The sequence below is a fragment of the Carettochelys insculpta genome, chromosome 23, assembly GCF_033958435.1.
Source record: "Carettochelys insculpta isolate YL-2023 chromosome 23, ASM3395843v1, whole genome shotgun sequence".
NCBI classification, from domain to species: Eukaryota; Metazoa; Chordata; order Testudines; family Carettochelyidae; genus Carettochelys; species Carettochelys insculpta.
The window spans coordinates 22,153,804-22,397,820 of NC_134159.1; the positions used below are offsets into that span (position 1 = coordinate 22,153,804).

The 244,017-nt window shown below is 60.8% G+C and overlaps 4 protein-coding genes across 10 annotated transcripts; 1 reads left to right on the forward strand and 3 right to left on the reverse strand.

Annotated features, from left to right (window-relative positions):
- Positions 1–16,011: 16,011 nt before the first annotated feature.
- HES2 (hes family bHLH transcription factor 2) lies at positions 16,012–17,508 on the reverse strand. Its single transcript, XM_074975869.1, has 4 exons — positions 17,408–17,508; positions 17,235–17,330; positions 17,072–17,165; positions 16,012–16,557 (listed from the first exon to the last, which is right to left on the reverse strand). The coding sequence occupies exons 1-4, from the start codon at positions 17,501–17,503 to the stop codon at positions 16,271–16,273; spliced, it is 573 nt and encodes a 190-aa protein (XP_074831970.1). The 5' UTR covers positions 17,504–17,508; the 3' UTR covers positions 16,012–16,270.
- Positions 17,509–33,953: 16,445 nt separating this feature from the next.
- On the forward strand, positions 33,954–130,873 carry ESPN (espin). 2 transcript variants are annotated; one of them, XM_074975563.1, is made up of 17 exons: positions 33,954–34,356; positions 45,700–45,893; positions 63,757–63,943; positions 67,785–67,967; positions 68,498–68,629; positions 70,436–70,605; positions 71,669–71,670; positions 72,942–73,243; positions 78,364–78,383; positions 92,211–92,352; positions 92,805–92,997; positions 109,291–109,317; positions 115,253–115,398; positions 119,912–120,172; positions 129,516–129,595; positions 129,686–129,697; positions 129,900–130,873. In XM_074975563.1, exons 1-17 carry the CDS (start codon positions 34,063–34,065, stop codon positions 130,045–130,047), a joined length of 2,493 nt encoding a protein of 830 aa, XP_074831664.1. In that variant the 5' UTR covers positions 33,954–34,062; the 3' UTR covers positions 130,048–130,873. The 2 variants fall into 2 exon arrangements, with proteins under 2 accessions (XP_074831664.1, XP_074831663.1); XM_074975562.1 differs by lacking the exon at positions 109,291–109,317.
- A 2,317-nt stretch (positions 130,874–133,190) lies between these two features.
- TNFRSF25 (TNF receptor superfamily member 25) lies at positions 133,191–148,295 on the reverse strand. Its single transcript, XM_074975628.1, has 10 exons — positions 148,232–148,295; positions 140,496–140,706; positions 140,071–140,202; positions 139,807–139,959; positions 138,095–138,176; positions 137,344–137,402; positions 136,693–136,800; positions 136,523–136,557; positions 135,845–136,010; positions 133,191–135,700 (listed from the first exon to the last, which is right to left on the reverse strand). The coding sequence occupies exons 1-10, from the start codon at positions 148,259–148,261 to the stop codon at positions 135,414–135,416; spliced, it is 1,263 nt and encodes a 420-aa protein (XP_074831729.1). The 5' UTR covers positions 148,262–148,295; the 3' UTR covers positions 133,191–135,413.
- A 1,759-nt stretch (positions 148,296–150,054) lies between these two features.
- PLEKHG5 (pleckstrin homology and RhoGEF domain containing G5) lies at positions 150,055–227,666 on the reverse strand. Of its 6 annotated transcripts, none has more exons than XM_074975644.1 (22): positions 227,495–227,666; positions 206,509–206,585; positions 188,012–188,141; positions 187,498–187,600; positions 185,062–185,122; positions 184,468–184,559; positions 178,218–178,354; positions 177,532–177,695; positions 164,712–164,897; positions 163,839–164,009; positions 162,787–162,882; positions 162,418–162,468; positions 161,797–161,946; positions 161,594–161,704; positions 158,923–159,072; positions 158,536–158,673; positions 157,989–158,108; positions 155,358–155,490; positions 154,778–154,893; positions 153,734–153,891; positions 152,644–153,564; positions 150,055–152,451 (listed from the first exon to the last, which is right to left on the reverse strand). In XM_074975644.1, exons 1-22 carry the CDS (start codon positions 227,625–227,627, stop codon positions 152,442–152,444), a joined length of 3,408 nt encoding a protein of 1,135 aa, XP_074831745.1. In that variant the 5' UTR covers positions 227,628–227,666; the 3' UTR covers positions 150,055–152,441. The 6 variants fall into 6 exon arrangements, with proteins under 6 accessions (XP_074831745.1, XP_074831747.1, XP_074831746.1 ...); XM_074975646.1 differs by lacking the exon at positions 227,495–227,666 and adding an exon at positions 210,998–211,102; XM_074975645.1 differs by lacking the exons at positions 206,509–206,585; positions 227,495–227,666 and adding an exon at positions 196,445–196,518.
- Positions 227,667–244,017: the final 16,351 nt, after the last annotated feature.

Consider the following 244,017-nt stretch of genomic DNA (forward strand, 5'->3'; position numbering starts at 1 on the left):
ATAAGTGAAGGCTCCAGCAATCTTACCTGAGATCTGTCACAGATGGCCTGTGTTTCACTTCCGCTGAACTCCTTTCCGCTTCATATTAGCTTCCCAGGGGATCCTGCCCACCAGTTCTCTCAGGCAGTCGAAGTCTGCTCTTCTGAAATCAAGGGTCTGCATTTTACTGCTCACCTTTCTTTTTTTTTTCAGAATCCTGAAATCTACCATCTCATGGTCGCTGCAGCCCAGGTTGCCACCCACTTCTATTTCTCCTACTAGTTCTTACCTGTTTGTGAGCAGAACGTCAAGTTGTACACGGCCCCTGGTTGGTTCCTTCAGCACTTGTACCAGGAAGTTATCCCCCACGTTCTCCAAAAACTTCCTGGATTGTTTGTGTGCTGCTGCACTGGTCTCCTAACAAATGTCAGGGTTATTAGTCTCCCATGAGAACCAGCACCTGTGACTGGGAAGCTTCTCGTTGTTGTCTGAAGAAATTCTTGTGTACCTCATCTACCTGATCTGGTGGTCTATAGCAGGCACCAAACACTACAGAGCCTCTGTTGCTTCTGCTTCCAAGCTTGACCCAAAGACACTTAACTGTCTCTTCTCCCTCCATAAACTGGAGCTCTGAGCAATCCCATTGCTCTCTCACATAACTTGCAACTCCTCCTCCTTTTCTCCCCCATCTGTCCTTCCTGAAGAGTTTATACCCTTCCACAACAGTGCTCCAGTTGTGTGAGTCATCTTACCAAGTCCCCGTTACTCCAATCACCTCATACTTCTTTGCCTGTGCCAGGGCCTCTAATTCCTCCTGTTTGTTTCCCAGGCTTCTTGCATTCGTGTACAAACACCTTAGGTAATAAGCTGATTGGCCCACTTTCTCCTCTCGAATGAGTGGTCCTCCATTGTTGTACCTTCTTCCTTCCCCACTTACCTCAGGGCTTGGGTCACCATCCCCTGAGGAACCTAATTTAAAGCCCTCCTCACTGAGTTTGCAAGCTGCCCGCAAAGATTCCCTTTCCTCTCATTGTTATCTGGATCCCATCACTTTTTACCAATCCTTGGTTTTGAAACGGAATCCCATGGTTGACGAAACCAAATTCCTCCCTCTGACATCACCTGTGCAACCACGCATTTACTTCCATGATTCGACGATCTCTACCTGGACCCCTTCCTTCAACAGAGAGGATGGATGAGAATACCACTTGCGCTCCATATTCTTTGATCTTCCTTCCCAGAGTTACATAATCCTCAGTGATCTGCTCAAGGCCGTTCTTTGCTGTGTTGTTGGTTCCTACAAGGAGAAGTAGGAAGGGGCAATAATCTGCAGGTTTGATGATTTCTGGAAGTTTTTCTGTCACATTCTGGATTCTAGCTCCTGGTAAGCAGCAAACTCCCCGAGATTCCAGGTCTGGATGGCAGATGGGTGACTTCATCCCTCTTAGGAGGGGGGAGTCCCCAACCACCACCACCTGTCTTCTTCTCTTGGGGGGAGGGTTGTAGAACTGCCATCTCTAGGACTACTCATCCCATGCTTCCCGCCAGTGAGGTTGTCTTCTGATCCCTTCTCTGAGAGGTCTCTGCCTCAGCATTCTCCACTATATCACCCGTGCAAAGAGCCTGAAAGTGGTTGCTTACCTCAACAGGAATTGGAGATAACTGAACTGGCTTTCAACTCCTGGAAGTCACAGGCTTCCAGTTTTCTTCCATGATTTGTGCTACCCTCATCAGTTGCTCATCTGCCGTGCCTGCAGTACTAAATGATTTCCTGTATTAAGGAAGTCTTCACCTTCTTTGATGGATTGAAGGGTTGATATTTGCCACTCAAGTCCTCTAACCTTCTCTTCCAAGATGGCGACCAGCTTGCCCTTGGTACCTACGAAACCCCTTCTATCTTCTGGGAGGAAAACAAGCATGGCAAATGCAGTGCAGGTCACTACAGCTGACTTGTCAGTAGACTTGTCACTATCCATTTGGTTTCCCTTTCTTCAGAGGATTTGCTCAGAAGATGTTAGAGCCGACTTGAAGGGCAGAAGAGAAACAAAACAATAAACAAAATCAAATAATAATATGGGGCTACCCCCAAGGTGACCTCCCAGGCAAACTCCCCTGTTTGCAGCTCCCAGCTGGTCATGCTCCCTCGGGTCACTAGCCTCTGGCTTGTGAAGGCTTCTTTCCTTTGGTCCCTCCTACCCCTGCTGTAACTGCAACAGCGTGACACACAATTTCTCCTAACGCTTAGAGAAGAATGAGCCCTCTCCCCTGTGTGCTTGCAAAGGAACATGGTAAATTCTGCTGTCTGCTGAACCTTGGAAGTTCCTAATCGAATGTGGTCAGTCATAAATCAAATCTAAATAGCCAAGAGCTTTGGCAGAGGCTGCTCTACAAATTGCCAGCTCTCTCCTCTGGCTGAATCACTTCAGAAGAACTCTGCACATTGGTTCCACCCATCTTCCCAGACAGGGCCAGCTCATGTCTTGATTGACGGCCCCTGGAGGCTCACAGGTAAGCATGCGCCCAAACCCAAACTTGGGCTGGATGGAACCTGCTGACTTGCTCCCACACACAGGCTTAGCTTCTACGGGGAATGAAGTGGCACCACTCGATCCCTTTACGCCATGCACCAATGAAGTGCCATAAGAACAGTGTCAGACCATTCTTGGAAGGGTGCACGCTTACACTCAGGACTTCGTTGGCAGCCACAGCTGAAAGTGCAAGGCTTAAGACAAAGGGATTTGGGCCAGATTGATCAGCGATTACCACAGCCAAGAATTCCACTTGCTTCCCAGCCTTGGCCCCTGGTCTAAGCCCAGGCTGTCCCCAGCTTACAATGCAGTAGCACTTGGCAGAGAGGCTCCTTCTAGTCCAGCTTTTCCTCAGTAAAACCTCTCCCCATTGCTGTCGCTGTCACTGTCTCAGCTTCCTGGCAGTGGCGGTGGCTGTGCTAGTGCAGACAGGGCGCCTGCAGGCCTTCTCACCACCGTGCTCAGGGAGGTAAAAATGCCAGTGTCTGAGCTATATTAGGGCGGTCTCCATAGCTGCTCAGTGGAGCAGAATGAGTGGCAGCAAAAGTGAAAGGAAGTTCGCCTAGATGAGATAGGGCCAAAGAGTCATTTAACTGCCAGTAACCAAGACAGGCTCCAGAGTGATGGCAGCACAAAGGGACAAACTAGTCATGTTACCAAGGTTCTGGAGGGACCAGCTGCTGGTGGTTTGTTGCACCAGCAATGCACATTGCACATCAAAGCACACACTGACCTTTCCAAAGCACCATTAACAGATATGGCTGTAGCTGCATTACAGGACCCACTCTAGCTACAGGCTGAACCTCTGTAATCCAGAACTCTCTTATCCATCAACTTCCATAAGCCGGCATGATTTTAATTCGCCAGACGACCACTTATCATGGGTGCAGCCAAATTTCCTGTGGTGCTGTAAAGTTGGTTTCCAGCCACCGTTTCTGGATCTCAGAGTTCTGTGTGTTATTTAGCTGTAATTTACCACTAACTGTCTTCTCAGAGTCCAGTAAGCAGTGGGAGTGTTGGTGCTGTGCTAGACAATATTGACCTGTTATGATCCAGCAAATTCTCTGTTCAGCACCAGTCAGGTCCCCAGGATTCAGGGTGAGAGAGGTTCAACTTGTACAGGCAAACTAGGTAGTTGCCTGGTCAGGCAGATTGTCTTGGGCAGCTTCTGACCGTGAACTGCAGAAGAGACCATCCCTGAGACTTTAAAGGTGGCCAGTGGAATTTCTGGACTGCCCATGTGTCCGTATCTCCCTGTCACTCCTTCATGACAGGGAAACTTGTTAAAAGAAAACACTGATGTCAGATTCATTCACGCTTTCCCATGTCTTGCCTGTAGAGCAAGGTGTAATTCTATCATTTGAGTGCCCCAAGGGCAAGCTGACGTGCTTCATGCACCAACTCAGGACAGTTTGAGCTCCCGGAGGGACCTCCTTTGTACAAGCTGCTTGTTCTGAGTTTCAGATGCATTCCTGGCTTGTGAAAGATACACCAGCCCGAAACTGTGAGCTCGCTCCACCCACAGGCTCAAGAGGATGCTGTCAGGATGGAGTTGTTTCCAACAGACGCTCGTTTTTCAGAGTCTCCTGGCAGGAGATTTCCGGGTCAGCCTCTGGCTTCAGTCCTTTGAACTGCAGTTGTGCCTTTTCAGTCTTGGCCCCTGCAGGAGCTGGGAACCAACAGATGTCCCTCCCCACCCTTCAGGGCATTTGGCAAAGGCCTCGGTTTAGCAATGGGCAAAGCTCAGCTCACACTGGCTCAGCAGCCAAAATTGCCAAAGCTCCTCTGACCTTTCACTGGATTCCTCCGGCGCTGGAGGGCACCGGAGATGGGTTTGTCTGGAGATTTCTGCTACTTCCTGTCCCAGAGAACTGAAAACATCTCAGCCTTTCCAAGCTTAGCCCAGGTGGCGCTACTCCCCAGCAGAGGTTGGGGAGGAGGGGGAGCCATTTTCCCCAGCACACCTGCTCTCCTGGCCCCAGATCACTGGGCTCACTGGGATTGGGGCTCACTGCACACCACCACAGGCCCCTTCCAATGAAAGCCCCGGAGAAGTCAAAACACCTCTGTGAAGCCCCCTAGACTTCCCCCTGCCCCCCGGGGCCAGGTTCCTTCTCCTGCAGAACAAGCAAGGCCTTTCGCCCCTCAGAGCCGGGGAGCACAGGAGCCCTGGGGGACCAGGCCATCAGCACAGGAATCCCATAGCTCCTCCAGCAGCCTGGATGTACAGCTCCATAGTACTGGTGCTCCCCTGCCCCCAGCTCTGCAGGAAGCCACCCCTAATGTGGCCTCCTATGGCAGCCACAGGCCAAATCAGGATTTCAGCAGTCACTGCTGCTCCCTGTGGGGCACGGAAATCCCCTAGGCCTACTGCCAGCTCTTCTCCACACACACACACTGAGCCCAGGAGCCTGGTCCCAGATATAGGCTGGGCTGTAGCAGCTGCTGGCTCCCTGGCCCCAGGAGCAGATCCCTGTGCTGAGGGGACAGTTGCCTCCCGGGTGTTTGCAGACTTGCTGGGAGGCTGCTGCTTCGTAGTTCTTCACAGGAGCAGTAGCTGCCGTGTTTGGAGCCAGGCTCAGACAGACACACCTGCGGCATGCTGACCCCTGCCTGGGTCTGGAGATGGCTGTGCTACAACAGGAAGGAGACCTCCGATGTGCAGACCCATTGCAAGAGGCCATCCCCGCCCTGCGGCACTTACAAGCTATGTAGCTCATCACAGGCCTCCGTCCCAGCACTGCTGCAGTGGATGCTGGCTGAGCCAGGGGCCAGTGGGTGGCAGAGCTGGGTGAGGGGGTCCTGTGCAGCATTGCTGCATTGCCAAGGTCTTGCTGCCATGGGCATGTGGAGGGAGCGAGGCCCTGTGACATTGGCAGTGCCAGGACAGAATGAGGGCAGCACTGACTCCTGGGAGACATGCACATCCAGACATGCATGTGTGTGTCTGGGGCAAGCCCCAGCACTCCTTTCCCAGGCTTCTCAAGCTGTTATTCAAAGGGGCGTTCCCAAGCCCTGCGGTGCCTCAGGTGCAGCCTGGAACCCTGGAAAGGTCGAGCGAAACTGCTTACTTACTGGGAGCTGCCGTGGGTGGCTGAGCTCCGCTCCGTAGGCCACGAGTCCAGGCAGCTCCCTGGAGCCCTGCAGCACAGAACACGCAGCCCTGTCACTGCCAGACACCCCGCAGCTGACCCAGAGATGGACAGACATACACATGTACTCAGGGGCACCCCGGGAGCCCCACACGTGCCCACCCTTTCCAGGGCAGCGAGCGCCGCCTGGGCAAAGGCAGAGTTCTGTTTTGTCTTTACTTTCCTTGGGCCTGTAGGAAGCAGAAGGGGGTCAGAGTCTTCAGCACCTGGAGGCTCCCCCACCAGTGAGCACTGGCCCTGGTCCAGCTGTCAGTGAGCACAGCAACAGGGGTAGCACTCAGCCAGCTGCAGGCCCTCTGCCCCAGGACACCCAAGCTGAATGGCTCCTCGCCCTCTTTCCCCAGACCCTGACCCCCTTCCTGGTCACTGTGCTCCAGGGTCTGGCTGGGGTTGTCACACCCTGGGAGAGAAGGAGGGAGGACTGAGTTAATTAATGGAATCCAGGCTCGAATTCTGCTCCCGGTCACAAGAGGTGACTGCAGAGTAACCCCACTGAAGGCCACAAGATGCTGAGGCACAACTTGCAGCAGGATTTCCCTGTTGGCCCCAGTAACGAGCTGTTGACCCATCTTATGCATGCCTAAAGAAAGCCAGGTTTTCCCTCCCCCTCCCTTCACCAGAGTCAGGCTTACAGGCACAAACATACAGTACAGCTGACTCAGGCTGCCAGACGGCGCTTTGGAGAAGCAGTTGCAGTGGTACATTCCTCTGGCCCTGCACCACCTGTGGGATCTTCCAGCTCATTTGTGTCGGGAGACAAAGACCTTAAAAGTCTCTGGATCAGGGGTCTGTGGGGCCCTGGGTCAGCAATTGGGGCCCCTCTCCAAGCCATCTGCCTGCAGTTGCACATTCCCCCAGCTCCCAGTGCTCTGCTCAGAGCTCCTGCCATGCTAGTTTTGGAGACCACAGTGGGAGGCATGGCAGCCTACAGTAAAAGGGTTCCTAGCCAGGCACAGCAGCACAACTCCAATCCGCGTCTTGGGAATGCAGCGATGCATGTGTAGTCTGGGAGGCTGCCAATGGCAGATTGCCCAAAAAAGGACATGGACAGGTGACCTGCTCGTGTGAATCTCCATTTCCAATGTGCTCCCAGACAGGGAGGAACAATGAATTTCCCTCCGCATGGGCACAGGTCTAAAGGGGACCCTGATGCTTCTCCATTTTGGTCTTCAATCTTTCACCTTCAGTATGCAGGCTTCAACCCAGCTCATCACTTCAGGAATGCCTGTGCTATGAACTGAGCCTGGTAGGGTTGCTGGCCACCCAAACAAAGAACATGTTCCAGAGAATTTTAAGAGAGCAGCTTATTCCATCTGCTGCAGCCTGCATCACAAACTTTGTGACTGATGTATGTAAATAATTGCCTTAATTTCACTCTCACCTATTTTCTTTTTATTACCAAACCTTCAGATTTCAGATCCTAAAGGATTGGCCCAGCATGCTCTTTTGAGTAAGCTCTATGCATATATTGACCTGGGAATGTGGCTAGTCCTTTGGGGCTCAAACAACCTGTGTGGATTTGGGAAGACTGGTTTTCATAAGCTCTCCCCTGTGCAAGGACGGGTACTAGGTGTGGCACAAGGCAAGCTGGAGTGTTTGACGGGATTGATTGTGTGACTTTTTGCTGACCAGAGCGGCAGCAGAAGTGCACTTTGTGACTGGTTTGGTGCCTTATATGGGAGGACCCACAGTCTAGGGTCGTAAAAAGCCTGGTTGTAAACAATTTGCCCAGGTTTGGCTCTCTCAGATGTGCCCAGAGAAGCCTCCTATATTACACATGGCATTTACAACACCGGCTATAGCCAGTGCCATTCTGCCCTGAGGCCCACCATATGGCCAGCACTGGTGACAGCAACAGAGGAGATTTGGGGCAGAATTCCTCCTGCATAGACAAGTCTAAATAAGACACAAACACCCTGAACAGGTCAGGCCCCAGAGGTCAATCTGGTAAGACATGGCAGTATTAACTGTCTCCTCCAGGGCTCTTCTCTTCCCCTCCCTCCCCAGTCTGTTTGTCTTGGGTTGAGCAATGGCTCTGCAGCACGCCCAGGCTTTCACAGATGGGTGGAAGGGATGAGAACAACCTTTCATTAAGTTAAGCTGCAGTTGATGCAATTACTCAAATAGGTGCACAGATTTTCCCAGTGGTTAGTGAAAGGAAGCGAACAGATGGGGGTCCTGCTTTCTGGGGATGGGGATCTCGAAGATAAAAGGGAATGACCAGTGTTCTGTTCCAGCCTTTCCCCCCACAGGGCTGCAGGCAGGAGTGTAAATCGGTCACCTACCATAGGAACGAGGATGTGCAGGGAGATGCCCAGCTTAGTAGCTAGCACAGGAGAGGTGAGTGCCTCATACTACTGCAGATTTGAGGGGCTAGTTGTTCACTGCTGGGAGGGCAGAGACAGGTATTGGCTGGGGAAGAAACCTGCCCGGTCCAAGGGGCAGGGAGAGCTAATTTATCATCCTCATCATCATGCCCTGAGACTGCTGGCTGACCTAGGCTGCCAGGGCCCTGATCAGCTGGCAAGAAGGTGGTCTGAGGCAGGACCTGGGATGTGTAGGATGGCGGAAGAGGTGCCTGAAGGGGAAAACAGGTGGATGTGAGGACCAACCATCTTGCGTGGAGTGACAGGCTTGTGAGTTCCTGCACAGCTGGGGCACCCCAGACAGGCGCACAGGCACCACTGTGAGTGTTCACATGAACAGGAGACTCTCCCACTGTCGGCCCGAGTCTCCAGCCTCTCACTCAGAGTGCCAGCTGGGATGATGGCAGCATATGCGGCAATGGAGTGGGGGATAGGTGGGGTGGGGGGGGGGGCTCACAGAGGCTGTGGGGCTCCTGCTGAGGGTAACCGAGGCAACCAGGTGACACCTCTGGACTGCAGACAAAGCAGGAGGTGGAGCCTGAGGGGTTTGAATTGGAACTGGGGGTTGGGGAGCAGTGAGTCTGGGCTGGGAGAGAGAGAGAGACAAAGGAGGGGGCCAGGCCTCAGCTCAGGGAGCCCCTCGGGGCCTCCTCTCCCCAGCATGGATGGGACTGGCTGCCTCTGCCGGCTGGACTGACTCCTCTGTACGATGCTGTGCCCTGTCGGCTAATAAACCCGCTGTTCTCCTGCTGAGCGAGAGTCACTCCTGCCTGCGGATGGGTGCGGAGATGGGGACCCCTGAAGCCCATGACACGCTGAGCTCTGTCTCCCAGGAACAGCCATACAGCTGTGGCTGGAGTCAGTCAGGCTCAGCTGGGTGGCAGTGTCACTCAGTTAGAATTCTGACGCACTCAGACTTTGTGCCACGCTCAACAGCTGCTGTCTGTGTTAATCCCACTCGTCACGGCTGTACCCCCGGTGCAAGGGAAGATGCGAGTGTTTAAGGGCTGTGTAAGTCACCAGCCAGGAGAGAGGGTCACTGATGTGAAACGCTGGTCTCCAACTGGAGGTTGCATGTCCAGCCTGACAACAAAGGACCAAGGCAGCCAGTGGGCTAATGGGGAAAGTTAAACAACAAAGTATCTTGTCCTCTTTATTTCCTCCCTCCCCCACATGAAGATGGGCCCTGCAGGAGGACTCCTCCCGTCAGCTGAGCTGGTGGCTCAGAGCAGATGACGAGAAGGGAAGAGGAGCCCACCCCAAGCAGGGCTGGCATGTTTGCGCTGCTGGGGTGAACAAGGTTACTAAGCACAAACAAGAGCTGCCCATGCTTAGCCTGGGAGGGCCCTGAAGGCCAGATAGAGCTCACTCATGAGAGGTGCTGCCTTCTAGCTGTTTTTGACCATAAGACTGGAACTGCTGTGTTTATACATGTTTACCTGCTTTACCCCTGTAACTAACTCTCCTTTCCTTTCCCTGCATAGCAAACCCTGGGAGTTTACTTCAGGGTTTCCTAAAGTCATCGCCTTTGGTGTGAGAGCTGCAGTGCTATTGACCTCAGGTCAGGGACTAGTGCTAGGAACTTGGCTTATTGCTACAAGTCTGGGGGTAAGAGGCCCTCCATCACCGAGGGAAGGTAACCCGGGTGGCAGGACAGCTGTAGCAAAGGGCCCTGTCGGATGCTATGGCTGGGCTGTTGTGGAGCGTGAGGAATGTATACTTGATAACTGGTTGGGGATGAGCAAGTGCAGAGCTCACCACTAATTCAGTGTTTGTTGAGGTTGGTATTCCTGCTCTTGAGCCACTGCATGACAGCTGGGCCCTAGTACAAGGTTTCTGCTGGTAAATGGTAACAATCAGCAACACTTCCTCTGAGTGAAGAAAGCAAGTGATCAGAGAACATTCAAAGCCTGTGAGAAGGGTCAACCCTTAACTAAGTGCAGTTAGTATTGGAACGTGTACCCCATCTCACAAACAGGAGGTGTCCTCTCACAAAAGGGAAAGTGCTGCTCCAAAGCATTTTACAGCCATTAATTAATCCCCATAATACTGCTGGGAGGTCAGCAAGGCTCTTCCTTCGCCTTTGACTGAGGCAGAGCAGTTAAGTGATTAGCCCGTTTACTGGCCTGAGCAAGGCAGCCAGAGCTCTCTCTGCACCCACTGTGTGCCCAGAATAGGTTGGCAGACTGTTCAGGGCAATTAGTTGTTGGGACAGGCTGCTGCTGATTTAGCACACTGGAGGGGACCAGCTGGCAGTGGGATGCGTAAGGCAGCACAGCACCATGGGGCAGGTGCTGGAGGGAAATGGCACCTCCCTGTCAGGCCCCCACTCCATGTTTCCAGTCTCAGAGAAGCAAAGGCAGAGGTGCCCAGGGGCGTTCTCCTCTGGCTTTTTGGAGATGCCATTTCTAGGCTGCAAAAGTTCTACAGCTGAAGAACTTCATCCCCCTTCACACACTTGGCCAGCCAGGGAGAGTGTCCAGAGAGTGGCCATTGGCACCTTCACAGTGGGGCCCTTCTAGCATTCAAGTGGCATAAAACCTCTCCTCTCTCACTGCAAAACACAGCCACAGACAAACACATGCGCTGAGCCAGAGCAAACGGCCCAGCTGGGGCCTGATGGCCAGAAGCTCTAATTCTAACGGCGGGGGCGGGGGGGCACTCTAGTGGCACCTCTGTAGAAAAACCAGGTACTTTGTGTATATTCAGCAACAGCCACCACCTCAACCCCAGGGGCCTGACAGGGTGGCCCCATTTTCCCCAGCACCTGCCCCATGCTTCCCACTCCCAGCCCACCCCACCATCTTGCTACCTCAGCAGGAGCCTGTGCCTCAGCCACAGCCCAGCAGTGGGGTCACTTCCACACGGGAAGGGCCAGGAGGAAGCAAGAGCCCTGGGGAAGCTAGTGCCAGTTCCAGCCCAGTTGCATGGTGCAGTGCTCAGCATGCCCGGGTGCCCTACAGCCTGCTGCCTGGGCCAGCCGGTCTCCCCCTTCAAGGGGCTCAGGCCTACAGACAGCAGGAGAGCCACCCACCACCAGCCCCTAGGAAGGCAGCTTCCTGGAGCTCCTCCCTGGTCCAGATCTGACTACCACATAGAGGTCCTGGAGAGATGAGGCCCCCACCTTCCTAGGCAGTGCTGTGCTGTACTGCCTGCTCCAGACAGCTTGTGCTCAGAATACACCAGCCACATCAAGGGAGGAGGGAGGGTCCTCATTGCTGTGAGGGGACACACACACACACAGCCCTGTCCACCCCACAGGGCTCCCCTGTAGCAGGTCTTGGTACCAACCACAAGAGCACCTGTGGGGGGAGGGACAGCTTGGTGGTTGAGCATTAGCCTGCTAAACTCAGGGCTGTGAGCTCAATCCCTGAGGGGGCCATTTAGGGATTAGGCCCAATAGGTGCTAGGGATGGTGCTTGGCCCTACCAAGAGGGCAGGCAACTGGCTTAAAGGGCCTCCTGAGGTACCTTCCAGCTCTAGGAGATACAGATCTCCAATTACTTCTTAGTTTCTTGCTTCAGTTCCCCCTTGCCTGCCCAGCAAGGGGCAGCACCTCAGGACCCGAGTGTCTCACCTCTGGGCATAGTGGAGTCACATCCACCAGCTCCCCCCACTCTCCTAGTAACACCACAGTGAGTGCACAAGGCACTGCAGCTCCTCCATTCACCTCCGCAGGAGCAGCACCTTCAGGTCCCCCACACAAGCTACAGGGCCTCAGTCTGTCAGCTGCCCACTCCCTGCCACCTCACCTTGCAGCCCAGACACCTTCTGTTAAGTGGAAGTGGAGGGGTCAGCTGACCAGCCGCAGGTGCACTGTCCTCATCCCTCTTCAAGGGCCAAAGCTGCGGTCTGACAGCCCATTTGACCCCAGGGTAGTGGAGTGAGGTGCTTTGGGGAATGTCTGCAAAACTCACTATATTGTGCAGCTGTCCTTATGGAAAGTGATGTAAAATAAAATGCCTGTATGTCTGGACGCACCCACACCCACTGCTGGAATGGGTACAATGCAGACAAGTTAAACTGAGTGGCTGTGATCCCAACAGGGTGACTATTGACCCAGCAGGTCACTAGAGGTGCTAAGGACCTTGGCTGCAGCTGGTAAAAGCCACTTCCTCCAGCTTGTCTGCAGGAGGCTAGAGTTTGGGGGCTGAGGAGGACGTTAACAGCAGCAGGACAAAGAAACCGGGTGTTGTGGTGGGACTACAGACTGCAGGGACTCACAGACAGAAAGCTGGGGCAAGAGAGAAAGAGCTGGACTGGAGGGTTGGATTTACCTGTGGAACTACCCGCGACCAGAGAAAGCAAGCTGGACTAAAGGGAGGGAGACGGCCGGGCTCAGAACTCACACCGTGAGCTGCAGCAGAAGGGTGCTGGCTGGACATATCTGAGGAAATGGCCAGTCTAAAAATGCTCCAAGGTGGTGAGGAGACTGATGCTGGTGCATGCATCAGGGCAGCTTATTTTTGTGTCCGTTCATGTCCTTAGAGGAGGAGCAGCCATGAGGTAGAGCCCTGTGCGGTGGTGTCTGTCATGCCAGTCTTGTGCTCTGGGGTTAACCAGAGCTCTCTCTCTCTCTCTCTCTCTCTCTCTCGCTCTCTCTCTCTCACACACACACACACACACACACACACACACACACACACACACACACACACACACACACACACACACACACACACACACAACTTGGTGTTCTGCAGAAGGCTGTGTTTAAGCTCTAGGGGACCTGAGGGTAGAAACAGGAGCCAGGCAGTTGGACTCAGGAGGATCTTTGCACCCAGGAACCCTGCGAGGCCTCACGTCAGACTCCGTAGACTTAAAGCCACAAGACCCGAAGAGATGGGAGCCCTCACCTCACCTCGCCTCGCCTGCTGGATGCCAAGACAGGCTGTTCCACTAGCACCGTGACGTTTGGCTAGGCTTGCACCCGGAGTCTCTTGCAGACTGAGAAGCTGAATGCACGGCCCTGTCCCATACCATAAGCCCAAGGCCACCCTCCCCCACACATGAACCATTCCACGCTCACCAAGACACCAGACACTCCCTGACCCTGAGATTTTCTTTCCAGCCCCACTCGCACCTGAAGAGCACGAGCTGGCAGCTGGGTTAAGCACAAGTGCGAAGGAAGATGCTGCCACACACGCTGGTTGTGCAGGCAGATGGCCATGATGGCCTGAAGGTGAGGTGGGACATAGAAAGGGGACAGATTAGCATCATGGCATGCAGCTGTCACACCATGGACCCATGAGCAAGATGGGTGAACGTTACAGAGTTGGGCAGGGCAGTATGAAGACAGCAAATTGCCATTAACTGCCCCTAGGAACATATGCAAAGAGCATCACCGCTGATAGTCACGTGGCTCCTGCGCCGGCTGCCTGCCTTTGGGAGCAGAGACTGGGGTACTACATGTCTGAAAGCAGAGAGATGCAGGTGGTCTGCATCAGCCCTCTGGCCTGGGTATGCACTGCAGAGTGGCCCATCTCAGGTCCAAGCTGCCTGAAGGCGTATGTTGGCCCAAAAGAAGCTCTTAGTGCTGCAAGTGTTTGGAGTCATTGCCACTTGCCTCAGAGAAGCAGGGCTAGGATTTAAATTAGAAAGAGGAGAAATGATGCTGTGGGGTGTAAGGGTTGCACCTTGGGTCCCTTGCACCTTGTGCAGTCCTAGGCAACGTTCCACTGTTTTTTGGCATCCGTGTGCAGAATAAATTTTGTTATGTGCACCAAGGCATGTCTAGATGCGCACCAGCCATAGAAACACAGGCTACTGGCTAGGGGTGCTGTGGGTGCTCTGCCAGTCAGCTGGATGGCATTTGAATCTCTCCTGGGTAGCTGCCCAAGTGCCCAGCTTTCAGAAAATGCTGGTCCCAGGTCTGAGGACTGTGCTGTGCCCCTGTATAGGAACTCCCCGCATTTGAGACCATCTCCCCTGGGTTCTCGGGTGCGCAGCTGCTGGGGGACTAACAGCTCCCGAGGCCTGGCCTGAATCTGACTTGGGCTCCAGATACATGGGGGCTTGGTGTAATGTTCAGATTCCCACCTCCTCTGCCCTTGGGCCCAGCCTGCCAGGGCAGGGTGTTTGTCTGGTTCGTGCCACTCTGCCTCCTCCTGCAGAGCTCTGCAAGTGGCTGCCACCTCCAGACGGTCTGGCTGGGCGTGCTTGCAGACTGTAGGCGTGGCTCCCACAGGAAGGGCTGCACCACCCCCTCCTAGCAGGTCGAGCAGGTTTATGCCACTGTCACTCCCTTGCCCTGCCATACCCAGGTATTTGCAAGAGTCCCCTCCGGAGGCAAATTCAAGGGCTGCAGACGGTTCTGGTTTGCCAGCCTGCAAGCCTAAACATGACCTGAGTAGCTGAACAGGGTGAGGGATGCCAAGGCATTGCATCAGGGCAGAGTTTACACTGCAGCATGCTACAGTGATTAGGTGAAGCCAGACTGCGACACGCAGACAGGAGCAGGGGGCTGCCAGTGTGCGATGCCTTCCCCTCCCATGAACAGTTAGTAGGGCTGACTTTCTGGTAGACATGTTTCCCATCTGCCCTGGGACAGGCTGGGAATAGGCTTCGCAGGAAAAGAGACATTTTGGTGAGCATTGCTGCTGTTCACCAGATTTAAATTCATTGGCATTTCCAGCCCGCCCCACTGCTCAGCCTCAGCCACCTCAGCCTCCTTTCTGAGCTCCTGCCATCAATAGGGCTAAAGCTCACATTTGTGAACGCACAAACTGCTGAGCACCAAACCCAGCACTGAAACCTGGCAAGGGAGCTGGTTGGCAGTGCTCCCTCGCTACTGCCCAGGCAGCTCTTGGTAGGAAAAGAGGAAACTTGGGACTTCTGAGTCAGGAAAATAACGATCTACCAGCGACCTCAGAGCAGCACTTTGCCAGGGAGGGAGGAGAGGCAGGCGAGCCTCCGAAGGACTTGGAGGTGGGTCTCAGCAGCCACAGTGCATAGCTGGAGAAACTGAGTCAGCATAATGCCAACATTTTCAACCCCCAGTGCCTTAAGAGAAGCTGCTTGCCAGCAGTGGTGAGCCCCATCCCACTGCTGGCACCAGCTGGGCACCAACAGGTTTCAGATTCCTGGGTATAGTCACAGGCTGAGCCAGGGGCAAAACAAGACAAGCCCCCCCACGCACCTCCAGCACCTGACTTCTAGCCCCTGTACAACCCCTGGAGCATGGCTACCCCTGAGTCAGGTGGGCTCAGCAGGAGGCAGAGAGATGCACAGCAATGGCTACTTCCCATGTGTCTTCCCTGTTAAGTGTGAACCCAGCAGAGACCTTCCAGTGGCCAGCGATGGCCCCATTTGCAAAGGGGAGGCCTACAGGCCCTTGCCGGCAGAGTTGTGCTCTGTGCCAATCTTTGGAGATGGCAAGTGCCAGGCTGAGGCTCGCTGCATCCTGGCCAACTGCCTGCTTCAGCCCCAGGAAGAACACAGCAGGTAATCGACTGCCAGCACCCCGGAGCCAGAGGCCGTGGCCCCCACCCCCAGCAGGCCCCATGCCAGGCTAGTGTCCTGACCTGGTCCCACACAGCCATGCCTTGGCCTCCAGCTGGGGCAGCAGAGTCAATGGAAGGGAGCAGCCTTGTCATCCCCCACTGGTCTCACTGCTCAGTGGTGCATGTGGGGAGCCATCCACTCACCTTACCCAGAAGGCAATGGGCCACGGGCCCATGCCTCATCTGCTTGGCTGAGTGTCAGGGAATGGCCATCTTCACAGCAGCAGCTACACGCTCCCTGTGCCCCCACACCAGCCTGCTCCCCTTCTGCCACACACCTGAATGTCAGACCCCCCCAGGGACTAAGGGCAATGCAGGATCTAGGCCTGGGGCTGTCCCTGCATGGGGCAAAAGCACCCCCAGCTGGCCAGCAGTGTGGGCACAGCACTGCTGGCTCAGGCCCTGGCAGCACACCACCATGCACACCAGGCTGCTTCTGTCAGAACCTTTTATTTGTATGAAAATAAAGAGGGTCACGTTCAACTCTAGAGACTCAGGAGCAAGGGCCCATCCTCCTCTGGCCCCCAGGCATAAGCCAAGGAGACAGCCCTTTGGGTTTCCCAGGTCCCACTTCACCTGCGGCTCTGCCCCCTGCCCCGGCCCATGTGCTGGGCTGCACGGGCCCAGGCGGGACTCCAGCAGGGGCTGTCCGCAACACTTACATGGGGCGACCAACGTACAAATAAATAGCTGGGCTCTCCTATGTACAGGCTATGTACAGCGAGGGGGTGCAGTCTGCCGCTCTACCACGGCCGCCAGAGTTTGCAGCTCAGGTTTGCAGGTGCGGGGTGAGTGGGTGAAGCCTCCTGCAGCCCCCTGGCTGGGCTGACTGGCACTGCCCTCTGCCAGGCTGGACACGAGTCTGTGGGGCTGCTGCAGTCCTGGAAACCACTGGGCTGAGTGCTAGTCCTTTGCAGGTGCTGCAGCAGGCGGCTGCAGGTGTCTCGACCTAGGAAGTGGGACTTTGACAGCAGGCTGGTGAGGCGGGACAGGCAGGCTCGGTACCCTTCGTGGTAACTCTCGGCAGGGTCTGAAGGAGAGAGACAAGTCAGTGCTCAGCCACGGAGCCAGGGCTGCCTTGGCTGTGGGGCTCGGCAAGCCCTGGCAGGGAAAAGTGCAATGGCTCACAGGGAGTATGCCAGCCCCAGGGCAAAGGAATCTGACCGTGGCAATGGATAAGTGAAGGGGGACTCTGATGGTCTGGCGGGGCAGGCCCGCCTATGGGGTGGCATAGGGGGCAATTGCCCAATGGGTCAGATGATTCAGAAGAGCCCTGCCTCCCAGTCCTGCCGTGGTGGCGGTGGCTAGGAGCCTGGGCCCGTTCACATGCCCAGGCAGGAGGGAGACGGGGAGCAGGCCAGGTGGAAGAGGTTGGAAGAGGCGCCCACAAATGCAGCCAGTGTGGGGCACAGTAAGGCCAAAGGTCTGGTGGACCACATCTGCCAGCATGGGGGGACCGGGAGGGACAGGCTGGTTGTTCTGCCGGGGGCCCCCAGTCGCTGCGGGGGGGCCGGGCTGGGACCCGCGGGAAGGGTGGCACTCACCTGGGGCTGAGGGGCAGGGGCCGGGGATCTCCTTGAGGAACTGCACGGTCATCTCCAGAATATCCGCCTTCTCCAGCTTGGAACAGCGCGAGCTCTGCGGGGAGGGACGGGTTAGCAGGGGCCGGCGGGGGAGCGGGGCGCGGGGCGGGGCGGCGGTACTTACGCCTTTGCCGATGAGCGGCAGGATGAGGGTCTTCAGCTGGTTGAGACTCTCGTTGATGCGGGCGCGCCTGCGCTTCTCCAGCAGCGGCTTGAGGCTCTGCGGGCACACAAGGGCACGGGTCAGTCCCAGCGGCGCTGGGGGCCCGGGGCGGGGGCGGGGTGCCCCTCGCTCACCTTCCGCAGCTCGGCTGCCTCCGCGCGGCTGCTGTGCGCCCCCGACTGGGGCCGGCAGGTGCGCGCCGCATCGGGCGCTGCGCTGCGCGGGGCCATGCGGGCGCTGCCGGCACTCAGGCAGCTCGGGCCGGGCGGAGCTGCGAGAGGCGGATGGCGCTGCCAGCCCCGGCCAGGGCTTTTATGAAGCCGCCCTGCTGGGGCCCGCCTCCCGCCTTTGCTCGGGGCCGGCTCCGGCGAAGCGCGGCGGTAACAGCTCCAGCTGCCGGGCGCTCCCGGAACCCGGCGGCCGCGCCTTGGCTCCCGGCCCACCGGGGCTGTGGAGCAGGGCCAGGGACCGCGCTGGGCGGCCTGTCCTGCCCGCCCCTCCGCCGCACTCAGAAAGCGCACGCACAACCCAACAACGGCACACATACGTCCGCGCACCCACCACACAACCGCACACACACACACACTTCCGCACACCCACCACACAACCACACACACGTCCGCACTCCCACCACACAACCGCACACACGCACACTTCCGCACACCAACCACACAACCACACACACACACTTCCGCACACCCACCACACAACCGCACACCAATCACACAACCACACACACACACTTCCGTACACCCACCACACAACCTCACACACACACACATGTCCGCACTCCCACCACACAACCTCACACACACACACACGTCCGCACTCCCACCACACAACCGCACACACACACACTTCCGCACACCAACCACACAACCACACACACACACACTTCCACACACCCACCACACAACCGCACACACACACATCCGCACACCCACCAAACCCACACAACCACCCCCACACACATTTCCGCACACCACCACACAACCACACACACACACGTCCGCACACCCACCAAACCCACACAACCCCACACACACGTCCGCACAACCACACACACACTTCTGCACACCCACCAAACCCACGCAATCACACACACTTCTGCACACAACCACACCCACGTCCGCACACCCACCAAACCCACACAACTGCGCACACACACACATCTGCACACCCACCAAACCCACACACCCACCACACAACCACACACACACGTCTGCACACCCACCAAACCCACACAACCACACACATGCACGTCCGCACACCACCACACAACCACACACACGTCCGCACACAACACAACCACACACATACATCTGCACACCCACCAAGCCCACACAACCACACACACACGTCCGCACAACCACACACACGTCCACACGTCCACACACCCACCAAACCCACACAACCACGCACGTATGCACACCCACCAAACCCACACACACGTACACACACACACACCACACAAACACACACACACATGTCCGCACACCCACCACACAACCACACACAGACAAGTTCGCACACCCACCAAACCCACACAACCACACACACACTTCCGCACACCCACCACACAACCACACACACGTCTGCACACCCACCAAACCCACACAACCACACACATGTATGCACACCCACCAAACCCACACAAGTACACACACCCACCACACAAACACACACACACATGTCCGCACACCCACCACACAACCACAGACAAGTCTGCACACCCACCAAACCCACACAACCACACACACACACTTAGGCACACCCAACAAACGCACACACACTTCCACACACCCACCACACAACCACACACACGTCTGCCCACCCACCAGACGACACAACCACACACACACACACCACACAACCACACACACGTCTGCCCACCCACCAACCCACACAACCACACACACTTATGCACACCCAACAAACCCACACACACACTTCCACACACCCACCAAACAACCACACACTTCCGCACATCCACCACACAAACACATACACACACTTCCGCACACCCACAGAACCACACACACAAACTTCCACACACCCACCACGCAACCACACACACTTCCACACACCCACCAAACCCACACAACCACACACACACACTTCCGCACACCCACCACACAACCACTTCCGCACTCCCACCAAACCCACACACACACACTTCTGCACACCCACCGAACCCCCCCCACTTCCACACACCCACCACAACCACAACCACACTTCCGCATATCCACCATACAAACACACACACATTTCCTCACACCCACACAACCACACACACACACACTTCCACCACACAACCACCAAACCCACACAATCACACACACTTCCACACACCCACCAAACCCACACAACCACACACACACTTCTGCACACACACACCACACACTTTTGCACACCCACCAAACTGACACAACCACACACACACTTCTGCACACCCACGAAACCCACACATCCACACACACACACTTCTGCACACCCACCAAACCCACACATCCACACACAGTTCCACACACCCACCACACAACCACACACACACTTCTGCACATCCAACACACACACACACATTTCCTCACACCCACAAAACCACACACACACACTTCTGCACACCCACCACACAACCACACACACACTTCTGCACACCCACCAAACCCACACAACTACACACACACACCTGCACACCAACCACACACACACACTTCTGCACACCCACCACACAACCATGCGCACACACTTCTGCACATCCACCAGTCCCACATCCACACACACACTTCTGCACACCTACCACACAACACACACACACTTCCGCACGCCCACTACACAAACACACACACATGTCCGCACACCCACCAAACCCACACAAGCACACTCACACACTTCTGCACACCCCCAATTCCACACAACCACACACACACACTTCCGCACACCCACCACACAACCACATCGACTTCCACACACCCACTACACAACCACACACACATGCACACCCACCAAACCCACACCACACACATGCACACGCACCAAACCCACACAGCCACACACACTTCTGCACACCCACCACACAACCACACACACACATAACCACACACCTGCACAGACACACACATATAAATACACACCCACCAAACCCACACCCACACACAAAACCGCACACTGGCACAGACACACACCTAACTGCACACACCCCTAACCCACACAGCCCCACAGACACTCAGACATAACCACACACCCACAGACAAACACAACCACACACACACACACACACACACACCCTAACTGCACACCCCCAATTCCGCACTACCCCACAGACACTCAAACATAACCACACACCCACACAGACAACCACAACCACACACACACACACCTAACCGCACATCCCCAATTCCGCACTACCCCACAGACACTCAAACATAACCACACACCCACACAGACAAACACAACCACACACATAACCGCACTCCCACCAAAGCCACACAACCACAAAACTGCACACCCGCACAGACACACAACACAACCCCACACCCACCAAACAAACCCACACCACCGCACAGTCACACACACGTAAAGACACACCCACAGAAACACAAACACACACGGCTCTGAAGCGCCCCGCCCCCCAGCCTGGCTTGCCGAGAGCACGGCCGGGAGCGGCCCTGGCCCGGCCACACCGCCCGGCCCCCGCGGCTGGCAGCTGCGCTCGCCGGGGCCGGGACCCCGGGGCGGCCGTGCGGGGCCAGCGGTCACCTTGTCCGCCGCGCCCCGCCCCGCCCGGCCCGGCCGGCCGCTGTCCAGGGTGCTGGGCGCTCCAGGCTCTGTCTCTCGCCGGCACCGGGCTGTGCGTTCAGCCCCGTTAACCCCCGGCCTGGGGGCTCCGCCCGCGCCCCGCCCCGGGACAGCAAAGGGCCCTTGTAGGCATCGTGCGCGGGGGCTCCGCCGCCAAACCCGCCTCTCCGCGGAGCTGCGATCGCAACGGCCCGCGGGCCTCGCCCGGGGAGGCCTCGCCCGAGCCCCCCGCGGCTCCGGCCCCTGCCCCTCCGCCTCCCCCGCCCCTGCCCCTCCCCCTCCTCCTGCCCCTCCCCCGGCCCCTCCTGCTGCCCCTCCCCTGGCCGCGCCCCTGCCTTCAGCCCCTCCCCTGTCCCCAGCCCCTCCCCAGGCCGCCAAGGGGCGGGCAGCGCGGCCCCAGGACGCTTAGTGGGGCAAAGCCCCTCGTCCACAGGGGCAGCGGCGCCAGCGAGGGGCTCCCGCCCGCACTCCCGGCGGCCGAGGCACCGCTGCGCGCCCCGGGGCCGAACTCCCGCCTGCGCACACGGCGGCCAAGCGCAGGGCCCCGGGCCAGGCGCCAGCGGCTGCGGGGCGGGGCGGGGCGGGGGGGCAGACGCGGCTCCGCTGCCGGAAATTCGCAGGTGGCTGAGTCGGGGCCCCGGGACGCGCGGATTGGCCCTGTCGGGGCGCGGGGCAGGTCCATGCTCCCCAGGAAGCGCGAGGCGAGACTGGCCCCGCTCACAGCCCAGCGGGGCCACGCCGGAGGTCACAGTCTGGTGAGCTAGTCTGGCAGCCTGTCCCTTAAAGGCCAGAGCCCTGCCCCCACGGCCCTCACAGAGCCCTGCCCCCACGGCCCCTCCAGAGCCCTGCCCCCACGGCCCCTCCAGAGCCCTGCCCCCACGGCCCCCCAGAGCCCTGCCCCCACGGCCCTCACAGAGCCCTGCCCCCACGGGCCCCCAGAGCCCTGCCCCCACGGCCCCTCCAGAGCCCTGCCCCCACGGGCCCCCAGAGCCCTGCCCCCACGGCCCTCCCAGAGCCCTGCCCCCACGGCCCTCACAGAGCCCTGCCCCCCACGACCCCCCCAGAGCCCTGCCCCCAGGGCCCTCACAGAGCCCTGCCCCCACGGCCCTCACAGAGCCCTGCCCCCCACGACCCCCCCAGAGCCCTGCCCCCACGGCCCCCCAGAGCCCTGCCCCCACGGCCCTCACAGAGCCCTGCCCCCACGGCCCCCCAGAGCCCTGCCCCCACGGCCCTCACAGAGCCCTGCCCCCACGGGCCCCCAGAGCCCTGCCCCCACGGCCCCTCCAGAGCCCTGCCCCCACGGGCCCCCAGAGCCCTGCCCCCACGGCCCTCCCAGAGCCCTGCCCCCACGGCCCTCCCAGAGCCCTGCCCCCACGGCCCTCACAGAGCCCTGCCCCCAGGGCCCTCACAGAGCCCTGCCCCCACGACCCTCACAGAGCCCTGCCCCCCACGACCCCCCCAGAGCCCTGCCCCCACGGCCCCTCCAGAGCCCTGCCCCCACGGCCCCCCAGAGCCCTGCCCCCACGGCCCTCACAGAGCCCTGCCCCCCACGACCCCCCCAGAGCCCTGCCCCCAGGGCCCTCACAGAGCCCTGCCCCCACGGCCCCCCAGAGCCCTGCCCCCACGGCCCTCACAGAGCCCTGCCCCCACGGCCCTCACAGAGCCCTGCCCCCACGGGCCCCCAGAGCCCTGCCCCCACGGCCCCTCCAGAGCCCTGCCCCCACGGCCCTCACAGAGCCCTGCCCCCACGGCCCCCCAGAGCCCTGCCCCCACGGCCCCCCAGAGCCCTGCCCCCCACGGCCCTCACAGAGCCCTGCCCCCCACGGCCCTCACAGAGCCCTGCCCCCCACGACCCCCCCAGAGCCCTGCCCCCAGGGCCCTCACAGAGCCCAGCCCCCACGGCCCCGCCAGAGCCCTGCCCCCAGGGCCCTCACAGAGCCCTGCCCCCAGGGCCCTCACAGAGCCCTGCCCCCCACGGCCTCCCCGGAACCCTGGTCCCCACGGCCGCCCCAGAGTCCTGCCCCCCAGAGCCCTTCCCTCATGGGCGCCCCAGAGCCCATCTTGCACCAATCTCGATTTAAAAGCAGAGCTTGATGGAGACGCTTCGGCCCCAGCGCGCGCCCCCCCCCGCAGAGTTCCCCTGGCGCTCGCTGGGGACACTCACACCTAACCGCCGGGGTGACTGTGTCTAGCCCCAACTTCCCAGCCCTGAGCACACAGCTCCCCCTTGACCCCTCCCGTCCGCCTGTCTAACGGTTTGATCAGCTCCTGGGCTGCCCCCTCCCACTCAGGAGCCTTCTTGGCCTGGGGCCTCTAGCCAAGAAACCTGACCTCTCCCCCGCAAGTGTCACGTTCGGCTCCGCACCCCCTGGCTGCCACAGCTTGCTGCGAACCTGCGTCGCAGGCAGGGCCCCCGTCGCGTACACAGCGCCCTGGAGGGATCCCTCTGCCCCGCGGGGTTCAGTGCCGGGGCTGGAGAAAAGGGTCTCTGCAAAGCTTTATTCTCTGCTCCTGCCTCATTAGCGCTAGAACACAGGGCTGGCAGCAGGGGGTGGGGAGAAGGTAGTGCGGGAGAGGTGGGGGGAGAAAATGCTGGGGGTGGGGAGGAAGCAACGCTGGGGGTGGGGGTAGGCAGCGCGGGGGTGGGGGTAGGCAGTGCTGGGGGTGTGGAGGAGGCAGTGCGGGGGGGTAGGGGGGAGGCAGTGCTGGGGGTGGGGGTAGGCAATGCAGGGATGGGGGTAGGCAGTGCGGGGAGAAGCAGTGCTGGGGGGAGAGGCAGTGCGGGGGGTGGGGGAGGCATTGCTGGGGGTGGGGGTAGGCAGTGCGGGGGCTGGGGGGAGGCAGTGCTGGGGGTGGGGGTAGGGAGTGCGGGGGTGGGGGTAGGCAGTGTGGGGGTGGGGAGGAGGCAGTGCTGGGGGTGGGGGTAGGCAATGCAGGGATGGGGGTAGGCAGTGCGGGGAGAGGCAGTGCTGGGGGTAGGCAGTGCGGAGGTGGGGGTAGGCAGTGTGGGGAGAGGCAGTGCGGGGGGTGGGGGAGGCAGTGTGGGGGCTAGGGGGAGGCAGTGCTGGGGGTGGGGGTAGGCAGTGCGGGGAGAGGCAGTGTGGGGGCTGGGGGAGGCAGTGCGGGGGCTATGGGGAGGCAGTGCTGGGGGTGGGGGTAGGCAGTGCGGGGAGAGGCAGTGCGGGGGGTGGGGGTAGGCAGTGCGGGGGCTAGGGGGAGGCAGTGCTGGGGGTGGGGGTAGGCAGTGCGGGGAGAGGCAGTGCGGGGGCTGGGGGAGGCAGTGCGGGGGCTAGGGGGAGGCAGTGCTGGGGGTGGGGGTAGGCAGTGCGGGGAGAGGCAGTGCGGGGGCTGGGGGAGGCAGTGCGGGGGCTAGGGGGAGGCAGTGCTGGGGGTGGGGGTAGGCAGTGCGGGGAGAGGCAGTGCGGGGGGTGGGGGAGGCAGTGCGGGGGCTAGGGGGAGGCAGTGCTGGGGGTGGGGGTAGGCAGTGCGGGGAGAGGCAGTGCGGGGGCTGGGGGAGGCAGTGCGGGGGCTAGGGGGAGGCAGTGCTGGGGGTGGGGGTAGGCAGTGCGGGGAGAGGCAGTGCGGGGGCTGGGGGAGGCAGTGCGGGGGCTAGGGGGAGGCAGTGCTGGGGGTGGGGGTAGGCAGTGCGGGGAGAGGCAGTGCGGGGGGTGGGGGAGGCAGTGCGGGGGCTAGGGGGAGGCAGTGCGGGGAGAGGCAGTGCGGGGGCTGGGGGAGGCAGTGCGGGGGCTAGGGGGAGGCAGTGCTGGGGGTGGGGGTAGGCAGTGCGGGGAGAGGCAGTGTGGGGGCTGGGGGAGGCAGTGCGGGGGCTATGGGGAGGCAGTGCTGGGGGTGGGGGTAGGCAGTGCGGGGAGAGGCAGTGCGGGGGGTGGGGGTAGGCAGTGCGGGGGCTAGGGGGAGGCAGTGCTGGGGGTGGGGGTAGGCAGTGCGGGGAGAGGCAGTGCGGGGGCTGGGGGAGGCAGTGCGGGGGCTAGGGGGAGGCAGTGCTGGGGGTGGGGGTAGGCAGTGCGGGGAGAGGCAGTGCGGGGGCTGGGGGAGGCAGTGCGGGGGCTAGGGGGAGGCAGTGCTGGGGGTGGGGGTAGGCAGTGCGGGGAGAGGCAGTGCGGGGGGTGGGGGAGGCAGTGCGGGGGCTAGGGGGAGGCAGTGCTGGGGGTGGGGGTAGGCAGTGCGGGGAGAGGCAGTGCGGGGGCTGGGGGAGGCAGTGCGGGGGCTAGGGGGAGGCAGTGCTGGGGGTGGGGGTAGGCAGTGCGGGGAGAGGCAGTGCGGGGGCTGGGGGAGGCAGTGCGGGGGCTAGGGGGAGGCAGTGCTGGGGGTGGGGGTAGGCAGTGCGGGGAGAGGCAGTGCGGGGGGTGGGGGAGGCAGTGCGGGGGCTAGGGGGAGGCAGTGCGGGGAGAGGCAGTGCGGGGGCTGGGGGAGGCAGTGCGGGGGCTAGGGGGAGGCAGTGCTGGGGGTGGGGGTAGGCAGTGCCGGTGTCGGTCGGCCATCTCGGCCAAAGCCAGGGTCCTGCGCCCCGTCCGCTGCCGGGCACGGGGGGCCGCGTTCCTCGTCCGTGCTCCGCCGGGGCAGCCGCCTGCCGGGCGCTCTGCTTGCAAGGAGGCGGGCTGGGCGGCGGCTGACCCGCGGGGCCCGGGCCGGGGCTTCCCGCCGCTCTCGGCTCCCCAGGCGGGCAGGGCACCGGGGAGTTTATCCAGCGCCCCACGCCCAGCCCGGCCCGGCCGCTGTCCAGGGTGCTGACCGCAGGCCCGCCAGCCTCTGCCCGGGTGACGCCAGCCGGAGCAGCTTGGGGCAGCTGCGCGCCGGGTGCCGCCATGTGCTGAGACCATGGAACCGCGCCGCGCCCCGGGGGACCCCAGGGCCCCGCCGCCCCAGCGGGGTGCTCAGGCCGGGCGGGCCAGGCGAGCCACGGGGGAGCCCGGCACGGCTGCGTCCCGCTCCAGCTCAGGGGCCTCGCGGCGCTGTGGGAGCCGCCGCTGCTCAGTGTCCCGCCTGTCCCCGCCTGGGCAATGGCCGGCGGCTGGGGAGCTGCCAGCGGTGCCTGGCGGCCGGACAGCAGCTGCTCTGCGCCCGGTCCTTGCCCGCAGGCTCCCGGGCGGGCGCGGCGTGAGACCCGGGCTGCAGCCGCCCGGGAAGCCAGAGGCCCCAGAGAGCCCCGGGCCAGCGGGGGTGGGGGGTGCAACGGGCCGGGCCGCCCGAGGGCTCCCAGGGGCGAGACCCAGGGGGCGTGCAGGAAGCGGCGGCCCGAGGCAGGCGGACGATGGACTGACAGCGCTCGGCTGCCCACGCGGCTGCACCCAGGGGCGCAGCTGACGCAGGATCAGCCCCCCGGTGCAGGTGCCGCGGTGGGGGACCGGGCGGGGCGGCAAGAGGCGGCCCTGGCCGCGGCCTGCTCCCGCAAAGGGCCAGCGCTGGGGCCGGAGGCACGGGCCGAGTGACACCCCCAGGGCTCGGGAGCTGCTCCAGCCGGTCCCTTCCCAAGGCGAGCCGAAGCGGTGACCGCTCCCTGGCCTGGCCGTGGGCACAGCAGGGCTTGGCTGCTGGGGGCGCTCGGGCCGGCGCTTCCCGGCCGCCGAGGGAGCGGCTCCTCGCTCGCCCGCTGCACGGAGCGAGTCCTACAAAGCAGGCCCGGGAAACGCCGCTCTGGGCTTCCGCCGCCGCCAGGCTCCAGCCCTGCGAGGGCCAGACCCGGGGCTGAGGCCGGCGGAGTCCGGGCGGTTCGGGGGCTTTCCCGGCGGCTGGGCAGACACCGGCCCAGTCCCCGCTGGAGTTGCCGGGACTGTCCAGGCCTGGGGCGGGTGAGGGCCTGTGGCTGCGCCGCTGGTGGGCAGAGAAATGCCGGCTGCGCCGCGCACCGGCTGGTGCGAATCGGAGAGCCGGTCGACGGTGGGGGAGGGCGCCGGGCAGACCCCAGCCGCGGAGGGCTCGGACTGACGGGCTCTGCCCCGAGCCAGGCGGGGAGCAGCGCTCGGGACCCCGACCCCGACCCCGACCCCGCGCAGCGCCACTGAGACCATGAGGCCGAGGGGCCGGCAGCGGGGATTGCGGCCGAGCTCTCCCACCGGCCAGCGCTGCGCCCCCGGGGGCTGCCGCGGCGTACGTGGGTGGTCGGGTACCGGCCGGAACCCATCGCTCCGGCCCGGCCGCTGTTTGGCGCCAGCCCCACCTAGTGGCGGCAGCGCTGAGTGGCCGGACTGGGGCCTGGCTCTGGGCAGGCGGTGCGGTGCGGTGCGGTGCGGTGCTGCGCCGGGCCGGGCCGGGCCTGCGCTCGGCTGCACCCACCGACGTGCTGCGGACGCCCGGCACTGGAAGCGCAGCCGGGCCCGGCTCCTGCCGCACAGCCGGGGAGGTTCCCCTGGGGCTCCCCTGCGCAGACTGCTGGCGGTGAGGGCGCGGGGCTGTGCACATCTCCCAGCCCGCCGGCAGCCCCGGCGTTGCTCTGACCCGCAGGGCGCAGCCGGGCAGGTTCCGCCGCGGGCTCTGCGCAGCCCCTCCCGGGGCGAGGACCCGGCGCCTTGCGAGCAGGCCGGGCTGGCGAAGCGGGAGCAGGGACCGACGGGGGCAGGGGAGCAGGGCGCGCAGCGTCTCCCGCCGCGCCCCCTCCGCAGCCCTGGTGCCACAGGCAGGGTCGCTCTCTCACCCCGCCAGCTGCGCTTCGGGCGGCAGGAGCCCGGGGCCCGGCTCGGCTGCGCGGCCGCTGGAGGGAAGGTGCCTGGGACAGGCTGGTGCAGATTCGGGCGGCAAAGCAGAGGGAGGGGCCGGGCCGGTTTCCTCTGGGCCTGACCCATCAGACCACAACCGGCAACGTGACAAGGGAGACAGACACCGCCGGCAGGGCTGGAAGGGACCTCGGGAGGTCGCCCAGTGCAGTCCAGGCCCGGCCCCTGGCAGGGCCCAGCACCCGCCCGAGCAGATTCTTTTTCACACCCATTTGAGCAGGCCCCAGGCGGCCTCCTCCAGGCCTGAGCTCGCAAGGCGGGGCCCAGCAGGCCCGGGCGCAAAGCGCTGAGCACATGCAGGGCTTGGCTGCTGGCTGGCCCGAGGCAGATGAGGCCATTCCGGGGGCCTCTCACACCTCTGCTCGTGGGGCTGTGTGTGTGCGCGCGTGTGTGAGGTACGTGGGCAGGGCTGTACGCCATACATGTGCGTGTGAGGTGTGGGCAGGGCTGTATTCTGTGCGTGTGTGTGTGTTTGTGTGTGTGTGACAGGTGCATGGGTAGGGCTGTATGTTGTACGTGTGCATGTGAGGTGTACAGGAAGGGCTGTGCACCGTACTTGTGCATGTGAGGTGCGTGGACAGGGCTGTACGCCATACGTGTGCATGTGAGGTGCGTGGGCAGGGCTGTACGCCATACGTGTGCATGTGAGGTGCGTAGGCAGGGCTGTACGCCATACGTGTGCATGTGAGGTGCGTGGGCAGGGCTGTACGCCGTACATGTGCGTGTGAGGTGCGTGGGCAGGGCTGTACACTGTATATGAGCGTGTGAGGTGCATGGGCAGGGCTGTACTCCATAAGTGTGCGTGTGAGGTGCGTGGGCAGGGCTGTACGCTGTAATTGTGCGTGTGAGGTACGTGGGCAGGGCTGTATGCTATAAGTGTGTGTGTGAGGTGCGTGGGCAGGGCTGTATGCTGCACATGTGCGTGTGAGGTGCGTGGGCAGGGCTGTACACCGTACATGTGCGTGTGAGGTGCATGGGCAGGGCTGTGCACCGTACGTGTGCATGTGAGGTGCGTGGACAGGGCTGTACGCCGTACGTGTGTGTGTGAGGTGCGTGGGCAGGGCTGTACGCCGTATGTGTGCATGTGAGGTGTGTGGGCAGGGCTGTATGCCGTAAGTGTGCATGTCAGGTGCGTGGGCAGGGCTGTACACTGTATATGAGCGTGTGAGGTGCATGGGCAGGGCTGTACTCCATAAGTGTGCGTGTGAGGTGCGTGGGCAGGGCTGTACGCTGTACTTGTGCATGTGAGGTACGTGGGCAGGGCTGTATGCCATACATGTGCGTGTGAGGTGCGTGGACAGGGCTGTACACTGTATATGAGCGTGTGAGGTGCGTGGGCAGGGCTGTACACCGTACATGTGCGTGTGAGGTGCGTGGGCAGGGCTGTGCACCGTACGTGTGCATGTGAGGTGCGTGGGCAGGGCTGTACACCGTACGTGTGTGTGAGGTGCGTGGGCAGGGCTGTACACTGCACGTGTGCATGTGAGGTGCGTGGGCAGGGCTGTACACCATACATGTGCGTGTGAGGTGCGTGGGCAGGGCTGTATGCCATAAGTGTGCATGTCAGGTGCGTGGGCAGGGCTGTACACTGTATATGAGCATGTGAGGTGCATGGGCAGGGCTGTACTCCATAAGTGTGCGTGTGAGGTGCGTGGGCAGGGCTGTACGCTGTATTTGTGCATGTGAGGTACGTGGGCAGGGCTGTATGCCATACGTGTGCATGTGAGGTGCATGGGCAGGGCTGTACGCCATACGTGTGCGTGTGAGGTGCGTGGGCAGGGCTGTACACCATACGTGTGCGTGTGAGGTACGTGGGCAGGGCTGTACGCTGTACCTATGCGTATGAGGTGCGTGGGCAGGGCTGTACGCCATACCTGTGCGTGTGAGGTGCGTGGGCAGGGCTGTACGCCGTGCGTGTGCGTGTGAGGTGCGTGGGCAGGGCTGTACGCCATACAGGAAATGGGAGTTGGAAAGCAGAGAGTCTGGTCTGGGAGGGAGAGAGACAAAGGAGGGGCAAGCCCCCAGCTTGGGGGACCTCCTTAGGGCCTCCTCTCCCCAGAATAGATTGAACTGATTGTCTAAGGTTGTTGTAGTAGCTCTGCTGTGGCCTGTTGGCTAAAAAACTGTCTGTTCTGTCTGCTGGGTGAGAGTCACCCCTGCCTGTGGGTGGGCCGCAGGGACTGCCCCTCCATCCCATTACACTGGTGGCAGAAGTGGGATGTACTGCACCCCAGGGATGGAGCATCTGGCAGTAGGTGACTGGGGTGCAGGAGGAAGAAGAGGGCCAACAAGACCCAGGTGTGCTGAGGGGCAGCAAGGTGCAGTTACCCAAGGTGGAGGGGCATGTGGCTGAACCCAAGAGACTGTGGTCCTAGTTCTCAAGAAGGGGTGTCTCAGGCAGGACACTTAATATCCCCCCACCCCTCACCTCCCTCCTTCAATCCTGTTCCATTTGATTTGTCAGTTTTTATTGGAATTTATTTATTTATTTGGTCCTCTGTACTTATACATGTCAGTCTTTATTGGAAATGAGGTTGATCTGAAGAAGTGGGTCTGTCTCACGAAAGCACATCACCGAATAAATCATTTTGTTAGTCTTTAGCGTTCCATAGTTCTGCTGCTTTGTTTTGTTGGAGTAGAAACCAACATGGCCACCTCTCTGTTACCATCTAACGTGGTGAGGTTGATGTAGGAGCACGAATTGTATGTTGAAGGAGTTTGTAATTCTGAAATATCACTGTTGTTCCCTGTAATGAGTCTTGCAGCCTCTCACAAGAAAACGAACATTCCAAACCTATTGTGTGATATGAAGGGGGAAACTGAGGCACACAACCATTTTGGTGGTCTGGCGAAATGCCAAGGGTGGAAAGCATTTGTACCTTCCTTTACTGGACAGTGACTGAATTCCAGACATTTGCTGGAGCAGCTGTATGGACTGGTGGGCAGATGGGGCAGGGGCCCAGACCAGAGAGGAACTGTTTGATCTGCTGGTGCTGGAGCAGCCGTATGGGCTCTGCCTGCCCGGCTTGAGAACGTGGCTGGTGCACTGGAGTCCAAAGCAGGGAGACCAACCAACCCGAGGGAACCAAGGGCACTCGCCTGGCTGCATAACATGAAAGGGGCCAATGTCAAGCTCCTGACATGGAACCTCCTCCTGCAGAACTACGACATGGAGGTGGTACACATCGAGGGGAGCACCGAGGGTACAGCCGATGCCCTATCGTGTGGGGAGGGCCCCGAACTTCCCCAGGTTACTGGCTGAGTGAATCCACTCAGTTCAGGCTGGAACTGGGGGAGAGATGTGATCTAGTGGGGGATACTCGTGTGTGTGTGTGTGTGTGTGTGTGTGTGTGATCTAGTGGGGGATACTCGTGTGTGTGTGTGTGTGTGTGTGAGAGAGAGAGAGAGAGAGAGAGAGAGAGAGAGAGAGAGAAAGAGCGAGGGGGGCTGTGGGGCTCCTGTTGAGGGTAACCTGGCGACCAGGTGACAACTCTCGACTGCAGACAAAGGGGTAGGTGGAGCCTGAGGGGTTTGAATTGGAACTGGGAGTGGGCAAGCTGTGAATCTGGGGTAGAAGAAGGAAACAAAGGAGGGGGCAAGGCCCTGGCTTGGGGGCCCCCCTTAGGGCCTCCTCTCCTCAGAATGGATTAGACTGACTGTCTAAGGTCACTGTACTCGGGCTGCTGTACCATGCTGTGCCCTGTTGGCTAATAAAACCGTTTGTTCTGCCTGCTGGGTGAGACTAACACAGCTACCTATCTGTTCCTTTGATGCTCCTCATTATCTCAGACAGGACAATTTTAATTTGTCTGTTTTTATTGCAATTTTTTTGTTTTTTTTGTTTTTGTTTGTTTTGGGTCCTCTGTATTTATACATGTCAGTCTGTACTGGAAATGAAATTGATCTGATGAAGTGGGTCTGTCCCACAAAAGCTCATCACTGAATAAATCATTTTGTTAGTCTTTAAAGTGCTACATTTCAGCTGCTTTGTTTTGTTGGAGTGCAGACTAACCTGGTGACCTCCCCGTTGCTGGGTGAGTGTAACTCCTGCCTGCAAATTGGGTGCAGGGCCTGGGGCCCCTCACTCTGTTACAGATGGTAAGAGCACAAAAGAGGTTTCCCCATCCCATGAAGATGAATCATTCAAGTGGCTTTTTCCCATCCGCTGATCTTGCAGCTCAGAGCAGGAGGAAGGGAGGGAAAGAAAAATCCTTAACAAGAATGACCTGTGTCTGGACGGTGCCTGCAGCCGGGGGGTGGGGGACAGGGTCTGATCCCAGCTGCAGAGTCAGGGTTAGCCTGCGAACTCATGCAGAGTTTGCTGATTAGAGATGCCACTGTTGTATTAAAACTTGACTGTAACTCGTTAGCCTGTGCTCCTTGACCTGCATTAACCTGGCCAATTTCCTGGCCTTTCCCTTGCCTATTTAATAACTCTGTACATGGTTTAGGCCTGGCTACCTGCAGGGCAAGAGCCAGTTGGCCTGGGGGAAGTGGCTGGTCCTGTGGGACCAGGAGTCAGTGGAGTGTTGCTGAGCCCCTTGCTGTAAGAGGCCCTCTCTCTCACCTGGGCAGCGAGATAGACTGGAGTATGCAAAGGGCCTGCCTGTGACTTCCTGGCCTGGCAGTTCCAGGGAGGAGCTCACGGGTGCTAGCTGGCTGGTACCAAAGTCACAGCTCTTTGGGGCGTTGTGTGTCCCTGCCCTGACAGGTGGCCCACAGGAACTCAAGTGCAGGCCTGGCTCATGAGGTGAACAGACCAGGGAGAGCCCCTGCGGCCAGGAGACCCCGAACCATCACCGCTCGTGCCCATGTGTCTCGACCGGACTAGAAAATCTCTGCCTTGGTGTGGGTGATGAGAGCAATGCCCGGAGGGCAGCGGCCACCAGATGGCACCAGTGCTAATGCTCTCACCCCCAGCCTTGGTCCTGGTGCCAGGTGGTGCTGTGGGAGTCCTGGGATGTGACGTCCAGGGGGGTCTGGGGCAAACAGAGGGACTTGCCCCCTGCTTTCGATTCCAGCCACTGCAATGTCTTGGTGCTGAGCTGCTTCCTGGGCTGGGCGCTGGTGCTGGGCTGGGGCTCTGGCAGGGCTGACTGGTGCTGTCTGGACTCGCTCTGGCCCAGGATGGGCAGCTCCAGATTGCACCAAGACCCGACTTCCCGCCCGTGACTGCTCCGCCCACAGGCCCCTTCTCTGCAAGGCCCTGCCAGGCCGGCCTGCAGCCAGCGCCCTGTGACCCGGCCACTGGTCCCACGCGGCGGCCTGTGCACAGCTGCCGCGTGGGCAGGGCAGAGCCCGGGGGGGCCCGCCGGAGGGAAAGGGCCGAGCCCCCCCAGCTGCTGTAAGTGGGGTGGGCCGGGCCAGCGCTGGCTCCCTGCCAGCAGCCCCCAGGGCCTGGGCCAGCCTCGGCCCCTGCTCCTCACGGGGGATGGCCCCTTCCTGCCGGGGCCTGCTGCGCCCAGGAGCCGGGCAGAGGCCTAGCGAAAGGTTAACCCCTTCCTGGCCTGGGACGAGCGGGCGGGGGAGGGGCCGGGAGCTCACAGCGGCTCCCGCGATTCCCCAGAGTGACCCGAGGGAAGGAGGAGCCGGCCTGGGGGAGGGATCGCTGCGCGCTCCTGCCGCCGCTTGGCTGCTGGGCCCCGGAGGCCGGGAGGGCTGCGGAGCCGCCGGGGAGTTGGCAGCCCCTGGAGTCTGAGCCGGGGTCGGGAAGTGCCAAGGGCAGGGGCCTTGCTGTGCTGTGCGCCTCGGAGTGCCCGGGAGTCCCAGCCCGCCTGACAGCCGGCGAGGGGAGGCGGGGAGGGAGATTCCCCGGGCACAGGTCTTCGGGCAGGAGACTCCACGGACAGGTTCTCGGGGGGGCGGCGCAGCAGCAGGAGAGAGCCCGGGGCGCGGCAGCAGGAGGAGTTGCCCCGGGGCGCGGCGCGGCAGCAGGAGCCCAGGGGCGCAGCGCAGGAGGAGTCCCGGGGCGCGGCAGCAGGAGGAGTCCCGGGGCGCGGCAGCAGGAGGAGTTGCCCCGGGGCGCGGCGCGGCAGCAGGAGCCCAGGGGCGCAGCGCAGGAGGAGTCCCGGGGCGCAGCGCGGCAGGAGGAGTCCCGGGGCGCGGCAGCAGGAGGAGTTGCCCCGGGGCGCAGCGCACGGGTCTGGCAGCGGCCCCGTCCCGGGATCCAAGCGCTCTCCAGCAGCCGGGCACGGCGAGCAGCCCCATGGAGCGCCCCGGCTGCTGAGGGGCCGGCGGCTCCTGCTCGGCGGGCCGAGGAGATGGCCCTGGAGCGGGCTCTGCTGGCCGCCCGCCAGGGGGACGTGGACACGCTGAAGGCCCTGCAGGCCGAGGGGCTGCTGCCGCCGGGGCTGCGGGACCCGCTGGGCGCCTCGCCCGCCCACCACGCCGCCCGGGCCGGCAAACTCAACTGCCTGCGCTACCTGGTGGAGGAGGCGGCGCTGCGGGGCAACAGCCGGGCCCGCAACGGGGCCACCCCGGGCCACGACGCCTCGGCCACCGGCAACCTGGCCTGCCTGCAGTGGCTGCTGAGCCAGGGAGGCTGCTGCGTTCAGGTGAGCACCGCGCGCGGCTCTGCGGGGTTGGAGGGGGGCTGAGCGCCAGGACCCCGCTGTAACCGGGGGCTGCCCCAGCAGGCCCGGCGCCCGCGCCTGTGGCAGCTGGGGCCTCTCCCCGGGGAAATGCACTTGCTCCCCAGCTGCGCTGGGCTGGGAATGGCCGGCACCCCCGGCCCGACCACCAGGGGCTGCAGAGCAGGCCCGTGGGTTACTGGCAGCGGGTGGGCACCTGCCGGGCGGGCAGGGCTGAGCTCGCCCGCGTGTCTGGCCAAGCCATAGTTCATCTCTGTCTTGAGGCTGCCGTCGCTTGGGCCGAGGAGCTGGCGTCCAGCCAGGCCAAAGGCCTCTGGCAGGATGGGAGGCAGTGGCTTCCCTGGAAGCTGGTCCCGGGGCCTGCAGCTGCACCCACCTGAGCAGAACACCATGCGAGCTCCCAGGACTGGCGGCTTGCCGGGGGGCCGTGGGCTGAGCTGGGACCAAGGCCTCCCCCCTCCAATCCTGGTTCCACACCCAGTTGCTGCATGGCCTTGGGTCCATCACTTCCTCACTTCCTTCCCCACAAGCGTGCACCTGCCTCCCAAGCCTCTCCGTGAGCTGCTGAGGAGGTGCCATGTGCTTTAGGAGAGCCACGGCCTTGGACGGTGGCTGGGAGCCCTGCTGGGCCCTGTCAGGCTGTGTGCCATGTCCCCAGCCCATGCATTGCTGAGGGCACTGTCCTGAGGACAGCTGGGGGCAGGGGCTGGGGCTGGTTCTGCTGTTCAGGCCTCATGCACTGCCCTTCCTGTGCGGCTGGGTGTCAGCCCTGACCTAGACAGAAGGATGGGTGATGTCTGGGGGCCCATCATTATCCGCTGTATTGATCCAGGACCTGGCCCAGCAGAGACACAACAGGGCAGTTCTGGCCCCAGGACTTGCACTCTCCATAGTGAAGGCTGCTCACGGCTGGAGGGAGCAGAAGTACAGAGAGGGAAGTGATCCTCTGCTTGGGGGCGGCACACAGGCTCCCTCCCCTGCCTGCTCCTTGCAAGCAGGACCCCTGGTGGTCACTGGTGGGGCAGACTGTCCTGAGGACCCACTCGGCTGTACTAACAACCAGACCTAACCTTCACCCAAGGCTGTTTGTCATCTCTGTAGCACTTGGCAAACATCTGGTCCTCACTCACCGCAAACACCCGCGAGCAGCAGCAGTAGTGTAGGCATCCTTCAGTCTGCACCGCAAACACCCCCGAGCAGCAGTAGTAGTAGTAGGCATCTTTCAGTCTGCACCGCAAACACCCTGGAGCAGCAGTAGTAGTGTAGGCATCTTTCAGTCTGCACCGCAAACACCCTGGAGCAGCAGTAGTAGTGTAGGCATCCTTCAGTCTGCACCGCAAACACCCCCGAGCAGCAGTAGTAGTAGTAGGCATCTTTCAGTCTGCACCGCAAACACCCTGGAGCAGCAGTAGTAGTAGGCATCCTTCAGTCTGCACCGCAAACACCCCCGAGCAGCAGTAGTAGTAGTAGGCATCCTTCAGTCTGCGCCGCAAACACCCCCGAGCAGCAGTAGTAGTAGGCATCCTTCAGTCTGCACCGCAAACACCCCCGAGCAGCAGTAGTAGTAGGCATCCTTCAGTCTGCACCGCAAACACCCCCGAGCAGCAGTAGTAGTAGGCATCCTTCAGTCTGCACCGCAAACACCCCCGAGCAGCAATGCAGCAGATTCTGCCTTCCCCTTGTGTGCACCTTGTCCGGGGACAGGCCGGGAGAGTCGCTGATTATCAGATTTCTCCGGCCACTGACTCGGGCTGCAGGCCCTGAGAATACAATGCTGACGACTCACAATGGTGAGTGTGGGCGAGATCCTGGCCCTGCTGGACTTGCTAGGCCTGCAGCCATTGACTTCAGGTCAGGAGGAGCAGGGTTTCACCCACCGTGGCAATGGTGACCAACAGCCTGAATGCCAAACTGTGACCTTCGCTATACACGGTGGGTGGGTTTCTTCTGTACAACAGAACGGCACCAATGCCACGGGCCGGCCTACATGGGCCAGCTGGGAGCTGCCCCTTTTACAGCCCACAGCACAGCCTGAAACCAGCTGCCACCAGCCCCGCAAGCGTTGAGGCTACACAGACATTTCTGGTGGCCAGTTGTGCTCAGCTGTTCACAACCAGTCAGGCTGACTGCTGCTTTGCACAGGGGTCGGTTTCCCTCTCTGCTCTGGCCTGGGAAGCTGCAGCAGCCTGGTAGCTCTGCCTCAGGTGGGACCCCGCTCGCTCTCCCTCCATGGTGGAGATCACTCAGGTCTGGACCCAGCAGGACTTGCCCTGCCCGCTCCTCCTGCTGCCAAGGCGTATAACGAGTTACGAGTCGTGCTGGGGCAGGGCAGACGCTCTAGCACTGCCCTTGTGAGTGGCACCTGCTACCTCACTGACACTGTCACAGTGACAGTCTCTCCCCGCAGCCTCCTGGCCGACTACGTTGCTCTGGCCCCAGAAGTGCCTGGAAGAAAGTACGTGGCAGTTCAGTGGCTCAACCTAGTGTTTTCAGCTCGTACTGTATTCACGTACCAGTGGCTCTTGCATATAACTGTTAGTGGTGTCCAGACTGACTTCTCCTCTAGGGTTTGCATTTGTGTGCGGAATAAGCGTTGCTCTGTGTACTAGGCAGGTGTGGGTATGCACCAACTGTAGAGACCTGGGCTGCCAGCCATGGGCACTCGGCTCGTCAGCTGGGTGCCATTTGAATTTCTTCTGGGTGGCCTCCCAAGTGTTCAGTTATGGGGAGTGTGGGCTTGGCCCTTGTATACCGTTACTCATAAAGAACAAATCATGTCAAACCAATCTGATGGCTTTGTTTGATAGGTTAACAAGCCTCGTGGATAGGGGAAAAGCGGTAGATGTGGTATACCTAGATTTTAGTAAGACATTTGATACAGTCTCGCATGATATTCTTGTCAATAAACTAGGCAAATACAATTTAGAAGGGACTACTACAAGGTGGGTGCAAAACTGGCTGGATAACCATACTCAGAGAGTAGTTCTTAATGGTTCTCAATCCTGCTGAGAAGGTATAACAAGTGGGGTTCTGCAGGGGTCTATTCTGGGACCGCTTCTGTTCAATATCTTCATCAACGATTTAGATATCAGCATAGAAGGTACACTCATTAAGTTTGCAGATGATACCAAGTTGGGAGGAGTTGCAACTGCTTTGGAGGATAGGGTTGTGATGGAGTGGGGGATACCTGTGTGTGTGTGTGGCTCACAGAGGGTGTGGGGCTCCTGCTGAGGGTAACCCTGACAACCAGGTAACACCTTTGTACTGCAGACAAAGGAGGAGGTGGAGCCTGAGGGGTTTGAATTGGAACTGGGAGTTGGAAGCAGTTAGTCTGGGCTGAGGGAGAGAGAGACAAAGGAAGGAGCAAGGCCCCGGCTCTGGGGGCCCCTTGGGGCCTCCTCTCCCCAGCATGAATTGGACTGGCTGTCTCTGCCTGCTGCACTGACTCCTCTGTACGATGCTGTGTCCTGTCGGCTAATAAACCCGCTGTTCTCCTGCTAAGTGAGAGACTCTCCTGCCTGCGGACAGGGTGCAGAGCTTGGGGGACCCCAGAACCCCATCACACTGGTGTCAGAAGTGGGATGTTCTGCACCCCGAGGATGGAGCATCCAGCAGTAAGTGACCGGGGCCCCGGAAGAAGTGGGGCCTGCGAGACCCAGGTGTGCTGAAGGGCAGAGAGGTGCAGTTCCCCAAGGCGGAGGGGCCTGCGGCCGAACCCAAGCAACTGCGGTCGTGGTCCTCGAGAGGGGGTGTCACACCTGAGGAGGGGTTACTCCTGGGAATCTGTTGGAGTCGGTCCCAGAAGCTGGAGGGGCCGAGAGCCCAACCCCCAGGAACAAGTGACCCCTGAGGAGGCTGACGCTGAATGAGTTCTTCCCAAGACAGTGTGCTCATGGTCCCTGAGAGCGGGTGTCACACTGAAGAAGGGGTTCCGCTGGGAGTCTGTTGGAGTCGGTCCCAGAGGGCGGAGGGGCCTACGGCCTAACCCTGGGCAGCTTGTGACCCGCAAGGAGCCTGGCACACTGAAGGGATTCTTCCAGGAATCGTGGGGTGCAGAGGGCATCAGCCTGAGAGCCTGCAACCACGCTGAGCAACTCCGCTGTGAAGTGGCAGCACCTGGAAACTGAATCGAGATTAAAGAAGCTGGACAAGGCAGCGTGGATGTGCAGTGGCAGAGCTGAGGGTTAAGGAAAATCCTGCAGAGGTGAGCCCGGATGGGGGCAGGGAACCCTGGACTGCATGGAGCTCTGAACCAAGTGGCCTGCCACTGCTCAAGGAGGGAAGGAGCGATTCCAACCCATCATCTACTAGTGGCCAAGACAGACCTGCGGAGAGTTTTCCAGGCCTGGGCCGAGGAAGGTGCCTGTGTGTCTGTGCAGGAAAGCAGCTGATCCACTGGGAATGGCAAGTTGTCTCTGAGAGAAGCTGCTCCACCTTCTGTGTGTGTGTGGAGACCAGCCGGGGGACTGGGAGAAAGGAGAGAGTGTCTCCCATTGTCTGTCTGTGTTGAACAGCAGCAGCAGCAGCAGCAGCCTGGGGAGAGAGCAGAGCCTGCATTTGGAAAAGGTGCCAATGAGGAAACTAGCCCATTGTCTGAGGAAGATTCACCAGTCTGGGGTGGCTGGAGAAGGATCCACCAGGAAAGAGCATTCCGGGTGTGACTCTGAATCCAGCCATGGGGGCTGGAGCAGAGGGAATGGCTCTGGGATGGGCAGTGGTGTCCCTGCTAAGGACACTGGTCCTTGGTGCAAGAAAAGTGCTTCTGCTTCTGGGGAAGTGAATCCTTTGCCTGAGCCTGTGGGGGCTCGAGATGGAGCCAAGATCCCAGAGCTGGATCTGAGGGCAGCTGAAGCCCAGATGGGAAGTGGGCCTGCCTCTGTGTCTGTCAGGGGGGATGATGCTTTAACTCGGTCTGATCCAGTAAGTATCATCAGGGAATCCCAGAGACCAGACGATTCTGGTACTTGTTCTTTGCCTGATGCTGAGGTGTTACTGGGAGGGGGTGAGACGGCTCTGTCCTACCAGAGTCATCCTCTCGCCAGGACACAAGAACAGACGGGCAATGGAGTTATGCTGACTGATGAAGATAAAGGAGCTGGTAGCAGAAGGGAGGAAAGGGACCCTGACCTTCTGTCTCGTGGTACTGGCTGTCTGCCTGGAGGGGGATTACATGGGAATCTGCCTGATGGGCCAGAAGTGATCCGGGGTGTAGGTGAAACCCAGGAGCTGGTTGTGGCTCAAGGGAGCAGTGCCCCTGTGGAGGCAGACAGGGATGAGCTGTTGTTTGGGGGAGCTCTTGAGGAAGAGAATTTCCCTGAAACTTTTCCTGACCTGTCTGTGGGTACTGCAGAAAATGGGAGTGAGGTGGAGGAGAGTGAACAGGAAAGGTGCTTGTCTGTAAGCACCAGAGCAGCCCTTTGCCTGGGGAGAAGTTTGTTTCAGCTCCTGATGGCCAGGACCTGCCTGAGTGTGAAACCACTGGCTGTGCTCTGCAAGGGTCCAAAGCAGGCAGGGTAAAAGTTTCTCAGGAATTGGAAGTTGATGCAAGTAAAGTGAAAACTATCAGGGAGTGTGAGCAGCCCTGTAAGAACCAAGTAAAACAGCTGCACAGTCAGTCTCTGTAGGATGCAGGAGAGGGCCAGCAATTCCCCATCTCCAGATGGTGGAAACACTTATATTCTTATACTGGACTCCACTTCTGATTCCATGGGGAGGCAGTAGTTGGAGGGGGAAGGACAAAGGAGCTGTGGTCCTGGTGGGCCAGTAAGGGATAAACAGGGATTCTTCCATGTGGATTCTGCGTCTGGGACTCACAAAACAACTCTCAGAAAGCAGTTTGGTTTGCAAATTTCCAGGCTGGCTGGGAGGGGGCCGTCTCCCTGAGATCATCAATGGCCCAGCTCTTGTTAGAAGGGAGGGCACAGCCAGAGAGATCAAATTTCCACCCCAGGGGGCAAGAGAGAAGATTAGAACTTGATGGTGCTAAGAAAGGCCTCAGCCATTTATCCCCAAAATACCAGATTCTCAAGGATGTTGCACAAAGGTTGTGGTCTACCAAAGAGCAACGTAAATGTACAGTTGCAATGGGTTTGTTCTGTAACTCACGCTGACTGCTGTAACCAAGGGGTGCTGCTACCAAAAGCTGTAGAATTGTACCATGTACTGAATGTTTGGAAAGAGCCATTCGACTTGATGACATTGATGCAGAAGCATGAGTTGTATGTTGAAGGAGTCTGTAACTCTGAAATGTCACCATTGTTCCCTGTAACTAGTCTTGCAACCTCTCACACGAGGAGGAACATTCCAAACCTATTGTGTGGCATGGAAGGGGAAACTGAGGCACACAACCATTTTGGTGGTCTGGCTAAATGCCAAGGGTGGAAAGCATTTGTACCTTCCTTTACTGGACTGTAACTGAATTCCAAACATTGGCTGGAGCAGCTGTATGGACTGGTGGGCAGACAGGGCAGGGCCCAGACCAGAAAAGAACTATTTGATCTGTTGGTGCTGCAGCATCTGTATGGGCTCTGCCTGCCCGACTTGAGAACGTGGCTGATGGACCAGAGACAGAGGCTGGGAGGCCGACCAACCTGAGGGAACTAAAGGAATTTGCCCGGCTGCATCACATGAAAAGGGCCAATACCAAGCTCCTGAGTTGGAGCCTCCCCCAGCAGGATTATGACATGGAGGTGGTGCACATCAAGGGGAGCACTGAGGGTGCAGCCGATGCCCAATCACGAGGGGAGGGCCCCGAACTTCCCCAGGTCACCGGCTGAGTGACCCCGCTCAGTTCAGTCTGGAAGGGGGAGAGATGTGATGGAGTGGGGGATACCTGTGTGTGTGTGAGTGGCTCACAGAGGGTGTGGGGCTCCTGCTGAGGGTAACCCTGACAACCAGGTAACACCTTTGTACTGCAGACAAAGGAGGAGGTGGAGCCTGAGGGGTTTGAATTGGAACTGGGAGTTGGAAGCAGTTAGTCTGGGCTGAGGGAGAGAGAGACAAAGGAGGGGGCAAGACCCCGGCTCTGGGGGCCCCTTGGGGCCTCCTCTCCCCAGCATGAATTGGACTGGCTGTCTCTGCCTGCTGCACTGACTCCTCTGTACGATGCTGTGTCCTGTCGGCTAATAAACCCGCTGTTCTCCTGCTAAGTGAGAGACTCTCCTGCCTGCGGACAGGGTGCAGAGCTTGGGGGACCCCAGAACCCCATCACAAGGGTCATAATTCAAAATGATCTGGATAAATTGGAGAAATGGTCTGAGGTAAACAGGATGAAGTTTAATGAGGACAAATGCAAAGTGCTCCACTTGGGAAGGAACAATCAGTTTCACACATATAGAATGGGGAGAGACTGTCTAGGAATGGCTACAGCAGAAAGGGATCTAGGGGTTATAGTGGACCACAAGCTAAGTAGGAGTCAACAGTGTGATGCTGTTTTAAAAAAAAATCAAACATGATTCTGTGATGCATTAACAGGTGTGTTGTGCACAAGACACAAGAAGTCATTCTTCTGCTCTACTCTGTGCTGGTTAGGCCTCAGCTGGAGTATTGTGTCCAGTTCTGGGCACTGCATGTCAAGAAAGATGTGCAGAAATTGGAGAGGGTCCAGAAAAGAGCAACAAGAATGATCAAAGGTCTAGAGAGCATGAATTATGAAGAAAGTCTGAAAAAATTGGGCTTGTTTAGTTTGGAAAAGAGAAGATTGAGGGGAGACATGATAGCGGTTTTCAGGTGTCTAAAAGGGTGTCTTAAGGAGCAGAGAGAAAACTTGTTCTTCTTGGCCTCTGAGGATAGAACAAGAGGCAATGGGGTTAAACTGCAGCAAGGGAGGTTTAGGTTGGACATTAGGAAAAAGTTCCTAACTGTCAGGGCGGTCAAACAGTGGAATAAATTGCCTGGGGAGGTTGTGGAATCTCCATCTCTGGAGACATTTAAGAACAGGTTAGATAGATGTCTCTCAGGGATGGTTTAGACAGTACTTGGTCCTGCCATGAGGGCAGGGGGCTGGACTCGATGACCTCTCGAGGTCCCTTCCAGTCCTAGTATTCTATGTTTCTACTCTTTCCTCTTGGTGTTTAGTGTCCCCAGAGCACCCAGTGTGTGACGCTGTGGCAGGGTTACCCAGCTAAGCTCGGGTTGGCACTGTGCTTGTCAGTCATGGCAAGTTGAATGATCAGATTAAATGCTGGCCCCAAGGCTGGACGCGGTGTGGCCCAGCCCCTGCTGTCCCCTGCTGAAACCAACACCGGGCACGCGAGATTACTCCTGCACCATGTGGTGCGGCGCCGGAGGCAGCCAAGGGGTCTGTGCCTTCAAGCGGCACGTGGCATTCTGACTTGTTCTTTGCCGGGGTTATGCAATGGGGGCGGATGCTGGAGGGCTAAGCTGCTTGCCTGATGCAGGTGGAGTGGTGCAAACATGTGACGGAGCAGTGCCGACGCAGCGGCAGGAGCCGAGAGCATGAGGAAGCTGAGGGGACAGGTTCAGCAGCGGGAGGAGCCATCCTGGAGGAGTTTCACTGGCCATTGTGTGCTGTCAGGAGCACCGGGGACCAAAGCAGGGCTGTGCAGTAACCAAGCGAGCACATGCCAAAGCAGCCAGCCTGGCATTACTGTGCTGGGCATGAAAAGCCGGCTTTCCCTGTGCAGGGCCAGGGTGCAGGAAAATGGCTTTAGCAGGCAGCTCCGTGCACAGGAAGAACAATCCACCACTTGTTCATCCTGGGCCGAAGTGTCAGCGAAGGGGGCGACTGAACACGCACTCCCAGGGGCCCTCACTCAACATGTGTTCAACTGCTGGGTGACAGCGGGCTGCTCACACCTCCCCCTCAGCCAGAGGTGAGGTACACGGATGGGGTTAAGGAACTCTGGCATTTTAACAGGGAGGTGTTGCAGCGCACGGCAAGGGCCCGGCTCTGGAGGCTGAGTGCAGGGTTGCCAGTGCCCTGCTTTCAAGAATCATGTGTCTGGCTCCAGAGCTCGCAAGGCCACTTTCCAATCGTGGCATTTCAAGGAATAACGCAGGCTGGGCTCCCCTGGCTCCTGGCCTTTCTGGTGCACTCAGGGCCCACACATGAGTTTTACTGACCAGCCATGTGGCTAGAAGCTTCCTCTTGTTAAGGAACACTTAGCTCCCCCAGGACTCCCCCACCCCTTGGAGCTGGGTCTGTAAGTACAACAGCCAGGGCCAAGGGACATAAAATCCAATCACCTGCGCTGGCAACACTGTGAATGCTGCTGTTAGATAGAGCAGAGAGGACGTCCTCCACCCTCCCTGCTCTTGGACTGTGATGGGCATTAACTTCCTGTGGTCGATACAGGAGGGCTGGGCAAGGACAGGCCTTGGGGTGCTTTGTGCAGGGGAGGGATGGGGGGGCCAGGACGGGCGGCCTGAGCACAGGCTATAAAAAGGTTCTTTACTAGCTAAGTTGTGGGCAAGTCACTCAGCGCATTTGACTGGGCCACGTCTTTCACCTTGGGTGTCTCAGTCACCTCCCGGCCTTCTCCAGCCTGTGGGCTTCTAGCTGTCCCTCCCGCATTGCTTGCCAGGCCCTGACTTGCTGCCAGGATTTTGTAACTCTCCCCCAAGGCCTCGGGTTGTTGCATGATATGAGTTAACAGTCGCCCCATGAGAAGGTGGAAGAATGACCCAGTTCAGACTCTGCGAGCCGCAACCGTGGAACTTTCAGCTCCGGCTTGTCCAAGCAAGGCCTTGCTCCCAAAGGGCGCCTCCCTCTGGCTAGCTCAGGGGCCAAGGCCCCTTGCTGCCTGGCTCATTGCTGGTTTGAGGTTTCCCATATGACGGCTCTGGTCCCACTGCATAAGCCCTGATGCTCCCTCTCTTTGAGGGGAGCAGCACATACACATGCAAACAGACCCAGTGAGCTGAACATCCTGCCTGGCCCAGCTGGAGGGGGGAGCCCAGGCAGCACCACCTGTGTGGCTCTCCTGCCTGAGGCCCTGCAGAAGCTGCGGTGTGGTTTGGCTTGTGCCAAAGGTGATGCTTTGGTAGCTGGCCCCACTGCACCGCCCCTCACACCAGCCCTGTGTGTCCGTGGCTACAGGCACTGCACCAGCAGCGCCAGGAGCGCACAGCGCAGTCACAGCATTATGGCTGGCGAGCACCAGGGGTGAGAGGTGGGAGTCCCGAGCTCTCACAGTAGCCGGGGTTTGCTGCATGCCAGGGCCTTGCCTCTCCCCACCCCCCAGGCCTGGCACACTGGCTGCTTTAGGGACTCTGCTGCTCCCTGTGCCCACCCCCATCAGTTCCCATTTCCTAGGTGGGGGAGTCCCCTGCAGGTGCGACCAAGGGATCTCTGTGTCCCCAGCATTGGTGCTGCCTTCACCACCAGCTCTCTGCTCCGACCGGGAGCAGCCTCATACTCTGCGCTTTCTTGGGCCTGGGCCTTTCAGCTGAGGCTCTCAAGAAAGGGGTGATTTGTTTATTGGGGGTGTGTGGACACTTTCCCACAGGAACCATTGGCACCCCCTGAACTCACTTCCCAGAGGACACTGACCATTCACAGAACAGCAAGAAGTCCTGTGGCACCTTATAGACTAACAGATATTTTGGAGAATGAGCTGTCGTGGGCAGAGACCCGCTCCAGCAGGTGCATGAGTGGGGGGGTGGTTTCAGAGGGGTATTTGAAGAGTGGGGTCCCAGAAGAAGGGAGGGCCAGAGCTGACAAGGTCTGTTCAGTAAGGTGGAAATGGCCCAGTATCAAAAGAGGAAAAAACAAGTCAGATCAGACAGGGGGATATGAGCCATTGTCAGAGTCTGATGGGGAGATCTTAACACCCAGGGCAGAGAAGCTGCCTTTGTAAGCTGCGCGCCAGTCCCAGTCTCTGTTTAGTCCTTGGTTAACGGAGTCAAATTTGCAAATAAATTGCAGCTCAGAGATTTCTCTCTCCATTTGATTTCTGAAATGTCTTTGTTTCAGGACTGCCACCCTTAAATCTGTTACCTCTGAAACCACCCCCCACTCACGCACCTGCCGAAGCAGGGCTCTGCCCACGACAGCTCATGCTCCAAAATATCTGTTAGTCGATAAGGTGCCTCAGGACTTTGTGTTGTTCTTGAAGGTACAGGCTAACACGGCTCCTCTCTGATACTTGTGACCCTTCATAGGTTACTCTCGGCCCAGGACGCAGCTGCACTACCCCGACTCGGCGCCCATTAATAAAATCACGGCCACAAAGGAGGGCAGCAGTTCTGCCACAGCCCAGAAACCCCCCTGCCCATTCACAGGCATGTAGGGAGCAGCAGGTGCCCCGGAGGTGACGGTAATTGGAACTCGTTTCATTTTTGCAGGATACAGACAATTCCGGTGCCACAGTCCTGCACCTTGCAGCCCGCTTTGGCCACCACGAAGTGACTGACTGGCTATTGCGCTTCGGCGGCAGCGACCCGGCCATAGCCACAGACACCGGCGCGTTACCAGTTCACTATGCTGCAGCCAAAGGAGATCTCCCTTCGCTGCGACTTCTCTGCGGGCACTATCCAGAGTAAGGAAGAATTGCGCGCGGGGGGTGGGCTTGCAGGGCGTTCCATGGGCTGCTTTCTGCACCTGTCTTGGCTGTGTCACGATAGCCGAGCAACTAGCCGTATCCAGTGGGTCTCCAGGTTGTGCACAAGAAAGGCTTGAATTTCTGCAGTCCGCACTGCTAAAGCTGTGATAACGGCATTGCTGCCCCTTCTGTCCCTTTGCTGCCCATCCTGTCGCAAAGCGTTAATGCATCTGATGGGCTGAGTAGCAATGACGAGAACTTCCAGGAAATTTGCACATTCGTAGTAAGGTTCAGGGAAACAATTTCCAGCAGACCCTTGATTTCAGCTAGTTTTATTTTTGCAGACCAAGCAAAGGGCTTTCTTACCCCACAAAAGATCTCTAGGAGCAAATTCCTGAATCAAAATGAACTCCTTGGCGCCGGACTGTGAGGAAAGCACCTAATGCTTTGTGGGCATTGCAGAAAATGAACACTAAGGGGGACAGTAGCAAATTGAAATATTAACTTCCAGTTCCAGGTTGCATGTAGTTTTGGACTGTGGCATGAGTGATGAATAATGGCAGTGCATGGATTCCTAGATCCAGAGGTGCTGGTTCCCTGGGGCCTGGCTTGCACCTGTGCAAACTGTGTGTGAAACCCCAGCAGAGCAGAATCCTTTCTGCGGGTGCCAGGCAGTGGCAAATCTGGCCCTGGTGTGTATTGCACTGGTCAACGACCTGACAGTCCTTCTGCTTCTCTGTAGTCCTTTCTTCTCCGAGTGGCAAGATACTGTGTCCAGGGCTTGCTGAACTGTGTGTTCCCTGTGGCTGCTGCCCTAGGGATCCCCCATCCTACCCCTGCTGGGACAGATGAGAGCACTCAGCTGAATACAGCTCCTCACCTGCCCACGTCTTGGCTGTGCCTGGCCCAAGTGAGGGAAAGCAGCTGGTCCTGCATGGACCTGATGCCATTCAACAAACCAGCGGCGTGGAGCCTGAAAGAATGGTTCTGCTTTGTAAAGCCTGGGCTAGCTAGGGCATGACAGCCTTATCACGGTGAGAAGTCAACCCTGGGTTCTTTATCACCCCAAGAACAAAGGCCTGAGGCTGGGTTTTCACTTGTGGTGGAAATATGGCTCCCTCCTGCCAGTGGGGCTGAGGAAGATTTGTTGCTGCTGCTTTTGGAACCGGCTGATAACGCAGTGGCTTTTGTCCAGGCCGTGCGTATGTAAAGGGCTCAGGCTGTCTGCGGGAGAAAAGAGGCAGTTCAGATGTGCAGGAAGACAAGCACTGGTGGTGCGTGTGGAACGCCGGCCGGGGGTGGCTGTGGACGGCAAGGGGCCGGTTGTGTTCTGACATGATATGTTCTGTGCAAGGTGCAGTCCAAGGGCGCTGGGGTGCTCCAGAGGAACACCAGAGTGCCGGGGAGCTCTGCAAGCAAGCCAGGCCCTGCTCCCAGGGTGTGGGGTGAGGGCTTCGCAGGGCCATGCCATTCTGACTCCTGCTTGCTGGGCCAAGCTCTCAATCACCCCAGGGCATTGTCAGAATCTGGGGCGAACCCACGGCTCTTGTGACTTCCAGGCACTAGGCCCATCCACAGTGCAAAGTGTTGGAATGCTGCATACTCCACATAAGCCCTGGAGAGAGGCCCACGCCCTGGGCTGGCCTTTCCACAGGGTGAATCTCACCTGTGGCCCATCACCTCTGTGCTTTGGCCAGGACGCTGCCTCTGGGTTTAATGCTCCCACCTGGCGATGGCAACACTCAGACCTCTCCCCAAAGAGATGCTTCTCTTCACATCTGGGAAGGGGGGCCCAGCCCCACCCTGCAGCCTGCCAGAGCTGGAACCAAAATGCTCGAAGGGAGACGAGGCCCAAATAGGAAGTGCGTCAGGGTGAGGAAAGCAGGTAGCCAGAGCCCGCGGAGCTGTGCTCTGCACGTTGCACAGCTCCTAAGCTCATTTCCCATGACAGGCAGCAGGCTGGGGCTATAAACACCCAGCAGCTCCTGTGTGGTTGTTAGAGTCCCACTCCTGGGGGCTCTAACCAGTGCTGCCAAAGACCTTGAGAGCTCATGCTCAGGCAGGCAGGGCCCCTGGCAGCGCAAGAGTCAGCTTGGCTGGGCTCACAGTACTGGAACCCTTGTGTCTGGGGTGATCACGAGCTAGCCCAGGAGGGATGCCACCTGCTTACTGGGACTTTAAAAAGCCAAGCACTGTGGAAAGCCCAGAGGCCAAATGCAAATTAACCTGTACCCTTTAAATGCCAAACCTCCACCCGACAGGGCTTCCTGCCGCTGGGTCTCATCCGTGTCTGCCATCAGCCAAGCTTTAGAGCACCCCCTCCTGTTGCTCCCAGACTCTGTGCCTCTAGCAGGAGGCTTCCTGTGGCCTCCCACCCTGCCAGCTAGCAGAACCCATGGTTTTAACCCCATCCCTGCCAGAGCTGAGCTGGGCCTTTGCCCCCCAGAGAACCACTACCAAGAGCCTGACTATGGAAACTTTGCTCAGCGATGGCACTGCCTGCCAGTGTGACAGGAGCATGCTGGACTCCCTCGGGTCTAGCTGCATCTGACCCATTGGCTACACTCATAGGTGATGGATGGAGAAGGCTGGGGGGTCACCTGCCCCCTAGATATCACATTCCCCCCCAAGATTTTAATACCCAAAGCCAGGTGCCCTCACTCTGCCCCCCATAACCCCTCCTGCCCTCAGGCTCAGGCTGCCTCTGGGAGGAATCATCATGCTCTGTGGTGGAGAACATCGGCTGCTCCAGTCTGGAGCTACGCCGAGGCCCCTCCGGTGTTTGCATGCGGAAGCATGGGCAGGCCCACACCACACAGGCCTCAGGAGGGTTTGATAGCATGGGCTCAGCAAGGCTGGGGTTCCATAAGCAGGCTGGGAGAACTGGGACCCAGGCAGAACAAAGCATTGACTGGCTTGGAGCTGACCCATTCACTGATGACAGGTGACTGGTGACAAGGCCCTTCTAGAACCCCAACCATTGTCCCCAACATAAGGTCATGGAGCCTCGCCACTGAGTCGCTCCAGGATCTACGGGACTTGGGAAGTGACTGCCCAAGCCATCCTCCTGCTTCAGTCTCTGCTCTGCAGAATCTCTGCTCTACCGTGCTTGCGACAGGTGCAACTGTTACTGCACAAAACGAACACCGAGGAAGAGCAGAAGGTCCCTTAGACAATGACTAGTGTGTGGTGCTCAGCAAGGCTGAGTTTCCAGGTTGTCCCAGGGGGTTTGCAGGTTTTACTGCCTAGTACTGTGGTTCCAGTCTGGGGCCCATGAGCGTATTGCAGGGGATCGTGAAGCAAAGAATAGATAAATGAAAACAATTTTAGGAAGTCGACTTGGCCTTGAAAGGAAGTTTGTGAATTGTGGGCGGGGAGGGTCATTGCAGGTCCGCACTAATTTTCTGCTTTACTCACATTAGTGCTTCACCCAGTCTACTTTTAGCTCTGCCTCCCACCTGTGTGGGGGAGGCTTTCACAGCGTAGCTGAGTTCATGGTTAGGATATTTTCCTTATATTACTCTTATTGTTTTCTTCTCTTTGTTGGACCTGTAACTTTTAGATATAATCTCTTATCACAGTGGTGAGAGATGGCAGAACAAGGAGCAGTGATCGGAAGTTACAGAGGGAGACGTGTGGGTTGGATGTAAGGAAAAACTACTTCCCCAGGAGGGTGGTGAAGCACTGGAATGTGTTGCCTAGAGAGGTGGTGGATTCTCCATCCCTAGAAGGTTTTAAGTCCCAGCTTGACATAGTCCTGGCTGGGATGACTTAGTTGGGGTTGATCCTGCTCTGGGCAGGGGGCTGGACTAGATGACCTCCTGAGGTCCCTTCCAGCCCTAGGATTCTGTGATTCTAGCCACTGGTGGGGTATATAAATCATGACGCTGTTTTATCATCAAGGGAAAGGGTCAAAATATTTTTCTCTTTTAAATGAAAACCAAAGCATGGCCTTAATGGCTCCTCAAGTTGGCTGTGACAGCTGCAGAGCCTGACGTTAAAATCAAAAGGGATGTTACCTGGATTGCTTTCTCATCAGCAGCACTCTTTCCTTTGTGTCTGTTTCATAGCCTCGCTTTGCAATCTTAACCGGCTCCTAGCACCCCGGCAATTGTTCTCCAACGCCGTCCCTGCTTCAGGACCAACGTGTTCAGGCAATAACTTCAATGGAAAGAAACACTCCCTGTGCTTCCCGCACTGCAAGGCCTTAGCCAGCTGCTCTGCATGTGGTTCTGGGGATGCACTGAACCAGCAGCGTGGAGAGCAGATGCATCTTCAATCCACGGATTTGAGAGCAGCACAACAGCAGCTGCTACTAATTCACTGACCTGAATATTCTCCAGATTCCCCCCGGGGACTGGGAATGGGGTCAGCGGGCGAACATGTCTGATTCTCACAGCTCAGTGCGTAGCGTCCGGACTAGGACAGTGCTACCACGGGAGCTGCCTAACGAGCACGACTTGCACAAAGGAGGGCCCTTTATTGTTGCATGCGGTTTCCAGCCCAGAGAGTCTGACCCTTTGCAGATTAACCCATCCAGGTAAATACAAGTGAGCTAAGTGGATTACAGTATCTCAGGCAGGTCGCATCAGTGGCAGGCACAGGGCAGAACACAGAGAGGTTGTGCTGTGCAGAGTCCAGGGGAAATGCTTGAGGCTTGGCTCTGGAGGGGACAGGTTAGGAGACTCCAGGCCTGGCACCTTTGTCAGGGAAGAGGCAGCAAAAGGCAGGTGAGCTGTGAAGAGTCAGGGTTGGGGCAGGGAGGTTGTTCCAAGCCTTTGGGTTGAGCTGTAAGACTGCTGGTAGAATCCACGTGTGTGAAACAGCACAAAACCAAACCCCGATGTCAGCAGGAAAAGCCTGCACAACCCCCAAAGCCTCACTCAACAGAAGAAGGGTCCCTGAGCTTTGCCTCCTAAGTAGCCTCTTAATTAACTGGGTTTTAGTCACAGCCCTTTTATATTTAATTTTATGCTCCTCCTGCGGTTACTGTTGCTGTGAGCACCTGCTGCCGTTAGTTAAGAAATCCCATTAATAATTTACTGCCAGGTAAGATCGCTGAGCTCACAGTACCTTCTGCTCACTGTCCGAGGTGAGGCTCCATTACAAGCCCTGGAAATTCTATCTCTGGGAGCCACAACGCCAGCTACCAGGCATGACACAGCAGTCCCAGTCTCCTTGGGGAGCAACCACCGCAAACAGAAGCTACGTCCAAAGGCTGTTAGAGGGTTGCAAAATCAAGCAGTCAAGCTAGGAAATGCCAGAACCAATGCTCCTTTCTGCACTCGAGGGAATCAGCAACTGGTATCAGTAGAAGGTTTTTATCATCTGTGTAGACCTTCACAAGAGGGCGAGGAGCCACACTGCTCTCCAGACAGCCAGGCAGTGCTGGGCTCTGGGAGTCCTTCATTCCCTTCCGTGCTCAGGGCAGGAGGCTCTCCTGTGGCTACAGGCCCTTTGGCTCCCACCATCCCCCCACCCTGTTTACACACATCCTGAGTCCTGCGCCCTCCAGGCTATACCTAGGGCCCACCTGGCCTTGCCTCTGCCCCACCTTCTGCATTCAAGTGGATTCCTTCCTCCTCCTCCTCCTCCTCCTCCTCCATGCTGCCAGGGTGTCTGGGAACTGAGTTTCAGAGCTCGGTACCTGGCCACATCTGGATGGATTTTTACAAGGATGTGCAAGGCGCCTTCCTGGACACAGGGCAATTACCTGTCCTCACCTCCTGCCCCGCTGCTTTTAAGGGGTCTGCTCAGCAAAATGGCTGGAAGAATGTTTTAACTTTGACCAACCGCCCATATTTTTATTTCCTTTTTCGTGGCATCACAGACCTGCAGGACTGGCTGGGACCGCGAGAGGCCATGCGGTCCTGTCCCCGGCACTCAAGACAGGACATGGATGTGGAGGACTGAGTCTGCTGAAATTTACTTCAAAAATCAGCTTGAGGCAGCCACCTAGTCTGGAAAATTTGAGCCCAAATGGTTGTAGTGTGACAAAGCTCCAAGCAAATGGAAACAGGCACCGTGCATGGGAGGTGCTGGGCACACTACCGCCATTCCCAGAGTGGTAGGAACCTTAGGAAAGGGCTAGGAGCCCCCGGCTCACTAGCCCAGCTGGTGGTCATTCAGCAGAGGGGGAGCCTGAGAACACTTTACACCACTGGGGCTCTCCTGTGTGCTCTGCTCTGTGTGTCAGTGTGTGTGCACCTCTTACCAGACCCCCAGGCAAACCACCAGGAACAGGCGCTGTTCTGCAAGGAGCGCAGGATTGCAGTGCAGCAGCCTCCTCTCTGCTCCCAGCTCAGTCAGTGCTGAGACCTGCTGGGGGCACAGGTGCAGCCTGCTGGGAACCAGGAAGTTCTCCCAACATGCTACAACTTGCCATTCCCAGGGCTGCTCCTGAAGCACACTGGGCCTTGGGCTACAGGTGCATAATGAGACAGTCAATGTCATAGTGCCGCAATGCAAATCCACGGTACCTGCCCCCCTTGGATGCTGCATGCAGTGCTGGCGGGAAACGTGTTAAAACTGGGAGAAGCACAAAGAAGGGCACCAAACGTGACTGGGATATGGCACAGCTTCAGTGTGAGGAGAGATTACCAGTGACTGGCAGAGCTAGCCTGGGACTGGGATGTGGCATGGCAGAGGCCTGCGAACTCCTGACTGGTGTGGAGCTGGTGCCCCAGGCGGTGATATGATAGTTACCCCTTCGCATACCCCAGGAACCTGGTGAAATGAACAGGCAGCTGGTGCAAACCAAGCAGCAGGCAGTCCCTCCTCAAGATGCAGCCAGCCTAGGGAGGGAGCTGGCCAGGGAACGCCGGGGAAGCTTCCACCAAGGGACAGCCAGGCTGGTTCAGCCCCACGTGGGGCAGCTCCTGCAGGACATGGCAGTTAGCCAGCATGGGCAGGGACACGGCCCCCTCTGCTGGGTGCCCCCCAGGCTGCACCCCACCTTGTGTCAGCAGAACTGATGTCTGAATCACCTCCCTCACATGACACCACCCACACAAGTGCTCATATGGAGACAGCTTCTCCCACGGCTCACTGGGGGGATTAACCGAGGCCATGGGAGAGCAACACGTGGGCGCAGGCGGCAGCTCTCTGAATGGTGCTTTGTGGTGTGCGATTGGTAGCGCAGGTGAGGTGCTCCCACCCTCCGCTGGTGGGTTGTGCCAGGGCCTGGGGCTCTGCCAGCCCCACCACCGTCGCCAGCAGGACCATGGCAGGTGGTGGTGAGTCTGGCTTCTCATGTCTCATTCGCCAGGGCTGAGTGAGGTGCCCGTGGGGGATGGGCATGAGCTAGGTGGCTGCTGGGCCAGCCCAGAAATGCGCTTTGCTCCCAGAAAGCCACCCTGCTGGGCAGAGCTGCCCTCAGGTGTGTGGGAGCCTCCGCAGCACTGATAAAGTGGTGCCCCGGGGAGGGGTCGGGGCTAGAGAAGTGATCGGCAGCAACACACCAGTGAAATACTTTAAGGCACGTTTTAGCCTCAGGTCCTGTCGACGGTCCACACCTGGGGTCAGCACGTGGCTCATTACCCCAGGAACAGCTCATTCACAGGGCCAGGCTCTGCTCAGTGGTCTGACGGGCCTTTGTCACCGGTCGTTAACAAGCTCCTCTCTGGAGGAGGCAGGGCCACAGAACAGGGCCAGGAAGAGGTGGGTGGATGCACATTAAGGCCCAGCAGTGCCCCAAATTTTCGGGTGCCCTACAAAGCTGCATACGTTGTGTATGGGTGAGGCCAGCTCTGCCACTGAGCTTCTCCCAACTGAGCACCCAGGAGGGTCTCCTCGTGCTGGGGGCACCAGCGCCACCTTTCCCTCTACCTCCCGCCACAAGGGAAAGCTCTCCCAAGAGGAGGGCAGCTCCTGGCCCTCCAAGCGGTGGCTGGCTCCCAGTGTTTGGCCAATGTCTGAGCCCAGGAGCCAGAGTTCTGAGCTGCAAGATAGACCTGCCGGCCCCCCTGGCCTCAGCAGCTGCCATGGGCCCAGGAGCTCTGCCTGTGGTGTCTCTAAAGGCCACTTTCCTACAGGCACCTGCTGCTGCGTACAAACCCATCCCGTGCGCCTGAACCGAGCCTTGGCTTCCAGCGGCTGCTGCCCCGCTCGGCTGAGGAGACAGCCAAGCAGCCGGGCCCTGGCAGAAGTGGGGGAAGCTCCTGGAGCCAGGAGCCAGCTGCCGCCCGCATGCTGTCCCCGAGCTGGGCCTGCCTGGAAACCTCATTAAACGTTAACAAGGGGATGAGTGGAATTAGTAGTCTCAGCACCAGGAGCTGACGTTATTAATAGGCTGGCGCGCTGTGGCGGTCACCAGGCGCGCTGCGTCAGGTCTCAGGCCGTTCTGCGCAGCCGGCCCTAATCTGCGCGTGCTAAACCCTCTCGCTGGCCCAGGCTCAAGCCGCAGGCTGTTCGTTAATTCTTAATCAGATTGGACCCCGCCACACTGTTTGTTGTAATCGCCATGGTAACTGGTGCCACTGACCCCTGGCTGGCCCACCTGCGGCCGTGTGCTCCGGGGCCTGGTGCGGGGACACGGCACACAGCCCCGGCAGAGGATAAGCCCAGGTCCCCTCCCTGCCTCCCCTCTGTGTGCCCCTGGTCTCTGCCCCTCTGAGCCAGCAGGCGCCCGAGGAGCTGGCACGGCCGAGATGGGAACAGGAAGCTGGGGCGGGAAGGGGTTGTCGACAGCCCCGGGAAATGGTAGGACAGAGGAAGGGCACATTTAGGGACAGCTGGCCCGTCCCAGGGAGCAGCAGCCCAGACAGTGGCCTGGCCTGGCCTGGCATGTGTCTGCAGGCGTGGCACCAGCAGCAGGCCTCTCGCCCGCCCTGGCCAGGAGCTGGGGGACTGTGGGGGGATTGTGGCCTCAGAGGTTAATCTGGTGCAGGCCAGAGATGGCAGGGCAGCCCCGGCGCTGGGCTCAGCTTCAGTAGTGCTGAGCACAGGGCCTGGCTCAGCCTCCCACGCTGGGCTGGCAAAGGCGGCGCAGTAACACGAGCCGCCTGGAAACAGTGAGAATGGAGCTGGGTCTGTGGTTCCCACCGGGGCCCCTTTGCACCTCGATGCCGCTTCGCCCTGCGGCTGCCCTTACCAGAGCCTGCAGGGGGAAGATCGCCCTGTGCAGAGACAGGACAAGCCTGCGTCGCGGGACCGGGTGAGGGCTAGGCTGGGCATCACTCCCTGGAGACCCCTGCACCAGCCTGTCCTCCAGAGCACCGCCAGTGGCTGCAGCGAGGTACCAGGGAGCGTGGGTGGCTGTGCAGCCTCTCTCCAGTGTGGGGCTCAGAACCTGGGCAGGCCCTGCCAGGAGCTGCCAGTCAGCTCGCTGCTTCTGAGCCGGCTGGGGCTGGGGCTGGGGCAGAACAGGCTGTGCTCTGGCTGGGCTGGGGAGCCAGTCCTGGCTTGCCTCAGTGGTTCTTGCAGCAACAGATGCTGCATTGCAGCCTGTCCATAGCACAGCTGTGCCAGGCTAAAGAGTCGCCCCTCACGTCCTTCCCATTGCAGCCTGGTCTGGACTCACCCCCGCCCTGTGCTCCACGGACAGCAGCCCCTGGCAGGGCAGACCTGGGAGCTGGGGCGGGAGGCTCATGGCCAAGCATCTGCCAAGCTCCCTGCACACCCAGCCCTTTACCGGTGCGGTGGAGCTGGCAGTCCTGGGGTGCACCGATTCTGCAGCTCAGACACATGCGCTGCTGTCCCTTGTGCGGCCTTGGCGGCCCCTAGCCCCGCACGCCCCTGCACAAGGGAGCAGGTGGCCTGAGCAATGGCTTCCTGGTGGGCTGTGATCCAGGCAGCGGGAGGCGAGACAGAGCTTATCTGACTGGCAGAAGGCCTGCTGGGCTGGGAGATACACGCCCCCAGGCCTGAGCTTGGAAGTGCCCCTGGGCAAGCAGCCCCCAGAGCTGTCCCTCCTGCTCTGCCCCTGGGGAAAACAGGTTTCAGCCAGCCCAGCGCAGCACCAGCTCCTGCCAGGGGCTTGGGTACTTTTTGCCCCAGATGTGAAGTTGCCGCTTGCAACCAGTGCCGTCTGGGGATTGCCAGAGCACATTTGGCCAAGCTGAAAACAGCAGCATGCAGCTTACGGGGGCCCTTCCATCTCCCCCGCAGTGAGCGCAGGGTCCTCTCACCACTGCCTGGGGAGGAGAAGGTCCCTTTGCCAATGGTCCCAAGCTGGGGCCCATTCCTGCCCACACAGAAGGTTTGCTGTGGTTGTTTCCTAGCTGGACATCTGCCCAGTGGAGGGCAGGGCATGCACTTCGTATCGCTGCTTGGCCCATCTGCGTCCCAGCAGGCTGCAGGTGAGCTGTGGGCAGCTCCGTGGTGCTTCCAACAGGAGGCTCAAGCACCGGTTCCTGTGCCAGGCAATGGGCGCCATGTGCCTTTCCCCCAGGCCCTTTGCAGGGGCCTCCTTCACCCGAGCCCTTCTCAGCATCTCAGCCCAGCCGTGACCCTGCTTTCTTCCTCCAGCACCTCTGGCTGGTGCGCCCAGCTAGCTCACGTCCACCAGCGGGGACCGGCAACTCAGACCATGCTCAGAGCAGCCCAGCACGTGCCTGGTGCTTCCTTCGGGGACCACAACATGTGAGTTAGTGCTCCCAGGCCAGATTCTGCTGTCACCCCCACCTGCGCAGAGCACTTGGAGACCAAAGAAATTGTACCTGCAGAAGGTTAGAGTCAGGCCCCATGCAGCTTCGAATGGCACCGTGCCCATGGCCCACGACCTCCACAAGCGGGGACCACTTCGAGTGCAGCTCGACATGGGGGTGGGTGCCCCTCGGGCAGAGCAAACCAACGTGCAAGAGGGCTGCAGGGGCCAGCAGCATATGACAAAGAAGTTCACTCACACATTCAGTATGCGGATCACCCCTCGCACAGCAGAGCCTGCGCAGATTAGCCCGTTCCAGATTGCTGGGGAATTGGGTTTAAATGGCCTCTTCACTCCATTAGCAGCTAATCTGGGCAAGTGCCGGTAGCGGTGAGCTAATTAACAGATTTAAAATGATAAAAAAAATGCAAGAGCACATAAGTGCTGCCCACATCTGGGCCCTCTGTGGGCATATCCTGGGCTGGCACCTGCCAGGCCACCTGCAGCAGGTGTGATGGGGCGCACAGAAGGGTGGAGGGAGGCGCCGTGTGCACGCGCTGACAGTGGTGTGCGTGGTGCGGCAGTCTGTGTCAGGAGGTGGGAGGTGCCGTGTGCACGTGCTGACAGTGGGGTACATGGGGCGGCAGTCTGTGTCAGGTGGTGGGAGGTGCCGTGTGCACACGCTGACAGTGGTGTGCGTGGTGCGGCAGTCTGTGGCAGGTGGCAGGAGGTGCCGTGTGCACGCGCTGACAGTGGTGTACATGGGGCGGCAGTCTGTGTCAGGTGGTGGGAGGTGCCGTGTGCACACGCTGGCAGTGGTGTGCGTGGTGCAGCAGTCTGTGTCAGGTGGCAGGAGATGCCGTGTGCACGCGCTGACAGTGGTGTGCGTGGTGCAGCAGTCTGTGTCAGGTGGCAGGAGATGCCGTGTGCATGCGCTGACAGTGGTGTGCGTGGTGCGGCAGTCTGTGTCAGGTGGCAGGAGATGCCGTGTGCATGCGCTGACAGTGGGGTACATGGTGCGGCAGTCTGTGTCAGGTGGTAGGAGGTGCCGTGTGCACACGCTGACAGTGGTGTGAGTGGTGCAGCAGTCTGTGTCAGGTGGCAGGAGGTGCCGTGTGCACGCTCTGACAGTGGTGTGAGTGGTGCGGCAGTCTGTGTCAGGTGGCAGGAGGTGCCATGTGCACGCGCTAACAGTGGTGTGCATGGTGCAGCAGTCTGTGTCAGGTGGCAGGAGATGCCGTGTGCACGCGCTGACAGTGGTGTACATGGGGCGGCAGTCTGTGTCAGGTGGTGGGAGGTGCCGTGTGCACACGCTGGCAGTGGTGTGCGTGGTGCAGCAGTCTGTGTCAGGTGGCAGGAGATGCCGTGTGCACGCGCTGACAGTGGTGTGCGTGGTGCAGCAGTCTGTGTCAGGTGGCAGGAGATGCCGTGTGCATGCGCTGACAGTGGTGTGCGTGGTGCGGCAGTCTGTGTCAGGTGGCAGGAGATGCCGTGTGCATGCGCTGACAGTGGGGTACATGGTGTGGCAGTCTGTGTCAGGTGGTAGGAGGTGCCGTGTGCACACGCTGACAGTGGTGTGAGTGGTGCAGCAGTCTGTGTCAGGTGGCAGGAGGTGCCGTGTGCACGCTCTGACAGTGGTGTGAGTGGTGCGGCAGTCTGTGTCAGGTGGCAGGAGGTGCCATGTGCACGCGCTAACAGTGGTGTGCATGGTGCAGCAGTCTGTGTCAGGTGGCAGGAGATGCCGTGTGCACGCGCTGACAGTGGTGTGCGTGGTGCGGAAGTCTGTGTCAGGTGGTGGGAGGTGCCATGTGCACGCGCTGACAGTGGTGTGCGTGGTGCGGCAGTCTGTGTCAGGTGGTGGGAGGTGCCATGTGCACGTGCTGACAGTGGTGTGCGTGGTGCGGCAGTCTGTGTCAGGTGGTAGGAGGTGCCGTGTGCACGCGCCGACAGTGGTGTGCGTGGTGCAGCAGTCTGTGTCAGGTGGTGGGAGGTGCCGTGTGCACGCGCTAACAGTGGTATGCGTGGTGCGGCAGTCTGTGTCAGGTGGCAGGAGGTGCCGTGTGCACGCGCTGACAGTGGTGTGCGTGGTGCAGCAGTCTGTGTCAGGTGGTGGGAGGTGCCGTGTGCACGCGCTGACAGTGGTGTGCGTGGTGCAGCAGTCTGTGTCAGGTGGTGGGAGGTGCCGTGTGCACGCGCTGACAGTGGTGTGCATGGTGCAGCAGTCTGTGTCAGGTGGTGGGAGGTGCTGTGTGCACGCGCTGACAGTGGTGTGCATGGTGCGGCAGCCTGTGTCAGGTGACGGGAGTGGGCAGCCAGCAGCAGTGGGTTCTGTGGATCCGGTGGCAGTGTGTGCTATGGATTTGGTGGCAGTGGGTTCTATGGATCCAGCAACAGTGGGTGCTACAGATCCGGTGGCAGTGGTTGTTATGGATCTGGTGGCAGTGTGTGCTATGGATCCAGCGGTAGTGGGTGCTGTGGATCCGGCGGCAATGGGTTCTATGGATCCAGTGACAGTAGGTGCTATGGATCTGGTGGCAGTGGGTTCTATGGATCTGTTGATAGTGGGTGCTATGGATCCGGTGGCAGTGGGTGCTACGGATCTGACAGCAGTGGGTGCTATGGATCCGGTGGCAGTGGGTTCGATGGATCTGTTGATAGTGAGTGCTATGGATCCGATAGCTATGGGTTCTATAGATCTGGTGGCAGTGGGCTGTATAGATCTGGTGGCAGTGGGTTCTATAGATCTGGTGGCAGTGGGCTGTATAGATCTGGTGGCAGTGGGTTCTACGGATCTGGCGGCAGTGGGTGCTATGGATCCTGTGGCAGTGGGTTTTATGGATCTGGTGGCAGTGGGTGCCATTAAAACAGGATCTCCTTCTTAACAGCCCAGCGTTATGCTATTTTAGTGCAGCGCAGCTGGCGTGAGGTTGGGACTTGCTGCTTTTCAGCTGGCGGCAGCAGCTGTGTTGGTTTGGCTGGAGATGAAGGTGTTAGGCTTTTGCCTTACCACATGGCTCCAGGCCTGGCAAGATGGCTACAGAAAAAGGCCTTATCCTGGCAAGGGGAGCAGTGATGCCCCTGGTTCCAGGGCCTGCCAGAGCAGTGGGTGGTGCTGGACCAGCTCACCCAGAGATTGCTCTCCGGCAAAGCCCGGCAAGGCATAAGGGAGCGAGCATGGTGGGGTGGTGGGTGGCTAGTGAGGAAGGCAATGGGTGGAGCGTGCCTGGGCACACCGGCTGCAGGTAGACCTGCCGGGGGTGTGCGACACCCCTACCTCCGAGGCACTCATGCACAGGACCAGCGGTGCTGGAGGGTTTGCACAAGTCTCGTGTTACACGCCTGGCAGCTCTGGCACCCTATCTTTGGGCACTGCGTCCCGCCGCTGGGCCCTCTTGTGCTGGGTGCCAAGCTGAGAGAGCCGGGCTCAGCCCCTGCCCCACAGCCCTTCCCAGGATCAGCCATCCAGAGCCTGCAGCTGGCCGTGTGCGGTAGCTCCCTGCTCTGAGTAACGGGTGGGTGGGCGCAGCCCAGGCAGCGCAGACACAGCTGGCATTTGAACAGAACCGGGGGCATGGGGGCTCCGGCTGTGCTGGAGCACACCCAGCCTCGGGCCCCTCAGTCACAAGGAACCGTAGTGAGGGGCCTGGGATCTGGGGGTGATTTCTGCAGAGGGCAGGAAGCCCCAAGCCAGCCGGGCAGTGTGGGCTGGCGCCAGAGGGGGAGGGCGGGCTGGGGGTTGCTCCGGAGGGTAACGTGGCTACCTTGGCTCCAAGTTTCCAAGTGGCAGCCTGCCAGCCCCCAGGTGCGTTCCCAGCGACCTCCCGTGCACCGCGCCCAGCACCTTGGAGCAAGCAACAGTCACTGTCTGCAGCCAGCCAGGGGTCAGCTCCACCCAGCGAGGGAGTGGGACTGTGCTCTGGGTGCAGGTCACCACAGCCCCACTGCAATAGCCCCTGGCTAAAGCCGCATGCCGGCTGCCCAGGGCAGGGGCCCTCGCTGCTCCAGAGGGCGGTTAGGGGGAGCTCAGGCTGCTCCTGCTCTGTCGGGTTTACCACCTGCAGGTCCTGTTCTTGCTGGAGCGGTTACCAGCCTTGCACCCATCACCCTCTCTCCTGCCCCCTGCTTAGCACTTGGTGCTTCTCACTTCACCCCTGCACCAGCGGGGCACCTCTGCACCCAGTTTCCTGCCTGCCACCATCCAGAGGAGACTGGGCACAGTCAGCAGGTGTCCTGTGGCCCCACTCCTGGGAGCCAGTGCCAGGCTGGGCCCTGGTGTGACACCAAAGGTGCTAAAATAGACCCTCCCCAAGCAGTGCCTCCAGCAAGACCTCGGGCTAAAGCTGAAATTAGCAGGCTCTGTCCCCTGGCTCCCCCAGCAGCCTCCTTCTGCCCCTGCCCAGACACCAGCCGGGCTCTGTGCTCTGCTCTTTCTGCAGTAGCTGCACCATGGCTCTGCAGCTGGCCCTGTTGTGGTGCTGGACCCTGCCCTGGCAGGCTGGACTTCAGCTACTGGTTTGTTCAGAGCTTTCCAACCCTGCAGAGGGGGCAGCCACCCCCGACCCCGCTTAGGCCATTCGCAGCCGATTGCCCTCACTGAGGGCCAGCAGCCCTATCTGGTGTCTCCACAGTTGGACCTGAGGTGTCAGCAAGGGAGTGACCCCAAAGCAGCAAGTATGAAATACACATCCACAGGGCAATATTCCTCACTTCAGATGCCAAACTGACACGCACACACAGATGGGAAAACTGTACTGGGTGAATCCCAACCTTTCCAGTGCTGCCTCACTTGAACCATCTCACATAAAGCCTCCTTCATTATCTCATACTTGGCCCCTGACAAGTATACTTGACAACAGCCTGGTGTACACTACAGTCACCCTACGTCGCTCTAACTCTGCAGGTGTCCACACTACGATATCCCTCCCATCAATGTAACCGCCCCACTTGGCTCTGTGAGCAGCCTCAGGTCAGTGTAGTCAGAGGGACACGGTGTTGGTGCAAACACTATACCACCTACGTCAAGTGCTCTTGGCTCTCGGCAGCCGTCCCATAGTGCTCTACACTGCTAGTGCAGTCGGAGCAAGGCTCCTGCTGAGGACATGCAGCGCCCACACAAGCAGCAGAATGCGGATGCTCAGAAGCGATTTCATTGCTGCAGTGGCTCCATGGAGCTGTACGTTTGGTTGACATCATGTTGTTGAATCGTAACAGACAGGTAGTCATGTTAGTCTGTATTCCGCCAAAACAAAATGGCAGTAGTTGGAGTGTTCCCCCACCGGCTTATGAGTGGGCCATTCTGTTAAAAACCTGAGGATCTGCGTCTTACAACACAGAGACTTTAGAAATGGATTGCATGAGAAATTTGTGAATTAGAGTTCATATTCAAATTCAACATGTTAACACTTGATATGAACAAAGGCAACAATTATGCTTCCCTTCCTTTGTTGCTCAGGCAAGACATTTAACATCCCCCACCCCTCTCCTTCAGTGCTATGTACTTGATGTGTCAGCTTTTATTACCGTTTTTTGGACCTCTGTACTTACACGTCAGTCTGCACTGGAAATGCTGTTGATCTGATGAAGTAGGTCTGTCCCACAAAAGCTCATCATTTTGTTAGTCTTTAAATTGCTACATTTCTGCTGTTTTGTTTGATCATTTTGTTGTACAGAGATGCCGAAAGGAAGGTGGCTTCCCCACCTGGGAGTTACTTCCAAAAAAACCCGGAGGAAATGTGAATCTATTTACATACCATGTAACCAGACCTAGCAGCTAGCAAGGGATGGAGGCAAACCTTACCCTAAGAAGTAGTGGAGGAGACAGCCTGGCACTCATGCCTGGCCAGGGAGAGAAGCTTGCCTGGGGTTTACTTGGCAGAAGAATCCGTTTCACACATTTATTAGTCTCGAAAGCCAGGGAGCTGGAACTCTGCTGACTCCATGATTGTATCCAGTATTCCTGTAGTACAACGGGGCAGAGAGATGAGCCACTGCCTCGACGGCTGTACCCAGTATTCCTGTAGTACAACAGGGCAGAGAGATGAGCCACTGCCTCGACGGCTGTACCCAGTATTGCTGTAGTACAACGGGGCAGAGAGATGAGCCACTGCCTCGACGGCTGTACCCAATATTCCTGTAGTACAACGGGGCAGAGAGATGAGCTACTGCCTCGACGGCTGTACCCAGTATTCCTGTAGTACAACGGGGCAGAGAGATGAGCCACTGCCTCGACGGCTGTACCCAGTATTGCTGTAGTACAACGGGGCAGAGAGATGAGCCACTGCCTCGACGGCTGTACCCAGTATTGCTGTAGTACAACGGGGCAGAGAGATGAGCCACTGCCTCGACGGCTGTACCCAGTATTGCTGTAGTACAACGGGGCAGAGAGATGAGCCACTGCCTCGACGGCTGTACCCAGTATTCCTGTAGTACAACGGGGCAGAGAGATGAGCCACTGCCTCGACGGCTGTACCCAGTATTCCTGTAGTACAACGGGGCAGAGAGATGAGCCACTGCCTCGACGGCTGTACCCAGTATTCCTGTAGTACAACGGGGCAGAGAGATGAGCCACTGCCTCGACGGCTGTACCCAGTATTCCTGTAGTATAACGGGGCAGAGAGATGAGCCACTGCCTCGACGGCTGTACCCAGTATTCCTGTAGTACAACGGGGCAGAGAGATGAGCCACTGCCTCGACGGCTGTACCCAGTATTCCTGTAGTACAACGGGGCAGAGAGATGAGCCACTGCCTCGACGACTGTACCCAGTATTCCTGTAGTACAACGGGGCAGAGAGATGAGCCACTGCCTCGACGGCTGTACCCAGTATTCCTGTAGTACAACGGGGCAGAGAGATGAGCCACTGCCTCGACGGCTGTACCCAGTATTCCTGTAGTACAACGGGGCAGAGAGATGAGCTACTGCCTCGACGGCTGTACCCAGTATTCCTGTAGTACAACGGGGCAGAGAGATGAGCCACTGCCTCGACGGCTGTACCCAGTATTCCTGTAGTACAACGGGGCAGAGAGAGTTCTTTCCGAACACTCATGGCACACTGGAGACTGTGTCTTTGGGGCTCACGGGGGTATTGCCAATAGAGTCATATAAATTCTGCTGTAAGATGTGTGGCCAAACAGGGCAGGAGCATCTCCAGCTCACGTCTGACAAGTGTGCGTGACTCTGTAACTCTGAGCAGTGTTTGCCCAGGTGAGGGTCTTTGGGGGGGGGTGCAGAGGATTGAAAACAGCCTTTGTCCCAGCTGCAACTGTTCTCTTTTGCAGTGGTGTTAGTGCCCAGACCAAGAATGGTGCCACTCCCCTCTACCTAGCCTGCCAGGAAGGCCACCTGGAAGTCATCCAGTACTTGGTGAAGGAGTGTGGGGCAGACCCCCATGTGCGCGCCAACGATGGTATGACCCCACTGCACGCAGCGGCTCAGATGGGCCACAACACCGTCATCGTGTGGCTGGTGAGTGCTGCCCATGCCAGGCCTGTGCCTCCAGCCACCCAGGCATTGCCCTTACAGCTCTTCGGCAGGCGATCTCCCTGGACAGCAGTCTGAGCCGGGGCAGGGGCTGTCTGGCTGCCTTTGGGGTGGGGTTAGAATAGGGGCTTTGCCCTGGCGCTCTTCCTGTAACTGCACGCGCTCGAGGGCTGGGGAGGTACCCTCGGTGCTCCCCTCGATGTGTACCACCTCTATGTCGTAGTTCTGCAGGAGGAGGTTCCATGTCAGGAGCTTGACATTGGCCCCTTTCATGTTATGCAGCCAGGCGAGTGCCCTTGGTTCCCTTGGGTTGGTTGGTCTTCCTGCTTCGGCCTCTGGTTGATCAGCCTGTGATGGAGTTGGGGGAGTGCATGTGTGAGTCAGGCTGGATGTCTGAGGCAAGCAGCAGCTCCCAGTGGCTAAGGATGACCCTGGGGCTACAACTCTCTGCCCTGAACAAAGAGGAGGGAGGAGCTGAGCTGGGTTTTGAATGGGGGGAGGCAGTTAGAGGCTAGGAAAAGGGAGAGCTGGAAGGCAGCCAGGCTGAGGAGGGGGAAAGCTACACCCCAGAGGGGCACCCCTCGGGGTCTTCTCCCCAGGACGGGTTGGAAGGACTGTCTCTGGCTGCTGTACTGTCACTTCTGTGAGAAACTGGGCTTCTGTTGCCTAATAAACCTCCTGCTGTACCTGCTGAGTGAGTGTCACTCCTGCCAGCGGACGGGGTGCAGTGCAGGGGGACCCTGAAACCCCATCATACAGCCACATTCTAAAGTTGGGCAGGCAGAGCCCATACGGCTGCTGCAGCACCAGCAGATCAAACAGTTCCTCTTTGGGCTGGCCCCTTCCACATCTGCCCACCAGTCCATACAGCTGCTCCAGCAAATGTCTGGAATTCAGTCACTGTGCAGTAAATGAAGGTACAAATGCTTTCCACCCTGGGCATTTCGCCAGACCACCCAAATGGTTGGGTGCCTCAGTTTCCCTTTCCATATCACGCAATAGATTTGGAATCTTCCTTCTCTTCTGAGAGGTTGCAAGACTCCTGACAAGGAACAACAGTGATATTTCAGAATTACAAACTCCTTCAACATACAGTTTGTGCTTCTACATCAATGTTAACAAGTTACATGGTTCTTGCCAAACATTCAGTACATGGTACAATTCTACAGCTTTTGGTAGCAGCATCCATTGGTTACATCAGTGTGAGTATCAAGAGCAATTGTAGATTTACGTTGCTCTTTGGTAAACCACAATCTTTGTGTAAAATCCTTGAGAATCTGGCATTTTGGGGCTAAATGGCTGAGGCCTTTTTTTGCACCATCAAGTTCTAACCTTCCCCCTTGCCCTGTGGGGTGGAAATCTGATCTCTCTGGGTGTGCCCTCCCTTCTAACAAGAGCTAGTCCATTGCTGATCCTGAGGAAGACCTCCTGCTCCCAGCCAGTCTGGAATTTGCATACCAAACTGCTTCCTGAAAAGTAACAGAGAGGAAGCCGTGCTAGTCGGTACACTATCAAACCAAAGAAGCAGTCCAGTAGCACTTTAAAAACTAACAGAGTATTTATTAGGTGATGAGCTTTCGTGGGATGGGCCAGTCTGAAGAAGTGGGTCTGTCCCACCAAAGCTCATCACCTAATAAATTATTTTGTTAGTCTTTAAAGTGCTACTGGGCTGCTTTTTAGTTTTGCTTCCTGAAAGTTACTTTGTGAGTCCCAGATGCCGAATCCACATGAAGGAATCCCTGCTTGCCCCTTACTGGCCCACCAGGCCCACAGCTACTTTGTCCTTCCACCTCCAACTTCTGCTTCCCCATGGCATCAGAAGTGGAGACCGTTACAAGAACACAAGTGTTCCCAGCATCTGGAGATGGGGAATTGCCGGCCTTCTCCTGCAAATGACTTGGGTCAGGACTACACTTCCAGTACGCCGGTCACACCCAGTCACTTGGTTATCACAGGGCTGCTCACATTCCCTGATGGCTTTCACTTTACCTGGACCAACTTCCAAATCCTGAGAAACCTTTACACTGTCTGCTCCGGACCCTTCCAGAGCACAGCCAGTGGTCTCACACTCAGGCAGGTCCTGGCCATCAGGAACTGAGACAAACTTCTCTCCAAACAAACTGCTGCCTTCTACAGACAAGCAATTTTCCTTGCTTCCCTTGCTCCCATTCCCTGCAGTTACCACAGACTGCTCAGGGAAACCTCCAGGGGGAACCCCTTCTTCAGGAGTTCCTTTGAATAACTGACCTCCATTTGGCTTTACAGGGGCCTTGCTCCCTTGAGCGACAAGCAGTTCCTTCTGGGCTTCAGCTACAATCAGGTCCAACTCTGGGACCTTACCACCATTTTGAGCCACCCTAGGCTCACGCAAAGAACTCGCTTCCCTGGAAGTAGAAGCACCTTCCTCGCACAAAGGACCAGCGTCATTATCAGGGATGCCACTGCCCATCCCAGGGGCATTCCCATAGCTAGATTCAGAATCACACCTGGGATGCTCTTTCATGGTTCCCTCTCCAGCAGCCACAGGCTGGAGGAGTCTTCCTCAGACAATGGACTAGTGTCCTCGCTGGCACCTTTTCAGATGCAGGCTCTGCTCTCTCCCCAGGCTGCCGCTGCTGCTGCTGCTCAACTCAAGACAATTGGAGACATTCTCCTCTGTCTCAGTCCCCTGGGCTGATCTCAGACATGCCCAGCGGTGAGGCAGCTTCTCTCACAGATAACTTGCTATTCCCAGAGGACAAGCTGCTTTCCTGCACACACACACAGGCACCTTCCTCAGCCCAGGCCTGGAAAACTCTTTGCAGGCCTGTCCTGGCCACTAGGACACAATGGGTTGGAATCACTCCTTCCCTCCTTGAGCTGTGGCAGGCCACTCGGTTCAGAGCTCCATGCAGTCCAGGGTTCCCTGGCCCGATCTGGGCTCACCCCTGCAGGAGTTTCCTTAACTCTCAGCTCTGCCATTGCACATTCATGCTGTCTCTCTCTTTCTCTCAGTTGTTTCCATCCTTTAACCTCAATTCAGTTTCCAGGCGCTGCAGCTTCACAGCAGAGTTGCTGAGCAGGGTTGCAAACTCACAGGCCGATACCCACTGCACCCCTCGATTCCCAGAAGAATCCCTTCGGTGTGTCAGACTCTTTGCGGGTCACATGTTCCTGGGGGTTAGGTCGTAGGCCCCTCCGACTTCTGGGACCAATTCCAATGGTCTCCCAGGAGTGGGACCACAATCTCCTGGGTTCAGCCACAGGCCTCTCTGCCTCAGGGAACTGCACCTCACTGCCCGTCAGCACACCTGGGTCTTGCTGACCACCATTCTTCCTCCTGGGCCCCCATCATTTCCTGCTGGATGCTCCATCCCTGGGTGCAGTACAACCCACTTCTGCCACCAGTGTAATGGGGTTCAGGGGTCCCCAAGCTCTGCACCCCATCTTTAGGGAGTGACTCTCACTCAGCAGGAGAACAGTGAGTTTATTAGCCAACAGGGCACAGCGTCAGTACAGCAGGCAGAGACAGACAGTCCAATCCATGTAGGGGAGAGGAGGCCCCAAGTGGCCCCCAGAGCTAGGGCCTTGCTCCCTCCTTTGTCTCTCTCTCTCTCTCTCCAGCCCAGACTAACTGCTTCCAACTCCCAGTTCCAATTCAAACCCCTCAGGCTCCACCTCCTCCTTTGTCTGCAGTACAAAGGTGTTACCTGGTTGTCAGGGTTACCCTCAGCAGGAGCCCCACAGCCTCTGTGAGCCACACACACACACATATCCCCCACTACATCACACTATGTCACTCCCTGGACGGGGCTTGGGCCTCACGACCTCTCTTTCCATTTTACAGATGAGCTTCACCAGCATCAGCCTCTCGGAGCAGGACGCCGACGGTGCGACGGCCATGCATTTCGCCGCCAGCCGTGGCCATGCCAAAGTGCTGAGCTGGCTGCTTCTGCACGGGGGAGAGATCACCACTGATCACTGGGGGGGGACGCCGTTGCACGACGCAGCTGAGAACGGAGAGCTGGAGGTCAGGGCAGTGCCATGGGCTTTGCCCTTGGGGAGGGTGGCGCTGAGGGAGGATGTGCAGCCTGCAGCCAGGGTGGGTGTGATTGTGAACGGTGTTGTTCTGTGGTGAGAAACCTCCAATGAACAAAACCCTATCAGAGGATGAGGGCAGTAATAGCATCCTGCCATGGCACCACTCTACCTGCCCATGGCACAGTCCTAGCATGGCCCCACCCAGCCACGGCACCTGTCCACCCTGCCACATCATCACCCTTCCATGGCACCATCCTACCACGGCCCCATCCTCCCATGGCACCAGCCTATCCCACCTCAGCAGCAGCCCAGCCTGCCATTCACCCAGCACAATCCCGCCCTGGGAAGCCCCCGCCACGGCACCGTCCTGCCATACCACACGAGGCTCCCACCTCCCTGCCGCCTCGGTCTGAAAGCAGATCAGGTTCTTCTGGGGTCGGCTGTCTAGCAGTGCCCCTGCCCTGACCTTTCCCCAGCTGGATCGTGCCCCTGCCAACCCTTCCTTGTATTTCCTTCCAGTGCTGCCAGGTCCTCGTGGTGAACGGCGCCAGCCTGGGGATCCGAGACCAGGACGGCTACACGGCCGCTGACCTGGCTGACTACAACGGGCACAGCCACTGCGCCAAGTACCTCCGCACCGTCGAGAACATGGTGCGGCCCCTGCCCTGCCAGCCTGCTGCGTGGCCCAGTGGCTGGGGCACCCTGGGTGGCGGAGGCCCAGGTGCAGGGTGGGCATGGGGAGCTGGAGCAGAGAGGGAGGCAGAGGCAGGGAGCTGGGGCTGGTGCATGAGTCCGCAGCAGGTGCAGCTCTGGCTGCATTTGTAACTCACGTTGTTTTCTGAGGTCTGACTCCAGACACCCATCTGGGGTGGAGGGTTCAGTGCCAGCTGGACCAAGTGCCTTCCCTAGCATCAATGGGCTGTGCAGCTCCCTACAGCCCCGCCCTGCCGGGCACCCCGCCAAGCCCAGAACAGGAGGCTGCCGAGAGCAGGGATCGGCGTGCCCCCAGCCAGTGCCGGCAACGTACCCCTGGAGGCTGCAGGCACCTGCCTGCTGCTGGCACTGCCCCCCGCTTCGCATGCAGGCACCCAGCCCACTGGCACCAGGGCCTGGTCTCCCACCCTGCAGACCTGGGTTCCTGCCAGCCAGCGGCACTCAGAAGCTGCTGAGCTGCGAGGGACTGGCTGGCTGGTGCTGGTGGGGAGATGGGATGTCGGGGGTGAGGGGAAGCTTGCTGGCAGGGGCAGGGGCAGCCAGCAATGCTGCAGGCAGCTGGCCAGTGCTGTCAGGCCTCTGCAGCTAGTGCGGGAACAGCAGATTCCCCTCGGATCTCGGTGTCCTCCCACGTCACCGTGGGGCCACAGGCAAGAGGCCAGGGCCTGGAGAGGCAGAGAAGCAGGCTCCTCACTGGCGCTCCAAGGGCTGGCATCTTTGGGGAGGGTCTGGCTGACCTGAGAGCTGCTCTGCACAGAACACTGCATGGGCCCTCTGACAAAGCCGGTCCCTGGAGCGAGGCCGTCCAGCCGACCGCCCGACCGACCTGAGCGAGCGACGTCCCTGTGCAGTGCTGGGGTGACAAGAATTCTCCTTTAGGCCCATGGGAACCTGTCCTGCAGCGCTGCAGTGGCGCAGCTGAGCGCACACAGCCCCTCAGCCTCTTGCCCCACGTTGGCTGTGCCCCTGGCGTACCTGAGCAGTGGTTCCACACTCAGAAAATACATCCAATTGTTAACCCGCTGCGGTGCGGCCCTGGGCCACACCCGGGCACCTCGCAAGCCCCTGGGAAAACAGCTGGTCTAAAACTTGGAGGTGAACATTCCCCAGGTTTTCTGGCCCACGGCTCTCGCGCTGTCGGACCTTCTCACTGCAGGCCGCCCAAGGGGGAGCCGCCATCCCTGAAACACTCTGTGCACCTGCCCTGCTAGCAAGGAGAGAGTGGGGCAGGGGAGGGCCGGGCTGGTTGTGCTTCAGGTGCTCCAGGTCCCTGGGCTGCAGGTCCCACTGGTGGGGCAGCCGGGGAGGTGCCTGGGTGCTTGCAGGAGGAGGCCTTCGTTTGGGGGAGAAGAGCTCCTGGGCCTGTGGACGCTCAGGCACCACCCAGAGGGAGCAGCACAAGGTGGGGACAGGCAGTTCATTCGATTCCCTCCAGGACGGCTTTGGAGCATGCAAGTCCCCTGGGCAGGTCCCCACAGCTCAGGTTGGGGCCTCTGGGTTTGGTCCCTCTCTAATTCTGAAGCTTGACTGGGGCCAGCAGGCAGCAGAGTGAGGAGCAGCTAAGAAACTTTTGGGAGTGACAGTCCCTGGCCTGGCAGGGCGTGTCTCTCCAGGGGGCTTGGGCAGGGTCCTGCTGGGCTGGGTGAGAACCCCCAGCTCCCATTACTGGCCTGCAGCTGCGCGGTACATCCCTGCGCATGGTGTTTCCCTGTGCCTGACCGGCCCGCACTGCTTGGCCTGCAGAGCGTGGAGCACAGAGTGCTGTCCCGAGACCCCTCGGCCGAGCTGGAGCGCCGACAGCCTGACTCTGGCATGTCTTCCCCCAACACCACCATGTCTGCGCAGCAGGCGCACTTCGACCTGGGCTCGCCAACCAGCACCCTGTCCAACTACGACTCCTGCGCCTCCAGCCAGTCCAGCACGGGGGAGAAGAGGAGCAGCCAGCCCGGGGGCCCAGGCGCACGTAAGTCCCACCCTGCAAAGGGCTCCCTTCTTCTGCACGCCCGAGGCGGCTGCTCAGCAGTCTGGAGCACAGCAGCTGGCTCAGAGGGGAGCAGCGGGCAGGTGTGGGGGAGCAGTGCTCTGCAACCCCCTGGCCCTGCTCACACCCGGCGTGCAAATGCAGCCCCACAAGGGAGGATAAAAAGAAAAGCAGCAGGTGAACACCCCTCCCCCACCCCACTTACAGCAACAGGAACAGCTCCGCCCCCAGGGCCTGGCTGAGCAGAGCTGAGGCCGCGTGTCGCAGAGGTGCTGTCTACACTGCAGTCAGGTACCCGTGGCTGCTGACAAAGGCTGAGGGGCTGTTTGATTGTGGGGTGGACATTCAGGCTCTGGCTGCAGCCCAACCTGCGGGACCCCCAGGCCCTGGATCCTGCATTCTCCCCCACCTCCCCCAAGAGCAGACATCTAGCCGGGCATCAAACCACCCCTTGGCCTGAGTCAATGTCCGGGTGAGCCTCAGGGGCTAGTGGCAGTGCAAGTCTGGATGGTGGGCCAGGGGATGCACCGGCCCTTCCCCTGGAGCCTGTCTCCTGGCTAGACAGCCCAGGCTGAGCCTTGCGCAAGCAGCTGCCCTGTTCCAGCCTTTCAGCCCTTGGCTGTGTTGAACCACTCCGGGTGGGACTGATGCTCCACTGCCATCTGGTGGGAACTCAGCCTACATCCGAGAGCTGGGCGGCTGGGAGTGCCCCAGCAGGAGGGCCAGTGACTGGGAGCCTGGTCAGGCCAGCAGCAGTGGGGCCAGGAGTGGAGCCGGTGTGGCAGCCTGGGGGCTGGCAGTTGGGGCCAGGAGTGCAGCCAGGCTGGGGAGCTGGTGGCAGAGCAGGAGGCAGAACTGACCTGCCCTGATTGCCGAGCCAGGCAGGGGCAGCCTGCAGTGTGTGCTCAGCTCTTGGCAGGCCTGGCCTTTCCAAGCAGGGTTTCTGCTGCTGCTGTGAGTGCTCCAGTGCCCCAGGTGTGGCTTGCACCTTGCAGTTGTGGTCTTAGCCCTACTGTGCACACCCTGCGTGGGCCAGGCCCCACACGCAGCCTCCTGGCTGCACTGCTGGCTGGTGGCAGCCCCAGAGAAGCACAGCACCAAGCCATCCTGGCAGGTGCAGTGTCAGGTCAGATGAGACAGGACATGACAGCAGGCAGGGGAGGGGCCGGGTGAGAGGACATTTAGGCCTTAGCTTCTGCAAAGGGACCCACCAGTGGGCCCCCTTAGTGAGTCTGGGCTCATGGGGCCTTTTGTGGGACTGGGAAGCAGGTGGGCACAAGGCTGGGTGCTGCTCAATTCACGCAAGAGCCTCAGCATGGCAAAGGATGATATAAACTCTCCAGCAGCTTGCCCACTGATGCCACTCACAGGCCTGCTGCTCATCACTCAGCATGGCCAGACAAATACACCCGCCACCTCCCCAGCTGCCCCCTCCAGTCCCTCGCCAACAGTCACTGGGTCTCACTGCTAGCCTGCACAGGTGGGCTGCGTTCCCTCTAAGCTGGGTGCTTGTGTGCCCACCCAGGACAGAGTCGACTGCCACTCAAGTGATTGGTAGAGTGCTCACAACACCCACAGCCAGCAGCCTGTGTTGCTACTGGTGCGCCTCATCTCCACATGCCTCAGTGCACAGGACAAATTTATTACACGGCTGTGTGTCCAGTTGGGGTGGGAGCTGCACTCTGAGTGGGGGTGGGAGCTGCACTCTGAACCAGGGCGGGAGCAGCACTCTTAGCTGGGGTGGGAGCTGAACCAGGGCGGGAGCTGCACGCTGAACCAGGGCGGGAGCAGCACTCTGAGCTGGGGCGGGAGCTGCACTCTGAGCTGGGGTGGGAGCTGCACGCTGAACCAGGGCGGGAGCAGCACTCTGAACCAGGGCGGGAGCTGCACGCTGAACCGGGGTGGGAGCAGCACTCTGAGCTGGGGTGGGAGCTGCACTCTGAACCGGGGCGGGAGCTGCACTCTGAGCTGGGGTGGGAGCTGAACCAGGACGGGACCTGCACGCTGAACCAGGACGGGACCTGCACGCTGAACCAGGGCGGGAGCTGCACGCTGAACCGGGGCGGGAGCTGCACGCTGAACCGGGGCGGGAGCTGCACTCTGAGCTGGGATGGGAGCTGCACTCTGAGCCGGGGCGGGAGCTGCACTCTGAGCTGGGGTGGGAGCTGCATGCTGAACCAGGGCAGGAGCTGCAGAAGCTGTGGCAGAGCCCTGGTCTCTATCTCAGTGGGCAGATTTTAGATGGGGAGCCTCCGTCTTCCTGCACAGCTGCCCTGATTGGGGTCTTCTCTCCTGCAGGGGTACCTGAGACTGTGATAACGGACATGCAGACGTACATGGACATGCTCAACCCGGAGATCCGGCCAAGTGACGGCAAAAGGGAAGCCGAGGGGCCTCCACCTCCTCCCCCCTGTTTTCCCCCTCCTCCACCGCCCCCCAACTCCAAGCTTCCCCCACCTCCCCCTGGCTACCCTGCCCCAGAGCCCCCCGAGGCCCAGCACATGGCAGAGATGTATGTGCAAGCCAAGAACAACCTCCGCCACGTGGAGAGTGAGGTGCTGAAAAAAGAGGTAAGTCCCACAATGCTGTGGGCTCTACAGAGCCAGCCGGGCCGGGTCACACTGCAAAGGCATCTTCCCCTGGGCGGGCAGGCCCGGTGGCAGGTGCCCTGGCCTCACTGGGGTTGGGGCACGCAAGGCGGCTCATCGGTGTGAGCAGTGACTGACCCGACGAGGCACTGCCCTGCTACAGTGGCTTCAGGACAGGGTTGTGGGCACAGCCCCAGTGCCCTCTGGGCCAGTGAAGCCCCTGAGCTGCCCTGGGCTCAGGAAGCAGGCCCAGGAGGTGCATGTGGCAGGAGAAGGGTCTGGAGGGTTCAGGTCTAGGTTAGGGCTTGAAGAGCAAGTGGAGAAGGTCCCCTGTCCGTTTCCATCTGCACAGTCGTCCAAGCGCCCCAAGCTACGGACTCCCACGGGGAGGCTCCTGGTCACGCACTGCCCAGGTCTGAAGGATGCTAGCGCCACAGTCCAGGGAGAGGCAGAGCTCAGCACCGCGGTGCAGGGAGAGGCAGAGCTCAGCACCAGGGTGCAGGGGGAGGCAGAGCTCAGCACCGCGGTGCAGGGAGAGGGAGAGGCAGAGCTCAGCACCGCAGTGCAGGGACAGGCATAGCTCAGCACCGCGGTGCAGGCGGAGGCAGAAGGAGAGCTCAGCACCGCGGTGCAGGGACAGGCAGAGCTCAGCACTGCGGTGCAGGGACAGGCAGAAGGAGAGCTCAGCACCGCGGTGCAGGCGGAGGCAGAAGGAGAGCTCAGCACCGCGGTGCAGGGGGAGGCAGAGCTCAGCACCGCGGTGCAGGGAGAGGCAGAGCTCAGCACCACACTACAGGGAGAGGCCGAGCTCAGCACCGCGGTGCAGGGGGAGGCAGAGCTCAGCACCGCGGTGCAGGGAGAGGCAGAGCTCAGCACCGCGGTGCAGGGAGAGGGAGAGGCAGAGCTCAGCACCGCGGTGCAGGGGGAGGCAGAGCTCAGCACCGCGGTGCAGGGGGAGGCAGAGCTCAGCACCGCGGTGCAGGGGGAGGCAGAGCTCAGCACCGCTGTGCAGGGAGAGGCAGAGCTCAGCACCGCGGTGCAGGGAGAGGGAGAGGCAGAGCTCAGCACCGCGGTGCAGGGGGAGGCAGAGCTCAGCACCGCGGTGCAGGCGGAGGCAGAGCTCAGCACCGCGGTGCAGGGGGAGGCAGAGCTCAGCACCGCGGTGCAGGGGGAGGCAGAGGCAGAGCTCAGCACGGCATAGGGGGGCTCGCCAGCATTTTTCCTGTGGCTCTGTGCTGACCAGTCTGCCCTGAGCGCAGCCTAGAGCTGTACAGTTCTGCTAGTGATGCTGCAGCCTGGCCCTGGGCATTTGTGCCCTCTGCCCCCGCAAGGCGTGGTCGCTGTTGGTGTGCAGCGATCTGCTACCCGTCCAGTAACGTCCTGGGGAAGGGGCCTCTGCCCAGTCGCTGCCCCCCCGTACCATGCTGAGGAGCACCAATGCACGGCGGACAAGGGGACCTGCAGGTGCTGCCAGGCCTCGCTGCTGTTGGGTCTGGTGCCTGGCTGGTGCTGCACTCTGCCGGCACTGGAGAATGTTTATGGCCAGGGATGGAGGTGGCTGCGTGGTGCTGAGCCTGCATGTCAGGCGGCAGGCTGGCCCCTCTTTCCCCGGGACATGGGTGTGCACTGCCAGCCTGGCCCAATGCCTGGCTCCGTGAGGGCGGTGCCGGGCTGTGGGCGGTCGCCAAGGTGAGCAGGAGGATGCCAGGAACCACAACAGTAGCTCTTTGTGCAGCCCGGGTGCCCGCAGCTCTCCCCTGCACTGCTCCCGGGAACACGATGGCCAAACTTCTCCTTTGCTGAATTGCGCCTGGGCCGGCGCAGGGCAGGACACGGAGGCGATTCCAGTGCAAAGGGCACTGAAAAACTTAACCCTGCCTTGGCCCCCAGCATGGGCTGGGGCACAGCACCCTCCACCCGCTTGGACGAACTCATTCACCGAGTGGTGCACAGCCAGCCCTGGGGGCTCACTTCCTCCATCCCCGCAAAATGGCCCCACTCTAGGCCCTGAGCCTGGGCCCCCCGGGAGCCCGGCCTGGGGCAGCAAGTGCTGTCTCCACACCTCCTTCCTCCACGCTCGCTGCTGGGCTGGGGCACTGGAGCTGCACTGATGTGCGTTGCTCAGCAGAGAGGGACTGTGACCGTGTCACTGCCCTTTGCCTGTCCCAGCGTGGCCACTCACTGCAGCCCCCCGCTCATGGCTTGACGCTGTCTGACGGGTCTTCCAACAGGCCTGCTCCTGGGGTGTCAGGGACTTGCTGTGCCCCAGCCTATGCATGGAATTCCCACGTCCCTGGCCCTTTAGCATGTGACTCCTCATCCCTGCAGAGCAGAGGGGCAGGGGGGGGCAGCCTGCCTGGGAGCAGTCAGCATGCCAAGAGCTTGCCACAGGGCCCAGCTGGCTCCGTTTGCCCATTGGCAGGGGCCAGGACATGCCTCGGTTGTTCCACAGATGCTGGCCAGGTGCCCCAAAGTCAGCACCCCTGGGTGCTTCCCTCAGGCCTTGCCTGAGAGCCCTGGTCGGGGGGGGCAGAGCCATGAGCTGTCAAAACCTCACGGAGGAGCGGTCGGGATCTAGCAAGAGGCAGAGGCTGCTATGCTTGCTCCGTTGCCCGCCCTCGCAAGAGGATTTGCCCTGGGCATGTGGGGCCATGCCAAGTGCAGTCACGTGGCTCTGCCCAATGTGGCCAAGCAGGGCTCCAGGACCTCCTGGCCTGGCTTGGCCTGGCCAGCAACCCCCAGCCCCAGGGGCCTCCCAGCAGGAGGCTGCCTGGCGCAATGCCTGGAGAGTGCTCGGCTTCCAAGGCCCTAAGGTTCCCAGCAGCAGTGTGCACGACTTTGGCCCAACGCGGTGCAGCGAAGGCTGGCCAGAGAGGGCCTACCTCTAACAGGGGTGCCGGGTGCAGTGAGCACAGGATGCACGCCAGGCTTTCTGTGGCAGGAGACCCAGGCCTTGGTATCTGCAGTGCCAGGAGAGTGGGGCAGAGCCCATCAGGAGAGCAGGCATGGGCTGGGTGTCATGGGAAGTGGCACAGCCCCCCAGTGTGCCCATGCAATGGGGCCAAGCCCATGCCACACCGGGGGGCAGACTGTCTGCAGTGAGAGGCGGGTCCACGCTACCCATGCGGCCCTGCTTTCCCCAAGGCCGAGGGGGAAGCAGTGGCACAGGGCCCAGCTGGAGGGGCCCTGGGAGGCCTGTAGAGGCTGCGTGCCCTGCCCTCGGGGTTCTGTACCTCAGCACCAGCCCCTCAGGCTCGGGGCCCACCCGTGAGGCGTGGGCTTGGCTGTCCAGGCCCACCACTGGCAGTGCTCTCGGCACAGGGGCGGCTGGGTGGTGCTGGCTGGGCTCTGGCATGAGCGGCTGGGGAGTAAGCGAGTTGGGACCTCAGGAAGAGTCGGCTGTGCAAGCAGTGCTCGGCCTCGTGCCGGTGCAGCACAGATACCGCTGCTGGAAAGAAATACCCCAGTGTCCAATTTCTCTTCAGTGTGACTCCCTCCGCCACCGGCCCGTCAGCGGAGAAGCCCCAGCTCAGCACACAGCAGGCCCCAGCTTCAGCTCTCATTAGCCCCAGCCCTCCCAGGAGGGGAGAGCCGGCCTCGCCTTGCTGGGGACATGAGACGAGGGCCACCACCTACCAGCCCAGGGATGGCCGGTGTGCGGGCCAGGGGGCTGTTTAAGTGGCAGTGCATTCGGGGGGATGCTGGTGTCTCTTTCTATTGCCTGGGCCTTGTGGGCCGGGGGGCAGCCGGGCTGGCGTGAGACATCCCTGGAGGCAACCAGCGACGCTGGGTCAGAGCCTGGCACAATGTGACCCCGCCCCCCGCCAGCCTCCTGGGGTACCCCTACCCCAGCTCACCTCGCCCTGCACAGCAATGCACTACACCTAGACTTTGGTAAAGTACTTGGTATAGTATCACATGACCCTCTTATCAGTAAACTAGGGATATGCAGCCTCGATGGGGCTACTGTAAGGTGGGTGCATAACTGGCTGGATAACCAGTCCCCGCGAGTAGTTATCAGTGCTTCACAATCAGGCTGGAAGGGCCTAACAAGTGGGGTTCTACATGGGCCAGTTTTGGGGCCAGTTCTGTTCAATATCTTCATCAGTGATTTAGCTAACGGCATAGAAAGTACGCGTATTACGTTTGCAGCTGATGCCAAGCTGGGAGGGGTTACAACTGCTTTGGAGGACAGGGTCAGAAATGACCTGGACAAACTGGAGAAATGGCCTGAGGTAAATGGGCTGACGTTCAATAAGGACAAATGCAAAGTGCTCCACTTAGAGAGGCACAGTCAGTGTCACACACACAAAGTGGGAAGCGACTGTCTAGGCTGGAGTCCTGTGGAAAGGGACCTGGGGGTCAGAGTGGACCACAAGCTGAGTAGGAGTCAACAGTGTGACACTGTTGCGAAAAAAAGCAAACATGATTCTGTGATCCATTGACAGGTGTGTTGTGGACAAGACACAAGAAGTCATTCTTCCGCTCTGCTTTGCGCTGGGGAGGCCTCAAGTGGAGGGCCACGGCCAGTTCTGGGCACCGCGTTTTAGGAAAGATGTGGAGAAATTGGAAAGGGCCCAGAGAAGAGCAGCTAAAATGGTTAAAGGTCTAGGAAATGTGACCCATGGGAGACGATTAAAAGAACTGGCTTTGCTTAGTTGGAAAAGAGAAGGCTGAGCGGGGGCATGAAAGCAGCTTTCAAATGCCTGAAAGGGTGTTACAAGGAGAAGGGAGAAAACTTGTTCTCCTTGGCTGCTGAGGATAGGACAAGAAGCAATGGACTTAAACTGCAGCAAGGGAGGTTTGGGCTGGACAGTAAGAAAAAGTTCCTAACTGCCAGGGTGGCAGAGCACTGGAATAAGTTGCCGAGGGAGGTTGTGGAATCTCCATCACTGGAGATATTGAAGAGCAGGTTAGACAGACACCTGCTGGCGATGGTCTGCTCCATCCTGCTGTGAGGGCAGGGGACTGAACTTGATGACCTCAAGGCCCCTTCCCATTCTGTGATTCTAGACTCTGTGCTCTGGCTTCCCAGTCCCCTAGCGCTGAGCAGTCTAGCCACACCACCTCTTGCCCACAGCGCTGGCTCCAGGCGACAGCAGTTGGGAAGTTGCCATGGGCAGTGGCTGTTCCAGCAGGCAGAGGGGAGCAGGAATGCCAGTGTGCTCTGCAGTGAGCCCAGGACCCTGCTTCCTTCTGGAACAAGCCCCAGCCTGGAGCACCGACAGCTGTCGATGGCTCTTACCCTGCTGGTGGACTGTGGGCCCATGAGTCCCTGTGCTAGCCCCAGTCCTGCAACCAGAGCTGGGCCAGGCGGGATTTGGGTGCAAGGGGTGCAGCAAACAGCCAGGAGAGGTGTCCCTGGGCTCCACACTTGGGGTCCCTTTCACCCCCACCATCTCAAGCCAGCCAGCTCCTGTAACAGCTGGGCTGGACCAAGTCCTCTGCCCAGCTCTCCCAAGGAACTGTGCCCCTGAGGGGAGCCTGCCCAAATGGATGTGCCCAGCAGGGAAACTGCCCCCTGCGTGGAGTTGGAACTGTAACCCCTCTGAGGAGCTCTGATGAAGGGTCGTCTGCTTGCTCCCTCCATGCCCAATGTCTGAATTAACCCAGATAATGATCCCTGCAGCTGGAGGCTCATTAACTATTGAACATGCCTGCTTTCAGCACAGCCCAGAGAAAAGAGACGCCAGCAGCTGAGCCAGCCGCCGGGGACTCGATGGCGAAATAGCTAAACAAGGCGAATAGGGCAGAGGGGTGAGATGCCAGAGCTGCAGAGCAGGAAGCCCAGTGCCACTTCCAGGCTATGGGGCACAGCTTGCCAGCACCAGGAGAGCTTCCCGGACTGTCTCTCTTCCCCTGACGGGCTGCTCCACCAGCTGCAAGGGTTAGCACACGCAGCGGCTTGTGCAGGTTGAGTTTACAACCTAGCAAAGAATCACTTTGCCTCCCTGGGGCCAGTGCTCTCCCTCTTTCTCCCCCCCATGTGTGGAATACATTTGGTTCTGTAGTAACAGAGAGGGAGCCGTGCTAGGCTATACACTACCAAAACAAAGAGCAGTCAAGTAGCACTTTAAAGACTAGCAAAATGGTTTATTAGGTGAGCTTTGGTGGGACAGACCCACTTGGGGGATGCCTTGCCCACTTGAGTCTGTCCCACGAAAGCTCACCTAATAAATTATTTTCCTAGTCTTTAAAGTGCTACTTGACTGCTTTCTTTTTACATTTGGTTCTGTGCACCGAGGCACATGGAGGTGGCATTTGAGTCTCTCCTGGGTGGCTGCCCAAGGGCACAGCTTACAGCGGGCCTGGCTTAGCTGCCGAGGGCCTTACTGTACATATGCAAAGTACATTTGCATGTGCTACAGAGAGCTGGCGCAAACCGTTATGGAGGAGGAAAGTTCTGGAGCCACAGCAGCCAGGAGAGATGCTAACAGATGTCTGCCAGGCACACTGCCCACTCGCAGGTGCATGGAAGGGTGTTCCTGCCTGCCCAGCAAATGGCCACTGGCCTCCCGACTCACTCTCCTGGGCTGCGTGCAACAGGGCTGAAACCCTTCCCCCCTAGACCGGCTGGGGGCTACGTGGCTATCGCTGTGTGCCCATCAGCCGCAGTGGCCTTGGACTGAGAGCTGCTTCCTGCCCCGCTGCTGTAATGCCATTGCCCATCCGGCCAGGGTGGCAGGAGCATGGACGAGCCTGCAGGGCTCTGCCTCTCCTCATGCACCTTTCTAGCCACTGTGCTGAAACAGGAGGGGGCGGGAAGCTAGCGCTGCCTCCGCAATGCCATTGCAGTGTGCGGACGGACCACAGCGGTACTGAGCTGGGCTGGCCAGCGCTCAGCTCTGTCCTGGAAGAGCAGGCACTGGGGCCATTAGGTGCAGGGCTTGTAAGTTGTATCCTGCTGCAGGGCCTGAGGGGCACAGCCCTCTATTCTTGGGTCCTGGGGGGTGAAACCCGAATGGGGACAGAGCCTGAGCCTGCAGTGGAGCCGTGCCGGTAGGAGAGGAATTGAGAAGAATTCCCAAGCCCACCGGCCCATGCTGGGAGAGAGCTGGCCAGGCACTCTCCACTTCCAGGCTTGCTCCCCCCGCTTACCAGCCACGGCCTCTCCTGGACAGAAGCCAGGTCAGAGGGAGCAGAGTGCCAGGCAGCTCCCTGGCAGAGAGCAGGACCACCGCAGCAGCACGTTCTGGCAGATGCCCACACTGGGACAGGGCCCTTGTCCTCTCACACCACCTCCAGAATATAGCCGGGGCCCACACAGCCTGGTGCGCCGGTGCACCCCCGCGTGGGGGCAGCAGGCCTGGCCTGCTTGCAGCTGCTGCGCAGTTCCCCTTCCAGCGAGGGCGTTCTGTGCTCTGCGGGGCGTGGGGGTGACGTGCGAAGTAGCTGGGCGGGGGAGATGTGCCCAAGTGAGGCCATGTACCGCTGGGCTCAACACCCACCCTTGTGCTTTGCGAAGGCCATGTGGTGTCTCACATACTCCTCTGGGAACCCCACCTGAGCCCTTACAGGCTGCACCTGGCCTAGCTCCTGCTACAGGGCAGAGACCCCAGCCCAGCAGCCAGAGCTCCCAACACCCAGAGGCTCCCGCCACTCTCCATGGGAGGCGGGGGTTCATTGCCGTTCTCTGTGAGAGGGGGTTCACCTCCATTCTCTGTGGGAGGGGGTTCACTGCCATTCTCCATGGGAGAGGGGTACACCGCCGTTCTCCGTGGGAGAGGGGTTCACCGCCGTTCTCCGTGGGAGAGGGGTTCACCGCCATTCTCTGTGGGAGGGGGTTCACCACCATTCTCTGTGGGGGAGGGGTTCACTGCCATTCTCCATGGGAGAGGGGTTCATTGCCATTCTCTGTGGGAGGGAGTTCACCGCCATTCTCCATGGGAGGGAGTTCACCGCCATTCTCTGTGGGAGGGGGTTCACTGCCATTCTCTGTGGGGGAGGGGTTCACTGCCATTCTCTGTGGGGGAGGGGTTCACTGCCATTCTCCATGGGAGAGGGGTTCATTGCCATTCTCTGTGGGAGGGGGGTTCACCGCTGTTCTCCGTGGGGGAGGGGTTCACTGCCGTTCTCTGTGGGAGGGGGGTTCACCGCTGTTCTCCGTGGGGGAGGGGTTCACTGCCATTCTCCATGGGAGAGGGGCTCATTGCCATTCTCCGTGGGAGAGGGGTTCACCGCCGTTCTCCGTGGGAGAGGGGTTCGCCACCGTTCTCTGTGGGAGCGTGGTTCGTTGCCGTTCTCGGCAGGCTGCCGACTGTTTTGAGAAGCAAGGCCATTAGCTGTTAGATTGATAGAGTCCAAGGCCAGAAGGGACCTCTGTGACCCTCTAGTCTGAGCTCCTGGGTAGCACAGGCCAGAGACGTGGCCCGAGTTAATTCCCATCTGAACGGGAGCCGGACTTTCAGTAAAACAGGCTGTCTCAGTGTACAATTGTCCTGTCATGGGGTTTCCGGGCACAGCTGGAGAAATCAACCCAGGGCAACTTTGCTTAAAGTCTGGGCTACTTGCAGCCCCAGGCTGGGATTTCCTTCTTGCTAAGGCAAATCCAACCAGCCACAGCAGTACTCCTGCTGCCAGCCAGAAGCCACACAAGCAAACCCACAGACTTCTCAGCCACTGAACCAGCCCAGACCAACAACCCCCACATTTAGGTGAGGGGCTCTTAAGCCTGTGTCACCCAACACTGCACAGGTTCTTCCAGACCCCACAGGTCCCAGCCCCAGATATAGACTTGGATCTCACCCAGACAACACACTCACCAGTTCTTTAGATCTAAATATCTAAAGATTGTTAGTACAAAAGAAAGAAGAGGGCTGGGAGGAGAGTTGCTGAAGCAGTACGTTACATCTGTCACAGCTACTGATGCAGCCACTGATGTTATTTGCTGATTCTTGAAAATCGCTGAATGTTCAGTTCAGGTTACATAGATTCAGTCATCCAAGCAGTGCAGATCCGGCCTGCTGGGGTCCACATGCTGGCACATGAAACCTTACAGACCAAAAGACAAAGGATCCAAGATGGACTTGGCTAAGTCCCCGCCATTGTTCTCTCTTTTTTATCTCTTGTGTTCCAGGACCAAGTCTCTTCTCCTTCCCATAAGCCCTTGAGGTCCGGCCCCACCTGGCTCAGGTGGGCTGTTGTGGCAAACTGCCACTGGATGAGTCCCAGGAGACAGTTTCCAATTTCCGAACTGGACCTGTTCCTTTGTCCCAGCCCAGGTCACCTCACCAGTGGCTGCATCAGTAGCTGTACCAGATGTAACGTACTGCTTCAGCAACTCTCCTCCCAGCCCTCACAGTCATCTGGAATGTGGATTCGGTGTCTGAGCACCTGGTTTCCACCCTATTGTTCAGCCCAGTGTCGTGCGGGGGGGGGGGGGGGGGGTGAGCTCACACCTCCCATTGTGAAGCTCAGCACTGAAACATTTTCTAACACAGCCACAGAGCTAAGACCTCTAACGTCACCTCCATGCACGATACAGACGTGCAAGTGGCACGCATGGATTCAGGGCATCGTCAGCGTTCATCAGACACCTCTGGGGCCAATAGCCACGTGAGGCGCTAAAATGGTTTCCAGACCCAGTATAAAAACCCAGCCTCGTGGCGTGGCAAATCCAACACAACCCTCACTAAGATGTTCCAGCAGCGAATTACCCTCACTGCTGACAACCTGCTCCCTCTCTCCAGCAGACTTTGTGTAGCTCCAGCTCCAGCTCCCAGCCCCAGGGTCTTGTTAGCCCTTGGTCCAGCTGGCCAGCGGCAGGGGGCAAAGGAGGTAGTCACACACAGGCCTAGCGTTTCAAAGGGGCCTGGAGCTGTGGGCTCATTGAACTGCCACAGCAGCGTTGCTCCCTCAGAGGAAGGGGAGACCAGTCCCACAGTCTGAGCAGTGCTAAGGGCTGACTGTCCTGGGCCCCACCCCTTCAGCCCTTGGCCCACCTCTTCTGGCGCACACAGCCAGGCCCCACCTCCCAGCTTGCCCTGGGGCCCCCAGTGACTGTTGGCCCCACTGCCTTGGTCGCAGACATTGACAGGCTGTCCATTGGCAGATGTCAGTATCATTGTCATTATCAGATGCTTGGACCCCAGTAGATAGATGCTCACAGATGTCGATCAGGTCCCGCCATAATTTTCTCCTTAAGCTATCGCTGTAAGACAGGTTTACTAACGCCTTGGCCTGGCTCACCCCTCTTGCAAGGTATCAGCGTCCCTCTGCACGTGCAGACCCCTGAGCTGGACAGCGGGTTCCAGCAGCAGCACGTAAGAGTTAGTCGTCGTTTTGCTGTGTCTCTTTCTCTCTCTCTCTCTCACACACACACAGGGACACCTACGTATGTAACGCTGTGAAACTTTAGCTGTCAAATGGGCAGCCCCTATTTTGCTGCATTCTCAGTGATCAATACCTGACAGAGCCCTGGGCACTGAAACGCAGCGTATTCCCATGGCGCATATGTGCGCATGCTCAGACGCCAGGTTGGGCACATCCTTAGTTCTAAACCCCGTCCATCACTGTCAGCTCCTGCAATTGCTTTAAAGCCAGTAAACAGTGGGGGAGCGACCCACCAGCCTAGGTCACGGCAGGGAGGGGGTGACAGAGCAGCAGTGTCTGCGCAGACTAGGGCGCCGGATATTCCCCTGCACTTGCTGAGCTGCGTTGCCATCGCCTCCCCCATGCTGTTCGTAGCGTGTCTCTCTGGCAGCACAAGCCATATGATGGCGGGGGGAGACAGGGGGCATTAGTCCAGCTAGTTTGAGATTAGCAGAATCAATAAACACTCCACTCCTCTGTGCATGGCTAATGGCTCATACAGCTGCCGGGCAGCCAGGCACCACATGAGTCACTGTATTCCCAGTGCACCCTCTGTTCTTGGGGTCATGCAGGCTCCCCAAGAAGCAAGGGCTGCAGGGGAACCTGGCACAGCTGCAGCGTCTGACGGGGGGGCAAGGGTGTGCAGGGAGCGGGGCCTGGGGAAGAGAGCTGCAGGCAGGAGGCCTAGGCAGAGTGAGCTTTGGCAGGTGGGCAGGGGGTGCAGGGTAATTCCTTGCAGACCTGCATGCCACCTGTGGGGACCCATCTGGGCTCCCTGACATGTTACCACAGTGTGTCAGAGACCTGCGCTGGGCCCTGCCCCTGTCCCAGCCCCAAGGAGCTGAGAGCCAGCCCTCCCTGCTCCGCCTCAGTGTGACGCAGCCCTTTAGCACACAAGCTGGGTGGCCCAGGAGGTACCTTGCAGACTGTTTTGGGCAGGGCCTGTTGTGTGTGTGCGTGTTAGCTCCCAGCCACGCAGGGCCCTGATTTCCATTCCACAGCCACTGCCCGAGGGCATCAGAGCCAAGTGCCTTCTAAGAGCCCAGGGCCTGTTTTGTGAGCCCTGGCAGCAGCATGATGCTCCTCCTGGCTGCCCAGGGCTGGCCCAGCGCCTGTGCTGAGGGGAGCACTGCCGGCAGGCAGGTCTGGGCCCTGGGACACTAACCGTGCCTGGCAGCATGGCTGAGAGATGCCGGCTGGAGCTTGGCTGCTCCGGGAGGTTGCCAGGGCAACACCAAATAGGAGCCGGGCAGCTACCCCAGCACAGCAGGGTTCAGCGCTGCAGGGAAGCAGGGTGCCGGTCCCCACTGGAATAGGAGAACCAGGGGCATCTCCTGTAGGGAGCATGGAGGGGTAGAAAACAGATACGCCCCGCCGGTGGAGTGTGGGCAGGGCCTCCTTACGCAGGACTGAGTGCACAAAGACAGAGGAGCTGGCAGAGTCCGAGCCAGGGTGTCCAGTGCTGGCAGGCAGAGACAGCTGAGCAGTGCCCCTGTTCCTCATTCCCTTGCAGGCAGGAGGAACCCAGACCTGGCATTGCCAGGCCAGCAAAGCCCCCACAGTATCAGCCGAGGGCACCGAGCGCCCTGCAGAGCCACACAGCTCAGCCACCAGCTGCGGTGAGCCGCCAGCTGCGCTTCACAAGGGCCACGGGTCTGGGTGGGACCCCGGGCAGCTGTCACAGGCGGCCTCGACATCCTACCCCTGTACAAATGTGCCCAGCTCGTCAGAGCCTGCCAGGTGCCAGTTTGTAAGTGTGCCCGTTCGTGCCCCGGGAGCTGATCCCGCACCTCACACCTCTGAGGCTGTGCGCGCACTTACAAGGTTACGTCTACACTGCCTGCAAACAGCACCTCCGGTGGCGTTCACCCACAGCCCAAACCGTCTGCCACCTCGGACCTGGCCACCTTCGCCCCTGCACTGGGCGCTCCACTTGGGAGCCAATTCACCTGCAGCCACACCACCCCCGCTGTGGCCCTGCTCCTTCAGCACAAAGCAGGACAGACGGCGCAGCTGGCATTGGCATGTGACCTGTGCGGCAGCTGCACTTGTGTCCTGACCCCAGTGCCTCTGTCCAGGATGGCCTCAGGACCGGGGCCAGCCCCGCAGGGGTATGCAGGGCACCGAGCGGGTGGGCAGCTCACCAAGGAGGCCAGTGGCTGCCCTGGGGCTCACGCTGACCCCCCGGTCCCAGGGGCGTGCTGGCAGGAGCCAGAGCAGCACAAAGGCTCAGCAGTGGGATGCTGCGTGCGGAGCAGGACTTTCGAGATGCCCATTTGAAGGTTAATCTTTAGTTATGGTTTTGTGAAGAGAAATGGGAGCTGCTGCCTCACGATTGGCCAGTGCCACCAAGTGATGTCACTGCCAGGTGAGCCGATAGGTGTGGGCGATTCATTGGAGAGCAGCTGTAACCGGAGAGGCTGGCTCAGGTAGCACAGGTGTGCTGGGGACAGGTATCAGGTGGCACTTTTGTTTCAGGCAGGCAGGTTGAGTGGGTCTGAGCCTCGCTAGACTCAGGTAAGAGGGGCTTTTCCTTTACCCTCCAGCAGGTCCCAGCGAGCAGAGGGTCTTGGCAGGGAGCTCTTGCTGTGCTTTGCTCTCCCGTGGGGCTGGCCCCAGTGCAGGGAGCATTTGGTGCCCTGCTACAGACTGGGGTGGGGCTCTGCCACAGGGGTCCTGACCACGGCCGGGTGGGGAGTTACAAGGAATCGCCTTGGAGAGTGCTTATGTTGTTACAACTGCAGCAGCTGGTTGAGGGGGGAGCAGGGTGGGACCAGAGGAGGACATGGGGGGTCTCTGATGGCTGCTCATGGGGTGGGGGGTACCAGTGTCTCAGCAGGGGGCTCCCAGGAGGCTCTCTCCCCTTGTTTGTGCCCCAACCCATGTGCCGCTGAGGAGGCAGGAGTGGGGAGCTGTCCCAGGCACCCCGTGGGTGGGACGGACCCTCTGGGGCAGTCTGTGAGGAATGGAACACATGCCTGGCTGTCTGTCCGGCAGCACTGCCCAGCTTGCACCTGCATGTGGTGCCCCGAGATACTGGCGCCCCGGGAGCACAGGGCTGTCCAGGGGTGCAGCTGGTCCCTGTCCATCTGTCTGTCCTCATCAACCCTAGGGAGGAGGCACGGGCCCTGTGCCTGGCACCTGAGTGCTTAGCATGTTGGATTCCTAGCACTTGCACTTTCAGGCTGATGTGTCCTCAAGGACTTTCTCCATTCATGCTGGGTATCTGGGGGCAAAGGAGAAGCACCGGGGGCGAGTGCTTGGCATGTGTTAGTCTCTCCTCCCCTTCCCGCACTTGCACTTTCAGGCTGATGGGCCTCCAGGCTTTTCTGCATTCCTCCCCCGTATCTGGGGGCAAAGTAACACCCATGGGCTTCACGTGAGTCTCTCCTCCCCTTCCCGCACTTGCACTTTCAGGCTGATGGGCCCTCCAGGAGTTTCTCCATTCATCCCAGGTATCCGGGGGCAAAGTCAGAGTCCTGTGGGCAAGGGTGTCCGTCAGGCCAGGCACACGCAGGAAGGCTGCCCTGCGTTCCCCTGCTGCCCCGCCAGGTCAGCCCTTATCTCATGCACATCCCTGCAGGGACCCAGCACTTGTCAGACTCTTCCACTCATCTCCTGGGGGACGCATCTGCTGCTCACGCGAGATTCCTACAGCTCCTGCCGTCAGATCTCTGCTCCCATGTGAGAGCTCTTACCCAGCAGGGCTATTGCCTGGCCGGGAGCTTGCTGCCACCGCACCAGCATGGCTTTCTAGCTGGCTTGCATCTTCCCAAGGCATCTGTATTTGGGAAACGAAAAGGGAGAGCTCTCCTCTTGGGAGCTACCAGCCTGCTTGTTCGCGACAGCCTTGCTGCAGGAAGTTGGCAGGTGTTGCCAGCTTTAGCAGTTCCCACTTTGCTGAGCATCTGCCACTAGCCATAGCTGAGTCACTGGCAGTCAAACAAGGGGCCTCGTCACTCGCAGAGCGGGAAGGACTTCCCAGAACCAGTTGCCACTAACTCGCTCGGTCTGTTAGAAGAACACAGCCCCCTTGGCATTCACATGGCCATGCTGTGCATGTGCCCAGGAGTCATTGGAGCTGTGTTGCCTTGCTAAGGAGCATATTCTGACTCCCTCACTTGCATTATTCTGGCTTCTTCTTGGTTTAACTGAGAGCAGAATGGGGCCTTGAGTCCAAAGGAGACCATGTGAGCGGCACCTAGGCAATTACCAATGCAGATTGACCTGTTTAACGTCCCAGCCATACGAACCACAGCCATGCAAAGTCGTATGCAAGCGGGGAGGCAGAAATGGATGCAAATAGCCTGGCCCCTGGAGAAAAGGGAGTGTGAGCTAAGTCCAGGCCTTGCAGTTTCAGCTGCAAAGATGCAGCAGCAGTTCTCCACTGTGCTTCTGGGGGTGTCCCATTCCCGTGGGCTGGCGCTGCCTGGCTGCAGGAGGGCTCACACCTGGGAAAGGGGAGACTTGCCACGCCCCAGTGGCTCAGCACAAGGCCTGGACCGTGGCCTGGGGGACAGAGCTCTAGGTCTGGTCTGTATTTGGCCTCTGAGTGCCTCCTCACTAATATCTTTACCCCAGCTCACTGCTGTGCTGCAGGGCAGGACACTCCCAGCAGGGGACCAAGACAGTGAAACTTTGCCTCCCGAGTCCCAGCCGGGTGCCCAGCCACAGAGCAGGCTTCCCAAGAGCACATCAGACGTAGCCAAGCAGGACACCAAGTCAGATTTGGGGGGGTGGGGATCTGTGCATGCTGCAGTGGGGGGGAAGCGAGGGCCTGGGGGCCAGACTTAGGACAGTGGCTTCAGAATGCTCAGTACAAGCCACGCAGCAAAGTGGGGGAGAGGTGGATCAACTCTGTCTCTACCTCCCCACACTGCACCCCCAACACTTCACTTCTTTCCGGGGGTTACTTGGCACTTGAAGGCCTCTCCCAAACCCAGAGTCTCAGCAAGTGGCTGACAGGAGCCCTGTGTCTTAATTCCTGCGTAAGAGAAAGAAAATGAAATAAAGATTAGGTCCACTTAGGTCTAACATGAGCACGTTCTGGCAGCTCTCCTCCAGCACAGCGGGTAGGCTTCACTTTTCAATGCGTAGTCTCACTGTAACCACTGGGCTCTCTCAGCTCTGGGACAGCAGTGGGCTCTAGTGGGTTTTGGCAAGGGGCAGATACATCCGATTTCCATAGCAGAACCTCAGACTGGCAGCACTGGGTCAGACCAACAGTCCATCTAGGCCAGTGTCCTGTCTCTTGACAGAGGCCAATGCCAGGTGGTTCACAAGGAATTAACAGACGTGGTTCACACTCCATTGTCCATTCCCAGCTTCTGGCAAACAGAGGCTGGGGCACCATTCCTGCCCAGCCAGGCTAACAGCATTGAGGGACATGCCCTTCTTGAATTTACAGGTTGGGCCTTTCCACCAGCCCCTGGCAAAGAGTTCCCCAGGTTGACCATGAAGAAAGAACCTCTTTTGATTGTTTGAAATCTGCTGCCTATAAACGTTGTTGAGCGAGCGAGTGTCTTGTGTTCTGTTAGTGATGGAGAAAATCACATTTCCTTATTCAGCTTTCCCAGCGAGTCAGTATTTTCTAGACCTCGCCCATGTCCCGCACCCTTCAGTCTTTTCTTTTCCACGCTGGAAAGTCAGTCTTTGGAACCTCTTCTCATGTGGAAGCTGTTCCTCACCCCTAATCGTTCCTGTTGCCCTTCTCTGTCCCTTTTCCAAATTCATTGTCTTTCCTCAGCAAGGATCTGCAGGCAGTATTCGAGGGTGGACATGCCACGACTTTACACAGGGGCAATATATTTCCACCTTATTGTCTGTTCCTTTCCAAATGATTCCCAATACTCTGTTAGCTATGCTGACTGCCACAGCATGTTTTCAGGAAGTTCTTCACAGTGACTCCAAAATCTGTCTGGAGCGGTACCAGCTCAGTTAGACCCCACCATTTCGTATATCTACTTGGGGTTGCATTTCTTCATGTGCATCACTTTGCATTTATCAACCTTAAATTCCATCTGCCCTTCTGGTGCCCAGTCACCCAGTGCTGCAGGATCCCTTGGTAACTCTTTGCAGTCAGCTTTGCACTTAATTATTTTGAGTAATACAAATTTACGAATTAGTTGAACAGCAGTGGCCCCAGTGCAGGCCCCTGGAGACCCACTATGTATTCCTACCCTTTGTTTCCTATCTTTTAAGTGGCTTACCTGGCAATTATCAGAGAGGTAGCCACGTTAGTCTGTATCTTCAAAAACAACAACAAGTCCTGTGGCACCTGATAGACTGACAGATATTTTGGAGCATGAGCTTTCATGGGCAAAGACCTGCTTCATCAGATGCATGAGTGGGGGTGGGTTCAGAGAAGGATTTAAAGAGAGGGGCTCAGCAAAGGGGACAGGACCAAGTATACACAAGTATATATACAAGTATATTCCCTTCCCTTTCCTGAGACCCCTCTGAACCCTGCCCCCACTCACACATCTGACCAGGTGGGTCTTTGCCCATGAAAGCTTATGCTCCAAAATCTCAGTTAGTCTATCAGGTGCCACAGGACTTCTCGTTGTTTTTACCTGGCAATATTTTCATGATCCTCCAGTGACTTGAGTGACAGGCCTTTTGTTATCTTAATCAGCCCGCCTCCCTCTGTTCATAAAGCAACCCCCTGCCCCAAAGGCAAAGCTGGGAGCAGCACAAGCCCTGCTGCAGGTCAGAGCAGCCTCTGGAGCTGGAGCATGGGCTTAATTAACCTGAGCTCAAGTATGAAGTAGAGGGGTTTTAACTTGGGGGGTGCTACAGATCCTCTAACCCCCCCATGACATCCCTGCGCCCATGGGTGAGTCTCTTGCAGCAGTGCAGACCAGCTGCCCAAGGGCTCAGGACAGGCTCCAGTTTCAGGTGTTTACTGCATCCTAGAGCCCCCTGAGCAGCGAGCAGGTGGCCCTGCAGTGTAATGGGAGCACACTTCCTAGCCCGGCTTGAGGCTGCCCCAGCTCAGAACTCTGCTGCCTGCCCAGGTGAGCTGCTGGGTAACTCCCTCCCTTGGGGGCCAGGCATGCAGGAGGAAGCACGCTCTGGAGATTAGTGCACTCTGGCTAGGGCTGGTTCCAAGGGCCTTTGTGCTGTTTTCCTGCCACATCAAATCCAGGCCACTGATCTGTACTGCACAGCAAAGCCTGGGAGAGCTGCACTGTAGCAAGGCTTTAACACTGCTGCTCTTGCTGGCTCTTACTGCCTTAAGAACAGGGCCATTCACAGCAACCCTTGGGGCTGTGGGAAGCACCCAGCTTGGTCGGTGTTGCGGAGGGTTAAGCTGGGATTGAGTGCGGGGGTCCTGAGCTCCCCACACAATAGGTTATGAAAACTAAGGCTCATGCAGGTTCTTAGTGCCACGTGTAGGCCTGGCACCAGGGCCCTTCCCCCACTCCTGGGAACTAACCTGCTCCACGCTGCAGGAGGGGGAGTGTGGCTCAGTGTTCCCACTCACAGCTCTGCCGCCTGCGTGCTAGGCTGGTTCAGCGGCTGGCATTCCTGTCTGCCCAGCCCAGAGGGGCTCTAGGAGACACGCACGCAAACCATGGTGCCACCTACGCACTACCTGCCGTAATTAACAGTGGAAGAGCAGCTCCGAACTGGGTTATTTCTGCCAGGGAGAGGCTGTTGCTGGACCAGAGTCAGAATGTCCGTACAGCACCCAGCACACTGGGACTGGCCCTAGATCGGCCAGTGAGAGAAAGAAATGGCGACAGCCGTCGTGCTTTCGTTGTGCTGTGCACCAGCGTGCAAGCTGCAGCATGCTGGGTGAACCGGGGCTTGTGCAATGCACAAGGGCAAAAGCTGCACCTGTGGAGGTGGTGCTGGGCCTGGCTCAGGGTCCAGCTCTGCAGCAGACCCCCTGTGACCCAGAGCAAGTCAGGCAGTGCTGGAGGGGTGAGGCAGCTCCTCCTCACCCACACAGTGTCTGTTCCAGGCAGGGCCAGTCTCCCACCCCTGCATTTACAGCACCCAGCTTTCACAGCCTGGCGTCCCCAGGCCCTGCGCCATCTGCAGGCAAAGGCGACGCTCACTCAGCAGGAGGACGGGGGTTATGAGGCAACAGGGGGACAGCCTGGAACACACTGGTCAGCACAGGAGCCAGAAGCCTCAGTACCATCCATCTTGGGGAGATGGGCCTGGAGGGGTCCCTACACTGGGGCCCTGGTCCCCCTTCCTCCCTCTCCAGCCAGATGAGACTCCCCCTCCCATTTGCCCCCCCCAGTGCAACTGCCCAGTTCCAATTCAAATCAGCCAGGCCCCTCCTCCCTCCTCTGTCCCAGTTCCCAGGGGGAGGGAGGTGTCACCTGGTTGCCTAGGTCACAAAGGGCAGGGAGGGCCAGTGGGTATGTGTGAGAAATCACTACACTGGAGCCTCCATCCCCACTATGCACTGATGCTGTGCCTGGGGAAACTGAGGCACCCACCTTGGGTTACCACAGGACAGTAGCAAACACCTGAACCTAACCCAGGGAATGAAATCCCCACACCCCGACTTCATCACAGCAGCAAAGGGGGGACCTGCTGCCCGCTGGGACCTCCCCACTGGCCCCCTATGAAACCCCTCTGCCCCTCGCTGCTTGCAGTTATCAGCACACGACAGCAGCCTGGAAGGCCTGCGGCGGGTCGACTCCACCCGGAAATCCAGGAACTTCAGCAAGCAGCCCAGCACGGGGGACTACTACAGACAGCTGGACGGCAGTGCAGGGGAGCGGCCTGGCGGTGCGACCATGGCGCACAGCGAGGAGGTGAGCTGCTCCCACCATCTGCCCATCCTGTACTGGTCTCCGGGCCCTCGGCTGCAGAGCCTGAGCAGGTCTGACTGGATGGGCGGGCTGCTGGGCAGACCATGCTCACGCTCAGGGTGGGACACGCAGCACAGACTCCCCTCTTAGAGCCCTGTCCGGTGACGGCTCCAGGGCTGGGATGACATGGACCAGGGGGCTCCGTCTGGGTCCCTCTGCACAGAGGTTCACTGCCCTGCACCAGCCTGAACTGAGCATTGCTGGAGCAATGGCGGCTGCGGCCCTGGCAGCGGGCACAGCAGCTGCCTGCAAGACGGGCTTTGGCTGCCAGGCCTCGCATTACCAGCTCCTCCGGCCCATCTCTCGGGCTGTGCCGCAGGCAGCAACGGGCGAGGGCAGAGGGAGGATGCACTGCCGGCCTTGCCGCAACGTCTGCATGTCCTGCTTTGTTTAAGGTGTCCCTCCTTTGCAATGACACCGTGCACAACAGGAGCGCAGCCGAGAACAGGCCTGCCGGGGACATACCGCCCCCACCCCCGCCCCCTCCTCTTCCTGAGAGCGTCTGTCCTCCCCCACCGCCCCCTCCGCTGCCAAGCGAGACACCGATGGCCTCGTCCAGCCAGCGCCGCTCGTCTTCCTCCACGGGAAGTAAGTAGCAGTGCTCCGCAGGCGGCCTGGAGGAGGAGCCCGGGTGCTGCTCTCAGAGCTCTGGGCCTGGTGGCAGACCTTGGCGAGTCCTCGGCGGGGGACGACGCGGGCTCCTGGCAGCGCACCCTGGGAAAGGCTTGAGGGCTGGCACTGTGGCACAGGGTGTTGGGGAGCTCCGGGCAGGCGGGATCCGCAGAGACCCTGACTCAGCTGAGCTCTCCCCCAGCCTCGCTGCAGCGTCCCCTTACCATCGGCGGCACCCTCTCACCACGCCGGCTGCTCCGCGCCCGGGGGAGGACGGAGACCCTATCACAAAGGACGTCGCTGCTGAGTGGGCACCGCCGCACCACCCAGCTGGGGCACGGCTAAGGCGCTGGGCCCATTGCTGCGGGCACCGCTGGGGGTGTGGCAGGAAACAGGAACATCCCTCACACCCAGATGCGCCTCTCTGAGTGAAGCCCCCCTCAACCCAGCCGACCCTGGAGCTGGGCAGGGGGAGCTTCGTCAGAGCTGCACTTCTAAATGAAGCCTCCAGTGGGGGTCCTGAGCCTGCTCCCCACATCTGGGTTTTCCGCTCACCCTTGCTTTCAGCAGCAGGGCCCTGGGGGGAGCCCTGCTGGTGCCCCAGGGTTGGGCGTGGGGGGGGTGGCACAGGCAGAGAGCAGCAGGGTCCTGGGGAGAGCCCTGCCGGTGCCCCGGGGCTGGGCGTGGGGGGCGGCACAGGCAGAGAGCAGCGGGGCCCCGGGGCTGGGCGTGGGGGGTGGCACAGGCAGAGAGCAGCAGGGTCCTGGGGAGAGCCCTGCCGGTGCCCCGGGGCTGGGTGTGGGGGGCGGCACAGGCAGAGAGCAGCGGGGCCCCGGGGCTGGGCGTGGGGGTGGCACAGGCAGACAGCAGTGGGGCCCTCGGGGCTGGGCGTGGGGGTGGCACAGGCAGAGAGCAGCGGGGCCCCGGGGCTGGGTGTGTGGGTGGCACAGGCAGAGAGCAGCGGGGCCCCGGGGCTGGGCGTGGGGGGTGGCACAGGCAGAGAGCAGCGGGGCCCCGGGGCTGGGCGTGGGGGTGGCACAGGCAGAGAGCAGCGGGGCCCCGGGGCTGGGCGTGGGGGTGGCACAGGCAGAGAGCAGCGGGGCCCCGGGGCTGGGCGTGGGGGCGGCACAGGCAGAGAGAAGCGGGGCCCCGGGGCTGGGCGTGGGGGTGGCACAGGCAGAGAGCAGCGGGGCCCTCAGGGCTGGGCGTGGGGGTGGCACAGGCAGAGAGCAGCGGGGCCCCGGGGCTGGGCGTGGGGGTGGCACAGGCAGAGAGCAGCGGGGCCCCGGGGCTGGGCGTGTGGGTGGCACAGGCAGAGAGCAGCGGGGCCCCGGGGCTGGGCGTGGGGGGTGGCACAGGCAGACAGCAGCGGGGCCCCGGGGCTGGGCGTGGGGGTGGCACAGGCAGACAGCAGCGGGGCCCCGGGGCTGGGCGTGGGGGTGGCACAGGCAGAGAGCAGCGGGGCCCCGGGGCTGGGCGTGGGGGTGGCACAGGCAGAGAGCAGCGGGGCCCCGGGGCTGGGTGTGGGGGTGGCACAGGCAGAGAGCAGCGGGGCCCCGGGGCTGGGCGTGGGGGTGGCACAGGCAGAGAGCAGCGGGGCCCCGGGGCTGGGCGGGGGGGTGGCACAGGCAGAGAGCAGGGCGGCCCCGGGGCTGGGCGTGGGGGTGGCACAGGCAGAGAGCAGGGCGGCCCCGGGGCTGGGCGTGGGGGTGGCACAGGCAGAGAGCAGCGGGGCCCCGGGGCTGGGCGTGGGGGTGGCACAGGCAGAGAGCAGGGCGGCCCCGGGGCTGGGCGTGGGGGTGGCACAGGCAGAGAGCAGCGGGGCCCCGGGGCTGGGCGTGGGGGGTGGCACAGGCAGAGAGCAGCGGGGCCCCAGGGCTGGGCGTGGGGGTGGCACAGGCAGACAGCAGTGGGGCCCTCGGGGCTGGGCGTGGGGGTGGCACAGGCAGAGAGCAGGGCGGCCCCGGGGCTGGGCGTGGGGGTGGCACAGGCAGAGAGCAGGGCGGCCCCGGGGCTGGGCGTGGGGGTGGCACAGGCAGAGAGCAGCGGGGCCCCGGGGCTGGGCGTGGGGGTGGCACAGGCAGAGAGCAGGGCGGCCCCGGGGCTGGGCGTGGGGGTGGCACAGGCAGAGAGCAGCAGGGCCCCGGGGCTGGGCGTGGGGGTGGCACAGGCAGAGAGCAGCGGGGCCCCGGGGCTGGGCGGGGGGGTGGCACAGGCAGAGAGCAGGGCGGCCCCGGGGCTGGGCGTGGGGGTGGCACAGGCAGAGAGCAGGGCGGCCCCGGGGCTGGGCGTGGGGGTGGCACAGGCAGAGAGCAGCGGGGCCCCGGGGCTGGGCGTGGGGGTGGCACAGGCAGAGAGCAGCAGGGCCCCGGGGCTGGGCGTGGGGGGTGGCACAGGCAGAGAGCAGCGGGGCCCCGGGGCTGGGCGTGGGGGGTGGCACAGGCAGAGAGCAGCGGGGCCCCGGGGCTGGGCGTGGGGGTGGCACAGGCAGAGAGCAGCGGGGCCCCGGGGCTGGGCGTGGGGGTGGCACAGGCAGAGAGCAGTGGGGCCCCGGGGCTGGGCGTGGGGGGCGGCACAGGCAGAGAGCAGCGGGGCCCCGGGGCTGGGCGTGGGGGGCGGCACAGGCAGAGAGCAGCGGGGCCCCGGGGCTGGGCGTGGGGGTGGCACAGGCAGAGAGCAGGGCGGCCCCGGGGCTGGGCGTGGGGGTGGCACAGGCAGAGAGCAGGGCGGCCCCGGGGCTGGGCGTGGGGGTGGCACAGGCAGAGAGCAGGGCGGCCCCGGGGCTGGGCGTGGGGGTGGCACAGGCAGAGAGCAGCGGGGCCCCGGGGCTGGGCGTGGGGGTGGCACAGGCAGAGAGCAGGGCGGCCCCGGGGCTGGGCGTGGGGGTGGCACAGGCAGAGAGCAGCGGGGCCCCGGGGCTGGGCGTGGGGGGTGGCACAGGCAGAGAGCAGCGGGGCCCCGGGGCTGGGCGTGGGGGTGGCACAGGCAGACAGCAGTGGGGCCCTCGGGGCTGGGCGTGGGGGTGGCACAGGCAGAGAGCAGGGCGGCCCCGGGGCTGGGCGTGGGGGTGGCACAGGCAGAGAGCAGGGCGGCCCCGGGGCTGGGCGTGGGGGTGGCACAGGCAGAGAGCAGCGGGGCCCCGGGGCTGGGCGTGGGGGTGGCACAGGCAGAGAGCAGGGCGGCCCCGGGGCTGGGCGTGGGGGTGGCACAGGCAGAGAGCAGCAGGGCCCCGGGGCTGGGCGTGGGGGTGGCACAGGCAGAGAGCAGCGGGGCCCCGGGGCTGGGCGGGGGGGTGGCACAGGCAGAGAGCAGGGCGGCCCCGGGGCTGGGCGTGGGGGTGGCACAGGCAGAGAGCAGGGCGGCCCCGGGGCTGGGCGTGGGGGTGGCACAGGCAGAGAGCAGCGGGGCCCCGGGGCTGGGCGTGGGGGTGGCACAGGCAGAGAGCAGCAGGGCCCCGGGGCTGGGCGTGGGGGGTGGCACAGGCAGAGAGCAGCGGGGCCCCGGGGCTGGGCGTGGGGGGTGGCACAGGCAGAGAGCAGCGGGGCCCCGGGGCTGGGCGTGGGGGTGGCACAGGCAGAGAGCAGCGGGGCCCCGGGGCTGGGCGTGGGGGTGGCACAGGCAGAGAGCAGTGGGGCCCCGGGGCTGGGCGTGGGGGGCGGCACAGGCAGAGAGCAGCGGGGCCCCGGGGCTGGGCGTGGGGGGCGGCACAGGCAGAGAGCAGCGGGGCCCCGGGGCTGGGCGGTGGGGGTGGCACATGCAGAGAGCAGCGGGGCCCCGGGGCTGGGCGTGGGGGGTGGCAGAGGCAGAGAGCAGCGGGGCCCCGGGGCTGGGCGTGGGGGGTGGCACAGGGAGAGAGCAGCGGGGCCCCGGGGCTGGGCGTGGGGGGTGGCACAGGCAGAGAGCAGCGGGGCCCCGGGGCTGGGCGTGGGGGGTGGCACAGGCAGAGAGCAGCGGGGCCCCGGGGCTGGGCGTGGGGGTGGCACAGGCAGAGAGCAGCGGGGCCCCGGGGCTGGGCGTGGGGGGTGGCACAGGCAGAGAGCAGCGGGGCCCCGGGCCTGGGCGTGGGGGTGGCACAGGCAGAGAGCAGCAGGGCCCCGGGGCTGGGCGTGGGGGTGGCACAGGCAAAGAGCAGTGGGGCCCTCGGGGCTGGGCGTGGGGGTGGCACAGGCAGAGAGCAGCGGGGCCCCGGGGCTGGGCGTGGGGGTGGCACAGGCAGAGAGCAGCGGGGCCCCGGGGCTGGGCGTGGGGGTGGCACAGGCAGAGAGCAGCGGGGCCCCGGGGCTGGGCGTGGGGGTGGCACAGGCAGACAGCAGCGGGGCCCCGGGGCTGGGCGTGGGGGTGGCACAGGCAGAGAGCAGCGGGGCCCCGGGGCTGGGCGTGGGGGTGGCACAGGCAGAGAGCAGGGCGGCCCCGGGGCTGGGCGTGGGGGTGGCACAGGCAGAGAGCAGGGCGGCCCCGGGGCTGGGCGTGGGGGTGGCACAGGCAGACAGCAGCGGGGCCCCGGGGCTGGGCGTGGGGGTGGCACAGGCAGAGAGCAGCGGGGCCCCGGGGCTGGGCGTGGGGGTGGCACAGGCAGAGAGCAGCGGGGCCCCGGGGCTGGGCGTGGGGGTGGCACAGGCAGAGAGCAGGGCGGCCCCGGGGCTGGGCGTGGGGGTGGCACAGGCAGAGAGCAGCGGGGCCCCGGGGCTGGGCGTGGGGGGTGGCACAGGCAGAGAGCAGGGCGGCCCCGGGGCTGGGCGTGGGGGTGGCACAGGCAGAGAGCAGCGGGGCCTCGGGGCTGGGCGTGGGGGGTGGCACAGGCAGAGAGCAGCGGGGCCCCGGGGCTGGGCGTGGGGGTGGCACAGGCAGAGAGCAGGGCGGCCCCGGGGCTGGGCGTGGGGGTGGCACAGGCAGACAGCAGCGGGGCCCCGGGGCTGGGCGTGGGGGTGGCACAGGCAGAGAGCAGCGGGGCCCCGGGGCTGGGCGTGGGGGTGGCACAGGCAGACAGCAGCGGGGCCCCGGGGCTGGGTGTGGGGGTGGCACAGGCAGACAGCAGGGCAGCCCCGGGGCTGGGCGTGGGGGTGGCACAGGCAGACAGCAGGGGGCCCCGGGGCTGGGCGTGGGGGTGGCACAGGCAGACAGCAGCGGGGCCCCGGGGCTGGGCGTGGGGGTGGCACAGGCAGAGAGCAGGGCAGCCCCGGGGCTGGGCGTGGGGGTGGCACAGGCAGACAGCAGGGCGGCCCCGGGGCTGGGCGTGGGGGTGGCACAGGCAGAGAGCAGCGGGGCCCCGGGGCTGGGCGTGGGGGTGGCACAGGCAGAGAGCAGCGGGGCCCCGGGGCTGGGCGTGGGGGTGGCACAGGCAGACAGCAGCGGGGCCCCGGGGCTGGGCGTGGGGGTGGCACAGGCAGAGAGCAGCGGGGCCCCGGGGCTGGGCGTGGGGGTGGCACAGGCAGAGAGCAGAGGGGCCCCGGGGCTGGGCGTGGGGGTGGCACAGGCAGAGAGCAGCGGGGCCCCGGGGCTGGGCGTGGGGGTGGCACAGGCAGAGAGCAGCGGGGCCCCGGGGCTGGGCGTGGGGGGTGGCACAGGCAGAGAGCAGCGGGGCCCCGGGGCTGGGCGTGGGGGTGGCACAGGCAGAGAGCAGCGGGGCCCCGGGGCTGGGCGTGGGGGTGGCACAGGCAGAGAGCAGCGGGGCCCCGGGGCTGGGCGTGGGGGTGGCACAGGCAGAGAGCAGAGGGGCCCCGGGGCTGGGCGTGGGGGTGGCACAGGCAGAGAGCAGCGGGGCCCCGGGGCTGGGCGTGGGGGTGGCACAGGCAGAGAGCAGCGGGGGCCCCGGGGCTGGGCGTGGGGGTGGCACAGGCAGAGAGCAGAGGGGCCCCGGGGCTGGGCGTGGGGGTGGCACAGGCAGACAGCAGCGGGGCCCCGGGGCTGGGCGTGGGGGTGGCACAGGCAGAGAGCAGCGGGGCCCCGGGGCTGGGCGTGGGGGTGGCACAGGCAGAGAGCAGGGCGGCCCCGGGGCTGGGCGTGGGGGTGGCACAGGCAGAGAGCAGCGGGGCCCCGGGGCTGGGCGTGGGGGTGGCACAGGCAGACAGCAGCGGGGCCCCGGGGCTGGGCGTGGGGGTGGCACAGGCAGAGAGCAGGGCGGCCCCGGGGCTGGGCGTGGGGGTGGCACAGGCAGAGAGCAGGGCAGCCCCGGGGCTGGGCGTGGGGGTGGCACAGGCAGAGAGCAGGGCAGCCCCGGGGCTGGGCGTGGGGGTGGCACAGGCAGAGAGCAGGGCAGCCCCGGGGCTGGGCGTGGGGGTGGCACAGGCAGAGAGCAGCGGGGCCCCGGGGCTGGGCGTGGGGGTGGCACAGGCAGACAGCAGCGGGGCCCCGGGGCTGGGCGTGGGGGTGGCACAGGCAGACAGCAGGGCGGCCCCGGGGCTGGGCGTGGGGGTGGCACAGGCAGACAGCAGCGGGGCCCCGGGGCTGGGCGTGGGGGTGGCACAGGCAGACAGCAGGGGGCCCCGGGGCTGGGCGTGGGGGTGGCACAGGCAGACAGCAGGGGGCCCCGGGGCTGGGCGTGGGGGTGGCACAGGCAGAGAGCAGCGGGGCCCCGGGGCTGGGCGTGGGGGTGGCACAGGCAGACAGCAGCGGGGGCCCCGGGGCTGGGCGTGGGGGTGGCACAGGCAGAGAGCAGGGGGCCCCGGGGCTGGGCGTGGGGGTGGCACAGGCAGAGAGCAGGGGGCCCCGGGGCTGGGCGTGGGGGTGGCACAGGCAGAGAGCAGCGGGGCCCCGGGGCTGGGCGTGGGGGTGGCACAGGCAGAGAGCAGCGGGGCCCCGGGGCTGGGCGTGGGGGTGGCACAGGCAGACAGCAGCGGGGCCCCGGGGCTGGGCGTGGGGATGGCACAGGCAGAGAGCAGGGCGGCCCCGGGGCTGGGCGTGGGGGTGGCACAGGCAGACAGCAGCGGGGCCCCGGGGCTGGGCGTGGGGGTGGCACAGGCAGACAGCAGCGGGGCCCCGGGGCTGGGCGTGGGGGTGGCACAGGCAGAGAGCAGTGGGGCCCCGGGGCTGGGCGTGGGGGTGGCACAGGCAGAGAGCAGCGGGGCCCCGGGGCTGGGCGTGGGGGTGGCACAGGCAGAGAGCAGCGGGGCCCCGGGGCTGGGCGTGGGGGTGGCACAGGCAGAGAGCAGGGCGGCCCCGGGGCTGGGCGTGGGGGTGGCACAGGCAGAGAGCAGCGGGGCCCCGGGGCTGGGCGTGGGGGTGGCACAGGCAGAGAGCAGCGGGGCCCCGGGGCTGGGCGTGGGGGTGGCACAGGCAGAGAGCAGGGAGGCCCCGGGGCTGGGCGTGGGGGTGGCACAGGCAGAGAGCAGCGGGGCCCCGGGGCTGGGCGTGGGGGTGGCACAGGCAGACAGCAGCGGGGCCCCGGGGCTGGGCGTGGGGGTGGCACAGGCAGAGAGCAGCGGGGCCCCGGGGCTGGGCGTGGGGGTGGCACAGGCAGACAGCAGCGGGGCCCCGGGGCTGGGCGTGGGGGTGGCACAGGCAGAGAGCAGCGGGGCCCCGGGGCTGGGCGTGGGGGTGGCACAGGCAGAGAGCAGCGGGGCCCCGGGGCTGGGCGTGGGGGTGGCACAGGCAGAGAGCAGCGGGGGCCCCGGGGCTGGGCGTGGGGGTGGCACAGGCAGAGAGCAGGGCGGCCCCGGGGCTGGGCGTGGGGGTGGCACAGGCAGACAGCAGCGGGGCCCCGGGGCTGGGCGTGGGGGGTGGCACAGGCAGAGAGCAGCGGGGCCCCGGGGCTGGGCGTGGGGGTGGCACAGGCAGACAGCAGCGGGGCCCCGGGGCTGGGCGTGGGGGTGGCACAGGCAGACAGCAGCGGGGCCCCGGGGCTGGGCGTGGGGGTGGCACAGGCAGACAGCAGCGGGGCCCCGGGGCTGGGCGTGGGGGTGGCACAGGCAGAGAGCAGGGCGGCCCCGGGGCTGGGCGTGGGGGTGGCACAGGCAGAGAGCAGGGGGCCCCGGGGCTGGGCGTGGGGGTGGCACAGGCAGACAGCAGCGGGGCCCCGGGGCTGGGCGTGGGGGTGGCACAGGCAGAGAGCAGGGCGGCCCCAGGGCTGGGCGTGGGGGTGGCACAGGCAGACAGCAGCGGGGCCCCGGGGCTGGGCGTGGGGGTGGCACAGGCAGAGAGCAGCGGGGCCCCGGGGCTGGGCGTGGGGGTGGCACAGGCAGAGAGCAGGGCGGCCCCGGGGCTGGGCGTGGGGGTGGCACAGGCAGACAGCAGCGGGGCCCCGGGGCTGGGCGTGGGGGTGGCACAGGCAGAGAGCAGCGGGGCCCCGGGGCTGGGCGTGGGGGTGGCACAGGCAGACAGCAGCGGGGCCCCGGGGCTGGGTGTGGGGGTGGCACAGGCAGACAGCAGGGCAGCCCCGGGGCTGGGCGTGGGGGTGGCACAGGCAGACAGCAGGGGGCCCCGGGGCTGGGCGTGGGGGTGGCACAGGCAGACAGCAGCGGGGCCCCGGGGCTGGGCGTGGGGGTGGCACAGGCAGAGAGCAGGGCAGCCCCGGGGCTGGGCGTGGGGGTGGCACAGGCAGACAGCAGGGCGGCCCCGGGGCTGGGCGTGGGGGTGGCACAGGCAGAGAGCAGCGGGGCCCCGGGGCTGGGCGTGGGGGTGGCACAGGCAGAGAGCAGCGGGGCCCCGGGGCTGGGCGTGGGGGTGGCACAGGCAGACAGCAGCGGGGCCCCGGGGCTGGGCGTGGGGGTGGCACAGGCAGAGAGCAGCGGGGCCCCGGGGCTGGGCGTGGGGGTGGCACAGGCAGAGAGCAGAGGGGCCCCGGGGCTGGGCGTGGGGGTGGCACAGGCAGAGAGCAGCGGGGCCCCGGGGCTGGGCGTGGGGGTGGCACAGGCAGAGAGCAGCGGGGCCCCGGGGCTGGGCGTGGGGGGTGGCACAGGCAGAGAGCAGCGGGGCCCCGGGGCTGGGCGTGGGGGTGGCACAGGCAGAGAGCAGCGGGGCCCCGGGGCTGGGCGTGGGGGTGGCACAGGCAGAGAGCAGCGGGGCCCCGGGGCTGGGCGTGGGGGTGGCACAGGCAGAGAGCAGAGGGGCCCCGGGGCTGGGCGTGGGGGTGGCACAGGCAGAGAGCAGCGGGGCCCCGGGGCTGGGCGTGGGGGTGGCACAGGCAGAGAGCAGCGGGGGCCCCGGGGCTGGGCGTGGGGGTGGCACAGGCAGAGAGCAGAGGGGCCCCGGGGCTGGGCGTGGGGGTGGCACAGGCAGACAGCAGCGGGGCCCCGGGGCTGGGCGTGGGGGTGGCACAGGCAGAGAGCAGCGGGGCCCCGGGGCTGGGCGTGGGGGTGGCACAGGCAGAGAGCAGGGCGGCCCCGGGGCTGGGCGTGGGGGTGGCACAGGCAGAGAGCAGCGGGGCCCCGGGGCTGGGCGTGGGGGTGGCACAGGCAGACAGCAGCGGGGCCCCGGGGCTGGGCGTGGGGGTGGCACAGGCAGAGAGCAGGGCGGCCCCGGGGCTGGGCGTGGGGGTGGCACAGGCAGAGAGCAGGGCAGCCCCGGGGCTGGGCGTGGGGGTGGCACAGGCAGAGAGCAGGGCAGCCCCGGGGCTGGGCGTGGGGGTGGCACAGGCAGAGAGCAGGGCAGCCCCGGGGCTGGGCGTGGGGGTGGCACAGGCAGAGAGCAGCGGGGCCCCGGGGCTGGGCGTGGGGGTGGCACAGGCAGACAGCAGCGGGGCCCCGGGGCTGGGCGTGGGGGTGGCACAGGCAGACAGCAGGGCGGCCCCGGGGCTGGGCGTGGGGGTGGCACAGGCAGACAGCAGCGGGGCCCCGGGGCTGGGCGTGGGGGTGGCACAGGCAGACAGCAGGGGGCCCCGGGGCTGGGCGTGGGGGTGGCACAGGCAGACAGCAGGGGGCCCCGGGGCTGGGCGTGGGGGTGGCACAGGCAGAGAGCAGCGGGGCCCCGGGGCTGGGCGTGGGGGTGGCACAGGCAGACAGCAGCGGGGCCCCGGGGCTGGGCGTGGGGGTGGCACAGGCAGAGAGCAGGGGGCCCCGGGGCTGGGCGTGGGGGTGGCACAGGCAGAGAGCAGGGGGCCCCGGGGCTGGGCGTGGGGGTGGCACAGGCAGAGAGCAGCGGGGCCCCGGGGCTGGGCGTGGGGGTGGCACAGGCAGAGAGCAGCGGGGCCCCGGGGCTGGGCGTGGGGGTGGCACAGGCAGACAGCAGCGGGGCCCCGGGGCTGGGCGTGGGGATGGCACAGGCAGAGAGCAGGGCGGCCCCGGGGCTGGGCGTGGGGGTGGCACAGGCAGACAGCAGCGGGGCCCCGGGGCTGGGCGTGGGGGTGGCACAGGCAGACAGCAGCGGGGCCCCGGGGCTGGGCGTGGGGGTGGCACAGGCAGAGAGCAGTGGGGCCCCGGGGCTGGGCGTGGGGGTGGCACAGGCAGAGAGCAGCGGGGCCCCGGGGCTGGGCGTGGGGGTGGCACAGGCAGAGAGCAGCGGGGCCCCGGGGCTGGGCGTGGGGGTGGCACAGGCAGAGAGCAGGGCGGCCCCGGGGCTGGGCGTGGGGGGTGGCACAGGCAGAGAGCAGCGGGGCCCCGGGGCTGGGCGTGGGGGTGGCACAGGCAGAGAGCAGCGGGGCCCCGGGGCTGGGCGTGGGGTGGCACAGGCAGAGAGCAGGGAGGCCCCGGGGCTGGGCGTGGGGGTGGCACAGGCAGAGAGCAGCGGGGCCCCGGGGCTGGGCGTGGGGGTGGCACAGGCAGACAGCAGCGGGGCCCCGGGGCTGGGCGTGGGGGTGGCACAGGCAGAGAGCAGCGGGGCCCCGGGGCTGGGCGTGGGGGTGGCACAGGCAGACAGCAGCGGGGCCCCGGGGCTGGGCGTGGGGGTGGCACAGGCAGAGAGCAGCGGGGCCCCGGGGCTGGGCGTGGGGGTGGCACAGGCAGAGAGCAGCGGGGCCCCGGGGCTGGGCGTGGGGGTGGCACAGGCAGAGAGCAGCGGGGCCCCGGGGCTGGGCGTGGGGGTGGCACAGGCAGAGAGCAGGGCGGCCCCGGGGCTGGGCGTGGGGGTGGCACAGGCAGACAGCAGCGGGGCCCCGGGGCTGGGCGTGGGGGGTGGCACAGGCAGAGAGCAGCGGGGCCCCGGGGCTGGGCGTGGGGGTGGCACAGGCAGACAGCAGCGGGGCCCCGGGGCTGGGCGTGGGGGTGGCACAGGCAGACAGCAGCGGGGCCCCGGGGCTGGGCGTGGGGGTGGCACAGGCAGACAGCAGCGGGGCCCCGGGGCTGGGCGTGGGGGTGGCACAGGCAGAGAGCAGGGCGGCCCCGGGGCTGGGCGTGGGGGTGGCACAGGCAGAGAGCAGGGGGCCCCGGGGCTGGGCGTGGGGGTGGCACAGGCAGACAGCAGCGGGGCCCCGGGGCTGGGCGTGGGGGTGGCACAGGCAGAGAGCAGGGCGGCCCCAGGGCTGGGCGTGGGGGTGGCACAGGCAGAGAGCAGCGGGGCCCCGGGGCTGGGCGTGGGGGTGGCACAGGCAGAGAGCAGAGGGGCCCCGGGGCTGGGCGTGGGGGTGGCACAGGCAGACAGCAGCGGGGCCCCGGGGCTGGGCGTGGGGGTGGCACAGGCAGACAGCAGCGGGGCCCCGGGGCTGGGCGTGGGGGTGGCACAGGCAGACAGCAGGGGGCCCCGGGGCTGGGCGTGGGGGTGGCACAGGCAGACAGCAGGGCGGCCCCGGGGCTGGGCGTGGGGGTGGCACAGGCAGAGAGCAGGGGGCCCCGGGGCTGGGCGTGGGGGTGGCACAGGCAGACAGCAGGGCGGCCCCGGGGCTGGGCGTGGGGGTGGCACAGGCAGAGAGCAGCGGGGCCCCGGGGCTGGGCGTGGGGGTGGCACAGGCAGAGAGCAGCGGGGCCCCGGGGCTGGGCGTGGGGGTGGCACAGGCAGACAGCAGCGGGGCCCCGGGGCTGGGCGTGGGGGTGGCACAGGCAGACAGCAGCAGGGCCCCGGGGCTGGGCGTGGGGGTGGCACAGGCAGACAGCAGGGGGCCCCGGGGCTGGGCGTGGGGGTGGCACAGGCAGACAGCAGGGCGGCCCCGGGGCTGGGCGTGGGGGTGGCACAGGCAGAGAGCAGGGCGGCCCCGGGGCTGGGCGTGGGGGTGGCACAGGCAGACAGCAGCGGGGCCCCGGGGCTGGGCGTGGGGGGTGGCACAGGCAGACAGCAGCGGGGCCCCGGGGCTGGGCGTGGGGGTGGCACAGGCAGAGAGCAGGGCGGCCCCGGGGCTGGGCGTGGGGGTGGCACAGGCAGACAGCAGCGGGGCCCCGGGGCTGGGCGTGGGGGTGGCACAGGCAGACAGCAGCAGGGCCCCGGGGCTGGGCGTGCGTGCAATGGGCTGGTGCACCAGCGGCTGGCACACGGTGCAGGGAGGCCTCCCAGACTGCGCCTGCCGCCGGGGGCTGAGCAGCCTGGGAACATGCTGCTGCTGGAGTGTGGCAGGGCCCCGCAGTGGGAGTAGGCAGCAGGGGAGAGCTGGTCCCCAGCCCAGCAGAAGCCCTGGGCGCGGGCACAGCAAGGCGGGAGAAGCTCCAGGGCTGGGAGGGCCTCGCTGGGCAGGGGCTCAGCCCTCTCTGCAGAGTGCGTTAGCAAGCGCCCCTCCCTGTCCCAGCTGCCTCCCTACCCCCCTCACCACCAACCCCCCCAACTTCCTCCTTCTGCAGCACAGGGAGAGCTGTGCTCCTTCCTCCAGCCAGCGAGCGGGTTAACCCTTCCCTTGCTGGCCGTCATCAAAGCCCAGGGTAGCTGAGCAGTCCAGCCAGGCTGTTCAAGAGCTCCAAGGGCAACCCTAGAGGCATCTCCCCCCGACCCCGACCCGCTGCTCACTAGCAAACAGTGTGTTTGCTCCTGGTGTGAATGCCCCAGTGTAGACAAGGGGAGTTGTCCCTTAAACCTGTTTGAGCTGGTCCTGGTGACCCCCACCTTCCCCGACTCTCCCAGTACCCGCCCAGTTTCCCCAGGGCAGGCTGGGCCCCTGGGCCCCCACCGGCAGCTGCTGGTCTCTGCAAGACTTCCCAACACGCCCAGGTTTCCTGAGGGGGTGAGCTACTGGGAAGGGAGGGGCAGGCTCGAGGGGAGGGGCTGGGGAGAAGACGGTAAAGGACCAGCTGTGAAGTGACGCTGGGGCGAAAGGAACAAGAGGAGCAGGGCTGGCACAAATTGCCAATCCGAAAGTCCAGTCTCCCAGTGCCCACTGGGACCTGCTCCAGATGCTCCTGGTCCTGCCATCTGGGGCTGGGGCTGCAGTTCTTCCCCAGGGCTGTCTGTGGGGGGTGGAGATGGGGAGTCCTGGGAGAGGGGACCTCCAGTATAATTAGCCCGTTGAATTCACTGCCCCAAGACACCATGGAGAGCTGCCATGGACAGGATGAGCCAGGAATGACTCCCAGCCACAAGCATGAAGCCCACAGAGCCACAGCCGCAGGGTTGCCAGTGTCCTGGGATACAAGCCCACCCCCGGGGCAGGTTAGCCACATGTTCTGCACTGGGGGGCAGTGGCTCCTGTGCTGATCTTACCAGGCAGGTCGCCTGCTGTTTAGCTCTGCTGGGCGCAGCCTGCCACCCCCATGGCCCTTGGCAGTGCTGCTGCAGAGCAGCGTGCACTGGGGGTGTTGGCTGGTGACCTGCATGTGGCACTTCACCTCATGCTCATTCGGGGACTGCAGGAACTGTGTCACCCACCCACAGGGTGAACCCAGCTCTCCTTCTGAGCTTGCTGGCCTGGGCAGAGTTCTTCCCGAGTGACCCTCGCTGGCATGTGAGCAGGTGGGGTGTGGATTGCACCCCTCCTAGGGGACCTTTCTCACTCAGCTGGTCAGACCCCAGCACCTGCCATGCCTCTGCAGCATGAGGCCTCTCCGCCCGGCTGGCCGGCAGGTCAGTAAGACACAGTGACTGATTGGACCTGGCAGCCCAGGAGCAGCAAGCGACCAGTGTCCCAGATACCTGAGACTGCAGCAGTGCAGATTGTCTTAAGCCAGTTACTCTGGCGATGTGACAAGCCCGGTGTTATCCAGCCCCATCGCAGAGCCGCTGCGCTGCCAGATGCCCAGAGCTGGGAGAGGAGTCTGGGGCTGGCTGCTGCCGGCCACACTAGAGAAGGGACAGCCTCGTGCATGAGTGACACATAGGGAGGTGCCTCGTCCTCGCCCCGGCTGGCTCCTGAAGACACTGCTCAGGATTAATGGTAACTGCTAACAGACTCGGCCCTGCGCTTGGAAAGCAGCAGCCGAAGTAGCCACCAGTACCAGGGGCTGCCTGTGAGGTTTAAAGCAAAGAGAGCTCTAAAGAGGTGTAGCCTGGCAGAGCAGCTCTGCTCTGATAGAATAGGACAGAAGAATAACAGAGACTTCTACGAATAGAGAGACAAGCAAAATCCGACTGCAATGCCCTCGCTTGCCCTGCCCTGCCCCAACCCTGCCTCTGCTCTGGTGGGGTGACCCCTGTCAGCAAGGCCCTCGCAGAGCATGCTGTCCTCTAGGGCCCATCCCACAGCCCTAAGGGCTCCCTGGTGCATGGGAACCGGGCTTGCTAGGTCAGAGCCCAGCCTGCCGCTGGGGCAGACCAGCGCTGCCTCTCAGTGCAGGCTGCCAGACAGAGGGGAAGACTTGGTAACCTGTACTTTACAGTCACTCGGAAACGGGAGCGTAAGCCGCGTGTCAGAAGCTCCACTGCCTGGCCTTGCTGGTCAGGGCAGCTGCTTACCAGGCATTCAGCACTGGCAGCTGTGGGCCTGTGCTTTTAACCTGAACACTGTTCCTCCCAGGCTCGTTTGTCCCCTTCCCTGGGGCCTGTGCCATGTGCCTCCTGGCTGCTCGGACCTGCTTGTTCTCACTGCCAGCGCTCTGCTTCTCTTCTCTCAGGCGGTAGCCAACAGCCCCTTGTCCCCGGGCCCCTTCTCGCATCCCTTGCTGCCGCCTCGGAAGGAGAGTTCGGCGGCAAACAGAGAATAAGCTCAGCGAGTGCCCAGTGCGTGGGGGCAGGGGAGCGCACTGGCTCTTTCTGCTAGCCCGTTACTGGGCAGCTTGTTCTCTCCAGCCGCCACAGGGACAGGCGGATGCTGTTTTGCTTGTGGGTGGAAACGAGGGACTGGGCCCTTTTGGGGATCTCTTGGGCACAGCTGAGCTGGGGCGAAGGACTCTGCCGGGTCCCACCACTGTCCTCTGTGCAAGGCGCTGCCCCCCTGTGAGCGGAGTGCCAAGCCCAGGTGTTGAGCGAGGCTCCTACGGTCACACGGAGCCACCAGTGCCAGGCATTGGTTGGGCTGTACCAGACTTTCCTGTGGGTCTGGAGCCTCCCCCCTGTGCAGAGATTCATCTGTTCTGAAAAGGCAGCACCAGAGCCAGTTTTCCAGGTGGTGTCTCATGAACAGCCACACGCTGGGCCCAACTGAGGACCTGCTCAGTGACCAGTGGGGGGCTTTATCACGTGCTTGGTTCTCCCATGCCGCTGGGAGCCCTTTGGCTTCTGCTGCCCAAAGAGCTAGCCAAACACTGAGCACATCCATCGCCTGTGCCGGGAACCCGCCATTCCAGTGCAGCTGCCAGCAGCACAGCTGGAGGGGCACAGAGAGGCCAAAGGGCACTGCATCTCTCTGATGGTTGGTATGCTGGGGAACAGGAAAGAGTTTCCCCAGACCCTCTGGGCACAGCCCCTGCCAGGCACCGGGCTGGCCACGCGCTATGTGTTATGTGCTTTTGAGGCCAGTTTCCGTTGGCCTGTTAGCCTGTTCCACAAGCCCCGAGGTAAATGGGGAAGGAGGAAGGAGCAATCGAGTGGGTTTCCTGGGTGAAGAGGAGAAACTGGGGCAATCAGCCCCTTCTCTAAGATGCTTGAACACTAATGCCAGCAGCCTGGGGAACAAACAGGAAGAATTAGAGGCCCTGGCACAGTCACACAAGTGTGAGGTGGCTGGAATAATGGAGACTTGGTGGGAAGATTCACATAACTGGAGCACCGTCATGGAAGGGTATAAACTGTTTAGGAAGGACAGACGGGAGAAAAGGAGGAGGAGTTGTGCTCTATGTGAGGGAGCAGTGTGATTGCTCAGAGCTCCAGTATGAGGAAGGAGAAAATCCAGCTAAGTGTCTTTGGCCGTGTCTACACTAGCCAAAAACTTCGAAATGGCCATGCAAATGGCCATTTCAAAGTTTACTAATGAAGCGCTGAAATGCATATTCAGCGCCTCATTAGCATGCGGGCGGCCGCAGCACTTCAAAATTGACGCGGCTCGTCCAGACGGGGCTCCTTTTCGAAAGGACCCCCCTACTTCGAAGTCCCCTTATTCCTATCTGCTCATAGGAATAAGGGGACTTCGATGTAGCCGGGGTCCTTTTGAAAAGGAGCCATGCGGCGCCGAGCCATGTCAATTTTGAAGTGCTGTGGCCGCCCGCATGCTAATGAAGCGCTGAATATGCATTTCAGCGCTTCATTAGTAAACTTTGAAATGGCCATTTGTGTGGCCATTTTGAAGTTTTTGGCTAGTGTAGACGTAGCCTTTGGGTTAAGCTCAGAGGTGGAAGTAACAGAGGTGATGTTGTAGTTGGTGTCTGTTATAGACCACCAGATCAGGGAGATGAGATGGATGAGGCTTTCTTCAGGCAGCTAAGTGAAGCTTCCAAATAACAGGCCGTGGTTCTCATGGGAGACTTTAATCATCCGGGCATTTGTTGGGAGACCAATACAGCAGCACACAGACAATCCAGGAAGTTTTTGGAGAATGTTGGGGATAACTTCTTGGTACAAGTGCTGAAGGAACCAACCAGGGGCTGTGCGCAACTTGACCTGCTGCTCACAAACAGGGAAGAACTAGTAGAAGGAATAGAAGTGGGAGGGAACCTGGGCTGCAGCGACCATGAGATTGTAGATTTCCGGATCTGGACAAAAGTAAGAAGGGTGAGCGGTAACATACAGACCTTGATTTCAGAAGAGCAGACTTTGACTCCCTGAGAGAACAGATGAGCAGGATCCCTTGGGAAACGAAGATGAAGGGGAAAAGAGTTCAAGAGAACTGGCAGTATTTTAAAGAAGTCTTACTGAAGACACAGGAAGAAACAATCCCACTGCATAGTAAGAAATGCAAACATGGTAGGCAACCAGCTTGGCTTAACAAGGAAATCCTTAGTCAGCTTAAATTAAAAAAGGATGCATACAAGAAATGGAAATGTGGACAGTTGACTAAGGAGGAGTATAAACATACGGCTGGAGAATGCCAGGCAATAATCAGGAAAGCAAAAGCACAATTGGAACTGCAGCTGGCAAGGGATGTGAAGAGTAATAAGAAGGGTTTCTACGAGCATGTGAACAATAAACAGGTTGTCAGAGAAGGTGTGGGGCCATTAGTGGATGAGGGAGGTAACCTAGTGACAGATGATGCAGGAAAAGATGAAGCACTCAATGCTTTTCTTGCCTCAGTCTTCATGGAAAAAGTCAGCTTCCACATGACGGTCCTAGACAATGCAGTATGGGAAGGTGGAGGGCAGCCATCTGTGGGGAAGGAACAAGTTCTGAGCTATCTAGAAAAACTAGATGTGCACAAGTCCATGGGTCTGGATTTAATGCACCCCAGGGTACTGAGGGTATTGGCAGAGGTCATTGCTGAACCTTTGGCCATTATCCTTGAAGCCTCTTGGAGATCAGGGGAGATACTGGATGACTGGAAGAAGGCAAACGTAGTGCCCATCTTTAAAAAAGGAAAGAAGGACAATCCAGGGAACTATAGCCCCATCAGCCTTACCTCAATCCCTGGGAAAATAACAGACGGAATCCTCAAGGAATCCATTTTGAAGCACTTGGAAGAGGGGAAGTGATCAAAAGTAGCCAACATGGATTCACCAGGGCAAGTCCTGCCTGACCAATGTGATCAGCTTCTATGACGAGGTAACAAGCTCTGTGGACATGGGGAAGTCAGTGGATGTGATATACCTTGATTTCAGCAAGGCTTTTGATATGGTCTCCCACAACATTCTTGTCCATAAGTTAAGGAAATATGGATTGGATCCTTGTACTATAGGATGGATAGAAAGCTGGCTTGAAGGTTGGGCCCAACAGGTAGTGGTCAATGGCTCAATATCTGGATGGCGGTCTGTTTCAAGTAGAGTGCCATAAGGCTCAGTTCTGGGGCCGGTGTTATTCAACATCTTTATTAATGACCTGGATGAGGGACTGGGTTGCACCCTCAGCAAGTTTGCGGATGACACAAAACTAGGGGGAGAGGTAGATACGTTGGAGGGTAGAGAGAGAATCCACAGGGACCTGGATAAATTGGAGGACTGGGCCAAAAGAAATCTAATGCGGTTCAATAAGGAGAAGCGTAGATTCCTGCACCTGGGGCAGAAGAATCCCAAGCATTGTTACAGGCTGGGGACCGACTGGCTCAGCAGCAGTACGATGGAAAGGGACCTTGGGGTTATGGTGAATGAAAGGCTGGATATGAGTAAACAGTGTGCCCTTGTAGCCAAGAAAGCTAACGGCATACTAGGGTGGATTAGGAGGAGCATTTCGAGCAGATCTAGGGAAGTAGTTATTCCTCTTTATTCGGCACTGGTGAGGGCACATCTGGAATATTGTGTCCAGTTTTGGGCCCCCCAGTATAAAAAGGATGTGGATTTGCTAGAGCAGGTTCAGCGAAGGGCAACAAAAATGATTAAGGGGCTGGAGCACAAGACCTATGAGGAGAGGCTGAGGGATTTGGGCTTGTTTAGTTTACAGGAGAGAAAACTTAGAGGTGATTTAATAGCAGCCTTCAACTTCCTGAAGGGGAGCTGTGAAGAGGAGGGTGAGAAGCTGTTCTCAGTGGTGTCAGATGGCAGAACAAGGACTAATGGTCTGAAGTTGAAGAGGGAGAGGTGTAGGTTAGATATTAGGAAAAACTTCTTCACCAGGAGGGTGAAGCATTGGAATGCGTTGCCTAGAGAGGTGGTGGATTCTTCATCCCTTGAGGTTTTTAAATCCCGGCTGAACAAGGTCCTGGCTGGGATGACTTAGTTGGGGTTGATCCTGCTTGAAGCAGGGGGCTGGATAGATGACCTCCTGAGGTCCCTTCGAGCCCTGTGATTCTGTGATTCTGTTAGTGCGCCAGTACCTGCTGCCAGGGAACAGAGCTTTCAGAGGCAGCTTTCTGCCATGGTGACTGGCACTGCCCCCAGAACCAGGCTGGCTGGGGAAATGGGCCATTCCCATCAGGAGGCAGTAAGTCCCACAAGCCCCCTTGTAGTGCCATGGTTCTTTTCTGGCCGAGCAGATGCCCAGCCCCATGCAGAGCAGCAGGAGACAGGCAGGGTCAGGTGCCCTAGCCCCATGCTATGGGGACATGACATGTTAGGCCCCATTGGCACCGAGCCAGCATTAAAGTGACCCAATCTTGCCTGGGTGAGCATCTCTGTGGTGCAGGGCCCCTGTCCCTTCCAACCCCACCATAACCTCCTCTAGCCCTGTGGCCACTGGAGTGGCAGGTTCCACCAAGGAGACCTAGCAGGGCTGAGCCTCAGCATCCAGATGAAATGCAATGCAGATGCGGGGGCTGGGCTCCCTGTTCCGTCAGCACTGTTCCTTTCTGGGCTTCGCCTTCAGCTGGGCTCAGCGGCGCCAGGCGTGCGGGGAGCAGGGCACCCTCCAGCTTTTGTCATCCGTGGCTGGAATCAGTTTTGTTGTGTGCACCAAGACCTGTGCAGAAGTGCACCACCCACAAAACGGTGGTGCCTGGCCCAGCTCGCCTGGCTCCCATGCTGAGCTGCCCTGGGTTGGGCCCGTACTGCTTGGGAAATCCTGGAGAGCTCTGCACAGTGGGCCTTTGTGCATGTTCGTACGGCCAGCATTAGTGGGACACGTGAATACCACCATGTCTTTTGCCATCAACAGCTTATTATTGTTCACAGTTTGGCAGCTGTTCAGTGCTTGTCTGATTACCACTGAATCCTGGCGGATTTGGAGGCGGGGTGCAGTGGACGCTTAACGACGGTTCATTTTCACCAAGTGGGCCATTAAAGCCAAACGTCCTTTTGTCCAGAGGTGCAGCCTCGGCCAGAAAGGAGACGTGCGTCGAGCCACTCATTGGCTCTGGCCAGCCAACAGCCAGGAGAGCACTCTGTGCCTTGCAGCAGCTCGGCTTCTTAGGGAAGGCCACTCACATGCCACAGGACCTATTGTGGGTACAAGGGCTGGTGAGTGTTCTCGGGCCGCTGGCTGGCCTGGTGCTTTGGGGCTGCGGCAGCCAAAGCCAAACAGGGCAGGTCTTTGCATGGAGCAGCCAGAATTCCTGGCTCACCCAGAGCGCTCGTGCTTCCAAGTGCGGTGGAGACGCTAGCTAAGGAATCCGGAGCCAGTGCTTTCCCTGCAAGAGCAGCAGGACCAGGCTCTGCTGATAGGTTAGCAGCTCAGCACGTCCGACAGAAACAGGGCTTCTCAGACGCAGGGCAAATGCCACTGCAGGTGTGCGGCAGGTTTGCTTCCAGGGGTGAATGCCCCAGTGGGGGAGGGAGGTACCACCAGGAGCCGACCACTGGGTCTCTCCAGGCACCAGGTGGCCCTGCTCTCGGCTGGGCTAGCCTGGCCCCGGCTGACCTGCCCAGGCTGAAGAGCACTAGAAGGTTGGGCATACCTGGCTGACCTTGTTGTGACACTGCAGCTGCTGGAACTAGCCCTTCTTACCTCGTCTGCCTGTTGCTTCACGCATGGAAGGCAAGTATGGGGCTGGCCGGGCGGGATGGGGTGCATGGCACGGCAGCACTGTGCTAAAGGGAAGCCCCTTGCTCAGCCAGCCTCTCCGCAGAGCTGCACACCCCGGCGGCTGTGCCAAACTGGCCTTCTCCTGGCTGCCAGCTGAGGGCCCAGTCTGGAAGTCCCCTGGGCATGTGGTCGCTTTTATCCTCCACCAGCTCATCTCTGACCGGGGCTGCAGACTTACTGCTGAGGCGTCATTCCAGAGGAGTAATCCTGCCACTGCCAAGGCAGCAGGGCTGCCGAGCGGCTTCCGGGGGTGCAGACTCCCGGGTGTGGAGCCCTGCTGGCAGGCTGCAGGCATCTGTGCCAGTGGAGATGCTGCTGTTTCTGTGGGATTATCTCATGTGGCCCAGAAAGAGGGCTGGGTCCTGCGGACAGCACACGGCAGCTCCTTCCAGTCATGCCTCTCTCACCACCCAGCCACTGGAGACACGGGTGGATTTTGGCCTCTGGCGGACACGAAGCCATCTGGTTTCCAGCATGGGGCTCTCTGTGGGGACGGCCTCCTGCACAGCACCCAGTCCCCTCCCTCCCAGCAACTCTGGGGCTGTGCTGGTTCTGGACCTGGGTTTAGCTAGGGCCAAAGGGGATTTCGGCCCTGGGCTATTCCCTGGCGGGGGGAGGTGCTCTGTGCCTGCCTCCCCAGTGCATGGTCTGCCGGGTTGTGGGGTATTAGAGCCCAGGCCAGGCCCAGGCCCAGCTGTGCTGCTCTTCAGCTACCTGTGAGCTCCTGCTGAATGGTGCTTCCTGTGTCTGATGAGCAATGCAGACATGGCCCTTGGGGGCGAACCAACTGCATTGCTGAGGACAGCACTTTGTAAGGGGCAGCCCACGGCGAGGCACTGAGGAGAGGGCCCCTGCTCCAGCCTGGGGCAAGGGACTGCCCCCCAAGCCCACCGGCATGTGCTGGCTGCCCCAGGCGGAGGCGTTTGGTGACCACATCCGGGGGAAGTTTGTCTCGGAGCGAGCGGGAGACATCTCTGCTGAGGGGCAGTAGCTTTGTGAGGAGCCACCTGGAGAACCGAGCCCCGCTTGGCCAGAAGAGCCCCCCAGGGTCCCAGAGCAGGATGGTGCAGGGGCAGCAGGGCATGGACTGGCTTCCCCCGGCCCAGGCCCTTCGCAGGGCAGCCCCTTCCCGACCCGGCTGGTGTGCGATTCCTGAGCCCTCTGCCCTCGGTGCCACAGCAGCCCTGTGGTGCCAGGGAGTCCAACTCTGCCTGGCTCATCCAGAGGGGCTGCCCCGTGTTCCCTGGCCTTGGCTGTTGCAGGGCAGGGCTGGGCCGTCCCGCAGCTCTGCTCTGGGGCTGCGCCAGGCCCTGCTCGCTTCCAGGGCAGCCTTTCCGGGTGCGGGTGGACCTCTTGCGCCCCGACTCGCTGGGGAGCTGTCTGTGCGGCAATGCCTCCCTCTCCCCCCACCAGCCACCCCGCTGCAGGGGAGCTGGTCCCACCGCGCCGGCTGAGCTCCCTGGGCTCAGGGGCCAGGGGCTGGGCCTGATCGGCATTTCCTGCAGGTCTCCCCTCACGGCCCCTCTTCTCCTGCCAGGCTCCAAGTCCTTCAATATGATGTCCCCCACCGGCGACAACGCCGAGCTGCTGGCAGAGATCAAGGCCGGGAAGAGCCTCAAGCCGACTCCGCAGAGCAAAGGCCTCACCACCGTCTTCTCGGGCAGCGGCCAGGCGGGGGCCAGCGTAGGTGACGGCTCCGGTCGGTTGCTCGGGGAGGGAGCTGGGCCGGGGAACAGGTTCACTTTTCAGTCAAGGGCAGCAGGTTTGATTGGCTGCAGTTGTCTCCCCGGCTGGGCTCCTGATCGGCTGTCACTGCGAGCAGGGAGCTGCGGCGAGGGGCCCCTGCAATCCCCAGGGCCCAGGGAGCCTGGCGAGTCGTTAGCGGGCACAGGTCTCCCCTGCACCGGCTTCATACTCCAGCGCTGGCAGCCAGGCAATGGCAGCCCCCGCCCCACAGAGCGCTCTGGGCGGGAGTGAAGGTCCCCTCAGCCCCACAGAGCGCTCTGGGCGGGAGTGAAGGTCCCCTCAGCCCCACAGAGCGCTCTGGGTGGGAGTGAACGTCCCCTCAGCCCCACAGAGCGCTCTGGGCGGGAGTGAATGTCCCCTCAGCCCCACGGAGCGCTCTGGGCGGGAGTGAATGTCCCCTCAGCCCCACGGAGCGCTCTGGGCGGGAGTGAACGTCCCCTCAGCCCCACAGAGCGCTCTGGGCGGGAGTGAATGTCCCCTCAGCCCCACGGAGCGCTCTGGGCGGGAGTGAACGTCCCCTCAGCCCCACAGAGCGCTCTGGGCGGGAGTGAATGTCCCCTCAGCCCCACGGAGCGCTCTGGGCGGGAGTGAATGTCCCCTCAGCCCCACGGAGCGCTCTGGGCGGGAGTGAACGCACCGTTAGCCCCACAGAGCGCTCTGGGCGGGAGTGAATGTCCCCTCAGCCCCACAGAGCGCTCTGGGTGGGAGTGAACGTCCCCTCAGCCCCACAGAGCGCTCTGGGCGGGAGTGAACGTCCCCTCAGCCCCACAGAGCGCTCTGGGCGTTAGTGAACGTCCCCTCAGCCCCACAGAACGCTTTGGGAGGGAGTGAACGTCCCCTCAGCCCCACGGAGCGCTTTGGGCAGGAATGAACGTCCCCTCAGCCCCACAGAGCGCTCTGGGCAGGAATGAACATCCCCTCAGCCCCACAGAGCGCTCTGGGCGGGAGTGAACGTCCCCTCAGCCCCACAGAGCACTCTGGGCAGGAATGAACGTCCCCTCAGCCCCACAGAGCGCTCTGGGCAGGAATGAACATCCCCTCAGCCCCACAGAGCGCTCTGGGCAGTAGTGAAGGTCCCCTCAGCCCCACAGAGCGCTCTGGGCGGGAGTGAACGTCCCCTCAGCCCCACAGAGCTCTCTGGGCAGGAATGAACGTCCCCTCAGCTCCACAGAGCGCTCTGGGCGGGAGTGAATGTCCCCTCAGCCCCACAGAACGCTCTGGGCGGGAGTGAACGTCCCCTCAGCCCCACAGAGCGCTCTGGGCGGGAGTGAACGTCCCCTCAGCTCCACAGAGCGCTCTGGGTGGGAGTGAATGTCCCCTCAGCCCCACAGAACGCTTTGGGCGGTCGTGAACATCCCCTCAGCCCCACAGAGCGCTTTGGGTGGTCGTGAACGTCCTCTCAGCCCCACAGAGCACTCTGGGCAGGAATGAACGTCCCCTCAGCCCCACAGAGCGCTCTGGGCAGGAATGAACATCCCCTCAGCCCCACAGAGCGCTCTGGGCAGTAGTGAAGGTCCCCTCAGCCCCACAGAGCGCTCTGGGCGGGAGTGAACGTCCCCTCAGCCCCACAGAGCGCTTTGGGCGGTCGTGAACGTCCCCTCAGCCCTACAGAGCACTCTGGGCAGGAATGAACGTCCCCTCAGCCCCACAGAGCGCTCTGGGCGGGAGTGAACGTCCCTTCAGCTCCACAGAACGCTCTGGGCAGGAATGAACATCCCCTCAGCCCCACAGAGTGCTCTGGGCAGTAGTGAACGTCCCCTCAGCCCCACAGAGCACTCTGGGCGGGAGTGAATGTCCCCTCAGCCCCACAGAGCGCTTTGGGCGGTCGTGAACGTCCCCTCAGCCCTACAGAGCACTCTGGGCAGGAATGAACGTCCCCTCAGCCCCACAGAGCGCTCTGGGCGGGAGTGAACGTCCCCTCAGCCCCACAGAGCTCTCTGGGCGGGAATGAACGTCCCCTCAGCCCCACAGAGCGCTCTGGGTGGGAGTGAATGTCCCCTCAGCCCCACAGAGCACTCTGGGCGGGAGTGAATGTCCCCTCAGCCCCACAGAGCGCTCTGGGTGGGAGTGTAGGTCCCCTCAGCCCCACAGAACGCTCTGGGCGGGAGTGAACATCCCCTCAACCCCACAGAGCGCTCTGGGCAGGAGTGAATGTCCCCTCAGCCCCACAGAGCGCTCTGGGCGGGAGTGAACGTCCCCTAAGACCCACAGAGCGCTCTGGGCGGGAGTGAACGTCCCCTCAGCCCCACAGAGCGCTTTGGGCGTGAGTGAACGTCCCCTCAGCCCCACAGAACGCTTTGGGAGGGAGTGAACGTCCCCTCAGCCCCACGGAGCGCTCTGGGCGGGAGTGAATGTCCCCTCAGCCCCACAGAGTGCTCTGGGCGGGAGTGAACATCCCCTAAGACCCACAGAGCGCTCTGGGCGGGAGTGAACGTCCCCTCAGCCCCACGGAGCGCTCTGGGCGGGAGTGAATGTCCCCTCAGCCCCACAGAGTGCTCTGGGCGGGAGTGAACGTCCCCTAAGACCCACAGAGCGCTCTGGGCGGGAGTGAACGTCCCCTCAGCCCCACAGAGCGCTCTGGGCGTTAGTGAACGTCCCCTCAGCCCCACAGAACGCTTTGGGAGGGAGTGAACGTCCCCTCAGCCCCACGGAGCGCTTTGGGCGGTCGTGAACATCCCCTCAGCCCCACAGAGCACTCTGGGCAGGAATGAACGTCCCCTCAGCCCCACAGAGCGCTCTGGGCAGGAATGAACATCCCCTCAGCCCCACAGAGCGCTCTGGGCGGGAGAGAACGTCCCCTCAGCCCCACAGAGCGCTCTGGGCGGGAGTGAACGTCCCCTCAGCCCCACAGAGCGCTCTGGGCGGGAGTGAAGGTCCCCTCAGCCCCACAGAGCGCTCTGGGCGGGAGTGAACGTCCCCTCAGCCCCACAGAGCTCTCTGGGCAGGAATGAACGTCCCCTCAGCCCCACAGAGCGCTCTGGGCGGGAGTGAAGGTCCCCTCAGCGCCACAGAGCTCTCTGGGCAGGAATGAGCGTCCCCTCAGCCCCACAGAGCGCTCTGGGCGGGAGTGAACGTCCCCTCAGCCCCACAGAGCGCTCTGGGCAGGAATGAGCATCCCCTCAGCCCCACAGAGCACTCTGGGCGGGAGTGAACGTCCCCTCAGCCCCACAGAACGCTCTGGGCGGGAGTGAACGTCCCCTCAGCCCCACAGAGCGCTCTGGGCAGGAATGAGCATCCCCTCAGCCCCACAGAGCACTCTGGGCGGGAGTGAACGTCCCCTCAGCCCCACAGAGCGCTGTGGGTGGGAGTCAAGGTCCCCTCAGCCCCACAGAGCGCTCTGGGCGGGAGTGAACGTCCCCTCAGCCCCACAGAGCGCTCTGGGCAGGAATGAGCGTCCCCTCAGCCCCACAGAGCGCTCTGGGCAGGAATGACCGTCCCCTCAGCCCCACAGAGCGCTCTGGGCAGGAATGAGCGTCCCCTCAGCCCCACGGAGCGCTCTGGGAAGGAATGAACGTCCCCTCAGCCCCGCTTTGCAGCCAAACAGCCAGTAAAGAAGGTGGCTTGCCCAAGCCAGGCAGCTGTCCCTGTGGGGCACCAGTCTTCCAAGGGAGCACTGGGGTGGGGCGTCCCCAGAGCCAGCTTGGCTCCCAGGTGTAGGGCTGAACTCGGCCACGGGGCTCCCTGCACAGATGGCTTCCCCAGGTCTGACAGGGGAGAGGGTCCCTTCCCTGGCTGTCTGGAGGCCACCTCGCTGCAGCCCAAACCCCCAGGCTCTGCCGTGCCAGACGCTGTACAAGCAGCGAGCAGCAGGCAGGTGCTGCCCCAAAGCAAACCCAATAGAGCCGGGGCGAGGGGAGGAGCCTGGCAAAGCTCACCCCTCTCCAGAATGGCTCAGGCGCCTGCAGGAGAGGGTGTTGGCCCCCATGACTTCGGGGGCCAGGCTGCCCAGCACAGACTGCCCCACACACAGGGCTTACTTTGTCCTGAGCCAGGTGCCAGGGTTCACCAACTCCTTTACTGCCGCAGCTGATGATGCACTCCAGAGGTGCCAGGGCTCTGAGCTGCTGGGCCCAGCAGCAGCGTTCCCCACACTGAGCACTTGGGCAGCCGCCCAGCCGATTAGCAGAGCGCGCACAGCCAGTGCCAGGTGTTCCCAGCGCTGGTGCACAGCTGCACGTGCCTCGGTGCTCATAACAAAATGCATTCTGCCCCAGGTGCAAAGAAGTGGCAGGAACGTTGCCTGGGGGGCTAGGCTATTACCTGCCAGGGCCAGGGTGCCAGAGCTTTGAGCTGCCAGGCCCAGTGGCGCTGGGGCTGAGAATTAAGGGAATCACAGCTGCTCGGCTCCTGGGATCCCTCCAGTGGGGAGAGAGAGTTCCTCTCACGCGGTGAGCTCCTTCTCGGGCAGCACCGCTCCCAGAGCTAACGCCCTCTCCTCTCTGCCATCCAGCCAGAGACTGCAGCCTCCACCGTGCCCTTCACCAGGGCGCTGACCCCGCCAACCACGCCTGACTCAGCCGCCAGCTCCCCCGACCCCGTTGTCAATGGCACCTCGCCACTCATGGCAGCAGTGCAGCCCAGCCAGCTGGATGTTGAGGACCTGATCCCCACCCATGACGAGCAGGGCCGGCCCATCCCCGAGTGGAAGAGGCAGGTGATGGTGCGGAAGCTGCAGCTGAAGATTCAGGAAGAGGAGGAGCAAAAGCGCAAGGTAAGAGGGAGGGAGTGTCACTGAGTGATGCAGTGCTGTTTGCTGTGACCAGCCCCGGCCGTGCACTGTGACCGGCCCCGGCTGTGTGCTGTGACCTGCCCCGGCTGTGTGCTGTGAACAGCCATGTGCTGTGACCGTCCCTGGCCACGTGCTGTGAACAGCCATGTGCTGTAAACGTCCCCGGCCGTATGCTGTAACTGTCCCCGGCCACATGTTGTGAACAGCCATGTGCTGTAACCGTCCCCGGCCGTGTGCTGTGACCGTCCCTGGCCGTGCACTGTGACCGTCCCTGGCCATGTGCTGTGATCGGCCATGTGCTGTGACCGTCCCTGGCCACGTGCTGTGAACAGCCATGTGCTGTAACCGTCCCCGGCCGTATGCTGTAACTGTCCCCGGCCATGCGCTGTGACCTGCCCCAGCCATGTGCTGTGACCGGCCCTGGCCGTGCGCTGTGACTGTCCCCAGCCGTGCGCTGTGACCGGCCCTGGCCGTGTGCTGTGACCGTCCCTGGCTGTGCACTGTGACCTGCCCCAGCCGTGCGCTGTGACCGGCCCCAGCCGTGCGCTGTGACTGTCCCCAGCCGTGCGCTGTGACTGGCCCTGGCCGTGTGCTGTGACCGTCCCTGGCTGTGCACTGTGACCTGCCCCAGCCGTGCGCTGTGACCGGCCCTGGCTGTGTGCTGTGACCGGCAAGGCTGCGGGCAGGGCTGAGGCAGAGGAACCGGCCAGCCTCGGCAATCAGGCCAGCACAGGGTGGATTTGGGCCTCAGGGACAGGCGGAGAAAAGCCACACAAAGTGCCTGGTGCAGGAGAGCAGCCAGGGATGGTTCAGCTTTGGTCCAGGCAGGAGTCATGTGACGCGCTAGCAGAGAAGGGCATCCAACAGACCCTGCATCTATTTCCATGGCTGCGGAAAAAGCAGATAGCCCAGTTTCCAGCCCAGAAACCACCTGTTTAACCCCCGATTGCCCGTGGGCCAATAGGCAGCAGCTTAGAGCTCTTCTCTTGCAGGAACATGTCCTGCATTCTGCCCGGCCTTGCCCAGAAGCAGCTGGCAGGCTGGCACGCCACCATGCTCCTCCCTCAGGGCAGCCGTCAGCCTGGCTCCCCCCCCCGCCTCCTCTGCTGAGCTGCCAACAAGGAGGCCAGTTAGGTTCCGGGCCCAGGAGAAGCTGGGTCATGCCAGCCTCCCTCCCTCTGGGGCGGGGGGGGCCGTGCCCTGTGAGCACGGCGGTGAGGCTCAGGGTGACAGTGGGAGCCATAGGGCACTTGTGCAGCTCTGGCCGCCTGTAGCCACACACACCTTGCAGTGCTGGGGCCCGGCAGCCACACTAGGTATGTGTGCACACCGACACTCCCAGGCCTTGAGTTTGCCTTTCCAAAGGCAGGCTTCCATCCTGCGGTGGCCCTACAACAGGGTGAAGGCCTTGTGACGCAAACACCACCCCCGCCGAGGCAGGACAGCCACACGGCCTCCCAGAGCTCAGTCTTTGCTAAGCTACTTCCTCAAGCAGTTCACCGAGGAGCTGTAGGGACGGAGCGGGGAGGGACATGTCCTGGGGAACCAGAGAGGAGACACCCACCACTCAGGGCTTGTTATCACGAGGGGCAGCCCCAAACAGACGGACCATGCAGGCTGGGCAACGCCTTTGGCCGGGAGCAGAGGCAAGCAGAGACGCTCGCTCCTGTCAGCCAGGGCTGGTCGGAGTGGCAGCAGTAGGGAGGTGGTAGACGGACAGGGTGTTCCTGGGTAACCTGCCAGGAGGCCAGGAAGTGCTACAGGGCTGAGCTGTATTTAAGACCTTTGCAGACCTGGTGGCTGTTTCACAGCACAGGCTCCCGATTGGCTGGTTCACGAGAGACACTCACATACATTGGTGATGGGCACTGGTCCAGAACCTAACAGAGACCCCGTCACACAGTGGGCAGCACTACACCCCCCGGGTGAGATGAAAGAACGCCCCCCCAGCAGTTGAATTTGCACCTGTGTTAGCTGGACAGACTGTGGGGCTGGGGCCCTGCTTCCCCTCCCCTCCCCTCCCTTACCCTCCCCAGCAGAGCCATTCCCACCCCATGGTGAGGATTTGCATCCTGCTGCATCTGTATTGACTCAGCAGCCAGGCAGTGAAGAGGGCAGCTGGGCGGAGGTTTCTGCAGAAAACCAGACAATGGATGAGTGTCCCGTGCTGGGCTGTCATCCAGGTGAATGAGGCTGGTGCGGGCAGCTCGTGGCTTTGAAAACTCTCAGCCATGCCTGATGCAAAGGAAGTGTTTACTAATTGAATGGGCCAGAGTTAGCCAAGCAGGAACCCGGCTCAGCCCCAGCACTGCTGTACGAGCTGCCTGGGAGCGCTGGTGGAGGGACTAGTGACCTGCAGCAGTGCCACCAGCTGGACTTGGGAACCCAGATAGCTCATGTCTGGGACAGCAACAAGCCCAGCCCTATAGCCTTTCCTGCAGGGCTCAGGTTGGGGCCTGGGTGGGCCCAGGGCTGCTCAGGGGCCTGTTCCAGTTGCCGGTAAGAAGTGGAGAGGCACTGCTCAGCAGTGGTTTGTTTACAGTGCTGACGAGGTTGTGATATGAGCCCTCCTTCCTCACCTTCCTGCTCACACACATCTCGACAGTTCGGCCGTTGGCTCCGCTTGGTTGCCGCCCTTGCAGAGCTGCTCTAGCTGTGTCAGTGGCCAGTGGCGGAGGACTCAGACTGTATAATCACTGAGCCCCAATTTGCACTGTAAGAACTAAGTGTCTTTAAAGCCCAACCTACTCCGCTGCCACTGAGCAATCCTGCCGGCTGGGCCACATACGCCCCAGCAGAGAGGGGCCCTGAGAGTCGGTGCCTGGGTGTTTCTGGAGCTCGCCACTCAGAAAGGTTCCAGTTGCTTTCTGGGCTTGGATTTTCTCTTAGCTGCACTTGGTTGGGCCAAAGCCTGGTCCCCCGTTATTCCCTCCTGGACGTGGCAGCACGTGCCTGGTTCACACAGAGGACTCAGCTTCTCCTTTGGACACTGTTGAGCCGTTAAGACTTTGGTGGGTGCTGTGGGGAGTTCTGCATGACTCGAAGCATTCTGCATGCGCCTGTGTCCTTTGCAGTGCTCTGGTCAATGCCGCAATGCATTTAAACTGCAGTATGTCGCACACGCCGGGCTGTCGAATGAGCTACGCCTGTTAGCTGAGCTGAAAACTCCATTCGGTATCAGCTTTTAACAGCTGGGAGAAGGTGCCCGCTCCAACACTCCTTCCAAACCAATGATCACCCAAGCTGGGCACTGGGACAGAGCCGCCATTTTCTACTTTAAAATGAGGACCAAGGGGAGGTTTATAAACAAACCAGACCCACAAGTCTCCTGTCTCCCAGAGACGATACTGCAGGTTTAAATGTCTTACATGGTCACTCAGTGGTGTAATGAGTGAGCGGTTCCTGGAAGCATCTGCTGCTGTACCCTTCAGTTAGCAACTGGCCACAACACCTCTTAGCAAAGTTCTCTCTCCAGCAGAGCCTGGGCGATGCAAAACAGGAAGTCTCTCTCCTCCAGCCTCAGTGGCTCACTCCATTCGCTCTCAGTTGTCTGCCTTTGTCTCCTCTCGCCTTCCAGCCTGCCCTTCGCCATTACACCACTAAGGACATGTAAAGTCTAGAGCGTGTGCAGAGAAAGGCCAGTGCGGAGCTCTGCCCTGAGGGAGATGTTTTTTCCCCCCCGCCTTAGCTTGGGACCGGGAGTTACTACCATCATGAAGGCTGGAGGTACTCCCATGCGCACAATGGCATTCTGGGACCCTTCGGGCAGCTGATGACGGAGGAGGACATAATCCGCATTGAGAAGCAAATTGAGAACCTTCAAGTAATGCACAAAGTGCAGAAGGTGGAGACTGAGCTGGAACAGCTGGAGCACGAAATGCAGCAGCTGCTGCCGCTCTCTGCCGCCTTGGCAAAGGAGCATTTCACAGCAAACCCCAAGCGCACGCACGACCGAGCCGATGACCTCCCAGCCTGGTGCAGCAAGATCTCCACTCTCCTGAAGAGCATGGCCATCCTCCTGGCTATGCTTGGGGGCAAGGCAGTCAACCTAGCTGACATGGTGAGCCCCAACATGTCCGAGCACATGAGCCAGGCTGCAAGCACCTCGTCCGCAGCTGCGCCACTGAAAGAGGGACCTGCTAACATTGGGAGATCGCAGTCCTTCAGCTGCACTCGGGAAGAGGTGGAGAGAGAGATCATGCAGTGTGGTGTGTCAGTAAAGAACCTGAAGGCCAACTACGAGCTGCACACGCAGGGCCAGCTGCTGGAGGCTGTGTCCAGCCGGGTGTACAAACGGAAGAGGTCCCTGCCCGTGGGAAGCATGCCATACAGCTACAGCCGAGAGCCCATCCTGGAGGAGGACTACGTAACGAGCAGCGACCCATTCAGAGCACTCAGTGAAGTCGCAGCAGCGGAGTGTGCAGAACTACCCAGTGGTCTAGAGCACGCTGCCTTGGAGTCTACTGTGGAGGCTCTCTTCAGCCCTGACCACCTGACCAGGAGCCTCCCCGTGCAGACGGAGCTTAGCTGCGTGCAGGATTACATCGACATGCGGAAGGAGCGGATCGTCTACCTCTTCCTGGAGCACTGGAAGAAGTGGACGTTCACCGAGTCAGTGAGCCACGCTCATCCCAAGAGGAAAACGGGGCTCGCTGAAACGCTGGACTCAGAGTTCAGCAAGGAGCACCAGGCGCATAGCAGCATCCCGGGGCCCGTGGTGCCCAGGAGGAAACCCAGTGAGGATGACCGGCTCTTGTACTTCATGAAGCAGAGGCAAGTGGTGGGGAAGCTGATTACCCACTGGAGAAACATCATCAGCCAGGTCCCAACGCAGCAGATCCGCCGCCTGAGCCGCACCAACATGTTGTACTGGCCGGAGCACTTCCTGCCACATGTCAGTGGCTCCCCAGTGGCATATGACAGCCTGACGCTGGATCTGTTCATGCTGGGCTACTTCCAGCTGCTGGAGATGGGCATGAGTCGTGAGGAGAGGAAGTGCCGCCATCTGCTGTGCTATGAGATGTTTGACCGGCTGGGCAGCCACAGCTGGGAGCTGATCCGCCAGTTCCACAAGGTGGTGATGGAGGAGATAGAGGCTGGGAAGCGGGACTGGAGGGATGGCTTTGAAGATCTCAAACAGGAGTTCTTTGGGGACAGCCTGGAGCTGGCACAAGGGGCCACAGCGGAGCCAGAGATCCCAGCAGGAACCCAGCCGCCACAGCTGTTCCACCAGGAATCCTCCCAGAGCTTGGTCAGTGATGCCCCACTGTCCGCTCCAGTGCCCAAGGAATGGAGCTTTGCCCCTGCCCCAACCAGCAGAGAGAGCTCCGTCCAGCTGATCTCCGAGCTGGGGGAATTCAGCAACGAGGACATTTGTCGCTACATAGACCGGAGCTTCTCCTTCTGGAAAGAGAAGGAGGCAGAGATGTTTGACATCTGAGCCCCCCACGTGCTGTGCCCGGCACATGCTGTGTTAGAAGCAGGCAGGAGCATTCACGGCCTCATCCCACACGGCTCACAAGCCGCCGGCACCAGCCATCCCATCCTCTTTGAGGCAGGAGGTTGGCCCATCTTATAGAGAGAATTGCTGGCTGAGAAACAGCCCTGGTGGGAGCAGGGACAATCGAATGTGCTCCGGTAACACAATACTCGAGAAGGGTGGCTTTAGCACAGCTCATTAGTGAAGGGCCCAGTTGTGTTGATTTAGCCAAGGGACCCACTGCATCTCCAAGATGAACTGAGCTCCAACTGCTGGCTGAGCCCAAGACAAATCTTTCGGGAGAGGCCTGCAATCATTTCATGTGATGCCTACCTGAAGAACTATAAACCAGCTCAATGACATACATGTTCCCTGGCTTCTACAGTGCAGAGCCGGGACTCTGAATAGGAACAATTTAGAGTTCATGTAAGTAGCATCAAAAGGGCCCTGACCCTGAAGCCCTTACTCAGGCAGAACTCCCATGGCTTCAGCAATTCCAGTGACCTCAGTGGCAGCTTGGTTTGCAGAAGGACTGGAGGATTTGTCCCCGAGTCTGTGCAGTTTTGTTGAATCCTGAATTCCCTACACAGACAGTCTTGCCAGAGGCCTCTTCTTCCTCTCGGAAAGCGGGGTGCGCAGCCGATGCCTCCTGCTGGCTGAACTGAGCCAGGGGCATTCTTAGTATGCGTCCTGTGCCGTTCTGGCTGCTTGTGGTTTTCTGTAAGAGTTGGTCCACAGATTTTCCTCTTGAGCAGTGTGTTCTTGGCTGTAATCCAGCCTCTGTCCTCTCCTGCTCTAGCTGGAGGAAGAGCAAAACCCTGACAAATGTTCAGTGACACGTGCAGGCTCCAGTTTTCTTCATTTTAAAGACGCTTCTTTAGTTTCCTGTAGCTGGGAGCCCATGATGTGGGAATAGGTACTGGAATGAGCAGCACCATCCAGCCTCTGGGGGGGTGATGGAACGCACTGTGGTTGCCCTGGTGCCATGCTCAGCACAGGCGGTGTGCTGCAGGAACTGGTCTCCCCGTGCATGGCTCTGCGGCCTAACGAGCAATGCTGTGGCACGTGAAAGCTGTGTGGCGCACCCCCGTTGATGCTGTGTGCTTTCAAACCGCAGCCTGCCGTGGCCACATGGTTCTTGGAGATTGCCAGGTGTGCCGTGTGCCCTAGCCCTTGGGACGTGATTGGTGTGGGCTGAAGATAGGCTCGGAGTGTGTCTTGTGTGAACACCTGGAAAGGAAATTTGCTTTCCAATGGGGGGTGTTGTGCATGCGGTTTGCACCCCCCATAACACTGCTTGTGGCAATGAAGGAATAAAGCTCTCTGCTCTCAGAAGAGCGTGTCAAGGCTGGTTCTCTGGGTTCTCTGGCTGCTCCAAGCCGTGTCCTGCAAATGCCCGAGGCCCAGTTCCCCTCGCGCAGTCTGGCACCTGCAGCATCAAACACTCAACTGTAAGGAAAGAAAATGGGGGGGGAGCGGGGCGGGGCGGGAGATTAACTCCTTCAGCGTAGCTGGGCCAGGCCGGCCCCTCGACCAGTCCCTGCTGCACGGCTGTTGCACTGTCTGGCAGCAGGTTGGCTTTGTCCCACTAGCTGGTACCTGCAGGTAACCCTGTGCCCAACCAGCCTCACCACATCCGCTGGCACTGGGCTGTTGAAGCCCCTGGCCCTGCGGCGTGGCCCTGCAGGCTCACGCTTTTATAGGCCAGCAGTCAAGCCAGGCAGCAAAGATGAATGAGCTGAGCATGTTGTGTAGGGGAACCCCCCCACCGCAGCATGGTACCCATGGGCCCCCTCCCGCTGTCAGGCATGTCTATGGCGGCAGGATGGGGCCCCATCTCGGGGGACCATAGAGATGAAATCAGAGCCAGCTGACGTCCACCCCAGCTCTGAGCGTGAAGGGCAGGACACATCTGACAAACTTCCCCGCCTGATACGTTGCCAAGCCAGGGTCCAAACCCCTTGAAACATGAAGGGCTGTTTGCCCAGCAGCCCCAACACCTGCCAGGAGTGAGCTGAGAGCTCGCGCCCGTGGGGCGACTGCACTGGGCTCAGAGGCTCCTTGGAGCCGGTACCCAAGCCAGCCATGCTCCTGAGGCCCTGCCAGCTCACAGACCCCATGCTGCCCGGGCAGCTGGCGAGAGTGCGCTCACTCGGCGCCCTCCGGCCGACACGCATGTGGTGCGCCTGCTCTTTCCAAAGCCAGAGCCCTGGCTCCTCGGAACCCATCGTGCCACATGGGACGGGGAGCACAGGGAGGTCGGGTCACACCTCAGCGCAGCCACGGCTGGGTGGCCAGGCCATGTAACCTAACCCGGATGTCCCAGGTGGCTTTAGTCCTGCCCCAGCCAAGCCTTTCAGAGCTCTGGCGTTTCTTGAGTTGTTGGACGACTAGTGACTGGTCCCACACCAGCCTTGATTCCTTCGCTCAGTCATCGGGGCGTGGTTGGTGGGGGCTCAGCGATGGGCTGTAGGGACATCAGCTCAGCCCCACAGCCAGCCCATGGGCCCCACAGGACAAGGTAAGAGGCCGATGGCAGCAGCAGCACTGAAGGAATGTGCCCCCCCAGCTAGGCCCACCATGGGCAGCCATGGTTGGTGCTTGGCTGAAGGTGGCAGCCTAAGGGCCACGCTCCTGTACAATCGCAGTGCTGGGACGGAGCACGGGCCGGGCACTGGCCGTTCACCTCTCACTCCAGCAGCACAGGCTGAGACGGTCCTGGTGGCTGGCGCCGGGGTCCCAGGGAAGGGTGGTGCTTTTAGTCCCGTGCCTTCCTCACACCCTAAAACGACGTCCCCTGGGGCAGCACTAGTGGGCAAAGCCTCCAGGTGCGCGGGCAGAGGCTGCGCAGGTAACAGCTCCCATCTCAAAGGCACTCTTCCAGCCGCTGAGGCAGAGGGCTGGGGATGGCATGCTGCCCACGTGTGAGCGCCCTGCCAAGCAGCGCTAACCTGAGCCAGCTGCCAGCCTGCAGCAGTCCTCCATGGTTCTTCCTCGCTGGCCCATCGCAAGGGCCCTGAATCACCCAGTCCCGCCCCGCTGTGGTCCCAAGAGGTGCCCGGGCTGTGCCTGAGCGCTGTCCTAGCAAGCTGTACAGAGGAGCTGTGGGCACAGCGCCCCACACCCACCACTCATGAGAAGGGTGCGTGTGCTGGGAGCACAGCTGGCGCACGCGGCAGAGGTGCCTGGCAGGGCGCTAGCCAGAAGCAGGGTGTGCATCTGCTCCTCTGCGCAGTGCCATTGCTACATTCCTCTTCAGCAGGGAGGCGCCAGTGCAAACAACCTTCCAGCTGCGTCTGAGCGCAGCCCCCTGTCCTGCTCAGCCACGCAGCACTGAGTTTCCTGGGACTTCACCCTGCTGCACAAATGGAGCCTGGAGCCGCTGGCCTTGCATGACTGCCCTGCTGAGTGCTGGCCAGCCCGCAGCCCACATTCTCCAGCCCAGCCACTCAGCAGCCCAGGAGAGTCCAGCTGGTTTCCGAGCACGTGATGGGACAGGGCGTTGTTAGCAGGCCTGGCCCTCCGGTAGCTGCCTGACTCCAGTCACGGCTGCTCCCTGTTCAGGGCAGCGTGGGGCCTTGCTGTCCCTTCTACTGTGCACCCCTGGCCTCTTCTTTGTGACCTTCCACTTCTCCGCTGCCCTTGCCCACAGCCTCTTGGGCCAACACCCCCAGATACCACAATGCTGCCTGAGAACCCTCCGCATTCACCCCCAATTTGGCCCCTCATTGGGCTGGCCTCGGATGAGACATGCCCTCCAACTGGACAGCTCTCCTTGCCCTCTGCCCTTCCCACCAGCTCTGCAGGGGCTCACAGGCCTCCTTAATGCCTTTTTCTCTCTTACAGGAGAGGGAAGAAGAAGCTCGCCTGGCCACTATGCCAGCCTGGAGGCGAGAGATCCTGCGGAAGAAGATGGAAGAGGAAAGGTGAGCTGTCCCTGGCTGGGGCCTGATGGTGGCTGTCCAACAGCTGAAGTGCGAGAGCTAATTGTGTTTTCTTTCTGCTTGTTTTCACAGAGAGCGAAAACGGTGAGTTCCGCTTCTCCATTTACTTCTCCACTCGCCTATGAAGCTAGTGCCTTCAGCTCCCTCTGGCCGGCCCTTTGCGCCCAGCTGGGTCAAGCTAAGCCGGCTTATGGGCTTTGCTGGCTTCCCTCAGGCCACACAGACGAGGTCAGTGTCAGCTGAGCTTTGCCACCAACGCTGTCCCGTGTGTTTTGTTTCTAAACAGAAAAGAGCAAGAAGAACTGAAGCGGGAAGAGGAGGCGAAGGAGAAAGCACAGTCAGAGAAGCTAAGGACTCTTGGGTATGACGAAAGCAAACTCGCCCCCTGGCAAAGACAAATCATCCTCAAGAAAGGGGACATAGCGAAGCATTAGGTGCTCACTAGCCCATTTCCCCTCTTGCTAATTTCAGACCCTTCTTCCGTGATGTGAGCTGTTCAGTAGGTCGAGGGGAGGCCAGCTGCTCTGTCCCACCAAGGCACTGCAGCTGGGAAGTGATTCACCACTTCACAGCCTGCGCGCCACCCTCCCAATGAGATAAGTGTAGCAGTGTAACTGCTAACGCAGGGCACAGCATGCTGCCGCTCCAGCGCTCCGCGGACAGAAACAACTTCGCTGCAGAGAGCTGCGGGGTGTGCAGAGTGAAAGTCACTCAGTCAGTGACGGCGCGCGTGGCATCAGCAAAACTCACCCATGGCAGGAAACGTGGCCCACTCTGTGGACTGTGGTGTCCACATAACACCTGGCCTCCATCTTCATACTGAACAGCCGCCCTTGAAGTGTCTCCTGGCCCAGGCTTTCCAGTCCCTGTCAGTCAGTTGTTTACCATAAAAGAAATACACTTTTACCAGAATAGTGGAGCTCCTCCGAGGCTCGGCAGGCGAGTTGCATGTGGTGTACAGAGAGGCCATTGCTACCAATAGATGCCCTCCAGAGCCTGGTCTCTGCCAGGCGTGGGTGTCACTCTCCTTGTGCAGCGTGGCCATGTGGAAAGAAATGTCTGGCGAGAGCAATACTGTGACCGGTTGGGCTGAGGAGAGCCGTTTCTCCAGCTGCCATATGATGTCTAGCGCCTGCTCCTCCAGCAGAGCCGGGGTCGGGCTGGGTCCTCTATGGTTTTGTCACGTTTCCTGGATCGTCTAGCAGGAGATTTTCAGATTGGGTTTGATCTAGAATTTCTGTGTCTTCAGCAATTAAAACACTAACCACCTCCAGGTGTTTCCTGGTCCCCTCACCTGTGTGCCAGGAGCTCTGTGCATGCAGCCCAGCCCCTGGCGAAGCTGTGCTGGGGAGGGCAGCAAACAGGCCACCAGCCCCCCACCTGGCTGGGCCTCCCTTCTGGCTTGCCCCAGACAGCCCTTCTCCCACTGCTTCTGGGGCCAGAGCATCCACCTACCGGATCGGGTGGGGGTGCAGCCTTGGGGCTCCTCTCTCCCCTCAGGGAAAGGAGCACCACCCCATGGGCCATAGGAGTCCCTGGAGGCATCCCTGCAGCCAGGGCTGTCTTGGAGCATGGCCCTGCATGCAGGCAAGAGGAGCAGGAGCTTGTTTCCCCCTCTAAGGGTTACTGGCTGGGCCCAGCCATTCTCTAGCCACAGCCTCCTTGGTACCCACCCTGCTGGCCTCCCCAACCTCCCTCCCTGCACGCCCCTGTCTGTCCAGACTTCATCCACCAAACCTGCCCAAGCCCAAGGCTCCCAGGTCAGTGACTTGGACATCATGGGCCGGACATCATGGGCAGGGCCCCCCCCAGGGACTGGGTAACCCTGCAGCCAGCCTGCACACGGCTGCCAGCACTGGAAAGCCACTGGCACTTTCTGTGTGCAATGCAGGGCTGGTGGAGCAGCCGCCCCCCCCTGCACCCCACCCTGCCCTGTGCCCTCCAGCCAGGCCCCCCGCATCCGAGCCTGCCCCCTGCATCCCAGCCTGCCTTGTGTCCCAGCCTGCCCCCTGTGTCCCAGCCTGCCCCTTGTGTCCCAGCCGGCTGTGTGCCCTCCAACCAGCCCCCCTGCATCCCAGCCTTCCCCCCACATCCCAGCCTGCCCCCTGTGTCCCAGCCTGCCCCCTGCGTCCCAGCCTGCCTCTTTCCATCCCAGCCTGCGCCCCCTGTATCCCAGCTTGCCCCTGCATCCCAGCCTGCCCTCTGCGTCCCAGCCTGCCATGGCCCCTGCTGGCTGGGCATGGTTTGTTTTTGGGCACAAGACACCAGACGGACGCTACTACCCTTCCCCCATCAGTCTCAAGGCCTGGGCAGCTGCCAGTGGGTCAGGTCCAGGCCCAGCTGGGGATTGCCCAAGCACTCACACTCCACCTCTGCTGCACTTGGGGATAGCAAAAGCCTGCCCCTGGGGTGGGGCAGGGGAGGGCAGCTGAGGCTGAGCTGCCCTGCCCAAGACCTGGCAGGGGTGCTGGCAGGGGGGGTGTCACCTCTGCTGTCAATTGACTTACGTCCCAGATGTAAGCTAACCCAGTCACTCCACGGAGCAGGCAGGCCTGGGCCATCTCCGGGTGACTGCGTGGGTACAAACATCTGCAGACAGCTTTTGTCCAGTGCTCTGATTTTATCTCCTACTGCTGGGGATTTTCCCTGGTTATGGATGTGCCATGCTGGGTGCAGCTTCCCAGCACCAGCCCATGACCAACAGCTCTGCCAGTGCCTCCTCGGAGCCAGGGCCCGCTGAGGCTCAAGCCAGCTCATAAGATGAGCCCATTCCACTAGCTGAAAGCTGGTGTAGCTCAAGCCAGACACACATGCTGGGTGAGGGGAGGTGAGGAGCGGTGGGGCGGGACGGGCCAGGCCTCTGTCCCTGCCATCCGCACCCCCGCATGAGTCAGCTCCTGCGGGGCTACCCAGTGGGTAGTCCCCAGCTACTGCCTCCTTCCAGCAGGCACAAGCCTTTCCATTCCACACCCCCCGCCCCCCGTGGCAGGGCAGCTGGGCTGTTGCCAGGCCTGCCTCTCCCCAACAGCTAGGCACATGTCAGACAGAGAGAGCCCAGCCCTAAGCAGCCCCAGGAGATGGGTTGGAACCCCTGGGCCAGCCTGCTAAGAGCAGCCCAGAAGTAAGGCTGGGGCATTTAACAGTCACCAGCAACTCTTGAGCTGGACTTAAATTGCAGCTGGAGGGGTTAAGCCTGGCCATTAGGAAACACTTCCTGGTGGTCAGGGCAGTGGGATAAATTGCCCACGGAGGTTGCAGCACCTTTCATTGGAGATAGTTAAAAGCAGGTGAGAAACACCCATCAGGGATGGCCTAGCTTCTAGGCGGGGCTTGGTCCTGCCAGGTGTGCCGACATCACGGGGCTCCTGCCAGCACTACGATTCTCACCTGCTAACCTCTAACATGCGCGAGCATCTGCCCAGCCCACTGGCCTGCACGTCACGTGGCCCCCGCATCCACGTGGCTGCTTGGTCCGTGCAGTGGGTTGGCAGCCTGGGTGTCCCCAAGCTCAGGGACTGGGAATTCCCAGCCTCCATCCCAGCCCAGAAGAAAAGCCGCACCCGAGGCTGAGCAACACCTTTCTGTTTTATTGTCATCAGGACATGGGGGAAGACGGGAGCGCCCCATCACCTCACCCAGCTGCTCCTTGCGTGCACACGCCAGAGCCTCTCACAGCACACCGCCCCAGCCTGCAGCAAGGTGGCCTGTGCTTCCCGGCCCAGCAGGAGCAGAGATTTGCTTAGGGTGGTGCTGGCTGCTCCCACTTCTCTGTGCACTGAGCCATGGCTCACTGATGCCCCAGCACTCGCAGCACATTCCTTCCGCGCTGGGGCTCCAGCAGTCTGATCTCAGTAAGGCTGAGCATCTCCAACTTGGCTGGGTTCAGCACGCCCTGCCCTCTGCAACCCCAGTGCTTAAGCACCTGCCAGCACAGAGACGCCAGGCAGGCTCCCCAGCAGGTGGGCTGCAAAGCAGCAACAGTGACCATGATTCGGGTCAGTTTCTTCTAAGCAATCCGGGGTATAAATAAGGTGAGATGCTGCCACCTCCTCTCAGCCAGCAGGGTAGAGCCCCAGGCCCGAGGAGGCACGTCCTGAGAAAAGGCTGGGTCTGCCCCTGCTACTGCAGGACAGAGCCAGCAATGCAAATAAGTGACATAGAATGTCTACCACCGCTAAGTAACACTACTTACTGGTACAGGCCCCCGCCCCACTGGGGGCTGCCGGACTAAACCACAGGCAGCTGAGCTGGCGGGGCGGGGGGCGGGACACCTGCCCCATGGGGGTGAGCAGAGGGCCCAGGGGCAGGAATGGAGCCAGGCTGCTTTCAAAGGCACCCGCATGATGAGCAAATCTTGCGGCACCACCCAGCTGTCCTTCCCTGCCAGGCTCTGTGCCAGAGCGTGTGGTTTCCAGAGGGCGAGGGTGGTGGGGCGCAGCATTTCTGCTTCCGATTCTTATTCCTGACTTTGGCCTAGACCCCACGTGCCTTTCCCAGCAGCGCTGGCTGGGCCTGGAGCAAGGCACGCTGACCAGCCAGCCGTAGGACAGGGAGGCCTGCAAGCAGCCAGCCCCCAGTAGCTGAGGCACTAAGTGGGCAAGACCCAGGTATGGGTGGCATGGGGCGTCACCCATCGACTTCCTTAGGTGCTAGTGTTGTCAGGCCAGCGCTGAGCACGGAGCTGAGCCATCTCAGCACTAGGCTCTTGGGGGGAAACCCCACCTGAGTCCCCTCCTCCACAGGTGCTGGGCACTGACACTAGCACCAGCCCTGGTGCCGGCAGTACCTCCATCACAGGGCTCTGTGTAGGCCAGGCTCTGGGCAGGTTAGCAGCATCGCACATGGCGCAAGCAGGCTGGAGTGGTGAGCTGGCTGCCCCAGTGTGCCCTGGCTAGCCAGGAAGCTGCCCAAACTCCCAGCCTCAGCTGCCAGACGTTAGCACTACACAGCCAGCGGGAGTGTCCCGCCTCTCCCCGGCCCTCCGCAGCACTTCACTCTTCCAAGATGCTCAGCTGAACTGTCAGCTTAATGGAACCCTCCCCGCCTGGCTCCTGGAGCCAGCCCAGCAGGATGAGCCTTTCCCCCAGGCCTTCATCCCCTTCAGAGGAAAGCTGGGGCTGCAGGAGGGGTGTCTGCCAGCTGCTGCCCCAGGCAAGCCTGGCAGGGTGCAGAGGGTGCCATGGGGCCTGTGTGCTATGGGGGGAGGGATTCTGCCCCCAGCCCTGGCAGGCTCTGGGAATGGAGCCCTGTGGGGCCAGGGCGGGGTGAAGGAAGTGTGACCGAGCAGCACAGAGGCGGTGAAGCTGAGACTGCCCCTTGGCCTGTGAGGCCTCCAGCAAGTCAGCCGCTCCGGGGCACAGTGCCGTCCCGCTGTCCTTCGCAGGGCGACCAGCGCCAGCCTGCCTGCTGCAGCCGGCTGTGCAGCTAGGACGCACCTGCAGGTTTTCTTTCCAGAGGGAGGCTGGGGGCTGTGGTGCCTACATGTCCCTTCTGGTCCCAGTGCCACCATTGTGCAGGGGGTAGCATGCGCCTTCACAGGCATTGGCCCCAGCATTGCTCAGGGCATTCACAGATCTGCCCTCCTCGCTTGGGTCCAGGCCAGCAGCTGCTTCTCTCAGAGCAGCAGCCGGATCTGCTGCCAGTGCCCCTCTGAGTGCCAGGCCATGGCCGGTCCTGCCCGCAGAGACAGCAGGTCTGGCTTTGCTGGCTAGGAGAGGCCTTCCCCTTCTCTCCCACTTCAGAGCTCCTGGAGGGAAGCCCGTGAAGCCAGCCCTGGCTAGCAGCATCTGGCTGGGCAGGCTCACGGGCCCCTCTGCAGCCGCTGCCTCAGCTCCTCGGCACAGCCAGCCAGCTCCATGCGCTCCAGGGCGGAGAAGATGGGCTCCAGGGTGGCATTCTTCTGCTGGTACCACCTCTTCAGCATCTCGTACTGCTGGTCCCGGAGGTGGGCGAACTCCAGCTCTACCACCTCGATCTCAGTGTCGGGCAGCTCCAGCACCCGCATGAACTCCTTCCAGCGCCGCGCGGGCACCGTGTTGATGATGTCGTAGAGTTTGCTGCCCTGCGGGAGAGTGCCAGGGAAGGACCCTGTGGGACAGTGAGACAGAGCATTAGCCAGAGCCTGGAGCACAGCAGCCCTGCTGCCGGGCCAGCAGTGAGCTGCCAGCTCTCTGGGCACCTAGGCCAGCCCTGTGCCATCGTGCGAGGCACCTTCTGCAGTGCACGGCGTACTCGCTGCATTGTGTGGCACTGTGGGCGACCTGCAGGGGTCCTGGCTGCCGAGGGGCCTGACCGAACAGGCATCACCATTCACGGGCAATGTCTCTGTGACCTGACGGTGGAGCAAACCCTGTGACTCCAGAGGCTGTTCTGTGGCGCTGGAGAGACAAGCCGAGGCCTGGAACAGAAAGAAGACCACATTTCCAAGGAAAGCCCTGGCCTCTTGGCAGGGAGCCAGCAGCCTGGGGCAGCTACGTACCAGGCTGGGGCTGGGGCTGGGGCTGGGGAGGGATTTCCTAGCTGAGCTGGGCAGACATCCTGGGCTGGGTTTAGTTGCATAGGGAGAATCAGCCTCATCCCTTCAGTCCCCTGCTGAGGCTGCCAGGCAGGGAGCCTCAGCTGGGTGTGGGCACCTGTTTCCTGAACTCTCCGAGACCCACCAAACTCCTGGGTGCCAGTGAGCAGCCTGCAGGGCGAGCTCCAGGCCTTCACCTGGCTTTGAGCTAGCCAGACATGGTGCCAAAGGCCCCCAGCCTCCAAGCCACAGTGTGCAGGAGCTGCAGGGCAGGGGTGCGCGCTGGCTACTGCCATGGGCAGCCAGGCCCCCAGAGGGCCCTGCCTGCAGCGCAGGGTCACAGGGAGCATGTTTAGGCCCAGGACAGACCCCGGGCGCCTGGGCTGGGCTCTCACCTGTTGCTGCTCCAAGCCTTTAACTGCAGCCTCGCCTGCCAGGAGAGAGAGGGAGCAGTTAGTCACCCAGCGCCCCCTTCGCCTGGCCTGGGCTCTGCTGTGCCAGGCTCCAAGGTGCGCACCGGGAAGCAAGAGGCCAAGGCACAGCGTGGGGAGAAGAGGGGTGTTACCGGCTGCTGAGGAATCCTCCCTGAGGGTCGTCTTCTTGTGGTAGATGAAGAGTGCGCCCAGAAAGAGGGGCCCCATGAGGCCCAGCAGAATGTACTCCAGCCCCAAGCCTGCGGCAGAGAAGGGGAGTTTCCAGTGCCATCACCTGCTCCCCTTCCCTCCCTCCCGCTGCCTGAAGCCCTGGCTCCAGGACCAGCTGAGGCCAGGCCAGGTCAGGCCAGGCAGGGGTTGCCCTCCGCCCCGGGGCCTGGCCAGAGGCACTGGAGCCGAGCCTGCCTGCGGCTCACAGCAGACACCTGCCATGTCGTCATGGTGCCCAGGACGCGAGGGGCTGCGCGGCTGGCTCAGGAGTCCCATGGCCGTTCCTCCAACAGTGTAGCGTGAGCGGCTGAGCGCGGGCTCTGCCCTCGCCAGCTGCAGGCGAAGGGGGTGAGAGGGAACCACATGGAAGCCGTGGGGTGAGCTGGGGCTCGGTACCACTGCTCCTGGCTTGGCAGTGCCAGCTGTGCCCGCCCAACCCCCCCGGGGACAGGGACGGGGACGTGCGTTCACCCCCGGAGCCAGGCAGCCCCAGCCCGGAGCTCCTGTCCTGCCATGACCCCGTGGGAGCAGTGCCCACATACTAGCGCTGCCCCAGCCACCCGCCTGCCTACCTTGGCTGCTGCCATCACATGGGCTGCCACAGCTCTCCCCACAGCTCTTGGCAAGCCGGCTGCAAAGGACAGCAAGAGCCGTGGGCGTCCGACCCACCGCCATCCTGCTGCGCCACCGGCAGAGCCAGCACCTCCGTGCTGCACTGGGCTCCGCCAGGCCCACCGCCCTGCCACCCTCCAGTGCTGCTGCAGACACGGCCCTGCCTGCGCACCGGACAGCGTGGGCTTGCCGGGCTGCTCTTCGCCTGGCCCCTCACGCGCAACCAGAGCGACTCCCTGCCCAGGCGCTGAGCAGCCCTGGTGTGTGTTCTCCAGCCCCTCCCCAGGGTCTCCACGCAGCCCCAGGCCTCTGCTGGCTCGTCCGCACAGGGTGGGGGCAGCCGCTGCTGGGCTGCTCTGGGATGGGCCCCCGGAACCCAGCGTGGGCCAGCAGCGCACACAAGCTGCTGCCCAGCTGACGTTTGCTAACAGCTCGTCACTGTGAGGCTGTGGGTCCCAGCCGGCTCGGCAGTCCTGCGGAGCACTCGCCACCTCAGCAGCAGGCCTGGCAGCCGCTGCCAGCGTGCTACAATCTGCCAGGTGCTGCTGCCCTGCGAGTGCCCCAGGCTGGGGGCACCGGGTGTGTGCACTGCTGGGGCATTCGCCACCACTGGCCGAGCCGCGAGCTGCTGGCGTCAGCTTTAGCTGCACTCCCTGGCCAGCGCAGCCAGCGGGGGGAGAAGTGCGGAGCGAAGCCACACGGGGTATTTACCTGGCACATTCGCGGCACTCGCTGCCCTCCAGGTAGAAGCCAGGCTGGCAGTCTCCACACTGGGTATCCTCCTCCTCCGAGCCTGAAAGACAGCAGGTGGCTAGTGCCTCCAGAGCGGAAGGGCAGGGGCCCGGGAGGGTGGCAGGAAGGGGCTCCCGAGATGTGCCTTCTGCCAGCACCGAGTCTCCTGGCATGGACTGGCTGGCGGGAGCCCAGGGCAGCAGGAGCCCAGCCCCTCACTGGCAGGGCAGGCCCAGGCGACCTGGCGCAGCAGCAGCAGGTGCGGGGGTCCCTGGCACGCGTGGCAGCGCTGGCATTTGGCGCGTGCTGCCTGGGCCAGCCAGGGCGGCGGGGGGAGCTGCTAACGTGGGTAAGAGGGCAGGTGCTGGAGTCAGACCACCAGCTGCTCACCTGGCAAAGCCTTTCCCACGGCCCTACCACAGCTATGCCATGGATGGGCTCCCACTGCTGAGCTGCACTCCGTCAGCTGGTCGCGGCCTGGCCGGGGCCCACCAAGAGGCCATGCAAGGGGCAGGCTCAGTGCAGTGTCGGGGGCGACAGGCAGGTGTGTCGGCGTGACGGGGTGCAGCAGCCAGCGGCAGTGGGCAGGCGAGGGAAGGAGGCAGGTGGGGGCAGCAGGCGGGGGGGGCAGTGGATGGGCAGGAACATCAGGGCAGGAGAGGGCACTGCGCAGGCAGGGGCAGCAGGGAGGTGGGGTGGCAGGCGGGGGTGGCAGGAGGAGGCGGCAGGCAGGAGAAGGCAGCAGGCGGGGGCAGGCAGGCGGGGGCAGCTGGCGGGCACGGGCAGGAGAGGGCAGCGGGCAGGCAGGGGCAGACAGGTGGGGCAGGAGAGGGCGTGGGCAGGTGGGGGCAGGAGGACAGATAGGCGTGGGCAGGTGGGAGCAGGCAGGTGGGGGCAGGCAGGCGGGGGCAGCGGGCAGGAGAGGGCAGTGGGCAGGTGGGGGGCAGGCAGGCAGGCAGGGGCAGGCGGGGGGGCAGGCAGGCGGGGGCAGCGGGCAGTGGGCAGGCAGGGGCAGGCAGGCGGGGGCAGCGGGCAGGAGAGGGCAGTGGGCAGGTGGGGGGCAGGCAGGCAGGCAGGGTCAGGCAGGGGGGCAGGCAGGCGGGGGCAGCGGGCAGTGGGCAGGCAGGGGCAGGCGGGGGGGCAGGCAGGCGGGGGCAGCAGGCAGTGGACAGGCAGGGGCAGGCGGGGGGGCGGGCAGGCAGGGGCAGGCAGGCGGGGGCAGCGGGCAGTGGGCAGGCAGGGGCAGGCAGGCGGGGGCAGCGGGCAGGAGAGGGCAGTGGGCAGGTGGGGGGCAGGCAGGCAGGCAGGGGCAGGCAGGGGGGCAGGCAGGCGGGGGCAGCGGGCAGTGGGCAGGCAGGGGCAGACAGGTGGGGCAGGAGAGGGCGTGGGCAGGTGGGGGCAGGAGGACAGGTAGGCGTGGGCAGGTGGGAGCAGGCAGGTGGGGGCACGCAGGCGGGGGCAGCGGGCAGGTAGGGGCAGGCAGGCAGGGGCAGCGGGCAGGAGAGGGCAGTGGGCAGGTGGGGGGCAGGCAGGCAGGCGGGGGCAGCGGGCAGCGGGCAGGCAGGGGCAGGCGGGGGGGCAGGCAGGCAGGGGCGGGCAGGCGGGGGCGGGCAGGCGGGGGCAGGAGAGGGTGGTGGGCGGGTGGGGGCAGCGGGCAGCAGACAGGCGGGGGCAGCGCTGCAGCCACTCACAGTTGCGCAGGGTGGCCTGGCCCTTGCACCGCCGGCACTCCTGGCAGGTGAAGTCTTGACTGAGAGTGTTGACGGAGAGCCGGAAGTGGCCGGCCTCACAGCCGCACGTGACGTCCCGGGTCTTGGAGCAGTTCTGCAGCACGAGCTGGGAAGCTGAGCACAGGACAAGCCCCCTGAGCAGGCCTTGGGGCGGGAGGGGAGGGGGCTGCTTCCTCCTCTGAGTGGGTGCAGAGCCCGGCTGGGGCGGGCTGGCCGGTGGCCTACCTTGGGCAAAGCACTCGGAGCACTTCTTGCACTTTAGGGCCAAGTTCCCGAGAGGGTTGAAGGTGCCGGGGCGGCAGATGGCGCAGGCCGTGTCGTTGCCGAGGCTCGTGCAGGGTGCTGTCATGTAATGCCCTGCACACAATGCCCGCTGGTGAGTGCGCAGGCTGGGCAGGCCTGGGTACCCAGCGGTGCAGGCTGGCTGACCGGCTCTGTCCCTCCAGGCCATCCGGGCTCCAACTAGCCGCAGCCCCCGTGCCCCATGGCTGGAGCCATGCCCACCCCCCTCATTTCCTGGGAGGGGGCCGAGTGCAGTGACGGCAACAGGGGCCCCAAGTCAGGGCCTAGCACTGCTGGCGGCCACCCCATAACCCAGACGGGGGCCACACACCCGCCTCATGGAGCAGGGCCTTGGCGCAGCCCCTCACCTGCAGGGCACTCCCGGCAGCACTGCCGCTGCTGCTGGCGCCAGATGTAGCCAGCCGGGCAGCCCTGAGCATTGCTTCTCTTGCGGCGCTCGTGATGGGGCAGGCCCAGCGCAGCCCCAGCTTGGCTCCCTGCCCTCCTCAGCTCGCTGCCAGTCGCGGTGCCCAGCAGCTGGAACCCGCTGCCCATCAGCAACAGCATGGCCAGGAAGCCCTAGGACAGAGGGGATGTTGCACAGCCTGAGCACTGCGAGCTGCTCCTGCCTGGCCACACCACAGCCTCCGGCAGACCAGAGCTAACGACCCTCCGACCAAGGCTCCATTTAACACAAGAACGGCCCTACTGGGTCAGACCAAAGGTCCATCTAGCCCAGTAACCTGTCTGCCGACAGTAGCCAGTGCCAGGTGCCCCAGATGAGGTGAACCGAAGACCATGATCAAGCGATTTGTCTCCTGCCATCCATCTCCTGCCTTCGACAAAAGGCTGGGCACCATACCTTACCCCTTGCTAGTAGCCATCCATGGACCTAACCTCTAAATATTTATTGAGCTCTTTTTTAAACTCTGTTAGAGTCCTGGCCTTCACAGCGTCCTCTGGTGAGGAGTTCCACAGGTTGACTGTGCGCTGTGTGAAGAAAAACTTTATTAGTTTTGAACCTGCTACCCATTAATTTCATTTGGTGTCCCCTAGTTCTTATGTTATGGGAACAAGTAAATAACTCTTCTGTATTCACTTTCTTCACACCATTCATGACTTTATATACCTCTATCATATCGCCCCTCAATCGCCTCTTTTCCAAACTGAAAAGTCCCAGTCTCTCTAGCCTCTCCCCATATGGGACCCTTTCCAAACCCTTAATCATTTTAGTTGCCCTTTTCTGAACTTTTTCTAACGCCAGTATCTTTTCTGAGGTGAGGAGACCCCACCTGCACGCTGCACTCAAGATGTGGGTGTACCAGAGTTTTATACAGGGGAAGTAAGATATTCTTCGTCTTATTTTCTGTCCCTTTTTTAATTATTCCTAACACCCTGTTTGCTTTACTGGCAGCCGCTGCACACTTGCTGGCCCAGCACCCACTGCCTGGCCCCAGCTGGGCGCCAGCAGTCCAGAGCAGCAGGAGCTGCAACGCTGCCTCCCAAGTGACCCTGGTGCATCCGGGCTCTGGGGCCCTTGCGCAGGGAGGCCCCGAGGAGCATAGCCCATTGCCGTGCTGGAGTCAGACAGGTAGTGGGCTCATGATCCCAGGGCAAGGGCTGAAGGGGACGAGGCTCCAGGCTTGGCCCAGCCACTCACCAGCTGGTGACCGTGAGCACCTCCCTTCTGCTCCTTGTGGCTCCCCCACCTTGGCATGCTGGGGCTGTTTGGGGCAGGGCCTGCTCTGGGTGGGGCACAGGGACTTAGCCCATCTGGTGCTGTTCTGGCAATTACATGAGCAGCCCTTACACCACCTGGCCAGGCTCAGGTGACGGGGCCACAGCACTGCAGGCCTGTGCCCAGGAACCAACCGGGGCAGAACCTCCAGGAGAGGGGCGGCAGGAAAACCCAGCTCCAGAGGCCTGGCCGCAGGTGCCACAATGGGCCTGGGAAGCAGGTCATACCCAGCCAGCTGCTGCCCAGCACGTGTGTGCGTGACAGGGCAGTGCCTGAGCCTGGCCTCCCAGGGTTAGGTGGCCTGTGCTGTAGTGGGCAGGGACCAGTCCAGGAGGCCTGGAGAAAAAGTCAGGCCGAGGCTGGGTGACGTGGGAGCCCAGATAAATGTGGGCCCTGCGTTTGAGTGCACTGTCCCATGGGGAGCCCCAGCCCCTTCCCTGAAGCTGCATGTAGAGCTGGTTCCTGGGCACCACCCCACACCAAGAGGTTTGGCTAATGGGAGACAACTTGCTCAGCTATCACATGACTCCAGGAGCTGGAGCTTCAACCAGCACCAGGCTTATGCCCAAATCCCCCCCACGTGCAATGCTGGAGCCCAAGCACACGCTGGGCCTGGGGCCAGCACCTGCCTGGGCAAGGGAGTGGCCAGGGCACATGCCCCCAGTGCTATGGGCTGAGCTGAGCTGAGCTGAGCTGAGCTGGGCTGGTCAGGGGCTGCACAGCCCACTAGGAGCCAAGCTGTGACACAGCCCGTTGCTCACAGCCCTCCAAAGCCTGGTGGCGGTGGCATGCCCTGCATGACTAATCCTGTGGCTCACTCATCCCCGCCCCCTGGGAATCCCCCCTGCCAGCCCCACAGGGTGTTTTCCTCTGTGCGCCAGCCCCCCGTGCACGCCGTTTGCGCAGCCTCTGGCTCCCAGCAACTGGCACCCCTGCAAGGAACACAGTGTGGAGGTGCATGGCGGGAAGCAGGGGCGACTTGGGGCCACGCTCCGGCCATGGTACAGCTTCTGGTAAAGGAGGAGAGCCGAGGCGTGTGGTTAATGCTGAAAGAGCACCGGAAAGGGTTGCATAAGCAGCCTGGCGCAGCTGTTCCTGTAAGTGGCTCTGCACTAACCAGGTTCCAAGGAATCGGCAGGTGCAGAGTGCACAGCAGCGGGCTGCGCCACTCAGCAGTAGTAGGGCTGCCACCAGCAAGTGGTTGTGGCAGGGCCCCGCCTGGCACTGCCATGGCTCCAAGAAGGACCCTGTGCAGATGTTACGCTGCCTCCTTGCTGGGCCTCCTGCCCTCCTGACACCACCACCCTGCAGAGCCAGGGCTGGACCAGCGCTGTGGGCAGAAGGGCACCGGCAGGGCTGGACAGGCAGCGGCCAGGACAGGACACAAGCAACCTGCATTTGGCTGGGAGCCAGGCGACAGCGGGTGGCCGGGAAGACCCAAGATCCCCCAGCACGAGCAGCAGCAAGCTGACTCGACCAAGTGCCACGCAGCATGAGCAGCACCCGGGGCGGGCCCGGCAGGGCTGGGTGGGCAGCAGCCAGGCCATGGGTACCCCACGCTCCTCTGGCAGCCGAGCGGCAGCGGGGCAGGCCCCTGGGTCCCATCCTAAGGAGGCAGCAGCCGGGTCCCTGGCCTCACAGCTGCGGGCTGCTCAGCAGCCAGCCACGTGCGGCCCCAGCTGGCCGGGCAGTTGGCCAAGGTGCCGAGCACGGCGGGAGGGGCAGCGTGCAGCAGAGCTGCAAAAGCGGCAGCAGAGCCCAGCAAGCAGGCACATGGCAGGGCCCTGCCGCCCCAGCGCAGGAGGTGCACAGGGGTCCCCGCCTGGCACTCAGGGCCCTCAGCCATTCTGAGCCGGGCACCGCGCAGTGCTGCTTTGCTCCCCTGCTCTCCTCAGACCTGCAGCCACCGGCCACCGCCCTGCCCTGAGTCTGGGGCACTCCCAGGGCCTGGCCTCAGCAGCCCCCGCCGCCGGCCCCGGGGCTGCTTGTGACAGCACTGTGGGGCCATGCAGGGCTGGGACCAGCCCCCAACCCCAGGGCACAGGAGCAGCTCCGGGGGGCTTGTGGCCTCGCCCATATGACAACCGAGTGCCACACAGCCATGAGCAGCCTCCCCCAGCCCGCAGGGAACTGGCATGGCCAGCCCTGCCCCCATGGCGCTCAGACCCAGCCAGGGCTTAGCTTTGCCTCCCCCACCCCAGCACCCAGGGACTGTCCCCCCAGCAGCACCATGCGCCTCACTGACACTTTTCCATGGCGTGAAGCCACTGGGGGTGGCCTGGTCGCGTCAGCTTGCTGCTGCCAGTGCTAGGGCACCCCAGGGATGCCGGGGGACCTTGGGGCTTCGTGGCCCCCAGCTGGATGAGGTTTGGGAGCTGCTCTGAGGCATGGGGGGGGGGGCTCTGCAACTCTGACCTCCGTGGCTGGCATGGGGCACAGTGGGCATGACTGCGCCAGACCAGGCCTGTGCCTGGCGTTGGGGGCTTGCATGGGGTGGGCCAGTCTCCTCTGCACAGCCACAACCACTATCCCGAGGCCATGGCAGCACCACCCCATCTGCCATGACCTCACCCCCAGGGCTGGGCAGCAGGGAGAGCCCAGGGTGTCCCGTGGCCATGACTGCCACCCGCTCTGCCAAGGGGCTGGCACCCTCGGGCTGCTCACGCCTTTCCCTGCCCCCCGCCCAGGACCTGCTCTGCTGGGTTCCTTGCAGACCCAGGCCAGGGGGGCTGCAGCAGTGCTGGGCTGTGCTGAGCCAGCCCCCTTCCCCTGCGGAGCCAGGAACTGATTGTGTGGCTGATGGTGGGGGAGCCCTGGGCGCAGGGCAAGAACCGGGGCCCTGTGTGAACCCTGGGGGGTGCTGCAGCCCCTCCAGCCCCGAGTTCCCATGCCCCCGCCAGGCTGGGCAGCAGAGGGTTAATGTTAGTCTCCTCTGTACTCCCTGTGGTGGTGCTGAGGTGATTTCCTCCCTAAGCGGAAGCTGGGCCCAGCTCCCTGGCGCTGGCGATGGTATCGCAGGGCGTACGTGCAACCCAAGTAGGTCAGTGCTGAGCTGCCATGTCTGGAACAGCTGGGCCAGGCAGCCTAGGCACCCTCACAGCCCTGCCCTGCCCAGCCGGGGGGGCTGGTACTGCTCAGTGCCCAGGGGCTGCTGCGCTGGGGGCTGCACACTGTGACGGAGGGTGGGGGGGGGTGCAACTCAGGCTGGGTGTGTGTGTGATGGGAAGAGCCACTCCCAGTGCCGAAAGATGAGCCCTGGGGCTGTACCCTAGGCTGGCAGGTAACACCTCTGTCCTGAGCACAGAGCAGGGAGGAGCCGAGCTGTGTTTGAATGGGGGGTGCCAGTTAGATGCTGGGGGGGGGCGGGCCTGGCAAGGGGGGAGAGGGGACCCCTCGGGCTCCTCTCCCCAGGACGGGTTGGAATGACTGTTTCTGTCGCCTAATAAACTTCCTGTTCTACCAGCTGAGTGAGTCACTCCTGCCTGTGACGGGGTGCAGAGCCTGGGGACGCCTGAGCCCCACCTCACATGCTCACACAGAGGCACAAGCACATCGGGGCAGAGGCTTCGTGTTGTGTGCAGCACCTGGTGCCGGGGACCCTCCCAGGTGGGCAGAGCAGAGGGCCCCAGGCGAGACAGAGCACAACAGTGCCCACTCCCCAGCTCCAAAGCGAGCCGGCCTGCACTCCCGCACATGCTCCAGGCCCTGTGGGTGGGAGCACTGGGCGAGGCAGAGGGCACTTGCCTGGCCGATCCCTGAGCCTGGTACATGGCATGTTGGCACACTGGGCAGGGACACCACCGGCCAGGGACAGGCAGGAGTGACCTCGCCTGTCTCCAGGCCCTCCGGGCGGCTGGCTGTGCAGGGGGCAGCACCCACCTCCCCACAGAGCCTGCTAGCACCTGGCTGCCCCTGCCAGCTGAGCACAGCCCCCCCCACGCCCAGTGCCAGCAGGGCAGTACGCCTGCCCCCGCTCTCGCTGCACATCACCCAGCGCCTGGCCCCTGGGCCGTAGCCCCAGAAAAGCCCTGAGCGGCTCCCAGCGGGGCCTGCTGGGCCCGGGGGCGGATTCCTGGGGATTCCGGCCCGGGGGTGGCGTTCCTGTGAAGATAGCCCTGATTAAAGGGCTGCATCATTTTCTCTTAAATCTGTCATGGCTGGGCAGGAACCTGCCCCAGGGCTCGCCCATTTGCATAGCTCCATGATCAGATTGTGGCTTGGCGCGCGCAGGCTGGGCCCCACCGCCCGCCCTTCCTGCCAGCAGCTGCGGCAGCGTTGACTCAGTGCTGCGACCCATCCATCCAGCCGGCGGCCCACCGCCTGCCCTCGGCTTTCCCACTGGGCGATGCCGCCCCCACCGTCTCGCACGCCACGGCCTTGGGAGCCCTTCCCTCTGGCCCAGGGGTACGCTTGCACCCCCCCCCCAACTGCACAGCCCGCCAGACCTGTCACAGCCCCCACTGCACAGCCCCCCATAGGCCTTGTCACCGCCCCCCCGCACAGCCCCCCGGCCCTGTCACAGCCCCCCCCCATAGGCCTTATCACCTCCCCTACTGCACAGCCCCCCCCCATAGGCTGTCACCTCCCTGCACAGCCCCCCCGGCCCTGTCACCCCCACCCGCCCTGGCACTGCACAGCCCCCCCCCCATAGGCCTTGTCTCCTCCCCCACTGCACAGCCCCCCCGGCCCTGTCACAGCCCCCACTGCACAGCCCCCTCCCAGCCCTGTCACACACCCCCCGGCACTGCACAGCCCCCCCCCACCATAGGCCTTGTCACCTGCCCCACTGCACAGGCCCCCTCAGGCCTTGTCACCCCCCCCCTGCACTGCACAGCTCCCCCCCCGGCCCTGTCACCCCCCCCCCACTGCTCTGTCCCCCTGGCCCAGGCACCCCACCCCCCCACTGCACAGCCCCCGCCGCAGTCACACACACACACACCCCCCCCCCGCACTGCACAGGCCCCCTCAGGCCTTGTCGCCCACGGCGCTGTGATCTGCCAGCGGAGTGCCCAGCCCACCAGCAGCTGCAGCTTCCCCATGGCCCTTCCAGCCCCGTACCCCACGGGCGCCTCTCCCCTCAGCCTGCCAGCAGCAGTGGGGTTGGCCTGGCAACCCCGGCTGGCTCCTGACCCCACAGGGTGCAGCTGGGCCGAGCCAAGCCGGGACAGCGACGGCTCCTGCCCTCCAGCCGAGCCCATGGGGCTGGCCCCCCGTGCGGGGCTGCGTGCGGCTCTGGGGACCTGGTGTTCGGCCTAAGCAGGCCCAGCCGGGAGGCAGGGTGGGGAAGGGGCCTGAGGTAGCTGCCAGGCTGGGAGCAGAGGCAGGAGCAGCCCCCAGCTGCTCCTACACACAAGCAGCTAGTGGGGCAGGGCTGCCCCCTCCCAGCCGCAGCCCCAGCCCCAGCCCCAGCCCCAGCCCCAGCCCCAGGCGAGGGAGCGGCGCAGGGTGGACCCAGGGCTCCCCGAGCTGCAGCAGGTGACCCGCCTCCCAGCCGCTGTAGCTGGCTCTAAAGTGAGCTGGGAGCCGCGCTTTGGCCCTGGCGCTCGCCAGCAGCCCCGGCACAGCCCCTGGCGCCCTGATCCCTGGCTGCCGGGCGAGCTGCCCCGCGTGGTTCGGCTGGAGGGCAAGCATGGGGCCAGGACTCTGCCAGGAGCCCAGGAGGGGTAGCTCCTGCCAGCACCACCTCCCTCCTGTGGCTGAGGGTGCAGGCTGCAGGCCTCAGCCCATGGACTGGCACCAGCAGCTGGGCTGTCCCCCTAAGACCCCGCTGTGACCTTGACAGCTTCTGCAGATGCATTGGTGCTCACGTGGCCAGTGGGAGGCTGGGCTGGGCGCCCAGCACACCCGGACACAGTCCCCGGGGCCAGGGCTGCTGTCACAGCACACAGTGGCTTTGCTGTCTTGCCTGGGTGGGCTCAGCCTACTCAGGCACTGTTCCAGGGCTGCCCCACGGCAGCCCAGAGGCAGCTGAATGCTGGGGCTGGGGCTGCGACCCTGGCACACCGCGACTGGACAGAGCCCCCCGGGGCGCTGGCCTCAGATGAACTTCTGATTCTTGCTAAGGGTGGGTGGCTCCCCCACACTGTCACTTTCCCTCTTCCCATCACCCTGTTCCTGGAAAGCCCCTGGCCCTACAGCAGAGCCTGCAGCTCAGCTCTTTTCCCGTGAACGTCCCGAAGTCCCGGGGGTGTCAGGAGTCCACCAACAGGGTCCTTCACTCCTGCGCCCCTCCCCCACCCAGCTCTGCCAGAGCCCAGCGCTTGGCCTGCAGTGACAAACCAGTGCCTCACCCATAGCCCGGCCTCCTGGCCGCTCCATCCCAGGCACTGCCTTCTTCCCCTGCAGCCGGGCAGGAGCAGGACTTACCCCAGCTGCCTCCAGGCCCCAGCTCACCATCCTCAAGCTCGTGCCAGGCGGGTGGGGGTCACAGTCAGGGGCTGGCCCCACCCCTGCCAGCCCCAGGGAGAGCGGGGTGCCAGCTCGCCATGCTCTCAGTACCCCAGCGCCAAGTGAGACCAACCAGCGCAGCCGAGGTTTTTACACACCCGCCTGCATGGGAGGAAATCCATTTCTGGCAATGCGTTCGGGGGTGTGAAACCACGGCAGCGGGGAGGGGCCTGGCTGGTGTAGGAGCAGCTGGGCAGGGCTGAGGGGCGGCCCTGCTCCAGAGCCCTCCTGCCATGCCAGATGGGCCCCATGGCAGGTAACCTCCAGGCCCAGAGCCCTCTCCCAGCAGCACCAGCCCAGCACGCCCCACTCCTTGCCCTGCCCCGGCCCTCTCCCAGCAGCAGCAGCCCAGCACGCCCCACTCCTTGCCCTGCCCCGGCCCTCTCCCAGCAGCACCAGCCCAGCACGCCCCACTCCTTGCCCTGCCCAGTGGGCCTGAGCGCCAAGGCAGGCATGGCCAGGCCAGCATCAGCACCCAGCAAGGGCCACCCTCAGTGGGGGCAGTGAAGAAGGGGCAGCTCTGTCCCCCGTAGTGGGTAACAATACCTTGGCCCTGGCAACATCTTCACCTGGTGCCCTGCACCATGGCCTGTGGCGGGGCCTGGGCACAGCTGTGGCTTTGCTGCCCGTCGTCAGGTGCAGTCCTAGCACACCCACCCCAGTCTGCCTACCTCCCCATGCAGGGGGCCTGTGGACCACAGCCACATCTCCCGCAGCGCTGAGGTGAAACCCCCAGTTGCTGGCGGAGGATGGAACTTCGCGTGAGGGCTGGACGCCACTGCACACCACTGCAGCCCTGTGGCTCGTCTGCCCTGCACGGGGCTCATGTCCGCAGAGCCAGGGAAGGAGGGAACTCGGGACTCAGCCTGCCCTGCCTCCTTGCCCGCCAGCCCAGAGTCTGTGGGGCTGGCAGGAACCAGCGAGGGCTCAAGCCATGGCAGTCATGGACAATGGGGCTATGGACATAGCTGGTGGGCTGTTAGTGCAGCCCGTCGGCCTGCCAACGGGCGAGTGCTCTGCCTACAGAGTGACCTCAAAGCACACCTGGGGGCTGGCACTGGGCGCCAGCAGGCTGCCCCCACCACCGAGGCCCCCGGGGGCACTACCACAAGCTGACCCTACGGCACACCCGCTTCTGCTCCTTGGGCCTAGCACCAGGGAAAGCACAAGGGCCCTGGCCGCCTGCGCTGGGGCCTGCCCCACGGTGCTCACCCCCGCGGTGCTCACCCCCGCTCTGCAGCCTCCCAGCCTGCTCTGGAGCAGGAAGCCCCAAATCCCAGGGCCTGGGCTCCCGCGATGACAAGACCCCTTCAGAGAGCTGAAGTGGGTGGGAAGGGCCCGTTAGCATCTCTCCTGTACAGGGGCACAAGGCTCTGCCCCTCCCCCCACATGGGGGGCTTAGCAGGGCACGGCTGGTGGCACAGCGGCTCTGCTCCCTTCCCAGGGGCCAGGTCAGCTGCTTGAAGCTGGACCTGGGCCACGTAGCATCCCCAGACGCAGGCAGCTGTCCGAGCTTTGAGTCACTGGCAGCCGGCAGCTGCAGGCCTACGAAGAGAGCACGTGCTGTCATTGATGCTGCAGCTGGGTGGCCATGGCACAGAGCACGGTAACGTCCAACGGCCCAGGTGTGGACTCCTGCATGGCACCCTGGGCCAGCCCGGGGCAGGAAGGGAAAGGAGGGCACCACCGCTTCCCTGCCGCAGCCACCACGGCGCAGTGCCCAAATCCAACGCAACGCCGAGTGCTCAATAAATAGGCAGCTTTATGCAGACACGGGGGAGCAGGCCGGCCCGTGGGGCTGGGAACAGAGCAATTTGCCACAGCCCCGTCCCTCCCCACTCGCCGCTGCTGCCGATCCGCTGCAGCCTTCGCCGCCTGCCAGCAGCCGAGTGCGCCTGGCCCTCTGCCATCCAGGCCAGCCTGGCCCAGCTCCGAGGGCCTTAGGTGAGTGCAGGGAGCCCAGCCAGGCAGGAGAAGGGGCCCCACCTTGAGGCTGCAGGAGGAGCTGCTGGACCACGACCTTATCACAACCAGCATCCAGGCCGCTGGGCGAGTGCTCCCTGCCCAGGCCCCTGCCCCGAGACAGGGCTGGCGGGAGGTCTGTGCACAGATCCCCCAGCCCTGCCCCGCCCCAGTGCCACAAGCACCAGCCAGCACGGGAGAGAGGCAGGTACCAAGCCCCTTCCTACACATGGCAACTTGTCCGAGCAGAAGCTTCCGTGACGCCGGTGCCCTCGGGTTCCTCTGGTCTGCTCCCACCCCCTCCGTGCTGGCCATCCCTTGCACAGCCCTGCCCGGGGGCCCGGAAATGGCTGCCGGCTGCTGGGCCAACCCAGCCCCAAGCAGCTGCGGCTGTGGGAGTGCGCTGCCTCTGCAGCCTAGCCGGGCAGCCAGCGGAGGAGTGATCCCCATGCCGCTCCCAGCACTGCAGCAGCCTTTCCTTCCTGCCAGGAGCCCGGGCAGCTGGAGCTGGGAACCATGAGGCTGATGGGCCCAGGCAGCACCCCCACAAGTCTGCCCAACCCCAACCACAGAAACTGTCCCACCTGCGCCTGCTTTCCCCCTCCCCAGCCCCTGTGACCTTGGTCCCACCTTGGCCAGCAGTGCCCTGCTGCCAGTGCCTCTCCATGCAGCCCTCCTCCCTCTGCACCCACTGCCAACCTTTGGTCCCTTCCCCAGTTAGCCCATCGCGACTTCCTGTTGCCTGTATCTCACACACCCAGCCTGCTTACTGCCTCAGCACCAGCCCGCCAGCCTCAGGGCAGAGCCCCACTGAAGGGGCTTGGCCAAACAGCAAAGCAGACCAGCTCAGCCAGTGGCCGACAGCAGGTGCGGGGCCGGCAGGGACAGGGGCTGCGTGACTCAGCTGCCCGCTACAGTGCAATTGCTCACACTCCTGCAGGACGTCATTTAAAAAGGCTTTTACTGCAACCTCCTCCGGACCACAGCTGCCACCCTGGAGAGCTCCTGTGTGGGCCAGGCCTGTGTGCTTGGAGACAGAGAAAACCTTTGGCTATAGCCCTCTGCCCCCTTCCTGCTGGCTGGACTGGTCCCGTGCACCGCTGCAGGAAATGTGGTGCTCCCAGAGCCCGCCACGCCTGGGCCAGGGCAGGTCTGACCCTGCAGGCCTGGCAGCAGCCCGCTTGCTGCAGAGACGGTGCACCAAGAGGCTCGACAATGGGAAGCCAGGCAGGCGGGAGGTCGCCTGCTGGTCTCCGCTGCTGACAGGGATGCAGGCTTCTGAGTCCCCCATGGCAGCAGGCCGTGGTGCATGGAAGGCTGCAGTCACGCCCAGCTCCCAAGTCCCAGCATGCAGCGCCTGACCATGGAGAGCAGGGCTGGCAGTTCAGAGCTGGCCGCAGGCATGTGGCAGATGGGCGAGTTCAGACACCCAGCAGCATTTGGTCGCTGCTTTTTGACCATCAGGAACTGGCTGGCAGCCCAAGGGCAGGGCAGGGCTGTACTGTAACAGCTGCAGTCTGAGAAAGAGAAGTCCTGTGGGGCAGGAGCCCCACCAGACGGCAGTTCCACAGGTCTCAGGCCCAGCAGCAGCAGGGGTCCCAGGCAACTTGGCTCCCAGGATTCCAAGTGCAAAAGAGCAAACTCCATACCAGCCACAGGGCTAGGGAGGTCCCTTGGCTGGCCCCAGGGCCCCCGCCTCCAGGGAACAGCCCAGCCACAGCTCCACTGAATCCGTCCCAGGTGCACCCACACAATCCCTATCTGTGAACGCGCTCACCACCCATGCACAGACGTGCCCATCCATGCACACGCACTACCCGGGCACACGCACCCCCATCTGTGTAGACACTCCCCATCCCCACACCGCCCCCCAGGCACTCTCCAGATGTGCACACACTCTCCACACAAGGACTTGCGCATGCACTCCCAGCCGTGTCCCCACAGAGACATGGACACACACATCCCACCCATCCGTCCGTCCGTTCGCCTGAGTCCTGCCTCTCTCCTGCCCACACAGCTGTGACTTGCTGCGGGCTGTTGCTCTCAGGGCCTGCGGTCTGGCATCTCCCAGGCACGTCACTGGGCTCCCTCGTCAGGTCAGGCTGGGTCGGGTCGGCAGCACTCCTGGCCCTGCCAGCACTGCTCCTCTCCTGGCACCCTGCAGCGCTCAGACCTCCCTGCGAGACACAGGCAGACAGATGTTCTTAGCCACCTGTGCCCAGCTTCTGGGCTCCTCCCACCTCTGCGGGGTGCTGAGAGTCAGGGGAGGAGGCTGCCGTGGCCCAGCCCCTGGCACCAAGCCAAGAGGGCAAGCGTCCTGTGACTCCCCAGCCCGCCCCACCCAGCGTCAGGTGCCCCATGACACTTACGAGGCGGTCAGTGTGGAATTGAGGAGCAGGGTGGTCCGGATCCGGTACAGCTGAGCCAGGGTCAGCTTGCGGTGCCGGGCTGCCTGCGGGTCTGACACAGTCCGGCGGGCCAGGGGCAGCTCCTGGCAGCGCTCGGGTAGGGTGGTGCTGGGAGCCTGGCAGGGGGTGGCTGCCTGCCCCAGCGCAGCCAAGGACACTGCACTGCTCTTGGCTGGGGAAGCAAATCCCTTGGCACACACCGGCTCCTCGGGCTCAGAGAGCTCTGAGGAGGAGCCGCTGCTGCCACCACAGGTGCTCATGCGGAGGCTGCTGCAGTCCCGCCGGGCCCCCCCACCTCCAGCCCCTGCCCTGCTAGTCCTCCGCCAGCCAGACGAGCCCTCGCGCTGCGCTGCCAGGAATGGGGCCTGGCCCGGAGCCGTCACGAGGTCACCAAGGCTCTTGCTCTGGGCAAGAAGGGGCGTGGCTGGGCTCAGCTGCAGGAGGCTGGCCTCCGACTTGCACTTGAGGACCTTGGCTTTGCAGGGCAGGAGCTGCACGGGCGCCTGACGGCGCAGCCTGGGCGAGGTGGGGTGCTGCGTGAGGGGGGCCCCGTCCCCCGCCGCTGGCTCCAGCTGCTGCACCTCGGCAAACTCCTGGAGGGAGGCGGGGGAGAGGGTGCCATAGGCGCTGTCGATGGATGCCGATCGGCAGGCACTGGGCTCCGCTGCCAGGCTGTTGGAGCTGAGGGGCTGGGGGGCATCGGCCGGCGCTCCGCCTCCCTCCAGGAGCTCCTGTGTGGGGGTGGTGGAGGATGCCATGGTGCTGACGGAGGTCTCATCCGACTGCGAGCTGAACGGCCCCACATCCGCGTCCGGGCAGGACAGCTCCTCGCTGGCGTCCACCACCACCACCGAGATGGTCTCCGTGGAGCCATCCGAGGGGCTGCAAAGCAAGGAGAGGGTCGGCCCGGGCAGGGGGCAGCTGGCACCAGGCAGGGACGCATTGGAGCAGGGCAGGAGGGAGGGGAGCGGCCCGCACTGGGTGTGGGGCCAGGCCTCTCCCACCGGGCCGTGCAGCGCCTCTGCCCTGCACGTGGCCCAAGCAACACTACCATTGCTGCAAGTCCAGGCTGTTGCTGCTCTTGCGCAGGATGGTGGGCGAGCCGGCTGCCGAGGCCCCACTCTCCCCATCTTCGTCCTCCTCCGGGCTCTGCAGCTGCTGCCGCTGGCTTCGCCGCTGCTCCTGGAGACGCAGTCGCTGCAGGAGGTTCTGGGGGGAGGGGTGGGGCACAGCTCAGAACCACACTGCTCCACGGGCCAGGAGAACGCAGCGCTCCGGCCAGGCCAGCTCCCAGCTGGGGTCCAGTCCCCATCCCTGCCCTGGGCTCCACACAGCTCAGGGTGGGGATACTGCCCTCCCACCCACGCTCTGCCAGCAGGGTGGGGATGGGGTGTGTGTGGGGCTCACAGAGGCTGTGGGGCTCCTGCTGAGGGTAACCAAGGCGCCCAGGTGACACCGCTGGACTGCAGACAAAGCGGGAGGTGGAGCCTGAGGGGTTTGAATTGGAACTGGGGGTTGGGGAGCAGTGAGTCTGGGCTGGGAGAGAGAGACAAAGGAGGGGCAAGGCCCCAGCTCCGGGGACCCCTTGGGGCCTCCTCTCCCCAGCATGGATGGGACTGGCTGCCTCTGCCGGCGGGACTGACTCCTCTGTACGATGCTGTGCCCTGTTGGCTAATAAACCCGCTGTTCTCCTGCTGAGTGAGAGTCACTCCTGCCTGCAGACAGGGTGCAGCACTTGGGGTCCCCTGAACCCCATCACGGCAGCACAGGGCAGGGAAGGGCAGCTCATGGCACTGGCCCTCATGGGGGAAGCCTGCACAGCCCCCAGGCATCTCGCTGCCGAACAGCACCTGTGCCTCATGCCATCTTGACTGGGAGAGGGGACCGGCTGGCAGTGGACACACTGCCTGTCTCCTGGTGCCCCAGCGTCTGCATGCTGCTGCGGAGCCCCGAGTGCCCCAGGCCGGCCTTCCCTGCCTCTCCAGTTCAGTTCCTTGCTGCCTCCCTGCAGCAAAGCCCTGAGCCTCTCAGAGTGGCCGCTGCAGCCCCTCTGCAGACGTCCCCCACAAGTGGCAGAGCCCTGCACCTGACTCACCTGTGCGTGGTGCAGGGTCTCCACCCAGCCACGGCACAGCACTTGCCCGCTGGCCTGGAAGGTGTAGGCTCCCACGGCGCTGCGCAGCTCGTTCAGATAGATCAGGAGGAAGGAGCCTGCCGGGCAGCAACCACCCACAAGCAAAGGTACCAGAGTGGGTTAGCAGCAGAGAAGGGAGGGGAGGGTGCCCAGCATGGGCAGCCAGCAGCAGCCTCCTCAGGCGCTCAGGGTTTGGCCCCCAAAGCTTTGGGCCCAGTGCCCAGGGAGGGGCCTGCTGCGCGTCTGCCAGCAACATTCCCCACTCTGCAGGAGGCCAGCGGGGCTGAGGAGCAGCGCGGCTGCCCTAGCCTGCGACAGCCGAGACGCCGGCCAGGTGCCAAGCCCTTCGCTCCTGAGGCTGGGGGTCACTGGCTGGGAGCACTCGGGGGCAAGCCCCACGCCTGGCTTCTCAGCCTGCCAGCAGGGAGGGCAGAGCCGCAGGCTGGGGGGACAGTACAACCGAGCCATGAGGCGGGCGCTGAGGAGAGCAGCGCCCAGCCACGGCCCTGCACTAGGGCTCCAGGGCTCACGTGCTCCTCACCGGGGTCCTTGAGCTCCCGGCAGACGATTTTGTCCACAAGCAGAGGCTGCCGGATGACCTTGGTGCGCTCGGCCTTCTTCACTGGCTTGGTGATGAGAAAGAGGTCCGTGAAGAGGAAGCAGTAAACATCCATCTGGGGAGAGCAAGAGCACAGAACCATGGGGACCTGCTGAGCAGCAGGGGCCAGGGGCAGGGAGGTCCCAGGCACGAACGCCCGGGGGCAGGATCCTGAGCTAGAGCCGCGCGCTCCCGGGGGCAGGTTCCCGAGCTAGAGCCGCGCGCTCCCGGGGGCAGGTTCCCGAGCTAGAGCCGCGCGCTCCCGGGGGCAGGTTCCCGAGCTAGAGCCGCACGTTGTCGGGGGCAGGATCCTGAGCTAGAGCCGCGCGCTCCCGGGGGCAGGTTCCCGAGCTAGAGCCGCGCGCTCCCGGGGGCAGGTTCCCGAGCTAGAGCCGCGCGCTCCCGGGGGCAGGTTCCCGAGCTAGAGCCGCGTGCTCCCGGGGGCAGGTTCCCGAGCTAGAGCCGCGTGCTCCCAGGGGCAGGTTCCCGAGCTAGAGCCGCGTGCTCCCGGGGGCAGGTTCCCGGGCTAGAGCCGTGTGCTCCCAGGGGCAGGTTCCCAAGCTAGAGCCGTGTGCTCCCGGGGGCAGGTTCCTGAGCTAGAGCCACGCGCTGCCGGGGGCAGGTTTCCGGGTGTGAGCCATGTGCTCCAGGGGGCAGGTTCCCGGGCTAGAGCCGCGCACTCCCAGGGGCAGGTTCCCGAGCTAGAGCCGCACGCTCCCGGGGGCAGGTTCCCGGGCGAGAGCCGCGTGCTCCCGGGGGCAGGCTCCCGAGCTAGAGCCGCGCGCTGCCAGGGGCAGGTTTCCGGGCGAGAGCCGCGCGCTGCAGGGGGCAGGTTTCCGGGCGAGAGCCGCGCGCTGCCGGGGGCAGGTTCCCGGGCGAGAGCCGCGCGCTGCCGGGGGCAGGTTCCCGAGCTGGAGCCGCGCGCTGCCGGGGGCAGGTTCCCGAGCTGGAGCCACGCGCTGCCGGGGGCAGGTTCCCGAGCTAGAGCCGCGCGCTGCCGGGGGCAGGTTCCCGAGCTAGAGCCGCGCGCTGCCGGGGGCAGGTTCCCGAGCTAGAGCCGCGCGCTGCCGGGGGCAGGTTCCCGAGCTAGAGCCGCGCGCTGCCGGGGGCAGGTTCCCGAGCTAGAGCCGCGCATTGTCGGGGGCAGGTTCCCGAGCTAGAGACGCGCGCTGCCGGGGGCAGGTTCCCGAGCTAGAGACGCGCGCTCCCGGGGGCAGGTTCCCGAGCTAGAGCCGCGCGCTCCCGGGGGCAGGTTCCCGAGCTAGAGCCACGCGCTCCCGGGGGCAGGTTCCTGAGCTAGAGCCACGCGCTCCCGGGGGCAGGTTCCTGAGCTAGAGCCGCGCGCTCCCGGGGGCAGGTTCCCGAGCTAGAGCCACGCGCTCCCGGGGGCAGGTTCCCGAGCTAGAGCCGCGCGCTCCCGGGGGCAGGTTCCTGAGCTAGAGCCACGCGCTGCCGGGGGCAGGTTTCCGGGTGTGAGCCGTGTGCTCCAGGGGGCAGGTTCCCGGGCTAGAGCCGCACGCTGCCAGGGGCAGGTTTCCGGGTGTGAGCCGCCCGCTCCAGGGGGCAGGTTCCCGGGCGAGAGCCGCGCACTCCCAGGGGCAGGTTTCCGGGCGAGAGCCGCGTGCTCCCGGGGGCAGGATCCTGAGCTAGAGCCGCGCGCTCCCGGGGGCAGGTTCCCGAGCTAGAGCCGCGTGCTCCCGGGGGCAGGATCCTGAGCTAGAGCCGCGCGCTCCTGGGGGCAGGTTCCCGAGCTGGAGCCGCGCGCTCCCGGGGGCAGGTTCCCGAGCTAGAGCCGCGTGCTCCCGGGGGCAGGTTCCCGAGCTAGAGCCGCGCGCTCCCGGGGGCAGGTTCCCGGGCTAGAGCCGCGCGCTGCCGGGGGCAGGTTTCCGGGTGTGAGCCGCCCGCTCCAGGGGGCAGGTTCCCGGGCGAGAGCCGCGCACTCCCAGGGGCAGGTTCCCGAGCTAGAGCTGCACGTTGTCGGGGGCAGGTTCCCGAGCTAGAGCCGCGCACTCCCGGGGGCAGATTCCCGAGCTAGAGCCGCGCGCTCCCGGGGGCAGGTTCCCGAGCTAGAGCCGCGCGCTCCCGGGGGCAGGTTCCCGGGCTAGAGCCGCGCGCTGCCGGGGGCAGGTTTGCGGGTGTGAGCCGCGTGCTCCAGGGGGCAGGTTTGCGGGTGTGAGCCGCGTGCTCCAGGGGGCAGGTTCCCGGACGAGAGCCGCACGCTCCCGGGGGCAGGTTCCTGAGCTAGAGCCGCGTGCTGCCGGGGGAAGGCTCCCGGGTGAGAGCCGCACGCTCCAGGGGGCAGGTTCCCAGGCGAGAGCCGTGTGCTGCCGGGGGCAGGTTCCCGAGCTAGAGCCGCGTGCTGCTGGGGGAAGGCTCCCGGGCGAGAGCGGCGCGCTCCCAGGGGGCAGGTTCCCGGGCTAGATGCGCGCGCTTCTGGGGGCGGTGAGTGTAGCCAGGAGGGCATGGAGGGACCTGCCCCACCCCCCAGCTCCCCGGACAGAAGAAGTCCTGGCTGAGGGGTTTGCTGCCTGCCTTCGAGGCTGCTCAGGAGCTCTGGGCCACCATGCTGCTCACCTTGCAGTCCTTCCCTTCCCTCATTTTCAAGCTGCCCTCCAGGAGCAGCTGCCGGGTGTCCTCGGGGGAGGTGCCCGGGATGGGGGCCGTCAGGTCCAGGTGCTGGAACTCCTTCAGGAGCTGGCAGTGAGTGAGAGGAGGCAGTTGGGGTGTGGGAACAGCCTAGCATGTGTACCCCCTGGCCTGCCCCGCCCACGCACCCCACAGCCAGCCCAGCCCAGCCCCACCCGTGCACCCCACACACAGCCCAGCCCAGCCCCACCCGCGCACCCCACACACAGCCCAGCCCAGCCCCACTCCACCCGCACGCCCTCTGCCCTTCTCTGCCCGCGCACCCCACACACAGCCCAGCCCAGCCCCACCCGTGCACCCCACACACAGCCCAGCCCAGCCCCACTCCACCCGCACGCCCCCTGCCCTTCTCTGCCCGCGCACCCCACACACAGCCCAGCCCAGCCCCACTCCACCCGCACGCCCCCTGCCCTTCCCTGCCCGCGCACCCCACACCCAGCCCCAGCTGCACGCCCCTGCCCTGCCCCTCCTGTACCTTGTCCACCTCCTCTGTGCCGCTGTCCACCACCTCATAGGAGTCGATGCGGCTGAGAATAGCCACCAGCCGCTGCTGCTCCTGCCGCTGCCGCATGCGCGAGTTCACATGGTTGATGAACTGCTCCACGGAACTGATCTGCCAAGAGGGAGTGGTCAGAGGCTCCCCAGGACGCCCGGCACCACTGGGGTGCCCCAGGCCTGGCCCGGCAGCACAGCCGGGAGCCCTGCGGATGTGCCGTCAGCCCTGGCTGCAGAACGGGGCCAGGGCGCGGGGCTGTGCTGCCAGCACCAAGCAGGGCCGTGATGGGCTGCAGGCTGCTGTCGCCACCTGCTGGGGCAGCCGCCCACAAGGCAAGGCCTATCGCCCGCGCTCCGGGCGGGTTACCATGGTGATGATGGCGTCCCGGGTGCAAGGATCATCCGTTTTCTTCAGCACTGACTTGAGCAGCAGCGGGTACTTGGTGAGGCGCTGGTGCGGCTTCACCAACATGTCGCTGAGCTTCAGGCGGTTGCACTGCTTGTGCTTCTCTGCCCACTGCAAGCAGAGACCGGCAGGGTGAGGGGCGGGGCGGGGCAGGGCAGGACAGTGCAGGCGGGCAGGTGAGGGGAGGGAGGGCGTGGGGCGGGCAGGTGAGGGAGGGGACGGGGCAGAGGGGACACGGCGGGAAGGTGAGGGAGAGTGAGGGGGTGGGGTGGGGTGGGGTGGGGCAGGCGGGTGAGGGGAGGGAGGGGGCGGGGCAGAGGGGACAGGGCGGGAAGGTGAGGGAGAGCGAGGGGATGGGGTGGGCAGGGGAGGGAGGGGACAGGGTGGGCAGGTGTGGGAGGGGGCGGGGCAGGCAGGAGAGGGAGAGCGAGGGGGTGGGGTGGGCAGGGGAGGGAGAGGGCAGGGCAGAGGGGACAGGGCAGGCAGGTGAGGGGAGGGAGAACGAGGGGGTGGGGTGGGCAGGGGAGGGAGGGGACGGGGTGGGCAGGTGTGGGAGGGGGCGGGCAGGTGAGGGGAGGGAGAGCGAGGGGGTGGGGTGGGCAGGGGAGGGAGGGGGCAGGGCAGGCAGGTGAGGGGAGGGAGAGCGAGGGGGTGGGGCGGGCAGGGAAGGGAGGGGACAGGGCAGGCAGGTGAGGGGAGGGAGAGCGAGGGGGTGGGGCGGGCAGGGGAGGGAGGGGACAGGGCAGGCAGGTGAGGGGAGGGAGAGCGAGGGGGTGGGGCGGGCAGGGAAGGGAGGGGACAGGGCAGGCAGGTGAGGGGAGGGAGAGCGAGGGGGTGGGGCGGGCAGGGGAGGGAGGGGGCAGGGCAGGCAGGTGAGGGGAGGGAGAGCGAGGGGGTGGGGCGGGCAGGGGAGGGAGGGGGCAGGGCAGGCAGGTGAGGGGAGGGAGAGCGAGGGGATGGGGCAGGCAGGAGAGGGAGAGCGAGGGGGTGGGGTGGGCAGGGGAGGGAGAGGGCAGGGCAGAGGGGACAGGGCAGGCAGGTGAGGGGAGGGAGAACGAGGGGGTGGGGTGGGCAGGGGAGGGAGGGGACGGGGTGGGCAGGTGTGGGAGGGGGCGGGCAGGTGAGGGGAGGGAGAGCGAGGGGGTGGGGCGGGCAGGGGAGGGAGGGGGCAGGGCAGGCAGGTGAGGGGAGGGAGAGCGAGGGGGTGGGGCGGGCAGGGAAGGGAGGGGACAGGGCAGGCAGGTGAGGGGAGGGAGAGCGAGGGGGTGGGGCGGGCAGGGGAGGGAGGGGACAGGGCAGGCAGGTGAGGGGAGGGAGAGCGAGGGGGTGGGGCGGGCAGGGAAGGGAGGGGACAGGGCAGGCAGGTGAGGGGAGGGAGAGCGAGGGGGTGGGGCGGGCAGGGGAGGGAGGGGGCAGGGCAGGCAGGTGAGGGGAGGGAGAGCGAGGGGGTGGGGCGGGCAGGGGAGGGAGGGGGCAGGGCAGGCAGGTGAGGGGAGGGAGAGCGAGGGGATGGGGCGGGCAGGGGAGGGAGGGGACAGGGCAGGCAGGTGAGGGGAGGGAGAGCGAGGGGGTGGGGCGGGCAGGGGAGGGAGGGGACAGGGCAGGCAGGTGAGGGGAGGGAGAGCGAGGGGGTGGGGCGGGCAGGGGAGGGAGGGGGCAGGGCAGGCAGGTGAGGGGAGGGAGAGCGAGGGGGTGGGGCGGGCAGGGGAGGGAGGGGGCAGGGCAGGCAGGTGAGGGGAGGGAGAGCGAGGGGGTGGGGCGGGCAGGGGAGGGAGGGGACAGGGCAGGCAGGTGAGGGGAGGGAGAGCGAGGGGGTGGGGCGGGCAGGGGAGGGAGGGGACAGGGTGGGCAGGTGTGGGAGGGGGCGGGCAGGTGAGGGGAGGGAGAGCGAGGGGGTGGGGCGGGCAGGGGAGGGAGGGGGCAGGGCAGGCAGGTGAGGGGAGGGAGAGCGAGGGGGTGGGGCGGGCAGGGGAGGGAAGGGGCAGGGCAGGCAGGTGAGGGGAGGGAGAGCGAGGGGGTGGGGCGGGCAGGGGAGGGAGGGGACAGGGCAGGCAGGTGAGGGGAGGGAGAGTGAGGGGGTGGGGCGGGCAGGGAAGGGAGGGGGCAGGGCAGGCAGGTGAGGGGAGGGAGAGCGAGGGGGTGGGGCGGGCAGGGGAGGGAGGGGACAGGGCAGGCAGGTGAGGGGAGGGAGAGCGAGGGGGTGGGGCGGGCAGGGGAGGGAGGGGGCAGGGCAGGCAGGTGAGGGGAGGGAGAGCGAGGGGGTGGGGCGGGCAGGGGAGGGAGGGGACAGGGCAGGCAGGTGAGGGGAGGGAGAGCGAGGGGGTGGGGCGGGCAGGGGAGGGAGGGGACAGGGCAGGCAGGTGAGGGGAGGGAGAGCGAGGGGGTGGGGCGGGCAGGGGAGGGAGGGGACAGGGCAGGCAGGTGAGGGGAGGGAGAGCGAGGGGGTGGGGCGGGCAGGGGAGGGAGGGGGCGGGCAGGTGAGGGGAGGGAGAGCGAGGGGGTGGGGCAAGCTGGGGCGGGCAGGTGAGGGAGGGGCCGGGAGAGCGAGGGGGCGGCAGCCCAGCCTCACTGCCCCAGGGCTGCAGCCCCCCGGCCCTGGCCTGGCAGTGGGCCGTGCCGGGCTCACGCTCACCGTGAGGTAGGCGCGGAAGAGGTCGCTGTCCCGCAGCAGCGTGCGCAGGTACTCCATGCAGCCCTCCTCCTCCATGCAGTAGCACACGTAGGGCTCGAAGAGGGAGCCGAACTGCAAGGCAAGGCCAGGCAGGGCCAGTCAGGCATCGGCACCTCCCTCGGGCACAGCTGTGCTGCAGCGAGGCCCCTTGCGCCCGCACCCACCGTTCTGAATCCCGTCAGGAAGTCCAGAGGGTCCAGCAGCGCCTTGGTGCTCCGGGCCTTCCGCAGGACGGGGGCCATCACGCTGCCCCACAGGGCGCGGTGCAGCTGGATGATCTGCTGGATGTTGCTGAACAGACGCTCGGGCTCCACCTGCGAGGATGGCACGGCGGCAGTGGGCCTGGGACAGGCAGCTGCCTGGCTGGGCAGGGCAGACCGGCAGGGTTTGCCAGGTGGGGATCCCCACGTTAGTACCCCTCTGCCAGGCCTGGGACTCCAGGGGAGACTGGCTCGCTGCATGAGGGCCTGGCACCTGGGGGGCAGGGTGAGGCCGTGGACAAGGGCTGCCTATGAGCTGGTGCAGAGCAGCTGGTTCAGGGCCAAATGGCCAAACCCTGCAGCAGGGGAGTCCCTGCATCTCTGCGGCAGCCCCACGAGCCTCCAGTCCTCCCCACAGGGCACTTTCTGCCCTAGGGCCCCATGGCTGCACCAGTTCCTCAGCTGGGTGAGGCCGCCCTGGGCTGGGGAGCTGCTCCCAGCAGGTGCCAGGGTGCCTCGTGGCGCAGGGGCCAAGGCAGCCCTCCCTGGCTCGGAGGGAGGCTCCTGCCGTGGCCAAGCCCTTACCTCACACAGCAGCCCCGACTCCTGCAGGTTGAGCAGGCAGCAGAGGAAGAGCTGCAAAGAGAGCAGAGACCAGGCAGTGCAGAGCAGGCACACCCCACCCTTCCTCCCTCCACATGGCTGCCCACTCACACCAGGCACGCAGCCGGCACGGCGCTGGAAGCTGCAGCGTGCGCAGGACAGGAGGGAAGCCAGCCAGACCAGCTTGGCTCCGGCCAGGCCCGGCGTGCTGCTCTCAGCCAGGGGCCCTCCGTTCGGCACCGGTGAGCACCGCATACATCATCAGCTAAGGTGAAAGCCCCTGAGGGCATCCTCTGGGAGCTGGGCTGACACCCCTCACGCCCCTGCATCAGCCTGGCAGAAGCCACTCACGTCTGTGATCACTCTGAGCTTCCGCATGTAGGTGGCTTCCGTGTGCAGCAGCTCCCAGATGGCCTCCTGCTGGTGGCACTGCCGGCGCGTCAGGGCCTGGGGAGGGAAAAGGTGAGTTCCACAGGGCTGCAGGGCCCTGGTCCGAGCCCCTCGTCCCTGAGAGCAGGACAGACAGGGAGTGCCCCATGCAAACGCCTGGGAGGGGAGGCCCCGTTTCATGGGCTCAGCGCAATCCCAGTGCCACTGGGGCAACGGCCCCTATGGAGGACAGAGGCCAAAGGCACAGAAATGTGTTGGGGTGAGGTTGTGCTCCCTGCTGCCTGGCCACCTGGGCATACCAGGAGCTGTGCACCCTGGCCACCAGCCCACTGGAGATGTGGGACGTGGGGGTCACAGGAGCTGTGGGCACCGGCCAGCAGGGGACGTGGGGGGTCACAGGAGCTGTAGGCGCCAGTCAGCAGGGGACGTGGGGGGTCACAGGAGCTGTGGGCACCGGCCAGCAGGGGACGTGGGGGGGTCACAGGAGCTGTGGGCGCCGGTCAGCAGGGGACGTGGGGGGGTCACAGGAGCTGTGGGCGCCGGCCAGCAGGGGACATGGGGGGGTCACAGGAGCTCTGGGCGCCGGCCAGCAGGGGACGTGGGGGGGTCACAGGAGCTGTGGGCGCCGGCCAGCAGGGGACGTGGGGGGTCACAGGAGCTGTGGGCGCCGGTCAGCAGGGGACGTGGGGGTCACAGGAGCACTGGGCGCCGGTCAGCAGGGGATGTGGGGGGGTCACAGGAGCTGTGGGCGCTGGCCAGCAGGGGACGTGGGGGTCACAGGAGCTCTGGGCGCCGGCCAGCAGGGGACGTGGGGGGGTCACAGGAGCTCTGGGCGCTGGTCAGCAGGGGATGTGGGGGGGTCACAGGAGCTGTGGGTGCCGGCCAGCAGCCATGGGGGTACCAGAAGCACTTTAACTGAATGAGGGCCTCCCGGGAAAGCTCAGCCCAGGCTCCCAGGCCTCTCTGGGACATTCTGTGCAAGTCAAAGCCTCTCCCCCAAATAAGCCAGTCACCTCCGTGCCCTCAATGATTTCCTGCCAGCTGTCCTCCAGGCACAGGCTGGCGTCATCCTCCTCTTCCTCCCACGAGTCCTGGTCAAAGCGGAGCTGCTGGGGCATCTTGGGGAGGCCAAAGAGGCTGTAGCTGTGCAGCTTGCTCTCCAGCTGCTCCATCTTGTCCAGCTCCTATGTAGAGCAGCACAGCTGGCTACTGCAGCCCACAGCGGGGGTCCCGGGGCTCCCTCCCCATGGCCAGCACAGCCCACGGCACTCAGGCACCCACAGATCCAGCTCCCGACTCGGAAACCCCGAGGGGCTGCAGAGCCTTCTGCCTGTTCCCTGAGCTGGGGGCACAGCACCTGCCGAGCTGGGCAGGGGCTCCCGGCCTTCTCCCATTACCGGGCCTCGTGCCAGGGTGCTGGGCAGGGAGCAGGATGCCAGGGCACGGGCAGGCCCTGCAGGAGGGCTCAGTGACTCACAGTGGGGCTGGCGGCATGCGCAGGGGACTGCCTCATTCCAGCCCTGGGGCTGAAGGCCCCAGAATGGCCAAAGGGCGCTGGGAGCGGAGGCAGCCTGGAGATGGCCACTCCCTAGCCTGCTCTCTGCCCTGGGGCTGAACGCCAGCAACCAGGGCAGCCAGGTCCAGGGCATCACACCACAGCTTTTCCGCTGCACTCTGCAGCAGGGCTCCCAACGACCCCTGCCCTGCCCTGCCCGTGTGTGGCCAGCCCTGCCCAACGCCCTCCAGGGGCTGGCAGGCCACTGCTTCCCCTAGACACAAGCGTGGTGGGCGCCATGCCCCCCAGGCCGCTCTGTCTGGCAGACCCTGCAGCCCAGGACCTCCTCCCAGCCCCGGCTACCAGCAGAGCCAGGCTGAGCCTGATGTACCCGTCCGAAGGGGCCAGCGCTGGCGCCGGAGCCAAAGAAGCCGCTGAAGCGGCTGGCAGCCCTGTTCTTCCATGTGTCCGTGCCGGAGCTGGGCAGGGAGCAGCTGGAGGGCGGCAGGGGCTCCTGGCCCGGGATGCTGGCATCGCCCAGGAACTCGCTCATGTTCTTACGCCGCCGCCCTGGGGCCTGCAATGGCATGGGGAGAAGAAGCTGTGAGGGCTGCTGGGAGCAGGGAGCGCCCACGACCAGCTGCTGCCCACCCGGGCCCTGCACGTTTCTCTGGCCTCTGACCACCGCTGCAGGGGAGGGAGGCAGCTCAGCCGGCCCGGCAGAGGCAACGAGCCCCAGCCCCTCCCTGCCACACAGCAGGGCCTTGCTCGAGTAGCACCGCTGATTGCAGCAAGCCCAGCACCAAGGCCACGCTCTCAGGACCACCCCGAGGACAGCCAGGCGCTGGCTCGCTGCTGCCCTGTGGGCTCCATGTCCTGGGGCCTGGCTGATCTGACCCGAGCCCGCAGCAGCTGCACCTACTGCCAGGAATCCAGCCCCAAGCGCTGTGGCCACGCAGCAGTGGGAGACGGCCCACTGAGCACACGGGCTGGGGTGTGCGCAGTCAGCCTGCACTAGCGCGGCCCTCTGAGCCCCTAGGGCAGAGTGAGCAGCCCAGGGCCGCACGGCCTCGCCGTGGCTACAGCCGCCCTGCGCTCCTCGGGCCCTGACCAGCCGGACAAAGGCCGACCAGGGCAGTGCTGAGCCCAGCCCCACGGCTCCGGCTGCTGAGTGCAGGGCAGGGGCTGCTCTTGTGTCAACAGTACGTAAAAGCCTCCAGTGGCCTGGAGCGAATGCACTGCTGAGCCGGGAGCTCAGGACGCCCCCAACAATGAGACACCCGTCCCGGCTGCACAGCCAGGGCCTGCAGCCATCTGCACACACCAGCCAGAGGTGCAAGGAGCACGTGCGTGCACACACATGCACATGCACACACACTGTAGTCTCAGCCCAGAGGTAGCTCAGCCCAGCCCTGGCCAAGCACTAGCCAGCAGAGCTGCCAGGGCTTGTCCAGCTCCAGCCTGGCTCTCAGCTCCCAGAGATTACCCCAGGGCCAGCGCAGAGTGGGGTGTTGTGCCTCGGGGGAGGGGCACTGGTGCTCAGCAGCACGTGCTGGGCAGGCTCCTGGGCATGGGGACAGGGACGCAGCCCAGTCCCGTGCCTGCTGCGGGGAAGGAGCGGGGAGCGCAGCCTGGTCCGGCAGGGGCTCCTCTGCATTCCCTGAATGCCCCAGGGCATCTGTGACCTCAGCTCCCCACAGGGCTCTGCTCTCTGCGCACAGGCCCTGCGTCTGCAGCACCGCGCTAACCCGACAGGCACTGGCCTCCCAGCACGGTGGAGCGGCAAGGTGCTGCCAGGCTGCAGCGTTCCCTGCCCCAGCACAGCCAGGTGTTAGACATGGGGCCGGGCTGGGCAGCCCTAGCCAGCTCCGATCCACCCAGGGCACTTCCGGTCCCTGCCAGCAGCTGAACCCCCCCCCCACACACAAGCTCCAGCTCGCCCTGCAAAGCCAGCGCCTGCCCAGGGCCCGCCCCTTGGTTGGCCTCTTGCAGTGTCCAGCAGCCGTCGGCGGGCTCTTCAGAGCCAGCCCTCGTAAAGCTGCTGCTGGGAGGACACAGGCGTTTCAGCAAACTCCTCCCCTGGGGGGCTCCTGCAGCCAGGCTGCGGTCACTGCACCAGCCCTGCTCTCTGCCCTCGCCATCTCCCATCTCCCTGGCTGGGTCCAGCCCCGGGACGGTGCAGCAGGTGTAACAGCCGCCTCAGGCCAGAGTTCTGCGCGCGGGCCAGCCCCCATGGTCCCGTCCATGGAGGTGACTCACCCTGACATGGGCCATTGCAGCCAGCAGAGCTAAGGGCGCACACAGCACAGCTCAGCAGAGCCTGGCTGCTGTGGGGTCTCTGGGCTGCCCGGGGGACCAGTTGCTGTCAGCTTCTCCCAGGAGGGGATGACATCAGCTGGCTGTGCTTCATCCCCCTCCTGGGGCGGACACGCCAGCAGGCTCCCCCTCCCCACAGCTGGGTGTGACCACAGCCAGTGCTGGGAAATGAGGCTTTCACTGATAGGGACATGGGTGTACCCCAGGGCACCGAGTCTGGGGCAGAGCCAAGAAGAGCTGTGCTGTGCTGTGCCAAGGCCCAGCCCAGGACCCACTGTGCCAGGCGCTGTACACAGAGGCCCTGCCCCAAAGACGTTACAGTTTAAGTAACCAGATGTGCTGAGTCCACTCCCCCCAGCTCCCCAGCCCCCTTTCCACTGCTGGGCCAACTGTGGCTCTCCACCTAGCCAGGGTGCGCATGGCCCCACCAGTGGACACCCAGAACAGCAGCCCCCAGCCTGCCTGCCACTCCCCTGGAAGCCCCCATTCATGGGGCGCCTGGAGGGGATGGCCATGCACCTCACACTCCCAGGACATGGGTGGATACAGCTCTTCCTGGTGCCAGAGGCCAGGGGGCTCTCTGAGGCTCCCCCTCTGCGCCGAGCAGCGTGAGGTGGGGCAGCCGGCCTGGGGGTATTGGCTTGAGGGGCAAACAATCTAGCCAGAGATCCCTTGTGCGAGTCTCACCGACAGCCTGACCCCCAGCAAGCACCTTCCACTCTGGGCATGAGCCACTGAGCCGGTAAGGGGCTGGAGCTGGGAGCAGCGCAGTGGCTGAGACCACAAGCCCCAGCGCCCCTCAGCCCAGCCCAGCCCACGGGGAAAGCCCCACACTGCAGGCCCCAGCCTTGGCCAGCTCAGGTGAGGGACACCTGTCCAGAGCAGCTGCTGCTAGTCAGGCGCAGGCCCTGGCTTGCAGGAGCAGGGGAGGAGCTGCCTGGCTGGGGAACTCTGTGACAGCAGCTGCTGCAGGGCTGTGAGAAAGATGAGGGAGCAGAGAGGATTCAGCCAGGCCAGTGGTGACCAGGTGGGTGGCTCGGCGTGGGGGAGGAGATGGTGAGGACCTGCAGGGGTCAGGGGAGCACCAGCCCCATGGCAGGGGTGTGGAGGCCTTGCAGAGAGCTCAGTGCTCAGGGAGGTGACTCTGCCTCATCTCCCAGGACAGCCAGTGGCTTCCCCAGACTGGCTGCTGTCTTTTGCTTGGGTCCCTCCTCCCCCGGCCCCGGCCCCGGGCAAAGGGGCATGGACTCATGCTCTGCTCCCTGGGCTGTGCAAACTGGCCGCCCCACAAGGCGGTAACTCACCGTCTCCACACATGCCAGGGCCTGACCTCCAGCTGTCCTGCGCTGCACCGGCTCTGGCCCTCGCACTGTCACCCTCCAGCCTGGCTTGGGCCCCTCTAGCACCGGGCGCCGCCAGGCTGCACGTGGCCCTGCCACCAGCTTTGGCAGGTGAGCCTCCTGCAGCTGAGCATCATAGTGCTGTATCCTTGCAGCCACAAGCCCTGGTGGCACAGCCAGCTCTTCGGGTGGGGGGCTGCCGCAGGCAGGGAGGTCCCTCTCCGGCAGCTGGCGTGTCCTGGCCTTGGGCACAAACCAAGTGGCAGGTGGAGAGCTCGGCACAGTCAGCTCGGAAGGTGTTTTGCTCCTGCTGGTAGCTCACCTTTGATCACAAGCTGGCCTTGGGAGAGCCGGGCCCAGATCTGGAGTCCGTTCCTGTTTGCCCGGATACATGCCAGCTCCCTGCACAGGGCACGCCCACTACGGAGACACCTCCCACAGGCCCCTGCCACCCTGCAAGGCCCGGGGAGCTAATCTTACCTTGCACGCTGCACACCTGCAGGCCGGCCCGGCCCACGCAGGGCCGCGTGGCTGCTGACACACACGCCCAGAGGTGCAGCTGATGTACGCACAGGTTTACATGGTTGCACACACAGAGGAGGCTGTGCAGCTGCACACAGGCACAGGTGTGCCATGAGCCAGGCTGATCAGCTGAGTCCCACCAGCAGTTATCCCTCCAGCCCAGACAGCAGGGCGGGGGGGGCTGAGTGGCAGGGCATTACCCAGCAGGGTGAACTTCCCTCCTCCTCGGTCCCTGCCAGGTGAGAGCCTCTGTACTAGCTGGGTCTGTAACCTCGCCCAGCCTGGCGCAGAAGGGTGCTCTGACTCGTCTAGCTGACGGATTGCCGCCAAGAACGTGACCTTCATTGGTATGTGCAGGAGAGAACGTGCCCCAGAGGCTCAGACGACACTCTCCTAAGGTGTTTGAGTACGTGAGAAAGATCCCATGGTGGTGTGAGCTCACAGCCTTCCAGGCAGATGTTCTGAATCCCTGTTAGGAAGCATCTCTCAAGAAGGTACGCAAAACCTGATGTTCCCTGTATTGGGTCATGAAAGGCCATAAGGGCAGCTACGTGTACTACGAACTTACAGCTAGGCCCAATCCCTTAAGGTCTAATAGATAGTCTAAGGGAGTGGGCAGAAGTATCATGGGAGCAGCTGGTTGGTTTTGCTGGCACCAGAGAGAATTTCTTCTGAAGTACTCTGAGCCGCGGCTCGACGGCTATTTAGTGACTTGCTCTCTGTACAGTTTATTTCTCCTTGTTGCTGGAGCCCTGGAGGAGCCCCGCATTACGACACAGCCTCTCTGGATTCGGGTGGAACGCCCATCCCTTGATCAGAGACAGGAGAGCCACGCGTAAGGGCAGTATTTGTGGGGCACAGATTGCTAGGCCCCAGAGGGGAGGGAATCGTGTCTGTCTGGCTCATGGTGGGACTATGAGGCTGATGTGAGCTCTGTCGAGTTGTAACCTGTGGATGACCCGTGGTATCTGTGGGAGGGTGCACGGCACAGATGTCTTCCATGGGATGAGGAAGGAATTCCCTACTGACCCTGGTGCCGGCCCTGTCTGGGAGCAGAAGAGCGGGAATTTGTGCTGTGTTGCTCAGGCAAATGGGGCTACCCAGTAACCACCCATTTACGGAATATCCCCCAAGGACACTGCCATGGATTTCTCACTTGTTCCTCTGACAGGTGCCTGCAGAGTGTATTGGCTGCAGCGTTCTGGCAATCTGCTAGGTAGACTGCGGTGACGTTCATGATGCTGTGGATGCACCAGTTCCATAGTTCATGGCTTCTGTACCTAAGGAGTGAGAACAGGCCGCTCTTCGTTTGTCAACGCAGAGCATGCATGCCAGGTGTCCGAACACAAACCGACTCGTTTTGTGGGTGACAGTGGGGACACTCACTGTGTACCGCTCAAAGGTCTAGAAGGCTGATGTGCAAGCAAGCTTCCATCATGGACCACCTCCCCTGTTCGGTGTGGTGACTCAAATGAATGCCACAACTTGTTTACCTGACAATTACTGATGGAGGGTCTGCTTGAAAAGCAATCCCTGAGAGAAGGCTCTTTGGTTCTGTCCACCAGTATAACGATAATTTTGGCAGTAGCATCACCCTTTCACTTAGACTGTATTTGCTGGCTGCATAGACCACACTCAACTGTCTTTGCAGAGTAACAGAGAAAAAGTCAGACTATGAACAGGAGGCAGCCAGACAACTCTCCAACACCAAATCTTACAGACCTCTCTCCGCTGATCCCATACTGGAATTCCAAAAGAAATTACAACAACTACTTAAGGAACTCCCTGCTACTACTCGAGACCTTATTCACTCAGACACACGTTCTGAGCCCCAACCTGGCTTATTCTATTTACTTCCCAAAATCTACAAACCTAGAAACCCCGGACACCCTATTATTTTGGGTATTGGCACCCTTACCACTGGACTATCCAGTTACGTGGACTCCCGCCTCATAACTGCCACCAACACTCCCAGCTATCTCCAAGATACCACTGATTTCCTTAGGAAATTACAAAACATCGGAAAAGTTCCTGACAACACCATCCTTGCCACTATGGATGTAGAGGCTCTGTACACTAATATTTCACATGAAAACAGACTACAAGCGATTAGGAATACTATCTCTCATGTCACCACAGCCAATCTGGTGTCTGACCTCTGTAACTTTGTTCTCACACACAATTATTTCTGATTTGGGGACAATTTATACCTCCAGATTAGTGGAACTGCTATGAGCACCTGCATGGCCCCACAATATGCTAATATATTTATGGCTGACCTGGAACAACGATTCCTCAGCTCTTGTCCCCTATTACCCCTCCTCTGCTTACGATACATTGATGACAGCTTTATGATTTGGACCAATGGTATAGAGACTCTAGAAGGATTCCACAGGGACTTCAACAATCTGCACCCCACCATCAACTTATGCCTCGACTACTCTGTGGGAGCACGAGCACCTGGTGGCCGGGCCTCACTCGCAAGGCAGAATGACCATACACTCCATCTTGGAACGCTATCATACAACGGCGGGAAGGTCTGAAGCCAGGCCAGGAGAAAGAAATCAGAAAGTTGACAAGTAGTTGGAGAGTCCCCAAAGAGAACATCCTGACAAGCAGATAGCAAGCCCCCAAAGAGAACAGCTGGGGCTAGTAGCTGGAAGCCCCCCAAAGAGAACATCTTGGTTGCACAACATCAGAAGGTCCCAGGGGAGGTTCAGAAAAAGACCAAGGACAGAGGAAATCTTGTAACATGTTCTGACAGGCCGGTAGGATAGAAAGCCCAAATTAGGTAACAAACGCTTTAATTGGCCAGGTATCGAACCCCCAAGTAAGAAACAGTATAAAAGGTGATTTAGCAGGAATAAGGGTGTGGGCTCCTGGACACAAGGCGGAGGCTAGCAACTTCTAGTCCAGACAGCAGACCCCGGCCTGATCACCCGGACGTCACCACCACGAAAGGTCCCAACCAAGCCGTATCTCTGACTTGAAGGGCCGCTGTAACGTAGTTGTTGGTGAGATGTGGGAGCACTGGATGTTATTGGTAAGTCACATGTAATATTATATATATATATATATATATATATAACAAGCGTTAAGTAATTGTAGTTACGAATAAATGAATAAATCACTATCGGTAAATACCACTAGCTGGACTAGCTGGGTCTGTATAGAGAATTATTGGGGCTTAGAACAGCCACAGGGCATTGTGGTGTTCACAATCGGAGTGTTATTGCTCCTGGTACTCATAATACTGTGGAAACCTAGGTTTTAAAGTGGATACACTGAATCACATATTGCTGCTACACTATATCAGGCTGCTATAAAGGTGGGGTGGTCGGTCCCGGGCCACCTGACTGCCCTCGCTGTATCACACCCCACGCGCACCCACAGGACCCGGAGTAGGTCGGCACATCGTCATACTCCAAGTGAGAGGTGCATTTCCTGGACACTACAGTACAAATCAAGGATGGCCTGATTGTTACCACACTCTACCAGAAACCCACTGATCGTTATACTTACCTACACGCTTCTAGCTTCCATCCTGCACACATAACTAGATCCATTGTCTACAGTCAAGCCCTTAGGTACAATCACATTTGCTCTGATCCTACTGACAGAGACCAAAAACTACAAGATCTTTACCAAATATTCATAAACCTGAATTACCCACCAGAAGAAATAAAATACAAATTGACAGGGCCAGACGAATACCCAGAGACCAGCTACTCCAAGATAGGCCCAAAAAAGCCAAGAACAGAACACCACTGGTCATCACCTACAGCCCCCAACTCAAACCACTGCAACCAATTATTAAAGACCTACAACCTATTCTTAATCAGGATGCCACACTCCAGAAGACCCTAGGTGACAGGCCTGTTCTCTCCAACAGACAACCTCCCAACCTTATGAGGATTCTCACCAACAATCACAGTCTGTACCGTAGGAACTCCAGTCCTGGAACTTTCCTTTGCAACAAGGCCTGTTGCCAGCTTTGTCCACATATCTATTCTGGAGATACCATCACTGGACCTAACCAGGTTATTCACAGAATCACGGGCACATTCTCATGTTCCTCAGCTAACATCATATATGCCATCATGTGCCAACAATGCCCAGATGCTTCGTACATTGGACAGACTTCAAACTCTTAGACAAAACAAAAAAGCAGTAAAGTAGCACTCTTAGACAATCTAGACACTCTTAGTAGCACTCTTAGACAAAGAATGAATGGGCACAAGACACAAAAACACTCCTGATTCACAAACTGGTCAGTCAGCACTTGAATGGAGTGTGCCATTCTGTTAATGACCTGAAGGTTTGCATCTTACTGAAGAGGAATTGTCACAACTGATTGGAAAGAGAGGCTGCTGAACTCTCTTTTATATTCAAATTTTCCACATTAACGTGTGGTTTGAACTGGGATATGAATTTTCTAGGTCATTATAGGGGCTCTTTTGCATACTCGGCTTAATCTAATTCTTGACTCCCCCTCCCCACCTGCCCCTCTACTCTCTGATTTGCTCACCTCAATAATATTTTTCTGATTTGTCAACTTTGATTACTGTTTTTGGTTCTCCATGCCTTAAATATTGAGACTGTTCTGGTATGACGATGGTCTGAAGAAGTGGGTCTGTCCCACCAAAGCTCATCACCTAATAAACTATTTTGTTAGTCTTTAAAGTGCTACTGGACTGCTTTTTTGTTTTCATCTTTGCAGACAGCGTGTATGATGCCTTGTATTATGTACAACATAAGTCATAGCCCCTATGTGCCCTAGAACTCTTTTCTGGGTGTTGATTTGAAACTGTTTTCACAAAACCAAACTGCAGGACGTGGTCTACATCCTGTTGTAGGAGACCCCCGAAGAAGGAGGGAAAAGGAGAAGGATGAGTGGAACAAATTTGGAAGAGATGGTACAGCCAAAGCTTTTGGTCTCCAGCACCCACTGGTCTATCACTACCCCAAGCATGGTAAAATGGTGCAAGTGGTGGCTAAAAGCATCGTTTGGCAGATTCCATAGCGCTATCCACAGGGAGGTCGTTCACACTTAGACAAACACTTCCAAACTGGAGCTTGAGCGTGGACAGCTGGTTGGATGAGGCCTGTCCTCTCCGACTGTAGTTTGGTTCTGGTTTGGTCGCAGTGCCGTTGCCATTGGGTAAAGAGGTGCCTTGCATTGCTGTTAGGCCTGGGATGCGCAACACAGGCCCAGAGTCCTTCCTTGTGTGACCTGCATTGCCTGTTCTGAACAAGAAAAGCTTTTCCCCATCGAAGGGAAGGGCCTTCACTGGAGCTGCAGTTCTTTCAGGTCCCTGTGGCCATTTCTTGTGCAGCTGTGTCTGCTGTGCCCATGGAGGCCTGCAGTGCAGTGTGAGTGGTTATTTGATCCGCCCTGAGGTCAGCCTTCTGCTCAGGCAGATTGCCTAGGAGCACCTCTCCTTTAATGTGGTTGGAATAGCTACAATTTGCCAAGATTGCACAACCAGGAGCGGGCTCTGGGCCCAGGATCAGCTCCAGAGCAGGAGGCAGCCCCAAGCTGAGGTCAGGTACAGAGGAGCAGGGCACGCTGCGGTTTATGGGTAGGGTGGGTTAGGGGTGGGAAAGCAAAGTTCCCAGAATCAGGGCCAGAATGTGCTGTGAATCAGGCCCTGAGCCAGGCACCGTGCAGGGCAGGGGCCTGCAACCTGGCTCGTCCAAGACTTCTTTGTGGCTCCCGGCACTACAGTTACAAAGTAAAAATCCCCTCCTGATTATTTGATAAACAGTGAGCATCTAAAAGCCCAACAGTGAACAACTCACATCTAATAGCAAACACTGTGATCTCGAAATGGTGGATAACTCCCCTTTAGTACGTGCAGCACATTGTGAAACATGATACTGTATCTGAGTTTTGATCGTGTTGCTAACAGAGCCTTGATTCTGCAAAGCGCGTGGCACTCCTGCTGCGAAGGGCAACAGGCATTTTAAGAAAGAAAAGTGAACTTAAACATGAAGTAAAATTGACCTAATTGAACGAGGTTTGGGAGTGAAGGTCAGGAAGACAGTGGTACAAACATACATAAACTGTGAGGAAACAGAATATGTAAAAAGTTTGTGAACATGCTGCAGTAAAGAGCATTACCAATCATTGTGTGCTGTTCTTAAGAGAGGGTTATTACAAGTCTGGTTGGACGTTCTGTAGTAAGGACGGCCTCGGAGTCACTTAAGAGAGGGGTTATTACAAGTCTGGTTGGACGTTCTGTAGTAAGGACGGCCTCGGAGTCACTTAAGAGAGGGTTATTACAAGTCTGGTTGGACGTTCTGTAGTAAGGACGGCCTCGGAGTCACTTAAGAGAGGGGTTATTACATGTCTGGTTGGACGTTCTGTAGTAAGGACGGCCTCGGAGTCACTTAAGAGAGGGGTTATTACATGTCTGGTTGGACGTTCTGTAGTAAGGACGGCCTCGGAGTCACTTAAGAGAGGGGTTATTACAAGTCTGGTTGGACGTTCTGTAGTAAGGACGGCCTCGGAGTCACTTAAGAGAGGGGTTATTACATGTCTGGTTGGACGTTCTGTAGTAAGGACGGCCTCGGAGTCACTTAAGAGAGGGGTTATTACAAGTCTGGTTGGACGTTCTGTAGTAAGGAACCTTCAGAGGTCATCGAGACTATATGTATGAATATTCATAAGATTGCTCTTCCATATTATGCATATACATGAGATGGCTAACTGGTGTCAACATGCATGAGAGACAGGACACTATAAATGGAAAGCATCTTGCTCAGGGACCCCGGGTTTGTCTTGTCGGCACTAGAGAACCGATCCGGATTGGCAGAAGCCCAGCTCCACCCCTCCCCCATCTAATTCACCTGGCCAGTGCAGTTAGGGGGAGCAACTATTGGTAACAGCAACAAGACAGGAGTATGCGTGTGTGTATGTGTGTGTGTGTGAGTGTAACATATCATATGCATATGACAAGTGCTGACTGCTATACGTGTGTTACCAATAAATGTGTGGTTTGCCTTTTCCCCTGAAAACAACCTGTGCACTACTTTTCAGTACAACATTTTGGTGGAGAATGTGGGCATTGTGACGACAGTGGAAACTAATGTAGGCTGTAAATGAGATGGCAATGGTGTTTATGTGTTAGTAGAAGATGTAATGGGATTGGAAGTTACAAAAACTGTTATCTGATTGGGTGGTAAAGGAGTGGAAATAGAGGAGGAGCTTACAGGCCTTTGTGTTACTGGAGGGACATTCTATGGAACATTTAAATCAATCTCTCCTAGTCCTTGGTGCACTTGAGTTGAACAAGCTTCATTATCCTGGAACAAAGTTAAGGAACTAAACAGTTCTTTGCACACTGAACTGGCATAACAACAGTTCTCTTCTTTAGCTCCTCACCAGAAATTACCACTGGTGGTAATTCAAGATTGGTGAGACCAAGGGAGTTAATGGTTACATTAGGAGCTCCAGAATTATCAAGAAGTTGACTTAAGGAAGTTGGCGCCTCTCTCATAGTCTTATTTTACTCCAAACTGGGAAGTCTGGTGGTGTCTAAAGATGGTGCATCTTTTTTTGGTTGTTCTTCAGGGACCAACATTTTGATTTCTTGGCTGGGAATGCCTTTTAGTTCAATATCAGGCTGGTCTGTGTTACCCTGGACAACCTGTGCATTCTGGCATTTGTTGTCTTGAGAAACATTAAGGCCCTCTGTGCTATCCTTGGGAATGCCAGTCATAATAGATACAGAAACTGCAGGATTTTGAGTATCAGAGAGGTACTCGTGTTAGTCTGTATCGTCGAGAACAACAAGCAGTCCTGTGGCACCTTACAGACTAACAGATATTTTGGAGCATGAGCTGTCGTGGGCAAAGACCCGCTTCAGCAGATGCATGAGTGGTGTGGGGGAGGGGGTTCAGAGGGGAATTTAAAGAGCGGAGTCCCAGTAAAAGGGAGGGCCAGAGCTGACAAGGTCTATTCAGTCAAGGTGGAAATGGCCCATTATCAGTAGTAAGGCTGTGAGGGCTGAGGAGGATGTGAAGGCCAGGACTCTATTAGGGTTTAAAAAAGAGCTTGATAAATTTTTGCAGGTTAGGTCCATAAATGGCTATTAGCCAGGGATAAAGTATGGTGCCCTAGCCTTCAGTACAAGGGCAGGAGATGGATGGCAGGAGATAAATCACTTGATCATTGTCTTCTGTTCTCCTTCTCTGGGGCACCTGGCATTGGCCACCGTCGGCAGATGGGATGCTGGGCTGGATGGACCTTTGGTCTGACCCAGTATGGCCATTCTTGTGTTCTTATGTTCTTATGTATCAAAAGAGGAAAAACAAGTCAGATCAGACAGGGGGATGTGGGCCCATTGTCAGAGTCTAATGAAGAGACATTAATACCCAGGGAAAAGCTGCTTTTGTAAGGGGCCAGCCACTCCCAGTCTCTGTTTAATCTTTGGTGATGGAGTCAAATTTGCAAATAAATTGCAGCTCAGATTTCTCTCTTTCCTCTGAACTCCCCCCCCCCGACCACCACTCACGCATCTGATGAAGCAGGTCTCTGCCCACAAAAGCTTATGCTCCAAAATTTCTGTTAGTCTATAACGTGCCAAACTTTGTAGAAGCTGAAACCATTGCTGGCCAAACACACAATTGCCACCAACAGCCCCATTTAGTGTCTGCATCCTGATCTTATCCGTGTGCTCGCTGACAGCCAGAGCCATCCCCAGACCGGCTCCCAGCCACAGAGCACAAGGGAGGCAGCACCCCGGCCCCAGGAAGACACAGAGCCACCTGTGCTGACCCCAGGCACTCACCTCTCCCAGCTGCAGCCTGGGCCAGGACGGTGTTTCACAACAAGAACCGCCAGAGAGGCCCAGTGCCCACAGAGAGCTGAGCTCCACCAGTGCCAGCTCCAGCTCCCAGGAGTCGCTGTCCGTGCTCTGTACGGCACTGTCTCAGCAGTGCTCACAACGGGCCACCAGCAGCCTCACTTCGTTCCACAGCTCCACCGAGCGCCCAGGCAGCCACCGCCCCTGCTGCTCCCCCACTCACCACGCTGTACGTGCTCTCCCGGCGGCAGGGTGGCTCCTCCAGCCGCTGTCCAATGGGCGCGACGGGGAAGGGGGCTGCAGCGCCAGAGCAGCGCATGATGGGCAGACTCAGCGATTTGACGTCCTTCACGGCCTGCTCCACCTTGAGCTCCTCGCCGTGTTTGGCTGTGAGGGGAGCACAGGGCGGGGCTCAGCCAGTGGGCGCAGCTCGAGCGCCAGCTCCAAGCTTTGGCTCTGGGTAGCGGAGCCATTGCCAGGGCTCCTGGCCCAGGGCAGCACAGCTCCAGGTGCAGAGGCTGCTGCACTGCTCGGAGGGTGACCCCTGCTGGACACCTCAGGAATAACTCTGGGCCCTCCCTGCCTCCCTCCCCGGCTCCCCAGGGACCTAGCATGGGCAGTGCCATGTGGAACAAGGCCTGCCCTCTGCCCCCACTGCCAACACGTGGCACGCACTGGGAGCTCAGCAGAGTCTCTCTGGCTCCGTGGGCAGAGTCGAACCACACCAGCCCTGAATCTTTCCAGGTGCCCCCAGAGGGGAAAGTCTCCCCCACTCACTCCCTGGGCAGCCCGGGACATCGCCGAGCTAGCGCCTAGTGGGGTGCGGCTGAACACGCAGAGCTGATGCTGCAGGACAGCACCCGGACTCCACCCAGAGGCACGCTGCTGAGCCGGGGCACACGGGCGCACCTTTCACTCGCAGGTAGTGGCCCCCGAAGCGGTACGCTTCAAAGCTGAGCGACAGAGGCGTGTTGGACTGATCCAGATAAATGTCCACCTTCACCAGCTCGATGCCTTTCCTCTCAAACACCGGCAGCAGCACCTCTCTGTGGGGCAGAGACAGACAGCGCTGCTCCCTCCCTGCCCCAGCTGCGCTCGCGCTGCACCCGCTTGGAACCAGAAGGGGCTGGGCCCTCTGTGCCAGGCAGGAGCTTGGTGAGAGCGCTGGGGACATACACAGGGCTCCTGCTACCACTGAGGCCAGTGTCCGGCCTGGATATATGGAGCTATACCTATCTCAGAGAACTGGAAGGAGCCTTCAGAGGTCATCGAGACCTCTTGGCAGGACCAATCGCCATCTCTGACAGACTTTTTTAATCTATTTGCCCCAGACCCCTAAATGACTCCCTCAAGGACTGGACTCACAACCCTGGATTCAGCAGGTCAGCGCTCAAACCACTGAGATATCCCTCCCTATCGTGCAAGCAAAGGCTTTGAGCTGGGCCTAACCAGCTAGCAGCTCTATAAGGCGGCAGCCCCAGCGAACCCTGTGAGCAGCAAACAGGAGCAGCTAACAGGGAGTTTGCCTGGGAAAGCATCCTAGAGGAGCTCAGATGAGTGTGGCATTTGGGGGGCTGCATTGTGAGCTGGTGGGTTGAATTTCTGCCTGTGTGTGTGTCTGTGCATTTGTTTGATTTTGCAGAGGGGGCAGTTTGCATAGCTGCTGCCTGTGTGCCTGAGCATCTGTTTTGCAGAGAGGGGCAGTTGGAAAGCATGTTTGGCAGTTTGGCAAGTTTGCAAGATGTGAATTGGGAGAGCTTCCTTCCAGGTGGGCCTTCAAGGGCTGATTAGACTGGAGGCAAAGGCTTTGAGCTGGGCCAAACCAGTTAGCACCTCTGTAAGAAGGCAGCCCCAGCAAACCCTGTGAGCAGCGAACAGGGAGTTTGCCTGGGAGTTCACCTTTGGGAGGAGCCACATACCTGTTTTGCTTTTCTTATACGGTGTTTCTCTTGTGTCCCTCAAGGCAGCACTAGAAACAAGGGATCTCTGAAAAGGGAATACTGGAGAGTGACATGGCTGGTGAGAGGTCTGTTGCGACCTGCATGTCATGTGCCGTGTTTGTCTTTCTCCCGAACGACAGAAAGGAGGATTTTCTCTGTACCAAGTGCAAGCTGGTAGCCATTCTAGAAGAGAAGGTTAAAGGACTTGAGGTGCGAATATCAACCCTCAGGTCCATCAGAGAGGGTGAAGACTTTCTGGATAGAAGGCAACAGGTGATACTGCAGGAACAGGAGGCTGCCCAAAACAAGGAGGAGAACTGGGAGCGTGTTACTCCCAGGAGGAGAAAACAAGTTCCAGTTTGTCCAATTCCAGTGGAGCTAAGTAACCGCTTTGAGCCTCTCTCCACAGCCGTGTCTACACGAGCCCCAAACTTCGAAATGGCCACGCAAATGGCCATTTTGAAGTTTACTAATGAAGCGCTGAAATGCATATTCAGCGCTTCATTAGCATGCGGGCGGCCGCGGCACTTCGAAACTGACGCGGCTCATCCCGACGGGGCTCCTTTTCGAAAGGACCCTGGCTAGTTCGAAGTCCTCTTATTCCCACGAGCAGATAGGAATAAGGGGACTTCGAAGTAGGCGGGGTCCTTTCGAAAAGGAGCCCTGTCGGGATGAGCCGCGCTGAGGCGCGTCAATTTCGAAGTGCTGCGGCCGCCCGCATGCTAATGAAGCGCTGAATGTGCATTTCAGCGCTTCATTAGTAAACTTCCAAATGGCCATTTGCGTGGCCATTTGGAAGTTTGGGGCTCGTGTAGACGTAGCCCACAGGTGATACAGCAGAGATAAGTGGGGCTGATGCCTCACAAGGACTGGATCTGAAAGAGTCCCCACAGTTTCCAAGGCCTGTGATGCGCAGCCCTAGGGACGGGAGTTCTACCACCACCACCTCTAAGAGAAAAGATGGGTTGTGGTGGTCGGGGACTCCCTCCTAAGAGGGACAGAGTCACCCATTTGCTGCCCAGACCTAGAATCCCGGCAAGTCTGCTGCTTGCCTGGAGCTAGAATACGGGATATTACAGAGTCCCTGCCAAAAATTGTTAAACCTGTACACTGTTACCCCTTCCTCCTTCTCCACGTAGGAACCAATGATGCAGCTAAGAGCGACTTTGACAAGATCACGGGGGATTATGTAACCCTTGGAAGGAAGATCAAGGGATACGGTGCACAAGTGGTGTTCTCATCTATCCTCCCTGTGGAAGGAAGGGGTACGCATAGGGATCGTCGAATAGCAGAAGGTAAATGCGTGGTTGCGTAAGTGGTGTAGCAGGGAAGGATTTGGTTTCTTTGACCAAGGGATTCTTCTTCATGAACAGGGATTGCTGAGAAGAGATGGGATCCACCTCACAAAGAGAGGAAAGAGCATCTTTGCAGGCAGGCTTGCAAACATAGTGAGGAGGGCTTTAAACTAGGGTCGTCGGGGGAAGGTGACACAAGCCCTGAGGTAAGTGGGGAAGGAGGAGGGAACAATCAAGTGGGTTTCCTGGGTGAAGAGGAGAAACTGGGGCAATCAGCCCCTTCTCTAAGATGCTTGTACACTAATGCCAGCAGCCTGGGGAACAAACAGGAAGAATTAGAGGCCCTGGCACAGTCAAACAAGTATGAGATGGTTGGAATAATGGAGACTTGGTGGGACAATTCGCATAACTGGAACACGGTAATGGAAGGTTACACATTGTTTAGGAAGGACAGACGGCAGAAAAGGAGGAGGAGTTGCGCTCTATGTGAGGGAGCAGTATGATTGCTCAGAGCTCCAGTATGAGGAAGGAGAAAACCCAGTTAAGTGTCTTTGGGTTAAGCTCAGAGGCGGAAGTAACAGAGGTGATGTTGTAGTTGGTGTCTGTTATAGACTGCCAGATCAGGGAGAGGAGAGAGATGAGGCTTTCTTCAGGCAGCTAAGTGAAGCTTCCAAATCACAGGCCCTGGTTCTCATGGGAGACTTTAATCATCCGGACATTTGTTGGGAGACCAACACAGCAGCGCACAGACAATCCAGGAAGTTTTTGGAGAATGTTGGGGATAACTTCTTGGTACAAGTGCTGAAGGAACCGACCATGGGACGTGCACAACTTGACCTGCTGCTCACAAACAGGGAAGAACTGGTAGAAGGAATAGAAGTGGGAGGGAACCTGGGCTGCAGCGACCATGAGATTGTAGATTTCCGGATCTGGACAAAAGTAAGAAGGGTGAGCGGTAACATACAGACCTTGATTTCAGAAGAGCAGACTTTGACTCCCTAAGAGAACGGATGAGCAGGATCCCTTGGGAAACGAAGATGAAGGGGAAAAGAGTTCAAGAGAACTGGCAGTATTTTAAAGAAGTCTTACTGAAGACACAGGAACAAACCATCCCTCTGCATAGTAAGAAATGCAAACATGGTAAGCAACCAGCTTGGCTTAACAGGGAAATCCTTGATTAGCTTGAATTCGGAAAGGATGCGTACAAGAAATGGAAACATGGACAGTTGACTAAGGAGGAGTATAAACATACGGCTGGAGAATGCCGGGCAGTAATCAGGAAAGCGAAAGCACAATTGGAACTGCAGCTGGCAAGGGATGTGAAGAGTAATAAGAAGGGTTTCTACGAGCATGTTAACAATAAACAGGTTGTCAGAGAAGGTGTGGGGCCGTTACTGGATGAGGGAGGTAACCTAGTGACAGATGATGCAGGAAAAGATGAAGTACTCAATGCTTTTTTTGCCTCAGTCTTCACGGACAAAGTCAACTTCCCCATGACAGTCCTAGATGATGAAGTACGGGAAGGTGGAGGGCAGCCATCTGTGGGGAAGGAACAAGTTCTGAGATATCTAGAAAAATTAGATGTGCATAAGTCCATGGGTCTGGATTTAATGCACCCCAGGGTACTGAGAGAATTGGCAGAGGTCATTGCTGAACCTTTGGCCATTATCCTTGAAGACTCTTGGAGACTGGGGGAGATACCGGATGACTGGAAGAAGGAAAATGTAGTCCCCATCTTTAAAAAAGGAAAGAACGACAATCCAGGGAGCTATAGACGGGTCAGCCTTACCTCAATCCCTGGGAAAATAATGGAGGGGATCCTCAAGGAATACATTTTGGAGCACTTGGAAGAGGGGAAAGTGATCAAAAGTAGCCAACATGGATTCACCAGGGCAAGTCCTGCCTGACCAATCTGATTAGCTTCTGTGACGAGGTCACAAGCTCTGTGGACATAGGGAAGTCAGTGGATGTGATATACCTTGACTTCAGCAAGGCTTTTGATACGGTGTCCCACAACATTCTTGTCCATAAGTTAAGGAAATATGGATTGGATCCTTGGACTATAAGATGGATAGAAAGCTGGCTTGATGGTCAGGCCCAACGGGTAGTGGTCAATGGCTCGATATTTGGATGGCGGTTGGTTTCAAGCAGAGTGCTGCAAGGCTCGGTTCTGGGGCTGGTGTTATTCAACATCTTTACTAATGACCTGGATGAGGGACTGGATTGCACCCTCAGCAAGTTTGCGGATGACACAAAACTAGGGGGAGAGGTAGATACGTTGGAGGGTAGAAAGAGAATCCAGAGTGACCTGGATAAATTGGAGGACTGGGCCAAAAGAAACCTGATGCGGTTCAACAAGAAGTGTAAAGTCCTGCACCTGGGGCAGAAGAATCCCAAGCATTGTTATAGGCTGGGGACCGACTGGCTCAGCAGCAGTACGATGGAAAGGGACCTAGGGGTTATGGTGGATGAAAGGCTGGATATGAGTAAACACTTTGTCCTTGTAGCCAAGAAAGCTAACAGCATATTGGGTGCATTAGGAGGAGCATGTTGAACAGATCTAGAGAAGTGGTTGTTCCCCTCTACTCAGCACTGGTGAGGCCACATCTGGAATATTGTGTCCAGTTTTGGGCCCCCAGTATAAAAAAAGATGTGGATTTGCTGGAGGAGGTTCAGCGAAGGGCAACAAAAATGATTAAGGGTCTGGAGCACAAGACCTATGAGGAGAGGCTGAGGGATTTGGGCTTGTTTACTTTACAGAAGAGAAGACTTAGAGGTGATTTAATAGCAGCCTTCAACTTCCTGAAGGGGAGCTCTAAAAAGGAGGGTGAGAAGCTGTTCTCAGTGGTGTCAGATGGCAGAACGAGGAGTAATGGTCTGAAGTTACAGAGGGGGAGGTGTATGTTAGATATTAGGAAAAACTACTTCCCCGGGCCGGTGGTGAAGCACTGGAATGCGTTGGCTAGAGAGGTGGTGGATTCTCCATCCCTTGAGGTTTTTAAGTCCCTGCTGGACAAGGTCCTGGCTGGGATGACTTAGTGGTGATCCTGCTTGAAGCAGGGGGCTGGACGAGATGACCTCCTGAGGTCCCTTCCAGCCCTATGATTCTGTGATTCTATAAGCTTAGCTCAGTGGTTTGAGCATTAGCCCACTAAACACAGGTTTGTGAGTTCAATCCGTGTGGAGGCCATTTAGGGATTGGGGAAAATAGATGTCAGAGATGGTGCTTGGTCCTGCCAAGAGGGCAGGGGACTGGACAAGATGACCTCCTGAGGTCCCTTCCAGGTCTAGGAGATGTGTAGCTTCAAAAAGCTTGGCGAGGCTCCCCCAGACCACCAAACACCCTGCTCAGCCGGTGGCAGGGGAGTGCCATGGCTCCCACACCAGGGCACCACAGACACCCTGCTGAGCGCATGGGGCACAGACGACAGCAGGGGCGCTGCAAGTTAACACACCACCACCCCTGGGACAGTGGGCTGGGGAGATGGCTCGGGGAGGCAAAGCCTGTGGGGAACAGAAGGCGGCAGTGACCTGAGTGGGGCACTCAGCTGGTTTCTCCTTGAGTGAATGGCAAAGTCAAACACAGCTGCCTCCCAGGCAGCTCCTGGATGCAGCTCCAGGACTCACTGTGATGGGTGGTGCCAGTGCAGGGTGAACCAGCAGGCCTGGGGAAGGGCACTGAGGCACTCACTTGTGGCTCAGCAGCGCCTGCCTGAGCCCAGGGGTCAGGGTGAGCACCACCAGGGTGGGTTGTGCCAAGGGCACACACACAAGTTCCTGGGTCAGGGCTAGAGTCCACAGCCAACCACCCTGGGACCCAGCTGAGATGGCCTCTGCTGGAGCCCAGTGTCGCAGACCCAGTCCTGCCCATGGCCAGAAGCAGGGCCCCAGGCAAATGCAGCCCAGCAACCGGCCAGGACTCACCCCAGAGATTTCTTCTTCATGGCCGGGATGATCTCCGTCTCTATGTCCACATTCAAATCGAACTTCAGAGTGAAGCACTCCTTACTGGGGTCCTGGGGGCAGAAGCCGGGGTTAGCACAGACACTTCCCACGAGCCATGGAGCCTGTCAAGTCAGCACCCCCACTTCCACATGCCTGACCGCCCTGCACCTGCACGTGCATGTGCACCACTCCCGGCCCCTCCACACCCCAGCCTGTCTCCTCACACAGGTGGGTCCGACCTGGCTGGGGAGCCACCGGCTCACAGCCGGCAGAGGCAGCATGCAGCGGGAGCCATCGCGGCAGGAGCCCCGGCTGGAGACAGGGCTGGGGGCCACTCACGGGCCTCTGTGAGGGGCTGGGATGGACGAGCACAGGCTCCCCACCCGCCCTTCAGACCCGAGGTGCTGAAGGCAGAACTCCCGGCCTGCCGAAGGGCTCAGGCGGCAGCCATGCGAGGCCCCTGGGCCCCTGCACAGAACACTTGCTCCGAGCTACTGGGTCCCTGCCCACATCCAGCAGCCGAGCCCAGAGCCAGTGGCCAGGGCCCCCAAGAGGCAAAGTCGAGCTCCTTACATCCGTGTGTCTGCGCCGGGCCTTCCTCTTGGGGAGCTTCAGCACCGAGTTCTGCTTGTCCCTGCACAGCACAGACACAGTTACAAGGGTCACCTGGCACATGAGGCTGGGGCCTGGCGCACGAGGACAGGGTGGGTGCACGGGGCCAGGCACACGAGGATGGGGCTGGGCGCTTGGGGTCCGGCGCACGAGGACAGGGTGGGTGCACGGGGCCAGGCACATGAGGATGGGGCTGGGTGCTTGGGGCCTGGCGCACGAGGACAGGGTGGGGCACGGGGCCAGGCACACGAGGATGGGGCTGGGCGCTTGGGGTCTGGCGCACGAGGACAGGGTGGGTGCACGGGGCCAGGCACACGAGGATGGGGCTGGGCGCTTGGGGTCCGGCGCACGAGGACAGGGTGGGTGCACGGGGCCAGGCACATGAGGATGGGGCTGGGTGCTTGGGGCCTGGCACACGAGGACAGGGTGGGGCACGGGGCCAGGCACACGAGGATGGGGCTGGGCGCTTGGGGTCTGGCGCACGAGGACAGGGTGGGTGCACGGGGCCAGGCACACGAGGATGGGGCTGGGCGCTTGGGGTCTGGTGCACAAGGACGGGAAGGGCACGGGGCCAGGCACACGAGGATGGGGCTGGGCACTTGGGGTCTGGTGCACAAGAACAGGCGGGGCACGGGGCCAGGCACACGAGGATGGGGCTGGGCGCTTGGGGTCTGGTGCACAAGGACGGGAAGGGCACGGGGCCAGGCACACGAGGATGGGGCTGGGTGCTTGGGGTCTGGTGCACAAGGACGGGAAGGGCACGGGGCCAGGCACAAGGGATGGGGCTGGGCGCTTGGGGTCTGGTGCACAAGGACGGGAAGGGCACGGGGCCAGGCACACGAGGATGGGGCTGGGTGCTTGGGGTCTGGTGCACAAGGACGGGAAGGGCACGGGGCCAGGCACACGAGGATGGGGCTGGGTGCTTGGGGTCTGGTGCACAAGGACGGGAAGGGCACGGGGCCAGGCACACGAGGATGGGGCTGGGCGCTTGGGGCCTGGTGCACGAGGACAGGGTGGGTGCACGGGCCAGGCACACGAGGATGGGGCTGGGCACTTGGGGTCTGGTGCACGAGGACAGGGTGGGTGCACGGGGCCAGGCACACGAGGATGGGGCTGGGCACTTGGGGTCCGGCGCACGAGGACAGGGTGGGTGCACGGGGCCAGGCACACGAGGATGGGGCTGGGCGCTTGGGGTCCGGCGCACGAGGACAGGGTGGGTGCACGGGGCCAGGCACACGAGGATGGGGCTGGGCGCTTGGGGTCCGGCGCACGAGGACAGGGTGGGTGCACGGGGCCAGGCACACGAGGATGGGGCTGGGCGCTTGGGGTCTGGCGCACGAGGACAGGGTGGGTGCACGGGGCCAGGCACACGAGGATGGGGCTGGGCGCTTGGGGTCTGGTGCACAAGGACGGGAAGGGCACGGGGCCAGGCACACGAGGATGGGGCTGGGCGCTTGGGGTCTGGTGCACAAGGACGGGAAGGGCACGGGGCCAGGCACACGAGGATGGGGCTGGGTGCTTGGGGTCTGGTGCACAAGGACGGGAAGGGCACGGAGCCAGGCACACGAGGATGGGGCTGGGCGCTTGGGGTCTCGTGCACAAGAACAGGTGGGGCACGGGGCCAGGCACAGGAGGATGGGGCTGGGCGCTTGGGGTCTGGTGCACAAGGACGGGAAGGGCACGGGGCCAGGCACACGAGGATGGGGCTGGGCGCTTGGGGTCTGGTGCACAAGGACGGGAAGGGCACGGGGCCAGGCACACGAGGATGGGGCTGGGCGCTTGGGGTCTGGTGCACAAGGACGGGAAGGGCACGGGGCCAGGCACACGAGGATGGGGCTGGGTGCTTGGGGTCTGGTGCACAAGGACGGGAAGGGCACGGGGCCAGGCACACGAGGATGGGGCTGGGCGCTTGGGGTCTGGTGCACAAGGACGGGAAGGGCACGGGGCCAGGCACGTGGGGCCGAGTGCACAAGGATGGGGACTGGGCCTGGGAAAAGTGATGGTGGTCAGAGCCCCCCATCCCCTGCTGCACGCTGGGACCAGGTGCTGAGAAGACTGCGAAGACCCAGGAAAAGCAGCAGCTGCTCCCCATACTGCCATGGAGGTGGGTTCCCAGCCATGCTGCGCCAGGCTCTGTCACCTCGCAGAGGCTGGCCCCAGGCACAGGCTCTGCGCAGCAGTGAGGGGGGCAAGCTGGCACAGCAGTGGCCAGGGCTAGAGAAAGGGGCCGAGGTCACACGGGGAGCCTGCCCAGAGCACGCTCCAGAACCTCCTCCGCAACCTTAGGCCTTGGGTCCGGCTTGCGAAGTGCAGCTGCCCAGCGGCCCAGCCCGGCCCAGGCCCGTCTTGTCCGCTGCCCAGGAGGCAAAGTGCCGCCCCAGCCCCTGGCACACTCACCCTCTCCCATCCGGCAGCCCGTCGTCGTCCTCCTCCGGGTCGGAGGCGGGGCTGGTGCGGGGGGGGCAGGAGCGTGTGGAGACGTTCCGGGCCAGGATGGAACCTGCAGCAGCAAAGACAGGGGGTCACCTCCTGCAGGCCCCAGGCACAGACCGACTCAGTGGTCCAGGAGCTCAGCACCCTGGGCAGCAGCTCTCTGGCTGGGAGATGGGGCCCCTGTAGCAGCATGGGGCAGCCCCTCTGCCAACGGGCCCTTCGCTGCTCCTGGCTCCCAAGAACCCACTCCCTGCCTGCCTGCACTCTGTGGCAGGGCCCAGGGGAGGGGCGGTTGACCTGGGGGGGGCCGGGGGAGGCGCAGTCCTTGGGAACGGGCCCCCAGGGGGGAGAACAGGGCAAATCCCCCAGCAGGCCAGCCTCAGTGTGGCTCACTGCTGCCCCGGCAGGAGGAGGAGCCCGAGGGACAAGGCCAGCTGGGAGGAGGGTTACGTTCACCGGCTGCAGCCCCAGCGCTCACCTGGGGGGGGCAGGTCAAAGCGGACGTGCCCGTCAAAGTGCATGGCGCTGTGGAAGTGGCGGTCGCAGGCCTCACACAGGTGCAGGGGACGGTTGTGGCTCAGCTGCTGGCACTCGGCATGGTGACATACCTGTGAGGGGGAGAGGCTGCTGGACAGGGGAGCCAGAGACCAGGCTGCCAGCAGTGCTACGGATCCAGGCACGAGGACTTCCTGGCAGGCAGAGAGCCAGACACTCCTTGAAAGCTCCAGGCGCTGGGCACCAGCTGCCCCCACGCTGAGGGCAGGGTGCAGATACAGCCCGGATGCAGTTCTAGCAACGGTGCTTTGACAAGACAGGCCAGCTCCAGCCCTGGCAGCGAGACTAGAGCCCAAATGGCCCCTGGCTGGGACCTGCTGCCAGCCGCAGAAAGCAGCATCGCTTGCCCTAGAGGAGCAGGGGGCCAGCCTACCCTGGTTACTAGGAGCCACCCCTGGGAGAGGTCCAGGGATCTCCCTCCACAGCCAGCCCGGAGCTGCAGGACGGGGATCCTGGCAAGTGGGCACTAGCAGAATCTCCTGGGCGTGAGGGCAGACGCCAGCAGGAAGCAGCTGCCACAGCAGGATGGCTCAGCTTGGTTCCAGACCAGGTTTGGGGTTTGCTGCATATCAATCGCCCCTCCTCCAGGGCAGGGACTTCTGAAGCCCAAAGCCTGGGGAAGTTTTAGCTGACCAGTCCAAGAAAGGGAAACTGAGGCAGGCTGGCTGTGGCTTGAGAGGAGGGGACACTCCAGGCACCCATTTACACCAAGCTACAGCAGCTTTCTGGGACTCTGCAGCTAGTTGTTTCTGCACCGCTGTCCCCACAGCCGGCACACACCACACCTCCTTTGGGGTCAGGTCAGGCTGGGCCAGGCCAGGCCACCCGCAGCCAGCATGGAGAGGCGGATACAGCTCAGCCCCAGCTCCCAGGCTGGCAGGGACCCCCAGCGAAGGGAACTTTGCTGTCTCACAGTCAGATCTCTGGAGCCAGGAGAAACTGGCTGTCCATAGGGCCCCAAGCAAACGTCCAGGCACTGAGCCTGAGCCTGAGCCTGAGCCTGAGCCTGAGCCTGAGCCTGAGCCTGAGAGAGGACAGGGGCTGGACTCGCCCTGTGCAGAGGCTCCTGGTTTCTGCCCCCTCGGAGACCCAGCTGTCTCTCACTCTGTGCTGGAGGGTGAAGCCAAGGGGCCGTCTCCACGGCCCTGCTGGGAGACCCTCCCCGGGGAAGGAAAAGAACTGCTGTGACATACTGGGCCCGTTACACTCCCACACCCATCTCACCCGCCAGCAGGCACACCAGCCCCTCACCCTCCCGACAGACAGCAGCTGCCCACACCTGCTGCCCACCCAGCCATACTCACGGCCACTGCAGCAACGTGCTCAGCTGCTGGGTCAGGCAGTCCCACACTGCTGGACCCCAGCTGTGGTATCCCAAAGGCACAGGGTGCAGCCACCTTGGCCAGCTCGCCTGGAGGCTGCTTTGTGTTTGAATGTCAGTGTCCCCATTGCAGGGCGAAGGAAACTAGCGTCTGCAGCGGAACAATGCTCGCGAGCCCATCCATTTCCTCCCATTGTGCGCTGGGCCTCAGCCTCCCTCAGTGCCGCCCCGCCTCACCGCCAGAGGGTTATTTTTAAACACACAACTGAGACCTGAGCACTGCAGGGGCCGGGACCCCTGAGCTCCAGGAGTCACTGCAGCCCAGCCCAGCCCTCACTGGTCCCGCCCTGCTCCAGGGACTCCTCAGTGTGAGACCCCTCATGCCTGGGGCTGTCCATCAGGCCCCCAGCCACATGCAGGACTGACCCAGCCAAGCCACCACCCCCCTGAGCAGAGCAGCCAGCCAGTCCTACACGTGGGGTGGGAGCTCCCCCAGCCCTGGCCTTCCCTGCAGGGAGCAGAATGGCAGGAACAGGCTCCCTCCACCCCAGGCATGAGGCCCCAGCAGCACACAGGGCACCCCACCTCGGGCGAGGCGCTGTGAAGGGCTCAGACCTGCTGGCTGGGTGATGGCCTTACAGCGCCGCGCTCCCCCTCCCTGACAGCAGCTGCATTAATCACCTTGCGGCTGCAGAGCCCATGGCACAAACCGTACAGTCTGCAGGCCACGGCAGGCCAGCCACACAATCGCTGCCTGCCCAGGGCATGGCCGGTGCTCCTCCGGCACCAGGCACTGCCAGAGGCACCAGCGCAGGGAGGCAGGCTGCCAGAACTGTGCAGCCCATGGCCTGGGCTCAGGGCTGGGGCAGCTGCAGCACCCTGGGCCCATGAAGTTACCCTGCTTGGAAGATAATCCAGTGAGGGCGAGACTGGGCTGGGGGCCTGCACTGCTTCAGGGTCAGGGGTCACGCTCTGGGCTGGTGCCAGAGCCAAGACCTGCAGCCAGGCTCACTGCCTCCATTCTGAATGTAAAACTGGCCTGACGCTGCTCGTTACACGTTAAGCACTGCATGCAGCAATTGCTGTGCTGCCCCCGGGAGAGCGACCCTGCACGGCCAGAAAGCCCCATCAGCGTGGCCTGCAAGCTAAGCGCCTGCCCAGGAGGCATTCGGGTGCTGCCCAGCTGACTGGCAGAGCGCCCACAGCCAGCAGCGCGTTTCCACCAGTGGTGCACAGCCGCACAGCTCACGCACAGAACAAAATGCATTCTGCACACGGATGGATAAAAAGAGGGAACCCTGGTCCCCATCCCAAACTGCTTGTCCTTCCTCCCGCTAGGGGATCCCCGACCAGCCCACAAGCACCTCCAGCGTTCGTTCCACATGGCCTCACAAGCCTGCTGCACTTGTCCCCACCTTTCACAACATGCAGCTGGGACCCTGGGGTGGCGGACGAGGCAGGCAGGCCAAGGGCAAGTGGAGCCTGCTGAAGTTCATGGGAACTCGGGCGCTTTTGGCCAGAGAACTGCTCACACCAGCACCACTGAGAAGCCGTCTGCCCCGGCCGGTGACCACAATGAGAGATGCAGGGCCAGAGACAGTACACGCCAGGCCCTTGGGAACACGCGGGGCAGCAGGAATGCTCAGGCCCACCTTCCAGAGGCAGGACTCCCTGGGGGAAGCACGGGGACGGGGGACCTCTGGGTCTAGACACTGAAGGAGGGGAAGAATCCACCCCACATCCCTCCAGCCTCTCCCCACTTCCTGCCCCTCCCCCCCACCAGGGCTGACCTGCTTTCATTTTCCCATCCCTAAGCAGCTTGTCCAGGCCTGGTGCATCCTGTCCCCTCCCCTCTGCAGCACAGCAGAGCACCAGAAGCAGCCCCTGAGCTTCCTGGACGGGCAGGGGGGCGGGTGGGTGACTCAGTGCAAGCCAGCCCAGAGGGCACGCCCACTCTCATCTGGGCTGAGCTGAGCCGAGCCGAGCCGGGCCAGGCCAGGAGCCTCCTGATGGGGAGGCCATACCAAACCGGGCCAGGATGCTGGAAACTGCCTCCCCAACGCTGGGCTTGGGAGAGCCAGGCTGGGCTGGGTCAAAACATGAAAACCACAAAGAGGCAAGTGCACCAGCTACACACAACTGCGCCCTCTCTCGAGGTGCCAGTGTGCAGGCGAATACCCACTTTGCATGCACGCAGCAGAGGCCCAGGTGGGCTACTGGTCTGGCACTTTTCCCTGGTGGCAGCACTTTGTGCTCCAGAATGGAACGTCCCACTAATAACAAGTGCAGCCAGGCTCTCAAGGCTGCGTACCAACCCCTCCGAATGGGAACGGACTGCAAAGTGACCTGGCCAGGTCTGCAGAAAGTCTGCTTTGAGAAGCACTGCTAGGTGCCCCCGTGTCCACTGCTCAAAGGTCAAACCTGCTACCTTCCCCTGCTGATTGAAGCAAGGGAGGACAAGCACTGTGCCGAGGTGGAGGGAGCAGTGCTCAGAGCTGGGGGAAGTACCTCCTTTTACGCCCGTCCCCGCCGCCAAGCTGATGCCTGGGTCACTGGGGTGTGAGTGTGCATAGCAGGGCCCCTCTGCCCGGGAAGGTAACTGCAGAGAGTTCCACCCAGGGCTGATCCACACACACAGGGTTACTGAGGCGTGCGTACACACACCTGTGCAGTTACTGGTGGACGTGCTCAGGGACCTCCTGCTCCAATACCCCAGGACAGCACGCGAGGGCTGCAGTGGCAAGAGGAAGACTGACCGGGGATAAAGCACAGGACTCTTGGGAGACTTTCTAGGCTCTGCCACAAACATCCACATACCCCTCGGGAAGCCGCTTAAGCACTGGGCCTAAAGGGACCATCCCCAGCGCAGCTTCATTGGTCAATGCTCAGAGTGCCTGAGCTCAGAGGGAAGTGAGCTGAGCCCCCCAGCGGTTTCTTAGCTAACTCCCCAGGCCGTTCGCCAGGGGCTGCCACAGGAGACAGTTTTGCCATCGTAGAGCTGGGCCTGCCCCTCTCCCCATGACGGCTTTTTAGCATCCCACGTCTCCTGCACAGCCAGGCTCTGCCACGGGGCTGCACAGCTCTCATGGAGCAGACAGAAGGAAGGACTCTGCCAGGCGTGAGACCTGGGCTACGCCTGCAGCTGCTGCCAAGTTCCCAACAGCTCCAGGATGTCACCAAGCGCCAGGCTGGGTCATCATCGCCCTGGGGATCAGCCCAGCGACCAGCCAGCCCATTAGCTGTGATCCGGCTGACAGGTCGGCAGCTGGGGCTGTAACCGCAGTGCCCAAAGCTCCACACCGATGGGAAGGAGCCAGGGAGGCGGACGGCCTGCCACAGGCAGCGACCAGGGTCTGCGTGCGGCTGGGGGCCAGACACGCAGGCAGGGGGTGATGGGAGTTCGCTGCTGTCACCTCCAGCCCAGAGGATGCACAGTCCCTGAGATGCACCTGGGTCCCACGCAGCTGAGGCAGCAGCAGCTCCTGCTCACTGTTGAATTTTTAAAGCTCGCAGCTGCTAGGAAACCTAATGCCAGTCACCCATGGCCACAGCAGCAGGAGCGACCAAGCATCCTGTGCTCAGGCAGACTCGGGGCCCACGGAAACCGCGAGTGCCCTGACTCCAGACTTACCTCTGGTCACAGCAACCAACACCAAATGCAAGAGCTGTAGCTCAGGCAGCAGCGACCCCTCCCCAGAGAAGCTCCGTGAACCACAGGGCTGCCTGCCTCTCCAAGCCACAGACTACCCCCGACCAGCAGCCAGCCAGCCCGTGTCCGCCGCCGTGTCACCCACTGACTCAGCCCTCGGGGAGGGAGCTGGGTGCATTCGCAGCCCTGACACACCGCTGACTAAGCAGGTGAGGCGCCTCGTCGGGGTTGAGAGGAGTCAGATTTTCAAGGCGCTCTCCAGCTGCTCGCCCTTCTTGGCCCAGACAGACATCAGTCCCCTGGCCCAGCGCAGCGCAGCTCTGCAACTCGCCCTGCACGTGCGGTGTCTCCCCTGCCGCTCTGCTGCACCCGCCGCCTGCTCCCTGCCTCAACCCACCAGCCTGGAACTTAAGCCTCCCAGGCTCCTGCAAAGATGCACCTCCTCCAGGGGAGCGGCAGCCTCCGCACCGCCTCGGGTTTCTGACTCGCGCATCTGCACACAGGGGGCAAACACCAGCCCAGCCACACGCACGCCCAGCGTCAGCTTTGCTCTGCAGTGCAAGTGGGGCACCCGGCCAAGGCACCTCCAGGCAGGGTCAGGTTCCTCCCAGGCGCCGGGACTCAGTGTCCACACACCCGGGAGCGCATAGCCCAGAGAACCAACAGCTCCAATGGACCACGGGGAGCATCACCCTTAGGACACTGACACTGCCTCACTTTGTGCTCATCCTGAGCCGTCTGGAAGCACGAAGCTGGTGCTGGTTGGGGTGCTCGACAGCTGCAGCCCTGCTCCAAGCCAGCTGCAGGTGCACAGCCCGACACCTCCAGCTGCACTACCTGGACCTGATCCGACCCCACTGCACATCAACCACACAAAGGATGAGGTCCGCCAGAGCTATGAGTCCAGCCTCACTGAGCCCAGAACAGAAAGATCTCACCCTCTCCCCACCGCTCAGCAGCCCCGGCTGTTGGGGTGGCTGTGGGGGGGTCCATCTCTCCCCACCGCTCAGCAGCTCTGGCTGTTGGGGTGGCTGTGGGGGGTCCATCTCTCCCCACCGCTCAGCAGCTCCGGCTGTTGGGGTGGCTGTGGGGGGTCCATCTCTCCCCACCACTCAGCAGCCCCGGCTGTAAGGGGTGGCTGTGGGGAGTCCCCCTCTCCCTCAGCTCAGCAGTGCTGGCTGTCAGGGGTGGCTGTTGGGGGGTGTCCCCCCCCCAGCTCAGCAGCGTCGGCTGTCGGGGTGGCTGATGTCCCAGCCGCAGGCTGGGCGCTTTGCTAATTACCACCTGGTCTCGCCCAGCTGCTGAGGTGACCCAGGGCCACACGAGGGTCTAGGACACGCCTGCCCCATGCAGCTGCAACCCCTGCTGGAGCTCTGCAGGTCCCTCCCTGGCTGCGGGTTTCACTCCTCGCCCTCTATCCCTGCTGCTCCCAGAGCTGCTCAGGGTAACTGTGGGCATGGAGCTCAGCCCACCTGGAGCTGCCCAGCTGCAAGGACACAGACAAAGTCATTCACGTGGGCAGCAGGGGCCTGTGTCCTGCTGAGCTCTGCAGCCAGCTGCCCTCCTGGTACCCAGACAAAGGCCAAGCCCTAGGCTTGTTTGCACCGGGATTCTTGCCAGGGGCAGCCTGCTCGGCTGGTACCTCACGGCCTCCTGCGTGCCAGGGCCTGCTCCCTCCACCAGAGACCCCTGGAGTTGGGAGGGGTGGTGGCTCCGTCAGAGATCAGCCATCTCTCCCCACCCATGCAAGGGAGAAGTGCACTCCTGGAAGCAAAGCCCAGTCCCCTCCACACCCACACATCAGCATCCCTGTCACTGGGCGTGCTCAGGCCTCTGTGCCTAGCCAGCCTGGGACACAGGCCTGTGCCAGAGCCCTCAAGAGCCAGAACCCAGAACCACGGCACGCAGGGCCAGGAGCCCAAGGTCCTGCTGGAGGCTGCCCAGAGCCCCAGCAGAGCCCAGACATGCTGCTCAGCCCCTGTTCTCTCTGTCCCCCAGCACATTGTAACCCACACTGCAGCCAAGCAAGTGAGCTGACGTGAGCTCGGGTGTCTCTGCTCCTGCAGCCCTCCAGAGCCTGCAAAGCGAGCGTGTCATGCAACTGGGCAGCACAGGCCCGAGGGCAGTGAGCACAGGCAGAGAGAAGGAGCGCAGGCCGACACCAGCCACTGTGGCCTCAAGGACACAGCTCTGGCTGGACAAGGAACCTGCTGCCAGAGATATGTTGCTCTGCAGAGAGCCGCAAAGCGAGGCAGGCTCTCCTGCCTCGCCCCGGCAGCTAGCACCACCCTCACAAGCACCAGAGCCCACCGTCCCCCCACCCCAGCCACCGCCTGCTGTGATTGTTCCATCCGCAGGGGGACGAGGTGCCTGGCCATGTTCATGGGGGCAGCTGGGAACTAGGCAGCACAGCCTGCCTGCCAAGTGCCCGGCTCAGCAGCTGGCACACTTTGTGTATGCAGGAACAGCTCAGGGTCCCAGCAACAGCCCCAGGAGTACACTGACAGAGTGGGCATGTGTGCCCGGCCACAGCCATGGGCCAAGGATCCCAGTGCCATGGGAGCAACTGAGCCGACAACTGGGGAGAGCCCTGCTGTGGGGGCTGAAGGAATGCCTGGCCAGGGCCATCCCTCAGCACTGCTCTCTCTGGCCAGGGCACCCTCCATCCCTCCCCTCGTGCAAGCCGACATGACCACCTCCGGCTGCTGCACAGTGGGCAGGACGCTGCTGTGGGGCTGTGTGTGCTGGGACACATGGGGGGTGCCCTGTTCAGTCCGGATGGTGACAGGTGCTGCTTGGCTCTGGGGGTGCCCCACAAAGCTGCAGAATAGGCAGCCAGCCTGGCCCAGCACCGCCTGGGCTGTAGGACGGGGCTGCAGGCCAGGGCGGCCCATCAGCCTCCAGTGAAGCTTGCTTCAGCGTGGGGCGCGCTCTCCCGTGCCAACTGCCCCTGAAATCTTGCCTGGCCCTGGGGAGCACAGCCAGCTGGGCTCCAGGCACAGGCTGCAGGCTCCTGGCAAGGGCGGCCTCAACTTACCCTGGTGCTGCCGCAGGTCCCGGTGCCAGCAGGTCCGAGCGCTTCAGAGACCACCTGCTCCGGGCCCAAGTTTCACCCACTTCGGCCGCCCCCGAGCGGGTAAGAGACCGAACCCGAACTGCTCCGGGCCGGCCTCCCCCTGCGCTCCCCCGTGCACCGGGCCGACCCCGCGGCCCTTCCCACCCCGTGCACCGGGCCGCCCCTCCCCGTTCACCGGGCCGACCCCGCGGCCCTTCCCTCCCCGTGCACCGGGCGGCCCCTCCCCCTTCCCCGTGCAGTGGGCGGCCGCGCCGGGCAGGCAGCGCCCCTGCGAGAGCGGGCAGCGATCGCTCGCACCGGCGGAACCTACCACCCGAGTAGGGGGCGGACGCTGGACGGCACCATCCATCCGCCGGCCTCTGCCTGCGCGGGGCTGAGCGCAGATCTCGGTCCCTGGGCCCGGACGTGCCCTGCAGGGACCCGCAGCCCCGGCTCCGCGCAGGCGCGTGCTCAGCGCGTGCTGGGCTGCAGACGGGCCGGCGCAGCAGCATGGGGCAGCCGGGCTCCCCCTGCCCCGCTGTTCGCAGGGCAGCACCCAGGGCCTCTGCCCACGGGCACCCACCGCCCGCAGCCCGGCTCCGGCCGTGCCAGCCCGGCGCCTCTGCCCCTCAATTACCACATCTCATAACAGCCTTGCAGAGCCCAGCGGGGGCGAACGGACACCAGGTCTGCAACTGAATTGTAGAGTTAAGCGAACCGCCACTCGGGTCAGCACTCGGGAGGGCTAATTCTTAGGGGCAGCAAATCAGGTTCTCCCAGGGCGAGGATCACACGCGCCCGGGACTTGGGCGAAAGGGGGAGAGGACTTCACCGCCACACCCAGAATCTCTCACCACCCGGCTCTGCCCAGAGCCCTCCTGGCTGCCAGCTCACGTGCCGCAGTGCGTCCCCGGCCGACGCGGGGGCCGAGCGGGTCTCGCGCGCTGTTCTGCTGACGGAGCCGAGCCAGACGGGGAGCTCCCTGCCCGTCCTGCTACGCCTAATGGTGCCACGGCCATCGCACCAGGGGCCACACACGGCTGTGGGAGAGCCGCGTGCTCCCGCGGATGGCCTCGTGGGGCATTGGCTGGAACCCGCCTTACTGCAGCGCCTGCAGCAGAGCGCGCTCTGGGCGGGGGCTGGGGTGCTCTGGCACTGCTCTCTGCCCACCAGCTCGCCCTGATCGCGGAGGGCAGTTTCCTTCCTAGCAGAGAAGCCCAAGCACCCCTGCTGCTCTGGTCACACCTCCAGCCCTGCTCTGAGCTCTGCCAACGCAGCGCTGCTCTGGCTCTGCTAGCCTGGTGGAGGTTCTCCATAGCCCTTATTATGGAGGGTGGAGCACCCCAAGTCCCCTGTGTAGCGATGGAAGGAAATAAAAACTGAGGCACACACAGACCGATCTGTACGCAGCCTGTGGCGCAACAGGGAATTAAACGCGGGTCTCCCAGCGCTAGGTTCACCCCAACCATTGGGCCATCCAGCCCCTTGTTCCCCAGACAGTGAGCAGAAGAGCCAGGCCTCATGGTGCCGAAGGCAGAAGAGCAGCACGGGGAAGCAGTGCTCTTTGCACTCCCCCCCCAGTTCTCAAAGGTGGGTCCAACACGAATCTTGTGGGGATGAAAGGCCAGGACCCCCGCTGGGCGCTGCCCACAGGCTGCTGCAGTCAGCTGGGGAGTGAAAACCCTCAAGAACCTCTGCCAAGCAGATCAGGAAAGGGATCTTGGAGTTATAGTGGATAGTTCTCTGAAGACATCCACGCAGTGTGCAGCAGCAGTTAGTAAGGCAAATAGGATGTTAGGAATTATTAAAAAAGGGATCGATAATAAGACAAAAGATATCATACTTCCCCTATATAAAACTATGGTACGCCCACATCTCGAGTACTGCGTGCAGATGTGGTCTCCTCACCTCAAAAAAGATATATTGGCATTAGAAAAGGTTCAGAAAAGGGCGACTAAGATGATTAGGGGCTTGGAAAGGGTCCCATATGGGGAGAGGCTAGAGAGACTGGGACTTTTCAGTTTGGAAAAGAGGCGATTGAGGGGCGATATGATAGAGGTATATAAAATCATGAATGGTGTGGAGAAAGTGAATATAGAAAAATTATTTACCTTTTCCCATAATACAAGAACTAGGGGACACCAAATGAAATTGATGGGTAGTAGGTTCAAAACTAATAAAAGGAAATTTTTCTTCACACAGCGCACAGTCAACCTGTGGAACTCCTTGCCCGAGGAGGCTGTGAAGGCCAGGACTCTATTAGGGTTTAAAAAAGAGCTTGATAAATTTTTGCAGGTCAGGTCCATAAATGGCTATTAGCCAGGGATAAAGTATGGTGCCCTAGCCTTCATAACAAGGGCAGGAGATGGATGGCAGGAGATAAATCACTTGTCTTCTGTTCTCCTTCTCTGGGGCACCTGGCATTGGCCACCGTCGGCAGATGGGATGCTGGGCTTGATGGACCTTTGGTCTGACCCAGTATGGCCATTCTTATGTTCTTATGTTCTTATGTTCCCATTGGGGACCATTCTGTCACCCTATTCATCTTGCTCCAATCAAAGTCCAGCTCCTCATTCCCGTTGGAGGCAGAGCACCTAGAGCTCTTGCCAAGGCTTTAAGACTAAACAACAATCTCTCTTGTGGCTTTAAGAATTTGCACCTCTCACCCTCCCAGCAAAGGTCTGGGGCCATTGCAAATGAGCCACTAGCCAGAGGGACAGCAGGTCCTAGGCCCCTCGGAATGTCCAGAGCAGTGAACGATTCCACCACCTTCAGGGGGACATCATCCCTTGAACCAGCAGGGAGCCCAGGCAATTTGTGATGCAGGAGGCAGGAGCTGGCACCAAGTGCTGCCTGGTCCAGTGACGCCTTAGCCAGGGCTTCCTAAAATGCATTTATAAACCCTGCTGTCACAGTGTGTGGGGGCCCCAGGCCCTGACCCCCCCACCGGCAGAGATGATGCTCACGCAGCAGGGAGAACAAAGGGTTCTCAGGCGACAGGGATGTGGCGCAGAACAGATCTGTCAGCACAGGAACCAGAAGCCATCGGTGCAATCCATCCTGGGGAGAGAGACCCCAGGGGCAGGGTGGGGTGGGGTGTTCCTGAGCCGGGGCCTGGCCCTCCATCCTCTCTGCGATATTAGCCGAGACTGATCCACCCAACTGCCCTGTTCCAATTCAAACTGGCCAGCCCCTTCCTCCCTCTTTTGTCCTGTTTCCCCAGCGAAGAAAGGTGTCCCCTGGTTGCCTAGGTTACAAATGGCCTGGAGCCCTATTGCCTACATGTGAGAAGTCATCACACTGAAACTCCCATCTCCAGGTATGCACTGAGTCTGTACCTAAGGAAACTGAGGCACCCCCCCTTGGGTTACCACAGGACAGTAGGAAACACGTGAACCTACCCAAGAGAATCAAATCCCCACGCCCCACTGGGTCACACCTGCCACACTTACCTGGAGTAAGCAAAGCTACCAGGAAAGAGCCAGAAGCCCCGCAGAAATTGTAGCTGCTGGTGGAGGCAGCGCAGAGGGGAGCAGAATGTTCCCACAGCGCAGTCCTGAACCAAAAGAGCTGGTTGAAGAGCAAGAGCTAAGATGTCCTAAATCCACTCAAGCTTTACATTAATGATCAATTAGAGTAAGAGGAGAGAGCCTCAACAGAACTATTTCTGTGCAAGGGCATATGGAGATAGCTGCACTGACTGGGCCAGTCACTGTCTCAGCCCAGCTGGATGTGGGATCAGTACCTCACATGTTCCAGAAGCTGCTGAGAGCAAGTCAGACCTTAAATCAATGCTGACAAGCAGTCACTGCATTCAGCAAAAACAACAAGGAGTCCCGTGGGACTTTAAAGACTGGCAAAGGGCGTTAGGACACAGGCTTTCATGAGAGACCACTCACTTCCGCAGAAGCTGGAAAGAAAACTGAAAAGGATGTTGAATAGTAACAGAGAGGAACAATTCAACATGCAAGGCACTACATTTAGCCAGTTGAAAAGGATGTGAGTTCTTGTGATGAAGTCGGGGTGTGGGCATTTCTTCCCCCTGGTTCGTTCATGTGTTTGCTACTCTCTTGTGGTTACCCGCGGTGAGTGCCTCAGTTTCCCTAGGCACAGCATCAGCGCACAGCTGGAGATGGGCGTTTCAGCATGACGACTTCTCACACATAGGCAATGGCCCCCCCGTGTCCTTTGTGACCTGGGCAGCCGGGTGACACCTTTCTTCCCTGGGAAACAGGAGGGAGGAGGGGCCTGGCTAGTTTGAACTGGCACTGGACGGTTGTGCGGGGGGAGTCTCGTCTGTCCTGAGAGGGAGGAAGGAGGACCAGGGTCCCAGCTCGGGAGCCCCCTGGGCCTCTCCCTGCAAGATGGGTGGCAATGACAGCTTCTGGCTTCTGTTCTGACAAGTCTGTTCTGCGCTGTGTCTCCCTGCTGAAGGAGAGTCACAGCCGCCTGCGGGGGAACAGGGCCTGGTGTCCCCCCACCATGACAGTTGTGCTCCATGAACGCTTATGTCCCAACACCCTAAGAAATTTGTTCCTCTTTAAAGTAACACTGGACTCCTCGTTGTTTTCATTAAATCAACATGTAGCACAAACTTCCGATGGAGAGACTGACAGCCCCACCGTGCGGTGACGCATGGCCAAGGAGACAATGCTGTGCTCTCCCAGGCTGAGAACATTTACTAGGAGCGGAATAACCCCCCCACCTCCCCAAAAGAATGCAAAGCTGCAAAATCACAGGAGACCCTTGTTCAGTGTGCTCGGCACCCAACACACCCAGCTAGCTGTGCCTCCAGGCAGCCTTGCTCACGGAAGCTGGGCAATGCTCCCGGGGTGACAATGGTTACACGTGTACGATGCACTGGGACAACGCTGCAGACACTTGCACAGGGAGCGCCAGCTGCTACACTCTGTCGTGGCTCTGCACTGCACAGAAGCCAGAGCAGTTTGCCTGAAAACCTCCAGTAAGGCATCCCCAGACATGCAGCTCTCTGGGCCTTGTCTCCAGGAGAGGAGCCACAAGCTGCAGAGAGGCTGAAGTGCTTGTGGCTCAGTGTGGCTGTGTGCATCTCACACTGGGACTGAACATTCCTCGGGAGGCCTCAGGCAAGCATGGCAAGTCCCTGTGGGATGGTGGCCATGGCGAGCTGCACGGCTCAAAGGTTGAGGATTGGTTTTGGAGCTTTTCCCTCCTAGGTGCCAACCTGAGCCCGCAGACACGACCTATTCCTGCCCCCTTCACTTCTCCCCACTCTCTGGGCAAAGGCCACTGCTACTGCCAGAAAGAATTCCACCCAAGAACTCGCCACTACCAGGGAAAGCGACTACCCTCGGCACGTCATGCCGATCCCGAGAACAGCTCTCTCCTGCGCTCCCCGACCTGGACCCTACCAATGCCCCCACTCGTCTCTTCCGTCCACGTGCCAATTTTCCATCCATGTGCAGAATACATGTTGTTACATGTGCAGAGGCGAGTGTGACTGTGCACCAACCAGGGAAACACAAACCTAGCCATGGGCACTCTGCGATCAGCTGGATGGCACCAGCCTCTCTCCTGAGCAGCTGCACAAGTGCCCAGCTCACAGGGACCACAGGTTCCTTCCAGCTCTGCAGTGCTGTCAGCCCCTCACAGCAGCTCCTTTCTGACCCCTGCAGCTCTGTGCCCCATTTGCACACCGCTGAGGGGCCTGTTTAGACAGACACCTGTGATGTCACAGACTTGGGGTTGCATTTCCGCTACCTCCAGAGCCCTGGGGTGACTCCCAGCTCCTGGTGCCAGAGACTGAAGAGCTCCTGTGAAGAGGTGTTAGCTGGCAGCAGCCCAGGAAGTGGGGCCAGAGGCTGCTACAATTGGGGCAGTTTGCATCTGATGGAAACTAGGCATTTGGGGGTTATTATTACTCCAAGCCAGGGACTGTGGCAGGACCCACAGCACCCTGTTCTCAGCACTGCTGCAGGTGGCTTGACACTATGCAAGGCAGACTCCTGCACCCCTTGCTTTTATTTTCCCAAGGGGCACCCCACTCCCAGACATCCCTCCTCGGCAGGCTGTGTTAACACACAAGCTAATTCCTTCCCTGCAACTAAAAAGGATGAACAGGCACAATTAGATTAGCTTGAATTATCTGCAATCAGGAACAGCTGCGAGGGTGAAATTAAATCCCAGCTGGACGCTGCTTGGGCTGCTTGCTCTAGGGAGGTGGGAAATCTCTGCAGAGCAAGCACAGCCCTGTGCTAAGGGGGTGACAGCACAGACACCGAACTCACAGTCTGTCTCTACAGCTGAGTGCCTCCCTCCTGGCCAGGCTCAGGGGGAGTGTCTGGCACAGAGCTCTGCATGGCCTGATCTCATACACTGTGCCTCTGATTGCTGCCTTTGGCTAAAACTGGCCCAAGGTGCTGAGCAGACAGTCTGTGGATAAATGCAGATTTCCTGTGCATGCTTGAAAGACGTATGAGCTCACTTTGCAGTCTCTTCTCTAGGAGCAATGTAAGCCAGCAGGTCTAGGGCTTTGCTGCCCCTATGGGGGTCAGGCAGAGAGCTCCATGCACCTGGGGCTTTCCCAGGCAACTCCCTGGGGCCTTGGGAACCAGTTCTGTTCTCTGATGATTTGCACAGCAGACCCGGAGTCCAGGCCCACATGCTGTATTAACAATTGCCCCAAATCTGGAACACACAACTGCTCTGCTCTTCCCCGTAGGTTAAAACCAGGCCTGGCTCCGATGCCCACTGCTCACCCAAGACAACCCAGCCCCCTACTGCTGCTGCCCAGCAGCCTGCACTTACCAGAACTGGAAGCCCACACCCTGACACATGGTAGCCCCAGGGCTGGCTCTGTCAGAGCTACAGGAAAGCTCCTAGTTCCAGTGGTGCTAGCGCGTGACGCAAACCACCCCGCCTGCCCTGCAAACTGCAGATTAGCCCAGGGCTTTGAGCTCTGCCCCCAGCAGCTGCCCCCTTGGCTCAGGCTGCGAAGGTGAGAAAGTCACTGTCTGTGGGACTGCGTGAGGCAGCGCCCCGGTCACAGCGCTGCACTATGCCGTCCCTACCCCAAGAGGGTGGAAGGTAGGGATCGCAAACAGGCAGGACAGAGCGCAGGCCGGCTCCTCCGGGAACAGACCGGCCCCTGGCCCAGGCCCTATGGGACTGAACACCATTGGCCTGTGGCACTTGGCAGCCAGGCAGCCTCTGTGGGTCCCAGGGAGGAGAGCAACATGGCAGTGTCATCCTAGGCAGGCAAAGTCCCTGTACACGCCACACCCAACTACGGAGCCCCCCACCCTGCTGCACTGCCACAGCCATATGGGTCACAGGCCCAGCTCACGAGCAGCTGGCTGTGTACCACATTCCGCAGCATGGCAAGGGAGCTCCTGGCACCGTACTGGAACCGCAGCCCTAGACAGCTTTCAGGTTCCAGCGAGAACATGCAGCTCAAAGCTCCCGACAGATGGTGCACCTGAGCGCTGGAAGGCCAGTGCCTGGTCCCATCCTGCTCACCCAGAGGGTGAAATCAGCAGCCCGGCTGGTGGTGTGCCTAGAACCCCACGTGCTTCCAAAGTAATAAGGAAAAGGCCCTCTGCCCCTCCACCCATGACTAGCTTTGTGCGTCCAGCTGAGCGGTAACGTGTAACGGGCTGGCTGCTAGCTGTTCAATGGCCTCTGTACCGGCAGAGTGAGACTGAACAGAGCCAAAATGAAAGTACAGGAGCTGCTGTCTGCCCCTCGCTGGGAGACAGACAGACAGACAGACAGACAGACAGACACAGCCTAGGGACACTGCAGCCCAGACAGGCTGTTAAAATCTGCCCCCTTGTCAGCAGAGCTCAGCCCCTGGGGTGCAAAATGCCCTTCTGTGCTCTGCCACAGACTCACATGGCTGGAGAGCTTTCAGTCATAGGAGCATTCCTTGGGGCTACCCCCCACTCGACCTCAAGGCAACAATTAAAACCAGCTAGTGGCCAGGTGGGAACACCAGCCCCAGCAGCTGTCTGCCTACAGAGCTCCCTCCAGGTTCACAACTCACTGCCAAGAGCACAGAGTGACCTGTCCGCCAGCCACAGGGAATGCTGCCATGCACCCACTTTGGCCAGCAAGCAGAACACTTCATGACCAGCTACTCAGATAGTGTGATGGAGTGGGGGGTGTATGTGTGAGTCAGGCTGGATGTCCGAGGCAAGCAGCAGCTCCCAGTGGCTAAGGATGACCCTGGGGCTACAACTGGCAGATAACATCTCTGCCTGAACAAAGAGCAGGGAGGAGCTGAGAGGGGGTTTTGAATCGGGGGCGGCAGTTAGAGGCTAGGAAAAGGGAGAGCTGGGAGGCAGCCAGCCGGAGGAGGGGGAAAGCTACACCCCAGAGGGGCACCCCTCGGGGTCTTCCCCCCAGGACAGGTTGGAAGGACTGTCTCTGGCTGCTAGGCTGTTGTTTCTGTGAGAAACTGGACATCTGTTGCCTAATAAACCTGCTGTTGTACCTGCTGAGTGAGAGTCTCTCCTGCCAGCGGACGGGGTGCAGTGCAGGAAAACCCCTAAACCCCATCACAGATAGTCTCTTGCCCTAAAAGATTCCTCTCCTCTTCCATGGCCCATCCCCAGAGAGAAGAGATAGCTGGGAAAAGGCAGGGGAAATTCCCAGTTGTTTCTGGACTCATTTCTCACAACATTTCACATAAAATCAGTTAAAATAATCAAGCACTTTGGCGATTGTAACTGGTCTTGCTTTATACCCATGTGCACGGATCCAGTAAATGAAACATTTGCACAATACTTGAATAAAACCGTTACGAACAAATGCAGAAAACTGTCTGAAAAGCAGCGATTCTGACGCTCTTTGTGCCAGCTTTTGCTTTAGAAAAAAGCCCATCTTTTGACAAAAAAGTGTGTGAAAAATATCAGCGGAGCCCAGAAATGCTTTCTAGCCCTCTGGGGCGTGCACTCTCTCTCTCTCATGCATGCATGCGCACACACATACGTACGCTCTCTGCGCTTGGCCCCCCTTGATCTCAGAGCAGGGCAAGCAGCAGGAAGCATGCTGAGTACCAGCAGCAGCGGTTCACGGACTGGGAAGTGATTTGCCGAGGACCAGACCACAAGTTAGCAGCTGAGTTGGGATTGCATATGGGGCTTCAGACCCCCAGCCCAGCTGTCTGCACTGCCTCCCTCTGGTTTATTCTGAGTGCTGACCTCAGACTGGGCTCCCTGCTGCAAGCAGACTGGACAGCACATACCGAACAGCCAACTTGGCCTTGCCCACCTCAGCACACTACGCTGGCTTTCTGATTTCAGGCAGCTTCTCTCCCATTACAGCAGGGGCTCCAGGAGCAGAGAGAGTCCAGCTGTTGCCAGACAGACTGGGCTGAGCCCAGCACTAAAGCAAGCAGTATGTGTGCTGTGCACTTGTCTCAAGCAGCCTTCCTCCCCTCTCCGCCCCCTGGTGCACCGTGCCACAATGGGGACATCATCACAGGAGCTGGCACCAGCCAGCTGGCAGGGAGACAGGTGTTCGTTCACAGGCAGCTACTGTATTTCCCATCTTCTCCAGGGTCCCTGGTTCTGCACTCACACGTCCAAAGGCTCCAGCCAGCAGTTTAGAGACGGCGCTTTCAAAGAGACAGAGGGCCCCAGGCCAGATCCACACCCTCCAGCTCTGCCTGAGGCTCTTCAGGCAAGGAGCCAGGAAGATGCCACAACCCATGGGAAAGGACTCATTTGCCAGCTGCCAGGACCTGGCTCCTGGGACCGTCTGTAACATGAGTCTGTTGGCAGTGGCCACAAGGAAGAGTAAAGTGCTGCAGTGGAGCCCCTGTGACATTGGCTGACACCTTGGTTTGCAAAGCAGGAGGGGAGCGGGGTCTCCAGCTGGGCCTTGGCTTCTCTTTCCTCGTATGGCCACAACCCTTGGGTGAGTGCTGTCTCCCCAGCGGCCCCTAGCGCTGGCTGGCCCCAGAGACAGTCACTTCCCTCTGGCATGCTGCCAGGGACACTTAAGCTGCGTAAGAAGCCTCAGAGTGATCTAAATGCAGCGTCTTGCCTGGTAGAGTCTCAGGGGGCAGGCTAATTGCCAGGCAAGGCCCCCGCATGTAGCCCTTTGGAGTGGAAATCTATCAACTAGCTGAACAAGCTGGAAACCCAAACTCCCCGTGGAGAGCCCTCCTCCTGCCTGGGAGCGGTTCAGCCCTATGGAAGGGGCAGAGTCCTCCCAGTCTCAGGGCTGTGGGGACGCCCACCTCAATCCCAATGCTCGTAGGGCTCGTGGCTCCCCTGTTGGCCCATCTCGCCCAGCAGGGGCAGCCAGCACCCAGGTGCACTGTTACTGCCCATCAGGCAGCTCTGAGCTGGAAATCTTCCCTGCCTCCTGGGAGCCCCAGTCCCAGGGCCTCCCGCCCCTGCTGGGTACCTTGAGCGCTCTCCTCTTGCCAAGGCAGTCAGGGTTTTGGCAGTGCAGAACCTTTTCCTCCGTTACTGCCGGATCATCTGGAAAAGAAGGATGAAGTTGATGTCACAGAGCAGCAGGAAGGCCAGCCAGTGGGCAGTGCTGCATGAGCACTTCCTGCGAGCACTCAGCCACTCCCAGCCGGGGTGAGAGCTGCTCACCCCAGCCCAAGGGTCACCCAGTGAAGTCCTGGGGGAAAGAGCCTCCGACAGTGGAGCCAGCGTGCTGCGTGGGAAGAGCCTGGTGCAGAGGTGCCAGAGTTTTGGAAGGGTTTGCAGAACAGACAGCCCCAGCTGCAGGAGCCTGGGCGAGGGGCGGGGGGACCCCGGCAGCCCTGAAGCTAGGAGGCTGCAGCCCGGCTGGCGTTCCCATGGCTGGGAGTCGGCTGGAGCTCAGGAATTTTCATGACAAGTCTTGCGTCCTTTATTTACACAAAAATGTCTCCGTGTGACTTGCCCTGGAAATTTGGGAGTCTGGCAACCCTCCTGGTGTGTCTCCCTTCCTCCCAGCTCTGAGCAGTGACCAAGGAGCAGTAAATCCCCTGAACCCGCTGCTTACGATGACCTGTTATGGTTGCAGCCCCCAGGCTGCCTAAAGGACATACGGACAGAAGCACCCACCTTCGTGGGCACACCCCACAGCTAGACAGGCATCTTTTTCCAGAGGGAGGAGGCGGCTGAAGGCACGGGGAGGAAAGGGACCAGCTGCCCAGCCCAAGTACCCCTGAGTTCCCCAACGGGGAAGAAGTGGCTCTGTCTCACGAACGCACACCACCCGATAAATCGTTCAGTCAGGCTCTGAAGTGCTAGTGACTGCTGGTTTGTTTTGTTCCCCACGCTGGGCAGCCATCACTTCAGAGAGAGATTCGTGCTGGTGTGACTGAGCCTGACGCCCTGCAGAGAACCGACAGGTTGGTGTAAGTACCGCCTGTGCCTTCCCAACCTTTCGTCTCCCTCCGCCGTGGTGCCATCAGGCACTTTCAGGCCACCCCTCAGCCAGATGTGAGCCCGGGCCACTGTGCTCAACGCAGTAACGGGGCACACGGAGCCGAGCGGAGTCCCTGTCAGGCAGAGCCACAAAGCTTGGCACTGCAGAAAACCAACCCCCCATGACTAAGGCTGACCCTCGTGGCGCTGGGCTGGGCTGACTGGCTGCTCCAGGCCAGTCCCTCTGCCAAACCCTCTGGTGCTGGAGTACGGCCTGGCTTCCAGGGCTCACAGCTCATGCTGGCTGGTCGCAGCCTTCCGCTGGCTACAGCCCTACGGCCTCGCGCACACAACGCATTGAAAGGCCATTCTCCTGGGTGCTCAGCGCCAGGCCCAGCCGCTGCTGCTCTGCAAGGGCCCGCTCCATGGTACCTTTCAGTGGCCCAAAGGACTCCCGCGTGCAGACATGCTGCCTTCTCCTCCCAGCCTAGCTCTCCACTCAGCGCTCCACTCACCTGCTCCCAGCACGAGGCCTAGTCCCGCAGCCCCCCCGCCCCCCGACCTCCTCCCCAGCCAGTCAGGATTTCCAGCCCAGCATTCCAGCTGGGGGCTGAGCTTGTCCAAGTGCCAGCCAGGGAGCTGAGGAGCTGTGAGCAGCCAGGGAAAGCAAGAGTCGCGCCCAGCAACTTCACAACGGGCACAAGGGGCTCCACCTGCCTCGTCCAGGCTGGCCCAAGCCTGGCCCATAGGCTCTCGCTGTGCACTGTCACTTATCTCCGGACTCTGCCGCTGTTAAGCCAAGGCCTCCTACTCTGCCACTGGCATCCAGTGCACCTGCCCTCACACCTGGCTCGGCGAGTCAGCAGGGCGGTTGCCTCCCTGCCACTTCCCACTCACCCTTACTGTGCTCTGGCACATTTCAGTGCATGCCCCCCTCCCCACACTGACTCCAGCTGCAGGGCACAGACCAGCAGGGAGAGCCTAAGTCCAGGACCTTAAATATCCAGCCACATCTGTCCTTTCCCAGCCATTAGGTGCCAGGGATGGTGGTGGCACAGAAAGGGGCTCCAGCTCTGCCCCAAGGCTGCGCCTGCCTCTGCTCCCTTCCCCTTCTCTCCACGGCACGTGGGGCCTCCAGAGCTGGCCGTGGTGGTGGCACAGCTACAGCCTGCTCAGGACTGAGACACGGGGCACACGCTGAAAGGCTGCATGGACCTCCAGAGGCCGTGCTGGGTCCACCCACTCCCAGGAGAGCAGGGCAGCACCTCCCAATCCCCCATGGGGCTAAAGCCCAGGAACTGGTCCCTCCAGGTGGCAGTGCATCAGGAACGAGGCCACTCTCCAGCCACTGGTCTGTGGTTCCTGACGCTCCGCTGGCGAGAGCAGTGCACCCGGCTGGCATGTCCAGCAGAGCTCACAGTGCTGTGCTGTAACCCAGCCCAAGAGCGGTTCTTCACCTGTCCTGTACAGACCGTGGGAGTCAGCTGCAGCGTGCGTGTTGTCCATTGCTGGGACCCGCCCCCTTCAGACACTGGCTTAGAGAGCAAATCCCCTGCTTTGCTGCAGAATGCACCCTAACAGCTCAGCCAGAAAGGGCTGAAACCCAAGTGGAAGGGCCAGGAAAGGGGCCTTCCAGCTTCGCACTCTTACACCAGCTCGGCGGCTCTCATGCAAAGAGCTACCCCCCGCTGCTGTAACCGCCCTGGCCAGGCTGGTCAGAGAAGACTGCAGGAAGGCAGAGGCAGGAAGCTCTGTCACCCACCAAGAAAAAAGAGCCCAGAAAGCCCTTTGCCAAGCAGCTCGCCATGCTCCAAGAGGCTGCAGCTCCCCAGCAGTGACAGCCAAGCCTGTGGCCCCCTCAGTGGGGGGGGGCTGCCACTACTGGGTTTCCAGCCCAGAGGAAGAGCCCAGCATTCACCCACTCATGAAGGACACCAGAAGGGCAGGGTCCTTCCTGGTCCCTCGGATGCACAGCAGGAGCAGGAGACTTTCCAGGTGCATGTGTCAGAAGGAGAAAGCAGAGTTGGGAGACACAGATTTCACGGGGGGAGGCCCCAGGCCCTGTCCCCCACTGCAGGCAGAGGCGACTCTCACTCAGCAGGGGAACAGGAGGTTATCAGGCAACAGGGACACTGCCTGGAACAGACGTCGGCACAGAAACCAGAAGCCATCAGTACACTCCATCTTGGCGGTCGGGGGGGGGAGTCCCAGAGGGGGTCATCCCTCAACTGGGGTCCTGGCTCCCCTTCCTCCCTCTCCAGCCAGACCAGACTGCCCCACTCAACTGCCCAGTTCCAATTCCAACCGCCAGGCCCCTCCTCCCGCCTCTGTCCTGCTTGGGGTGGGGTGGGGGGAACGTCACCTGGTTTCCTGGTTTACATAGAGCAGAGTGGGCCTGGCCTACATGGGGGAAGTCATCACACCAAACTCCCATCCCCACTAGGCACTGCTGCTGCTGTGCCTAGGGAAACTGAGGCACACAACTGGTGTTACTGCAGCCAGCAGGAAGCACATGAACCCCTCACACGCTCCACTTCATCGTCACAGCAGACACCACAGTGCACTGAGGAAATGTGTTATCTGAGCCCTGCTCCCTGGGCAGCTCTGGGGGGTGACGGCTGGAGGAGGACAGCAGCCAACGGTGCTTGTGACCTCAGGACAGCCGTCCCTGGAGGGAGCCCCAAAAGCAGGTGTGTGTCACAGACTGGCAATGGCCAGGCCTGACGTGTTACATCCCCCCTACCAACTGCGGGCTCAACAGCCACGGACAACGCCTCGCTGCTGCCAGGTCCCTGCTCTGCGCCTGCAAACGCCCTCAGCTGCCCCAGAGCGCGGCGGCGTTCCCACAGGCAGCTGCCCCAGAGCGCGGCGGCGTTCCCACAGGCAGCCAGCGTGGGGGCCGGGAATGAGCGCGGCGGCGTTCCCACAGGCAGCTGCCCCAGAGCGCGGCTGCGTTCCCACAGGCAGCCAGCGTGGGGGCCGGGAATGAGCGCGGCGGCGTTCCCACAGGCAGCTGCCCCAGAGCGCGGCGGCGTTCCCACGGGCAGCTGCCCCAGAGCACGGCGGCGTTCCCACGGGCAGCCAGCGTGGGGGCCGGGAATGAGCGCGGCGGCGTTCCCACAGGCAGCTGCCCCAGAGCACGGCGGCGTTCCCACAGGCAGCCAGCGTGGGGGCCGGGAATGAGCGCGGCGGCGTTCCCACAGGCAGCCAGCGTGGGGGCCGGGAATGAGCGCGGCGGCGTTCCCACGGGCAGCTGCCCCAGAGCACGGCGGCGTTCCCACAGGCAGCCAGCGTGGGGGCCGGGAATGAGCGCGGCGGCGTTCCCACAGGCAGCCAGCGTGGGGGCCGGGAATGAGCGCGGCGGCGTTCCCACAGGCAGCTGCCCCAGAGCGCGGCGGCGTTCCCACAGCCAGCCAGCGTGGGGGCCGGGAATGAGCACGGCGGCGTTCCCACAGGCAGCCAGCGTGGGGGCCGGGAATAAGCTGTGCTTTGCCAGCGCCGCAAAGGCAAGCAGAGAACTGCAGTACCTCTGCCTGTGCTCTGCACACTCGCCCGAGGCAGCAGCAGCAGCAGGGCCTACGGGAGGGAGAGGAAGCGCGTCCAGGTGCTGGAGCACTGCAGCTACTCCTGTGCAGGCACAGGGACACGACCTTCCTCGAACAGCAGTGAGTTCCCTCCCCAGGACCAAGGCAGCGAAGGCGCAATCCTGCAGCCCCCGCCCATCGGCAGCCAGCCAGTGACGCTAGCGCCAGCAGGGCTTCCCACCCTGGGTCTGCAGGGAGCCCGTGCACAGCACTAGACCTGCATTAAACCCTGCCTCTGGGGGAGCGCCTGGGAGCCAGGCTCCAGCGTTCCCTGTAAGCTGGGTCATTGCACAGCGGCTCCTCCAGCGCCGCCCAGCTGACTTACAGCGCGGCCCATGAGGTGCGTTTCTGCGCTGGTGCACGTAAAATCGATTGCCCGTGGGATCACTGCCAGGCTCACAGGTGGGCAGGGCCAGAGCCCTTCTGCAGCCCCAGCGCGAGGCTCTGGTGAGCTGCTCCCCTTTAGCTAGGCACCCCCCCACTCTGGCGCACATCAGCCATACAGAGAGGAGCTCTGCCGAAACCAGCCCTTCCTGGCCACAGCCCAGGCAGCGGAACGCCCACAGGCTGGGAGAAGCGCTGGGTCCAGCCAACAGGAGAGCAGCCTGGCAGTGCCACAGGCAGCTGGTGTCACCTGCCTGCCCCAGCCCTCGCTGGCTGCCCCCAGCGTTCCGTCCTGCCCCCAGCGTTCTGTCCTGCCCCAGCCCTCGCTGGTCTGCCCCCAGCGTTCCGTCCTGCCCCCAGCGTTCTGTCCTGCCCCCAGCGTTCTGTCCTGCCCCAGCCCTCGCTGGTCTGCCCCCAGCGTTCTCTCCTGCCCCCAGCGTTCTCTCCTGCCCCAGCCCTCGCCAGTCTGCCCCCAGCGTTCTGTCCTGCCCCCAGCGTTCTGTCCTGCCCCCAGCCCTCGCTGGTCTGCCCCCAGCGTTCCGTCCTGCCCCCAGCGTTCTGTCCTGCCCCCAGCGTTCTGTCCTGCCCCAGCCCTCGCTGGTCTGCCCCCAGCGTTCTCTCCTGCCCCCAGCGTTCTGTCCTGCCCCAGCCCTCGCCGGTCTGCCCCCAGCGTTCTGTCCTGCCCCCAGCGTTCTGTCCTGCCCCCAGCGTTCCGTCCTGCCCCCAGCGTTCCGTCCTGCCCCAGCCCTCGCTGGTCTGCCCCCAGCGTTCTCTCCTGCCCCAGCCCTCGCTGGTCTGCCCCCAGCGTTCTGTCCTGCCCCCAGCGTTCTGTCCTGCCCCCAGCGTTCCGTCCTGCCCCAGCCCTCGCTGGTCTGCCCCCAGCGTTCTCTCCTGCCCCAGCCCTCGCTGGTCTGCCCCCAGCGTTCTGTCCTGCCCCCAGCATTCTCTCCTGCCCCCAGCGTTCTGTCCTGCCCCCAGCATTCTCTCCTGCCCCCAGCGTTCCGTCCTGCCCCAGCCCTCGCTGGTCTGCCCCCAGCGTTCTCTCCTGCCCCCAGCGTTCTCTCCTGCCCCCAGCGTTCTCTCCTGCCTTTCAGCCCCAAGCAAACTGATTGTTTTGCACAAACCTGTGTGGCTGAGCCCAAACCCACATGGTCAGCCAGTAACATGCTGCAGCGCTCCTGGGGCTCGGGGGTGTCACGCCCAGCACTTAGGCCAGAGCTCCTGCCTGCAGCAGACCAGCACAGAGAGCAGCGCCAGCCCTCATCCCCTGGACAGACAGGGGCCATCTCTCGGGCACCGGCTGCCTGACTTCTCCCCGTGTAGGTAGGAAACCTGAGCTTGGCCCGAGCTGCCAGCCCCAGGGGAATGCTGGCCTGGGAGAGCTGATACCACAGCGTCGCCCCTGCCCTCTCCCGCTGCCCCAAGGGCCTGGCTTTACCTGCCACACAGGGAGTCTGAGGGCTACTCTGGTGCCGAGCCTGGGCGCTGAGACTGTTACACTGCCAAGCCCTAGGACACGCTGCCTTGGCAGCTGGGAAACCGAGCGGCAGGGCACAGTCGGTCTGGGAGACATGCTGCATTGGAGCCCCCCTCCTGGCCCAGCATGGATGGGGGTGGGCAGCCTGGGGCCAGGGGCATTCAGACATCAGAATTCATCTAACCAGGCACCTGGACTGCTGAGCAGCAGCACCCAGGCTGAGTTCACACCTCCCCTGCCCTCCGCAACTGCCTCCCCAGCTGCAGCACCAGGAACAGGCCAGGGGAGGGCTCACGCCATGGCTACCTTGTCTGGTCCCTCCCTGGGGCACCTGGCACCGGCAGAAGACAGCACACTAGGCTAGATGGACCTTTGGTCTGACCCAGGCTGATCATTATTGAATGAAACCCAGACTAAACCCAACCATGGTACAACTCAGCTATCGAAAGCGCCGTGCATGGCTCCTGGGAGCTTGGTGCTTCGGGCTTTATATTGCATGGCCACCAGGAGGGCCAGACTCTTCCGCTGAGGAGAGTTCCTGCGACAATACGAGCCTGCAGAGGGAAGGGGCAGCCAGGGGCTCTTTGCTGGGTAACTGGATCTGGGTTTGCACCTTCCAGACATCACGAGCTTCCCAGAACCCACTGCCTGTCAGCCCAGGCTCCTCTGAAAGCCCGGTACAGGGGCTGGAGAGAAAGGGGAGACCATGTCACACCCAAGGGAGCAGTAGCTGCAACTGATCCTCTTTATGAGTGTGTTATACACACACGGGCCCAGATAATCATTATAAAAAAAACAAACGCCGGGGGAACCATGGGAGCAGAGCTAAAGGAACCCTCTGCGCTGAAAAGAGGGGCGGCGATGGCAAAGGGAAAGGAAACGGCTGCCTGGAACTGGGCAGCTCTCGTACGGAGCCTAGACTGGAACAAGTACTTGTACGGTTCTCCCTCCTGGGGCCTCCCAAGGCTTCTGGCCTTTTGTGAACCCCTCAGCAGCAAACCTCCTCGCAAACAGCACAATTTCCCAAGGTTTGGGCAGCAGCGGAGTCTGACTCTGCCCCTTGCAGCCCAGGCGCATACCACAAGTGACTGGAATTGTATTCCCACAAATTCCAGAGAAGCTGCACAACTGAGAGACCAGCCTGCTAAGGATTCGTTCGCTGGCAGCTTGGAGAAGACCGGTGATGTAAGGGTGAAGCCCGCAGGCTAAAGCTGAGCTTTTACCTAGGGAAGATTTAAGCTTAGGCCTACCAATTCGTAAAGCGTTTATCAGATGCTGATGTAATTCTCTCCTGGGGAAAGCCAGCCCGTAACTGTAACACGGAATCGAAGGAAATTCCCCTCCTGGAGAGACAGGTCATTGAGGCCTCTTCAGCTTGTGGCAAACCCGCAGGTTGTGCGCCTAGAAGAGTGGTGTTAAGGAGCACTGAGTCAGAGCTGGCCTGGCTGGTGGGTGGGACCCAAGGCAGCATGCTGAGAGCAGGCCCAGTCCATGGGCAAGGAATGGTATAGTCAGTTGGGGCGCTGGGCGCTGAAGGTGTAGAGCCCAAGGTAACTGCTCTGCCCTCAGGCCAGGCCTGCCCTCAGTGTTTCTGGGTGAGCTTCCCCAGGGCGAGTGTTACCAGCAAGTACACAGGCCTGTCCAGGGTTTCATACATGACCAGCTCCCACAACCTGGCAGTGCCTAAGCCTTAGCACCTTGTTTCTCTCCCCACCTGGATGCTGCCATCAGACCAAACAAACACGCTCCCTTTCCCCCTGAGCTGGTTGTAGAGGAAACACCCAACTGCTGGCTGCACAACAGTTTTCAAATACTTGGACATGAAACTCCCAAGAAGTCCTTCCCAGCTCCCAAATGAAGTGCTGGCACAGAGCTGCAGCTGGTCTGTGCCCAGGGCTGTTCTTTGTCCAGGGGACAGCACAGGGCCGGCTTGTATTTAGCACCTACCGGAGTGAATTCCAGCTTGTCTGCTCCTGCCAAAAGCACCCAGGTTACACGGTGCTTGACTGCATCGCAGATTTCCCTTTGACCCGTCGCTCTAGGCACTGTCAGCAGATGACTCACAGCTGGAGCTGCAAAACCGCCCAAAAATGTCCAGCGCAGAAATAGGCCAAAACCACAAGCTTTCCCTAATATGGAGATTTTATCAATGGGCTGCAGAACAGCGGCAGGACAGTGCGGAAAATCCCTGTTTACCCACAGGCTGAGGAACGCAAGGAAGCCCAGGGAGACGGGCAGCCCTATTGCAAAGGGTTGTGGCCAGCCGGCTGTGGGCATGCCTGGCACTGCTGAGGTGGTGCAGGCCAGTGTCCTTGCCCAGTTCCCACTCTGGTGAGCACGTCCTGCTGAGCTCTGTTCCCTTGGCACTTTTACTGTCGCACAGTGATGTTCTGCGCCCTCAGAGGGCTGCCATGTTCCCCTGCAGAGGGGCTGCAGGTGCCCTTTCCAACCCGGCAGGGCCCCTGGGAGGGTCAGCTCGTACCGTGCCTTGACATTTTCAAGTGACGAGCACTAAGGAAGGCTTCCCCATGAAGCTGTTCCACGAACAACAAGCCACTCTCGCTACAAGTCCACTTGCACTTGGCCAGACACAAAGCTGGCTCTGCAAAGGGGCACATGGCTCTACGCCTCTCCTCTGCCCCTGCTCGCACCAGCCTAGTCCCCCTGCTGCCCACCCTGCAGCTTCCGAAGAGCACCCCCATGGTGGCTGGGACGGGCCAGTGGCCAAGAACGACGGGGTGCTAAGCCAAGCCTTGGAGAGGAGAGCACGTTCCTTAACCAGCCCGTGGCTCCAGCTCCTCATCTCACATGACCCCCTGTGGCTCCCACTCACTCCAAGTGCAGGAGACTCACTTGAATCCGACTGTCCCCAGCTCCATGAACGCCTCCACTGTCTCTGGGCACAGGGCTGCCAGACCCGCCTGGGCACACGCCATCACTCCCAGCCACAGCCAAAGAAGCCAATCTCCAGGCTACAGGTGTCACTGCCCAAGAGTGCAGACAGCTGGTCTCGCAGAGACGGGCTGATGGAGTCGAAGCTACTGATTGGTTTCAGCTACTAAAGAAGCACGCCCGTGGCTGTGCCTAGGGAAGGTGACATGAAGAGCCAGACTGCTGGAAGGGAGCCGAGCCTGGCAGAGACGGAGGCCAAGGGGCTCATGAACTGACTCAGCTAGGCCAGGAGTGGCATGGAAAACAGGCCTGGAATGGATGGACAGAGCGGAGCAGGCAGTGGTAAGGGACGCAGGTGCAGTAAGCACTTTGTGCAAGCTCCAGTGGAGCTCAGAAGCTCTCCCCAGCCCCCGGGCAGCATCCCTCCTGCCTGAGGGCTGGGTGTATGGGGGTGCAGCACCCCCAGAATTTCCCGCTTTGATTCAGATGCACAAAGCCAGACCCTGCCCAGAGGGTGTGCTTGACTGTGGCACCTGCTTTCCCTGGCCCCTCAGCTGTGCCTGGCAGGTGCAATCTGAACTCGGCCCGGGGCTGGAGAGATGAGAGGGAGGAAGGGACTTGGGGGGCAGGTGAGATCACTGCAGGGTTACTCAGCGGGAAGCAAAACTTGGTGCAAGGTGAAGTTAAGAATTGTAGCAGCAGCCGCTCCCACTGGCTGCTCTGCTCCCTCCCAGCCCGGGGGCAGCCACGAGTGCCATCCTGCTGGCTCAGGGGCTGTGCGCTAGGGGATGAAAGGCGCTCTGGCACGGCCAAGCGGGGTCTCAGCACTTGGCCAGACGGGGATGTGCCTGTGGTATCAAAGCAGCCAGGGATGGTGGAGCTCAGGAAATACTCGGCAGGATCTACCTGCTGCCAAAGTCAATAATGAAACCAGAGCCTTCTAAGGGTCCAAACACATCAGGCCTTGGCCTCCTCCCTCCCTCCCTCCGCCTCCACTTTATTTTCTCCCAGCCCATGTCCTCCTCCTCCTGCCAGGAACTAGGAGCCACAGAACAACTGCCCACAACCAAACAGTGGCTTGTGCCACTGGCTGAACAATAGCTGTTGGCTAGGTATAAGCAAGGAGGTGGGCTGGCTCACATGCCGGGAGGCCACAGCATTTCCATCTGGCAAATGCAGGCGGAATCAGGGCCCCGAGCCTCGTGGTGGAAATAGCTTCAGCAGGCAAGTCCCTGGGCTAGAAAGCACTTTGCAGGCTCTGGGCCGCAGAGGAGACAGCCCAGGCCCTGTGGTCACAGCTCTGGAAATGGAAGAGGAGCAGGAGGAGACAGCAAGCTTGTCCCCTGTGGAAGCAGCTTGGGCAGAAGCCAAGGAAGACATAGGCACAAAGAGCAGCAGCATGGCACACTGGAGGATGCCCACACCCAAAGAGATGGGCACACAGGCCTGGTCAAGAAGGCTCAGACCTGGGGCCTATTTACCCCAAAGTCCAGGGCTACGAAGGCCACCACCAGGTGCTCCAGAGGGAGGGGCAGGAAACCTGCTCCCTAGTAGCAAGAGATCAAAGCTCAAGCCTCAGGGCTTCAACCAGTCTGTCAAAATTCATTCTTGCCCCACCTCGGATAGCTCTGGCCTGGTCTGTCCCCCTTGGGCCTTCGGCAGGTGGTGAACGTCTAACTCTAGACGTTTAGGTCACACAGCAGCTCCTGTAATCCAAGCAAGTCCAGGCCCCGCAGTAACATCTGCATCCCAGGGATGGGGCTCCTTGTCTGCAACTCCCCCGCCTAGGCTCCTGGCGGTGCTGCACGGCACTGTCCAGCCTAGGACCGAGCAGGCGCCCCCCCGCCTCTGGGCGCCAGCTACGCTCGAGGTAACGGCTCAGCGCCAGCACAACAGGTCTGGAGCACCAGGAGGCTTTAAGGCTCAAAAGTGGCCAGCGTGGTAGGCCGAAGGGTTCCCTGTTGGAGTGACCCAGCATTGGTGCCTATGCCCTTGGCCAGGTTTCAGTGCAGCACCAGCATTTCAGCCATCTCACCTGCTCTCAAAAGAGAAGGCAGCTGGTGATGTAGAAGGGCCCCTCGGCGAGGGCTTGGATTGCAAAGGGCTGTTCCCAGGGCTTCCTGGAATCAGCACTACAGAGCCAGGGAGCAGGAAGCCAGCCCTGGGACAGCCCTGCAGCTGCCCATCTGTGCCATCACAGTGTGGCTGGTGGCACTGGGGACAAACGGAGCTGCAGGAGGGGAGCACTGCACTATCGCCAGAGAGGGCAGGGAGCCAGACATGGGGGAAGAGCCTCCGGCACTGCTCGGAGGGGAGAACTTCACCACCGGAAAAAAGCCCAAGTACCGTTTCCTAGACACCAGCTGCTAGCCCCAGCCATGGTCTCCAACCTGCGTTAATGCACAGTGCTTCACTGGGTCTGTAAGACAAAGCCTGTTGTGAAGCTTTTCTCAGGCGTGTTTCCTAGCTGTAAGCCGGCAGTCGCTCAGTCACCCCTTACCAAGGGCACCATTTCAGACACTGGAGCAGACGGTCCTGGCTCAGCAGGGGCCCAAACACTGGCCCCAGGTGTGATGGGCCGATGGGGGGACCGGGGCTCCGGCGGCAGGTGGAGAGAGGCCTGTGCCGACAGCCTGAACGCCGTCTTTGGCAGGTCCGCCTGGCAGAAGCTGCAGCACGCCAGGCCAGGCAGCACAGGTGGTGGGCCGCGGAGGGTGCAGCGCTGGAACAGCGTGGTGTGCCTAGGTCAGACTGGAGCCTGCGCAGCAATGGCCCACATGGCGGTGGCTTGAACTGCCCAACAGCAGCAGTGGTAGCAGAGCTGCAGTGTGTGCGGCTGACTCTTTCCTGCTTGTAGCAGCAGCGTCAGAGAGCCAGCCTGGGGGTTAACAGCCAGTGGTGTCTCTGGGAAGGGGTTGCACCTGGCAGTGCTGAGCAGGCACTAGCCGTTCAGACCTGCTGTGAGGTGGCCACGTGCCAGCCTGTTAGCGCGATTAGGTATGAGCTAAATCGGGGCTGAGCTGATTAGTTCTGGGCAGGCAGTTAACTTATCAGGCTGAAGCCGTGTCTACACGTGCACGCTACTTCGAAGTAGCGGCACTAACTTCGAAATAGCACCCGTCACGGCTACACGTGTTGGGCGCTATTTCGATGTTAACATCGACGTTAGGCGGCGAGACGTCGAAGCCGCTAACCCCATGAGGGGATGGGAATAGCGCCCTACTTCGACGTTCAACGTCGAAGTAGGGACTGTGTAGTCGTCGTGCGTCCCGCAACATCGAAATTGCGGGGTCCTCCATGGCGGCCATCAGCTGAGGGGTTGAGAGACGCTCTCTCTCCAGCCCCTGCGGGGCTCTATGGTCACCGTGTGCAGCAGCCCTTAGCCCAGGGCTTCTGGCTGCTGCTGCTGCAGCTGGGGATCCATGCTGCAGGCACAGGGTCTGCAACCAGTTGTCGGCTCTGTGGATCTTGTGTTGTTTAGTGCAACTGTGTCTGGGAGGGGCCCTTTAAGGGAGCGGCTTGCTGTTGAGTCCGCCCCGTGACCCTGTCTGCAGCTGTGCCTGGCACCCTTATTTCGATGTGTGCTACTTTGGCGTGTAGACGTTCCCTCGCAGCGCCTATTTCGATGTTGGGCTGAGCAACGTCGATGTTGAACGTCGATGTTGCCGGCCCTGGAGGACGTGTAGACGTTATTCATCGAAATAGGCTACTTCGATGTAGGCTTCACGTGTAGACGTAGCCTGAGTGACTGGCCGTGTCACCATCACTTAGCCGGCATCGCGGAGAACAGCCCTGCCCAAGGCTGCTGGGCAGGTGTGGAACACGGAGGCGCCTCCCCTGTGCCTTTCCTCCCAAGCTGCTCTAGGCATGGCGCTTGCTGCCCATGGCCTCGCGGGTCGCGGTGCCCAGCAGGCAGAGGGTGCTGCCCAAGGACATGGCAGTGGCAGCCATGAGCAGCAGCTCCAGGAGAAGCCAAATCCAAAGTGCCTGGCCTAGAACACGGGGCTGGGACAGCTGCGGAACTGAATGCAGAGATACGGAGCTGAGCGTGGCCATCGCAGAGGCCAGACCCAGCCCGGTTCCTGTCCCGCCCATGGGAGCTCTGCTGCTGCCCCAGCAAGGGAGCAGGACCAGGCCTAGCCCTACAGGACCCAGCAGGGGAGGCCCCTGTGCAATCCACTGAGTGGGGCTGGTGGGGGCACGAGCCCTGCCGGTGCTTCGGATCCCCACTCTCTTTCTGTTGGCAGGCGCACAGCTGATGGTGCGGTCTGGGAAGTGCCCCCCACTCATAGTCACCAAGTCCTGCTCCCCTATGAGCGAAAACCCTGGAGCTGCCAGACGCCTTCCCTTCCTGCCACCGATGCCCAGAGACCTCGACCCAGGGAAGCAGTGCCTTGCAGAGCCATAGGATTAGCCAGCCCAGCTAGCAGGGACCTCGTTGGGAACACTGGCAGCCGTGAGGGCAGCTCAAAGTTCAGTGGGAAGTCCAGAAGTTTGCTGTGATTTCTCCCTTTGCCCTACGGTGCTAAGCGAGAAACCCCTCATTCACCTTCCTTGCCACCCGTAAGAAGGAGTGAAGTCATTAGCCAAACAGCTGCCCTCCGCCCTTCGCCAACACCCCCAACAGCTGCAGCCAAGGGCAGCCCCCTGCCCTTCTGGGTGAAGCCATAAAAACAGGAGACTGTCCCTTCCCCTAGCAGCATCTCTCCCCTCCCCCAACACACACAACAGCCTTAAGACCTGGATGAATGAATGATTTTTCTGTCAGTCCCAGCAGTGTGAACAGACAGAGGACTTGGCGCCCAGGGCTGCCAATCCGTCCCTTGTAACGTCCTTAAGGAAAGGGGAACCTCTGGTAGCAGTGCAGGGAGTTAACAGGAAAGGCAGCAATTAATGCCGGGGAGAAAGAAGCTGCATGCTGATGGAGCAGGCAGCCCTGCTTGCTGTGCACAACTTCAGAAGCAACCACTAGGTAAGGGTGAGGAAACACTTTACGGACCTGGCTCTGGCCCTACTTCCCAACGGAAAGTTAGAATTTAGTTCTCAAAGGCAATTTGCTGCCATGACTGGGACTCCACTAAAAGGGAACAAATAGCCCCCTCCTAGGGAGGGAGCAGTCATTGTCCACCTAACTCAAAAGGCTGGCACAGTCAGTGGTTGAAATGCATAGGCCGCAAGCTTGTGCAAGAATGATTTCCAGCCTTGAAAGGGACAAGAAAGCTCTCAACTCTCTGGTTCCTGTGAGCACATTGTAGCTCGTTGCTTTTAGGAGCTGAAAATGACCCTGCAGCCAGCACACCTCTATTTCCACGGGTCAGTCTCTGGAGGAACCAGCTCTTACCTTGGCTGTTTCCTTATTGCTACCCCTTGGCCCGAGAAGCCAGCCAACACCCTGAGCTTTCACCCTGCAAATCTATAAAGCATGGGCACCAAGTCAGCGCTCCTGAAAGCACGAGGAACAAACAGCAGCAGGCAGGTTCCTTGCTCAAAATCCCACATTTGCCTTTCCAGCACAGATGGGGCCCACAAGAATGAGACTCTCAGCTGTCTCCCAGGACCACGCTCATCGCTACTGAAACGCATTGTCTTTTGGCTTCCTAATGCACCTCATCTCTCTCCTGCACAATGCCCCAGCCCCTGTGCTTGCAGGCTGTGTCCAGGGAACTACCTCAGCCTCTCAGTCAGGCCCTGCCAGGCTGGCTCGTGCCTTAGGCAGTGGCTCTATTAGCTACAAAGCAGCACTGAATCGCTCCTTCAATTGGCCATCAGTGCAACAGCACCAAGTTCAGGGACTCAGCGCTAAGAAAGCAGAAACTACAAGGAACCAGCGAACAGGAAACAGACTGAAGTTGCTCCAGAGCAGCGACGGACACTCTAGGCTAGTGAGTGGGCCGTGCGAGTGACCCGCTGGCATCTCAGGGGGCTGCCACACAGTGGGAACTGAGACGGTCTCCCAGGCTCGGGCAGGTTTGCTAACTGCACTGGTGCACCTAGAACTTGCAGCATGTGTCGAAGAACTGCAGCAGCACTTGGGCTGGCCGCAGAGGGAGCGTGCAGCTCTCACAGTCAGCACCCAACTCCCTTCACGTGCCTTTGGCTTTGTGCGTGCGTCACTTCAGTGATACCAGCTGGGAAACCAGCAGACTCAGGCAACGGTAAATAAAATGTCTCCCAGGCCACACAGAGACCTGCCAACAGGCCTCATGCCTGTGTCTGCTCCCGAATCTGCTTGGAAAATAGAATGTGAACCTGGACGCAGAAGAGGGTGACTAACAGTGGGGCCAGCAGCTCAGAATCCTGCCCACTCTGCCCAGGGAGCCCCATGGCTCCTCCAGCAGTCACTCCAGGGGCCCAGGGCAGATACCTGTGCGAAGCACGGCTGAGCAGCCAGGCACCTTTCGTTGGCATGGCAGGGTATGAGCCACGCGCTCAGTGATGGCATGAGTGGAAGAGAAGAGACTGGACTGAACCCCGGCAGAGGGGAGCCCAGGAGTCATAGGCCAGGCACTGAGGTGAGGAGCACGCACTGCGCATGGAGAGTCTGTGCCAGCTATGAAAACCTGTTGCTCAGCTCCTGGGGTGGGGTGGTGCTCAGTGCACATCTCTCTGAGCAACGCGACTCCCAGATTGAATCCCAGGGCCTCTGTTTGACAGGCTGGGAGCAAGGCCATTTCTGGCCACATACAAGGTCCCGGTCCAGTCAGATACAGTCTTGTTCTGAGTTTCAGGAGGGGTGGGACAAGCACAACCTGTAGGCATGAGTCTGTGATAGACAGGCCAGCCTGTCTCCCAGCAGGGTACTTCAGGAGGCACCCGGCTAGGAGAGGCACATGAGCATGATCGCAGCACGTCTACAAAGGTTTCTGAGCTCCTCGCTGTCTGACATCTGGGGAAAACCAACAGCCTAGTCCCACAGAGAGGAAACCTGTCAGTGTAATGTCCTGCCAAGCATGGAGGCATCTCGCAAACACCTGAGGCAGGTGCCATGCAGCAGACACGTGTTGCGCTAAGTCCACAATTAGCAATAGTATAACTGTGCGGGTGGTACACACCTGGTAGAGGAAGCCTTGAACTCTAAAACTTGCTTGTCCACCAGGCGCATGCACACCCCTCATTCTTCGGGGGTGCATGAACTCAGCTAGAGCCGTGCTCAGTTTTACAACAGGCTACATAAAAAGCACTAGCAAAAAGTCAACACAATCTAAAACTTCACACAACTTGTTTATATTGCTCTATAGACTGTACACCAAAATGTAGGTGCACTGTTTATATTCCAATTGATTTGATACTATGTGATACGGTAAAAATGAGACAGTGAGTAGCTTTGCAATAATACTGTGCTGTGACACTTGTATTTTTATGTCTGATTGTGTAACCATGTTGTTTTTAATTGCAGTGAAACTTGCAGGGACGCAAGACAAATCAGAACCCTGGAAGGTGGAAAGTCATCTCGACAGGTTGAGAGCCACTGCTCTCCAAGACCTGGCTGGCCACAAGCCATGACAATGATTTTGCCCAGCCCGGGCCTGCTGCTCAGACTCCCAATTCCTACCGCCCATTTCGTCACAATGGGAAGAGCTAGTTTACTGTTCCCAGAGGGGGGCAGCAGGGTAACATCACAGCTGACGAAGCGCTGAGGGTCTACGAAAAAGCCCCACCAATTTGCTTGCAAGGAGCAGCAGGAATTCCTTGTGCTCTCTCTGGGTTTCAGGTTCCTCCCTTCATGCAGAGACTCCCTCACCCCCGCTGCCAGGAGACAAATGCAGAACCTGACTGAGCTTGACACCCTCTTTCTGGATGACTGGGATGTGCCAGCTCCTGCAGCAGAAGGCACAGCACTGTGCCGGAAGTCTCTGCCACCGGTGCTAGAGCTTGACAGAAACCAGAGCAACAGCTCACCGCCAGGCTGGGGAGATGTAACGAACTAGCCCAGCAAGGCACTGAAGCAAACGTAGCTGGGCTATGGGCCATTTTGTGGCAGCCCTGAGCCCCCCAAGGCACTCAGTGGAGAGCATGGGCTGAAATTGTCAGAGGTGTGACCCAGCTCTGCAATGGAAGGGCTGTGGCGAGGCTCCCAATGCAGACAAGGTTCTCAAGGCAGGCTTAGCAGAGAAACCAGGAGCCTGAGCTCTGCAGATCTCCTTAGTCAGGTGGGTTTCCCAGAGTGCGATGCACGGAGAGGGTCTGTGCACAGTTCAGTGGCGAGACGCCTCCGAGACGGGACCCCTTGTTTGGAAGAAGCGATCTGGAGCGTCTCTGCACCAGCCCCTAGCAGGGGGTCTGCCTAAAGCCAGTCCTTCATTCCCCACCGCAACAGCCCGATGCCCTGTGCCTCAAAGCTGGCCTGCTCCCCCCGTCTCAGAGCTCCACACCCCACGGGACCCGAGTGCCAGTGCTGCCACAAGGGCGACCCTATCCCCCCGTCCCAAATGTGGGATAGGGAGGCATGGGGGGAGGGCCGCCTCCTCCTGGCTCCACTGAGGTGCAGGGAGCTGTGAAGCAAGTGGCAGCTGCTGGTGCTCCCCGGCCTTTGCTGAGCTTTGGGGAGCCAGGACGCAGGCAGGACTGTGCTGTGATCCTCCCAGGGACCGAAGCCTCCGAGAGCCAGGACGCAGCAGCTGCCGGTGCTCTCCCGGCTGCCCGAAGGCCCAGGGTAAGTTGGTGCTCTGCTTCCCTGCCTTTGGAGGGCCCCTGCCGGCTCCCTCTTCCTGTGGCTGGAGAGCAGGTAAGCTCTCCACGTGCGCTCCCGCCAGCGCCTGCGCCCAGCGCTGAGGGAACAGGGCAGCTGCTGGGGGCAAAGAGTCCCTTTGAAAATAAGTCAGGTGCCTTTGTGGCACGGGAACGACAGGGCTGTCCCGCCCCATAGAGGACGGACGGTCACCCTAGCTGCCACCAGAGACACCTGGTGCGCCGCCCAGCAGGGAGTGTGTGCAGGAGGGGCTGGGAGAAAGGAGCCCAGGGACTGCGGAGCCCACAGTGCCCAGCCATGCGGGGTGGCAGCCGAGGAGGAGAACTGCGCCCGTTGCGGAGCTTTGCTGCCCACACTTTGCAGTCATCCCCCAGAGAGCACAATAACCGCTCTGTGCTGCTGCAACTCCAGGGCCTCCGCCAGCCTAGTAACAGCCTCCCCAGTGGCTGGCCCACCACAATTAGCATTTCACTTGGCCTATTAGGAAGAGGGATCGGAGCCAGGCAGGAACCTTTGCCCACTGGTGAGAGAAAGTTGCTCAATACACGGAAGGAAAACTCGCTCCAGGGAGATGCAGGGACCTGTTTTAGCTCATCTCCAGCTTCTGAGCAGGGGAGGAGAAATTACAGAACTACAAAAACAAAACAAAACAAAGAGATGGTGCTTGGTCCTGCCAAGAGGGCTGGGGACTGGACTCGACCTCCTGAGGTCCCTTCCAGCTCTAAGGGGGGGTGTGTGTGTGTGTGTGTGTGTGTGTGTGTGTGTGTGTGTGTGTGTGTGTGTGTGGGTGTGTGTGTGTGTGTGATGTGAATGCCCTTTGCCCATCCTGGCCAGCCACGTGCCAGCCCTGGGTTCTTCTCTGCTGCTTTGGAGGGAGCAGAGGCACTCTGACTACCCAACGGTTTAAGAAATGGTCTCTCTGATCCCAGGGCAGCAGGACGCACAGGTTGGACAGGGAGTCGCACCCCAAAAGTCAACTTCCGCCTTCACTCACATGCCAAGTTCCAGTCTGGAGCCCTAAGCAGAGGGGAACCGCTTGGGCCACAGTCAGCACCTATGGCTTTGCTGGCTACTCACCAGCTAGCTACTACAATCAGCTGTTCTGGAATGGGACCAGAGAGCCCCAAACACCGGCCTTGGCAGGAGAAGGAGTTTCCCTGGTACATAGCAAGAGCCCCTCACCCCAGAGTGATCCAGACAAACCTGACCACCAGCTGTGGGCAGTTTCCCAAACATGAGCAGGCCAGAATGCACCCTGAAAGCATGGCGCCCTGGAAAGGAGAATGACTTGTCACCTCGTTTGGAAGCCTATTGGCAGCGTATTTGATCACGCCGCTGCTGTCTTGGTCACTCAGCAGTGGAACGAGGGGAGGGCCACCAGGTCCTGCTCTGGGAAGCAAAGAGTGTCCCAACAAATGTTCTTTACACTGCAGAACACCACACTAATACTCAACCCCTAAGTATTTGTTAGAGCTGAACATGAATGTTTATGCAACAAGCGGCACAGGCATGGAAAGCCAAGAGCAATCTGTCTCTGCCAACAGCAGCCAAATGTGGGAATGGCTAAACCCACCACTGCACACCCTCTGCCAACGGGGCACCAAGGGAGAGCAGGACTGGAGGGGGAGGGACAAGACCAGGTCAGGACCAGTGTTCCCTGTAAGCTGAGTGCTTGAGCAGCCGTCCAGGAGAGATTCAGGGGCCACCCAACGGATGAGCAGAGCGCAGTCCTAGGAGAACACTCCAGAGCTGGTACTACAGCTGTCACCACGCTACCCCCTCAACATGGCAGGGAATCTAGGCTCCTACGGCCTTTTGCATGAGACCAGGAAGGGTTGAGAATTTTACTCACAGCACTTTCCCTGCAGGACACCTGTACAGCAGAAACTCAGCTGAGACAATTGGAGTTCTTCCCTACAGGGGCCACAGGCATGTCCTGCCAGTCACTACAGTCCTGGCCTGGACGTAGCTCAGTAACCAGCTTGGTCCATTTTCTGTTCACTCCCTCCCCCTTTGGGCTTTGCCACTTGCTCTGGAGACAAATACTGTATTTGCAGTTGCAGTATCATTTTGAAAACCCTCCAGACAAAGATCAATCCACCCCTCAGTGCCGACAGGGCGACTATCACAGCAGCTGCACACCGGTAACCATCAACACCAAGACAATCCCAGACGGGAGGTCCCCGAGTCCAGGCTGCCCAAACCCAACAATATCTGACTGAGCCCAGCGTGGAGCTGCTCCTTTGTTTCACATGCCTCTCCTTGGAGCCAAGGCAGGCTGGCGAGCTCAGCACTGCTTGCTGCGTTGCCAGGGCTGGAAAAAGGATGAAGGAGCCATGACCCGAGACATTCTGTGGCCACAGCACTGGGACACGGTGCACCCCGGGCAGGAGAGATGTGCCGCAGAGAAACCGCCCTAGGACCAAACCCGCAGCCTTCACATGAGCCCCCCCATCAGCCTGAGAGTGACTGCAGCTGACAGTGATGCCTCAACCAGACTGGCTTTAAAGACAGGGAGGTGAAAGGCTCCATATACAACCCTCAGGGGCTATGGGGGTAACCTTTGCCATCCCACAGGGGCTGAGCCGCTCCAAAGCGCTGGAAGACATCAGTGCTGGGACTCAAGCTGCTGACACATTTCTATGCCTGCAGAAAGTGATGTGAATTAACACTGCCTAAAGCTGGGCATGGACTCCTGTAGCGAGGGGAGCTGTGTGGCCCATCCCTGCCTGGGGTCACAGATCCTCCCTTCCCTGTGCAGGAACGCCAGCCATACTAGCTTGTTCCATCCTAGGCTTGCTGCCTCATGCCTGCAAAGAACACATGCTAGAAGGGAAAAAGCATTGTCCCTTCTCCACCTCCCTGGCGCACCTGTCATCTCCAAGCAGAAAAGGTGTCTGGCTGGCTGTGCACAATTTGCACAGCAGTGAGCCCGCGAGCCATGTGACCTCACCCCCTGCCTAGTGCAAGCTTTCCACACACAGCAGATGTGACCTACCACTGAGCTCGACGGTAATATCCAGAGCGGAGCTCCAGGAGAAGCGCTCCACTGCCCCACACTGCAGCTCCTGCAGAGCCGTTGGCAGCGTTTCCAGCTCGTACATGCCCCGCTTCTTCCAGTACAGAAACATCCTTGGGGGAGGTGGGAGCGCTGCAGCGGCAGCTGGGACTTCTGCCGTCACTGCCTGGTGGCTGTCCTAGGAACATGGAGCTGCCCCGACACACGGTCCCACTTCCCTGCCACCATGGGACTAGCAGGAGGCGGCCCAACTTCAGCTCTCAGGAGCAGGTCCTGGTGCATGGACAAGTGCCGCATTCATCCTGAGCAGTGGGAACGCTGGGGTGGTGGAGGGTGCCTCTTGAAACGGACCAATGCCCTGTGGAGTGGGGCAGACAAAGGGGCTTTCTTCAGCCTCCCACAGACATTTCACAAATTTTACTTTCCGTCATCTATGAAAGAAATTCAGCTGAGAAGACAAGACACGCTTGTGATTATTTTCATCACTAGAGAGAACGGGGCTGGTCAGCAATTCTGCTGTTATGAAAAGTTTTCAGAGGGATGGAAGAATGCGTCCCCCCAGATCGCTCCAACAGGACCTTCCTGCCCCAAAGGAGGCTCACTAGACAAACCCAACATCCTCGTCATCAGCAGACGGCACAAACAACGGGTGCTTTGACATCCGCTTCACTGCTAAAAGAAATCATTGACAATCTGTGGCTCTGTGGAAGGCTGGTCTGGTGCCAGGCTGGGGGACAGTGGCAGTCGCTTGTCTGACCAATGGAAGGGTCAGTGACTGAAATGGACAGACTCCCAGCAGAAAGGTTTTCCAGACAGGCAGCATAATGCCCTCTGGCTCAGCCCTGAGGCGCCCCAGCCACCAGCAGCTCCTGAGCTGCCCTCCCTGGCTACCAGAAGGCCACCATCCAAACCACAGAGTAGATGCCCATGGTTTCAGGCAGTGAGGCCCCTGAATAGTCAGCCTGACAGGGCAGCTTGTCCACCGTGGTGAGCTGGTTCCACTCCCCCTTCTGGTTGTGTCCCCCTCTACACAGCTCATGTGAGCCACTAAAGCCACACAGGAAGGCCTGCGGGGGAGCAGGCGGCCCACAGACTCTTGCTTTTGTTGGGTTGCTGGGTTTCCCGCTGGCGCATGAAGCGCAGCAATGCACACTGCCGCACGGCTTGCTGGGGACCAGAAGGGAGCAGTCACGGAGTCCCAAAGCTGACAATGCTGCCATTTACTGTGCTTGGGGGAAAGGCGGCAAGTCTGAGGCTGAGCCCCTCTTTCACCTGGGCCTTGGGTAACCTGGAGTTAAGTGTGGTGCACAGACCAGATCCAGCCCTTTAACGTGCCTGTCACAGGTGCAGCAGTGAGGTCTCAGGGACAGCCCATCTGTAAGCTGACAGCCATTCATAGTGTCAGGAGCATGCCAAGATTTAAACTTGGTGTTCCTCCTTAAAGAGGCTCAAACTTTCCAGACGAGCAATTGAGTTGTTCCTGGTGCAATGTATTAGAGTAAAGAAACCTGGATATTCCAGCATCTTTTTACAAATGACAGAACATTTGCATTTTAAAAAAATTCCCTTGTTAAGGAGCCTTTTAAATATAAAACCTTTTCTGTTTTTTTCCATATGTGTTACTTGTGTCCGTCCCACTCAAGGTGTGCACACACCCACGTGTACGGCTGCTGCAAAGTTCTGCCTGAGTGATAGCGGCCGGACTGTCTACAGCACCATCGAGCATGCTGCACTCTTGCCACAGAGCATCAGGTGCTGCCAGCCAGGGTCCCCTGTAAGCTGAGCACTTGGGAGGCCGCCCAGAGCCAGGTGCCACGCAGCTGATCCTCAGAGTGCCCACAGACAGCATTATGGTTTTCTCCTGGTGGTGCGCATCGGCACATGCCTTGGTGCCCATAAAGTTTATTCCACCCACAGACGGAAAAAACGAGCTGCTGCCCTGCTGCCAGCTCAGCCCACACTCCCTCACACGTGTGACGACGGAGGACGACAACAGGGGGTCACGAACTGTGCATGTGCGACATCTTGAAAAGTTATGAAAGGGAAACAACAGGTTCTTCAAACGCTTACCCATGTTGCTCCCACGCTCGGTCACTTGCAAACAGTGCCAGTGAAGCTGAGCTGAGAGTTCACCAATGTGTAGTTTGCAGCACTATCTGGTGCCAGCTGGGTCAGTGCACCGTACAACATGAGCGTATGGACAGACAACCATAGCTCAGAACCTGCTGAAGATGCCTGCACTGTAGTGGAATAAGCCATCACAATCACCAGTGGGGGCACTTCTCCAGCTTGTAGCAATGATGGAGGCACATCATGATCCAAGACGAAATTCCCTGGGCTGACACCGGGCAGGCCTGTACCCTGTCTGCCAGCAATAAGCCCCCATGCAGACCCGTGGAACGGCTGTGCTCTATCGCTGCGGAAGGCTAGTGCCCATCTGACATGCAGCATATCCCATCTGCACTCCTCCTTGGGGTGCAAGCCTCCAGCCAGAGGGCTAGTAAGTGATGCCCTGGCCCACGTGGAATGGGAACATCTTGAGCCAAACAGCTGGCTGTGGGCGCAGCTGGGCCTTGCTCCTGTAGAAGACAGTCCAGCAGAGCTCTGACTGAGCGCGTAGCAGCTGTCCACCTGCCGAGGACAGAATCTACCTCCGCACACGCCACACATCAGCAGCTCCCTCGCATGGTCTAGGAGAGTGCACATGGTCTGCACCTACCCCGCCACAACAGCCAGGCCCTGCTGGTGGCTCTCACACTCTCTGCGGGGCTGCTGCCGTGCATGCGGGATTTCCCCTGGTTTCACGGTTGGGGCAGATTTTAAATGCTGCTGGAGAATAAAAGGTTTGGGAGGCATTAGTGCTAGGGTCTGAGGGTGGCTGGGCTGTCGGGTCGGTGCCACACCAGTACAGAGGGAACAGGCTCCATAGGGTAGCAGGGGCGTGGATGAGGCAGTGCATTTTGTAACTGATTCACTCGGCTTCTCCTCTCGGGCACAGGATCCACTGGGAACTAGTTCAGAAAAGGCTCCTGTCCACCAAGCCAGAAGACTCCTGTTCCCACGGAAAGAGACGAGCTGGAAAGCAGCTGAGCAATGTGTGTGCTCGCAGTCTTCTTGGTACAACAGGCTGTGAAGCAAGGGGCTGGTTGGATCGTAGGAGTGCAAGAGGAACACGCCAGCTGAAGAGAATCCTGTGCTGGATCACAAGAGATGCACAGACCCCACCCAGCAAAGCAGACCCCAGGCCTGCAGGATGGATGTGTACAGTATGCATGTGCGACAAGCGCCTGCTTGGCTGTGATACTGGATGGGACTCTCCAGCATTCAAACATGAGCCTCGACAGCTGGGAGCTGGGAGCTTCAGCACATCACCCCTCTGGACTGGCAGGCACAGATGGACATGTGGCATGTAGCAACAATGGGATAAGAACCCATCCTGCAGTAATCATCACTGCTGCCCTCCCTTCCTCCTCTCCCCTCCCCTGCTGGTCCCACTTTCCTGGGGAGGTCCAGCCATGGGCAGAAATACTACCTTCTGCCAGGACCACTGCATGATCAGGATGGTCAGGTTTACGTGCAGCCAGCCATGGAGAAGCTGCTCCTTGGTCCTAGCCACAAAAACTCGTGACCTAATACACGTGTTAGTCTCTACCATGCTACAGGATGGCTTGTTATCTGTGAAGCTACAGACTAACCCACCCATCCCTCTCAGTCAGCAATTAGCAGCTGATCTGCAGCAGGGCCACTCAAGTTTTGAGTATCAGAGAGGTAGCCATGTTATTTTGTACCTTTGAGAACAACAAGAAGCCCCCCACTCATGCATCTGACGAAGCGGGTCTTTGCCCACAAAAGCTCATGCTGCAAAATATCTGTTAGTCTACCAGGTGCCACAGGACATCAAGTTTTGAGCACATCCATCAAGGGGAAGTCGGTGCAAAGTAACTTTCTATCGCTGCTCCACTTCAGCATGCAAGTCCCAAAGCCTGGGCTGCAGCTGAAGAGATGCTCCAAGCCCAGGGTCACCTAAAAATGCTGCTCATGAGCCAGAGGCCCACAGCTCCCCCATCATTGTAAATACAGGGCAAATACTGAAGCTGTAGCTTTTTGCTAACTGGGAACAACAAGCAATTTGCCAATAAGCAATTTCTATCCAGGAACAAGGAAGCTACACACACAAGCCAATGGAGTTGTTTGCATTCAAGACAATTATGTAAATACATGTAAATTAGGCACAGACCTCTGGCTTCTGACAAACTGCCAGCCCGGTGCTCAGTGCCAAAGTTTTGGCAACTCTGCTGTGGGGTTATTCCCCCGGCCCTGGAGCAGAGGCAGCTTTCCATACAGCCTTTAACTTGGGAATATCAGACCATCCCATCACGCCAGCTGGGCAGAGTGCTGCCCTGCCCTGTCTCTCTGGAGCTGAAATGCTTGCAGCTGAAGTCACACCTCCTTGATCTTCTCTGTAGTTCTCATCACGCTGCCTGCAACGTGCCGCGGTAGCTGAGCCAGCTCTAAACGCTTGCCTCAGAGGAAGTGCTGGGGCCAAAGGCAAGACCCAGTGTTTGCTTTCCTTCAGCAGGAGGGAGCCAGACAGCAAAACCAAGCCACTGTGTAAGAAAAAGCCCCTTCCACCTTTGCAGCACCCTCATTCCGGCCCACCCCTTAGCTGTGCACAGCAGTGCTGTCCTGGTATCGCAGCATCACGTCCAGACAGCCCCCACCAGCAGCCATATATGTTCCAAGAGAAGCACACGCAAGGTGACAGCTTCAGTGAGGAGTTAGTTTGGTCTCTGTGGCTAATCAGCTCAGCCCAGTTCCTCCTGCATGCCCTGCCCAGTGCCAGCTTCCTGTCACCTTCCTCTAACCAGGCGAGCCAGCCACAGTACTGGATACAAGGCGAGAGCCGAGTGCCAGCTTCTTTAGCATACCAGCCACTTTTGAAGAACACACTTCATACTTGCCTCAGTTCTGACCAGCATCCCTCTTCCCCAGCCCTGGGCCTGCTCTTTCCCCACCTGTGCCTTCTCAGGTCTCACTAGCCTTGTTCTAGAAGACTGGACAGCTCAGCTCTGCAGTGTTCCTTCTCCAGCACTCCCCCAGGCCAGAGTCTGCACTGTGTTCTGGGACCCAGCCGTGCCCAAGCATCCCTGAAAGCACAGCAGGGTCTTACTGGCCAACAACCCCAGTGACGCCAAGGGAAGGGGAGAGGACTTACCAGGCCAGAGGATGTACCAGGGACAGTCTGAGGTATAGGAGAAGAGACTCCCCACAGGTCTGGGGCTAGCTGGGAACTCTGCAAAGTAAGGCTCAGACGCCCTGCACAGCGTACGCACCAACCCTAACACAATCTCACTCCCTCCAGCCACCACCTCCTCCCTTATGGTTCCTCACCGTCTGGCTCTCTCACTTCCACCACACCCTGGTCTGGCAGCCTCAGGTTTTCCTACATCCACCTTCATACCCCTTCCTGGTCAGCCATGCCGCAGAACTCTCCCATTTCCAGTTGAACTAGATTTCTGGCTTATTGCCCCAGACGTCTTATTGTAGGTTTGTCTCCATCAAACCACATTTTCCATATGCAGACAACCCCTGGAAAGAGCCAAACCCCTTTCAGCTCTTGGCAGACTGCATGAGCTAGTCTTTTAACTTGAAGCTTGCTCTGTCATTTACCCAGGCCTATCTTCAGGCTTATGGTTGGGGTGTCCCTTGCATAAATTCGAGCACATTCAATCTCCTGGATGACACCAGAACTCAAGGGGTACAAAGACCCAGAAGCGCCAAGTGACTGGTGGAGCTCAGCAGGGCAGAGTAACAGGATGGTCCCAAGCAAAGTAAGGTGAAATCCTACAACCAGTAGATAATAGACAACAGATGAGAGGACAGGACAGCAGCCTTCAAACACCTGAAAGGCTGCCAGAAAAAAAGATGGAGAAAAGTTTCTCTGTTGACACAGAGGACAGGATGAGAGTAAATGGGGTCAAATTACAACAGTAAGTTTAGATTACATCTCAGGAAAAAGCTTCCTGCCAGCAAGGACAGTAGGACAGTGGAACAGAGGGCTGGGACAGCTGTGGAAGCTCTTTCACTGGAGATTTTCAAAAGGAGGCTGAGCAGCCATCCGTCTGGGTTGATTTAGACGCAGCAAATCCTGTATCTTGGCCAGGGGCTAGATTAGATAATACTTAGGTCCCGTCTCACCCTATGGGTCTGTAGCTCTGGCTAATGCAGTGAGTGTGCTTGGTGAGCAGTTTGTGTTCTTAAGAACAGCCGTACTGGCTCAGACCATAAGCCCAGTGTCCTGTCTTCTGGCAGTGGCCAAGGCCAGGTGCCCCAGAGGGAATGAACAGAACGGGTAATCACCAAGTGATCAATTCCCTGTCGCCCATTTCCAGCCTCTTGCAGACAGAGGCTAGGGACACCGTCCATGCCCATTCTGGCTAACAGCCATTGATGGACCTGCCCTCCAGGAATTTATCTAGTGCTTTTTTAAGCTTTGCTATAGTCTTGGCCTTCACAACATTTTCCAGCAAGGAGTTCCACAGGTTAACTGTGTGTGGTGTGAAAAAATATCCCATGTTCGTTTTAAACCTGCTGCCCATTAATTTCACTTGGTGACCCCTAGCTCTTGTGTTGTGAGAAGGAGTAAATAACAATTCCTTATTTATTTTCCCCACACCAGTCATGATTTTATAAACCGCTATCATATTAGCTTGTAAAAAAGATGATTAACGGGGGATAAGTCCCAGTCTCATTAATCTCTCCTCATATGGCAGATGCTCCAGACCCCCAATCATTTTTGTTGCCCTTTTCTGAAGCTTTTCCAATTCCAATACATCTTTTTTTGAGATGGGGTGACCATATCTGTGCACAGTATTCCAGATGTGGTTGTACCATGGATTTATTTAAAGGTAATACAACATTTTCTGTCTTATCTATTCCTTTCTTAATCATTCCCAACATTTTGTTAGCTTTTTTGACTGCCGCTGCACACTGAGTGAATGTCTTCAGGGAACTATCCACAATGATGCCAAGATCTCTTTCTTGAGTGGTAACAGCTAAATTAGATCTCATCATTTTACATGTATCGTTGGGATTATATTCTGCAGTTTCACTTTCGGAGTTCCTTCAGAACTCTTGGGTGAATACCATCTGGCCCTGGTGTCTTATTATTGTTTAGTTTATCAGTTTGTTCCATTACCTCTTCCAATGACACCTCCATTTGAGACAGTTTGTCAGATTTGTTACCTGAAAAGAATTGTTCAGGTTCGGGAATCTCCCTCACATCCTCAGTCGTGAAGACCGATGCAAAGAGATCATTTAGTTTCTCTGCTATGGCCTTATCATCTTTGAGTGCTCCTTTAGCATCTCGATCATCCAGTGGCCCTGCTGGTTGTTTAGCAGACTTCCTACTTCTGACATACTTAAAAAAAATTCTGCTATTACTTTTTGACTCTCTGGCTAGCTGTTCTTCAAATTCTTTTTTGGCCTTCCTAATTGTGCGTGTGCACTTCACTTGGCAGAGTGTGTTCCTTTCTGGTTTCCTCACTAGGATTTAACTTCCATTCTTTAAAGGATGCCTTTTTGTCTCTCACTGCCTCTTTTACTTTATTGATTAGCCACAGTGGCACTTTTTCAGCTCTCTCGTGTTTCCTAAGTTGGGGTATACATTTAAGTTGAGCCTGTTGTTCTCTCCAAGCCCAAGGTAAGCACGCGAACAAACCCTCCGGCTGCTACCGAGGAGGTGCAGATCACGAGTCAGATGTTCACAACGAGATCTCCACTTCTAAGCTCTAGTCCAAAACAGGAGCTTGATGACTACTGGTTTCTATGCTCCTCGTGCAGGGCCGCTAACCAAAGACAGTTACTCACCTTTTGTAACTTGTTCTTCACGGTACGATATAAATGTCCAGTCCCTGGTAGCTGTGTGTGCTTGTCACATGCACTGGTGCTGTCAGATCTCTAACCCTCAGTGGTATCCACAGGCGACCGGCTCTGATGCCCTCTGGAGTGAGGCACACATATCCCAGTAGAAGGGCACCACTGGACCCCTCGCTCTAGTAAACAACTCCTACTTAATGGTTTTTGCACTATTTTCTCTGTAAATAGTGGCAGTTAGCAGAGACTTAACAGTTCTCAATAGTTTGGCACACTTCATTGAGGGACAGTCTTCACAGGAAGCCCAGCCGCCTGTCGCAGGAAGAAGCCTGAGCCTAGCGGAGATCCACGTCCGAGTGAGCCCCACATTGCAGGAAAGCGTCATACTTGTAAGGGACTCGCGCCCTGAACCAAGGAGTGAGATGATGTGGACTCCTCCTGCAGCCAGCGCTGGCATTGGCCTCACAGCCAGCACCTTGGAACTCAGTACTAAGCATCTTGGCTTTGGTGAGCAGTGCACCTCCACCCTGGTACCGGCCACGAGACAACACGGGAAGAGGATGCTGCTGGGCACCTCCAAGCCTGGCTGGTGCTCCCTCTGTCCCCAGAGTGCACCAGGCAACAGCCTCACCGATGAGCCCTAGAGTGCTAGAGGCACATGGTACCTGCTGCTGCCACTCACCTGTGAAGCGAGAGCACTCCTTGTGTGGGGGCACCAGCCAAACGAAGGTTAGTCACCTGTCAGAGAGAAGACTACAACTAAGCTGAGAGCCTGCCCTGGAGGCTGGTCCCCAGTCTCACAGCTGGCTACATGACAGGACAGAACTGCTCTAGCCCACAGAGCTGGCACCAGTCCAAAGCATCTCTGAGGGCTGCAAGTGTCCAATGTAAGGGCCAAGCTGTTAACTCAAACACCAGCCTAAGGGAGCATCACCAGGAGAAGGGGAACCAGGAACAAGAGGGGGCAGAATATATCAAACTGATCCCCACTTGCCAGGAATGGTGCCAGCAGGGGCAGCCAGCAGTGAGAGTTCCCCAGCTACGACAACATAGGGGGAAGAAAGAATTAAATTCAAAGTCGTTAATTGGAGCCACAAATCCCCGTCCCAGTACCAGCCTCCTTCAGAAGACCTTTAGCTGAACTGTGCAGAGTCCTGCACCGAGCTGCCTGGGAGCAGCCCATTGGCACGCCGGCAGGGTGCATACGCAAAAGACCCATGCAAGCAAGATATGAAAATGGAAAGAGTTCAGTGCCCTCCCATGGGAGCTACAAACCAGAAATGCACTCGCCTACCCAGGCCTTCCTGGGGTGGGAGGCCTACGAACCATCAGCCATCGCACTAACTGCAGGGGTAGGCAAGACCATTGTGATGTTCTAGTGTGACTGCCTGGACAAACAAGATGAAGAACTTCCCCAGGACACTGCACCACAATGTTCCCTGTAAGCTGAGCGAGTTAAATGCTGCCCAGCTGACCAGCAGGGCACCCACAGCCAGCAGCGTGTTTCTGTGGGGGGTGAACATCCACATCTCTCAGTGCATGCACGACATTCCACACATGGATGGAAAAATTAGAGGGAACATTGCCGCACCTCGCTCAGACCAACAAACCCCTCCCTAATGGGCTAACCGCAGTCACCGTGGCATCCGCCCGGAAACCAAAGCCAGCTGCCCTGGGCAGACCATGTCTGAATGAAAGGCTCTGCCAACTGCACCACCTCCAAACTAGCATCCTCCATGCTCCTTTGGGCCCCTGGGCGTCCCATCAATGGGGCACCTGGAGGGGGCTGATCTGTCTCCTGGGACAGCTGTTGTGGTTGAAGCAGATTCCCACCTGGAAGCCAGACAGGGTAGGTCTCTGCGTCGGCCAATTGTTTCGCATTTGCAAGACTGCTTTAAAAGGAAGCTACAACCCCCCCACCAGGGAGTCTCTAGTCACATTGTATCCACATGCCAACCCCGCCAAAGCCGGGTGGAAAGGGTGGGATGGTCCATCTGTAAGAGCAGAAGCGATCGGTCTCTATTCCACTTTCAGAGGTCACCAGGCGCTGGTCCCCAAAGACAGCTTCTCCCCGAGCCAGATTAACCAACTGCAAAGTGCCATCTGCCACCCACCCTACTGCTCTCTTACCTGCTCCCCAGCAGCCAGGCAGACAACTGCTCCCAGCTTAGGAGACGAAAGAGCGAAAGGCAGTTATCACACAACAACAAGTTCAGGTTGCTGCCCACTTCCTCCCCATTTCCCCGGCAGGTTTTCCCTCGCCATCACCAGCCACCCAGCTGTAACCCACTCCTCCCCTCCCACACGAGGGGGCTCATGGTTAGAGCAGTGGACTTTAAGTTAGGAGCTGTGAGTTCGTCACACTCTGCCCTGGGGTATGCCGCTCTTCCCCTGTCACTGTGGGATACCTGTGGTGATACAGAGGGTGGAGAGGCTCCGTGAGTTACCTTTTCTAAAGGCCCTGGGTATCTCTGCTGTGCCAGAGTGCTGTGAGGGAGCTGGTAACCTGGGAGAAGGGATTAAGGCGCAGGGTGTGGGAGGGGGCATGGGTGCAGGAGAGGATTCTGACCTGGAGAAGGGTGCGAAGTCTAGGAGGGAGCTGTGACTAGGGCAGTGGTGCAGGAATGGGGTGCAGAGGGTTTGGATTGTGATAGGGGCAGGGAGTTGGGACATGGGACAGGGTGAGGTGCCAGATGCAAGTTCTGGCTGGGAGGCACTTACCAAGGCAGCTCTCAGCCCACAGCGAGCAGAAACCTCATCCAGGCTCCTTGCCTGACCTGGCCCCACATACTCCTCAGAGTGGCCAGCTGCTGAGACCCTATGCATTTCTGCCCTTGTGGGGGCCTCCAAATGCCACCTGTGCTGCATGGCCTAGGCAGCTCCCATTGGCTGGTTCCCAGGCAACGGGAGCTGTGAGGCTGTGCAAGTGGCAAGGGCAGCACGCAGAGCTGTACCCAGCCCCCCCCAGCTAGCTGCCTGGAGCGGCGTGCAGGAGCTTGGCAAGTCTGCCCTAGAAGCCAGCTGGGCCTCAGGAGGAGGGTGGACCAGATCTGGCCTATGGGCCATATGTTGCACACCCTGATCAAGCCACAGGAAAAGGGAGCTTTGGGCTTGTTTAGTAAGGGTCTGCTGTACTGAATGCTGAGGATGCGCCCGCCGCCCTCAGTTTTGAGGAATAAGGGAAGCTGAAGGGAGAGTTTCACCCGTTGACCTCCCACAGCTGGGGAGGGTGGAGCCTGGCTATGGCATAGTTATACCAGCTAGCTAGACCAGCTATGGCAGTCTCACAGCTCAAGCTGCGTATTGTAGAAAGAGTCCTGCTGCCGCTTGCAATCAACATCTGCAACCGCTGGGTGTTAACAACAGCCCAGCCGGGAAGGGTGGGAACTCTGGAACAGCTGTCTGATGTGAACAAAGACACAGGAATGTAGCTGGTGTGAAACCCAAGGAGCAGCTGCATCAGCTAGCAGAGGGGAATGCCACCCTGGGGCTCACCCGGTGCAATCACCAGCTGCTGCTCACCTGACTGTACTATCTCATTTCCTTGCTGCTCTGCACTGAGGAATCCCAGCTGTTCCTGGGGTGCTTACAGCTTGGAAGTGGTTGGGGAGACCCTGGTTTACTGGAACCAGATGGCACAACAGCGACAGGCAATTCCCAAAAGCCCTGATTAAGCCTCCCAACGGTTGGATGTTTCCCTGCATTTCTCTAGCCTCCAAACCTTGCATATAGCTTCCTGCAGGCATTTCAGTGGCACCACCAAGAAACACGGCTATTAACACTCACGGTATTTTAACCTGCCCACTTCTCACACCCAGAAAAAGAGTTCAAGTCATATGTCTGATTTCCCCTGAGCTGGTGCATTCATCCTTAAAGAGATGCATCGTTTGCTAGTATCTGGTGAAGGTAGCGCCCTCCTACAGGTAAAGTTCAAGTGCAGGAGTCAAACTTCTCTGGCCTCCCTTCCAAACTTCCAGCGTAGAAATGGCAAGAACTGAAGAGCATATATGGCCCTTGAGTGCTTTGCCTTTTACAAGAGGAACGTCTGGCTCCAGCAAGGCCAATATTTCTTTTAAAATGGAAAACTTCTGAGTTAGAATCATAGAAGAGTAGAACTGAAAGGGACCTCGAGAGGCCTTTGAGTCTAGCCACCTGCCCTCTTGGCAGGACCAAGCACTTTCTAGACCATCCCTGAAAGCCATCTATCTAACCACTTCTTAAATAGCTCCAGTGATGGAGATTCTACCACCTCCCTTGGCAATTCGTTCCAGTGTTTGATCACCCTGACAGTTAGGAACTTTTTCCTAACGTCCAACCTGAACCTCCCCTGCTGCAATTTCAGTCCATTGCCTCTTGTTCTATCCTCAGAGGCCAGGAGGAACAAGTTCCCTCCCTCTGCCTTATGACACCCTTTTAGATACCTGAAGACTGCTATCATGTCCCCCCTCAATCTTATGTTCCTTGCAGTGCAGTTGTATTGGCTCTGAACCTCCTCTGGCTTTAATCTGTAGGACTCTGGACAGATTTAGCTGCCCAGACTGCACAGTTGCACACGAACATGAATGAGTCTCAATTTTGGAAGAACTTTTTCAGTCCCGTTTGACAATGCATTCTGCAGACCATCACAGCTCCTTCACTCCATGCCGGTGAACTCAGCATGCTGTCTGCCAATTTCAGCGACCAAAGGAAGCTTTTACTGCTTTTTACTTCATTAACCTGGGCCCCAGCCCAGAGGCCACACAGCTGCAAAGTGAGGTCAAATTGGTTGGCACAGTCCAGGCATGGGCGTGAGCAGCTGCACAGACACAGCCAACATTGACTCAGGCACACTGGGGGAGCTCTCCCGACAACAGTGTGTCAGGGTCACTTAACAACCAACTGGGGAAACCACTTATAAACTGTCCGGTTAAAGGGGACAAAGAGCTGTGGGAATCTGCCCCGAGACAGAGCAGATGGGTTGTTTTGGGTGCAAACGATGGAAAGGCATTTACAAGGAAGCCACCAAGTGACATGGGTAAGGGGGCAGATGCCTGCAAGGCGGGTTACGGTGCCTGCAAGGGCCAAGAAAGCAGAGTTCTAGAGGAGCTTTCACATTAGCAGCAACAACTGTCACAGGCAGAGCCAGGCAATCAGTGCAGTGAGAAAACGTGCTCTCTGCAGACAGTCGGGCCCCACAGACTGGGTTGAGAATGAGGCCTGGGAGGCTCTGGCTGTCCTGCATCACTGCAGAGTCATAGTGAGGCTCAGAACCTTGAGGGGAAGGATAAGTACAGGGCAGGGCTGTCTCCCTGGGAGGACACACATTATTGCCTCACCTCCCGCCCTGACTCGCAGCTCAGGAAAGTAGCTAAAGCCGATGCAAAGGAACACTGAGCCAGGAGGGACAAGGTCAGGACTTGTCTAGATGAACAGAGCACTGCAAGCTGGGCTCTGGACACTCTCTCCAGGCGGGGGACCTGCAGCTGTGCACAGAGTTTCCTACAACACACCGATCTCCACTCTGAGATGGTGCACGGGTGGGTGGGTGCGTGTGTGTGTAAAACGTTTGGTGCACGATGCCCAGGTCCACATAGCATGCAGCACAGTAAAGCACCACAGATTTGCACCCCATCTTGCCCTTGCCACACAATTAGCATAAACGAGCTGAGCCCTCCAGCCAGAGAAACCCCAGAGAGTGCCAGGCCCCAAGCAGAGATCCCAGTCGCTTCCAGCCCAGCAAGAACCCCCGATAGGAACTGGTGTTTCCAGGTGAAAGACAGTTTTGGTTCAGGCTGACAGCTCACACTGCTAACCCCTCCTCCCAGCCTCTGGGTGGAGCTGAGACAGAGCCACGTCATATGCCAGTCACCCCGACAGTCAAGGCGGAGTGGTCAACAGTGCACAAGTAAAGGTGGAAATGCCCCTTCACCACCACTGTCGGTAGCACTCCTCCAGTCACTCGTTCTCTGGAGGAATGCAGCTTTGTTCTGCAGGACACAGCCTCAGAGGGACTCGATGTATGCTCTGGGTCAGTGAAACAAACAGCCGCTCTCATTTTTACCTTATCCATTGGCTAGTTAGAAATCATATGGTGTCACTTTAACTCTCAACTCTCAGCTAACCCCTCCCCTCTGACTCATCAGGACAGGCACAGAGAACCACCTGCAAGCTAGGGAAGGGACCCTGGGGAGAAAGCAACTGCAACTGGAAGGTGAGACCTGTCCATCCATGCCAGCCCCAAGACCGCAAGAGGCCGTGTCTGTTTCTGCCTGTTAAAGGAGGCAAAAACATTTCCAGGGTAGAAGATCAACTGTGCCACTCTTGCTGCTCCAAACAACTCCTGAATCAGAACAAAAGCTTTGAAACAACACCAGGTGGGCACTTAATAACATGACCCTGCATGAAACCCACGGCACCTCCCCACTGTTGCCTGCCAAAGGTCCTGGCTGAAGTTTATTGTATTCCTGTTCAAGGAACAAAAACACAGTCCAGTAGCACTTTAAAGACTAACAAAATAATTGATTAGGTGATGAGCTTTGGTGGGATAGACCCACCCACAAGACTTTTTGTTCTCTAGCTCATTATAGGGGCTCTGTTACATACTTTGCCTTATCTAATTCTTGACTCCCCCCACCCCTGCTCTCCTTCTGCCCCTCTACTCTCTGATTTGCTCACCTTGGTAATAATTTTTCTGATTTGTCAATCTTGATTACTATTTTTGGTTCTCTGTGCCTTAAATATTGATTCTGTCCCACAAAAGCTCATCACCTAATCAATTATTTTGTTAGTCTTTAAAGTGCTATTGGACTGCTTTTTTGTTTTCACAGTATATAGACTAGCAAGGCTTTCTCTCTGTTTCTGTTCAAGGAACAGCATTTGAATCCTTGGAAGAAAATAAAATCCCCAGTCATACACACATCTCTCATGGAGCTGGAAGGGACTCAGAGGTCATTGAGTCCAGGCTCCTGCACTCACAGCAGGACCTAGCACCAACACCAACAGATTTTTTTTTAAATCTAATCTGCCCCAGAACCTTGACAGGCCCCTCAAGGGTTGAACTCACACACTGGGGTTACAAGACTATCTGGGGATACAATGCTCTATCCCTCTCCCTCCCAGCGTAACGCTGAACTGACCCTAGTAACAGGCTCAAACATCAGTCTCTCCTTGGCAAAATTCTCTGTCCCAACATTAACTTTGTTGGGTGTCAAGTATCGGAGGGGTAGCCGTGTTAGTCTGGATCTGTAACAGCAATGAAGGGTCCTGTGGCACCTTATAGACTAAGAGAAAAGTTTTGAGCATGAGCTTTCGTGAGCAGACTCATTTGTTGGGTGTGGCAGTTTGTGCTAACAGAGGGTAAATAATCCCCTCTGTCTTGTAGGCTGAATTCCCCTCCCCACAAGTTCGCAGCCCCTTGTTTGGTGTTAAGAATAAAGAAGAGTATCAGAGTCATATTCTGCCTTGGGCCTTCACTAGGGGAGATGTGGTGCCTAGAACAGCAGCTGCAGAAGCTAGATTTTAGCCACACTAGTCCAGAGGCTTCCGAGTCTGAAGGGTTTCTCTGTCTTCTGAAGCCTGTGTCTCCTTTTCTCCTGTGTATTGTGAGCTCAGACACTCAGTTCTTTGGTCCTACAGCAGGGAAAACGTTTCATTTGCACCATGAGATCCCTAGATAACACCAATAGCTTAGCCAAAAGCCCACATATCCCATATCAGTGGTCAGGCCTGGGTCACAGAGAAAACCCCACCCCAACTCAAAGCCCTCTAGCAAAAGGCTTTTTTGGAGCAGTGTTGCACAGACAGCTCTCCAGGCTATGTAGACAGGACCCTTGGGAATGACAAGTCAACTAACTTCAGTGCTACCCCAACTGTTGCACGGCATCAGAATATTGTTCAGTCCATTTTACATCACATACAAGGTGCGTGTGTTTTCCCAGACTGTACGAACACTCCAGGGAAACGTGTAAGCGGGAGAGAGGGATCTGCAGATCTACGCAAACAGGTTTGCCCCAAGTAGCCCTTTCATCACTGAAGGATACATTGACTTACAGTGGTTTTGTGAAGAGGAAGAAGGGATATCTGTGCACAGGATGAGAGTCAACAACTTGAAGTTCACAGATGATATAGTTATCAATGAAGAAGATGAAGAGCAGCTAGCAAGAATGGTGCATGTGCTAAACAAGGAGGGGAAGCAGCACAGACTGATTATGAACACCAATAAAACAAAAACAATGGTATCTGGGAGATAAGGAAATAGGTAGATCAGTGTAGACAGGATCGAACTAGAGAACATAGAGAAGTTCGTGTATCTGGGAAGCAACATACCAGTTGATCTAGACTGTAAGAAGGAAATAGCAATTAGAATCGCGAAAGCAAGAGCGAGTTTGAAGATGATAGATAAGATCTGAAAAAACCAAGGGATTAGCTTAGGAACAAAGCTGAGCATCTTGAAAACGCGTGTATTTAGCAGCACACTGTATGGAGGTGAGACATGGGTGATAAAAGATTCAAAGAGAAGGATATTGCATTCAAGAGAAGTTGTTCTAGATAGATCCTGAGAACTGGATGGATGCAGAAGGTCACCAATGAGGAATTATATATGAAGATACAGCTGAAAGAGAACCTACTGCAAAAGGTTATACAGTGGA

Excerpts from the sequence above, each read along its gene's own strand:
- HES2 (XM_074975869.1), bottom strand. The coding sequence starts at position 17,503 with ATGGCCCCGCGCAGCGCAGCGCCCGATGCGGCGCGCACCTGCCGGCCC. Across the intron at positions 17,331-17,407 it reads AGGCAGCCGAGCTGCGGAAG|AGCCTCAAGCCGCTGCTGGA; the intron begins GTGAGCGAGGGG and ends GTGTGCCCGCAG. Across the intron at positions 16,558-17,071 it reads CCCCTGCCCCTCAGCCCCAG|ACCCTGCCGAGAGTTACCAC; the intron begins GTGAGTGCCACC and ends TCTCTCCTTCAG.
- ESPN (XM_074975563.1), top strand. The coding sequence starts at position 34,063 with ATGGCCCTGGAGCGGGCTCTGCTGGCCGCCCGCCAGGGGGACGTGGAC. Across the intron at positions 63,944-67,784 it reads ACACCGTCATCGTGTGGCTG|ATGAGCTTCACCAGCATCAG; the intron begins GTGAGTGCTGCC and ends TCCATTTTACAG. Across the intron at positions 73,244-78,363 it reads GTGAGGTGCTGAAAAAAGAG|TTGGGAAGTTGCCATGGGCA; the intron begins GTAAGTCCCACA and ends AGGCGACAGCAG.
- TNFRSF25 (XM_074975628.1), bottom strand. The coding sequence starts at position 148,261 with ATGGTGAGCTGGGGCCTGGAGGCAGCTGGG. Across the intron at positions 139,960-140,070 it reads CTCCGAGTGCTTTGCCCAAG|CTTCCCAGCTCGTGCTGCAG; the intron begins GTAGGCCACCGG and ends TCCTGTGCTCAG. Across the intron at positions 137,403-138,094 it reads GAGTGCCGCGAATGTGCCAG|CCGGCTTGCCAAGAGCTGTG; the intron begins GTAAATACCCCG and ends TGTCCTTTGCAG.
- PLEKHG5 (XM_074975644.1), bottom strand. The coding sequence starts at position 227,627 with ATGTTTCTGTACTGGAAGAAGCGGGGCATGTACGAGCTGGAAACGCTG. Across the intron at positions 206,586-227,494 it reads TATTACCGTCGAGCTCAGTG|ATGATCCGGCAGTAACGGAG; the intron begins GTAGGTCACATC and ends CTTCTTTTCCAG. Across the intron at positions 161,705-161,796 it reads TCCTGACGGGATTCAGAACG|TTCGGCTCCCTCTTCGAGCC; the intron begins GTGGGTGCGGGC and ends CTTGCCTTGCAG.